The 210408-nt window shown below is 39.7% G+C and overlaps 7 protein-coding genes across 10 annotated transcripts; 5 read left to right on the top strand and 2 right to left on the bottom strand.

The window, feature by feature from the left end:
- The first annotated feature begins 312 nt into the window (after positions 1-312).
- On the top strand, positions 313-39125 carry nlrc5 (NLR family, CARD domain containing 5). Of its 3 annotated transcripts, XM_085169217.1 has the most exons (56): positions 313-591; positions 1389-1738; positions 2849-2899; positions 4583-4651; positions 5378-5563; positions 5764-5918; positions 7431-7562; positions 7900-8215; positions 8966-9434; positions 9606-9768; positions 10032-10162; positions 12760-12985; positions 13062-13303; positions 16208-16291; positions 16383-16466; positions 16587-16670; positions 16765-16854; positions 17115-17165; positions 17249-17278; positions 17672-17755; positions 17999-18082; positions 18198-18287; positions 18428-18508; positions 18754-18837; positions 19477-19560; positions 19700-19789; positions 20630-20677; positions 20783-20812; positions 20902-20985; positions 21080-21163; positions 22315-22404; positions 22562-22621; positions 23047-23130; positions 23260-23343; positions 23737-23826; positions 23943-24008; positions 25099-25182; positions 25739-25816; positions 25970-26056; positions 26193-26246; positions 26411-26458; positions 26731-26814; positions 26912-26995; positions 27072-27155; positions 29659-29733; positions 29889-29966; positions 32267-32350; positions 32866-32955; positions 33072-33155; positions 34154-34237; positions 34511-34594; positions 34692-34775; positions 34870-34947; positions 35604-35687; positions 35839-35922; positions 36017-39125. In XM_085169217.1, exons 2-56 carry the CDS (start codon positions 1405-1407, stop codon positions 36096-36098), a joined length of 5808 nt encoding a protein of 1935 aa, XP_085025343.1. In that variant the 5' UTR covers positions 313-591; positions 1389-1404; the 3' UTR covers positions 36099-39125. The 3 variants fall into 3 exon arrangements, with proteins under 3 accessions (XP_085025343.1, XP_085025341.1, XP_085025342.1); XM_085169215.1 differs by lacking the exon at positions 27072-27155 and having other exon boundaries at positions 8963-9434; XM_085169216.1 differs by lacking the exon at positions 27072-27155 and having other exon boundaries at positions 314-591.
- Positions 39126-39151: 26 nt separating this feature from the next.
- cpne2 (copine II) lies at positions 39152-93379 on the top strand. The gene is made up of 16 exons (XM_085169219.1): positions 39152-39267; positions 43323-43516; positions 51797-51976; positions 52174-52248; positions 52932-53003; positions 55358-55441; positions 55616-55705; positions 56006-56104; positions 58089-58175; positions 59716-59775; positions 74716-74849; positions 75689-75743; positions 76167-76218; positions 77966-78099; positions 89583-89819; positions 92027-93379. Exons 2-16 carry the CDS (start codon positions 43340-43342, stop codon positions 92132-92134), a joined length of 1644 nt encoding a protein of 547 aa, XP_085025345.1. The 5' UTR covers positions 39152-39267; positions 43323-43339; the 3' UTR covers positions 92135-93379.
- An 8290-nt stretch (positions 93380-101669) lies between these two features.
- psme3ip1 (proteasome activator subunit 3 interacting protein 1) lies at positions 101670-111300 on the top strand. Its single transcript, XM_085169223.1, has 7 exons — positions 101670-101792; positions 106119-106250; positions 106342-106440; positions 107437-107558; positions 107885-108018; positions 108704-108789; positions 108984-111300. Exons 2-7 carry the CDS (start codon positions 106124-106126, stop codon positions 109229-109231), a joined length of 816 nt encoding a protein of 271 aa, XP_085025349.1. The 5' UTR covers positions 101670-101792; positions 106119-106123; the 3' UTR covers positions 109232-111300.
- Positions 111213-112981, bottom strand: exosc6 (exosome component 6). The gene is made up of 2 exons (XM_085169221.1): positions 112430-112981; positions 111213-111863 (listed from the first exon to the last, which is right to left on the bottom strand). The coding sequence occupies exons 1-2, from the start codon at positions 112705-112707 to the stop codon at positions 111317-111319; spliced, it is 825 nt and encodes a 274-aa protein (XP_085025347.1). The 5' UTR covers positions 112708-112981; the 3' UTR covers positions 111213-111316.
- A 202-nt stretch (positions 112982-113183) lies between these two features.
- Positions 113184-129830, top strand: aars1 (alanyl-tRNA synthetase 1). Its single transcript, XM_085169218.1, has 20 exons — positions 113184-113337; positions 115087-115242; positions 115417-115605; positions 116232-116377; positions 117254-117445; positions 118830-118974; positions 119245-119390; positions 119521-119629; positions 120172-120322; positions 121045-121169; positions 122611-122755; positions 122840-123018; positions 123730-123843; positions 124090-124296; positions 124400-124584; positions 127121-127229; positions 127690-127803; positions 127910-128116; positions 128526-128639; positions 128734-129830. Exons 2-20 carry the CDS (start codon positions 115099-115101, stop codon positions 128911-128913), a joined length of 2901 nt encoding a protein of 966 aa, XP_085025344.1. The 5' UTR covers positions 113184-113337; positions 115087-115098; the 3' UTR covers positions 128914-129830.
- Positions 129831-130308: 478 nt separating this feature from the next.
- st3gal2 (ST3 beta-galactoside alpha-2,3-sialyltransferase 2) lies at positions 130309-150318 on the bottom strand. Of its 2 annotated transcripts, XR_014875485.1 has the most exons (8): positions 149630-150129; positions 141513-141572; positions 140944-141077; positions 139102-139281; positions 138752-138797; positions 137789-137908; positions 133173-137702; positions 130309-133141 (listed from the first exon to the last, which is right to left on the bottom strand). XR_014875485.1 is itself a non-coding variant. In XM_085169220.1 (7 exons), the coding sequence occupies exons 1-7, from the start codon at positions 150026-150028 to the stop codon at positions 137529-137531; spliced, it is 1113 nt and encodes a 370-aa protein (XP_085025346.1). In that variant the 5' UTR covers positions 150029-150318; the 3' UTR covers positions 130309-137528. The 2 variants fall into 2 exon arrangements, 1 of the variants encoding a protein (XP_085025346.1); XM_085169220.1 differs by having other exon boundaries at positions 130309-137702; positions 149630-150318.
- A 9479-nt stretch (positions 150319-159797) lies between these two features.
- Positions 159798-161403, top strand: LOC146513709 (uncharacterized). The gene has a single exon (XM_085169222.1). The coding sequence runs from the start codon at positions 160139-160141 to the stop codon at positions 160742-160744; it is 606 nt and encodes a 201-aa protein (XP_085025348.1). The 5' UTR covers positions 159798-160138; the 3' UTR covers positions 160745-161403.
- Positions 161404-210408: the final 49005 nt, after the last annotated feature.

Here is a 210408-nt window from a genome sequence, read left to right on the forward strand (position 1 = left end):
TTTGTTTAAGAAGCTCCTACAATATGTCAAAAACATCTTGTCCAGACTGAGACTCTTTGGCAAAACACGGAGTAGCATGGCAACACACGCTCCAAAGCTTTAGCTCTTCTGTAAGGAAGAAACGGGTTCGGAACTGGAATAATCCAATAAACTAAACCTGATTTTGATGCGCAAAGCAAGCAGTACTCACCCACCCCAGTACTCACCCACTCATCCCATGTATTAGATGCCCGCATCTAATACATGGGATAAACCCATGGAACTTGTGGTATGGTCATTCGCTTGCCATCAGATGTCTTGGGTGAAGCAGAACCCATGACGCACTGCACTGCTTTAACCCAAATTTCTGCCTGGTCATGCAGTCGTTTGAATGCCCAAATATATCATTCCTCCAGAACCCTACTATTTTATATCTCCTTTGTTTATTTGGAGGAGGCCGGCGTGTGCCACTGACTTTGCCAATTTGGTGGAGCGTTACACGAAAACGAAACAAAAACTATGTTGCCAGCCATTCCATGAGTTTCGGTTTAAATGATTTGAATCATTGACTGGCTGGCCGCACTGAGTTGCACTCTGCGCCAAGTATTATTGGTGAGTCTTTATTTTATTTCTGAACATTATACTGTAACCTGTGTCGCAGACTTTTGCTTGTCAGCTTGTCGCAGCCGGAGTTTGTTAGCTTTGCTGAGCTGTACACAATGACGCAGTCTTTGATGCTCGTTACCTTAAACGACCTCGCCTCGAAGCCGTTTGAGGACAGGCTCGAGACAAAGCAGTGGACGTCGATATTACATAAAAGTTTAATAACGAGAAAAAAGAAATGAATGTCGGTATGACGTGTCCACATAAAATAATAATAATAAACGTATAAAAAGCGCACACTCACACAAATGATTCCTAATGATTCAAACGTCCCTCAAAATCGCTCTTTTTCGTTATTAATGAGCGAAATTCACCTAAATTAGAGCACAGTTAACGCTGTTTACTTATTGGAGCACTTTTAGTTGTTTAAAGTGTAAATCTGTGAGGTCGATGGACACATAGAAGTATGTTTTACTGGTTTATCAAGAGCGTGTTAAAAAGTTTTATGGTTTTGAAAATGACGTAAAAGACCGCGTTTGTCCATGTATGCCTCACTTTCAGTGAATAAAGTGCAGAGCACGTGGTCTCCTGCAAATGCAATGGACGATCGCTTTGCTTTGTGGCTTTCTGTGTGATTATAATGTTAATGCTCACAGTGTTGGGTTTGAAGCATCGACTACTATATTGATGTACAACGATATGAATGTATGATTTGCATGTTTGCTACTTGCTTCCTTCAGTCAAAGCTGCATTTCACAGGTAAGATTGTGACTTTATGTGTGTCTCCCCCTCTTTATTTGTATCAGCCGATGGAGTCTGACCATGGATGAGGAGGTCAACCCTGACCATGAAAATGTGAACTCAGTCTTGGCTCAGGACTCCATTGAACTGTTCCACATCCTCAGCAGTCAGTCGCACTCAGTCATAATGCAGCTGTGTCAAATGATGCCCAGTGAAGCTTGGCGCCAATATCAGCTTGACTCCTCAAGCTCTTCTGCAGCAGCAAGGCCAGAACTCATCAAAACCATGTTGGATTACTTCAGGTCAGCCAGTGCTCGAAGATGCCGTAACTTCCTTCAGAGAGTGTGCTTCTCGTGTGAGAACATCCCTATGCTTCTGGAGTCGAGGATCATGTCAGTAGCAGGATATGACAGCAGTGAGTATAAACTGGTGTTTGTCCCGGACCAAAGCACTGCAATCCTCAGTCACTTTCACTTTGAGGTTTACTTTACTTGTCTGGGTCCTCTGTTCTGTCAAAACAGTAGAACAAAGTGAAAGGTAATTTAAAGCAGTCTTAAAAATAGAGTTTTGTTTGGTGAGCAAATGCATACGTATACATGTTTCATGCATACAGTACCAATTAAAGGTTTGCCTGCTGAGGCCAATAGGGTATAAGCACTGAGGTTGACATGGAAGTGGTTACATTTATTTGACTGTATACGGAAAGAACCCAAAAACCCCACAGTACCCACAGCATCAGCAGTTTTCTTCAAAGTAACACACTATGACAGCATGAACTAACTTTTACTGTATTAACAAACTTGTTGAATCACCAAATTCAGTATAAATGGTCACTAATTTCTGTTGAATAAGGGTTGGTGTGCTCAGCTCTTAATCTGTTATATTTAGTCAAGTTTTTTTGTAATCCGCACAGTGGCAAATGTATACATAGAGGTTCATATATATTTGACCACTGGGCAGATTTATATTAAATAGGTTGGTGTCCTGGTATGGACCCAGCTTTTAAGTGTAGTCCACATAATTGCAGTAGGGTTGAGGGCAGGGTTTAGGAAAGCAATTCCACTTAGCCGACTTTATTTATTCCAATGCTAATACGCTTATTCCCATGATGAGTGTGTGTAAACTTTTGACCACAACTATAAATCTGGGGCACAGACATCAGAATCCCCTTTTATTGTACAGATTCTAACTGGAGTATTTTAAATACTATTACTATAGTTTTAGTGTTGCCTAAAGCATTTTTTATGAATATAATGGTCTTATTTTGGGCCACAAATTTGTTAGGAGCTGCATTATTTGAGGTTCTTTTGTAGTTGGCATGATGGACTACATTTAGCCTTTCTAGTGTCCCTAAGTTGTCACTTAGATGACATTTACATAAAGCCATAGAGACATTTGTTGTCATGTTTTCACAGCATGGAGTTGAATAATACGTAAAATATATTTAACCATAGTAATTACAAATGTAACTGTAGTTGTGCTTATCTGCATGGCTAACAGTGTGACTTTGTGCTTGAATGTTTAGCTGATGATGTACCATCTCCAGCCGCAGAGGACGTGTCTCTAGCAAACACAGGTAGACCACCTCTGTGTGCCACTGTCTCATATCTGTGTGTACAGAATAATTGTGTGGATGTGTATGTGCATGTAAAGATTTGTAGTTTTAGTTGTGCTTGACCTAACCTCTAAGCTTACTATAAATGCATATATTTGCAGTCTGCAGGTGATTTTCCATAATTTGGTGTTTTCCTTTTTGGTTTTACATCAGACTGACCACATTGGGTCACATTTCTCTGGCTTGTTTTGTGTGTTTACTGAGCACACCCAAAGCATGAATGATGCTGAAATGATGAAATTTATCAGATGTTAATGTTTTTGAATTCTCATACGCTTTATTTTTCTAAGTAAAAATAAAGTAAAAGTAAAATTTAATCACAGTAGTATAACACAAAGTCAGTTAAACCAATGTGCCCATTTTGGAAGGTTCAACTATTGTGAATCCATTTTAGCTGCTTTAGTGCAATTGAAAGTGACATGAGGTGCACTGGAGTGGCAACAGCAAGATGATCTCAGAAGAGGAAATAGTTTCGCAAGTGGTTTTGCAGACCATTGTTCTCTCTTTATACCTCTTGACTGACTCTTTTAGCTGGTGTCGTTGTCATTGCTGGAAGCATGAGATAGCACCTGCAGCCCATGCGGGTTGTAAGAGTTTCTTTTGCTCCTCCAGTGTGCCACGTCAATATGTGCTATCACAAAAAAGTTTGCTGTGCCTTCCAGCCCGGTCTCAAGATAGTAGAGGAGATGCCTATCTTGTGGAGTCTGTTTCTGACAGTTTGGTCAATGGAGGTTATTTTTAGGGGTCTAGCTGTGTTCCTCCTGCTACTGCTGTTGGGTTGAAGGCCTTCTAGTGCCCTGTCCTGCTCTACTCTTCTAATGGCCTGTCTCCTGGTATCTCCTCACAGTTTTGTAACTGTGCTGGGCGACAAACCGTTTTGCGATGACCTGTGAACCTTAATGGGATGCAGGTACTGTCTCAGGTAATCAGCAGTGACGAGTTCAACAGCAAAATGCAGAGCTAGAGGAAAATCAGTCAGGGGGGATAAGGAGAGAGCAGTAGTTTCTCCATCACCTGCAAAACCATTCCCTAGTTGTTGCTGCTCCGGTGCCCCCTCACTGGTGCTTTACACCAAAGCAGGTGAAATAGGTTCACAATGGTTTGTACTGATATTTACCTGTGTTCCCTTCATTTTTGAGCAGCATAGTCTTCATTTATCACCCGTGGCTGCAAAACAATCATCACTACCCTGATGGTGACAATACCACTATAACCATTCTACAGCCACTCAATAGTTATGCCTCTTTCTTTCTCTTTTTAGAAAAGCTTAAATTAGTTTTTTAATTTTTCTCATTTATTTCAGCAATCACTTGTAGTAGCTCAGTTTAGTTTACAGTAAAGGCTCAAAGAAAACACACTCAGGGGGAAAGTGAAACCAAAAGCTTAAGATTGTTGTAAATAGGTTTGCATGTATCAAAAAATTTACGTAACTTATTTGTTCGTTTCACTTTGGGATTCCCCCAGCATTTTTTTTTTTTTTGGTGTGTAGATCATTTCAAAACTAATAGGAAGGTTTAAGAGGTGTAGCTACAGAATATTTGAACGTCTTGCAACACACTTTATTGCATTCATCCTTTTTGGCATGTTATACTTTTCTGCAGGGTTTTCATGCACTGTATGTTTTCTGTGTCTTCTGTATTGCAGACGGTTGTGAAAGTTTTAGGCCTGCTGTAACATCTTTAGAGCAGCGGCTCGTCAAGCGCCCACGGATCGGTAGGATACACATGTGACTTTTAATTATTCATGCGTTACAGCTACGTTCAAACCATCACGCAAACCAACAAAGAGAAATATTTAATTCATTGATTCATTAATAAAAACACAAACAAGAGTTTATGATAAGAAACTAGGAAGAGTTAAAACACAATACAGTAAGTGTGCAGCTGACAGTGGAAAGACTGGGATCCATCTTGGAAAATTTCCAGTACCTATCTAGTTCTCACAATAATTAATCCAGCATGGTGGTATTGCTTATTTAGGTTAAAGTTTTAAAGGACTTATCACTTTTTAGCACTCAAACCCTTTGCCTTATCTTGGCAGTAAAGCATGTGCTGCCAAAAAGGCTCTGCCCCTTTGGCACATGGACCTATAAACTCTGGTATCTAGCATCACTGTGTTGGTGGCGAATTGTTTTTATGTTGTATGTAGGGGATAGGGAAATTGGGCTTATGTGGATGAGGGCTACACATCATCCCACAGATAATCAGTTGAAATTGACGAGGAAGTCTTTAGTTTAGCATTTAGTTGTGCTGCTTCATGTAGTTGAGCAATTGTTGTACACTGTGGGAAGCTGATGTCATCAGAGCGGGCCTATGTCTTAGATTTCAAAATAAGATCAACCTGAAACCCAGGGCTGACATTTTTAAGCAAGGCAATCGCACTGTAAAGAGATTATCGGTGTTATTCACGTCTAACTTTTCTAATGGGTTCCACCCACAGATCACTGGCAGGAGTACATCAGTGAAGTGGAGAAATTCCTGCTGAAGAGATGGGAGCGACTCACAGCTGGCCTGGTGAGGCAGGTCCAGCTGGAGAATGTATGGGTCAGCCCGAGAGCGGCAAACAGAAGCAGAGACAGACCCGATCAAACCCCTGGCTCAGCAGACAGAGGGGGCAGAACACCAGGTCAGCAAGACTTCCTCTAATTGTACCAGTTGATGATTGAGCTTTTTTTAAATAAAGGGATTTTTTTGAAAAGTATCTTGTGGTGCACAAAGAAATAAAATCATAGCAGTTTTGTATGTTCTAAGCTTCTCATGTAAACTTACCTAATCATGAATATTTGAAGTCTGCTGCACACCTCACATCTTTCTCACCAAACTCAGAGCCCGATGGGGATTACGGGTATTTGGAGTCCAGAGTGACGTTGGAGACGTTCCTCCAGGGATGTATGGGTAAAGTGACAGTTCTGGTGGGCAAGACTGGATCAGGAAAAACTCTGCTAACATCTTGTTTGGGACAGCAGTGGGCTAGTGGATTAGTAAGTTCCCTTTTTGTCAACATTTATAATTATTTGCGTTATCAGACATGTTCTATGTTCATCTGTATGGCTAGTGCTGGTCTTATTTGTATTCAGAGGAATAAAGGAAGAGCCATTGTCCCAGAATTTGCATGCTGGTGTTATAAAAACATAGAGCAGCTTTATTTCCATACTGTATGTAAAGACTAGGGATGGGTACCGGTATCCGGTGCCATGATGGCACCGGTTCTGACATAAACGGTAGTAACCAGACCGAAAAGCAGCGCACATTTCGGTGCTTCATTTCGGTGCTTTTTTTTTCTGAGATGTCATACACTTTGAATTCTAGCCAATCATTTTACGTTAGTACGGATAGTAGGCGGGCCCAGGTACGTACGTACTTTTAGAGCAGAGCTACAGATTAAAAATGCCCAAGACGAAGCGGTCAAAAGTCTGGCTGTACTTCACAGCAAAAGATGCAAACTCACCAGCCTGCAACAAGTGCTTTAAGGTGATACTGTCAAAGGAGGTAACACCTCAAATCCGATGAAACACCTGGCGACGCATAGCGGGTTTTTTTTTAAAGCAGAAAAATGCGCCGTATTTGATAGCTTGCTGCGAGACCTCACACCGAGCGCATCTACTGCGGGTGTGGTGGTGACGGATGATGATGGCAGCAGCAGCCGTTCTTCTCTGCGTGAGTAGCTTCATGTTGTTCGTGTGCAATTTACGTTGAGTAGGCTAACCACGTTATTACATTAATGCATGTAAGGTGAACTAGCAAACACTGTCGTAGTTACATGCAGCTGTCTTCTTGTTTGATGGCAGATACTCCCTTCACCCTGGCCAAAAAGGCTAAAATGACCAAAGAAAAAGTGGAAAACAGTTAAACATGAGAAGTTTTTGGACAAAGTTTGTTTTTTCCATTGTTTAAGCACTGCTTCCAGCCAAGAGTGATATCATATATGCCCTATAGCTGCAGAAAAGGCTAACATTGTTATCTTTTTACAAAAAAACAGCTGAACATGAGAGGTTTTTGGACCAATTTTGTGTTCTCCATTCTTTAAGCACCGGTTTGAGCACCGTTTAAGCACCGGCACCGTTTCAAAAGTACCAGTTTGGCACCGGTATCGGATAAAACCTAAACGATACCCATCCCTAGTAAAGACCATATTAAATATAACTGACTTAAACTGGCTTTACTGTGGTTATCATTATTAGAGTATGCTGTAGGCTTAGGAACCATCACTGACCTTGCAGAGCTTGCAGATGATCCAAACTCTGCATTCTCATTGTTTATTGGAAAAACCTAATCAATAAATTATCAATGTGGTGCATTAAGAATAAAAGTGAAGAAGCTCCTGCTACTATCAGGCAGCTACTTGTTCAGCCATTTTTCCACTGCAAACGTCTTCTGGAGCCAGTGAATGCTTTTTACAACTTTCACATTTGTGGTACTACCTAAGCTGTGCAAATAGAATTTGATATGGCTTTCTTTCCTCTGCCAATTGTTCTCCTCTCCATCTCATCCAGGGTCCTATCCCTTCATCCTTTGTGTTTGTCCTGCTGGAGTTTCGTCAGCTCAACCTACTGTCACACCCTCTTTCACTATCAGAGCTGCTATTCCAGTACTACCTCCCTCCAACTGGGGGAGAAGATGCAAAGGTACGCATGTAATGCTTGAGTAATACTTGTTATAAAACAGTATATTTGTGATACTAAACAGAGGGATGCATTTAATTTAAATCAAAATCTGGTTTGAGCTAAACCCCTTCACATAGTTAGTTATGCTTTGCATTCTGGGATGTGACAGAATATCATATCATATTAGTGGTAAAATGAATGTAAATTGAAGATCAGAGTTGTGTTTGTGTAAGAAAAAAAATGAATCCATGGGAAAAGGGCTACAATTTTATGAACTCATCAGGTGATTTGGGCCAGAGTAAACAAAGTGTGAAATTCAACTGCTCCCACATGCTAAACGTATTCTTCGTTTGAACAGAGAGCCATTATCGACTACCTCCTTACTAATCCAGAGCAAAGCTGTTGGGTACTGGATGGCTATGATGAGTTTCACGGCAAACTCAGCAGACAAGAAGTGCAGAGGAAACCGCTGCACTTAGAAGATCCTCTGCCTGTCGCAGACCTCATCTCAGGGTTGCTAAATCGCCAGATTCTTCCAGGAAGCACTGTGCTGGTCACCTGTCGTGTACGGGATCTTATAGATTTGGATGGCATTTCAGATAAAGTAGGCCAGCTGCTGGGCTGGGACCAGGATGAGATCAAGGAGTATGTAGACAACTTCTTTGGTGCAAAAGGTGAAAACTTTATTTACTTGTATTTACATTGTTGTTGGGCTTTATTTATTTATTTTATTTGTTTTATTTATTTCTGTAAAGCTTTGAGGAAGTCTTGTTTTTGGCTCTTCTGTATTAACTTAATTTTTCTCTGTGGAAGTTGGTGCTTAGTATATATAATCAAGGCAATACAATTATATCAAGTTAGAAAAAAATGTAATAATTCACTTATTACTACTTTTTTGTATTAACTGATAAAATATGGTTTTCTGGACACCAGATTTCTGCTGCTTATTTATTTCTTGAAAACATCTAGCTCTCTCTTTCCCCACAGCCAAAGTTGTCTCTGATATTTTTTCTCGCTTTCTCTTTGACTCTTACTTGACACTTGTCTGCATTTTTTATTTTCTCTTCAGTTATGGTTGCTGTGGGTTTCAAGACTCACATAAATATCAGCCAAGTTTGAACTTGCATGTTTCCGACTAAACATTTTTTGTCTTTTTTATTTTACTTGTTGGCAGTAGCTTATGTAAATAACCCTAATCTGGGATTATTTACATTTTTTGCAGTGCTATATTTAGGCTAAAATTTAGACTTTCAAACTAGTAGAAATGAGTAATTTCCATATAAAACAGGATCTCATGCGTAATAGCTGCATTACTAACATGAAAAAATTGGTGTAAAAATAATAAATGAGTAAAAATTCTTGTGCACGTCTATCTTAAATGTATGTTGTCTTTAACTAGTTTAATCATCATTTACACCCAGCAGATGTAGCTCTTAGAGAGCAGGCAGCACAGCTCCTTCTCTCCAGTCGACACCTCCTCGCCATGTCTTCCATTCCTGCCCTATGCAATATCTGCTGCATCTGTCTTGAGCATTTACTGCTGCAGTGTAGAGATAAAGACACAGGAGGAGCACCGATGCCTGACGAAAAAGGAAGTAAGGCAAGGACAGATGCTCAGGAAGCAGAAGGAGCACAGATGTCAAGAGAAGCCAGAGGGGAGGAGGGCAATAGAAGAGGAGATCCTGCACAAAGGAAACAAGAGGATGGAAAAAGAAAAGGGAGCAAAGATGTAATAATGGATGGAACAAATGGCAGACCCCAGCTGACTCCCACTTCACTCCAAGTCCCCGCCACCCTCACTCAGGTCTACCTCACTGTTCTGGCCTCATTTCTTAGCCGAGCCCCTAACCACAGAGGAGATGGCAAGCCAAAAACTAAAAGATTTCCTCACAGGTAGAGACTGAGCTGTGAACTCACTCTAGTGTATCACCATCTTGAACATTATATTTCAAAAAAATATAAAGTAAATGAAAAAATGACTATTTAGAAAAGAAAGCACCAGTGTAGCAAAAAACGTGTCATGCTTCAGTTTATGGATTATCTGTTTTCTGTCTTTCCGTGCAGTGCTGTCACCACACTGACCATTCTGAGTCAGTATCAATCGGAGCTGTGTGAGCTGAGCCAACTGGCTTGGAGAGGCTTAGAGGAAAGCAAGATACTCTTTTTGAAAGAAGAGATTCCACAGGAGGTTTTAAAGTTTTCATTGAAAATAGGACTCTTATCACAGGTCAGACATGAATGCATGCATTAATGTCCTCCTCATATCTGTGAATGTCCACAAAATCCTTGTTGTCGAGTGTTTGCATGCTATTTATACTATTGATACTATTAATAGATTTGCTTAGTGGGCAAAAGTTATTTGTGTTTCCTTACAGTGGGCATAGTGTGTGTAGTAAACAGAGTAAGGGTAGATGAAGGTTGTCCCTGTAGACGACTTGTCATGTTTGTAACATATTATTAGTAATAACATAATTACTTATCTGCTGTTAGGTGGAGCTCAGACGTCAGGACGGGATACTTGCCAATGCCTACTGCTTCATTCATCTGACAGTGCAGGAGTTTTTAGCTGCACTGAGAATCATGACCAGTAATGATGTTAATGACGCACAGCTTAAGAAGAGGTAAGGAAGCCAAATGGAGAGAAATATGGGTGTAATTTTTAAGATGATTGCAGTGTCAAGACCTGTTTAGGTTATATAGCCCACCTGATGGAGAAACTACGGAGTCGCACGGCAGAAGCTCTGTACTTTTGGCATCAAAACACAGTCAAGATGACCTGCTGAAGTTCTGACCAAGTATCAGAATTGGGAAGAAAGGTGATTTAAGTGACGTGTTATGGTTGCTGGTGCCAGATGGTCTGGTCTGGGGTTTTTTCAGAAAATGCTGATCGACCGGAATTTCCCCACACAACCATCTCTGGTTTTACAGTGAATGGTCTGAAAAAGAGGAAATAACCAGTGAGTGACAGTTCTCTGGGTGAAAATGTGTTGGTGATGGGAGAACGCGCAGAATTCTTTGAGCTGAAAGAACAGAATCGATAATTCTAAGAACCACTTGTTACAACCAAGGTGTCTACAAGAGCATCACTGAATAAGTTACAAGTTGAAACAGATGTGCTACAGCAACAGGAGGGCCACACCAGGTGCCACCCTGCCAGCTAAGAACGGGAAACTGAGGCAACAAGTCACATGGGCTCACCAAAATTGAACAAGATTGCCTAATGGGTCTGGATTTCTGCTTTGACATTTAAACAGAAAGGTCAGAATTTGGTATAAGCAACATGAAAACACCTTGCTGAGTCTGTACCACAAATAATAAAGACAGTTCTGAGGGCAAAGGGTGGGGTGGAGGGTGGGGTGGGGGGGTATAACTTAAAATTGGCAAAGTGTACCTGATAAAATAGCCAGATACTATTTTAGTCTAATGGCACATACACAGTAACCCCTGCATTTTACTCTCTCACTGGTGAGGGACAAATTCAAATTACAGATAACAGTATAACATTCACGACATTATTACACATTGATTGATTAAATTATCATCAAATCAAATTCACATCCTGGAAACAATTTTGTTAATTAACCAAATGAACAAAATGTCCTAGATACGGTCACCTTTCTTGTTGCTGCCTTAGCTGAATGACGCTTCTGTGTACACCTGTCCTCCCAACTCGGTGCTGGGCAGTCTCTGCCTGGTCCCGAAATAGATAAGTTCCTTTCAGATCAGGTAGACACTAGTGTGTGATGGAGTGTTTGAAAAGCTGTGGAAATAAAAGTTTGTCGCCTAAGCTAAAAAGAGAAGCTCACACACACAGCAGAATCGTGATGAATATATTGAAAGATTCAACAGTTAATTAATGAATGTCATTTAGAACATGTGGAAGAAAGCATGATGGAATTTGACTATGTAAAGTCACACGGTATACCAGGAATAACTCTGCCATGGAAGCAACCTGAGCTGTGCGAGTTAAGCACGCTACAGTACGAGACACATTTGTCCTTAGTCCTTACATCAGAAAAACACTGATGTAGGCATAAAGTGACGGCTCAAATCACAGTGCGAGAGTCTGTGAGACTGTGCAAAGGTGGGGGCACTGAAAGTGAAATATGGCACAGCTGACATAACTAAGCAGCAGGCGACCACAGTCACTCGCTAAGAGACCTCTTGTATGTGGCTACATGTAGTTTAACATATATCACAAGCCTGGGTTGTACTCCACCACATGCTACTGCTTCCTCTAAAAATGACAATGCAGCTTCATGGATTTATTTATTCATTTTAAAAGCAGAAATTTAATTGCATCAGAGCCCACAGATGCTAAGTTCCACCCTCTGACATCCAAATTGCACCCTTCCCTTATAGAGCTCATCTTCCATCCCCTTTTCGGCTTCAGATCCATTCTCATATGTCCAAACATATATAGACTTGAAGCTCCTTCTCTAGGACTTTTTTAAATAACTGCAGCCATGACAGTAACTTGTGCTTTAGAGTATTTAAACAGGAGGCACCCATTCATTAATGACTTAAATCTTAATTAATTAATTGCTTTTTTAATTGCTGCAGACTCAGGTTTACAACACCATGAAATCTATTCATACAGCTGTATTTTAATAAATTAAAATTGTTTCCCCTAAAGAATCACTACATTTCTTTGATGGTGTGATATGGATTTGTTCACACTTTTATCATATTTAGTTGACAAGGTGGATTGCAAAAAGGACCTCACCCATACCTAGTTCCTTAAATGATTAGATAACAGGTCTGTTTGCTCACACTTCCTCATTTAACCCTTTGATTTCACATGTTTCTGAGTGAGGTTCTGGAGGCCTCTGGTTTGAAATCAGTCAGGCGGCTGCAAAATGACTAGTTCAGTTCTGGCTTTGACGTTTTGTTGTGTTTCATTCCGTGAGCATTTGGGGAATGTAGTCAAATTAATGCGCCTGAACAGAAGAAAAGACGCAAGCCATTCAAACTGGTGTACTGTGCTTTCTTCCCACTCTGTTTGCTTTATAGGCTGCACTGTAGAAGTTGTTTGTTTTTGTCCTACCTGTTAAATCTTAAAATAATATTATTTATTGTATTTCAAAGTATGCCAGGTCATATTATTATTATTCACATCTCCCAGAAGAGTGTTGAAACTATCATCTGGACAATTTTGTAACATGCTTTAATTTGCATCATAATTCAGAAGTTGACTTTCCTCTCATTATATCCTCAGATTCAGTCTGAAAACTCGCTGGACAACCAAATCAGACCAGAAGACGGTCTTCACTGACTCACTGTACCTCTATGTTTGCGGTCTGGCTTCCTCACAATGCACTCCAGCCCTGGTTGAGTTAGCCAAGGTTTCTGGTAGAGCCCAAAGTTGGGTCCAGAAACGACAAGACCTTGTTCTGACATTGCTCAAATCCATGTGTAACAGTAACACTCTGACCGGACCAAAGGTAGAATGAAAAACAGGAAACAGATTTTATTTTCTGTCTCTTTGTTACTGATCTTTTCTTTGCTATATTTTGCCAGATACTCCAGCTTTGCCACAGTGTTCAGGAGAGCCAGAACCACCAACTCGCCAAGCAGGTTTTTGGTGTGAGACCCAAACTGGAGCTGCGCAACATCTGGCTGTTACCGAATGATATCGAAGCTCTGGCTTTCGTAGTTAATTCAGCCGATCATAATGACATCGGTCTGGACTTCGGAGCGTGCTCCATGGAGCTGGAGTGTTTAATAGTTCTGGCCAGGTGTCAGGGCATTCATAACCTCAGGTGAGGCTACACAGATGTTTACAAGTTACAGTAGTTAAAAAGTAACAAAAACCCTCCAAAAACCTACGTGTAATTTTTTTTTAGCTAACCTAAATAAAACTAGCAAAAATAAACTATTAATTACAATACAAAAGTTTATTTTGATTTTTATTGTATTACTGTACCATCCTGGATATGTTAAATCTTACAGGTCAGCATTTATTTGAAAAGGTTTCACAGGGTTATTAATATGATATTTGTGGGAATGCACTATAGGAGCATTGGAAAGCCATCACTGTGACACATGAGAGTGTTGAAATGGACGGTGTTGATCTGTCAGAAATTATAAAACCCATGTTTAGCCCACGGACATGCAGAGAGAGGACTAGTCACACAGCAGCAGTGAATGTTGTTGTTAATAGAGCTGCAGCTTTGCCTTTGACATTCCTCAGCTGACTGGCCACCTGTCATACAGTGACAGTGAATGAGCTCAGTATTCTTGTTACAAGAAGACAGAAAATAGTCTGGACTCAACTGCAAAAACACGACCACTGATTCTTTGAAAGTATTTCTTTATCAACTCGAAAAAGAATGTTTTTCCACACAAGTTTGCACTTGCATGTCTTGAAGAGTGGGTGGGACAGGGCCTGTCTGTTTAGCAAAATCTGTAAGCTGCACGTTGTCATGTCACATCGTGTTAGTCATCTGTTTATACTGCCTAATTCTGAAAGTTGAAGCATCTTTATTGTTAATTTTATATAATTATGCACACTAACATCTAATGTCTGTCTAGCGGGAAAGCTATCCCTCCTTAGTTGCTCTTCCTGATGTTTTCCTTATCCAAAACAAGAATTTAATGACAAATATAGCGTAACCTGTACATATTGTAAAACTAAGATATCTTGGTATCAAATAAAGTTGCATTGACCATAGATATCTCAGCTCAGACATTAAAAGTAAAGTGAAAAAAAAAAAAAGTAAAGTGCTGTGTAAAACAAACCAAAACCTCAATTTTATTACGAACACCGATACATCTGCTTGTGGTTGTAAAGAGAACCGGTTACATACAAGTCATAAACTGTAATGATAACTTGGAAAATTAGAATGAGGAAAAATGTGACTGTACACAGCAGTCTATAAGTATGTTCAGAACAGCAGCGTAGGAACTCTATACTATGCTGAAGGTACCTGTAATAGATATTTACAGCTGTGGTGAGCAGAAAATGTTGTTTTACTGACAGTGGTTCGATCCTCCTGTGCAGACTAGAACTAGTGAACAGTCAAAGGTGCAAGCAGAACTTATCAGCTGCTCTCTACAGTTCTCACATAGTTACACCATAATTATTTCATGTGTATATTTTATGTCACCCAGGCACAAGTAAGCTATTAAACTAGATTTTTTTGGGCAGTCACCCAACTCTTAATCTTAAACCCAGTACCCGGTTCTTAATCTTGACAAATATGAAAACAAAAAGAATAACGGCACATATTTCTTATTTCATTTTGGACATGACAAATAGAGACCACCCATACATAGAACCAGATGGGCTCCAAACACCAGAGAGCATACAGTGTGAGAGAAAGCATGTGCAAGAAAAGCCACCTGGAAGGCAGCCAATGAAAAGACTATTGAGTGACAAAAAAGTTGTTATCATCCACATGTAAAACACTTACAATACTGTTGGTACATGTAATAAACTATCCATCATTATATGATTTAGAAATGTGAAAATTATAATTCAGAAAACTGCTGTAAACCAGCGGTCTCCAACCTTTTTTGCACCACGGATCGGTTTATGCCCGACAATATTTTCACGGACCGGCCTTTAAGGTGTCGCGGATAAATACAACAAAATAAAACTAGTACCGGTACTGAAAAAAATAAGATTTATTCATAACACACGTGAAAAGACCCAGGAAAACCGAGTTAACGATAAAAACGATAACAAAATAACGCTGAAAACCGATAAAAACCCTGAAAACTATACATTTCACACCTGAGCCTCAACTCTCGCGGCCCGGTACCAAACGACTCACAGACCGGTACCGGTCCGAGGCCCGGGGGTTGGGGCTGCTGTAAACCCCCAAACCATGTACAAATTATACAAGTAAAGCAAACATGATATAACCAGTGTTCAATCCCATCAAATTACCTCTGTCATGGGGATTTAGTTCCAGTTTATTCTGGATTACATAGAGTGAATTATTAACCCTGTAAAGCCTGAAGCATGGATTAATGCCAGACATTTGATTTTCTTTTAATTGGACAAATGCTAACAATTAAAAAAATTAATAAATAAGTTTCCATGTATGAGGTTTCTTTTTTTTTTTTTTTTCATTTTTTGTGTGTGTTACAAACACACTGATGATATATAGCTCTCAAAATCTCATGTATCAAATATTATACAGGGTTAAAAGAGATTACAGGTTACAACTCCAAAGCTCCTATAAACCTTACTTTGGCTTTCACTTTGTAGTCTGTGAATCTAGTTTGATTCCCTGCGTCACAGAAATCTGTCTCTGTCACCACCTCTTTAAGAAAGAGTTACCATTTTTTATATATTTGAGTGCTTCTTTTTTTAGTTATGTTCAGACATTCACACTGACATTTAAACAAATAGATCTCATCTCATATTATAGTTCTGGGGATCCGAGTCTGTTTTATCCTCTTTAATTAAAATACTACATTCAAGAAAAGATTAAGCATAGGAATTTCCCACCTGGTGTCTTAGATAAAAGTTAATTTGTAGATAAAAACATAGCAGCATCAAGAAATATTCTATCAACTATAGAGATGCTGGTAAAAAGCAGTTTGTTTGTTTTAAATTGATGCTTTGAACTGATGTTTTCTTTTTGCAATTTCTAATCCGATGCTTCCTTATGAATAAAAATGACTTTATTGTTATTCACTATGTGTCCTTACAGTTTTCACAGCCGCAAGTATGGGGACAAGTTTGCTGAGAAGTTGTCGTCTGTTTTGCCTAAATTCACATCCCTGCGAAAACTAGAGTATGTTTTATATCGTTGCTTTATTCCTGCAAAAAATATATTAAAGGTAATTGTCCCTTAACTACAATAATTACCTGTTTGTGTTCACAAGGTTTTCTGGTGCCAGCCTGACTGCTACTGGAGCAGCTAGTTTGGCCTCTGGTCTTCAGGAGTGTCCACACATCACTGATATCAAGTATATCTTCTGTTGTTCAATATAGTACACGATTAGCTTACTGCTCGATTATCCAGATGCTTTTAATAATGCTGAGCTTAAAGTTTCTGCTCATTTTTCTTCTGGGTTTTTTTTTTTCAGCCTAAGTGACAACAATTTGAGGGATGAAGGAATCAGTTGCATTGCTGAGATTTTTACCAAACTACAAAACCTTTCGAATGTAGCGTAAGTTCTCACATTTCTAATGCAAAGACTCGTCTGTACTTAACAATGCTGAAGACTTTGTGTGGTGATCACATGTGTGTGTGCTTCTTTGTAGGCTGGGACGAAACAGCACAACCCTGAATGCAGTCGACTGTCTTATTAAAACGATGTCTTCATGTTTGAACATCCAACATGTTCATGCAGAGTAAGACCACACACACATGCACACAACGTGGCAGTTAAGGCATAGTTATGGCACAGGGATTGTTGCTTAAATTAAATAAAAATTACACATATTTTAACTCAGTAATGCTCACTGCACTATTAATATTTTCTCAGTCATAGATTTGAGATTCCTGAAATTCAAAGTAGCTAATTTCTATTGATAAAGTTATAATGACAAGACCAGATAAACATAAGTGTGTCATAAATGTGTACTCCAGTCCAGGTTATTTTTCTTTGCAGGGGGATCAAAGACTTGACAGTAACTTTCTTCCAAAAGTCAGATATGAACAGGTGACTTTTATGCTTATAAACTAAATAAAGCAATAAAGTGAACATAGTAAAATTCTGATATATTTATATTTTCCGCTCTACAGCCATACATCTATACTTGAATCAACAATCAGGTAAGATATGAAACAAATAAGTCAGTTTACCGTAACTGCCTTACCAAAGAGCTTTGCCAGTTTCCTTGATGAACTTTGCACCTTCGTTGATCTTAAATGGGTGTCAGCAAAATGTGCATTCACCTTTACTGGGTTTTTTTTTTTGTTTGTTTGTTTTTTGGCTTCAAAAGATCTTGACTAGAAAGGACGTTTATGTGGATGTTGATTTATCTTTTTATTTTTAATTTTAATTTTTTTTTTTTTATTGAGCATCAACAATGTATTACAAAGATATACATGTAGCAAGGCCACAATGGATGTTGATTTAAATGGGACTCTAAATATCACAGTTTAGTATTTTCGAGGTTTTTGTATCATGGACGTTTGCATTATGATGGTGTCATTTTTCTCCAGCTTGCTGAACCAGAATTGGAACAAGTCTGAGATGCAGAAACTTGCTGAATCCTTGGCTCGATGCCCTGCGCTGTCTGTCCTAGAGTAAGATTTCATAAGTACACACCTTCATAATTAGAAAAACCTATTCAGAGCTTATGACACAGACAACATCGGTAATGAATAGAATAGCAACAATGCACTAGTTGTTGACTTAATGTTTTCCCTCTGTTAAAGTAGTTGAACAATCTGCAAACTACACTGTGTGCATATTACATTGGTAAATGAATGCTAGCCAAAGGCCTGTCAATGTGTGTGGCTGTTTTACTCCATGTCTTTGCACTCTAGTGTGTCTGGAGGCCAGTGGGATGAAGAAATTTTAAGGACACTGACTGAGTTTTTGCCAAAGTTCAGCATTACTGACAAGCTCATGTAAGACTAGGTTTTAAAAGAAATCAATTTTTTGTGTTGTGCTTGCTGTGCACTTTGCTATACCTGCACATAAAACCCAGCAGCATTTAGTCGATGTTTTACAATCTTTTCTCAGCATTAATGACAGCTGCTCATCAGTGGAGGGTTTGGTGGTTCTGACTGCTCTACTGTCTGATTATCCTCCTGTGATGGAGCTTCATATCAGGTACAAACACGCATTTAATCTTAGCAACCATAGTTGCAGGAACTTTTAGACATACTGTACCAGGAAATGCAAAATTAGATTTATGTTAGAGTTATTGCTGTCATCTCTGCTCTGTATCTGAATGTTTCTTTATGTTGCAGATTACAGGTTCCTGTTAAGGTGTCTATTGTGTTTGCTAGGGGAAGGGAAAAACCTGCAAGCGGAATATCCAAATCTCTCTGGTATGTTAATGCTTCTGTATCACAAGCTTACAACAACAATATAATTGATGTTGCAGAACAATAGTAGGGTAGCATTTAGAATGAGTAAAGCGATAATTTTAAGTTGGTAACCAACAGACCATCAGTTATCAAGCAAAAAGTTTTAATATTTTAATTGTTATAATGGGTTGTTCAGGTGTATCCTTTGTCCAATAATGATATGTCATCAGTACTAATGATAATCATTCAGCTTTTGCGTCTTTCAGCCTCAGCTTCTGCAATCTGCATCCTGCTGATCTGGAAAGTGTGTTGAGATGTCTGGGCACCTCTTCTGATCTCACTATGCTGGAGTAAGATGAGCAAGAACCATGAAAGTGCACACACCATTTTACCATGGACAGATAATAAAAATAGGACCATTTCTAATTAGTAGATAATAAATTTATGTGTAAAAAGCCTAGAAAGTTTTCAGGGGCAGCCGTATGAATACAAGTGTCTACAATTACGAAGATAATGGTGCAAAGAAAGGAAAGGTATTTAAAGTGTGTCGGGCAATAAAAAAACCTTTCTACTACACATTTGTGTTAAAAACTGATGTCTTGGACATTATTCTAAAAATGACAGTGTATGCTCAGTTTATGAAGTAGCTAACCACTACATCCTAAACCACCTCTTAAATGATGCACCATCATGGTTTTTGCTTACAGGTAACCTTTAGATTGCTTATACAGTGCTTAACAAATTTATTAGACCACCTGTCACACACACATATTTAATTATATATAAATATTGTAAATAACTGTAATTTGTAGTATTAATAGAAAGATCTCAACAAATGTATCACATTTAGAGGAAAAACTGTTCACACTCATTACACATTTCAGGTGTGTGTGCACTACTGATATTGATATACTGGCTTATTTTTGTCATGTTCTCTTGATAAATGTACAAACACTGAGTTGTAAGGCATTTTTAACCTTTCTTTTCAGTTTGTCCAGTAACTGTTTAGGCAACAAAGGTCTGAAGAAGTTGTTGGATTTCCTGCCTCGTCTTAGCAAAATCCAGGAAATTAAGTAAGCTCACACGCATGCATTTATTTTTTACATTGAGATATACAAAGTAGGTAGCCAAATGGTAAGCTGTTTTCTCACCAAACAGGTTCCAAACAGCCAACACCAACTTCCTTGTGCTAATTGCTTTTGTTTTTTCCAGTGCCAGTAAAAATGACATCAACATGGAAGGAGTGGCAATGCTGGCTGCAGCTCTATGCTCGTATAACACCTTAACAGAAATTCACATCAGGTAATCTTTGTTTTACATTGTAGCTATTTAATGATACCAATAGCTGCTTTACCCAACCGTTTGTGCCTCTTATCCCGGTCTGGGTTTAAAAAATCTATCTGTTTGAAAAATACTATAAATACATAATTACATAAAACACTACATGTCATATACAGTGATGGGAATAACTGCATTAAAATAAACAGCGTTACTAACGCTGTTACTTATTTCAGTAACAGATAATCTAACTAATTACTTTTACTATCGTTAAAACACCGTGGGTGTGTTACTATTTTTAAACACACAGATGGTTGACGCTTATGTCATCTTACCGGGGGCTAGGGGTGCGAAACAATCGCACGAGTGCTGCTGATTGGCTGAGGAAGAGTAAGGTAGTCATGGTAGTCATAGTGTGTTGTATTGTTCTACCTAGAGTTTATCTGATTGGTGTTTTATTTCATATTTTCACAGAGTAACATTTGAATAGTTTAGATTAGTGTACAATGTTTCTTAGATTAGTTCCTTCTGTTAAGTGCCCTTTTATTCCAGCAAAGATTTTCTGGCACAACTTCACCTGCTTCCAAGGTGCATGGAGAGGATGAAAGAATTCACAAAGCAGGAACTCCCCTGATGATGACCCTGATGAAGGCCACAAGCCGAAACGTGTTGGTCAATTATTAAAGTTGTTCATCTTCCCTCAAGTGTTGCTGGAGTTCCTGCTTTGTGAAGTGCCCATTTATTTCAATTATATTTTCAGTTTTATAACAAACAGTTGAATATATATTTTAGTATTGTCATATAGCTTTACAGTAATCAGTCAGGTTAATTATAATTGGCTGTTGTGCTCTGTTGGTTTTACAGTGGCGGAGGCAAAGAGGAAGTCAATCTAAAGTTCTGCCCAGATGAAAGGTAGAAGACCTGCATCTATGCAAACGTTCACACAGTTTGATTCTTGTTGTCTCCATTTAGTTTTTCTGTTTAATAATCAAACTCTCTACATTATTCCTATGTCAGTGATGACAAGCAGCAGCTGAAGATGTTCCGGTACAGTGAGCAAATAAAGACATGCAGAAAAGTACAAATCTGACCTCTGACTATGAATACAAAAGAATGATCCCCTTTTATTTTTCTAGAGTAAAGCACAGCAGCATCCTACCATCTGATATAACCAAAGTATGTAGAAAATTGGTCCAGATTCACTTCCATTGGGAGTTAGAGTAAGCTTTATTATTGTATATCTGCAAATTATTCAACAGTATTTAAAGTAGTGACTGAACACGTTCATGTTCATGCACTAATGTGTTCTGTCAGGTTATCTCAGTGTTCACTTACCGACAAAGCCATCGAGAATCTTCTCAAAGTGTTGCCAGAGATGACGTCACTGCAGAGACTCAAGTAAGGCATACACACTAATGCAAGTATTAATGATAACACTGGATTACAACCTGCAATAGACAGTCAGATTATTCTGGATTTAAAATGTTAATATGTACAGTATATGTGCAGTAGGGAAAAGATGTGAAGATATGGAAAAAAGCTGCTGAGTACTTGTTGTTTTTTAAAGAACATCCTACTGAGGTTACTGAGCACAAAATTTGAATATTTGGAAGGTGATTTTAAGTGTAGTTATTTTTATTTAATGGGTATCTATGCTATTCTTATCACAGGGTATATGTTAGGTCCATAAAACAAGGAAAAAAATGATAGAAGATCACTATTGTTATAGGAGATTGCAGAACGTTGCAATCTCATCTACACTGCAAGGAGATTTGCAGAAATTCTGTTCTAATTTCACTTTATGCTGTCGGCTCTAATTGGAAGTGTGATATTAGAAGTGTGTAATTTTTCTCTAGACATATTCATTTAATTTTATTATATAGTTTGTGACATTATGTAATTACCTTGTAGTCAACTGGAGAAAATCCTCTTACAGATTAAAAAACAACAACAACAACAACAACAACAATGCAAATGTATAATTAAACCCTGCAAATAGTTAACAATAACTTTGAAATGCCTTTAGGTGTAATTCTTGGTCCTTTTTATTCAGTCTATAGATTAATTATTTATATTGATTCATTTTTGTCTTTATTTTTTATACTGAAGTATTTAAAATTTATAAAATTTGCCAGATGTACCCCAGCTGTGGTCAAAAACCTATATATAGTCATCATGAACATGAATCTCGTGTAATGTTTACATCTTTAATGACTGTAAGAACAAAAAAATTGATTTGCAGATATTATAAATTAAAAACTTTGATGTTTAATACATAATATCAGTATGTTTTTCTTTTACCATATATATGCTTCTGTCACTTACATATTTTGCCTTTGTGCATTTGGTGTCTTTATTATTCATTAACGCTATCAACCTTCCAGAGACTACAGTTGAAGTTTAGCCTGTATGGCTAAATCTGGCAAAGCAAATTGTGGCTATTGTTGCATTTAGGTTTAGGAGGAATATTTTATTTGACAATAGCTGCTGTGAATTAATTTAATAAATTATCAATGAACTCGAATGAACTCATTCTGTATTCCTAATAGTGTCAGACAGAGCATCACATCTGCAACCGATGCACTCAAGCTGGTCAGCTGTTTGAATGACAGTCAGCGAGTGACGTCGGTGGAGCTCAGGTACAGTGAATACTTTTGTGGCACTCATCACAACACACCATATTTGAGTGTTCATGTGATGCTCCTTTCCCTACCACACTTTTTAGTTGTAGCTGCAATTACTTTAATTCTCTAACTGACCTGTTTTGGTTAATTGCTGCTTTGATCTCTTCTTTAGCCCTCAGGGCGACTCCTTCATCAATTTTGATACAGTGAAAGTGGAACAAGTGAGCTGCAGGTCTGTGATCCGCAACATTTTCACTGCTTACTGATGACTTAACAACATTTGTAGGTTTTCAGACGGCTCACTTTGTCACTTACCCAAGTATTCACGGCTCATACACTATAGCAATTTTAGCTGCTCATCTTAAACTGCATTTCAAGCTGTGTTTATTTTAGAATTTGACTGAAAATATATGTTGTCATAGAACTGTAGAAATGCACAGTTTAATTAAAGATTTTATGGTACTCATTGAAAAAGACAATATTATATAGTGTGAAGCACATTGGGTGTCCTGTATTTTTACAATCTGCCATTTTAATCACCACAGAATTAGAAAGTTCAGGTAAAAGAGGACATCTTACAATAATTACTATAACTAGTAATTAATCAACTTCATGTGCTATGTTTTCTTTCTGTCTCCCTGATTGTGTGTAACACAGGTTAACTCATTTTTGCCTGAAGGGTGACCACTTGAAGAAACTTCTTGAGATCCTGCAGCAGGGTCCCCAGCTTTCAGATCTTGAGTATGAGCCACACAAACATTTAGACACACAATCTTAGAATCACACCCATGGAGCCATGGATAATCCAGTGTTTTCTTCCTGAGCTTTTATCCAGTAAGGATGCTCAGCTCTGCTTTTCTTTCATCACAGTTTGTCAAGTAACCAGCTGGAAGATGAAGACGTGAGCTCTTTTGTGCATTCCCTACCAAGGCTAAAAATCAGCACCTATGTCAAGTAAGACTTTAAACATATTAAGTTCTATATTAAATATAGAGCAGAAGAGTAAAAAATACTTAAATGTACACGCACCACTGACTTTATTAGTTAACCTGTTTAAATGCTTGTTGACACAAATATCTAATCAGTCAATGACATGACAGCAACATGCATTCAGGCGTGTATATAAGGTGAAGATGCCCTAATGCAGTTGAAAGTGAACATCTGAATGGGTTAATAAAAAAGGTGATTTAAGTGATTCTGAACATGGCTAGGTGTACCTAATATATTGTTTGCTGAATGTATAATAAGACTGAGAGTATGAAGCTACGATATTTAGAAATGATGTGTATTGTAGTTAATGAGTAAAATATAGACTAATTCTTTTCTTTAATGAATCTTCATGTGCAGTCTCAGTAACAACAGACTGACCCAGCAGGGGCTGCTGGCTGTGGCCAGCACATTGTGTACCTGTGCTGATGTCTCTGGTGTGGATGTCAGGTAAGTCTACTCATAGGAAAGAAGTTAATGGAATTCTTCTAAGTAATCTATAATGAAATATTTGTCCATGTCTCTCTCTTTGTCCATGGACTCTACTTTCTGATGTCTGCTGGTAGCTTAGGAGAAGAAGAGCGATGCCTTATCTGGTTCAGACAAAATGAAACTCGTGAAAAAACTCTGAGGTAGGAGTTCCATCCAAAATTTCAAAACACTGACTCTGATTCTGAAACGGTGCCCGTATTACCACTGAGTCACTTTGATGAGGTGAGCACAGTGACTCGAGTAAAAACACAGAATTCACACCTACTGGTTTTTTGCTGTATACAGCAAAAAAGAAACCAGTAAAAATTTTAAATATTTTCATTTCAGATAAAGTAAAAAAAAATAATGAGCTGATGAACTTATTAACACTCATGAAACTTTAGTACTAAAGTTTAGTGCTAAAGCACAATAGCACTAAGTGGTGAAAGTCACCTCGAATGCAACTGATTGGGGAACTAAAGCTAAATGATGCCTTTAAAATCAGGGGTAGGCTTCCAGCTCTCACTCTCACATAGACAGGAAATTTGAAGAGTGTTAAAATGTTGAGAGGAGGCGTGAACTAATGCAGAGGTGCAGAGCTCCATGCAGCACTAGTGTGCAGACAGAAAAGAACAAAAGGAAACTTACATGTGGTCTGATTGTATAAGTCAACAGCTGATGTATTCAAAGTAACAAAGTGTCATTGTGAAAAAAAAACAGACTCTCCTTTGGCTTTGTAATTTTTCCTGCGTGAGCTGCACAGGAAACATCTCACAGATATGCACAGATATGTGAACTCTCTACATCTGAAGGTTCATGCACTGAGTTGGTAAACTGACTGACTGCATCAGCAAAGATGAACGGCTGAAAACTTCTAAATCCAGCTTGCACACTGTGGGCGACAAGGAACTGACTTTGCATGTCAGAAGTAGAGCTGAGCATAGCAGTGAACCTTAGAATGTGGTTGTAAATATTCAAAGACATAATTAGTTTCTGGTGTCTGATCGATTTTAGCAGCTCTGAAAGTACCTTCCTTAACTCTAGCACTCACAGTAACAAGAGTTCAGCGTCCTCCAGCTCTCAATAAACGTCCACTACATAATACTATTACAGTGTAATTTGGGGGCTTAGTAGAGGTTAAGGCCTTTTAAAGATTTTAGTACATTTTGGATTTGGCACTAACTTTGCAGAAATCTAAATTTCTTTATGTTTTGTTTTTTTTTTGCCTTCTCTGCTTTATTTCTCCATCAGAATCAGGGAAGGTAGTTTGAAGCATGAACATCTGATCCGATTAGCAGAGATTGTGTCCAGTTGTCCCCATCTGGCCAAAGTGGAGTAAGTATCCCTCAATCTTAAGACAAATTTTTGGGTTTCATCAGATAAAAACAATGGCTTCTTTTTAATTAGTTATTACACTTAATAAAACTGGTTCATAAACTGACTTCTTGTAAAATATGGAAAGATCACAACAAGGCCATATTTCTTTGTTAACATTTTAGATTTGAAACTGCCAGCAAGAAATTGCCTGATTAATGATCAAGTTACTGACCTCACAGCCCGTTGCTCTTTCAGTGGTGCTAGTTTCAGTCATTGTGCAAATGTACTGTTTATAAGGTGGCAGTCAGCTAAGACTGAAGAAGTCACTTGGATGAGTGACGAAACATTTCTCCCACTTAAAACGCTAAGATGAACTTTTTGGGATTTTCTTACCAGGATGATTGAGCATGCATCAAGACAGCAAGGAACTGATTAGAAATGCATCTATTATATATCAAAAGTCTCTTTATGCTAAGAATCTCAGGGTATTCAGGGTTTAACTATTCCTTTCGGGCCTCTATTATCTAACCATGATCAGAAAGTACATAGTGATATGTCTGTGGTTCATCTGCAGATTAAACCACAGCTTACTGGAGCAGACTGAAGATTTCCTACAGCTGCTGAGCTTCAGTCAAAGTGGATGTGTTTTCAGGTGAGACAAGAGAATCTTTACTATTATCTCTTCTGTCAATGTTTTCGGGCTTTTTTCAAACTACAACTTATCCAAATCAGTCATGGCTGTTCAGTAAATGGCTGTTAAAGCACTGAATTATAATGAGTGTATTACACGTGCTTTTCCACTCAGTATTGAGGAGCGTTGGATCAGCGCTGAGAAAGCGGTTGGATTAATGCTCCACTGTTTGCAACTCAATAGCAATATTCAAACTTTCAGGTAAGATATGAATATAGATGCAAATGAACACACATATCAGGAGATGCTCCTTTTAAACAAATCAAACATATTGTAACATTCCCCAAATAAAGATACAGTATGTGTGTCTAAGCTGTGAACTATATTCATTTTCCAGGATTCATCAAAACACACTCCACCTGACCAATTCCCCTGGACTGACGACAGATAGGTAATGATTATTGTTTAATGATTGTTATATAGACAGCAGCTGTACTCTTCGGGAGTTTATTGATTAAAGTGTCAATATAAAATAACAGTTCTTTTGAATTTAATGTTTCTAGAAATCAAATGATTCAGATTTTTGGTTTGTGTCTTTTGCTTGTTTGTTTGCAGTGATCTCTCTGGAAATGCAGCTCAATCGAGCGCCATACAGAAAATTGGGTGCTTTTTTATTTTATACATTCTATTTTACATTTTGATGATACCTGCAAGGAATGCGCACTTTGATTACAGCCTCCACGCACCGCTATATTGCTCAGTGCATATGCTATATATTTAGCTTACCTTGCAGGCAAAAAGAAAAAGCCCACTGTTGTAAAGGTTGCTCTTTTTTCTAGTAAATTGTATTAATTTACACCACACTCTGGCTGAATACCTTTGAAAGTAAAGACAGTATAAAGGAAAAACGAATTCCTCTTATCTCTCTGCTTTAGCCTTGTGGACTGTGCAGTAAATGTGCATCAGCTTGCATCCATAGAGAGCGTCATCCTGAGTTGTCCATTTCTGACAGAACTGGAGTAAGTAGTCACATTTCAGTATTTAACATTAGCATGTACTCTGTAGTACTCAAGGGAAATAAATGAGTAAAAAAAAAATATGTTTGTTCCCATTCAGTTTTTCCCACAACAGCCTCGGTGTAGAGGGAGCTGAGTTTCTCTGTTCTGTTCTTCCCCGGTTGCCCAATCTCACTTCACTCAGGTCAGAACCTTTTCAAATTTGACCAACATGACTTTTAAAGATCTCCTATAACAACTATTTTTTCTGTCATCCACAATATTGCTTCCAAAGAGAGTGATGTGACTGTGCTTGAGACACTGTCACAGGTCTTCCTGCAGCCTAACACAATTCAGCACTTAAAGTGAGCAACACATTTTAGAACTTGTCCGAAGCACTTTTAGAACATTAATTTTCAATTCCCTTATTGATTCATTCATTTAGCAACACTCTTCCACTGGACATTACAAATACCTACATGGCCAATGCTCCATTCAGGATATCTGGAAAATTAGAGCATTCATAAAAATAATAATGATAATAATATAAAAAAAAAAAAGCAGCTGTGGATTGCATGATTCCAAAACCTTGAAAAGTTGGCCATATCTCAGATTGTCATAACTGCTGTTAGGATTTTATAATGTTCCCAATTTAAGGAGGAATTATAACACTTTCCTCTGTTTTCCTTTGTTCGGTCACCATCAATACTGCTAAAGACTGCTCCACAGCGCTACCTATAGGGCTGTGCAAAAGTAATGAGCCACCCATTATTTCTTTGTAATATGTTTCCAGCAAACCAGATTTTCTTGTACCTGAACTTTTCAATAGGAATGTTTTTTATTCAGCCATTTAACACTGACTCATGGATTGTTCAAACGCAGAAAAGACACTAAAGGTGAACCAGTGCTGTGCCTACACATAAAACTTGTCAAAGAACTATTTTCATTACTAGCAGCCTGGAGCATAATTGGTTCTCATTTAGTTAATAAATGTCAAAGCTAGCACAGTTTCAAAGGCATAAAACAGTATTTTTCACCAATACGGTAGTTCCCAAAGAGCTTTTATATGTATTTAACAAGTGTAGTGAAGACGTGGAGGAAGAAGTGACAGGCTCATAAAAAACCCAAATATATAAGCCATCCTTAGTGAGGCCCAGAATAAAGGCCCTGTATGATAAATAAACACCTTTCCCTTCACACCACCTGGTGAACTGTTTTCATGATCTTCTGTGGACAGAAGAGGCTCACTGTAGAGGCTCACTGCTCAAAGTAATGTAAAGCAATTAAAAGTGATGCAGTAAATTACTTAATTTTTCACCAAAGGAAGGATTTGTTACAATATTTGTTACATTACATTCATGTTACTCTGTATAATGATCTAAATGCATTGTCACTAGTGTTGGGCAAGTTACTTTGCAGAAGTAACTAGTAACTATAATTAATTACTTTTTCAAAGTAATTAATTATAGTTACTAGTCACTTTTTCAAAAAAGTAACTAAGTTAGTAACTGAGTTACAAGAATCTAAAAGTAATTAACTACTTGAAAAGTAACTATTGCGTTACTTTAAAAAAAATGTTAATCCCTCTGGGGTCCAAGTTATAATTGGCCATTTTTAACTACTTTTGATTTGACCTCTACATTTCACCTTTAAAAACGATTTACTTTGCCTTGTTTGGTATCATTCTTTTCAGCACAACCTCACATGTCTGAATTTACAGTTATGTTTTCATGTTGACATACTGTATTAACACAATTGATCTAAAATCAGACAAAAAACATAAAATCCGAGTAGAAAAAGTTATATTTTTTACTGTAACAACCACAAACATGTTTATTGAATCATATTTCATAACTTAAAATGCAAATATAAATTGTCAATTTTAAAATCATATGCACAAGTTTTGCAAACAACAAAGTTATTTGCAGCATTTACATTTTACCCTTTTTTTTAATAACTTAATAATAATTAATAATAATTTTTCTTACTTACTTTTACTTAGAACAATCAGCTGTTCTCCATTCAATAAGATGCCACACAAATTATTTTAGCCACTCAAAAAAAATAATCTCTGTCCACTATAAAGGAGAACATGATGGGCTGATACCTGCAGGTCTGACAGCAGCAGGTGTATCACTCCTTTTTTTACCTGGACACAACATTCGCCTCATTGTTCTGACACACAACACAAAACTATCCACAACACTACACACTAACTACACAAGACAACACATGAACTAGACGCTCCAAACACGCTAAATGTCACAAATCTCTCACATCTCAAAACTCTCTCTCTCTCTCTCTCTCCATCACTCCTAAAACTTCCCGTTTTTTTTTTTTGTTTTTTTTTTTGCTCATAAGCAGAGAGTGCTCGCTGCGCTGTCCTTAGACAGTAAACGTGACGAAACTACTGAGGAAAAAACGCAGCGTATATATTGTTTATCATGACTCTGGTTTTACGTGGCCTATCAACACAATTTAAAAACTGGTATATATCACCTTGTTGCTTTGTCATCTTTAAGTGGTCATGTGATTGGCTTACCACGACTACTTTATTCTTCCTCAGTCAAACAGCAGCACTCATGCGATTGTTTTGCCCCATTAGCTCCAGGTGTTGTGCCAAAAAGTGATCGTCTACCAGCTGATTGTAGCACAAACACAACAAAAATAAAGGCTTGTTAGATGTTTTGTTTTGTTTTTTTTCCTTTTTGTCTGTCTGGCCTACTGAGCCTTTATAATGCAAGTAGCAAATTTAGTAATATAGTAGTAATATATTACTGAAAAATGTAATGTGATTACAGTAAGAGTTACTTCAGAATGTGTTACACCGAGAACTGGGTGGCTCTAACCATCCTCTGTTTCTTCCAGTCTGTCGGGTCATCAGATTAGTGAGACGGCAGCTCAGAGTATGACCACGTTTCTGCCCTGTCTACGATCACTCAAGTAAGCATTTGTGATATATAAGATGAGTGTGGATGTACTTCTCTACATGACTGTGTGAAAAATAATGTCTAGAATATGAACTTCTATTTAGGCTGCTGTAAAATGTTGCACACAGTGAGTAAACATTTGTTCACAATGGAACTTCTCTGCTGTAGTCTTTCCCACTGTGTTTTGCCTGGAGGACTGCAGCTCATTGAAGCACTGGGACAGTGTGTTATTCTTGAAGACCTTTGGTAAGGCACACACACACATACAACAATACAGCTGTTTTTTTCTGTTGGATAAAATAAAGTACGCTGAACATGGTCCATTCGGACTCAATGTCCCCCGCCTCCCTCGGAATGCTGTTGAAGCTCTGCCAGAGGTGTGCGTTGAAGATCTCGCGGACTGGGGCCTCTGCTAGTCGTTCCCAGCACACCCTCACACCCGAGGGAGGCGGGGGACATTGAGTCCGAATGGACCATGTTCAGCGTCGCCATTGCCGAAGCTGCTGCATTGAGCTGCGGCCGCAAGGTGGTTGGTGCCTGCCGTGGTGGTAATCCCCGAACCAAATGGTGGACACCAGAGGTGAAGGGAGCCACCAGGCTGAAAAAGGAGTCCTATCGGGCTTGGTTAGCCTGTGGGACTCCGGAGGCAGCCGACAGGTATCGACAGGCCAAGCGGAATGCAGCTCGGGCAGTGGCTGAAGCAAAAACTCGGGTGTGGGAGGAGTTCGGAGAGGCCATGGAAAAAGACTTTCGGACTGCCTCGAAGAGATTCTGGCAAACCGTCAGGCGTCTCAGGAGGGGAAAGCGGTGCTCTGCCTGCACTGTGTATAGTGCTGGTGGGAAGGTGGGACCTTCTTAATCCCACTGACGCGTCTTCCGAGGAGGAAGCAGAGTCTGGGGATGAGGGGAATGACCCGCCAATTTCCGGGGGCGAGGTCACTGAGGCAGTTAAACAACTCCTTGGTGGCAGAGCCCCTGGTGTTGATGAGGTCCGCCCCGAGTTCCTGAAGGCTCTGGACGTTGTAGGGCTGTCTTGGTTGACACGCCTCTGCAATGTTGTGTGGCGATCAGGGGCAGTACCCCTGGACTGGCAGACCGGGGTGGTGGTCCCCATCTTTAAGAAGGGGGGGGGAGGGTGTGTTCCAACTACAGGGGGATCACACTCCTCAGCCTCCCCGGGAAAGTCTATGCCAGGGTGCTGGAAAGGAGAGTTCGTCTGCTAGTCGAACCTCGGATACAGGAGGAACAATGCGGTTTTCGTCCTGGTCGCGGAACACTGGACCAGCTCTTCATCCTCTCGAGGATACTTGAGGGTGCATGGGAGTTTGCCCAACCAGTCTACATGTGTTTTGTGGACTTGGAGAAGGCATTCGACCGTGTCCCTCGGGGTGTCCTGTGGGAAGTGTTGCGGGAGTATGGGGTGTCTGGCCCATTGCTACGGGCCATTCGATCCCTATACAACTGTTGCAAGAGCTTGGTTCGCATTGCCGGCAATAAGTCGGACTCGTTCCTGGTGGGTGATGGGCTCCGCCAGGGCTGCCCTTTGTCACCGGTTCTGTTCATAATTTTTATGGACAGGATTTCTAGGCGCAGCCAAGTGGCGGAGGGCTTTCGCTTTGGTGGCCTCAGAATCTCATCTCTGATTTTTGCGGATGATGTGGTTCTGTTGGCTTCATCGGGTGGGGGCCTCCAGCTCGCACTGGAGCGGTTCGCAGCCGAGTGTGAAGCAGCAGGAATGAGGATCAGCACCTCCAAATCTGAGGCCATGGTTCTCAGCCGGAAAAGGGTGGAGTGCCCACTCCGGGTCGGGGATGAGTTCCTGCCCCAAGTGGAGGAGTTCAAGTATCTCGGGGTCTTGTTCGCGAGTGATGGGAGAAGGGAGCCGGAGAGCGACAGACGGCTTGGGGCTGCAGCTGCAGTAATGCGGACGCTGCACCGGTCCGTCGTGGTGAAGAGGGAGCTGAGTGTAAAAGCGAAGCTCTCAATTTACCGGTCGATCTACGTCCCTACCCTCACCTATGGCCACGAGCTGTGGGTAGTGACCGAAAGGACGAGATCGCGGATACAAGCGGCGGAAATGAGCTTCCTCCGAAGGGTGGCTGGCCTCTCCCTTAGAGATAGGGTGAGAAGTTCGGCCATCCGGGAGGGGCTCAGAGTAGAGCCGCTGCTGCTCCACATCGAAAGGAGCCAGCTGAGGTGATTTGGGCATCTGACAAGGATGCCCCCTGGGCGCCTCCTGGGTGAGGTGTTCCAGACATGTCCCACCAGGAGGAGGCCCCGGGGCAGACCCAGGACACGCTGGAGAGATTATATCTCTCGGCTGGCCTGGGAACACCTTGGTATTCCCCCGGATAAGCTGGAGGAGGTGGCTGGGGAGAGGGAGGTCTGGGCCTCTTTGCTTAGGCTGCTGCCCCCGCGACCCGGCCTCGGATAAAGCGGAGGAAGATGGATGGATGGATGGATGGATGGATGGATGGATGGATGGATAAAATAAAGTAGCTGTTAAAAAATGTCAGTTTTTTCCTGTGTTTTCTTTGCACCCTAAGTTTGGATTCTGTGGCACTGAATGAGGAGAGCAGGATGTGTCTGGCACGAGCTCTAAAAAATATCAACTCTGTTCGCCGTCTCAGGTAAGAAACACTCTCAGTTTCTTTGAGGTAGTCAGAATCCAAGAGCTAAAGTAAATCTTGGTTTGTTCTTTACCACATAGCCTTCAGGATTTATTGAACAGAGATCAAAACCCTTCCAGGCAGACATCTTTGCTGTTTTCACCACAGTGCACTTCACTCTGCATTTACACTATAATGCACATGCTGCTTTTTGTACTGCAGGAACTGTTGGTGCTGTTTGTCATACCAGCATGTCATCAGGCTCTTATGAACCTCATAATTAGTTAGTAGGATCTGATCCTACTAATCCCCCTACCCCCACCCCCCACCCCACCCCAGGGACGAATTTATCCCTTATCATTCCCAGTTCTCTCACAGTGCTAAGCTGTAAAATGTAGCTGGCAAGGTGCCTGGTCAGCATATGTCAAAGCCTTTTATGCATTTCTAAAATACAGATCATATTCCCATGGCTATAAATCCGCATCAAAATACACATCTACCTAACATAACTAATACATTTTGTATGTGTGTACCAGGCTGAATGAGATTGTCACAGCAATGGACAATCTCAGCGTTCTGGATCTCCTGGCTGCCACGAAGGGACACGCACATTTAGAGCAGATAGAGTGAGTCTTTCATTCATACCTAGCGCTCGCTGCACATTACCATTCACCTTCTGTCAGTCTGTCATTAAAAAAAGAAGAAGCTTGGCTTTGAGAATGTTGGATTTGCTCTTTCTCAGGCTGGGGGGCTGGAGGATGGCTTGCAGAGGAATAGAAGAGCTAAACAGGCTCATTCCGAACTGGAAAGAGCTCAGGAAGCTAAAGTAGGTACACAGAGGGTGGAAAACATGGAAAGTTTGTATTTTACTGATCTCCAAAACCCTCTAGCTACATTTCCAACATGTTTTCTCCAGGATATGTTCACCTTCACCCCAAGAGAAATAGTGATATTTTTATTAATGCTTTAAAAAACCTTTTTTATGTCACATGACCATCTTATTTTTTTTTTAAAGAGAATGGTATTTTTATGCTTATACTTCATATTTTCATATCCAGCTCCGGTATCAACCCCTGAAGTACTCATTTAAATGTGCACAAGTTAAACTCTTTGGCTTGAAAGAAAGCTTCCCAAAATTTGATGAAGAAATTTGCAACTTTGTTGCCTCCACTGGGCTCACTGTCTCTACTTCCTTCCACTTTTATTTGTAGATCCCAATGAATAATTGTTGTGGCAGGCAGTAAACCTATACACATCGAGTAAACTGAATCTGAATCTGAGGTTGCATAGCCAGAAACAATGACCCAGATTAAATTCAATCCAAAGTTCTTCCAGTAACTAATGCAATCTATGCCATAAGGACATAAGTACTGGGCCAAATCTTGTAATCTTTGAATTCAGGTGTTTTCAGTCCATTTGCCACAGATCTATCAAATCAAGCACCCAACCATGCAGTATGTCTTTGCAAACAGTTGTGAAAAAATAAGTCAAGTCAGCTTGTGAAGTTTCTTTGGTCCTAAATATTCCGTGATCAGCTGTAAATGATATTATTGCAAAGCTGAAGCGTTTAGGTAGTTTATGGCACAGTTTCAAAAGGGTTTCCAGTTACCTATAGAGCAGATTTAATTGAGCTATATCAATCCACTGTAATGTGTAGGGTGTCTATTATCCATATAATTTAAAAGTAAAGTTTGAGTTAGGTTTGGCGCCATCAAGTGGAATAATCAAAAAAACAAACTATCGACAAAACACTTTACATGGTCCATTAACAGTTATTAAAAATGAGTACTTTTGCTTTTCTTGCTGTGTGTGTTTATCCTCCAGGCTGTCAAAGAACCTTATCAGTGACCAATCAGGAGAGAAGCTGCTTGAGGCTTTGAAAGCCTGCAGCCACCTGGAGGAGCTCGGGTGAGAATGTGTTTCATTCCTGTAAATGTGCTTTTGGTACTTGATTGCAACACTATGCAAGAGTTTGCATGTGCATGCACTTGGCTAAAGAAGTGCACAAAATAAGCCCTCAAAACTTTTGAGCGAACATTTTAATCTTCAAAATTGTTTATTTTCCTTGGAAAAGCTGAGTTTGATATATTTGGCTATATCATTAATTGGCATTTAACTCAAGCAACTCAAAGATTGTTTTAAAATGTACATATTTATACGTCTTTTTGTGCACTCTTCCAGTCTGTCCGATAACAAACTGGGAAAGCTCACTGCTGCCAGGATGGCCCTCATTTTCCCATCACTGACACACCTCAGTGTGTTAGAGTAAGTCTCACACAGGGTTATATGTTCTTATTGATATGTGTTTCTCCCCTCACTTATTCAGCCTTTTTGTTCTTCTGTATTTCTGTGTCATTTATAGCATTTCGCTCAACCACATTGACCATGAAGGCTCCGATAGCCTTTCCAAAGCCATAATGTGCATGAAGAACCTCAAAAAGATTAAGTAAGACTCATTTGCTTTGATTATTTTCAGAATCACAGCTCACACAGGTGACTACACTTACTGATTGTGTTTTGTCTTTTGCACAATAATTCAGCCTGACCTCTGTTGGGACTTCAGAGCTGCGTCCTGTTGTAGCCAGTCTGGCTCACTGTCCCCTCATACAGGAAGTTGGGTAAGATAAAGCGAAGTGATCCAACATTTAATAATCTGGTGGTGTTCTGTGTTCTACTCATGGACATGTCAGTTCTATAAGAGTTGGCACACACTGTATGTAATGATTTGTCAATCTTGTAAACTCATGTTTTATTCACAGTAGAAAATAGAAAACGCATCAAAGGTTTATTATTTATTTTTTATTGCAGATTGTTCAGCCTCTGTCCATCACTACTTCTTTTTATACCCCACTATGTGACCAACCCATTGCATATTAACCTAATTATTTGCTAAATGGTCTCCACATGTTTCTTTATATTGCCACTTTCTTTTCCACCCTTTTGTTGCCCTTGTCTCAGCTTTTCTGAGACACTCAAATACAAAATGAGTAAATATTTTTCTCAGTTTAAACACTGGATGTTTTCCATTGCCACTTATGAACAGAATGTGGATTTATGAACTCTGCAGATCATTTCATTCTGTTTTTGCCTACATTTTACACAGCACCGCACATTTTAAGGAATTGATTATTTAATTATTTAAGGTATTATTGTACATAACACTCTAGTTTTTAATTAAAAAGTAATTTATGATATTCGCATCTTAGGATAACATTTTTGCGTGATGCTTCAGCTTCTGTTCATCAAACCTCTCTCTCTGTGTCTTGGAGTCTAGTCTGGGTTGGAATAACTGTCGTGATGAAGTGGCACTGGAAGTGGCCAGGGTTTTGCCTTTCTGTCATACGCTGACTCAGATAGAGTGAGTAAAACACACACATAAAGACCCGCAACTGCGAGAGTTTTGCTTTTTTCATTCCACTTTTCATTTAGGCTTTTTTATATTTATAAAACCAATAAGGAAAACAACTCTTGTGTCAGTACATGAGAGATTAAGTGTTTATTTCTCACAGTCTCGAGTGCAACAGCTTGAGTGTTTCTGGAGCGGAGGCCCTGCTTAAAGCCTTAAGGTTCTGCCCTGCTCTGCAACTCATCAGGTAAACTTCCTGCACTGCTAGACCTGCATTATCCAAGGAAACCTTATTAATTTCTAATGTTCTGGCCTTTATAAGTTATTGAACTTGGTTTCAGACTCTGGAAGAACAAAATCTTTGAGGATGATGTCCATAGGCTCGGTCTAAGGGACAGGAGGATGAATTTCTCTTCCACCTGATATGATCTGCACTGCTGGACAGTTGAGAAGCACAATTCCAGTTCATCAGCACCAGTGCAGATGAACAGTCCAGTACTTCTTCTGCCAACACTGACTTAGAAATCTGTGAGAATTTTTTTTTTTTTTTGCTTAAAGTGCTTTGGGATTTTTTTTTCTAAGTGCTGCTCTATTGAAACACGGCTGTACAGTTGAAATAAGTTTGTTAGAACAAGAAGAAATAATGTATTTTTGAAACTATTTAAATCCCTGACTTTGCACTGATTGGCCTTTGGTTTCACAAAGCAGGAGATGGGTGGAAGTCACTGAAACCTTTTTTTCAAAAGCTGCTGTCAGATTAACAGGGGAGCACACAAAGAGGTTTATGGACACAAATTGGGAGAGGTGGCACGCTCAGCTGATCAGTAGAACACCACACTAGATTTTGAACAAAAAGTGTTTTCTTCAAAGCCACTGAAATAAAACACATACTTTTGCAATGAGTCGTATAATCAGCAGTAGAATTTGCTTTTTTAGGGCTGAGGGTGTACTGTCATCACCTTCCCAGGCGGGCGAGTAGGTGGGCAAGGACACCCAAATGAGTGATGCTGAGAGACTGGCCAGCTGCTTCCTGTTTTATCATTGAATTCCTGGGAGAAAGGAAAAACATACACATAAACAAAGCAGGGCCCGCCTGTTCAGTTTTAACTAATGTATCACACTCATGACTAACCCTTCCCTACTGAATTGAACAGATAATATTTTACTGTTATAACAGGACTACAGTATTTCTCATATGACAGGATCATTTCAAACTTGTTACAATAAAGTTAGAAAAAGTCACAAAGTACATTAAAGATGGCTTTTAAAAAAGATTACACTAACTTATGTATGCACTTAAAGAAGTGTGAAATCACTAAACCTGTGTTGAGCCCCGGCTTTCAGTAGCACACCACTGAGCTCCCAAACTGCTGTGAAAATAAAGGCCACACTGTGTTATTTTCCTGTGAGGAAATGATGAATATATCTTTGCAGACTCTGATACGAGGAGTCAATTTGCATTGTGGAATGTTTACAATAATTAGAGGCCACATTACTGAAAACACAAGAAATCACAAAGTCACAGTGAAAGAAGAGTTATCTGCTCCTATGGTCACTCTAGGTCGTGGTCTCTATCCAATATGCGTATTTATTTCTGCTGTTTATCATAGGAGGACCCAAGAAATTGTATGTATTTATTGAGCTGTGATTGAATCAGGGTTGAAAATTTTAAAAATAAATATTTTTATAGGAATGTGTTGCTTTGTGACCAAAAGAAGATACTGTAACTTTTGCAGGTCGCACCAGTTGTATTTCTGACTTTCTAAAGTCATGCTGATGCTTTGATTTCTGAATGTAATGCACCTTATTCCTTTCTCTTTTCCTGTGTGTAATTGTCCGTTTTTTGTTTTTGTTTTTGTTTTGATTTTTCCTTGGATTTTTGGAGCAACACTGGCTCTTACTGAAAGGATTTAAAATTGTTTATCTGTTAAATATAGTTTTTGAAAGGTTTGTGTGCAGGTTGTGCTTGACAGAAAAATTGCAGATACTTTTGATATTCCCCGACTATGAGTTGCATTAAGATGTCACCTGCTAATTAGAAAACTTTAAATTGAGTTTCTATTTTTTGTTATGTCAGCGGTTTTATAAAGTATGATGTTAAATTTAAACAGATCAACAAACTCAACAAAATCTGCTCTAGCAATACATGCCAGCTAAATAAAGTCTAATACAAAAATATGCACCTCAACTATAATATACAACTTAAAAAAAATTCTGGTTTGTTCTCAATGTCAACAATTAAAAGTTGATACCTGATTGCTTCATGCTTTGTCTTTACATCTTTTTGGTGTAGATTAGGTCATCTTACGTGCTGCTCATTGTGGAAAGCACAATTTATACCTCTCCTGTTTCCTTCTCAGCGGCACGACGTCAGTGAAATGTTATCATTTATGTTCGCTTTCCGCCCTCTTGTGGTTAACAGTGGTACTGCAGAATGGGCTTACCAAAACTTGGGTCCTTTCACTTCAGGTGTTTGTGTGTGGATTGAAGCACTGAGTCCTTAAAAAGTTAGACACAAATCATTGTAAACATTTGTGAAGGTTAGTTTACGCTTGTGGATCATATCGTACGCATTTGCAACCCTTCGGAGGCAAATTTCTCTCCGTAGAAGATGGATTTGCTTTGCTTGCTATTCTTGCACAATGTTCATATGAAATTATCAGAAAAATGTGTATACCCCAGGATCAACGAGACTCTGAAACTGTGGACGTGCTTACACGCAGCACATAAAAACATGCAAATGTGACTAAAGATGCAAACTTTTACAAGGGTAATTTACATTTTATTGAAATACAACTAAATAACAATAGAAACTAAAATAAGACTGAATACATAACACATAAAATACTGCGCATGCAGATGTACATGCTTTGACTTTGCTGCATTTAGCAGAAGCATAAAACATTGGGAGATACTTTCAAAATAATGCTAAAGTGCTGATTCTTTCGTGCTTTTGAGTACTGTAAATAGCCTTAATTTACATCTAATGTGGCTGTAGTGTTAAAAGTAAGTGAACAAACTTGGGGCCTGATGTCTGTACTATTCACAAGGAAGAAGATTAAATTCATGTTTTAGAGCTAAACTAAGTACTTTTTAAGTTAAAAAAAATCTAAATAATTGAAAAAAATGTGTTAAATGTGGAATAAATGCATTCCCCGTATTAACTAGGGTTAAAAAAATATGCATCTTTTCCCTGTTCTGTAATTTTATGGAAAATATAGACACTGATCGCTCATGAATGACTAACCGGAAGTAGTTTTTTCTGCTTGACTCTTCCGCTTTTGTTTTGGGAGTGAGTTTGTCGTACTTCCGCTGTGAGGCCACCACTGTTGGCTTTATTAAACTCCGTCCTTCAGTGGCCGGGCGCAGAGAGCACAGTCCAGGCTACGAGGATGGTTTGTGTTCACACACTGTTGCGCCTTCCAGGATACTCCGGTTAAAAAAAATAATTAATAATAAAAAAAATGTTAACCTCAGCTTTCACTCATTTATAGGAAAATTGGCTCTGCTTTTCCTCTCTCTTCACTGTGCGCAGCACTTAAAGATTTTTTTAAGTGAAAAGCGGCGGAGAAGTTGTTCGTCATTTACCGAGGTGAGTCGGTTTCACATTTTCCTGTTGGGTTTACATTAGAAGAAGAGATCTGACAGCAGCTCCCGAGTCAAAGGGGAACCGGGGAGCTTCTAAGACGCAAAAATAACCCTTGCAGCCAAAATGTACAGTCGGTGTGCTTCTCTTGGAGGTTAATTACGGAAGGATGTGGGGAAGATGTCATGTTTTGACGAGCACCTTTCATGTAGGACCAAAAAAATATCACAGGAAATATGGTACAGAATAGACAGGTGTTGTGTTTGTGTGTGTGAAATAGAGTTTTAATGGTCAAGTTGGCACATCTTTCTCCTTCATTCAGATCCGGAGTCTACTCTTCACTGATGTTGGCCACTTTGGCACCAATATGGCTCACCGATCTTGTAATTACACTTAAAGCGTGCTGATCCTTCCGCTAGTATTAACAAGTTGGCATCTGCTTCCATGCTTTTCCCGCCTCAGTCAGTCACTTTAAGCTGCCTGCCCATCCTGCAGGTGTGAGCAGGTGTGAAGCTTTTTGGCACGGTCAGTACAGTCAGGCCTGCACCTGGACCTGGATTTTGTTTGTGTTTTCTTTCTACAGTGCACTCATACACAAAGTGCATCATGTAGCCAAAAATGATGCAATATCAGCTCTAGGTTTTTTAGAGCCACAGTACAAGAAACATGCAAACAAACATTGTGGGGTTCAGTTGCTTTTAGTTATGTGTTTTTCCCACCTGATGTCTCAAATATTGCGGACCTATCCTGAATCCAGTTAAAGTGCAGCACAGTTCACCTTTTAAATCTGCTCTGGTGCATTGTAGCATACTTCATGAAGCCATGTTTTCTTTGATAATGCTATTTGGCAATCTGTGATGTCTTTTGAATCTTAATCATTCAGACTTCTATATAAGGGATAGAGCAGGTGTCTGCTTAAAGCTGGATTTATCCCACTCTCTGCTCCTTCTCACACTGGAGTTGTTAATAGCATCTATAAATACAGGAGACTACCACTGAGACCACGAACAATGAGCGAGTGAGTAAAAGTAGTTGAGCCAGTCAAAACACGCCTTTCTCCACCTATGAATGATGAAGTGAGTGAATGAAAATGTTGCACTGGTATTTTCAGTGCATCACCACTACCAGTGTGACATCACAGTGGAGCTGAGCGGGAGGAGCACGCTGCTTATGACACATTAGTATCTTAGCAACAGACAGCATCCTTTTAGCATGCCGCTGTGAGAACAAAACCACTGATCTGGACGCGGGTGCGGTGCTGTTTATATTGTCCTTAAAGCCACCTGGGAATTATTTCAAATGCAATACCACTGAGAATATGTTCGCAACATTTTTTTTACTAAACTCAGCAATTGTTTCAAGATGTGTGTGTGTGTGTGTGTGTGTGTGTGCATTCCCTCTTTCTGTTTTTTCCTTTCCTAGCCTGAGGCTTCTTTAGTTTAGAGGTAATGGCTTTGATCTGGGCTCAGGGCAGCGTGTGTGTGTGTGTGTGTGTGTCTTTGCAGTGCTTAATCCTGGGTATCATTGGGCTTATCACAGGGTAACTATGACTCTCAAATTGCCCCCAGTGGATTTTTTTTTACACCAGTGTTGTTTTATTTGTACTCATTGGGTATTTTTAGCCAAACAGAACCATTTGTATGATTAAGCAAAATTCTCAAGGAGATCTGATGTAATGGGGATTTACTAATTCTGTTATCTGGGTAAACTTCCACTCATTTCGTTAGATATCACATATGTCAAACAATAAAAAAAACCTGTGACATTAAAATGTTACTTCCATCGACAAATGTCAAACACTGATTTCTGTAATTGTGCTCTCTGCGTGGCAACAGATACAGACACCCAGGGTGTTGGGAGCGTCTCGTGTTCTCTCCTCAGCGGTGTCTCCAGTAATTTAGGATTTGGTTGGATACAGCGTAAGATGAGCACATGCACATGCTTGTCTGTTAGAGTTACGTCAAGGAAACTGCGGTTTATCCTGGACACCAGCCATCTGTGTGTATGTAACAGCAACCTACAGTTGTTTACATTTACATTACATGAGAGTAGCACATTTATTTACTCACTCTTCGTGGCACTGGCAGACACCTTTGAGCTGATGGTGACCACAGGTTATGAATAATATTGATATTGGCTGTTTATCTTTTTTTCATGACAGCCTAACAGGAAAATCTCTGCACATCTGTTTCTGTCATTTTAAGCCTCGGTAATGTTTCAGCCAGTTTCTGTACCTGCACTCTGTTTTAGTTTGGTCTAATTAATTGTCCATTTACTGAGCAGCCATTTTGGCTCAGGGTAAACACAGGTGTAATTAATAACTCTAAGTATGGATGAGGTGCTGGCATTGTGTATGCTCACTGACAAGAATGGCATCAACATGCTAAATAGAACAGGACCATAAGTTAGTTTTATCAGATATACCTGTGTTCACCGGTGTTAACGCTGTGATTTGCAAAGCTCATAAACACATGTTTTATTCACAGTCGCATGTAGAAAACATATCAAATGTTTAAACTGAGAAAATGTGTCATTTTAAGATGTATAAGGTCACATTGAATTTGATGGCAGCAACACATAAAAAAAAACCCAAAAGGCCGTTAAAGTAAGTGGCACTAAAAAGAAACAGCTGGAGGAACATTTTGTGACTAATTGGGTTAAGTGGCAACAGGTCAGTAAGATGATGGGGTATAAAAAGAACAAGTAACGATGGTACAAGGTTCAACAATCTGCAAAAAACTATCTTCACAAATTGTGGAACAATTTTCAGCATATTTCAGAATCAATATAAAACTACAAAGACTTTGAATATCTCCTCACCTACAGTACATAATATCATCAAAAGAGAATCTAGAGAAATCTCTGTGCACAAGGGACAAGTCTGGAAAACATTATTTAATGCCTGTAATCCTCTGGTACTGCATTTAAAGTGGGCACGATTCTGTCATGGAAATCATCTAAAGGGCTTGGGAACGCTTCCAGGAATCGCTGCCTGTTAACACAGAAATTCTGTTTGGAAAACATGGACCAAAGAGGAGAGGGACCATCAAGCTTGCGCCTTGGACCAACTCGAGTCAAAAGCCTGTATCTTTTATGTTAGGGTGGTGCATTAGTTCCTATGGAGTTAGCAATGTGCCCGTGCTGAAAGATGTATACAGGTTTTAGATCAACATATGGCCGCATCCAGTCGACCCCTTTTTCAGGCATATTTCAGCAAGATAAAGCCCAACCACAGCTACTCCAACAGCACAGTATAAGAGCTCGGGTGTTAAACTGACCATTTAGCTGTTGGAAAAATTTGCAAAGAAAACATACAACAGAGATCGAGTGCTGCTGAGCAGCTAGAATCCTATATCAAACAAAAATGGGATGGCTCGCCACTCCCAAAAGTCCAGCAGCAGGTCTCCTCAGTTCCCGGACATTTATACACTGTTGTGTTGCTGTCAGCAATTTCATAATGACCTTAATGCTGTCTTAAAATAGTACATTTTCTCATTTTAAACATATGATATATTTTCTATGTTCTATTCCGGGTGGCTGCAGCTCAGGAGGTATAGCAGGTCATCTAGAAACCAAAAGGATGGTGGTTGATATGCCAGATATCCTTTGGTTGCTCTCTGATGCTCCCATCACACAGTGAATGTTAGAAAGAAAACACTTATGCAGAAAAAGTACAGAAGAAGGTGTTTATAGGAATGGGAGTGAATGTGCGTCTATGCTGTGATGCAGGCTGTAACAGCTCTGCTATGATGGTGGCAGAGGATAAATTCATTTAGTCTGTGAAAAAATAACCCTCACCACTTCACAGAGCCAAAAGTAGCATCTTCAGGTGTTATGTTTCCACCAGCTAACTGCACATAATGCAGAGAGTTTTAGTTCACTGTCATGATATCACTGCACATATTCTCATTGCACAAGCTGAGAATGTGCTGAGATTTGTTATTAATAATCACAGCAGCTCTGTTTTATCTTTTTTTTTGTCAATCGACAGGATGACATATTTGGTTAAGTGTCAAGAAGTATGAAACTAAAAGTCTTTTTGCCTGTTTGCTTTCCTTCAGGGTGATCAGGTGTGACCATGGCCTACACACTGGGCTTGGCCACTGATGGCCAGAAGCGCAGTGTCGGACCTCAGCACTGTGTCACTCGGGTGGAGTTGTCGGTCACCGCGTCCAGCCTGCTAGATCGAGATGTAGCCTCCAAGTCGGATCCATTCTGCGTTCTCTTCCACGAAGTGGATGGAAACTGGGTGGAGGTACAGTAAAGGATGGAGAGACATACATCCTTTATAAGATAAGATAACCTTTATTAGTCCCACGTATGAACAAGTGATGAGAAAGACTACAGAAAATGACATGAGAAATGAGAGGATTGTTTTGTTTTAATGGCGCAGAATCAATGGAGGATGGGATGGCAGACTGAAGAGGAAAGGCCGAACAGAGAGTTGATATATTACTGTTAAGATCATAAGTAGTCAAACCCATGTTGGCGCTTCTTCACACTGTGTATAGCGACTCCTGGGAGGTGGAGAGAGAAGATTAAAGTGCAGAAATAAAAAGATTGAGGGGAGGATGGAAAATTTGAATAATTCTAAGAAGTGCTTTTAAGGTTACATCCACCATGCTGGCTCCTCGAGGAAAGGGAACCAGAAGGTTTTGTTTGTAGTCTATGATACTCTGCAGGAAGAGCCTATAGGTTGTGAGTCAGATCCAAAGTCATGATGTCTTGACCATCTGGCATCAGCCGTGGCATGCTGAGCCCAATAGGATGTTGCAAGATTTATGAGCGGCATTCCAATCTGAGACAAGCAGTGTAGACTCGGGCAAAGGCACAAAAACCGAAAAGAGAGTCAGTAATACATGTTTGACATTTTTAAATCATTGCCATAAAATCTCAGGTTTCACGAGGATGCATCATCATGTTAAACAAATAATTTTTTCTGATTTAAACTTTGGAAAAGCACCAAATAAGCGGAAACACCAAAATCTGCTACTGATGACATTTCTCTTAAAGGTGCAGGGTTAAACTGAAGTGAAAGCCATATTTCCAATTAGAAGTGTGGCTTTCTGTTGCTGCGTTTGAGTTGCCTGGAATGGAAAAGCAATGTGTTCACAGAATATAAGAGAAATGTTTACAATTTGACAAGCTTACTTCACTTTAACACTCAATAACTGGTAAATTGAGGATTAAAAATGCTTTGAGATCATCAAAAATGAACTAGAAAAGCATTTAGCTGTAAAAAAGTGAAGCATTCTTTCTAATGACATCCAGTTGTGTAGAAATTTACAGGAAAACATCCATCAGCTCCTTTGCTCCTTGCCAGGCTAACTACTTGTCAGTCACTGCCCTAAGTTTCATAGTCAGATTTCATAAAGCTGAGGTATTGATTTTGAAAATGCTTAGGTTGAGACTTTACTGTGACCTTTACCAACCAGCGCGTGGTATCATGGTGGCTACGTGTATCTTTATTGAACAGGCAGTGGAAAACGAATGCCTTTGGCTGCTGCATTAGCTGTTTTTTGGATTTTAAGGCCTCTAGTGTTATTTTTTTGACATAGATTTGGAAACACCTGCATTTATAAGTCAGAAACTGGTAACTATGTGTATAGTGGCTTGGTGGTCCATACCAGTGATGAGAAATGCCCATCGGGGATAAAGCCACTCAGGTGGTTTTAATCATTTTGACTGTGTTAGTATGTACATCTCATTCACTCACCTGTTCCTTGTATCCATTACAAGATGGCACTGAAGTCTAGTTGAATGGCATAAAACATCACTTTATTCTCTTTAAACCAGAGCACAGGTCCAGACAGCGTAAAGAAGTGATTATACCTTCGTTTTTGTTGTTGTTGGTTTTTACCATTGACAAGAAAACTAACAGAGAAGTAAACAACAGCTGTACTGAAATCCTTTCTGGTCAGTAGAGGCTCTCACTGCTGTGTGCTCATGACTCAAAGCAGAAAGTTACTGGTTTGAAATCAGCTGCTAATTCTTCTTCTCTGCTTCGGCTTTATGGACAGCTGGAGAGTCCAAAGCAGAAGAAACAGATTGTGCTTTGATGCACCTTTAATTTATCTGCCGCAGTATAAAGTGCCCCGCTGAATAAGGGGAAGGAGTTAATGGTACAAATATGTGTAAATACGTTTTCCCAAAAGCTCATTGAAATGGTTTGCTAATGCTAGGAGAGCATTATTAGAACAGTAGTATGATTGTGATTAGGGCAAGCCTGGCTTGTTTGGGTTGTTAACCGTTTCCTGCAAATAGCAACAACTGGGGTAATAGGTTGACGCCAAAACTGAAGTGCAGCAACTCTGTTGTTAAATTCCAGTCGGTTTGATTCAGCTTTGATATTGTGACTGTATTTTGTATCAGATCTTGGTCAGTTGGTTTTGCTGTTTGTTAGCTATTTTTATATAGTTCTCAGTTCATGGTAATTATGTATTTTTCTTGGGTTAATTTATATTAACAGGTCTTCCACTGCTTCATCCAGCTTTGTGAAGTCAATCTTTTTGCCATTACTAATTCACTTTAAGCGCACTTGAGGCGCAGTAAAAGTACACAGTGCACGTCGACTGTTGCTGTGAGCTTGAAGCGTCGGTGCAGAGGTCCAACATGAGAAGATGGTGATAATCATGAGGCCATTTTCAAGACTCCAGCACACTGCTCACGAAAATCAATAGACAGAATCATTGCCAGCTACTATATTTCTAAACAGAGCAGTTTAGCAAACATCTGTTTTGAAGATTTCCAGAAACGCGGGGCATGTGATGGAGATGACTGACCATCGCAGTTGGAACAGACATTTGATGACGTTTAAACTACCAGCTCACTTGCTCAAAGTCCGTATTATGTCGAAACAGCACTGTTAATATTTTGTGCATTCACTGCTAGGAAGTGGCTGTCATGTGTCCTGATCATACATGGTCTATCCATGTAGACCCACTGAGGAAACAAGTTGAAGATGCTCAAGAGGAAGACGGTGATGAAGGTTTGGTGTGTGCAGGCTCCTGCTTCGATGCTTCTGCAGCTAACAGCTGGTCAACAGAGCAATCTGGGTTTTTTGTGCCTGTGTGTGTGTGTGTGTAGGCGAGTGCCTCAGGTTGCAGCTAGCTGTCGGTCAGCAGGGCATGTGGCTCCGATGTGAAATTGCCAACAGTTACCATAGCAACGGGAAGGGAAACAAAAGCTTAGTGCTCCTAGAGTGAGGCAACGATGGAGGAGGCGAAATAAGGCCCGAACCTTTTCGCGGATATTATCCACAGCTCGCTGTTTTACTCACGCTCAGCTTTCTCACTTCTCTGATCTCCTCCTGTTCCTTTCAGTTTTTTTCTCTGATTGTTCCCGTCGTCAGCCTTCCCCTCTCTAGGTCTCCGTGTCTCAGTCTCTTGTCTATCTTCGTCTGTCTTGTGAGCTAGAGGTGTGAGAAGCAGCTGGGTCCATCGGGGAGGGGAAAGAGAGAAAAAGTGGGTACGAAAGGGTAAGAGTGTGAGAACGAGGAGGCGCGAGAGAGGGAAATGAGAAAAGGGTGCAGCAGAAGGCGAGGGGAAAATTATCCAGAGAAAGAGGAAGAGGAGGAGGAAGAGAGAAAGACAGCGAGGCGATGACATGAATGAGCGACAGAACAAGAACTTTTGCTGACAGCCACTGTGTTGCATTTTTTATGGTTATAACACATTAAATTTAAACTGTAAAGCCAAAGCACACTTTCACTGGTACATTTTTGCACCTGCCAGTTGTCAGTGTTTAGCAGAGATTTTGTTGGTGTTGTAGGCTGGTCCTAGTGATTATTTATTAGCAACATCATCACCGATGTCTTTAGAGCCGCTTTGGTTTGTTTCAGTGATTCAACATCTTGGTATTGAGCTATTGGGCTGAAGTGTCCTTGTTATGTTTTGGGGTGCGGGTTGTTGGGGGAGGTTCTCCCTGTCTGCTGAATGAAAAAAATAAGTGTCCGCTCAAATCTAAGGCACGAAAACTTATAACAGATTGCTTCTAAAATCCTTTAACTCACTATAAATTAAGCTGCGGGATGCACATCTATTGCATTTGCTTTGTTGAAAGTCTACTTATTTATCTATCATAACCCTATCAGTACCTGTACTTTTCTTCCTGTACCTGTTTCTTCCAGCTGCAGTTCTACAGCTTAATTTTTCCTGCAGCGGGCAGTGCGTCTATCTGAAGTAATCTCAGTGACCTGTATTGTTGTTTTTCTTTTTTATCTAGTAGTAAACATAAACAGATAAGAAAGAAAGGAGGCATGAAGCGCCAGAGGGATCTGATTCATTTCTAAAGCTCAGTGAACCAGGATCAAATCCACAGAGGCACTGCTATGAGATTTTAGCCTGCTGGCGTGCTGTGATGTCCCAATAATATGAGTTTTTAAGCTACGAAGTGCAGCCATTCTCCACTGCTGCCTTCCCGTGAGTCAGACAGATGGATAAGTGCTGCAAGCACCGGTAGCGGGGTGAAGTTAAAACCTTTTTCCTGCTGGAGTATCTCAGTTCTGTACTAATATCATTACCTACAGTCAGAGAGAAATGTATCTTAGATAAAAGCATTCCCAGTAGCACGAGAAAGGTACATTTTATAGAATAGAATAGAGTAGAATAGCCCTTTATTGTCATTGTACATGTACTGGACAGAATTCAAATAAAATATAAATATAAATAAAATGTAAATAGTAAAGACATCAGGAATAAATAGCAAACAAGAATAGTGAAAGGAGTATATACAATATATATGAACATTGGAAGATCGTATGCAACCACTGGGACCCGTCAGGATCAAGGAATTCATTTCTCTACAACTGTTGCAGGAAATAAAGATGAAAGAAGAAGGTGTAATTGCATAAGAACAGCTAAGTAATAGATGGCGGTACTGCTGTTTGCTGCAGGGGTTTTTGAGTAAAGGCTGGTGAATAGAAAATACACCAGGATTCTGCAGAAATAGAGATTCTTTTGAGGTTAATAATCTGTCTAGATGTGCCTTCACTAAATGTTACTATGAATAAAAGTGTTAGATGTTGGGAAATGGGCTCAAGAAAAAAACTGTTCGATGTTTGGCTGGTCTTAGACACTATAGGGCAATAGTGATGGCTCCATAGTTTGATGGTTGACATATTTGCTTGGCAAACTAAAGGTCACTGTTTGAGTTCCAGCTAGAGACACAAATCCCCTTTGGGGTTGTATCAGGAAGGGTTTCTGGTTTAAAACTGCCAAATCAAATATGTGATGCTATCTGACTCTTTATGTCAAAGGAGCAGCATTACAGCAGCATACAATTATTAAACAGATTAGCCTATGAAAACACGTCTACTGTACAAGTGTAAAATTTACGCGCTCCTTCACATTTTCAAAATCCGTTCAGTGAGACAGATTGGAGTTATTGGCGGCTGATTTTGGCCCCTGGTCCTTGTGTTTGACACCAAAGGTTTAGAAGGTCCCATAGGTTTGGAGATCATCAACAAGAGTTTTCCTTTCAAAAAGAATTTCACTTTTTTGGTGTGTATCAAAGTTCAGTTAGTTTAATTTAAATTCTCCAGACTGAAATTCTAGACATCCAGTGTAAAGTGTTTGTTCCTTTCCTGTGAACCAGCAGAGGGTTAGATGCATTTTTGTAAGTGTTTTGCATTTCATCCCTCCCGTCTCCGTTATAGGAATGAGCTGAACTTTTTTAAGGCCTTTTATATTCAGTGGTGACAGGCTGAGTATATGTGACCTCATTTAATGATTGTACGTGTCGTGGGTGAGTCAGGCTGGAGAGTAGCACGGCCGTGGGATTAGCCAGTCAACTACCTGGTTTAGACGAGTCAGAGCAAAGAACATGACTCTCACAGCACTCTTTTCAGGCACCCACACCCTCTTATCTGTCTGCTGTCTGGACTGCTCTCTGGGGCCATGAGAACACAGCACATTGAGAAACATCAAAAACAATGGCTTTAGGGGAAAGGGTCCCTTAAATTGGATAAAGTGCTGTCAGACGGCTGCAGCTTTTTAGGACTTTGTTTTGGTTTAAGGATACATTTACCACAAAGCACCGCAGCAGGCTACTTTAAAAGTTCCGATAAATCTGCTGTTTTTTATCAACCCAGCGTCAGACCAAGGTATAATATTTATAGGAATCTATAGTAATTCTGGGGATGGCAGGTAGGAGGCACATTGTTGGGTCTCTGTCTAACACACTCCCACAGATTTGATCATCACTGGCCAAGTTTGTTTGTTTTTTTTAGCTGCATCTTGTTATCGGGGGGAATCCTGGCTTCGAGTGGGCGCCACAGACTTTACGACACGCCGATGTCACAATCAGGGATGCTGAAGAGTTGCCCGAGGCTGATTCTTGTCTAATGCATTCAGTATTAAATGTTTTTAGAGAAGTGTGTGTCAAAACTAATGTTAAGACTACACATCATTCTCTTGGAATCTCTAGAGTAAAAAAGATTGGAGAAACACAGACACACGCATATGTAGCGACTCAAACTATTTTACAGTCGTTTGGTGCGTTACAGTTGCCAGATACATATCAGTATCACTTTATTAAATTGCATATGCATGTACATACTTTGCTTTTTGTAAACACAAACAGTAATATTTTTATACTATATAAAAACTTGTTTGCTTGTTTTTTGCAGCTTTGTAACATTTCAAAATAAAATCCAATTTTAATTTTAATAATTTTAACTTTTGCAATTAAATACTCAAAAGTTAAATTGATGATTATGTACGATAGTATTTACATGTATTCATACTAATAATTCAATTCATTATTATGTTTCTAGTCATTTATTTTTAGTCTTTTAAGCTTTCATTAAGAATTTACAAACCTTCTGTATAAATTGCCACATGTTGCAAGATTGCAGAGACTACCCAGTCTTGCAGTTTTCCACAACAGAAGAGTCACAGCTACTTTAACCTATTATTTTGTAGGGGTGGGGGGAAAAATCGATACTGTGTAGTATCGTGATATTTTGTTTGCTAATAATGTATCGATACAGGGACAGCAGAAATCGATATTTTGTTACAAAATGTTTTTTGTGCTCTGACTTCAGAGCATGTTGATCCTTTTTCTGAGCAAGAATCCTGACATTCCTTCACTGTCCAAATGTGTTTAACTTTTTTTTTGGCAGCAATAAACATGACAGTTTACTTATTTTAATTTAAGACATGTTTTATTTTAATTAAGTTTAAAACTTTTTTATTTAATGTAAAATTATTTTTTTGTTTTAATTTTCTTTCAAATTCTTCAGTTGCTGAAGGGGCTGCATAGTTTTCATAAACTGCATAGTTCAGAATAGCTATAATTGTACCAGATGGTTGCGTTCAGTTAAGTTGGACTAGACTCTAATACAAACCGTTCAGTTTGTCAACAATAAAACTGAAATGAGAGAAAGACTGAGTGTGAGACTTTGATATTAGATAAAATGAATATTGATAAAGTTTACCTTTATGTACAGAATTTGAATATCGCAAAATATTTTAAAAATTGCAATAATATCGTATCGTGCGTTAAGTATTGTGATAATATCGTATCGGGAGTTGTATGGTGATTCCCACCTCTATTATTTTGGCATTCAAGTCTTGTTTAACCTCTTAAGACCCAAACTCTTCCACACCATGCATTTTTAATTTTTCTTTGATATTTGGGCATATTGGGGCCCAGTGAATGTAAAAACAAAGAATTACCAGATTTTCTTTTACCCAATTTTTGTTTCTAAGAAAAATAAGAGCCACAAATGAGGATATTTGTTTACAAATTTTGATAGAACGGTAGCAGTATAATGTCCTTCTAAGTGGATATCAGGCCTTTGTAGAGCAAAATTGAGTATTTGGGTCTAAATAATCAAAAATGTGATGTCCACATATGTGGACGCCAGGTCCTAGGAGGTTAAGGAACATGGACAGAAAACCAAGGGAAAAACTAGCCACTTGTGTTTTGCTGAAAGGGACGGAGCTTAGATTTTGTGGTGACTTTGAGACTGTTAGATGCAGGTGAGCAGCTATTTTGGTAATGTAGTGCCTACACAAAACCAGACTCTACAGGCAGGATTAACAAAGCTCTTTGTTAATGGTGGTAGAAAGCAATCCAAAACACAGGAACAAGGAAAAAAGGTCCAAACTCAAGACTCGAACTGGTAGAGGACAGGAAATCATAACAAATATCACAACAAAGGACAACCAAAGCTCTTTCTACAAACTGACACACTAAGACTAATCAGGATAACAGGGAACAACTGGGTACAAGAGGTGAGGCTAATGAGGTATAACAAAACAAAGGAAGTAAAACTAAGGATAAAACACAAAGGACTGCCAAAATAAAATAGAAACCAACTTAGCAGAGAGATGAAGACCTGACAACAGGACACAAGAGCATACTGTTGAGGAAGGAATAACCTAGGTCATGATCAATTAAAAACAAGCGCTGGACAGAGCTCGATAGTTCAGGACCAGGACTATGACACGCTTGTGAAACGTTAAAAGGGACAATACTGGAATTATTTAATTTTTACAGCATTTTTCTTTCCTTGTTTCTTGACCTTTAGCTGGGACGCACTGAAACAGCTGTGAACAACTTGAATCCAGTGTTTGGGGTGAAGTTCCAGGTGGACTACCACTTTGAAGAAATCCAGAAACTTCGCTTTGCCATGTTCGATGAAGACAAGTGTGCCACACAGCTCGACGAGCACGACTTCCTGGGAGCATTTGTTTGCACACTGGGAGTGGTACTGAATGATTTCTTCTTCTTTGGTTTGAAGTATATTCTTTATAACTACAGGTATAGTCTAGAGAAGAAGGGATAGGATAAACTGAACTAGATGGAATTTATTCTTACAATTAGATGCAGACTGTATTTTAAAGTGGATTTTTGCTCAATTCTGAAAATAAATAATTGTTGTCCTGATTGTCTCTTATCCAATAGATTGTGTCCAATAAGAAACTTCACAGACCCCTGATCTTAGCCAATGGGAAGCCAGCTGGCAAAGGATCCATTACAGTAAGAATGTCTACTGTCTCTTAAAAGAAAATATTCTGAACTATGAACTGAATATTATAAATATTATGAACTTATTTGTTTTTTTAAAAACCTCATTTACAAAAATAAAATAGAAATGGTCCCGAGAAGAGACCAGATTATTTAAGGGTAAGTTCCCGTTGGATCATCAGTTATGTTGGTTTAAATAAATTAAGTAAAGACACCCCAAGCTTGTTAGCGTTAGTATTTTCCTTAAACTGGGGTGTGACGGGTCACCATGTTGCCCCCAGATCTAATTAGAAGTAAGTGACTCAGAGCATGACCGCCATCATAACCAGCCCTCAGACCCTCTGAGGATCTGTTTAAAGGGTAGTCAGCAATCTAATAGTGCTGTATAAGGAATATATGGAAGTCACTAACCTGGTGACTTGGCCATGCACCTGATTGAAAGGTGTCAATGTCTCAATGCACTTAATGAGTTACAAGACAAATGCAAAAAATGCACACTATGCTGTGTCGCCTAAACTTGCTGTTGTCTGTGATGTTTGCGTGAACGGTAAGGCTACAGTCGCTGATCCTGAAGTAATCGAGGCTGCTGCCGTTACCGTGTTTGCCAACTGTTCCTGTTGCCTGTTGTCGATGTAAATGTTAATATTTGTGAGTGCTTCTGCTGCCGCTAATGTTGTGCGATGCTCTTATTTTAGATAACAGCGCAGGAGTTGTCTGACAACAGAATCATCACTTTGACCCTGAGTGGGCGTAAACTGGATAAGAAGGTAGGCAGTTAGACCCCCGCACGCTCACACACGTACACACACACACACTCAGGGTGCAAATCCAAACACACACATACACACACACTCAGATATATTTGAGCATGCATACCACTTTAGGACACACAAATACAGCCCACACAGACAAGATTTAAATGCTTTCATAGTCTTCACCTTTGTCTGCCAAACAACAGGCTATCAGGTGCTGGGGTAGCTGGAATCAAAACTGTTGTTTTGACACATTAAATATGTATTTTTGGATGTTTGTGAAAAAACTGCAACCTCCAACAGTCATTCCTGCAGCATTTAGTATTGGCAGATAATTTTGATTTAGTTCTAGTCGTAGCCTTTTGACTAAAGCATAAAATGGCTTCAGTCATAATTTCGACATCTAAATTATTTTGATTTCAGTTTAGTTTTAGTTGAGTATAAATATCATAAGATTATAGTAAAGTAAAAAACAAAAACAACGCTGTATAATCTCCCAGTGGCAATTAAACCTTACTGTATAAGGTCGCTGATAACAAAGACTATGACAAAAATAATTTTTCAAAGAAATTTATTCAATAAAATTGTCCCTAACAACACTTTGTTTGAAACAACATTAAGGAAAAATTACATTCCCAAAGCCTGTTTATATCAGACTAAAATCACTGGGTGAAACCAGGAACCAGGACAAACAACATTTACAGGAAATGCACATATAGGCCATATGTGCCGTGGGCATGATTGAACTGAAAGTGTATTGTGTGTATTGTGTATGATGGTGGGTTTGTAACAGCAACATGTTTCTAAACCCTGAAATATTAAAAAGTAAGTGCGCACAATGACTCAGCTGCCATAATAGGTGCTACCTTTATGTAACATTACAAGGTGTTTTGGCCTATGGTACAGTATGTACACATATGTACCTTTTAAACACTATCATGTGGCGTTATTTCCGATTGAAGGACAATTTTAAAAATTGTTGATATTATAAAATTGTTACATATTAAATATCGGCGTTCAAGCAGCTTTGATATACTGCAACTCTAGCTGCTGGGTCAGAAGCATCATAACTGTGAGCAGTGTTGGTCAAGTTACTTGAAAAAAGTAATCAGTAACTAATTACTGATTACTTCCCAAAAAAAGTAATCCCGTTACTTTACTGATTATTTATTATCAAAAGTAATTAATTATTTAGTTACTTAGTTACTTAGTTACTTTTTAAAAACACAATTTACAACCTGAATAGGTGATAAAGCGATAGATCTTTCAGCCCAATTCTACTTTTTCTGCATAATCCATCATGCAAAATGTAATCAAATGGAAAAGTCTCTTTTTAAAACTTGTTTTATTAGTTTTAATCTTTTAACTTTATGCATCAAGCAAAAATGTAATTATATGCAACATTCTCTGACTGGAAGAAATTTGTTTAACATTTAAACCTATTTTCTGCACATTCCAGCACATAAAATATTTTTTTTGTGTGTGTGTGTGTGTTTACACTCACTCTTTCAAATAGATGCAAGTAAAACACAGCAGAAAATAAATAAAGTCAAAGACTAGCAGTCCTTTTACTCTATTTTCACCTGTAAAGCAGGTGAAACCTGCACCAGGTTTACCCTGGTGCAGGTGTGCAGGTGTGCCGCAGCGGTCAGTTGAAGAATCCACGAGTTTCTCTGTGGATTTCCCATTACGTCGTAGCGCACTCGGTGCTTGCTTGGAAGTTTAGGGGGGTTTTTTCGCTGTAAAAAGAAGTTTTCTTCCCACGCACAATGCTAATGGACGTTAATGTTTTTGTCACTTTTTATGGAATCAAACTTAAAGTAAGGTCAGTACTTCAACGCTTTAAACGCTGCACGCTTAAACTCTCTCCCGCACTCGATGTATGATCCACTGTTGAGCTGCACACAGCTGTTGTCACGAACGTTGCACTTGCTTACGTCACTGTCTTGAGACATTCTCGCAAAATAAATCACGGTTTTAGTAACGCAGTAACGCAGCGTTCCTACGGGAAAGTAACGGTAATCTAATTACCGTTTTTGCAATAGTAATCCCTTACTTTACTTGTTACTTGAAAAAAGTAATCGGATTACAGTAACGCGTAACGCGTTACTGCCCATCTCTGACTGTGAGTAGGATTCAAGCTCAAGCTGTGTACCTGCTGTATGCTGTAGTTAAAACTCCAGAGAATTAATTAATCAATCTGATCTTTTAAGTGTTCGAAGAAACATTTTTTTTTAGAAATTTAAATCACCTGTAGTTTTGCAGTTGTCATGCAGTGGTTAGTGGTTGCAGTTTTGTGAAAGAGATAAGAGATGTAAACAGACAAAAAAAGACATGAGGGCAAATTCACCGTGTGTTTGTTTGTGCAGGACTTCTTTGGGAAGTCAGACCCTTACCTGGAGTTTCACAAACAGGGAGAAGATGGTAAATGGATGCTTGTGCACAGGACAGAGGTGAGTCATTGGCAGAGGTTAAACTTACCTTCATCTGACTGTTATTATCGTTGACTGTTATTGTCAGCTAAACTTGGCCTCACACAAAGTGGTACAACTTTAATTACAGACATAAGTTCAGGTAATTGCATCATACATCCGCTCCTCTGCCTATTTTTGTGTCTGTGACTTCAGGTCATAAAGAACACTTTAGATCCAGTGTGGAAACCTTTTACCGTGCCTCTCATTTCTTTGTGCAATGGAGACGTGGACAGAAGCATCAAGGTTAGTAGTAAGAATTTTTACTTTCTCTATTAGAAGACATGTTTAGTATCAAATGTAATCTTCACTGAATCTAACAGTTGAGATCAACTGTGAAAAAAATAAAAAATTATTTTATTGTGTCCTTTGGCTAGAATGTCAAACTTGAAAAAAATGAAAAAGGAAGTGAAGAGTCAGTAAAGAAGTGAAAGTAGGACACAGATACCAGAAACCACATAACCACTTGAGTTTCCGCTTTTATTTATAAGCTGCCCGTGTGAAAGAAAAGACTAGCATGATGTGATGCATTCTGCACAATTACAGGTGCTGTGTTATGACTACGATAATGATGGAGGACATGACTTCATTGGGGAGTTTCAGACCACAGTGGCAAAGATGAGTGAAGCCCAGAACTCAGTGGAGGTAAAACACTGACATGATTGTGCTTGTGGCTCCGTTTTAGCAGGTGGCATGTTAGCATGCTATTCGCTAGCAGATAACACAACTCAAACATGATTTAACACTGTTTATTGATAATAAAGGTGATAGGCTCATGAGAAGAATGGTAAATGGCCTGTATTTGTATAGCGCTTTACTAGTCCCTAAGGACCCCAAGGCGCTTTACACATCCAGTCATCCACCCATTCACACACACATTCACACAAGAAAATGATCTAGGTCAGAGAGCGGCTCGAGAAAGGGCTTATTCAGGATAAGCGGTGCCTCCCAGGTTTAGGATATCGCTGTTACACATATGAAAGAGGCGAGAGTAGGGGGATGTGGGGTGGGCCCCAGAAATGCTAACAAATAGGTGTGCAAGCCAGGAAGGCAGTACGTGCAGCATACATAAAATTAAAGCTAATGAGTTTAAGCATTTGAATCCTTTTGTAATGCAGTGTCAAGCTGTGTACACACTGGAAGCAATTGGGCCAACACTGCAACAAGAAACTAAAGAAAGTGAATCACATTCAGCGACTTTGAGCCAATACGGGCGAAATAAAAGCGGGTGATCAAAAGTGGGCAGGGCCCAAGATAAACTTGACGCAATTTCTAGACGAGGACCTGTATATGACATATGACCTGGATGTGAACACATTAGAGGGTCATCTAGGCAACCAGAACTTGGAATGTCTACAAGCAACCAGGCATCGTACAGCAGTGTGCAACGAGTGAATCGTTTCCAGTGTGTACAGAGTTTAGTAGTAGGGTAATTAGATCATAATAAAGAGACATTATTTAAGTAAATACAATGTAATTACTAGACTTATAACTGTGCAATTGCTTGGTAGTAAGAGTACACATGGGTATATCTTAGGTTAGACTTTGTCTTACCGACATGGTAACAAACTTTTGATTGGGTTTTAATTTGGTAATTTCATGATTTCATGATAATTTCATTTATCAGCTGATATCAACTTATGACCCCAAGTGTTAACTTGTAATGTGAAGTGCTATAATTCATTTCTTACCACATGTCTGTATTTCTGCCTCTTATGGCTTGATTTATAGTTTAGAAGCATTCATTTATACATTGGTATTGTTTCTAATTTTACTGAGATTTATTCTTTTCGCATGTGAGTTCCTGATCTGTCAAAGATGTATGATGCACTGATAAGAACGTAGGTCATTGATTAGCCGGTCTGTATGTGTGTGTATGTGTGTGTGTGTGTGTGTTGCTAGTGAAACTGCATGCGTGCATGTGCCAAAGCGGCCTCATGACTTGTTCTCCCACTGAGTCTCATCATGTGTGGTAATGATGTTGGGTGGGGGAAATAACAAGGAAATAAAGATAAGAGGCAGGATGGAGAGATGAGGGGGGAGTGGGGGGGTGTAAGCAGAGAGAGAGCGAGAATGGAATGCAAAACAGAAAGATAAAAAGAAAAGTGCTTTTGAGATGTAAAATATTCCTTAGCTGAGCCTTAGTAACACGACAAGGCATTTAGAGTTACCTGTCATATGAATCGCTGACTGACTAAAATGTCTGTTTTGATCAGTCATTGCCACCTAAGAGTGTGTCTGTGTGACTTACAGTATTAACAGCCATCCTGTCCTTCACTTTTCTTTGAACAGCATCACATGAAATTAAATATTTCTGTTTTTTAACACTGTATTGTTTTCATTTTCTGTCTACATGTAGGTAACTGTATTAATGGTAATCACTATAGTTTGACAGTCAAGGTGAACCTGCTCTCATCATTATGGGGAAGCTGTGAATCCAAGTCGCAGTCTTTCGACCGTCTGCCTCTCTGATCATTTTCCCATCTCACACCATCTCTTTTCAACTCTGCTGTTATCTCAGCTTTTCCTCTCCTTGTAATGTCCCTGCTAAACCCACTCCTCTGTTACTGATAGTGACACATTCATTTTAATTTCTTTCATTTCCTCTTACCCGTTCCTGTATCTGCAGGTGGAGTTTGACTGCATTAATCCCAAGAAACAGAAAAAGAAGAAGAATTATAAAAATTCTGGAGTTATCATTGTCAAGTCCTGCAAGGTGAGGACGGATGGAGGTTTCTTAGCAATCTTAGAATTGCAGTAGATGTATTCTTTTTCTTACTGCTGTCACCAACACATTCAACTTGTGGCTTCACATATCAAACGTGTTTCCAAATCTAAAATCAGATCAATATTTTTATTCTTAATAAATTATGAAGCAAATAACAATAGTTACAGCTTTGTTGTAAACTGGGGAATCTGTAGTCAGTCAGGAAATTGAGTGATATTTTAAAAGAATGAAAGCAACATTTTGGTTTTACATGCTCAAGCATTCAGCATTATTAGTTGTCATGTTCTGATGTTTCCATATGGTTGTTGGTTTTAACTGAAAGCTTATACCTCTTATACAGGTGCTAAGCTTATAGTAGATTAAAAAAAACACTGTGATCGCTACCATGTTGATGACTGAAATTTGTGTTAACAAACAGTTAAAGTCCCCTGAAAAGTTTTTAGGAAGGGGGCAGAAGAAACAGAGCAGTGATGTTTTTCCACATTTGCACTTATTTGTGTTTTAGTTGCTCCAGCTTCGGAAGGAAATGCTCTCCATTTAGCTGCTACATCTTTACCAGCCGCTTGTACACTTTAACTTTCTGATATTTCGTGCGAACCACCTTGCATACCTTTGCGCCAGGATTTATAAGTGAACCATGAGGCTTCACTGGAAAGTCCTGCAGTAATTCCTGCAGTAATGAACTAAACCAGTCCACACAGAGCAACACAGCTAGGTGATATTTCACAATGAATTCAGCAGTACAATTGAGTAAAGTTTGATAATACCACTGGTATATCAAACTTTTGTTTTAAATATTAGCTCAAGAAGTTTGATCCATTAGCAGTCTAAGCAGGAGCAACAAAAATAACTCACCTACTGTAGCAAATCAAATAAATTATCCGGCCACTCATCACGTGTTAATGATCCATCTTAACACTCGACTCAGTGAATTTCAGTTTTGATCAACTGACACACTTCTAACTGGGCGTTCATAACTCCACTTGAATAGCTAATTAGTACGATGGCTCAGAGCCCCACAGAGGACACATTAAGCTGAACCATGGAGTCTTTAGATGCCTGTTGGAATGACATTAAAGCTGTGTGCGTGCAATGACAAGCTTTCATAATTGATTCCTTTCCTTCTTTCCCTCTTTTTTTTTTCTTACACACAATCATGAACAAGCCTTTGTACAGAGACACACAGAGGGCACAGCACATGAAGAAAATGGCTAATATAGCAATTATATTTGTTGGCTGCCAGCAGGGATTAGACTAATGACGGTAAAATCCATGCTAAATATTCATTGTAATTGGAGTGCTCAAACAAGATAAGTGGTGCTCTACTGGTTGCACATTATGTCACGAAAAACATATGTCAGGTTTGTTTAAAAAATTTAAAAAGAATAATGTCTGTGTTTATGTTTGCAGCAAAGTTAATGGTGAATGATAGAAAATATAATTTCATTTAGAGATCTGATCTTCAGCAGATCAGTTCTCACTTGCACTCTTATTTTCCTGATTTCTTGCTTTTTTCCCGTGTCTCTAGATTACAAGGGACTACACTTTTCTGGATTACATACTGGGAGGATGCCAGCTCATGTTTACAGTAAGTACGATATTAGCTTGCATGTTTATATCGCTGCAATAATGTTATAATGGGACATTGATCCAACTCTAACCCTGTGTCTTTTATAAACCAAAAGAAAAAGGGTTAAAAACAGAAAAGGTGGTACTGATTGTTGTAAAGAGGAGAAAATGGGTATCGTGAAATGTTGAAATGGTTGAAATGGAAAATGAATGAGACAAATGAGGAAAGAAAGGGAGAAAGATAAACAACAAGAAGATATTTTACCAGAGGGAGGGGGAGAAAGAGAGGCGTCATGGTCTATTTTGGTCTCTTGTTAGTAGAAACTCTTGTGTGTGTCCGATGATGTCACACCTTTTTGTGCAACTCAGTGAATGAGAGAGAAAGAGTCCTCTTTTATAGTAGCCAGGCGCAATCGCTGCCACACATTGAGTTGTTTTATTAATATATTTCCTATAGCACTCATGCAATGAGAGAGTACACACATATACACACATGCACTTCACTGCATGTACACAACGACCCTTTTTTCCCTCCTTCTCTATCTCTCCAACAATTTTCCAGCTTTGTGAGCTAGAACCAGGCTCCAGATGTAGCAGAATGAAGATAACGTAGTTCCTTACATTTTCTGGTATTTCTTGTAAAGTGTGTTCTCAGATTGGACATCTGTGCACCACAGTGTACAGTTATATTTGTCAAGATTCATGTTTTCTCTACAGACGTACTGGAGGAGAGTTATTCGTTTCTGATTATATAAAATATAATGGATAGTTTAAATATCCTCCATGCACTTTGGTTTTATTCTCTAATGCTGGAAAAAAAAATACTTTGAGTACTCATATGGAGTAATGTAAAAAGGGCAACAGATCTCAGTAAATGTTAAAGTTTATGATGGTACAATTAGAAAAGACACTGAATAAGAATGACTTGTTTAGGAAGGGTTGCCAGGAAGAAAGAAAACACAATAATCCCAAAATCCCCACCCACATGTCAGCATGGGTTAAGTTTGCAAAGTTGTATCTGACAACAATGGACAGACAAGACCAAAGTGGAGATGTTTAGCCACTAAGTAAACCATGAACTCCTTTGAACAACAAAGTATTGCAGAGTCAAATGTGAGGCCGATATCTAAAATTTGACTCAGATTAGTTGATGCCACAGGACGATGATCCCAGCAACACTACAGCAGAATGTCTGATAAAGAAAAAGATCGTGGTGTTTCATTGACCCAGACTTCAGCTTGAAGTGCTGTGGTGGGACCTTAAGATAGCTGTGCATTAAAATCAACGCCTGCAAACCTTAATGAACTGAAGCAACACTGTAAATAAGAGAGGGCTACAATTCCTCCTGATCTGAGAGACTGATACAAAGTCATCCAGAAAACAGTTTCTCCAAGTTATTACTGAAAGTGGCTCTACAACCCACTGAATCATGGGGTGGATGAGTTTCTGAAAAGGTCGCTGTTACATGATTGTAAATGTTGGTATTCAAGAGAGAAAATACATAACCACTGGTGCTGGAGTGACATAACCTGTACTCACAACAACAACTCTTACAATGTGAAGTCAGGAAAAGAAGTATTTAATTAAATCGATGCAGCTCTACATATTAAACCGGCCAAGACAGGAAAGGCTATATTACATTTTTAATGCAAAGCATCTGGGATAACAGTTGAGTTCCATTATGTTTATTCTATTTAAGAAGGAAAAGGTTTATATATTAACACAGTCCATCGTGTAAATTTGCTAGATTTAGCCATATAGGCTAATTTTCATTTGCAGTCACTGGAGGTTAGTGCTATTCATAACCAAATTAATGAAATCCTAACATCTTTGAGGGAAAACCCACATGTGAACACATGTTGTGGGGAAATTAGTGTTGTGGGAATGGGCAGTATGCTGAATTTATCAGTGAAATTGAAATGCGTAGGAGTTTGTGCTCAGTCAACGTGTTTATATATGTGCTGATTACCTTTTTGACATAAACTCTATGTCTACGTATTTAGGAGGACAAGAAGCAGTTTTGCCTCAAGGCTCTAATGTTTCCCAAGTGGTCACATACATAGAAGTATCCTGTTTTATCTACTATGCCTAGTATCTATTTAGCAAGAAGGCATGTGTGTGCATGGTGCAAGGGATCGTACGAAAGTTCATACAATTAGAGCACCCAAAGCTCACAGCACAAAATGTCTGCATAGCCCCTCACAATAATGCACTTTCACCAGCTACATACACACACACACAGTAATAAACCATCGGAACAATGTGATGCGTGAATACCTGTAAATTACTACTTAAATGTTAAACAGATATGGAAATGTCATCATTATCCACCCAGGAATCTGTTTTCATTATTTGCAACATGTTGACACTGCAGAGTAGTTTCAGAGTAGCTTCCTTCTGTGATAGAAGGCAGTGTTGAGTATTTTTCTGGTCTCAAGAAAGCTGTTCTTGTGCACTGAGCTGTTGAGAACTACATTTTGTCTGAAGCAGTTGCTGCTAAAGCTGCTAATAACAATGATAACCTCCAGTGTCAACCTGCTATTTACACCTGAGCTTATTGGTGGAAATGAGGCTTTAAAAGAAAAACGAATAGTTAGACACTTGACTACATATTTACAATATGGTTGCAAAGCTGAAACTTAAAGGAATTGACGGAAGGGCACCACCAGGAGTGGAAACCTCACCCGGCCTGGACACAGAAAGGATTGACAGATTGATAGCTCTTTCTCAATTTAAGTGAACATATGTTTCTCAGTTTCATTTCATTTGTCATTATTTTTGGTCTAAAATGTCCAACTTTTCAAACAGTGCCCATTACATGGTGCTACATGCTCAACAGTATGTGGTGCTGTGATGAGAGCAAAACACAGATTTTAAAGAATTTTGGTTTTAATTTTTCTCAGTAACTAAGATGTTTTTAGACTTTCTAGATTTTAGTTTGTCCAGCTAACTAGAATGGAACAAGTGGTTACATAAGTAGCTACTTACTGTAGCTACTTATGTAACCACTTGTTCCATTCCAGGAGTTAAAAGCAAAGATGAAATCTTTCTTTACTGAGTTTAGTGTAATATTTGCAGCAAAACAGAACTCTTACTTCTCTAAGACCAAAACGTCCTAACCACATTTTTTTTCTTTATTTCTATAATGAGGATGACAATGTTTTGCTGTTAGTTTTATTTGTAGCTTTACCCTTTTATTTGAGCACAGCATCACCTACATAGCCATTAAAGAAGATTTTCACATAGTTCCCAATTTGAAGTAATTATTAAAACTTTGGGTGTTAAAAACATGAGTTAGCATTGAGCGGAAAATAGCATGCAGATTTGCCAGTCTGCCAGTAACATATTAAATATGAAGATCACCTGTTAGAAAGAGAAGCTGATTTTACCCACTTTGTTTGTAATCAATGAACAAAAATTACAGCCGATGAAGCCGTTAAAACAGAGGCATTATATAATCATGCTGTAACCTCCAAAGGATGCAATGCAGATCCTATTGATAATTCTAGTATTTATTGAATGATAAATGGGCTTAAGTAGCACATAAGTAGCACATAATTCCTCTTATATATACTCTACTCGACAATTGACAACCTGTTAAAATTAAAATTAAGTTGGATTTCTGAGTCGTCCAGCTGTGATAGGCTTTGAGCTTTAGGGCCATTAGGACGCTCTATGTCCAGCCTTCTCTCTTTTCGATGGCTACCGTGAAGGTGAAACACTCATCCCCAGGTAATCAGCCAGCAGTCAAGTGCCCCAACAAAAGGTTGGACAGCTCTCAGCCATGGCAATATTGCAGCGTTACTGAAAATGCAAACATCCAACACAATGTGTTGAAATATAATAATTACTGGAATTTGCAAACAGGTTCTGACTCACAGAATTGTTTAAATACTTTTTAATCAGTTCCTCACTCAAGGCTCTGCTCTTCTGGAATGTGTTGAATTTCAGTGCAACGGGAACATTTTCCTGCAATAGTGGTGATGAAATGAGCAAATTTGAGGCAGATTGGTAACTTAAATCCTCCCTGCTCCCTCCTAATCTTTTGCCATTTGTCACAAACCTGCAGCTCTTTCACTGAGTTACACACACACACACACACACACACTCAGAGATATTTTACCTTCTCCTGCTTACAGGCTCATTTGCTTCACACACGTGAGCACAAACGTGTATCCTCCACACTCCATACTTCACACTAAACACTAAAATTGATTTTAAATGCAGATTCCATGGGTAACTCATGACACACACACACAAAGCACAAGTTGAAAACTCACTATCTGTGTTCATACAGATGTTTTCCTACTGCGCTCTGAACAACCGTGGCGTAGGTGTACATGCACACGTACACAAACATTACACCTCACCCTTTTATGCACGCTGACTGATTCAGACATGTATAATCTCGCGCAGATTCTCAATTACCAAAGAGTTCTCCTCACGTACACACTGGCGTTTATATGCTCGGATTTTAGGACCTCGCTCTCTTTCTGTGTTCTCACGTACGCGGGGAAGCGGTTGTGTACAAAAAAGCCCATCCTCACAGTCACACACACACACATGCAGAAAGAGCTGTTCTCCGGTGTTCAATCAGACTTAGTATGGCTATAATCCTAATCTCCGCGAAGGGGAAGTCTCTCCTCTGGGCTGCAAGAGCTTGAGGAGAGAGCCGCATTTCGGTTACACACTCCAACACAAAGAGACAGCCTGCTACTGCTGATAGGCTGTTTATGAAAAACATTTTTACTAAATTAAGATATTGTTAATATCATATGTTTGATATCATTCAGGGGCCATATAGAGAACAATTAACATAATGGATTTTCAAGAATCGAAAGCAGACTCTATAGCTTGTGTATATTGTGTGTATATTATACCACAGTGAAAGAAACCACTTCCTGCAGTATAAGCTGAAACTCATATTAGTAACCGCTGTAATGGTCAAATCCATTAGTGTTCATGAGGAGAGTCATTGCTTAGCTTCGATGTTAAGGAAAATTCCAGTTTATTTCACTGTGTTCATTTCTACCTTAAAGGCCATTTTATTAGGTATCTATTGCCAGTAGTAGGTAGAACTCCCCTTTGCTTTCAGAACTGCCTTTATTTATGATGATTTGTGGCATAGAATCAACAAGGTGATGGAAACATTCCTCAGGGAGTTTGGTCCATATGACACCATCGCATAGTTGCAGCAGATTTGTCCACTGCACATCCATCATCCATCCATCCATCAAAAAAAAAAATCCAGTATGAGATTATGTGAGGTTTGTGATGTAGATGTGACATCCTGCTGGAAACGGTCATCACAAGATGATTAGTTAGCAGCAATATTCAGGTAGCCTGTGGTATTTAAATGATCCTCAGTTGGTTCTAAGGATCAAAGGGTGCCAAAAAAACATCACCCACACTATTACACCAGCAGCCCGAACCAATGATACAATGGATCAATGCTTTCATGTTGTTTACACCAAACAGCAGAAATCGTGACTGATCAGACCAGGCAACATTTTCCAGTCTTCTCCTGTCCATTTTGCTGAGCTAGTGCAAATCGTAGCCTCAGTTTGCTGTTTTTAGTTGACAGTGGTGGCACCCAGTGTGGTCCTCTAGTGCTGTAGCTCATCTGCTTCAAGGGTTGGCACGTTGTGCATTTACATGGCTTGGCTTAATTGAGTTCTTGTTACCGGCAGTCCAGCCGTTCTCAGAGTTAATCTGGGCAGAGAACTGCCGCTCGCTGCCTGTTTTCTCTTTTTCAGACCATTCTCTGTAAACCCTAGAGATGCTTGTGTGGGAAGATCTCAGTAGATCAGCAGTTTCTAAAATACTCATACCAGCCTGTCTAGCACCAACAAGCACACCACGTCCAGTCGCCTTTTTCCCCCATTCTGGTACTCGCTTTGAACATGATCAAGCAGGTGGTCTTAAACATTTGCACTCTTCATCTTAATCATAGAGATTCAGAGTGCAAATGCATTGCAGACACTAGCAGCATTAGGGATCTAATGCCACGCCGGCCTGTTTTGCATCTGTAAGGAAGTGAAGAGCTTTCAAGGATGGTAGTAGTAGGTTTTGCTAGTTGTTTCTTTACCTTTTATGGAGATCTGATTGTTTGTTCTGGTCAATCACTTGTCTTTTTTTCCTTTTCTTAGAAGGGAAAAACACGATTGAGACATTAATGTTCATCGGAACTAAAGCAGCATTAGTGGAATTACTCTTAGTAAACATAATTTTAAAAATACAGTTTACTCAATTTTTCTTTTGGATTCAAACTTTTCACAAATCCTAATGCCAACAGTATCTTACGCAGCTTCTCCTTTCAAGATTTTGTCAGCTTTATGTTGTTAAATCCAAGTGTAGCAATCAAATCTACTCATGATGATTAAAATAAAGATGATCGATCGCCACTTTCCTTTTCCTGCTGATATTCAGATTGCCAGCAATAATAACGATGATTACTTGACTCAAGTAAGTTGGCTCCCAAATTTAAATCCTCTTATCACGGTTATCTTTTTGCAGTGGATCTATTTTTGATTATTTTTAACTGGTTCACATCTCTTAAGCTGAAATTGTCTCGTGAATTCATTTAAACTCATTTTATTTTGACAGGTGACTCATAACCCCTTTTGATCAAATATTTGAAAATTAAAAAAAAAAACTAATGAGAGAGAGACGTAGACAATGGAAGGAGTCAACCTCCATTCAGTTACACATTCTGCCTTTCAGTGCTGCAGAATTTACAGCATAGTTATTCTCACAAATATATTTTCATCATTTTCTTATCGTGACTACCTCGGCTGAAAAAATGAACAGAATGTCATGTTAATAACAACTGGTGTGCTGCTGCAGAATGACACTGAATCAAAGAGAAAGTCGGATGCTACAATCTGTTCTACTATACCTTTTTTGGGCTAGTCCAAAGTCGGTGAAAGTGATTTCCTGCAGTTGCATCACATTTCACATGTAAAAGGGAGATTATGTCTTTAGAGCTAGTCATTTTTTTCCTCTCCTCTTTTTTTATGCATGCTTTTATTTTGTTTATCTAAAAAAGCATCAGCGTGAATAGCATGTAATTTTATTTCAAAGTTTTTAGTCTCTGCCGACGTGAAATAATTAGTGTGTCGATAAAAACAAAATAGAACAGAACTGGGGAACAAATCATGACATATAAGAAACACACACAGTGTGTGTGACTAGCAGCAATGTGGACACTAAAATGTCAGTAAAGTCGGCAGCTTGATCGGAAAGATAACTCGAAAATACTGTTTATAAAAGACTGACAGCTTTTGGGTCTTTGTGCTGTGCAGCAGGGGTGTCGCCCCCCCCCACACACACACACACACACACACATACATTTAGAGGTTGCCACGGTGCCTTGCATCCTTTTGTGTTACTCAAGCCATCTGCATATCCTCCTTCACACATCCATGAATCTTCTTTGGTCTTTATCTTTCCCTCCTGCCTGGCAGCTTCGGCTTCATCATCCTTTGTCCAGTACATCCACTATCCCTCCTCGGCACGTGTCCAAAGCATTTCAGCCTTGCCTCTCCTGCTTTGACTCCAAATCGCTCAACCCGAGCTGTCCCTCTGATATACTCATTCCTAATCCTGTCCATCCTGGTCACTCTCAGAGAAAATCTTAACATTTTCAACTCTGCCACTTCTAGCTGAGCTTCTTGTTGTCATCTTGTCAGCACAAAATGACTCCTGGTAGAAAAATAAGTCAATATCAGTCAGATTGTATAGAAATCACTTTATCCATAAGCCAGGCTTAAGTCTTGTTGAATGCAATATGATATTTCTTTTCTTTTCTTTCTTTTTTTTGCCTGTCGCGTTTGGTTCTTTTGCCATCAGAATTATTGTCTAAAGGCGAGGAAAGATGCCCAACGGATTTACTTTACCAAATTGACCATCACAGCCTTGCTGTAATGGTCTATTTGATTCACCTTTTATTGTTTATTTTATTTTATTTTATTTTATTTATTTTCACTTGCTAGATACAGGACAGACTTGAATGAGGAAAAGAAAAGGGAAAAAGGAAGAGGGGGAAAAAACAGCAGAGAAGAGGGACGGGGATAAAGGGCAAAAAAACCAAAAACCAACTAAATAAGCAGACAAAAAAATACATATATCAATCACCTGGATCACCTGTTGAGAAAGAAAAAAGAAAACAAGCAGAAGAAAACGAGAGCAATACAATAAACAACATCATGATGATCTATGGGAATATAACAGTAAATACTAAATATTAAACATTATTGTGCAGCACGTAATATCGACAGCGCACAGTGTGCTTTGAGGTAGGAGCCAAAAAGGGTGTAGTTTGTGTGTGTGAGCACCCGTGTGTACACCTGTGAGCATGGACGCGTTTGTTTTTAAAGGGTTCCTTCGTGTAATGATCTGCTAGAGGGTGTGGGGGACCTCCAGGGCATGAAGCAGGTATGGAGGAGATCAAGACTCCAGACATCCAGAGGCCCCCAGAACACAAGAGACCAAGGAAGACCAACAGAGGGGCAGCCGTGCCACTATCCCAGAAAGAGCTGAGGAGAGTCCCAGATGAGGGGTCACCCAGCAGCCACGGAGCAGAAGCCAGGGGGGGTTGCAGTGACGTTTTGATATTTATTTTCAAAATTATTCTAAAATAAAGGAAAAATAAAGCGAAATAGATAACACAAGTTGTGCTTCAGGCAGACCTACTTTGTGGCCAAGTCACTGCCGTATGAGCGTGCAGGGTTCCTTAACTTCTCATTCAGTTACAACCTTTGCTCATAAACTGACTGTGATAATGGTGATGGCCAAAATGCTTAATTCACAGTCTTCACAAACCAATGTGTGACATCACAGTGGTTAAACCTTTCTTTTATATGCTGTCTATGTGGGTACAATGTGTCAGCTACCAAGTGGTAATTGATTGTAATTGATTCACTCCACTAAAGACAGAAAAAGTAGTTTTAAAAAACCCACATTGTTGTACATATCATAGCAGTTTGCCTACAAGCACTGAGTCATTCATCATTACATACTTGGCACTGCTGTGATTTTTATTGTTTTCTTTAGAAAGCATCCAGTGGCTCCTGTGTACCTCACAAAAGCAAAGATACATAACTACAACCAACAAGACAAATATGAACCAAGAGCAGGCCTTCCCACAGTGGGCTGCAGCTTCTGCTTGTCACTGTCTCTTTATCGCCTCAGAGTGAGACAGAGAACAACTCCAGAAGATGTTCACACAGGCTCTAACACATTCATCCATCCCTCCATCCATCTATGTGACTGTTTAACTGCAAATGAGCCTAAGAGGTTCTGGCACGAGAACTGGCTCATCAGTACTCGACAGGGCGCAGCTGAGAAAACTCCAGCGTGATTGTCAGCATGTCTGTTATTTGACAGTAATTTGGCAGTAGTCGAATCCATCTATGTAATGCGGTCACAGACATTTTCTGCCACATTGCTGCGCTAAAATATCCAGTAATGAAATGCTCCTCCGTCACCCCATGATCATTTTAATTCTTGTACTTGCTTGTTAAAACTGTGTGTTTGTCATGGTGTGTTTAGTCTGCTTGTGTGTTCGCAATTACTAATAGCTTGAGGCGAGGAATAAGTTGGAAACAGTGGTGTCATCTCCTACTGGTGTCATCTCCTACTGTCATCAAATACACAGCCATCAAACTAAAAGCATCTGTCACGGGAGAGGCCACTGGAGGAAAGATGCTGTAACAGTTTAGGGATGATCTTATGCCATCAATTTGGCGTACATATTTTCAGCTTCATAGTAAGACAAAATAAATGATACCAGAGGGGGAAAATATGTACTACATGAGGGAAACAAAAAGCCTACTATACAATAAACCCTTTCTTTTTCTGCTTAGTGGTGTACCTGCAGTACTGTGCTTAAGTCTTAGGCTGCCTCTAATTTTGTTATTTCTTTGCTTCCAATGAGCTATTCTGTAATTTATTTAATAGATTTTCTGAAGGTCTTTCAAAGTACGTAACTCACATAACAGAAAATGTTTAAATTGTATTGTTAGGAACTTTGTTACTAGCACTTTTCTCCCATTTCTTTACTTACAAAAATGCCAAAAATAACAGTTTCATAGGCATAAAATAGTAGTCGTTTTCCACCAACAAGGTGATTCCCTGAGCTATTAGCTGAAACCTTGGTGTATCTTGGAGTCGCAGGCCAAGAAAATATCTACAGCAGATCAACAGTGTATTTAAGTCATGTCCTTAAGAAATATGAATAAAAAAGTCCTACAGGACTTAGGATCCATCTGGCCCTTCAATTGGTACATCTACTTTTTGTTAAAGTCATTCTTAATGAAGGGGAAAGTGGACAAAAGGCTGATGTACGCCAAATTACACAAGAACTGCACTGAAAATCAGTGGAATTATGAGTGCAGAAAAGTACTGTCATATTTTGATCTGCCATGCAATACCATTGAGACGGCATCTGAATGGGAACAGCTTCATTTTTTAGCATGACAATGATCCCAAATACTCTGATAATTCACTAAAAGCATACTTGGATAGAAAAACACACAATGGTCAGTGTGTTGAACAGCATTGCTGAAGCCTTGAGGGATCATAGTAACAGAGAACTGAACAAAAGGCAGCCAGGATCCAAAGAAGAGGTTTGAATGTCTTAAAGAAACCTGGAGAACTATTCCTGATAACTACTTAAAAGAAATTCCAAAGGAAAGCTTGCCTGAAAGAGTTCAGGCTTTGTTGAAGTATGAAGGTAGTCATAAAAAATGTTGACTTTGAACCTCATTAGAATTGTACTAATTCTATTTTCCCCTTATATAATGTACTTACATGAATTTATGTTTCAATAAAGTGCTCCACCTGTTTTCCATCTTCCTAGCAAAACATTAAGAAGTGTGGAGAGGCTTTGCACAGTGATGCAGTCATCCGTGCTATCACAAATCGTAAGCAGACCAAATAGAAAGACTAATATGTTAGCAGAAATTTGATCTTGGCTATGATACCAGCAGTGAGAGATTCTAAAACACTTGACCTGGGCAGCCCTGAGCCAGGCTTTTTGAAGCTGCGAGCTTGGTGTGTAAAGTAACCACGGTTGGTTACTTTACACACCGAGACCTTGAGGAACATATTCTCAGCTATACCCATATGAAAAAGAAGCAGAACTTTATTTTTGTACATGCTGTATGTCTCATAGATTATTCATGAAACTTGCCACTTTCACATCTAGTAAGACAGACAACCACACGCTTTCACATCCACACACACAGCCGATTTAGACTCCCCAATTAACCTAACATGCATGTCTTTAGACTGTGGGAGGAAGCTAGAGCAGAATCCTATGAAAACCTTTACTTCACACAAAAAGGCCCCGGCCAACTCCTCTTGCTGTGAGTCAACAGTGCTAATCACTATACCGCCATGCTGCCCCTCGTGCAACATAATTATAAGGATTAAGTGTGACTCAAGTAAACATTATATATTTGAGAAGAATGCAAAAGAGTCCACTTTGATGATGAGTAAATCGTAGTCTTGTGAAAAAATAAACATGTACTGTTAAAGACAAAAGAATATATAATATTTTTTTTCCTTTTTCCATATGTGTATTGTGTTGATGAAAGGAGTGAAAAACCAACACATTGTGTCAGTTTGGAGGCCTATAGGAGAATGTGGGAGAAGTGAAGATGAGGCTTCTTGGAAGTCCTGCTGGGAGACTTCAGAGCTCCTACTGAGTTTGACTGTCGAGAGACTGGGAAAGAGACACCAGCACGTTCTTTTTTATTTTTTTTCGTTAATCTGATCAACTGTCTCCTCTTTTCTACATTTTAGACACATCACATGTAAAGATGAATGCCAAGCTGCACCCATATATATACTCTCTGTTTGCAATGCTCAGACACTTATTTAGCATCAAGTCGCAGAAAAATAAAATACTCAGCTTTCACTTACTAAAACTGAAGCACACACTTTTTGGACGTGCTGTTCTGGGGGCAGCCTCAAGTGGCCTTCAGAGGAACTGCAGCTTTTGGCACCGTTCACTCTTCATTTTCAGACCCAGAGGTTGTCACTTTGTTTTAATCTGTCTTTTGTAATGGCCTGGACCTGCACTATTTAGATTTGTACACAGTGCAGATAACTTGAATGGCTGTAATGAGTAACTCATAATGAACAGAACCCCAGGCTGAATTGCCTATTTAGAATTCTAATAATGATTTTGCAAGAAGTAGAAAAAGTATCTTTTTTCTTTTTCTTCTCGGAGACGAAGGAGAAAGCAAGTATTATGTGGAGACTGCTCTCGTCTGACTGTTCCCCGGTGACAATCAGTTTTATATTGCAGCTTCAATAATAAATAATAAATCTCAAGAATAAATTTGACCTGCTAAAATTCCAGCTGGCACCAGCTTTTGGGGGCAGATTTTTGTATGGTGAGGCGTCGATTGGTTGATCTGAAAGTATATGTGCCATCTGGAAGAAATTATTCTAAAATTAACCAGGGGCAACAGTTCAAGGCTAAATTCAGGCTTAATCAGAGCAATCTCTACGGGGATTTAGTAAGCTGTGAAAATTCAGGTGTAGCGGTCAGAATTGGAAGATAATAACGCTTCAGGTAAATTTTACTTGCCCTCTGGAAGCGAATCCAATGACTGACTCGACTCTGCTGAGATGAAACTCTTTCACTCGGTAATGTTGCTGATGCAAACGTGTGTTTCTGAGCCAAAAGATGAATGGATGTTCTTGTGTCCTGTTGCTTGGTTTCCGTGTTAGCTATGGGTTTACAAATAATGGCCTCATAAAACGTATTTGTTCGCTTAACACCCTGAAGTGTAGTTTTCACACAGAGTGCCGGGGAACAATTTTAACGGCTAAAAGTAAAGCAAGGATGCTTTCAAAAACAGTTGAATTAGTGAATTTCATTTAATTGAGAACAAGTAATGAAAAGAAAAAACGTAAATGGATAGTAGCCCAAATGCTTGTGGGTGTTTAGGCTTGTTTTTCTGCTGCAGAATGAAAGCAGTATGATCAGAGGCCTCACTGATTTGAGTGTGCTGGATAAGAACGAAAAAATCTGTGCCTAAAACTTCTGCACAATTCTGTATGTTGTTGTCACATTCCCACAATACAAAACACAGCAGCACCCTAAATCTGTCACCCTGCATTTCTGTACCCGTCACTCCTGCTTCTCCTGTTGCTCTTTAAACTCTTTCCTCTCCTTGCCCTACCACTCCTTACCTCATTTTCCCAATTTTCTCCCTTGTACTCACTCACTCCCCACCTTTGCTCCCTTCCCCGTTATATCTTTTCTCGGTCCTTGTCCTTGCTGAACTAGAACGTTGTCTTATAATACACCAAACAAAAGACCGAAGAAGAAGATCGTTTTAGACTATGTTGAAGCTGATAGGAGGGAGGCGGAGATTGTGGGTCGGGTTCTTGTCAGCACACAAACCACTATTCACTGCCTGAGGAAAAGCCTGTCACTCTTAATCTCATATTGGGTTTGGCTGCACTTCCCTGCGTTTGTGTTTTCCAGTGTGTGTGTTTGCTGCATGTGGAAAGTGTCTGTGTGTGCTCATATATGTGTTTACTGTACGTCACCCTGTGGTAATCTGTGTTAAAAGAAAAAAAATCTCCATATGATTTCGGGGTCATCGCATGATTTTTATTTGTCTCTATTTACCCCAAAAATATACAGTGGAAATGCATTTACCTTCAGTTTTACTGACCAGAATTCACTGTACATATCCTCGAGGCTCCAAATGTCATGATCAGGCTGTGTGCAGGCAGGAGAGGACCCAAATGCAAACTCACGGGAAAACAGGACTGAACTCAAAATACAGCTTTATTGCTGACAGAGGATAAAGGCGATACAAAATAATATGAAACTAAACTGGGAAGTACTAAGGAACTGACTCACGAGGAAACACACGGAGGGGCACACAGTCATGAGGGAGAACACGACACAGAACTGAGGGAGACGCAGACATAAATACACAGAGGGTTAATGAGGGAAGTGGGAGCACACGGGGAACACGGGTGACGCTGATAATCGTAACGAGACAGGGCAGGAGTGAACACAATACACAACACATACTGACGAGAGACTGTCAAAGTAAAACAGGAAGTACACAGAGGTTCAGACAGGAGGAGAGAGAGCACAGACATAACAGGCTGGGGAGAACATGGAATAAAACACGAGGGGAAACAAGGGTTCACAGATACACAGAGGGGCACACAGGGGGCAACCAAATAAGGAACATCTTAACTAAACAACCTAGGAACCAAGGCATAAATAAAGAACAAAATACAAAACACACGAAAACTAAGAATACTGGGCCAACATGGCCCAGGACCATGACACCAAATGTACTTTCACATCTGTATTACAAATTACATAAATATCAGTTAGCTGTATAAACCTGGAGTTACAGTCCCACACGCTAACACAAATTCCTGTCTAATAAGGAAACACGCACAATGTTTCTTTTAGTGTTTAAGTTTGAACACAAATCCAACAACACAAAGTAAAGTTAAAATCCAGCCCAGAGACACTTCGAAGCGAACTCCACAGTGATTTTACTTTAGGAACCTGTACAGGTGGAAATGAAGGCTACAATGCTACAAGCCTAGCTGCTGTTCACTGGTTTTGTTACCTACTGAAGATCAGTGGCTGGTTGCAGGGTTGGGATTCGCCATTCACACAGCTAAAACATCACTCTGGCTAGCTGTGTGCGTGCATGCTGTCTGCAGGTGCTTGCAAAGAGCTGATGTTATGTTAGCAGTATGATGCAGGTGACCTGGATACATGTTGCATTTCACTATTTCCTTCTTGTTCTTTCATGAAATAAAAATAAAAGTAATGCCAAAGTAATCACCATTCCTCAGAGGTTTCAGACCCTCCACCATTGTCCTCCTCCCTGCACATGATTTGGAAACGAATGCAATGTGATAACTACTGATCTGTCACCTCTTTGTATTTTAATAGGTCGGTATAGACTTCACGGCATCCAATGGGAACCCCCGAGAACCGTCCTCCCTCCACTACATCAACCCACTGGGCAGCAACGAGTACCTTGCTGCCATATTAGCTGTGGGACAAATCATACAGGACTATGATACGTGAGTATTTAAATCAAATCCTGTGGGGGGGGTAACACTGAAACTGCTGATTAAGACCACAAACTCATTACAAAGTCAAAATTAAAGTAAACACTGATGTCATTTTATCCATTCAAACTCTGCCCCCAGCGGTTCATCAAAAAATAAGGGTTTAGAGTAGCTGCGCATTGACTTCCCTTTTCAGACTATGCCATGTTTATATACAGACTATGCTAATCATATTAACTTGTGAACCACAAAGAGAGTGACTGGGGTCCTTAAAAGAACAACAATGATGCATTGGTTTCAGAGTATTTTGGCGAAGACATTTACATATTCCAGTTTTGAAGTTTGAGCTTCGAGCAGTTGAGGCTTTGTGGAAAGAACTAAACAGGTTTATCAGTTCCCTAATACCCATCTTAATCCCATCATCTACACAAGCGCCACTTCACAGAGCTGTAGCATGGGCATCACTTTTGGACTTTAAACACACAAACATCTATTTGTTCTTTTACATTTTGTGTTAAAAATAAGACAGTATAAACAGACTAAGAACACCAATAGCATCTATCGACTGCTATTCCTCCTCTTTCAGTAAATAATTGTACATCAGTATGTCTGATTTTCTGTCCTGCCCTGTCTTTCTTTGTGAGAAGACATTTTTTCTCACTGCATCATTTTGCCACCAGTTCTCTTCTTGCTTTTCTGTAAATGTCTTTGAATGTGTTTCTATGTGAACAAGGTAACAGGATTTTTCCTGCTATCTAAATCCAGCTTTTTGAATTTGTATGCAAAAAAAAAGAGGGAAAAAAAGAAGGTTTAACTAATGTTCCAATCTGTTGTCATGGTTTCCTCCTCAGTGACAAAATGTTTCCAGCTCTGGGATTTGGAGCCCAACTCCCACCAGACTGGAAGGTATGTGTGTGTTGATGGTGTTGTTGTTGTTGTTGTTGTTGTGTGCGTATGTGTGCGTGTTCCAAACACAAACGTAGGTGATACATGTATATGCATGTGGCAAAGAGAGAGGAGGGTGGGTTGTCATCAGCAGACTTACAGTTAAAGCCGAGATGTATTATTTTACCCACAGACACACATGGAGACACACAAATAAAACTATAAGCGTTATAGATGCATATTCACATGATTACGCAACTGTCAACCCATCTGTGTTGCCATGGCACTGAGCTGATGAAAAGGACAAAGAAGAGAGAGCAGCACACAGAGGGATGGAGAGAGGGTGGGAGGGAGAAGGTGGGAGAAATGGACGCAATTTCTTAACAATATTGTACAGCGTAGTGAAGGATTATCATTCGATTCATTCATTTCTTTTCTCCTCAGGTGTCACATGAATTTGCCATCAACTTTAACCCAACAAACCCTTTCTGTTCAGGTGAGTTACCGCACAGGAGGTTATGATGTCATCTAGACCTCTGCGGCAACCTTACAAATTATTTACAATTACTTACAAAGTATTTACAAATAGTTCTCATTTTCATATTTTTTTTATTTACCCCATCTGAGTTCTCTCTAGTCTAGAAGTCTAGTTATCCCATTTACATTTTTGGCCTTTCATACATGATATTAGTAATTTTTCAACATAAACCCATACCATAAAAACATACTTTGATATGTTTACACTTATAGGATGTTGTCATGTTTTTGGATGCAGAAAAAGGAGGCCACTAACTGGTTAATAGGTGTAAAACCTGTCATTTACAGATAGCTATATAATTAAGGTTATGGCAGAAAAAGCACTGTGTGATTAAAAGAAACCACTAATAAAAAAAAACATGCCATCTCCAGATCATGTGACCGCAGCAGGTGGTGCACTCCTCTCTAAGTGCCTTGCTGAGTAAATAACTCCTTAACACATCACCTACACTTGCTACTTTGGATGCTCGTCTAAATTAGAAGTATGAACGCTAATGCACATTATGACACCAAACAGTTCAGAGCAGTGAAAACAGTCCATTCCTTCACATTTAAATTAAAAGTAACAGTGTCTAACAACTCTGACTCTGGGAATCTTTACACAGATTGATTACATTTTACAACACTCAGGCTTCTGAACAAAAAAAAATAACATAAAAAAGAGTAGTTTTTACTATTAGCTGTGGCTACACTTACGCTTTAAACACTGGACTTCAATTTGCTTGTATTTATTGAGTATAAAGCACCATACCCGAGCAAAGCTTTACAGAGCTGCTTGCATGGCTGCAGATCCTTGCTTCTGAGTAAGAGTAAGTGCATGCCCTCACCTTCATCGCACAAAGATGACTTGAAAAGATTCATAAATTGTCAGCACCTCGCTGTAATAACCTTATAGTAAGCTCTCCTTTTACTACACTGAGCTTGCATCTGCTAACACGTTTGAAATGTGTAGGATGCAAACGTATTTATTGACAATTGCAAATCAATTGAGTGCCAACTGCTAAAAGCACATCTGTGAGACCCAGAAAAAAAAATTGTGATTGTGTAACACATGTTTTAGCCTGACTGAGGCAAAGAGGTTACGTTAAATAACTCCATTTATACTCACCCCTGTGCTGAAAAAGGCCCGCGTCAGAACATGAAGTTCAGCTTGTGTTTATTTTAAAAAAAAAACTGCCTCTGCAAATGCCCTTTTCTTTTTAGGGTTAGCTTATTTTCTGGGCCAATACAGCCTCCAGTGCACTCTGAAATGAAAAATTCTAGGCCAAAGGAAAAAAAAGACTTCAGCTGTTATGCAAAACTTTATTCTTGAAACTGCAATATGCAGCTGTCCTGATAACAGAATGGTTTTATGTTCTCAACTATCAGCGTGCAATGTTTTGAATAAGTGCACATTTGCGCGGCATGTTTTTCTCTGAATGTGTATATCTTTATGAAGATGTGAGTGAAGGGAACACAAGTTTTTATATGTGTGTATATATATATATATAAACTTGTGCTCCCTTCACTCACATCTTCATAAAGAACAATTTTGACCTTGAAATACTCTATATAAACTTTTCCCCATCTCTCCCAGGACTTTACAAACCTCTCTCCCTCTTGCTTTTCTCTCTGTTTCTTTCCTGCCCTCACTATTTCCAGCTCATCTTCACATTTAAAGTCTATTTGAGTCTAAATTGTTTCTCTCTGCCTTTCTGCATCTTTAGGTGTGGAGGGCATTGCCCAGGCCTACTCTGCGTGTCTCCCTCACATTCGCTTCTATGGTCCGACAAACTTTGCTCCAATCATCAACCATGTAGCACGTTTTGCTTCTCAGGCCCTTCAACAGGAGAAAGCAGCGGTGGGTGGCTACAACTTACCTATTTACCTGCTTTTTACACTCTTAGTTGTTCTTTAGTTAAACCTCTCAAGACACTGTACTCCACAGATAAAACTATTTATATATAAAAGCAGGCTGTATTCCACAATCAGCTCTACTTTTCCATCTTGTTTGAGAGGTTGACTGTGTTGCCGGAGGAGTTTGTGTATTCCCAAACGCAGATGCTGATTCTAACGGTAACCACTGCAAATCCAAGCTTAAACACAACCAGACTTTCACTGCAATCTGTCAGAACGCTCTCTTCTTTTGGCGCACCTGTCCATCAAGGCTGTAGGTTACATATACATACTGAGTTTGGTAACTTTATATATCACTGCTCACTTAGTTACATCTTATTATAGCGGGCAGGATCCTCTTTTACCTTCAGAACGGCCTTAGTTCTCCTAGTCATAGATTTAACAATGTGCTGGAAACATTCCTCAGAGCTTTTGGTCCATATTGACATGACTGAATTTGCAGCTGCTGCACATTCATGATCTGAATCTCCTGTTCAGCATCCCAGAGGGGCTCTAATGGGTTGAGATCTGGTGGAGGGCATCTGATTACAGTGAACTCATTGTATTGAGACGAGGAATGGAGGTATGCTGCGGTGTTTATCATACAGTTGATGCTGAGGTTCTGCGTAATGTGCCAAGGAAATATCCCCTTCGTCATGAGGAGCGAATGCTTATGCAGGATTCTGAGACTGTTCAGTTCTGGTGAGCCTCAGTTTCCTGCTCTTAGCTGACAGGAGGGACACTTGTTTTGGTCTCCAGTGTTGTGCCTTCAGAGATGCTCTTCTGTACTTCATTGTAACACGTGGTTATTTAAGTTCCCGCTGCCTTCCTATCACCTCTTAATAGTCTGGCCATTCAAAGACCTCTGGCATAAACAAGCCATTTTTGCCCAGAGAACTGCTGCTCACTATTGTCTATTTTTCTGACCTTTTTCTATACAGGGGAGGGGGTAGAGGCATGCTTTCGCCTATCCCAGCTGTCATTATATACAACAGTTCTAAAACAGAAGTACCATTTATGTCAATTTTGTTGTATATAGCCTCTCCCCCCTGAACGACGGGCGACCGTGCAACTTACTGGTGTTGGCCAGAGAGGCCGATGGCGCGATATGGTAGCCTCGCTTCTGTTGTAGCCAGGGCAGCTGTGGCTACAACTGTAGCTCGCCTCCACCAGTGTGTGAATGAATAGTGGAATTGTAAAGCGCTATATAAATGCAATCCGTTATTGTTACCAATTCTACTTTAAGTAAAGACAGCACATTTTAAAGCTGGAGTGTATGAGTGTTACATTAAAAATTTAAAGTAAAAATGTTGAAAGACTTACCTTTAGAATATCTCAATATCTTGCAGCTGTTTTTTTCTGTTGTTATCTATGTTACCTATAGTAGCTGAGATAGGCTCCAGCCCTCCTGCAACCCTGAATGGGATAAGTGGAAGAGAGTGGTTGGATGGATGGTATCTCTCACAACCTAAGGAAACAAAGAAATCATTCTAAAAAAAAAATACTCTTTTCTATATTTGAATTTTCAGCCTCCACACACAGCAGATAAATTCCTAAACTGGATTCCTACATTGAATCATTCAAGCCCTTTATGAAGGACCGCATACAGTGCTGAATTAGCCGCTAGTCCCTACTGTCCCTATTTCACGGTATACCAGAGTTTTACATCAGGGATCTTGAGTGACATTTCTATGCAGGACCACAGGTAGTGATGTTTTACGTCATCCAACAAGGACTGATGTGCCTCGACCTTGAGAGGGGAGCATCTGTAGTGATGGACAGCGACTTCGCTACAGCTGTGGCTGCACAGAGTGACAACAACAGAGGACAGCTCACGACAAAAAAAGAAATAGGAAGTGTTGACAATGATTTTCTGAGGCCAAGATTATACTTGCTTGCGGACGTGGACGCAGACACTGCTGCTGCTCTATTATACTTTTTACTTTTTCTTGGGGGCTATTCAGTTAGTCAGTTCCCGTGTAGTGCCTGTCATGAAAAAATTGCTGCCACATGGGCAGCCACGCAGAGCCCTTACTTCCCTTGGATCTAAGCAGACCCTTGCATTCCCAAGAACGTGGAAATTCCAACACTGTCGTGTTTATAGCATTGTGTAACTACACCAGAAGGAGATCAAATCTGTTAAAATCAGCTCAGGTGTAACAATTAAAGGTTTTAATTTTCCTTCAAATGTGAACGAACCCTGAGTTAGTGCAGCTAGCAGCTTAGAGCTGACATTGCCCAAAGCACAGAGGGAATATCTACACCTGTGCTGCCCTTAACAGCTGCAGAAACACACATGTACTCTCTGTGATGCTACCCAGTTAAGTTTATAAAGGAAATTAAGGAGCAAAGAGAGGAAAGGTCACAGAAACAGTTAAATCAATACATGTCGTCGTCTGGGGAAATTAAACACTGACTGAAAATTTCAGGCTACCTAATTCGTCCTAATACCAGAAACCTAATTCGATTTCTTTCTATTTGTTAAGCTTTTTTTAATGAAGGCAAAAAATGAGCAAAGGTCAAGCAGGGTTCCCTCTAATGGAAGTGGTACCTAATTTAATTGATTTTGATTAAGGACGTTAGAAGTCTTATTTCAGCTTGAGTTTGTGCCTTTTTTTGAGGGGGCTGGTTGCCTTTTTTTGTCTTTAATTATAATGAAATGTAATATTGTATTAATTTCAATCTTGTCATTTCCATTTTAAAAACTTATAAATGCAATTTTTGTGACATTCCATTTAAATAATTTTCTTTCTCTTTAAAACTGTGAACATTTCCCAAGCACTCTAAAGAGCTCCCTCCAGTCATTTGTCTCCAAACCTGTGATAACGCTGCAAGTGATTATCAAAATATAAAATAAAACTTTGATTTAATGTGAAATTATTCAATGAATTATTTTGAATCTCATGTTAGCGTGATGTTTGTGGGGTTTTGTTCATGTCCGTATGAGTTTTGCATTTGTATGCTTGAAATTGGGATGTCAGTTTCAGTCATGAGTGTAAAAAGGTCCCCTCTCTACCTGTGAATTAATTCATATTTTGAAAGATTATAATAGAGGATCCAGGTATTAGGTAAACCTTTGACTTGGGATGGAAATTATTTTTGCTTGTGTGATTCTCTGCTAATCCAGAGAGACCATATACCCAACAGATTGCATGTTATATGTATATGTGTTGTGATTTCTTTGATCAATTGTTTGAGTATTTGCTTTATTCCCATTCAAGTCCATTGCAGTCTGATTAGTAGTAGTTGTTACGGTGGCCCCTAGAGACAAAGCACGTACAAACTCCAAAACACTTGCAAACTCCAAAACACATGCAAACTCCAAAACACTTGCAAACTCCAAAACACATGCAAACTCCAAAACACATGCAAACTCCAAAACACATGCAAACTCCAAAACACTTGCAAACTCCAAAACACATGCAAACCCCAAAGCACATGCAAATTCCAAAACACAACGGAAGTGCTCCAGGACGCTAGGGGCAGTGTTGAGCTCGATTTGCAAAATAAACGGCAAGTTTGTCTGTATGGGACGGTCTAGTCTCTGTCGCGCTTCCCAGGTTGCCTAGCAACCATGATACTAACCGCTGGAAACGTGTCATACAACTTTGTTTGACAGAAATGAAGGAAAACATATTTTGTTCATTTGTTTGTTTGTTTCTACAAGAGCTTTGTGTGATTTGATAAGTATCTGAGGTTGAGACCACAGGACAGTAAAACATGATTTTTGGGCTTCATTTCTGTACTGAACAGTCATTTAAGATTAGTTAGTAAATAACAATTAGCTAATGTTGTTCATGAGACTAAAGTCATATCACTTTGGTAATGTAAATATAATATGGCCAATATTATAGTTATTATATTAATCATTATTAGCTATTACAGCAGTGAACATGAACTCTGTGTCAAATACTGAGCCACAGTACAGATTCAAGTTGCAGTTATTTATAGGTCTTATCACCTTAAATCTTCACTCAAAGACAAGTATCTTTGACAGTGCATATATAGGTGTATCATATATAAGAGAGAAATGTTGTTCCTTCAGTATGTTGGCATTACTAAATTTGGCTCATTGCTTACATACGTGTGTAAAAAGAAATTATATGAGCTGTGATAACTGTTTCTGATAAAATGAAGAGTAGACTGATATATTGAATATTCCTTTATTGGGTGAGAAAATCAGACCATGTCATAACTGCTTTAAGTCATACAGAATAGATATCAGAGCCTTAAACAGGCTGACTTCTGCTAAATGGGTCAAACTGGGCAGAAAGTATACAAACACATAGCATCATTATAGAATATGATGTAACACTATAGATCAACTTACCTCAGAATATATAAAGCATATAAACAATTACAGCAATATGATGCAACAAACACAGCACTGCTACTAATCCAAAATACTCAAAGCTTCATAGAACTGAAACAAACATTTATTTTTAGGTCCATTCAGCTGCTGATACTTACTTTAGGTTTCTGAATATTAAACTTGTTTCTTCCTTTCATAGTGTGTAACTTGAAGGCCCTGAGTACTTTCTCCCACACTGCAAACACTGGAATGATAAAATTATTTGAACATTACCTAATAAGACTGATTCAGGACAGACAATTAGTTATGTTAAACTTTCCTAGCAGTCCTTCACAAACAGGGAACAGTCTGTCTATTCTCTCCATCTGTCAGCTGCTGCTGGCTCTTCCTCCTCCTCTTCCTCACACACTGCTGAGTCCTGGTGGATCATCAGGGGTGCAAAGCCTCACAGATGATGTGCAGCAGTGAGTCCCTCAGTCTGTCCTCACTCTGGACACTTGCAGTTGTCACACATGGAAATCAAATGCGTGATAAGCTGCAGGATTCAAACACAAATGTAACTTATAAATACATGTTCATACTTTTATTACACAATCAGAGAGAAAGAAAAAGAGAGAGAGTGCAGGACAGACAGACAGGTGACAGCCTCAGGTGTATACACTGCTACAAAACAGCACAAAAGAAGGAGGACTGTGTTATTACGAAACAAGAAGAGTTCCCAGATGGTACAGTGGACACGTGTGTGACTCCTGTGATTAAAGCACCTTTCTTTCAGCTTAACGAGTGAACCGTCAGCTCGTTCAAACACACGTTAAAGTCCGTTTGGCTCGACACCACCGAACAGTGGCAGCAATATAACATAGCTAACATTAACAGTGCAGTGAATCCTGCTTGTGCCGTGATATTCAGGACTGCAAACCGAGCAGCATCACTGACTTTCAGCCTGTTGTGTTTGTGGATATATGACTGACTTTAATTATCCATAAAATCATCACATTCTCTGTAAGATTAAAGTCAACTATTGAACGGCGTATATTTTGGAGTAAAGGCTTTAAAACCAAGTTAGTACAAACATCGCTAATGTCACATAACTTTCCCGACATGTGGCCAACAGTAATGTTTTAATGTTCTTCATTATAAAAAACATTTGCGCATAAATAAGTGACATAATATTCAGTACTTACTTCTGAAAGTTTACTCTTGGCGGCTCCGCTTCAGCCGTTTTTTTCGGCAAAATTATCCACACCACAGGCGAGCTATGAAATCTGGGATATGTTGGGCCATGAAGGCTACAGCGACCCATTCTTAAAATTCAGGGAAATTAAGGACGCATTTGAGGGCCGCATTTCGAGCAGCCTTTGAATTGGGACAGCCTTCGTCGAGTCGCTGTGACGTAATCGGCCTTAAAATGTGGACTTTAAGGCTGCAGACCCCAAATCCGGTCATTGGTACATCCTGGCTTGTGTAGTTACTAGGTAACAAAAGCTCAACACTGCCCCTAGCGTCCTGGAGCACTTCCGTTGTGTTTTGGAATTTGCATGTGCTTTGGGGTTTACAAGTGTTTTGGAGTTTGCATGTGTTTTGGAGTTTGCATGTGTTTTGGAGTTTGCAAGTGTTTTGGAGTTTGCATGTGTTTTGGAGTTTGCAAGTGTTTTGGAGTTTGCAAGTGTTTTGGAGTTTGCAAGTGTTTTGGAGTTTGCAAGTGTTTTGGAGTTTGCATGTGTTTTGGAGTTTGCAAGTGTTTTGGAGTTTGCAAGTGTTTTGGAGTTTGCAAGTGTTTTGGAGTTTGTACGTGCTTTGTCTCTAGGGGCCACCGTAAGTTGTGGATTAAAACACAAAAGCCAAAGTATAAGCAGAACCATAAAAACATAGGATGAAGCACGTTATGTTACTGTATATTCCTGGAAACAGAGACAATTATTTTACTCAATAAAAATTCTACTTCAACAAAAAAAAGCAAAAACTTCTTAAAACTTCATTTTACAATGTAGATTTGATCAGCGATTCTTTATATGCAGGTTTTTATGTCCAAGACACCGATGAAATTAAAGTTAATTTTGATCGTTTTTAAAAGTAAATGTAAAAAAAAGAGACATTTCTGATTGGATGCCAAGAATCAAATTAGGACTGTGCTGGAAGGCGCTCATTCTGTCACTTTGATATTTTATAGCTTCATACTTTATGGAAAAGTTGAATTCATTTATTTACTTTTAGTGATTACAAACTCATTTGGTTTGCACTGAAATATCTTGAGAGCTAAAAAACCCAAATCTACCTGGCCCTATTAATCGCCCTCTAAACCTAATGAGCAGTAGACAGATTAGTCGACGGGCCAGATGAATCTCTCAGGTACTGTGTCAGATCTGGCTTCCTGGATTTTTCCTGTTTCTTGTACATGACTTTTAAATACAGTTAATCTGCCATAGATAGTTTGTAGGCCTGCCACTTCTTATTTGGGCCTCCATTTGCCCAGTTTCCTCACATTTTTTAAGGACACACTATACATAACTCATCCATCTGTAGCCAGATGGATGAGTTATAAAAAAATAAACATTCACCTTAGAGAGTCTGTAAACTATCTATATAGGCCAAAATGGTATTTTTAGCCACTTTTAATTCAGTTTTAGTTTAATTTTATTTAAAGCTGGCATTTTAACATGGGAGTCTGTGGGCGTTGACTGACTGATGCCTTCTTTCCTTATGTTTTATTGTGATTCTGTGTCACAGGTATTTAGGCTCTTTTTTGATTCAATCTCAGTTTTTGTCATTTTTCTGCTTTTGCTGTTCGATGGTGCTCTGCCCTTTATGGCGTGCAGTTAGTAAGTTTCCCTTCATTCAATTTAGTAGCCATATGTATACATATATCATATCTCACACCAGAGAAATGCAAACATTACACTAATATTTATTTACTAACCAGTAATAGTCGACAGGGAATGCCTGTCAGGGAAGTTGATACTCACAATTTATCTACACTGATGGCTGACGGAGCTAACAAGTGTGTGCATCTGTTGGCTCGGTCTCCTGGCATGTGGATCAGCGTGTCAGGAAGGAAGGTGACAGACTGGAGTGACGACGTCTGTCCTAGCTTCTTCTGTCTTACACCTCATTGCAGCTGAGACACTGACCAGGGAGGCTTCTTGTTTTTTCATTCTCGTGCCAGTGGCTCGGTTCTGGGTAGGACTCAATCAGTCGCTGCTGGATGGACTTGTTTAAAGTTTGTCTGTGATCATCGGCTTTTGACACTGTTGACCACCACATCCTCCTCGAAAGGCTTAAACATTGGGTTGGTGTATCGGGTACTGCCTTGGAGTGGTTCTCCTCATATCTACATAACCGATCTTTTCCTGTGGTGGTCCCCGATTTTAGGTCATCCTCTACCTCCCTTACTTGTGGTGTCCCTCAGGGTTCGGTTTTGGGGCCTTTATTGTTCTTAATATATCTTCTCCCACTCCAGCACATAATGGGCTCTTTTGAGGACATCTTTTATCACTGTTATGCTGATGATATTCAGTTGTACATCTCTTTTAAGCCCCAGCTTCAGCTTTTAAATGACTGCTTAGATTCTATCAAACGTTGGATGGCTGTAAATTTCCTCCAACTCAACGAGGGGAAAACTGAAGTCCTCATATGTGCTCCGGACAGTTTTGTATCCCAGATAGTGAAAGCCCTTGGTCCTCTTTCTGTGTATGTTAAATCCTCTATCAGGAATTTAGGTGTCACTTTTGACTCGACTCTTACATTGGATGGGCGTGTGAAATCTCTGGTTTGGTCTTGTTTTTATCATTTAAGAAATGTGGCTAAGCTAAGCCCTATTTTATCTCTCCCTGAACTGGAGATTGCTATACATGCATTTATTTCCTCACACTTGGACTATTGTAACTCTTTGTTTATGTGTCTAAGCAAAGGTTCTCTGGATCGTGTGCAGGTTGTGCAAAATGCTGCAGCTAGACTTTTGACAAGATCCTCCAAGTATTCACATGTGACACCGTTGCTATTTCAGCTACAGTGGCTTCCTGTTGAATTTAGAGTACATTTTAAGATCCTGGTCTTGACATTTAGAGCCTTGCATGGACTGGCACCTCCCTACATCTCCGATCTGCTACAGCCCTATGTCCCTAGCAGGTCCCTGAGTTCATCTGATCAGGGCTTCCTTGCTATAAAACAGACTAAAATGAGAACTAAGGGTGACAGAGCTTTTGCCACCGTGGCCCCGAGACTGTGGAACTCTCTCTCTCTCATACATTAAGACCTGTGGACTCGGTAGTTGTTTGTGATTTCTGTCTAGAAAGGTGCTATATAAATAAAATGTTATTTATTATTTATTTTATTTATCTTTTATTTTTAGTTCATTTTAGATAGCCTGAGCAATCTTATCATAAGCGCAGTTGTGCTTGCAGCATTTCTACTGTAATGCTGGGTACTTTCGAGACACATATACATCCCAAACACCTTTAGCAGCAGAAAAAGTCATGAAGAGCATGTTTCAGCTGAGCCTGCCTGATCTGAATTGACTTTCATGCAGAAAAATGACTGAACTGCAACATGCTGTACTTCCAGTGGCTTATTATATGTCAGTGAAGCTAACACCTAAAACCCAAAATAAGACCAACCCTAAGGCTCTATGACACATCCAAAAAAGACGTTCTATTTTGGCAGCGTTTCTTGGTAGAGTGTTCCTTGAACACCGGGACCGACTCATTCTTATGATTTATCGTAACTTCCTTTTATATTTATCTTTGTGTCAAAAACAGAATTATGCCACGTTGCTCTTCTGCTGCTTTATAAACACTATAGAGTGTACAAAAACAAACAAAAAGCACCGGAGTAGAGACAGCGTTCTCATGCATAAGGCTCCACATGATGTTGTCATTGGTATGAGTGTATAGCACTCGCTGAAGTTTGGGATCTACAAACTTTAAACATATACATGTCCTTCTCCAGTACATATCCACTGGCATTTCTACTGCCTATATGTGACGAGAGTGTAGTGGCTGGGTATCATTATGCTCCCACGGTGCTTTTTGTCCCTAATTGTACCCTGTCACCCTGTGGAGAAAAAATACATGAGCAGAATACACAAAGGCTTGTACTCGTCTGTGTGTTGTGCGCCAGAATCCTTTTGTTTCTGTAAGGAAATGATTGCAGACCCTTTTCTTGTCTTATATTACAGCGAGTTCAAACACGGGTTGAAATTAGGAAGGAATAACAGACAATGAGGATGTAACAGCTGCAGCACGAATGCACGTGCGCGCGCACAGGCTACACGCTGAGTTACTGGTTAGACTGGTGTGTGTTGGAGAAAGTCGGTGGGTAGGCTTCACAAATCAGCTCCTCCTCAGCCTTGGCGTTTCTGTTTCTCAGATAATGAGAGAACCTGCGACTGCAGACTGTGCGAGTGTGTATGATCACGCTCCTGCCAGTGACACGCGTACACACCCAGGCTGCAGGCCAGCGCAGTCTGTGCGTGCCTCAGTGTGCGAGCGACCCTGTCTGTCTGTGTGATAATGATTCTCTAATGAGCGCTGCTGTTAGCACATTAAAGAGACAGGCTTCAGAGTCGTCCTCGCGTGTGTGGCTGTTTGCGTGTCACGTGGAAGTGCGATTTTCTTCCAAGAAAAGTCAGTGTGCATCGTCACCTTGTCTGTTCTTATCGTAGGACAACCATTCGCATTTCATTATGCAGAATTGATGCATGCTATTTTGTGCCAGAGAGAGATAAAGTCCAGCAGTTATGTATTTGGACAGTTTTATTTGGGTTTTTTGTTATAAAATAATCCCACATTAAAGCATGTAGTCTTAGCTTCTTCTTTTTAAAAATACATTTGCATCAGAACACAGAAAGAACTATTGGAGATGTAGCTTTTTAAACACATTCTGCATCCTGCTCAGTGATAAAACGTCGTCCACTGAGTCTTGATGCATCCTTATTGTTTTTCTTCTGTCAGCAAAGACACATTCGCACCCATACATGCTGGTCTCGTAACACCACCCCCCACCATTTTTCAAAGGTGCTTTGGTCAGCCAGAGGTCCTCAGCTACATTCATATCTATATTTTGATAGAGGGTGAACATTTGAATTATGAATTATGTTAAAGTTGACTAGAAGTTAGCATGAAGGTCTCCTGGGAGCATCCTGGGAGGCACCTACAATGCAAATAATTTTATGCTCATCCACAAGTCTTGTTCTCATCTGTTTGGCTACTTGTTTCTTGTTTTGTAGTTTTCTTACTCTTTTAGAACTCAGCCACTGATTTTGGTAACTAGCTGTGATCTCTCTCTGGGAATCAGCAGCTTTTCTTCATTTAAGGAGTTTTCTAGTGCTGTTTAGTTCATTGCTTTCCTTGCAGGTTGTTTTGTTTTGTTTTTGTTCTCTCTCCATACTCCATACATGGACCCGGAACTGGGATGAGGACAGTGTGATAAATGTGAGCGAAAGCCTCGGCCACACAGGCCTAGAAACCCGTCCGTGACCATGTGGAAAAAAACAGAAAGAAAAATGATTTTATTTTTTCTTTTGTATTTTTCTCACTTCCTGCACAGCAGATGGCTGCCCCACCCTGAACCTCTGGTTCTGCCAGAGGTTTCTTCCTGTTAAAAGAGAGTTTTTTCTTTTCACTGTTGCCAGGTGTTTGCTTATTGGGGTCTCAATAATACGGTAGTCTTTATCTTGGAGTGCCTTAAGGCAGCTGTTTTTGTGATGCTATAGAAATAATCTTGAATTGATCTGAATTTACTTTAATGCCGAAACTAAGTTACAATAAATTCAGCCATTTATCTTTCACTTCCATTATTTTGTCAGGATTTTTTCTTTTCATTGGCACAAACGGAGTTCAGATGGAGTTCAGCTTGATGAAATGCAGAAAGGCTTTATTTCTGCGTTGTATTTGACTCTGCTTCACCATCACTCGTAATAATATCTGTTTTGTTTTGTTTTTCTAGCACTCTTTTTCCTCTTCATCCGCAATATGCGACTCTGTTTACCATTATTCACAGCATAATGATCGTTACTGAATTTGTGTTTCAAGTCTTTTTGTAGCTTTAGATTCATCTTCAAGAGCTCAACTAAAAATAACTTTTTGTTGTTTGCTAATTCTTCTCATTTTTTCTCGCACCATCCTTCTTCCCCTCTGCAGCAGTACTTTACACTGCTCATTATAACAGACGGTGTCATCAGCGATATGGATGAGACGCGCGACGCTATTGTGCAGGCATCGAAGCTACCCATGTCCATCATCATCATTGGCGTGGGCAATGCCGACTTTGCCGCCATGGAGTTCCTGGATGGGGACGCCAGCGTTTTGAGGTCCAGCACAGGAGAGGAGGCTGTTCGGGATATTGTGCAGTTTGTCCCTTTCAGGGATTTCCGCAACGTAAGTATTGGTTTCAGTAGATACGCACAAATATGTATAAACACCCAGTCTGATATGTCCTTATTCTCCAAATTGGCTGATGCTGCCCTCGAACACATGTAACCCGAAATTCTTTCTGTTTACATAAAAAGAATTCAGTTTCTTCTCATAATGTTTCAGATGTCACATAATACACAAGGCCTGCTGAAATGTGTTCATTTTAATGAGGCTTCATACATGTTTGCTGCAGGTCAGCACACTGGTTAATTAGTGTGTGCACATTTTCAGGCTGTGCACAGGAGGGCTCATTAGGGCATTTTGGGTTTTGTCATCGTCTTTTTATGTGTTTATTTTTTGTCTGTGTGTGTGTGTGTGTGTGTGTGTGTGTGTGTGTGTGTGTGTGTGTGTGTGTGTGTGTGTGTGTGTGTGTTTGTGGGCTGATGGTGGGCGAGTTGATTTCCTCTGTAGTGGGAGGAACAGACAGTGTTTACTGGCTTCATTCCAGATTGTTGGTGGGAGGTTAAGAGACAGCAACTGACTGAACAGAGAGGAAGAGAGAGAAATGAAGCCTAAGACAGAGAGGAAATGTGGAAATTACCTGATTGATAAGCTGTGCTGGGAGGGTAGATTATTTTGTACTAATTAGGGTTGTATAGTGCTACTTTGAAAGTTAACAGTTTTTTTAACAAGTTAAAATGGGACTTGATGCTCGGTTCAAGCTAAGTATGATGGGTCCTGGGCTCCACTAAGGTAGTGTTGTTTCCCAGTTTGATTAGCTGCACCTCAGGGGTTTGGGCAGAGATGGCCATATTAACAGTAGAAAATCTATGAAACAGAGTGTTTAGAGCTTTGTGAAGGCTGGTGTACAGCTTTTGGTATAAAGATGTTACTTAGCAACTTTTTTACTTAAGAGCATCCGTCACTGTACCTGTTTAGAGATGACAGGAAATAAGGAAAAGAAATAAACATTTATAAGTAAGGTGAAAGCAGTCAAAGCATTAGCTTTAAATACTGAGCTTTACCACATGACATCATTGACACATTGAATTCAGTTTAGCTCAGTTTTATTTATCAAATTGTTATTTTTCCCAGCGAATGCCATCCACCTCTAGCAACCACTTGCAGTCACTCAGGGAATATTCATTTATCCTCTCACAACCAGTCAGATGGTCATAGACTGGTCTCTAAGCCTTTGAGACTGGGGCATTATTCACTTGATCCTACATTGTCATCATGATTGTCACACACTGGTGAACAAGTTAATGTGCTTAGTGGTAATTTGTCTACAATACCTCAACACTTAGCAGTATAAAAAGTAAGAGTAGTTATTATGCATTTATGGTCAATTTAAGAATTCTGTCTTCACTCATATGGACGCTGTACACATATTGCACTTGGTAAGTGACAGGGTAAATGGCTAATGCACAAGCCGACTGTTTTGAACAGACTCCACACACAATTTCACGGTGAGTGTATTAAAAAGTAGGGGTGGGGGAAAAAATCGATACTGTGTAGTATCGTGATATTTTGTTTGCTAATAATGTATCGATACAGGGACAGCAGAAATCGATATTTTGTTACAAAAAAGGTTTTTGTGCTCTGACTTCAGAGCATGTTGATCCTTTTTCTGAGCAAGAATCCTGACATTCCTTCACTGTCCAAATGTGTTTAACTGTTTTTTGGCAGCAATAAACATGACAGTTTACTTATTTTAATTTAAGAAATGTTTTATTAGTTAAGTATAAGTTTAAAAAAAGTTTTTTATTTAATGTAAAATTATATTTTGTTTTAATTTACTTTCAAATTCTTCAGTTGCTGAAGGGGCTGCATAGTTTTCATAAACTGCATAGTTCAGAATAGCTATAATTGTACCAGATGGTTGATTCAGTTAAGTTGGACTAGACTGTAATACAAACCGTTCAGTTTGTCAACAATAAAACTGAAATGAGAGAAAGACTGAGTGTGAGACTTTGATATTAGATAAAATGAATATTGATAAAATTTACCTTTATGTACAGAATCTGAATATCGCAAAATATTTTTAAAAATTGCAATAATATCGTATCGTGTGTTAAGTATTGTGATAATATCGTATCGTGGGATGTATGGTGATTCCCACCTCTATTAAAAAGGCCAAGGTTTCTGTACGTGAGTGAAAATGTCTCATTTTAAATCTTCACTTTATTCAATCTAAAACCCAATGTGTTGTTTTTTTCTCTTCCTCTCAGGCGCCCAAGGAAACCCTTGCTAAGTCAGTTCTGGCTGAGCTGCCTCAGCAGGTCACCCAGTACTTTAAACAGCGGAATCTACCGCCCATTAACCCAGCGCCAGAGTGAGACACCCCGAAGACGAGAGCCCACACGAGATACAAGAGCTTGACGAAACCCCTCCTTTTTGTTAATGGCAAACAAAACAGAACGAAACTGTACAGTATATGTCAGCAGTAGACAAAAATTAGTTGTGGAAAAAAAAATCCAACGTTGAAGATATCTCTAAGTTTTCACTGATTAAAGAATGTTTGGTCAGTTTTCAGTGTAAACCCATCTGAAGTGATGCTCTTTCTTTCTTCAGTCTTTCCAGCACACAGAGCAGTGATGATAATGTGTAGAGTACCTTGCATGTCCAAAATGTGCAGATAAAATGCAGGTGAAACACTGGCCTGTTTAGGGGAAAATAAATTAACTTACCAGGATGTATTTTTTTTCTTTTGCTTTTTGCATGTGTATGTGTCTTGTGATTGATACCATGTGATACATACAACTCCTTTGTGTGAAGTCCTCTTTAAGCTGAATTGTATCAGTGGTTGATTCCTCTTTATTCTTGTACCTTTTGAGGTAGCATATCAGATGAAAGCTGTTTGCTTTTGTGCTCATGTGTGATGGACTCATACACTGAGTCTCAAACAGAGCAGCATTTATTTAACCCTCCAGGGGGAAGGGTTCTGTTTAAAAGTTTTGATCAGCAGTTATCTGGGAGGCAGATTTAATGCTCCACTATCCTTGGTGAAGTAAAGAGGACATAACCAGAGAAGAATGAGGCATACTGGCAGCTGTAGCACTACCACAGGACAGATGTTGGACACTGAGTGTATTCAGTAGGCCGTTTTGCTAGCTTTTGCAAAATCCGTGTATTTTACTTATGACTTAAGTTCATCCTGCATGTTGCCAGTATCTACTCACTGTTTACAAACTGATGATCACAAACGCATGATGGGTTTTTTTCCTCAAATTATGTACTTACCAGATTTTGTAAATATTTTATGAGATTGTGTTGCAAGCAAAGAAAGTATTACGTGATAAAGACAGAGGCTGCAGCTGTCACAGCCTTAACGACTGGAGAGGGCAGAGAGAGCAGGGAAGGTTCTGATATGCATATATCGAATGTATATTTCTATGACACTGTTTATGTTATAAGAAGCCAATGTTTATGCCATGTTTTTAATGTACTTTTTATGCAGTGCTGAATCGTGTAATTAAACTGAAATGTGTATTGCTGTGCATCTTTGTACTAAATGTGTTGCTATTAATTTTATAAAGTTGTGTCTATGTCCACACTCAGGATAATAAACTAAAGGAAAAGTCTCTTGGCCTCTGTGCAATGCCTATTGCACAACTTCCATTGAGTACTTATGAGACTAGCAGTATGATGCTGTAACTTTGAAACCACGTGTTATCCTGTTCCTGGTTGACCTATGATTTTAGTTGCATTTTCTTTGTTTTATAGTCCATTAAATATTTTCATTGAATGGCAGCTCTGAACTGTAGGACCGAGCCACACTCTGATAATGTGGAGAACATTGACTACCCTGAAAATGATGTCGGGACAGCAGCACATGTTGCTATAACACTTGGTACAGAATTAACGATGTCTTCAAAGATTGCAAGTTACCAAAGATCTGTGCACTAGTCTAGGCTGTGCACTTATAAGTCTCTGGATTTTTTTAAAGCACTACCATCTAAGAACCTAAAGATCACAGCCATTCAGCATTTATCTGGATCCTTCTGACTTATATATAAAAAAAAAATTCTCCAGATTCTCTGAATGCAAATGTAACCTGTGGTTTTAACAGAGAAGTGAACCCTGCCCACTGAGCCCCTGCCTCTCTGAGTTGCTCTTTTTATACTCATGTTGCTGACTTTTGTCAGTTAAGCAAATTAGATGTAAAATGCTCGATCCGGTGTGTTTTTCAGAATTGTTTCCAGTGTTGTTGAAATGGGTTTTTTTAGTAATAAAATTTCATCAACATTAATGTGCAAAAATCACAGTAAATTTTGGGGCAGCAGTGGTGGTCGTTTTTGCAGGTGGTGCCTTGATTAGCACGTTTGGCTCACAGCATAAAGATCCTGGGTTCAAATCCAGTTGAAACCTTTCCGAGTACTCCTACTTTCTTCTACAGTCCAGACATAAACAGAGTTAGATTAATTAGTCATTCTAAATTGATCATTAATGTGATGATTGTCTGTCTCCATGTGTTAGCCCTGCAGCAGTTTGGCAACTTTTCCAGGGTGTACCCTGCTTCTTGCCCAATAACAGCAGAGATAAACTCACATGACCCACATGACTGGATAAGAGGAAAGCTGGATGGCATTATGTTTTTATCTACAGCTTTTGGAAATAACGCTGTATGAATATTCTCAAAATAACCACAAAAAAGTAGCCACAAAATGATGCAAAAAAACGAAAAACAAACACCCACAAAGAGATACAAAATTATCTGAAGCTATGCAACATAGAAACAGCTACAACGCAATGTAAAAGGACCACAATAGGACCACAATTTAACTGCAGTGATGCAGGGTGACTATAAAGAGATACAAAATTACTACAGAAGAGGAAATGCAACTTTTAAAGCAACCACATAGAAACAAATAAATACAAATAGATGTCCACTCACTCCAAGCTACACCTGCCTCTATACATAAGAGCAAATTTTACAGTTTTACAGACACAGAGATGTGGACACTTATACCAGGCCTGTCTTTAACTCCACATGACTCACCTCTGATTTTTCCCAATGGTTTTGCTTAGACTCAAGAGATCATGAATTACAGCCTGCCGCTATTAAACAGACTAAGAAGACTAATTTCAGCTTACATAAAATTTGGCAGCTTAGAAACATGAAATACTACAGAGAGGAAAAGAAACTTCTTGAACCTCTGTGGACAGACTGTGGATTTTATAGTCCTGTGGTTTAACACCTCTGCCTTTGATACAAACTACCTTGGACACACTGTATGTAATAATTGCCAGATTAAAAAAACAATGTTGCTCCTGGGTGTGTGTGGTTTGCCTCAAAATGCAAATTACCTATTGACATTTTCGTACATTAGTTGTGTGTCAGGTTGTCATAGCAACGCTTTTTACAGCGGCACCACACTAAACTAAGACACCCATGCCATCCTTAATGATGTCAGTGAACTGAGCTCAGATGGACTGAAACACTTGTTTCTGACCATCATCACAAGATCAAATCACCTTCTAGTCCCATTTCACAAACTATGTTTCCAAAGGCTTTGAGATTGAGTCTCTTATTTGAGCAGCAAACATTTAATCCATTAAAGAGAGTTGAAAAATTGTTAAATGTTTAGCTTATTAACACACTGAGAGAATTTAAATGTTATCTTCACACCTTGACTGTCACCCTGTTTTTCAATCTCAAGTCAGCCAGCTGAGCTCAGCTCCAGATGTACAGTTCTCCTGCCAAGATCTTAATGAGAACTGAATACACATCCCACAATCCAATTAACCAAATTAATTTTGATCTAGTCCAATTTTGCGCATTAAATTCAACGCCCATGTCAGTCTGATTCTGAGCCACAGTATTGTGCAGACAGATAACAGGCCCTTTCATATACAGTCATAAAGAACCACCTGCAGTGACAAGAAGAACAAGAAGTCCGACAACAGATGGTTTGATCCCCACAGAGCACTGATGTCAACTTCCTGAAGTCAGTCCGGATTTCAAGGAAGACACTGAAGACACGGAAACAGCTTGAATCCACAAAAGACTCGCGCAACAAGATACTTGGAAGAAGCAACCTGCTAAGATTCTTGGAAAACTGTGCACAAAGTCTACCTAGAACAACGGGGACTTTTTTGCTTCTTTTTTTTTAAGTCGGAGTGGTAACACAAAACATCTCAAAGCTGTCGGGAACTGTCACCAAACTGCATTGTTAGAAATATAACAGAAGGTGTGTAGTGAAAATGATTTCTCTAGTTTAGTTCTAGATCTTCATTTTGTAATTAATTTTCTTCTTAACCATCACTTGTTAACTTGAAGTACCCTTAAAGGTACATTGAGAGTGTAATTACATCTTCCAACAAAATGATTTTCTCAAAAAATAAACAAACTTGGAATTAATAAATTTAAAATAGACAGGAGTGGGTGAGCGTTTGTGGAAGCTACCATGTTATCCCACTATCTTGAATACAGTGGCTGAGATGGATATTGTCATTCTGCCAAATCATATTTAATGTGTGTGGGTAGAGACCAGCCACTTACTATGTGGTAGGACAAAGATGAATGAGTAGAGAACTCGTATGTTCGTGTGTCATGGAGGCAAATTTTAACTTTTGTCTGCACTTACTGACTTGAGATGTGAAGGATCGTACCATTTTATAAGGGTTACCTTCAACAAAGAAGTGAAAACACAAATGAACCCTCATCCTCCTCACTTCAAGCCTCATCTACCTGAATGAATACGGGGCTTTAAAACAAAAAGAACATGTAAAATTATTTATTGTTAGGCTCGAGTGATGTATACAGTCAATATCGATTATTGGGAGCCAGAGCTGTTGGATTATGCACTTGAACTGGGAGGGGTTAAAGCATATAACTCAGATGACTGCAATCTACCTGTTATTATTGTTTCTTGTGCACGCTTACATACATTTTCTTGCCCATCTGAGCACCTGAGAATGGAGGCCTACACTACTTCCTTTTTTAATGACTTTTATCTGACCCTTTAACTGAAACGTCTTGAACAGTGAGATTTGCTGATGAAATGCAAAGGCATTTTCTTTGTCTTGTGTGCGCTTGACAAGAGAGTCACAAGAATTCTGTGTGTACTTTTACATTTTACAATCACTGCTAAGCAGATATGGTTACTTCTGGACAGAACCAGGATTGTTGCTTTCAATTTCCAACCTTTCCAACACACACAGAGAGCTAATTATTGTTAAGCAACAGATTTTAAAAAGTACTAGACTTCTTGGACCATTTGTACTTCACAGCAGGACATATTATTTTTTAAATACCTCCATTATAAATGCACTAAAAGGTAAGAACACCACAAAACGAGTCCCAGAAGACAACTGAAGGCTACAGGAACCATTCCAACAAACTTTAATACAATCCAAATAAGTGAGTTATAAGTAAGATTCACCCCAAGACGGTTGTTATTAACCTTAAGTAAAAATACTTAAACCCTTTTTTGTACAAGGTTCTAAATATGTTCATCAGATGAACTTCAGTTTCTGACTTTTCCACTAATTCTGCTTAATTTTCAGCCTTTCGGGTTACCAGTGTGGAGAAAACTGTATTGCTCATCCAGTGGGTACAATATGAACAAAAAGTGTAATTACAGGTTTTCCTTTTCCATGAAGCTCCAGCTTTCAGCAACACTTTCTGAGAATGTTAGCTGCAATGGCAAAAATCCAAATTTAAGGTGAATAATCCATAATGGAGCCCTGGAGAGGGAGCAAAGCGCAGGGCTCAGATGCAGGTAGAAAGGCAGAATATTCAACAGGTTCTGTGCTCCCTTTAGGGGCAGCCATTACATCTCTACATTACCGTGCTGGAGAAAGTGACACAATTCTGATGGGCTAAGAAAAGCACTCAGGCAGAGAGGCAGAGCGAGGGAGAGAGGGTGACATAGATAAAGAGACTAAAACAAGAACAGGAGATGGACAGAGCTCAGGAGACGTGAAATAGGGTCGCAATGCAGAGACAGAAGAACATGGAGACAGAGGTGCACAAAGGTCGAGCAGTGGACACACAGTTGGCCAGTGTGTATATGCAAACTATAGAATCTTCCTGATTTTCCACAGCATTAGTTTAGCTCTGCACCTCTGTTTCTTTGTGCATTTTGTGTTCACAGCAGCAAATGACTGTATGCAATTGTCACCGTAGCTACCAGCCTATGATTCAGTTTCCACGACAACCCATCCTCTTCTTCATCTGCAGAAAACCTTTCGGTTAGAAACATGTGTGTCTCCAAAGACAAAGAGAGAGGGTGACAGTGAGGCTGAAATGCTCAGAGACCAGCCACATCGGGAAAGTAAACATTTCTGAAGCTATTTCAGGTGTACGCACACCGGCGAGCTCTGGTGGCGTAGGATCTGGCTCTTGAGTTATAAATCTAAACTAATGTCTAACATTTGTACAGAAACAGACAGCCAACAAGGGCATGATGCAGAGATTGGCACTGTTGCCTCTGGTCAGCTGGGGCCTTTCTGTTTGGAGTCTGCATGTTCTCACAGTGAGTGTGTTTGTATTTTATTTATTTATTTATTTTTTATTTATTTATTTTTTTTTGGGGGGGGGGGGGGGTACATGAAAGTCAGGCTGATCAGTAACTGATTGGCCCTGGATGTGGATGGGAAACAGTGTGGTTATCTTGTTGTCTCTGCAAAGCTGAAGGATCAGAGTCAAGTTTGTATTATGTTATTTGTTTATGTAAAATGAAAAATGAAATTATTCACAGATGCAGATGGGGGATGAATAAAAAAAACAACAGAAAGTGTCATAGCTGTTGGTGGCTTCACTGGAATTTGGCATTCTCTGGAACTCTACTGGAGAGATAAACAACAATCATCCAACACATATTCTTTCACCTGGTGATGGCCGTGGAGAGACTTCAAAATACAGATATTTTGTTGGGTTGGATTCAGGTGACTATCAAGACCACAGCGTGTGATTCACATCATTTGGATACTCATCAAACCACTCTCAACAAGATATAAATGTTTCATCTCAGGCAAAAGGTTATCTCTCCCTACAGCTGTGTATTGACCTGCAGTGACCCTTCCCAAACACAAGTGGATCCAAACCACAGCATAACAGGGCCACCACATGCCCTCACTGCAGGGGTCAGATGTTCTTTTTTATTTAGAACTACTGGATTTTTTTAAAGCCTACAAATTATTATGCATACAAGTATTAATAACAATATTGATCTGATGCCAAATCTACTGTCATGTAAACAGAATTTTACTTTTACATCTGTACAAATCTTTCAATAAATTTTATAAATTAAAAGTGGCAGATAAATAACATAAAGTCTTTTGCTCCAGCTGGGAAAATACACACAGGTATTGCCACTTTGGTGGAATGATAACATATCTGTTGTCTATCAGGCTGACCATTTTCTCAAAAGATTCGTTACTCGCCGTGCTCACTGGACACCGAATGAAATGCAGTTGCATTGGTGATTTCAGTGCGTCTTTGTGATGTGGACGGATACACAGACGCGCGCTGTAGCCTACAGGCTCGCTATTATGGACCCCTGAGTTGATGCTGGATGATTCACGTTAGCATTGCATTGCTTTTCTTCCCGTTCATGAATTAATTCTGCTGTAATTTGTGCAGTTTGAATACATTGTGTTGCTTTGTGTTGCAAACACACGACACTCGTTGCATTTGATTTCTTCTTTATTACTTTCCGTAATTTAGATGTTGATCCGCTTTGAGGGGCAAGCTCTTCATCCTCTGCAGTGACTTTCTGTAGTGGCATTTAAATTTCGTTGTATATTTGTGTCCAGACTGCATCTAAGAAACTTGAAGCTGCGTGCTGCAGGAAACAGCGGCGATCGGTACACACGTGGTGATACATTGATTTTAGGAAGCGTCTGATTTCCTGTTGTTTTAAGTTTTAACAGTCGGAGCGATGCTGGTTAAATAGCGGGAGGCCAAATTAAAATACAAATAATTGGGCAGCCCTACTTTTATTTAGCCTGTACAAAATCTTTTTCTTTTTTTTTTCATGCTTGCATACGTTTACTAGCTGCTGCCTTATCGTTGCAGTCGAAACATCAAAACCGATACAAATCCCAACACCCATAAGTGGTGAACTGTTCCTTTAAAATATGACTGAGCTTTTAGCATTAATCTCCATGGTGCAATGCTTTTTATCACAGGACCTGACAACATGTTGATAATATAAATAAATAATAACCTCGCTGTATTTGTGGAAGCATGCATAATTACTAAAAGGCACTGAAAGGCTCACTCCCCAGCCGATTGGTAAAAACAGCACATCAGACTGACTAATCAACCCACAAGAACATTTATTTTAGAGACACTATGGCTGAGGCCATTACTTTCATTGGGCTGGGACAAAAACTATTGTCTTGTAATTTCAGTTTTTAAGCTTAGCAATCATCAGTAGTTACTATTTTGGTCGTAGTGCATCATTAAATGAGGAATCATTTATAATATCTGACTTAACTTCGATATAATGTAACCCTCAGCTGAATAAAACCATTGGAATGGTTTTCTTTTCTTTCTTTAGGTTTTATTTATATAGCACCAATTCACAACGTCAGTGGCCTTAAAGAGCTTAGAGATCTTAAAGTAAATGCCCTACATTACTAGAGATAAAACTCCAACAATCACATGATCCCCCTGGGTAAGCACTTGATATGGCTGGAAGGAAGAACTTCCTTTTAAAAGCAACAGACTTCTAGGAAAACCAGGCTCAGCGATGGGCAAACACTTACTGCAGCAGGTTAAGCTGCCAGAGGTTGGACAATTAAACCAGAACAAATTTTCAAAATAGAAAAGTGATTCTAAAAAATAAGTTATGCTTGAAAAATTGTGTTTGCATGATGTGAGGCCAGTGATGTCATCCACTGGCTTTTGAAGTCACGTGTAAGAAGCTGCAAACCTCGTGTAATACTTATCATCCTTTTTGCTTTTTGAAAGCAGATATCACAAGAACGGGTTGGATCTGACTGTGAAACTGAAGGTTACTTCATGGTACTGTACAGTCATGTGATAGCAACTTGCCAATCCCATACACCGTAAAGCATAACATGCTTCTGGACAAAAATGGGAACCATTTATTACAAATGAAACTACATGTTTCCTACATTTGTCCAGCAACACTTGAAACTATCAGCCATGACTTTAAACTAGCCAAGAAAGTGTTTGCAGACGGAAAGAATTAAGTGAGTGGAGGATCGTTTTTTCTTTAAACTGGACTTTGCTTTAGCAACACAGGAGGCTGTAGCCTGTGGGCGCCGCTTGCTAAACGTACACATTCCATCATGTGGAATCTGTCACTTAAATCGAAAAGGCATTTCAAGAGGTTTTCCTGAACAAGGAAAACCTCTTGAACGAGTAAAATAAATTATCATCTACCCTTAAAATGTAGCTGAACAGTCCTCCAGAGATACCTTTGGACCTCATTAATGGATTTTAGGCGCCATCTTGTGGTCAATTTGGTAACTGCTTACAATCTTATTTTTATGGGTTTACTTATACTCATTAGTTAATCTGAGAAGGCAAACTTACATGGAAGGTCGAATATATACAACTTTGTACTGTATATTCACGGTTTTATCTGCAAATGTAATTCATTTGAAAAGCTTTAGTCTTTTCTTATTTTCATGTTTATTCCGTCTTGTTTTGAATATTTTTGTTTAAACCTCTATTTATTTGAGGTTTTGGTTTGTTTTTTCTGGAAAATGGAACTACAAATGGTGCGTATAATTGAGGGACTCTTTAAGAAGCACACGATGTAGATATAATTAATAATTGACAACAACTGTGTCTACTAATAAATCTAGGTCATCGGTAATATTCGGTAGGCCTTTTCTGTAAAAAAAAAAAAAAATCTATTAACATATATTGAAAACAGAGCAGCCTGCGTTTAACAACAAAAAAGCGAGTCGGAACTTAATTCGAACGCCGTATTTCGCGACGAGCCGTCTTCAGCGTGACACAAAGATCATTAAACTGGAGCGCTAATCTAGCGACAAGCCTGGATCTTGGTAAGGTTTATCCACTTACAAGTCTTTAATCTTGATACGAGGCAGTCCTAAACTACAGACTGCTTGGTCATGCATCTGAAAATGTTTCTTTTCAGACTTGACATGATGTTCTGTTGCTCTTAAAGATTATTTTTAACGCTAACGAAGCTAACGTTAGCCGCGGGTTTGCAACGCACAAGGCATCTGCGAGTTCAGAGTTTGCTGCTCTGCTATATAGGCAAAAGGTCAGGTGTGTGAGTGTTTCCTTTAATCTTTGTGTGTCCACAGCTTTAAGGGACTAACTCCGTGTAGCGGCTGGCGTTGTTCTCGCTGTTGTGTGTAACAGTGAGTGAATCATCAGGGCCCATTATAAACTAAAAGCTTCGGTCAGTTAACCAGATCTCTCACTTAATTCACTCGTCATCTTATTTCACCTCCATTTAAGGTTTAAAATGGCTTCAATCTTCATATTCATCAGAGGGCTAAATAAAAGCCAGAAACCACACAGATCGGTACAGCTTAGTCGAAATATTGTGCAGTGGTGTTGTGGTTGTCCAGCTGTTGCACTTGTTATTGCTTTGTATGTGATGAACTGATAAAAATAACAGGCTTAATACCATCTGCTGTAATGCCAACCAATGAAAGCTGTCACGTGATGGCCGTTTTCATCTTTTGTTCCTTAATTTTTAAAGTCAACAAAATATTTTGCAGGAAGTGTGCAAGCCAGTAAATTGATTTGTCAGGAAACGTGGCAAAATAAACTATCGTGAGACCTGTTATGACACGTGGTTTGGAGATGTCGACAACAAAAACACAGGAGGCAGTGCTGGATGTGGCAGAGTTGAAGATGTTAATATTTTTACTGGGAGTGACCATGGGGGACAGGATTAGAAATGAGTATGTCCGAGGAATCGATCAGGCTGAGCGGTTTGGAGACTAAGTTAGCTGGGCAAACAAGACTTGGATGGTTTTTACATATGCAGAGGAGGGAAAGTGCATATATTCAAAAGATGTTGACGACAGAGCTGCCAGGCAGGAGGGAAAGAGGAAGGGCACAGAGAAGATTCATGGATTTCATGAAGGAGAACATGCACAGGGTTAGTGTGACAGAAGAGGTTGCAAAGCATAGGGTAAGTGGGAGGCATATGATCTGATGTGGCGACCCCTAAAGGGCACAGCAGGAACAAGTAGTAATTGTTTTTGTTTTCTTTTTTTAATGCAGAGATGCACATTTCATCAGAAACCTGTTCTAGTGATGCCATTGTGTTTTACAGTACCATGTCATATTTATTCAGCAGACTCTAGCCTCAGGTGGTTGTAAACAATTAACACTTGTAAGTATTGGGAATAGTAGTCTTTTAAGGGTTTTGCTTATTTTAATGGAATAGACTTATTTTTTGCTGAGCTATGTCAAGAATCAATTAATATTCTGTGTTCTTTGAGGAAAACCCAGAGGTATTAATTGAGCAGTCACTTGTAGACTTGTAGTCAAGACCGCCTAATCCGAGACCAAGACAAGACCAAGACCAGAGGGTATCGAGACCAAGACAAGACCAAGACCAAGACCGAGACCAAGACAAGACCAAGACCGAGACGAGACGAGACGAGACGAGACCAAGACCAAGACCAAGACCGAGACAAAAAAAGTCTTTAAACTGCAGCCAGATGCTGCTTCGTTTACGGGTCTCGGGCATATTTATGTGTTTTTGCTTTCGCACAGCCCTCCTCACCGCTGTCTACTGTCTCACTCACTCACTGAAAGGACAGACGCATGCTCCACTTGACTGTTGCGTCTCTCACCCTCTCTGTTTTTCACATAATGATATTATCCTATATCCTCGCATGTGATTGGCCACAATATGGAGGGATTGGAGCGTAGCTGAGCCACTGTGTGAGAGCTGAGCAGCCAAAGGAAATTAAGTGGGGGTAGAAATGACTGAAAGATTATTAGGCTCTGTTTTGAGCTTTGTTCAAAAAAGAATGACTTCATATGTATGTATATATATATATATATATATATATATATATATATATATATATATATATATATATATATATATATATATATATATTAGTTTTTTAATTAAGCAGCAAGGCAGAACAAAGTCGGGCCTGTATCAAGACACAGGGACTAAACCCCAATTCAACCAGACCCAGAACTGATCCAGAATTAAAACAGGACTACAACAGTAACCAAGACAGAACCAGAATCAGAACTAGATGATAGCAGCACTAAAAATCATCTTAGACCTGCACTACACTTATTTTTTAATTCTACCAAAGTACACTATTTAGATTCTGAAAAGTTTATATAATTATTCAGCCTTGTTGAGCAAACAAGCCTGCATAACTTAATAAATATAGAATTTTAAAAGTAACAAACGCTATCTAAAAAGATACAATAGGTACGAGATACATGTTCTGATGAGTTTTTGGCAAACAACCATTTGACTAACATGTGTGTCTCACCTGCTCTTGTTCCATCTCTGTTCTGTCGTCATTTTCGTCGTCTCTCTCCCTCTCTGTTCCTCTCTTTCCCTCTTTGTGCTGACAATCAAGCCAAACACAAATATACAGTGGAAACCAGATATTTACATACTCTTCAGATAAAAACACAAACACTTTTTAATTGTAACATCAAATCAAACTAAATGTTTCTTTTTTTAGATTGATAAATATAAAAAACATATTTGTTAACTTTAAGAGTAAAGACAGAAACTGTCTGTATTTCTTAATTGTAAATGGCACCAAATTGTATTCAAAATTGAGCCACACTTATGGAGCTCCACAATTCTTTTCCAGAATTCTTTTCCAGGTGTTTTGGTTGACATCTCTTGATTTTTCAAAGAAACTTTCCCATTTCAAAGAAACAGGCTCTGTGTTTTGCCTTATATGCATCCACAGCTGTGCCACCAATTTACCCACATGGACTCTACTAACCAATCAGAAGCTTCTTAAGCTCAGAATGGAATCATCTGGAGTTTTCTTAATTAATCTTAATTAACAATAAACTTAGTGTATATGTACTCCTACATTTGATGAAAGTGATTAAAATAGACAGCTCCCTCTTTTTATTCTGACATTTAACTAATTCAAAAGACATTGCAACATTTATTTATCTAAAACAAAAGTTTACTCTAAATTGATGTTTAACAGTAAAAAAAAAGGTTTTATGTTTTCTCCCTAAAGTGTATGTAAATATCTGGTTTCAACTGTGAATATACTGCTGTGTATTGAAATTCCTCTTGTTTTGCATAGATATACTGAACATACAACAACAACATACAAAGCATAATATATAAAATAACATCTACCTGAGTTTTTTCTTTGAAAGAAGCTCCTTATGTCCATTGTTGTGTTCATCAGTACACAACTGAAACCGATTTAGAGAGTTTGTTTAGCCGTGGAGGGTAACAACTGAAAATATGAGATGTAAGCTAAGACTCTCTAAAAAAAATCAGCATTGTCGTTCGGCTTTTTATTTATCCATTTGTTGATTCACTCGAAGAGTAAGTAACGCAACCAAGTGATCAGTTTGATATCAATCTTTTGTGATACACCGTCATATTTACATTATTAGTTCAGTACGAATGATTTCCGTTGGTACCTGGTCAAACTTAAGCTCTCCTCTGCAGCAAACTCGCAGGCAGCAGCTTCTCCCCCCTCGCTCACATGGGTGCTGTGCTCAGTCGCCTAGTGCCAAAGCTCGGATCATACCAAAATCAGGGGGAATTTACGACGGTGCGCTCTGTGCTTCGTGTGTTGTTTTTGTTTTATACAGTTGTCAGTCAGGCATCTAACAAACAAATTACACTCCAAAAAACCCCATGCTTCAAAAAAATTGACCCGGGCTTAAGCCCAGTAAGACACCCCCTGCTCCGCTGATGGTTGACTCCAAATCTCCCGAACACTATGTCGATTTGAGAGCGCAAGACCGAGACAGCGAGACCAAGACCGAGACCAAGACAAAAGTCCGTCGAGACCAAGACGAGACCAAGACCACGTAAAAGTGGTCTCGAGACCGGTCTCGAGACCAAGACCGGTCTCGAGACATCCAACTCTAGTCACTTGTAAACGGTCTGTGTCCAGTGCGGAGATGGGACAACAAATTTTAGAATGGTATTCAGAGCTTCTGTGTGGCTGTAGAGCAGGTCGTCTAATCTGAAGGTTGGTGGTTCGATCCCCGACTGCTCTAGTCTGCCAAAATCCTAGGGCAAGACACTAACCGAGAATTGCTCTCCAATGCGTCCATTGGAGTGTGAATGTTACACAGAAAGCACTTTGAGTGCTCAGAGTAGAAAAGTGTGATATAACAATCAGCCCATTTCTGTGTTTTATGTTGCGCAGTTGTAATGGCAGGAGAAGAAGGAGCAGGTGTCGACCTCAGCAGGAAGTTTGTGTCTGAAGCAGAGCTTGATGAGAGGAGGAAAAAGAGACAGGAGGAATGGGAGAAAATCAGAAAACCTGACGACCCAGAGGGTAAGAACACATATCCAAAACGATACCAAACCTCTAAAGGATGTCCCACTGTGCATGTAACCCCTTTATATTTGTCCTTTGTACTTCTCAGAGGTCCCAGAGGAGGAGTATGACCCACGCTCCCTCTTTGAGCGGCTGCAGGAACAGAAAGACAAGAAACAAGAAGAATATGAGGAGCAGTTTAAATTCAGTAGGTCTTTGTGGGTGTTGCTCCACTTTTTATTAGGGTTTGAATGAACACTTTTCTTCTGTAAATCTGTGATGTAAGAGATAATGAATAATGTATTATCAGCGGTATGTGTCAGTACACTTTAATATTCAGTTTCTAAAGGTTGTTTTTGAACAGCTTCATAGCAAATGTAACGTAAGCCGTTTAGAGCACAAGCCATCATTTTTAGACATCATTAAGGTCCACTTATTAATTCAAGTCCTAATCAGCCATAAAATTGTCTTTGGCTCTTGAGGAAACTTTGTAAAGTCTGTAGATTTAATCTTGAAGAGTTTATCAGAGTTCCAGTGGTGTGAAACTTTGTGCCCCTTCCTGATTTTCTTGTATGTTTGTCACTCTTAAATGTTTCAGATCATTAAACAAATTGAAATATTAGACAAAAATAACACAAGTTAACACAAAATGCAGTTTTTAAATAAGGGGGCAAAAATCCAAACCTACATTGACCTGTGTGGAAAAAGAGATTAAACTGGAGTAGATCAAAAGATCCTTAAAAGCCAGACATCACACTGTGATCCAAGGAAATTCAGGAACACTCTTTCACACCACTGTATGTCAGGTTGGGAATTGAGGTTCTTCTCCCAACAAAATAATGGGAATACCTACTCCCATAATTTGGTGCTTTTAATTCTGATGAAATTCAAGATTTCAAAAATGTCTTCAGAACTTGGAATCAATGATTATATTAAGGGAAACATTGAAATTTATTCTCCTGCTTCGAGTATCAGACAACTTACCCCCAGTTTTTATGTAGAGCTTATTTGGAAAAGCTCTCTTCAGTTCGTTCATTTATAATTCCATATTCAACATTTTTGCAAGTCATGTTAGATTTTTGTTTTCAGTGCTTCCTCAGATGTGTGTTTGTGCAGTTTTATGGCAGATTGTCTCTGGTTTGTTTTCGGGAAAATGCAGTCACTCTCTTGTCATGTGTTTGAGAGTATGTTTCTATGGTAACAGAGAACATGGTGAGGGGATTGGATGAGGATGAGAGCAGTTTCTTGGACGAGGTCTCCCGGCAACAGTGTCTGGTGGAGAAACAACGCAGGGACGAGGAGAAAAAGGAGCTGTTGGAATACAGAATATCCTTCATATTCAAACAGGGCACTTGCACGGTTGAGATTGGAGTCGTAGAAGCCAGCATGCAAACATAAAACCAGAATGAGAGTTGCATTTAAGTTTGCGTTATATTAAAATCAATAGCAATTCAAACTCTCATTCAAATAAGAAATGCCTCCACAGCAAGATTTCTACTTCTGAGGTTGAGTTTTACATTCATATTCTTACTTGTTTGAGTAAAGCTTTCCAGTCTGCTCTCTGGTGTCTCCCTTCAGTTTTTAATCCCCCACTTTTCCACACTAGGACCCCATAAGGAGTTTTTTTTTCCACCTTAACTGTGTAGCTTCACAGCGCTCTAGTGAAGCAAGCATCTGCAGAGAGCCGCAAAGAGCCTGAAAAGAAGGTGGCACCTAAAGGGGTGGAGCACAGGACCAGCCACCTGTCACAGGCCCATTTATTAGTTGGAGCTGTAAAGAGACGCAAGTATGCACATGAACATGCACCATCCTAAAACATGCTCTTGTTGTTCTCACCTGTTCTCAGCTGCATTTGAATAAAACACCAAATCCACACTGTTTTACTTTTAAGCTTAAGTTTTAAAACTTACTCTTTTTTTTCCATTTTAAATCGTGCTTTTTATTTGTTTCTGTTTTTTAATGTCTCTGTAAAGCACTTTGAATCACCTTGCTGTTGAATTGTGCTATATAAATAAACTTGCCTTGCCTTGTTTTTTAGCTGCCATTAGCCTCTGCCCTCCACCTGCCAAAATCCAAATTTGACTCTCCTTTAATATTACTTTGTAGCCAGAGGCTCTTGGGTCTCAAAGTGGAGATTCTTTATAAACATGCTGACTTAATGCTATCTTTGTTCAGGACACACTATTGAAAATGACTTCAGCTTTCTCGTTAAATAAAGGAAAATTAGTTTTTTAAGTACTCCAGTGTCTTCACCATTTAGGCCCTAATTTTGTCTCCTTTTCTTTATTGTCTGGCTCAGAACTTGTTTTTGTTCAAAGTACAGCGCTCAAAGAGACTAACAGTTTCAACAGCACCGACAGAGTTTGTTGATAATTGCCACACTCAGGAATTTCACAAAATTGCTGATATAAAAATATTGATTGGATCAGCTTTAAGTCTTGTTTTTCTAATCTCTTTGTTCTCTCTCCAAGTTCCTCACAATCAGACAGCAGTAAGAAACAGAAAGTGGAAATCACGGCAACAACAGCAACGACAGGAAATGGAGAAAAACACACAGGTGGGCAGCAGCCAGAAAAACACATTAATATGCAGCTCATAGAATATACAGTGGAGTCTGTTCCCTGTGAGCCTGTTAAAAAGTGGAAATGGATGCAGATTCAGTGGACCACTCTTACTTTCTTTCCTACAGTTCAAATCACTGTGACTGTTGTATGTTGGCACAAGGTCTTACACTTAAGTTATGCTTTCCAGAAGAGGGGGGCGGAGCAGGAGCCAAAGATCAACAGACAGTCCCCGGCGTCACTGCAAAGCCGCCCTCAGCCGCCTTGAGCTCCGGCCAAGGCGTACTACACTTGCCGTCAGCGGCCGTGTGTGTCGGTGTTTTACCAGGACTCTGCGTTTATTCCGGCAGCAGCGACTCTGACAGCAGCTCGGACAGCGAAGGTAGCGTGGACGCAATTATGTCGCCGTACCCACGGCACAACAGAGCCTACAGATAGACACACAGCAGCATCCACACACAAACTGACGCATGTTGGCAGCAATTAGAAAAGGTGACCTCACATAACACATGCACACACAAACTGATTAAAGTCATTTATAGAGGCGTATCTGCAGGTAACAGGAGTTTTTGTCAAGTAAGTCGTACACCTGCAACACACAGCAAGCAAACATTTTATGAATTCCTGTTGTTTTCACAGCTGTGAGTTTAACTGTTGCTCTTCGTCATCAAAGTTCAGCCCAGTGATACAACCCTAATAAACCAACTTTAAACTCTATTATGAGCTAAATCTGTGTATCTATTTGTGTTGTTTTGCAATTGTGGCACCCAAACATGACGCCTCCACCCTTCCTTCCCTCAATTGCATGTCACGCAGTTTAAGCCGAGCAACCAATCCCGCACTGCCTACCCTGATGACATCCTGCCCCCCCTACACTCCCTTCCCAACCCAAGCCACAACAGCTGCAAGCTGTGCTATTGGCTGAGGGAACAGTGATTGACAGCTGTGGAGCAAGGAAGAGACTGCTTTAGACTGTCACATGACTCACACCTTTTAGCTATCTGCAGCAGAGGAGTGAGAGCAGGACTGCGTTTGGGTTGAATGCTGAGTCTGTTTGGATTGAAAAATTCTGTTTTTATTTGTGTGAAGTAATGTATGTTTGTTTAAAAGTTGCGTTATTCTGGGAAGATGCTGGACTGTTTATTGCTGTCTCAGACTTTGGGGCGTCTGAGAAGAAATAAAGAGATTTCCCTGTGTTGTGCCGTGTTTTACTTTGGAGTTTCTGAGAGTACAACAGAAACATTATATATACAGGAAGTTTTAAAATGGCTCAAGTTTAGGAAGTGGGCATGATTATTCCTTTTAATTTGGTGCCTCTAAAGAGTGTTGTAAATGTCTGTTTTTCTGAGAGGTTATAGGAAAAGAGACAGGGATTAATCTAGATTTGATGTTTTGGGGGCCTCAGCCCCAGTCACAATATTATGCATACAGTGCATGATATTAATATTAATGGTAATCAACTCTCTTCACATTTAAAACAGTTGGGTGCACATTACAATGTTAACTTCCAAACCAGCTTAACTAGTGGAATGAGCTGTTGCAGTGACTAAGAATAATTCAGAATAAATAATGAATATAACACCAGTTTAAGGGTGGACACTAGTTATCAAATATGAATCAAAGGGTCGATAATGTTGACCAGAATTTTCCAAAGTTAAAGTAAGAATATTGTGAGGAGAAAGGAGAAACATGCTTTACATGGTTTCAGTCTGTTATGAATGGGATGTCACCAAAGTTCATATGCATGTGAAGGCAGACAAGCGAATACTTTTGGCAATACAGTGCATGAAAGAGGTGGTCTAAAATAACATGCATATTAAACAATTGATTACACTTTGACAGGCAGGGAATAATCTAATGTAACTCTGAGGCTCTAGCTTTTTCAATAAAGTGTTTTCTATTTTTATTCTGTGTTGTAGATGATCACCATATCTGTGTCACCAAACCTAACTTTGTTTCTTACATTTTAAGCCAGCAACATGTGACAACCTCTGCATGTAGAAGGCAGATAGGTCTCTATGATGCCCTGCAATAACTAAGCTCTTTTTGGCAAACGCTCTCTTGGTGCCAAAAAAAATAACACATTGTCTCAGTTTGGTACTTGGGATTGTGGCCCTGGGTATGACCTGTGGACATGATTTATGATTCAACAATGAAAACCAAAATAAAAGAGGGTTGTATAATTGTGTAATTAATGGTTGTATAATTCTGTTTGTGACAGAAGGTGTTGACAAACTTTTTGTGACCAAATCCATCTGTAATTATATTGCTTTTATGAGGCTATTTGCACTGCCAGAGTGCACCTACTAAAAATATACCAGTTGAACAATTTCTCTCCAGTGTTGTGGGAAGCATTTAGTTTCAAATCCTGGGAAGAAATGCAAAGAGGCGAATCTCAGAGTTCATATTTTTCTTTTAATATATATAAACCAATACCACACATGGAAAAATAGATCATGTTCTTTAGTAACGATTGGAAATGATCTACAGGAAAGACTATAAACGGAGGAGTTTGTGGTTCACTCAGCTCTCTGATTGTGATGGCGCAGCTTTGCGCACAGCCTTCGTCAGGGCACGCTGGATAACTGGGTACAGTTTATAGCATCCCTCAATGCAGGTCCTCACTCCAGCGGTTAGAGTCTCTTCAGTCATTTCTCCATCAGACTGTAGTCCAGAAATCTGGTTCAGGCTTGGGAGGAATGCGACAGTCAGACCACCCTGGTTCTCACAGCTTACCGAGTTGCAGCCGTTTTCCTCCATGTAGGAGGGGTCAACCACATAGGAGGTGCCATCCTGGCGCATGGAGCAACCGAGCACCAGATCATACATTTCGATCCCCGCATCTGCAAGCGCAAGAGAGGCGCATGTGACGGCATGGGCCAGAACTGAACCGCTGTTCTCAAGAACCATCACGTTGACCTCGATCTGAGAGCGAGGGTATTTGTGGAGACATATGGCAGGCTGCAGGCTCTCATGTAACATCAGGGAAAAGTCCTTGTCCTGACTCCCCTGAATCCAGGAGCCCCTCTCTGGGCAGGAAAATGTAGCAAAGCGCATGTCAGTAGTCAATCTGGACACAGAGAAAAACAGTTGTGGTTGAGTCATAATTTTTTTTTTTTTTTTAAACTGTCACAGATATCAGTGTCCACTTCAAACTGAATGCTTTATTGGTATACCCACATAAGCTCAGTTTTCAAACTAACTATGGTACTAAATAATAGTTCACAGTGAGAAGTAATACAAAAACTCTTTTCAAACACAAGCAGTTGCCTCTTTGTGCACATTTATGACTTATGGATATGTCAAAAAGCGTTTTATTCCCCTAGAAAAAAAATTTGCTGCATTTGGATTAAGTCAATAATGTCTCCAGCAACTGTTTTGGGCAAAAGTTAAAATTCTGTTGCATTTCAATTGTTTATGTGGTTTATTAAAGTTTAGACTAGTTTTCACGCATGTGTAGTTCAGAACAGTGGGGGAAATAAAATAAAAAAAATCCAAAAATTCTGCTGTCCATGTAAGATACAGAAGGCTGTATTTTTATTATGACTTCACAGTTTAATCAGCAGAAAACTATTTCTTTGTTTGTTGTGTTGTTAGAGCAGTCAATATGCTTAAAGATTTAAACAAACTCCATACCTTCCACATTTCATATCCGTCTCATCCTTCCGGTCTGTTTCTCTGGGGCCGTAAACGCAGCACATCAGCTTGGTGTTTCCAGCCTCTAAGTACGCGGAGCCTTTAGCTTGGCTCACCAGGCCACAGCGGACGAAAACGGGGCGGACGTCGACCTGATCCCGTCGCCGACCGTCCGCTCTGGGCCCCTTCAAGGGCAGAACCGCCGCCGGAACGCACGAAAAGAGAGACGGGCTCTGAGACACTTCTGGACCACGAACACGTTTGGTGTCAGTCGGCATGTTGAAGTAAATGAACCAAGCAACCGGTCCCGCACGAAATCTCTCCCCCTAGAAACATAGCATGCTGGAGAAATGCTTCCGCTAATATACGCACACCGAAGGATATTACATCAGAAATGCGAAATATCGAGTACGTACTGATGCAGCAATATTGCATCATTATTACTAGTCAGTTCGTATGCCATAAAATAACAGTCACAAAAAAGTGATACATGTTATTAATCAAGGGCAGAATAAAATCATTTCTTTTAAAAAATGTAAATAGATAAATAACAACATTAGTTTAAAAAGTTAGAGTACTTAAAACAAAAGCTGGCATACATTGGGCTTGCGGACTTTTCTCACATTTCTCTACATCAACTAACATATTTAAAAACGACAACAAAAATCTGAGCTGACACCGTTTAAGTTGCATCAGCCAAAGCACAGTTTGTATTGCTGCCGTGGCGGGCTCGGTTAAGAAGGACAGTAGATTTGTCCAATAGGAATCCAGAATTCTTGACTTTTCTGTGTAGCCGGACCAGTTGGAGGCTGTCGTAGGCGTGGCCGCTGTTTGTGCTTTCCTTCAGTTTGAGCAGCGTGGAAGTGAAGGAGAAGTACCTGATTCATTCTGCGGGAATAGCGGCTTCTGTGAGTATTTTCATGTGTTTACATGTAGTTGAAATAAGTTATCTTCATTGTACTGGTCAGTAGAATAGCCTTTCTGTTAGAGCAGTGTGCCGAACTGTCTATCTCAGGCTGAGCGCAGTGAGGTAGCTTGATTAACTAGCTAACACATTAGCCTGCTAACGTCAGATCAAGCTAGTGCCTCTGCCTAGAAAAGCAATTATAGTCAGCTGACTAGTTTACATTGAAGACTGTCGGTTTTTGGTAGAACTTTAAGAGGAAATATGTTGTATCACATGACTGTCACAAATTTGTGTGGTCTGGAAGTTTATGTTAGACTTGCGAGATTAAGTTCACTGATTTTGTGCCATTGAGACAGAGAACAGGGCTTTTCCTGTTACTAACCTGAAAGGTGGGTCCAGTATTTATCATCAACCTGGTCTCCGTCTACCTGTTCTATGATTATAAATGTCCTTATTTTGTCTTGAAAATGGACCATTATTTATTTCTCAAAACCACTGGGCTAATACTTACATCCCACGTCTCTTCTTTCTCTGCCTGCCCGCTAAATGCTTTGTTGTCAGGGCGGAGACATGGGCTATTTGTCATCCACTCCTTATTCCCAGAAAGCTGAAAACACCAGCTGAGGTTTGCTTTGGCAGTCAGTTTTCACCATTGGGAATTGAGCTCTGCTGCCTTTTAATTATATATGGTATCACATTTTTAATGAAACACGTGTACTCCAAAAATCCACAAAGTGCTTACGAATCAATTGTAAGTTGCTTTTGTTTCCATTCTTACCTAAAATTGCATCTGACTTTATATTTAAGATCGCAGCATTGTGTGCCTCACCTGTCTCACTGGATTCCTGAGCTGCTGTTGTTTATGAGGAGAGTGTCAGGCCAATTAGCTGCTGCTAGGTTAACATCCACACCCTACAAACAGACTTAACTTTAAGCTTTTGGTGTGGAGTGGTAAAATCAAAACATGCACAATTACTATAATGACCAATAAACAATTTCATAATGTTTTGATACTTTATGGACAAAAACATGTATTTTCGGGCCAACACTGGATAGTTCTTTAACCAGCCTTTAAAAGCACTGACAAATGTATATATATATATATATATTTTTTAAATTAAATGGGATTGCCTTGAATGACATTTTAGTACGTAAAAAGGAGCTACTTCAACAGCTTCCAACAAAGTACAGCACTTGCATATAAAATATGAAAGAAAATTTTTGCTTCTTAAGGTGAAAACAACAAGGTGGTTTGTACAACCCCTTATGCACCAGCCTTGCCAGAGCTCTCGCTAGTTGTGCAGTCATATGACTGGAAGAGAAACCCATGGGAAATTGCTGATGCTGTTAATTGATGGTAAGCCAGTGTTTTAAACAGCTGGTTAAAAAGCTTTACCCAAGATGTGACACACACACACACACACACCTCTTCTGTACTTGCTAAATTAGTATTTGGGCACGAGCACTGAGAGTGTACCCTTAAGGGGACTACTGCCTGAAAGGGAAGAGCAGGCCTTAATTGTGTTTTAATAACTCAGTAGAAAAGTTGCTGTTACTCAGACCAAATAATCATCCACCTCTCTAAATGGGACCAGTTTCTCTGAGTTAAATTATTCGTCTGTCTGTGACCTGGAACAATTTAATTGGACCAAGAATTAACTTTAAAAAATCACTGGCTGCATACAAGACCTCTTTAAATGTGCTTGATAGCTAAAGTGTTTCTTTTCTCTGTGTGTAATTTTGTTCACAGAGCTTCTTCAGAATGGACTCCTCCCTGAATGCAGCTCAAATTCGCCAGAAGTTCATTGACTTTTTCTATCGCTATGAGCACCCGTACGTTCACTCTTCATCCACCATCCCCCTGGATGACCCCACACTGCTTTTTGCCAATGCCGGCATGAACCAGGTACACACAATGTCTTTCCCAACACTGCTTCCTACACCATGGCTCTTCTTTATGTTCCCACTGATTCACAACTTTTAGAATAAGCTCGGAAATCAGATCTAGCAAACTTTCTTGAAAAAAAATAATATTTTTTTTCTCAAGATTTTTCTTTTTTTTGCACCTCATTTTCTTTAGTTCAAACCCATCTTCCTCAACACTATTGATCCATCACATCCCATGGCCAGGCTGCGTCGTGCTGCCAACACCCAGAAGTGTATTCGTGCAGGAGGCAAACACAATGATCTGGACGATGTGGGTAAAGATGTCTACCACCACACCTTCTTTGAGATGCTGGGCTCCTGGTCCTTTGGGGACTACTTTAAGGTATTACATTTTCTCATCCTTCACATCAGTTTCACTTTTTTGTTACTTGTATTTTTAGTCCCACAGATTTAAATCCTGTTTGTTGAACAGTGCTCGAGTACACACACACACATATTGCTGTAGGACCTTTCACCATTTATAAATTTCTCCTCTGCAAACATTTTGTTTGCCAAGTACTTTGTGATAAATGTATAACTAGGCAATATAATCTGCTCCCTCTCAAGTGACTACCAACTTCTTTGCCTTGGACAGCAGCTAGCAGTAGCTGTTCAGCTCTGTAGCATTGGTGAGCTCATTGTAAAGGCACAGGAAAAAGGCACTTTCAAAATAAGAGTGAGGGATTGTCCACTAGTAAAAACATGCATAGTGTCATTATCTTAGGTAAGTAGAGAAAAGGAGATAATTCTAATACAAAGATGCTTGAACATATGAGCCTGGGGCTCATCTAATTCTTTTTATATTTTCGGTTGAAGTGGTTAAAGTTGATCTATGTGAGAATCTTGCTGTTCTCTCCTTTTTGTCAATGTTGCTTGTTATATTACAATGACATATTCATTATCATTATTAATGGATAAGACATTGTGTAAACAGCTCTAAATTGTTATTGCATCATTTTTGCTCTCCAGGAATTGGCCTGTAAGATGGCCTTGGAGCTGCTGACTCAGGAGTTTGGTATTGCTTTAGAACGCCTGTATGTCACCTACTTTGGAGGTAATGAGGATGCAGGCCTGGAGCCCGACCTGGAGTGCAAACAGATCTGGATGGACTTGGGGTGAGTGAGCCTTGGGAGCATTGACTGTATGTAAAAATAGATAAAGCTTGTGATGCAAAAAGTGAAACGAGTTTGCAGGTTTAAGGCACTTCCAATCTTTTTAATGGCAAGAAAGAGGCAGCGACATTTCTGTACAATCAAAATGAGCTATAATCTGCTATACATATATGTGTGTGTGTGTGTGTGTGTGTGTGTGTGTGTATATATGTATATATGGCACTTAGAGAACGTTGTTATAATCCAACACTAACAGCAGAATTAACATTTAACTCTTAAAAACATCCTGATCGAGAGCATGTTAGCATAAGTAGCATAAGTTACCATGGTGACCTGGTGAGGTTATCGAGAGCCACATTTATTAAGAACATTAATCCTGATTTGTATCACAGACACACACACACACACACACACACACACACACACACACACACACACATATATACATACATACATACATACATACATACACCCAGCTGCAAACACTTCACGCAAGTCGAGCTGCCCGAGATTCACAGAAAATGTTACATTTTTGTGATTTATATCGTTATCGGGATGATAGATGTCTTATATCGGGATATGAGATTTTGGTCATATCGCACAGCCCTAATACTACACCTTAAAATAAAAATAAAAAACAGTAGTTCAAAAGTATTCATTACAATCCTGGTGATCTCCCTTTGGTCAAATTGCAAAACCTCATCAGAGGACAGAATTTTGTCTGCAGGAAAACCATTTTTGCATGATGTGAATGTTAAATTAATGATGAAAGGACAGCAACAGACAAAAATGTTTTGCTTGTCGAAGATTGATTTGTCTTTCTCATCTTAAGGGAGTTGATTCAACTTCTGCCTCCCTCTGTTTCTTTGTTTGGTTTAGCGTGGATGAGGCTCGCATCCTACCAGGCAGTATGAAGGATAACTTCTGGGAGATGGGAGACACCGGCCCCTGTGGCCCTTGCAGTGAGATCCACTACGACCGCATAGGAGGGCGAGACGCTTCTCACTTGGTGAACATGGATGATCCCGATGTGTTGGAGATCTGGAACCTGGTGTTTATCCAGTTCAACAGGTAACACACACACACACACACACACACACACACACACACACACACACACACACACACACACACACACACACACACACAGTGAAAAATAATCTTACTAAGAGGACTTTATGAATCGATGATTGCATCCATGAAGCAAAATAATGTATTGAAGGAATAATGCTTTTGCATTAAATTCACACATTTTTTTCACACAATCACACGCTGTGTTAAAAGAATAAGTAATTTATTCTCATGCCTTATGAGGCAGTGTAAAATCTTCTTGGTTCATTGCATTCATTTACACCTTGTGGTGTTTTGAAAATGACTTCCAGGATTAGTCCTGTCAAGGCTGCTGGGCTACACGAATCCATAGTGTTGCTTTGTCCTCAGTTCCAGCAGGGCTCGGGTTTGCTTTCACATCCATTGTTGTGCTCGTTTGGTGTGAGCTAAAGAAAAAAATGATATGTAGTTAAGTTCTTTTTCTAGTCTGTGTTCACAAAACTTAAGCACCCAGCCTTTTGAACTTGCACTCAACATCGATCCAGTAGTGAAATTAGATTCTGTTGCAACAATGTAATGTTTGTTATGCGTTTATGTCTTCTGCTATCTATAAAAGCCCATTTGGGGGGGTATTTAGAAATACTGATAACAGGTATAAGCAGAATGAAATGCACTGGAGGAACTGCTGGAATACAGGGACCTGTAAAAGCTCAGTGCACCTTATATTAACTTACTATATTTCCATGTTCTGAACAAACAGGGAAAGACTGTATTCACATGTACATGTGGTGTGTAGGCATTTTCACTCTGTAATTAGAAAACAAAACAATGCTTTTCTGATGTTTTGTAGTATTTCCCACCATATTTGAACCAAACCACAGTGAAAAGTTATCACTGACAGCAATTATCAACACAACAGTTTCAATTGGTTTCAGATTCACCTGAGCCTTGTTACTCGTTCAGCAGGTGACAAAAATAAACTAAAATGAACCTTTGTGGCAGCAGCACACCCTTGCATGAATCTAAACAAAGAACACGGACTGGAATTTGGACACACCTCTATCTGTTTTGGACAGAATGTTGAAGCTAGTGAATCAGATGCACACTCCCACTCTCCACACCACTTAAAACTAAATCTTTTGTTTACGCATTCCAAGAAATTTACTGTCGAGGATTTTTTTTTTTCCATATAAAAGTAATTCTCACCAGTGGGCCTATTTTTTTTTTTTTAATAAACTGCAAACTACAATGGTAAATAATAAGATCAATAGTTGCATATAAATTACATATACATGTATGTTTTAAGAATAACATGTGTGCACCTCTATAACAGAACAGCACTGCCAAGAGGTCTTAAATCTTTTTACTGATCAGTGAATCTGTGTTTTTTAACTGTTGTTTCCAGAGAGTCAGAGACGGAGCTGAAGCCGCTGCCTAAGAAGAGCATTGACACAGGGATGGGTCTGGAGCGCCTTGTGTCTGTACTGCAGAACAAGATGTCCAACTATGACACTGACCTTTTCATACCGTACTTTGAAGCCATTCAGAAGGTACAGAAGTGTCAAGGATTTGTGTGAAAGACAGAGAAGATCTATCCTTTACTTAACAGTTCAATGAAAGAGAAATTCTGATTAGATTGGGCAAGATCCAGTAAATAGTTATAGCTACTGAATCAAAAATATCAAAACAAAATAATTAATCTGGTAGTATGAATCCACACAAAGTTGCCTTAACAGCAGCATTTATCAACGTGTTTATTTACATTAGAGGAAGACGTTTGGGGCCCACATATCTAACATTAAGAATATGATCTATTTCAGGGTACGGGTGCTCGACCTTACACGGGAAAAGTAGGTGCTGAGGACGCTGATGGTATCGACATGGCTTACCGTGTGCTTGCTGACCACGCCCGCACCATCACCATCGCCTTATCAGATGGCGGTCGGCCTGACAACACAGGAAGAGGGTAAGACATTGTTAATTGTTTAAATAGTCAACAGGCTTAACAGTAAGTAACATGATTGCTGCAAATGAAAAGTTTTGTGGAGCCTTTTTTACACATCATTAAAATATTTTGTTGTTTCCACCATGTTTAGCTACGTGTTAAGGAGGATCCTGCGCCGTGCGGTCAGATATTCTCATGAGAAGCTGGGCGCTCAGAGAGGCTTCTTTGCTTCTCTCGTGGATGTAGTGGTCGATTCCCTGGTGAGATCTTCTTTCCTTTGTAGTCCACGTAGGCATTACAGACACACAACTTGCTGTTGTTTGGGTTATTGTCATGAGGGTTACGTTAATTTTTAGCTGTTTTATTCTCTGATCTTGTAGTGTGACTGGGTTATTGTTGAAGACAGTTTTCCTCTTGCTTTTTTAAAAAGCATTTTCCACTTTAGAAGCCAAAAAAACATTTGTTCTGTTCTACCAAAACTAGTTTAATTCCATTTTTCTGGAAATCCATTTTTCCTGCAGTGAATTCTATTCACTGCAGGAAGCATCCTTATTATTAATATTAGATTTCACATGAGATTTTGTTTTATATATTCTTAATTTTGAGGTGTGTATTTTTCAGTGTTGTGAAAAAACATGACTGTTTCAAAAAATCTTGGTGTTTAGTATTAGTTAATATATAACACTTAATAAACTCTAAATGATGTGTCTCTTTTTCTTTTTACTCCTCCTTTTCCGTTTCTTTCTTTCTTGCCCCCTCTCTGTCTACATCTCCATCTGTCTACTTTGACTGCATTTTCCAGGGTGAAGCATTCCCAGAGTTGAAGAAAGACCCAGAAATGGTGAAGGACATTATTAACGAGGAAGAGGCGCAGTTCCTTAAAACCCTCAGCAGAGGGCGCCGTATCCTGGATAGGAAGATAATGAGTCTGGCTGACACAAAGACAATCCCAGGTGAGAGTGCGGTGTTTAGTGTAATGTGTGTAACTTTCTTTTAAGAAGTTCACTGCTCTGTTTTTGTTACATCCTCCCTGAATTATCCTCGTCATTTTATTCTTTCTTCACCTTTCATCTGTCTTCACCACCCACATGACTTCTTCTTTTCTTGGCTCATTTTTCTGTCATTTCTTCCCTCCTTCAGTTGCTTTGTTTTCCCGCTTTTAATCCCATCAGAATTTGTTGGCATTATGGTTCAGTCTCTTCCTTCATCTTTTTGTCTGATTGTCATGCTCAATGCCTCAGAGCTTCCCAGATCAGTACAAAAATACTCACTAAAGGGAAGGAATTAGAGTTTGAAAAGCTGAAAAATTCATCAGTTGATGTTTCACACTATAAATTCAAGCGACATAAAAATTGATGCACATTCAGCTTTGCTTATAAACGTAACCCTCCAGGGTTGTTAGTGTACACTGTAATGGATTTTTTCAAAAGTTGTATACCTCAGGCAAACTAATATTTCTTCATTGTCACAAATTGTGTCCGAATCATTACTGCACCCTGCAAAAATAAGCTGCTACAAAGCAGTTTATTTGTGCTTTTCACGCTTTTACTTATCCAAACAATGCCTCCAGTCCATCAATATTTTTTTATTGTCTGACTCAAGGACATAAGTGTTTAAGCAGTGTTGTTTCAGACACTCACACTTCTGTCTTTTCTCCCTCTCTTCGTGCGCACAGGTGACACAGCATGGTTGCTGTATGACACATACGGTTTCCCTCTGGACCTCACCTCCCTTATTGCTGAGGAGAAAGGCATGGAGGTCGACCTGGCTGGCTTCGAGGAGGAGAAGAAGGCAGCACAGGTGAGCAGATGATTGTTTGAAAACGGCCTTGACCGTCCTGACTCTACTGAGTCTCGCTCACTACCCTACTGTGCCACTCCTGTGGGTGCACTGTTTTGCTTCGTGTCAGCATTCTCCAGTACTGCACTGTAAGTCAGAATCAGGAGTCATGCACCTGCTGTTTAAATAAGCCTACATTTACTTTACAGCCCTGTGTGAATCCCTTGTTGTTTGATTAAGCCAAAAGATTGATTTGCTTTCCGTAAAACTGCAACCTCTGATTTCTATCCCACACATTTCATCGATTTTGTACGAGTCTCAGACCAATACTGCAGTTCTCCTCATTCCCACTTGGGGAGTTTGACACAGAACACAATCACTGAACAATATCTCCTTAACCTTATATAGAGTTACCAGTTTATTAGATACACATGTGAAGCCTCAAACCAGTTTTTCTCAGCGTTTTAAAAAAATAGTATCACATAAGTACTTATTTATTATTCAAGTGTGTCTTGAAGAAGGAGAACAAATTTAGGAACATTGCAAACTTCAAATGTTCTCAGTGGTCTTTAACATGTGAGACTTGCATTATCCAGAAAATATCTCATTACATTGCAATATAAAGTGCCTTGAGGCAACTGTTGTTGTGAATTGGTGCTAAATAAATAAAATTGAATTGAATAAATATACAGAAAAATAAACTTGCAAAATATCTCATAAGTGGGATTTCTACACTTCTGGGTTTCTACAACTATACTGCATTGTCCTCTCTTTCCCCCAGATTTTGCTTCGTCATGGCTGTAATTTCTTCTCCCTTTATTCTTTTCCCCTCATCTTACTGAGCTGCATCCCTTCTGCACTAAAGCACTACACGTTTTACAAATCCAATTGCTCATTTAACTGTTATGTGCTTAAGCAATGGATGCAGTCTGAGCCAGTTTACCTGTAATTTGTCTTGTGGTTGTCCCTTCACTTGTTGCTGTTTCCTTTTGTTTTTCTGAGTTGATTAACATTTATGTTGGCTAGAAATCGACATATGCATCTTTGAAACCTGTCTGTAAGAAAGCGAGAGAGCTTATAATCTTGTAAAGAAAAGGAAAGAGAACAAAGTGTTGCTTGGGTCTGATTTTGTGCCATCTCTGTAGCACTCCTGCAAAGTCACTCCATCTTCCACACTGATATAAATGTAGAACGCTTAAAATTCTTAGATATTGATGTAAATGTACAGGAATTAAATTTTTCATTATATCTGCTACAGTTCCGGGAACTGATTGAATGAATTATGCACAATCTTGCACAGTCATTATTTAACAAATGTCTAATCTTTATTGAAAGATTATACCAGGGAAATTGTGATTGTCTTTTGCTATCAGTCATTCTGTAATTATGTAAAATTTTAATTGTAAATGCTTCTGTATTTTGGGGGTTATGACTGAGCATAAGTCTGTTTGTGTTTGTGTAGTTGAAGTCCCAGGGTAAGGGCGCGGGAGATGAGGACCACATCATGTTGGACATCTACGCCATCGAAGAGCTGAGAAACAAGCAGATACCCGCCACAGATGACTCTCCCAAATACAAATATACCTCAGATGAAAATGGCAACTACCGTAAGTGATGCATAGAAAAGCACTATATAACAAGTCCATTTACCTTTTAAAGTCAACTGATCTGTATCCTATTATTGTACCCAGAGTTCCAGCAAACCTCAGCTACAGTGCTTGCCCTCCGTCACGACCGCGCCTTCTGCGATGAGGTGACCACGGGTCAGGAGTGCGGAGTGGTGCTGGACCAGACGTCCTTCTACGCAGAGCAGGGTGGACAGACATTTGATGAAGGCTACATGCTCAGAGAGGATGACAGTACAGAGGATGTAAGTGCAATAAAAATAAATTGAGGGAAACAACAGCTAGGTTCATGTGCTTTTTACACTTCTGTAATGAGCTCTGTTAATCCTGTTTGCATTGTAAAAAAGAGCTTTGATAGTTTCCCTTCATTAGGGTAATTGTCACAGTTGGAGTTTGTTTTTCCTCCCGAACACATTGCAGGTACAGAGAGAAATCGAGCGTTACCTTTTGTCGACTTTTAACTGGGCGGATGAGAATTGCACAGTCTATCTTCAAAGCTAACACATTTGTTCAAATAGCACTTCTGGATCTGATAGCTGCTGGAAATCATGGCTGTGAGCAAACAGCCCATCTGCTTGGCGAAAAAGCCTGCGAAATGAATTATCATAGTTCTTACAGAAGAATGGACAAAAGATAATAAATTGTTCTTGTCTCTCGTCCATAACTGAGAACTTGAATGGCATGAAAACATTCATATCAGTTTTAGCAGAACATCTGTGGGGGAGGGGGGGGGGGGATCCATTCAAATTCCAGCACTTCATTTCTTTTGTATGTCTTTATGTATTCTTCTCGTAATTCTCATATTTGCTGAGAATGTGGGAACTTTCTATAAAGAGCTTTAACTTATTAAGTCATCGTGTTCTCCAAAATATTTAATCTCATAGACACACAAACCTTCACTTTTTCTTTTTGCCTATGAAAACTTTTGTTTGAATGTACTCTTCTGCTTTTTGCAGCGCATGGAGTTCTCGGTGAAGAATACGCAGGTTCGAGGAGGTTACGTTCTCCATGTGGGTACAGTCTATGGCACACTGAAAGTTGGAGACCGTGTCACCTTACACGTAGATGAGGTGAGAATTGAAACCGGGATATTGACCCTAGTTTTTAAAAAAACAAACAAACAAAAAGCCAGCTAAGTAAAAGAGATTCTAGGTATGTTGAGCTTTATGACTCTGGTTGACCCCTGGTTGATGGGCCTTTGTGACTTCTTTGTGTACTATCAGGCAAATAGGTGTTTTTCAGCATCTAAGCTTCATCTGTCTTAATCCCTCTGAATGGAGGTCTGACAAAAATATCTATCCACACACACTTTCCAGGCTCGCCGTAGACCCATCATGAGCAACCACACTGCCACACACATCTTGAACTTTGCCCTGCGTGGGGTGCTAGGGGAGGCAGACCAGAGGGGCTCCCTGGTTGCCCCCGATCGCCTGCGCTTTGACTTCACTGCTAAAGGTGCTCTCAGCACGGATGAGATCCGCCGGTCTGAGGAGATCGCTTGTACCATGATAAAGGATGCTAAGGTCAGTGGATGGAGTGAAATCACCAGACAGTTTTATGAAGAGAAAAAAATGTTAATCCTCACAGACTTTTATGTAATATTAATATTGGATTTTAACTTTCCAGCCTGTGTACGCAATGGAAGCAACCCTCGCAGAAGCCAAAGCGATTCAGGGTCTGCGCGCTGTATTCGATGAGACATACCCCGACCCGGTCCGTGTCGTGTCTGTTGGCATTCCTGTCCCAGAACTGCTGGCCGACCCCAACAGTGCTGCTGGTTCCCTCACCTCCATCGAGTTTTGTGGTGGAACGTGAGTATGACGCTTGTTTTCAGTCTTTGTGCATTTCTGCTCACATTTGAGGGGGAATGCAAATCAACCGTATGGCTGCTAACATTGTTGGGTCAACTCAGCGTGGTTTCCTCTTGGCGAAAAGTTTTTATGTGATGGGTCTAAGGAAACCCGTTTCCGCCACTAAAAAAAACGTATCCATAACTCTTTCTCGAAATTTTGAATTATTTTCTCAAAATTTTGAGTTAATACGTTTCGAGAAAAGTAACTTGAAATTTCGAGTTAGCGGTGTGGATATGTCAAACACCCTTTAGGCTTATGTATTAAAGTGCTTAATTTGAGCCAATTGTTTAAATTCATCAGATTTTTTTCAGTATTATTTTGTTTTTCTTTTATTATTCAACCATTTGGATTTTAAGTCTTACATTTAGGGGCAACTGTGTCAGCAGAGACAGCTGTACCCGCTGCCTACTAGGCTTCAGACTGAGCTGAACTGAAGACTGTGTTTCTGATAATGGATCTATATGACAAATAATGTGGCTGTTTTTTGTGGTACAGTTTTCCAACAAGTTATAATTATAGTATTATTTTTTTATGCCTGTTATTAGCAGGGTATCTGTATCTGTGCGTTGTCCGAAGCTCGCTAAGCTTGCTATGGTAGGGACCAACACTAATGTTTAGACTTCAAAATGTGGACTCCAGTCGTAGATAGAGTAATAGCTATGGCTGTGTTTAATATATGGTTTATGGCTTGGACACTTCAACCTCAGATTGTACAGTTTTGTGTAGGGCTGTGCGATATGACAAAAATCTCATATCCCGATATAAGAATTCTATCGTCCTGACAACGATATAAATCACAAAAATGTAACATTTTCTGTAGATGCTGTGAATCTCGGTCAACTCGACTTGCGTTGAGTTTTTCCAGCTGGGCGTCCTTTACCTGGATTTGAGTGTTTTAACCGATGCATGAAACTATACATTGTAACGTTTCAATGTTGTTGTAACGGCCACCATTTTCTCTCAAAGTTTGAGTCTAAGGTTTATTTTTTTTATTTTTTTAACTCTCTGCATACTCTTTCATGTGATTCAGTTTATTTTGAAAAGTCTCAACAGGATCTTGAGCTTTATTGTGAAAGGTTTACGTGGAAAACAAACAAGCAGACAGCAGAGAAACGCGATGGTTTTACCGTTATTGTTGCTAACGAAAACACGTAAAAACAGGCGCTTATCCGCCCATAGTGTGGTTATATTAAATATAAGAGAAAGAGAGAACTTTAAGAAATTATTATAGCCACTACAGTGACCATCAAAACTATGAAAAATATTGCTGTAAACAGTTTATTTTACGACACCACGAAACAAACGATAGCATAATAGGAAACGATAGACGTTTTTATATCGTCATCCGATATATATCGTTATATCGAACAGCCCTAGTTTGGTGCTGGATCTCAGGTTCTATTGCTAACTATGTTATTGATGGGTTTCTTGTCTGTGATTTAAAATCGTTGCAGCCGTTCCTCATGAATAATGGATTCTAATTGTCAGTTTCTCAAACAGAGAAAATGGCCTTCTGTTAGTGTTGCCTAAAAACCTCAAACCAGTTTTTCTCAGCTTCACTCCTTTAGTTTGGAGAGCTGCCTCATTCATTATCATGTTGTGATAATGAATGGTGACAATGCCTATTTGTTTAACAGTGTATTTCACAGATGTTAGTTATGTTTGGGAAAATGCACGGGGGGAAAAATGAGCAGAACGACAACATGTGGCAGGATGAAAAATCCAAGCATGCTAACATTTTTCTTAATTTGATATGCTGCATTGATTCAAGTGTGTTTGCCATGCCATTACTGTGTGTGCGCCCTGAGTGGAATCAAGTGTGCAGCGTGAACACATATCAGTGTACAAAAGTCCAAATACGCGCATTTGCATTGGGCCGATAGTTTTCAGACCAGCCCAGGGGCGGTGTGTAAAGTGGAAAGCGTTAATTGGATTTGTGCATCTTTATGGTGAGACGAGCGTGTCCCTGTGCAGACAGAGGCCTGGAACATTTCGTCAAGCTCAATCCACTGATTAGACTTGCTCCACTGACTCGTACAGTGTCTGCTCCTGGCTGTAAAATTCACCTGAATGCCCAGACATCTCCGCTCTTTCACACATTGTGTTGTAGCCTGGCTTTTTATGCCATTTTGTGCTGCAGGAGCCAATATTCCGAGCTACATTTGATGCAAAGGCTGCGAGGGTCGGTTCAGATTTTAAGCACCGCAAAAGACATTTGCATTAAGCCCATTCGCCATCTTCTTTTTTTCTTTTTTTGGTTTTAATTGCACATCCTTCCATCTCAAGCTGCTTCAGGTTTCAGTAAACTGTTGGTGTGCTTCTTGATGCTGTCTTTGATGTTGTTTTAATCTGCGGCCACTTCAAAGAGCCTCTCATTCCTCCTGCTGCTGTTGTTTGGTAATGTTTTCCTCGTCCTCTGCTCCTGCTCGCCCCTCTCCTACTTCTCATCTGCCTCCCGCAGTTGTGTAACGTTGTTGTTTTCTGTTATCCACAGCCATCTGCAGAACTCGAGTCACGCCGCGCCGTTTGTCATCGTCTCAGAGGAGGCCATCGCTAAGGGCATCCGCCGCATCGTTGCAGTGACAGGAACAGAGGCCCAGAAGGTCAGGGGACACACACACACACACACAGCTTACACTTACTGATGTACTCGCTCAAAGCGTTACACTCGTGTACTCACTTCCACCCCCACATACAGAGAAGGGTTTAGACAACATTTTTAAGACGGTAGCCCCACAGAGGGGCGGGGGTGTCTTGATGGTGAAATGTTCACACTGGTAACTACAAACACGACTGATTAAAGGAAAATTTTCCCCAGACAAAGCGACCTTTGGGTTTCTGTGATGAAACTTGAATGAATGTTGGGGTGAACACTGTATTAGAAAGAAGAATGTAGCACCCCTCTCTCTTCAGGCCCACAGGACAAATTTACTATTTTTAGACAATTAGTCTTTCATCTTTTCCACCGTCTTCTCTTCTCATTCTTCCTCCTCGTGTTTCTTTGCCCTTTTTGATCTTTGCCCCTGCCTCACTCCTCACTCTGCTGTGTCGCATATCCATCAGGCTCAAAGGAAAGCCGATGCCCTGCGCCAGTCTCTGTCTGCCCTTGGAGACAAGGTGAAGCAGCAGACAAGCCCAAACAAGGACATACAGAAAGAGATTGCTGACATGACTGAGGTAAATGGGATGTTTGGTTTAGAGAGACATTCTGAGGCAAATAAAAAAAATAATAATAATAATAATTGCAAATTGCGCTGTGGTAACATCTCCGTCTCCTCTGCAGTGGATAGGCACCGCAGTAATCTCTCAGTGGCAAAAGGATGAGATGAGGGAAACCCTGAAGGGCCTGAAAAAGACCATGGATGACTTGGACCGCAACTACAAGGCTGACATCCAGAAGAGGGTTCTGGAGAAGACGAAGGAGGTGATTGAAAGCAACCCAAACCAGCCGTTGCTCATCATGGAGATGGAGACTGGAGCCTCAGCAAAGGTGAGAGTCAAGACGGAATATTTTTGGGAAGTGAAGTCTAAAAATCAGTAGCAGAATTCTTATAAATCTTTTTACGTGTTATTCCATAAAAGAACCATGTCCTCGTTGGATATACAGAGCATAAAGAGAGAGCAGATTTATAATCCAATCCCCGAGACTTCATCAGCATCCTGTACAGAAATAAATTAGGAGTGCAAACAGTATTAAAATTCACTTTATCTCTGCACATTTTCTCAGGCTCACTTAGCTTATCTCACTGTGTTATTGCCACGGGACTAAATCAGCTCTGTGGCCCATTAGTTGTGACCTTGAGACATCAATAGTGCTGATTAGGAGATGTTTTTTATTCTTCTCTTCCCACTTCCTTTTTCCCCCTCTTTACATCCCTCTTTCCTTCTTTCTCTCTCAGGCTCTGAATGAGTCACTGAAGCTGCTGAAGTCGCAGTCCCCTCAGACAGCTGCGATGCTCTTCACTGTAGACCCAGATGCTGGCAAGATCACCTGTTTGTGTCAAGTCCCACAGGTATCGTTCAGTGACATATGCTAGAAGCCTTGCTCTGAGCATTTTCCATGGATTTAACACTCCGCTTTCCACCCTCCACCTTTCTTCTCTGCAGGATGTGGCTAACCGTGGCCTGAAGGCCAGCCAATGGGTTCAGGAGCTGTGTCCCCTGCTGGACGGCAAGGGAGGCGGCAAAGACATGTCTGCACAGGCCACGGGCAGGAACACACAGTGCCTGCAGGAGGCGCTCCAGATGGCCAACGAGTTTGCACGGCTCAAACTGGGGGAGAATTAAGAGGCGCGAGGGTGGGGTCTGTGTGGGAGGTGCGGTTACAAACATATCGGGGAGTGAAGTGGAAATTAGTCTGAAATCTTCAAACATCCTGTCTTTGTTTTTCCTCTCCTCTTTTAGACTTAGAAAGGCTGGAAAACTAGCAAAACTCAACCACTGATGCTCAGCCAGCAATAAATGAGCCACTCGTCTTTACTTTCTGCTTTGCCCTGTTAAAACTCGTCTCTCTGGGAATAACTTGAACACATAAGATCCACTCATAACTGGAGGATGGCAGATGATTTCTACTTTCCTGTTTCCAACTCATTTTTGCATGCAAAGGAAAAGAAAAGGGACATACATTTGATGTAGCCTCCTACAAGTACTGTGCAGCTCAGTTAAATTGACAAAAAATTCCCACCTTGGAGCACAAAGTGGGCTTTCGACATACCACCATCCTGCCTCCGTGTTTAGTTTCATCTCACTGTAGTCCTGTTTGTTTAGAAACAAGTCCCCAAGGCACTTTGTCATTCTTTTGGCTTCCTGTACCACTTGGGCTCAGGAATAACAGTAAAGTTGACCCAGCTTGGACACAGTATAAATAATGTTTATCCTTTATTGGCAGAAAGCAGTTTGGCTCCGTCCATGTGTATGACAAAAGCCTGTGTGCTCTCCTGTGATTAGCTGGACAGTACATGCAGTAGCTGTATTATAGTCTTCAAATAACAAGCCATTTTCTGACATGTAATAAAACAATGGGTTTAATTTAGTAAATTAAGAATTCACTAACTGTAAAATGATCACGAACATGTCTAGTAACCAATCTTTGCAACTTGACATTTAATATTGATTAATTAAATGCAGAAAGTTTTGTTATTGTATCTGCTTCCTGTCACTGAAATGTCACGCTATGGGATGGAATAAATACAGCTGACAAATGCCACATGTCTGTGTCATTCCTTGTTGATCTGTGATGAACTTTGGGTTATTCATTTCAGATGGACTGTTATTGATTTGAGATTGATCTAAACTCCAAGCACTGTTCATAAACTGTGTGTAAAGGATGGCTGTAGCTTCCACGTCTCAGTGTCTAATAACCAGCAGGGGGCGACTCCTGTGGTTGTGTGTGGTTGAACAGTTGCTACTGTATGAGCTTCACATTCAAATCCAGCTCTCACTGGATTAAAAAAGATAAGAGTGTGACAGCCAAAACTCAAATTGAGGTTATCTCTTATAGTCTATTGATACTGACACAATCAGCTACTAAACAAAAATGTGACCCAATACGACCTGTTAAAAGAAGTGAGAGTTGCATACCTTGTACAAGCTTTTGTTGCAGACACTATATCAGCACTGATTTATTATCATTACAAATCCTTTGACCATTTGGCATCACAAACACAGCATCAGGCCTTAACCTCATGTTTCTTGAAGCTTTTATTTGTACAATGCCATAAGATACAAAGAGTCTGTTCACATATCATACAGATGTTTGAGTGCAGTAAATACACGTTGTCCAAAAGGTATTCCTACCAAGGAATGAGACATTAAAGCCGGACTAGACAATGACAAATCCATACAGCAATAACAGGAAACCGTCCACATGGAGAGGTCTTACCCCTCCAAACGTTAGTGTTTAAATATCTGACTACTCGTTTTGTTGTTGCGACAGATGCATTCACTAAGCAGCCTTTAAGCCTACTTTATAAGACTGGTGTTTTGTCTAGCTCACTGTAGAGTACTGGGACAACAGCTAACGGAGGTATGTATGAGTGTTGGCGTTACAATCCACAGAGACAGTCTGACATGGGCTGTCTGCAGCTCACTGACTGCTGCTGCTGCTAAAGAGCCGTTTCTGTTCAGTGCAGACCAGTGAACTGATGAGGAAGGAGCAGCTTGTGGCTGTTCCCACCTCAGCAGGCTGGCAGGAGGAGCCGGCGATGTAACGATGCCAACAGCCAGCACTGGCAGTGTTTTGATCATGATGTATTTGTTCCTACAAACTCTTTTTCAAACAGCCAGTGCAATGTCTGTCCCTACTGCACAAACCTATTCTCCATTACTTCAGAGTGACACAGAGATTCCACCACAGCAAATGGAAAGAAACAGAACGAGGCGAATGAATTAAACTATTAATCCGGCACAGGTTATCTATCATTTACCTCTACTAGACAACCACAAATTGATCCAATTTTATTTGTTCCTGTCAAATTAAGTAATGATTTAAGATTTTTTTTTTTGACAAAGACTCAAAATGCCTCATCTGTCCTCATACCAGTGCCTCTAAAGCTCATTTATTAACATGCTGCATCTTGTTTGTTTAATCATTAAAGACTAAAACCTGTCTATGGGAACATAGACTGTATATAAAAGATGGGCATAGCTTCGGGTTTAAAGAGAGCGCCAATGGATAAATATGTTAAATCTGAATTCTCATCAGCACATTTTTAAGTACCTTTATTGTGAGTTAATGGTCTTAACTGTTAGCTGAAAACATAATGTTCATTTTGCAAATTATGGTTCCAATTAGTTTCCAGAATAACGATGAAGTGGTGTTTATCTCCTGTGCAACGGACACGTGGTTAACCAACGAGCAGTGTCCACCAGATATGGCCTGCTCTCAAAACTGCTGGTTTCAAAAACGCTCATCTCTAACCAATGAGTGATGTCACAGTGGCTACTTCTTTCTTTTATAAACAGTCTTTGGGTTCCACCCCACCTGAATTTCCTCCACTGGTCCCGCTTCCAAACTGTCTGTTCATATTAATGGGTAGAAAATACGTGGAGCACAAAGGGGTTCAGATTCCATCTTTCAGGGAAAAACAGTTTTCTTACTAAATGTGTAACACTAAAACAAAGCACTCAAAAGCACCAGTCTGCATTATGTTAGCTTCATTAGTTTTCGGTTCAGTGCCCGGTAACAATTTGCCGTATTGCTGCAGGGGAACCAAATCTCCTAATACATGTTGGTGAAAGCAGGTCAGTCCACAATTAAAATCATCATAACTCAAACATTAACCTAGAGTTTTCTGATTTTCCCTTTTAAATTTCTGCATGTGACGCTATAAACATTATTGTCCAGCTTCCTTTTTTTTGCTGATCTGGTGTTTTGAAATGGTCTTAGTTCCCTTCACTCATTCTTTTTGATTACCCCATAAACAATGCAGCCAATTAGTTTAATGTGCCTCTGTTTCTATCCACGAAAATGGAAAGTGTGGTAAACTCCCCGTGCAGCGTCTCAAAGCTCGATAACATAGTTTCAGGCGATCAGTAATTGGGTGATGTTTGTGGCTTCACCGAGCAGCAGCACATGACACGTGAGACAAAACTGAGTAAAAATAGTCCTGGATGTATCGGGGACCTGCATTCCACTGACAGCACGAACAAAGCGGCTTTTAGCGCAGGGATGGTCGGGGTAGTCCGGTCTAAAATTATTGTATAATTGTATTAAATCAGTCCAGTTTAAACTCAGCATTTTCTGTAAGTCAGCCTCAGTGAGCCACACAATCAAATTTCACAGCCTAGCACAAGCACACAAACACAAATTTAACTGAAATGCTTTCAGTTGTTTCCTACAAAGTTACAACACAGAACCTAACCAGAAAACTGGTTCTCCAGGAGAAAAGAAAAATGAGTGTATTGGGTCAGAGAAAAGACCTACTTTAGGTTAGAAATACTACAGGGAACACTCAGATCTGTGTCATGTAGGTGGAGGGAAAAACTCCACACTAATCTAGGCTGGTACACCCGAAAGGGATCGCCCTGCTACTTATCTCTTTCTATCACGATGTTCAGGTCTACAGCTGTGAGCCAGGAAGCTGAAAGCTGTTTCGATGTCAGAACAAGGTCTGGTCAGTTTGTGTGTGTGTGTGTGTGTGTGGTGGGGGGGGGGGGGGGGGGGGGGGGGGGGGGGGGGGGGGGGGGGGGGGGGGGTTACAGTTACGGCTTTTGATAGGAATGTGTTACACTGCTACCGGAGAGCGACATAAATAATGTCTGCATAAAAGCCACATTATCTCCAAAACAATTTACACATTCATTCTGAAAGTGGCAGCTGACGATTTTAAGAAAACACCGAACCAGGCTCAAGTTCACCACAAAAGCAGTACAGTGATACGTCTACAATTTTAGCTGTTTTGTTATCATCTGCATCTGCTGTTCTACACTCGCGGCGTGCTTCAAAACAGACAAGAACAGGACAGGTACCCGCAGAGTCGCGGGCTTGAATAAAGCCGATTAAAGCTCTCTCTGTCTGCCGTCTATCTTGCCTCACGAGTATCTACCCTGTGTCCCAAAAAGAAGCAAAGGGCCTAATATGAATTCACGGCGAGTCACGCTGCATCACGAGTTTACATCCTCTCCCTCAGCAATCTTTAGAAAACAATGACAGTAAGGAGTGAACACCAGGGGACGTTTGTACCGTGACCAGAAGGCAGAAGAGCGTGTTTCATGAAGGTGTGTGCATGTACAGCTCAGAAGGCACAGTTCTCAGCCAGAAGATGTGCATGTGTGTGCTTTTGTCTGCACGTGTTTGTGGGAAAAAATGGCAAATGGTAGCAGGTGTGTGTTGCCGATGGAGCAGCTGTAGGCCAGAGGATGTCCAGCAGCAGGACAAGGCACGAAAGCATGAGTGTACACGTGTGTGTGTGTGTGAGAGAGAGAGAGACAAAGAGTGTCCAGAATCAGCCACAGCAACACCAAAACATCCTGTAAAATCTGTTATGTGCAAAGAAGAAGAAAAACACTGAAATCAACTACAATGAAGATACAGTAATACGCCAACGGAGCTCATATCAGAAGCAGAGGCACAGCTTAAAGTGGACCTCTTATGCTCATTTCCAGCTCCATGTTTGTTGTGTTTTTATTCTTGGGCTCTCACAATAGCCTTTAATGATTTATAGCTCAAAGTAATCTTTATTTATCATATACTGGGTCTTCAGCTTGCCACTGAAAACAACCAGTGTTGGCTCTTTTCCCTTTAAGCCAGCTTTCTTCTGATTAGCTGAGATGAACAAATTAGGCACAGACCCCCCATAACTGTCTGAAACTGGGTGATTAGAGCAGGCTGAAGCCTTTTTCACCTCAGTACTTGAAATTTTGGCCATGTTTGATATGAGCATCCACTTCTGTAACAGTAATATATATATGACAGAAAATTAGGTAAAGCATAATGGGTACTCTTTAATCGTTCTCAGTAAGAATGATGGTTAAAGTACATGTAAAATGTAAAACAGCTAATAAGAACATACCTCAGTAATAATGTCAGGGGATGATATCCCCGAAGTTATAACAACAATCTCAGAGAGATGCGATTGTTCTCTCACACAAGTCTTATTTCACATGGATGAAGCAGGTGCTGCAGAAGTTGGCGCTCACAGTTCCTACGCAGCTTCTATTGACAAATCTTCATAACCATTTTTAAGGAGGTGTCAGATTTGGTATTTTAACTCAGCGCATGCCACATTATGAGTCACTAAATACACGCTGACTCAGAAAGAAAAATATTCAAGCTGTACCTAGCACTTTTCTCACAGAGCAGCATGCTCTATGAGTCTGTCTGTGCTGTTTGCCCTGGGTTAAAATAGGAAGGCCGGATGTGAAAAAATGTGAGATGAAACAAAACAGAAAACATAAAAACACTGCTGGGGAATTTTGGGAGCCTCATAGAGCAACAGCGGCGACAGGACCTGCAGAGGTTTTGTTTCTCTGTAAGCATATCTTGAGGATCTAACAGCCCAGCTCAATGCTTTTTCCTATTCATAAAACATTAACAAAGCTGATTTAAACACAAAACAAATCAAAAAAACTAAAAGCCTGAAACCATCGGCAGGGAAAACCATTATATTACTACCTTTTCTCATTTTAGATGTATGAAAACAGGACACGCTGTTGCCAGTGGTCAAAAACTCCACAGGATCCCTTTAACTCTGAATGTTGTTGGTTTCCTCATAAATATTTAATACTATTTTTGAAATATGTCAATTTGAAACTAAGTGTTTAGACCCTTTAAGTAATTCATGACTTACAGTTTGACAACTCACCACTGAATCGAGCCTGTGACTGACAGAAATATTATCAAAAAAAAAAAAAATGTTAAAAGGGGCCATTAATGCTCATTTTCTGTTGTGGTTTCTGCTTGATTAACAGTTTAAAAAAATGTTTTCAATAATTTACCTTATACTGGCCCTTTAAATAGCCACCCAGCGCATCATCTAACTGAAACATTCTGGCCTCTTTGTTGTGATTGGCTGTCTTGCACCCTTGCCTTCTTATCGTAGGAAAGCCAGAGCTGTGGCTGACCATATAAGGAAATATGCACCAAGCTGACATCAGATAGACACAAGAGTAGAAAAAAAACATTTAACTAAGCCTTTAGAACTGTGTAAAATCTGGGATTAGAGCTCACAGCAGTTACTTTTATAGAAGCTTACCTTATTACTTGAAAATTTGGCAATATTTAATATGCGCATCCACATTTGTAACAGTATATATGAAAGAAAACAAAGAAAAGCACATAAAGTTTCAAAGCCACCGCTCTCAGTACAAATGCTGCATTTACAATAATGATTCAAATCAGTATAACTGCATTAGGTGCGAGTGAAGAGCGAGTTGAGTTCACTCTGCCAGTTTTTCTTCATGTTTTACAGACCTGCGTAGGAACCCTGAGTACCTTTCATTTTCAGCCTCCACCTCTTTATGACCACATCTCCATGGATGAATTTACAACCTCAGCTCAAACCAAATACTTTCGCCTGCTCTAGAAATGGTCTAGTAGCACATCCTAAACTATCATTTGCTTGTTTTCTTGTTAAAGACATATCAACTAACAATGGCGAATATCAACGAGTAAATCACTACTACTTGATGGTGACAGAAACACTTTTTTTTCCTGTAAATCCCTCAAATCCAACAAAGCTAAGAATGAACTCTGCGTTCTGCGGGGGGTGGGGGGATGTCATCACAATGGGACAGGATGTTCAGTTTTATGGCAGAGAGGTCAAGTGTAAGGCGACTGGTAGCTCCGCCCCCTCCAGACACAGCTGAAAGTTTTAATTGGTTGAAGAGGGACTGGTGCTAGTGGTTAATGATGCTGAGCTACTTATGAGTTAATAACTCTAATATCTAGTGGAGGTTTCTTTCACTCCATTAAATGGGCCTTAATTTGGGATGAAGTGCTCCGAACAGTTTCTAAGTCCACTGAGGTGTGGGAGGTTGCCTGAAGTCTTAGCTCCTCCATCTTTTCCAAACCAGAGCGGTGAGTTTGAGTAGCGCTGTGCAAGCGGCTGCACATAAACAGCAGCGACGCGACGCCTTCTTCTTTTTCCGCTTCTCATGCCGGCTTTGTCAGTCTGTTTCTACAAGCCCCAGCTCTCTGTTTTTAGTCCTCTTCTCCCAAATTAGACCTGGACAGACCACATGAGGATTAAACTCGGGGCCCAGACACCAGCATGCCTCCATCCAAACATAAAATCCCGGGAGATGGGCTTTTGGCCTCACCACAGTCAAAGCGTCATTCTCCCAGAACATTTCCTCTCCGAGTCTGAATGTGAATAAAGGCTGTAGCAGGGGCCTGTGGTTGTTGTGGCATTTAAAAGCAGGATGCGGTGCTAGTGCTGCAGTAATCTTTCTGAGTCAGAATGGCTGAAAGGCAAAAGTCTCCATTGTGCTTCTGTGGGTCAGCTGCATGGTGCTAATGCCTTGCGAGACTGTAAGGACTCTGGGGACTTTAGAGGACAGTCATATGCTATAAACCTAGAGCAATCACGCACTGTCTTATAAAGAACCATTTGACAACCCATCACTGTCAGACAAAGTCCTTATAAGACTGTCTTCTCCAGTAGAAACCACATAAATATGAGTTTACAGTGAAAATTGTCAAGATTTGAGAAGAACTGTTTATCAAGTGGCCTTTTAAGTTCTGGAGTCCTTTAAATGTCCAACATTACACTTTTGTGTCTGCAACCTCAGCCTTTTCTGAAGGTCTGTACCTAACAAGGGGAACAACAAACGATGTAGAACAACATTTCTCTAGACGCTGACCGTTCAGCTTCTGTCGTCTTTTCAGTACATATGATAGCGTGTCTCTCTTATTTATTGAGGATTAGGTTGTCCTCCAAGGTGAATATTTCCTCTGGATTTAGTCCAAAAGTGGGACATGTTTTTCCTCTGTTTCCTTCTCCATCCTCCTCCATGCTGCAAACAAAGTCAGTATTTATTGTCATTGGTTAGGTTTTCCTCCATGGGCCCTCATACCTGTGTTTGTGCTGTCCCTTGCCTTGACTTTCAGTCCTAACGCAGCCCAGGTGAAATCCTGAGCCTTTTGCTTCTAATTTGAGGCTCAACTCCCACTTTAGAGCAGCGAAAAGAGTCACGTTGGATCTACACAATAGTTGTTCGTAGCTACTTAACAGAGGGCATTCATTTAATATGAGGGGAAAGTGAACGGAGTAAAGTGTTGAGTACCAACTGTGATCACTTTGTCTCGTCTTCCGTAGCCATTTGGTTTTACTTCAGCTGAGAACCTAAACTTGTGCAAGCAAGTGAAAGCAAAAACATGATGTAAGCAGCCTGTATAGTGTCTGTTTGCTGCACCAGCCCTCTAACACTAAACTTTAGATATATGCAGGATGGTTTGCTGGTTATTTTCCAGGAAAGACTGTGATTTTGCCGGCTTTGGCCAGCCGCTCAATGATCTGGGCTTCGTAGTCTGCGTCGTGGACGCCGGTCTTCCTGAATTCTCCGGAGTAGCGGTTCTGCTCCCAGTAGTGGTGCCAGTTTCCACGGCTGTCTGCACCGAAACCAAACACGTTCACCTAGAGGAGAGCAGATCATAAAACAAGACATATGACACAAGTGCCACGTTGATGCAAACGCAGAGAGAGAAAGAAGAAGAACAGACCTCATCACAGACGTGCAGAGCAAAGAACAGCACTAGCATCCCAGTGGAGGGGTAGCGGCCATGATGTCTAGTCCAGCGGTCGTGGATGTATTTAAAGAATGCTGGGTTGAAGATCTGGACCTGGGTCATGGAGGGACACGTAGAGAAAGGGAAGATACCATAAGATAAAGTCTTATTTACTGTGAAATCAAAGCAAAAGTCCCACAAGAAAACTGTGGAATTTCTTGTTTATTTGAAAGTACCGCCTCGGGCAGCGAGACCTGCAGACCTCTGCTTCAACTACAAAGCCACATCGTTCCAACTTGAGTAAAATTCAAGCTCATTCCTCATTAAAATGAAAGTTGTTAAACAGATGTTTGCACTTTAACACAGGGAAGATAACCCCATGCATATTATAGACGCTGCATATTCCACCGGTCCCACAGAACAAGTTAAATTTTAATACTCCCTGCAGTTCTGATCACTGTGAAAGATTCAAGGACTTCTTAAGGGAATGAATGGTCATTAGAAATGTATCATCTACCTCTAGGTGATACTCAAGTCTGCAACAAACTTAGAGAGGCTGCTTAGAACCCCATTTACTCCCCCACCCCACAGTGGGGGAGTAAGTCTTTTAAATCTCTAATTTTGGGTCGGCCACAAAGATGCTGTAAAAAACTTTTTTAAAAATAAATCAAAACTGAGTCTCTGACCAAGCGAAGACATTTGCAAGGTCTTCACATGACAGGGATTAGTCTGAGTTTATTTATTTTCACGGATTAAAAATACCCATAAACGAGCAGATTAGTGAAAACAAAGGAAGGGTTTATAATCTAACTGTAATCCTTCATCAACAATGGGAATGGGGCGAAACAGTTGTAGCAGACCAGGTTCCCTCTTTGTGTGTGTGTGTGTGTGTGTGTGTGTGTGTGTGAGAGAGAGAGAAAATGGCCAAAATTAATTGCACTCAATGAAAATACATACCTTGTCTTTATCTACTCGGAGGAACTGCTTCACTGGAGCGTAAGTACTGAGAGGGAGAGAGAGAAATTGATTGACTACATTCAATCAGCACTTTATGTGATTGCTGGAGCTATGAATTCTGGATGATTGACAGCTGGCAGATTGTTCCACCCCAAAAACTCTCTGGCTTCTCACATCTCCACTCCACGTGTCAGTGCATGTGTGTTAAGAAAATGTTATTTATTCCCCAAAGATACTCTTCCGTGTGTCTGTGTGCCCTGAAGTCAAATGGCAAGTTCCAAGCAGTAAGCAGTATTTCACATGTCTTAATCCATGCTTATGCATGTCTGCGTGCACGTGTCTCGTCTTACAATCGAATCTGGCCCGTGGACAGAGCGCTGGTGATCCAGACCAGATCCAGTGTTTTGAAGGGAACGAGCACGAAGCTGACGTTGGCTGCCAGGTTTTTGGCACTCTCTGGGTACATGAAGTGGTGAGTGGTGTGGCTGCCCGCGTCTTCCTCGTAGCCCACTGTGGGGGCCAGATTTATCCTAGGAGAGAGAGTGAGGGGGGAACAGAGTGAGAGATGAACATCATCAGGTCACAGGCTGTTAGAAATTGGTGTACGAGGCCTCGGGTTTTACCTCCAGATGGAGTCAAACTGGTGCCAAAGGACCTTCACATGGATTTAATTTCACACTGACTTGCCAAATTCCTGCTCATGTTGCTGGAATCAATTTCTTGAAGCATGACTTCATGACCTCATAGAGCTCAATATAGATACTAATTTTGGCTATTATGGGTCTATGACAGATATATCGGTATACAGATATCAGCTTGTGTGTTATTCAGCTATTTTGTAACTGATAAAATAAGTTTGAGAGCAAACAATACAGTTGTTTAAAATGTGCTTAACTTAAATAAAGTAAAAATAAAGCATGTCATAAAAGAAAATGGGCTCAGTTTGACACACTTTACAGCTGAGGTGATTTTAGTGTTTCGCTGCTGAATGCAGTTTGATTCAAGGTCACACAAACAAGTTCTTCACCTATAGGCCGCTGTTCTCAGCGACTGTTTGTTTGCTTGTTCTTTACGTCATAGCACAGCTCCCATAGCAGTGAAAACACCTTACGTTTATCACAGTTACACTATATCAAGTTCACATATGCAGCGTATACAGTAATGTATATTATATGCAGGAAAATCAGTCAGACAGTAACTAATCGCTCAGCTGCGTTTGAGCCATTCATTGTATTTACAGTAGCTGTGACCCACTGTCTGGAGGAGTGATCCGTTTATGTAAACAGTTGGTTGCGCTTGGAATTAAAAAAGTGGCTACTGACTTCACCTTACCATATGCCAGTGAACAAAACAGATGTTGTTCACACAGCAGGAGTTAAAAAGCATGCAGACAGGCGGTGGGTGGTGATAGTGAGGGGGACTTTTGTGGGTCAAGCTGGTTGAAAAACAAATGAAAATCAAAGCACAGCATTAAGAAATCGTAGCAAGAGATGGAAGTTGCAGGCTGCCCACACAGGTCTATTGAGAATGCAGCTCTAATGGATTCCATTGCCTATAGCAGGCAAAAACACATTATATCAGTCACTCCTGCTGAGTGTTTCATGGCACCGGCATGTGTCCTCGACACTAACTCGCGCGCAGTGCAGGAAACTACATATAGCTGTGCTCATGAGCTGGATTGTTTAAGAACAATCAGGCTTTGTGATCCGTCAATGCGGCTCGGAAACAGCTGGGGAGCAGACTGACACAAAAGGATTTATGTGCCTCTGTGCATGGGCACAGAGGCACATAAACTTGTAGGCTGCGACAGAGATGCAGCCTACAAGTTCAAATGTCTCGGGACAGAAATGCTGGGATTACTTTTGCTATCGCACACATATCTGCTGTTTGCTTCTTTGTAAGTACACCTCCCCATCCTGTACACACATGCACACACAATCTAGATGGCTATGATGATGGAACTTTAATGACACATACTGTGCGGAGTGAGAATGCAGTGTAATCCCCACATAAACTCTTTTTTCTTCTTCCCTCCAGCTGTCTCCCTCCTCTCCTCTCCCTCCTCCACCTCCAAGCTTTGGTCTTACAGCATAATTTTACTTCTTTGAGTCGTGCTTTTATCTAATAGTGCCCTGCATCCACTCTGTTTTGTCTTGCTCTGCTCATCTATCCGTTGCGGCCGTCTCTCTCACCTCATAATGTAGTTGTGATCATCAATGGTTGCGCCATATCTGGCCCCGCGAAGGTTCCCGGAGTTCCCCACCACAGCGCAGCGCAGGCAGCGTCCCGGATCCCACGAGCCGTACGGCGACCTTCCGGGAATCACCTGTGATAAACAACCGTGATTAAATCAAGCAGACTGGACCGAAGCTACGGAGGAAATTAAATACATCACAAATACACATAAAACGACCTAACCTGCAGCTCAGACCTGACTGTGAAAATACATGCAGCTCTCAATATTGGGGTGAATTCTTTATGAGAATCCCCATGAAAAATACAGGAACCACTTCAGCCCTAAGGGAGCCAGACTAAACCTACATCCTTATGGGAAAGCAATTTAAGTGCTTTGAGAGTCCGAATATAAAAAAGTCATACGGACGCGCTGGAGAGGAATGAGCCAGGTTTGAGATAAACCAAATGTCAAATAAAGACAATCTGCTCCCCCTCCACTCAGTCTTTGGACGGAAGTCTGAATTAATGACTTGGCTGATATGAAAGCACTACGGCAAAGGAAAGATGAATTAATAATATAAAATACCTGGAACAACCTCAGCAGCACCTGCTGGATGCTGTGGGGTTTAAACTGCGGCTGTAACATCTAGAGAGAGAACGAGAGAGAGAGAGAGATAGTTAGGATGTGTAGTTTCTCCTCTGCAGACAAATCATATCTGACAAGAGACTTTAAATTTAGTTACATTCTGTGTGCCCGTGTGCATGTGTATGCATGCACTCACCTGCATTCAAGAGAAAATGAGCAGATGCTTGTGCCTAAGTGTGTGCGTGTGTGTTTAGGTAACAGCTACGTGTCAGACTGACAGGATGCAGTCAGACTGTGGTCAAAGGAGCTGAGGCATTGCCGTCCACATGTCAAAAACAAGCTGAGTGAGAAAATCTTTTTAAAAAAGAAAAGAAAGCAGTGGGGGAGCTCCCAAACACCTTTTTTTTAAGGAAGGTTGTTTCAGAGTAAATTATTAAAAAAAAAAAAAAAAGATTTGGTAAATGTAAAGGTGCACAGAAGAGAAAAAATAAGATCTAAACATAGCTCAGAGAAAGATGAAGAGAGGAGGAGAGTGATACAATAGGTCGCTCTTAAGCTAGCTGTCTGTCAGAGGATTAATGGATAAATAACACCATAAATGTGAAGCTACTGGTGTTTTACATTGAAAAAAACACGTTCCTCCCTTTGGCTACTGTAAAAATGGGTTTAATGCATTGTTCATCAGCTTGTCTGAAAACATGAATAATAATCTAAGCGCTTTAGCTTAAACAGAGTCCATTATAATTTTAATGAGGAAGGTCGCTTAGAAAAAAAAATAAAGCACAGCACCTCACAAAATTACCATACTTAAAAGCTCCACCATTTTACAGGGCGCATTTGAAATGAGCACAGAAGTATCAGTCTACCCTCTGACCTGTGGGTGGTGACTTTTGAAGCCATTTTAATGTGAAGCCTTAATAGCTTTTAAACTGGTGAACTTTAAAAAGCGCTTAAACTGTCTTGGCATGTTTGTCCTCATAATAAATTATGACATTTCAACACATGAGACTATGGTAAGAGACCATGGGCATGACTACTTCTTGAGTCCTTGAGCATGCAAACTAGTGCCATCTATAGGTGAAAAAAGTAACAGCAGCACCAGCAGAACAATCTGGGTGTCACCTGCCACATGTGAAAATATTAATTTCTTGGTAAATGATTGGATAAATTTTACTTAATCAAATACTTAAAAACAAAAAACGCCCCTCCAAACACTAACCAGATTTCCATCAACCTCAGCTCTGCTTTGGTTTAATGGTAATTTTAAAATGTTAATCGCTTCCAGCATGTTAGCATCGTGACATTAGACTTTAGCTCAAAGCATTGCTGTGCCTAATTATAGCCTCTCAGTGTTGCCAGCATGGAGGCACCCTTCATTTTTAAAGCTTTAACTCACGAAATGCCCGTTTTTTTAACTTATCCTTTAACTTCAAAGCTTTCTTGGGCAGGCACCAGTCGCTTTACATCGACAAGTGATCTTAAAGGGCATGAACTATATTGAAGCCACATGTTTACAGTTAAGAAAAACAAAATATTGTTTGCTTTATTCATGTCAGTAAGAGCGTTTTTCCTTTCTCTGGATCACGGTTTAAGTGCCCTTTTGTGGTATGATGATGCTTACCAACTAACAAACAGAAGTTGTCCAATTAAAAGGCAAAAAATAAATCCTGGCTCATTTGAGCATCTGCCAAACCATACAGGCAAATGTGCAATCATGCGTGAAAAGATAAAACAAGCACCTGCACAAATGTAAATTTTTTTTTTAAAAAATCCCATAAACAAAGAATGCAGTTTATGGCATCCTGTGGATATCCATCGGGGTATTGGCAGCCGAAGCATGGCTCCTCCTATCCATAACCATCTTTACTCTGTCTCTCCCACACACAGCAATCTTCATTTTCACACTCCTTTGTCACCCCTTCCTTTGCACCCACCAGTGCCCTTAATTCGCTTCTTCCAACACAGATCTCAGTCTTCAAGATTTTCATTCATGCATCTTCTCTATCAGCCTTTTTGCCCGCATGTCTAACTCCTGCTCTTTAACTTCCCCTTCCCGCTCTCCCTTACTGCTGCTCCTCTTGTCTATCTTCATCTCCTTTTCTCTCTGGGTTGCTTGTGCACGAGGCAGATCATAAGCCCTGATCAGAGTCCACTAATCTTTCTTTCACACCTTCTGACTTTGTCTCTCTTGCTGTTGCCTCTCTGCTATTGTGTCTTTGTCTCTGTTTTTCCAATCCTCCTTGATCCATCCATCCCTTTGCCTTCCTCGGTCTCTGACTGCATACACGATGCCAGAGTCAGCTTGGCATTCGATACCGCTGTTGTTCAGGGGCTACTAATTTTTGGCGTTTGTTTTCTGGCAGCATAGCCGGATGCTGTCGAGCTTCCTTCATGTCAGCCGTCTCCTGACTCCCAAAGTTTCCTGGCAACTGCATCCAAGGAACTCTAATTTTTCTTTTTCCATTGAAACAAGATTTCACTGCTGTTTCCAGAAGCCACATTAGATATTCAAAATTAGCCCTGTTATAAAATTAGCGACAGATGCCCAGTGTGCAAATTTTAAAAGAAATTGTAAAATTACCTTAAAAAGTACAATTACAACATTGGACAGTTTGTGTCTACAGCAACAGACTGAAATGTTTAAAATATTTGTTTCACTGCGTGCTTGCATTGTGCCTCTTCTGAGGCACGAATACACATTTGCACATTAGGTTTGATTGAAGAGGTCCAATCACGAATACGCATTAATCGCTTGTTTTCATTTCTTTATCACGCTGGTATTGGATTTGGGAATAAAAGAAAGTCGACCAATACAAAAACAAACAAATCAAATAACAAAGGAGAAGTATTTTTTTTCACTGGTTGCATCGGGTGCATAGACTTCCCATAACAAATAACTTTTGGACTGAAGAGGTTCTCTCAGAAGAAATAAAAGGAGGTAACTGACTAGGGAGCAGCTACACAGATGATCCTTACTGTGAATTGCTGAAGTCTGCCTCATAAAACTTTTTACCAGGAAACAATGTCTTTTTCTGTTTTCTGATTCCCAAATGCAAGGACTGTAAGTCATCCTTACTTTACATTACAGTGCTCAAAGATAAATACTAGCTCAAGACACAACAATATAAACAGCAGGCAAGACACTAGACAGCAAGCCATTATTACTCTTGAGGTCTGTGGCCGTTCCTCTCTCCATTCTCCACCCAGCCATTCATTAATTCCTGTTAAGTTAAAATGGATGTATTGATTAGAGAGTGGAAATCTGCTGACTGCAGTGTGAGAGAATAAATATTGTGTAGTTGCAAAATAAGGCTTGCCTTTTAGGTTTGACGTCAATTCTTTTGAAAAAGTCAGAATTCACGCATGACTCAATTAAAGACTCTGGAGTATGTCTGTGATTGTAATTCTCAGCAAATTTCCGCACAACTAATTCCAGCAGTCCAACAATTCTTGACTGTGATATGCAGGGTTTCTCTTTTCAAACAGAAATAATATTCTAATTAAGTTCTAGTCAAGTTTTTATTCTCCGCAGTACCCTCTGCAGGAGAGGCCGCATGAATTTCAATGTAATTATTTACATGCCTTGTGATCACTCTGGGCAAATTGTTAAGCTTCATTCAGGGTGCTGTGACATTTTTCTACTCTAAATTTATGCAGACAACAAGTAAACTGGCACTTTTCACTGTGTCTGCAGTATTTCAGAAACAAGGACAGCTGCCTGTCTACAACACTTATCTCTCCAAAGCCTGGTGAGTTGTCTTTGCCTTCATAGGAGGCTAATAAATATAATTTACATTATGTTCATTCTTACAATATTTTAAGGAACATTCTAAAATTAGAGAGAAATATGGAAACTCTCTATGAAGTTTCCAAATTTAAATGTTAAGGTATTTTAAGATAGGTAGAGTTTTCCTCCCCATTAGCATTAGCAACGATTTTAACATATCTCCCAAAACTACACTCCAGACCTCAAGTTAAGAGGTCTTCAAGGTCAGGTGTTCGTGGTGCCAAACAAACACACAAGGTATATGTTATATATTAGAAATCAAGCAATAACAGCATTACATACGTGGTGTAACCAACACAAGTCGTTCATTAAAATGACTGCCTACAGTGGTCAAGCAGTGTGACTTATTGGAAGTCCATTAAAAGCTGCTGCTGGTCAGAGGAGATGATTACATTTCTGGACTAATTAAATTCAGAAACCACATTTAATATAATTAAATTAATATAATTTAATATAAATGTATTTTAGATCTGCCCATTCCTTTCCTATCCACTCTTTCTTCCCCCCTCCCCCAGTTCATCACCACCCTGTTACAATGTGACCTAATGACTTGGCAGCTGTTGGCCTGTGTTTGCAGTTTTTTGCCATTTCAGAGCTTAGCTGAGGATTCAGCTTTGAAATAAGAGTCTAACCCGGCCACTGAAGGACACTAAACTGGATGACACTTACTGCAGATGCAAACAAACACATTTGCACTTAGTTTTGAGTGGACATAGAGAGACAACATGTACGTAAATAGTTACAAACCAAACTAAAAGGAGGCATTTACATATCGATCCTTTAAGTGCTTCCTGTCAGTCTCTCACACTTGACTCAAAAAAAAAAAAACTCATTCTGGGGTTTGTTTGTTGTTGTTTTTTTACACATTACTATAAAACAGTTTAAGGAAAATCCAGAGGCCAACCTTGTTTATTTGTTCCACTTTTCCACAAATACCATGACATATGACTGGCAGGGATACTTGAGAAGCATGTAGGACTTGTAAGAGGGGGATTGGTTGGCTCAGAGATGAGGCAGGATGAGGAGGATAAGATTATTATGTGTTACTCCCCCTGTGTTAGTGTTCTATAAACTTATGTCTTCCATGTAACTTGCAGCTCCCCACGCTCTCTATATACGTAAATAGAAAGTGCTTGATAGTGCTCCAGACAGTGGCACAAAGTTATTTTTGTACTGTGGTTCAGAGGAGAATGATGCTACAGTGGGGCAAAAAAGTATTTAGTCAGCCACCGATTGTGCAAGTTCCCCCACTTAAAATGATGACAGAGGTCAGTAATTTGCACCAGAGGTACACTTCAACTGTGAGAGACAGAATGTGAAAAAAAAATCCATGAATTCACATGGTAGGATTTGTAAAGAATTTATTCGTAAATCAGGGTGGAAAATAAGTATTTGGTCAATAACAAAAATACAACTCAATACTTTGTAACATAACCTTTGTTGGCAATAACAGAGGTCAAACGTTTACTATAGGTCTTTACCAGGTTTGCACACACAGTAGCTGGTATTTTGGCCCATTCCTCCATGCAGATCTTCTCAAGAGCAGTGATGTTTTGGGGCTGTCGCCGAGCAACACGGACTTTCAACTCCCGCCACAGATTTTCTATGGGGTTGAGGTCTGGAGACTGGCTAGGCCACTCCAGGACTTTCAAATGCTTCTTACGGAGCCACTCCTTTGTTGCCCGGGCGGTGTGTTTTGGATCATTGTCATGTTGGAAGACCCAGCCTCGTTTCATCTTCAAAGTTCTCACTGATGGAAGGAGGTTTTGGCTCAAAATCTCACGATACTTGGCCCCATTCATTCTGTCCTTAACACGGATCAGTCGTCCTGTCCCCTTGGCAGAAAAACAGCCCCATAGCATGATGTTTCCACCCCCATGCTTCACAGTAGGTATGGTGTTCTTGGGATGCAACTCAGTATTCTTCTTCCTCCAAACACGACGAGTTGAGTTTATACCAAAAAGTTCTACTTTGGTTTCATCTGACCACATGACATTCTCCCAATCCTCTGCTGTATCATCCATGTGCTCTCTGGCAAACTTCAGACGGGCCTGGACATGCACTGGCTTCAGCAGCGGAACACGTCTGGCACTGCGGGATTTGATTCCCTGCCGTTGTAGTGTGTTACTGATGGTGACCTTTGTTACTTTGGTCCCAGCTCTCTGCAGGTCATTCACCAGGTCCCCCCGTGTGGTTCTGGGATCTTTGCTCACCGTTCTCATGATCATTTTGACCCCACGGGATGAGATCTTGCGTGGAGCCCCAGATCGAGGGAGATTATCAGTGGTCTTGTATGTCTTCCATTTTCTGATGATTGCTCCCACAGTTGATTTTTTCACACCAAGCTGCTTGCCTATTGTAGATTCACTCTTCCCAGTCTGGTGCAGGTCTACAATTCTTTTCCTGGTGTCCTTCGAAAGCTCTTTGGTCTTGGCCATGGCGGAGTTTGGAGTCTGACTGGTTGAGGCTGTGGACAGGTGTCTTTTATACAGATGATGAGGTCAAACAGGTGCCATTCATACAGGTAACGAGTGGGGGACAGAAAAGCTTCTTACAGAAGACGTTACAGGTCTGTGAGAGCCAGGGATTTTCCTTGTTTGAGGTGACCAAATACTTATTTTCCACCCTGATTTACGAATAAATTCTTTACAAATCCTACCATGTGAATTCATGGATTTTTTTTTCACATTCTGTCTCTCACAGTTGAAGTGTACCTCTGGTGCAAATTACTGACCTCTGTCATCATTTTAAGTGGGGGAACTTGCACAATCGGTGGCTGACTAAATACTTTTTTGCCCCACTGTATATGCTGTAGTATAATACATGATCTTATTATTGTGTTTTGCTTTATGAAGTTAGAAACATTAAATCACCCAAACGCAGTCTGCAGATTTAGTGTGAAGTATGCAAACCAGGTGTTTTACTCCAAAACAAGTAACTAAACCACATAGCATTTATAAGTAGAACTTTAAATTTCTGATTTGGAAACTTCTACAATTTGCATGAACTTGTGGTAGCATGCAATGCATACCAATTTCCCTTCCAGTCAGGGACATCTGACCCTAGAACACTGAGATAAAGGGCTAAGAGCTCAGACAGGCGGTGAAGAACTTATTGCCCTTACTATTGCTGGATTTTTTCATGAATAATTATGAAAGTGAATTCAGATCATGGCTTTAAATTATTTAATTGCTCACATGTAAATATACCAACAATCAAATGAAACCATTGTAGACATTATAAGTTTATCTAATGAAGTTGTTTTAAAGACTGTATGACACTGAGGGTTTCTGCCAGGAAAACTGTGGCTGCTGTAACTCGTGGAGGGATAAGTCGGCATTTTAATGCACACAAGTGAACGAATAGCTGAAGAGTGGACAAAGTATGACTTCATAACATTTCTTTCTGGTTCTTTATGACTACGTTTTAAAAAACAATCATTTAAAGTATTTTTACATGTGTGAAAACAAGAACGGTATGCTAATAAGACACATTAACTAACTTAACAGCTGTAGCATTTGTTCTAGTGCTTAGGAGCAGTGGGAGATTTAGCGCTGGCAGGCACAAACCCTGCTAATATTAACATCACATTGTATCAATCACGTATGGACGAACTATTCTGTTTGTATGTTAATTATAAAGCCAGATACTTAACATAACAACCGGGAAGCAGTGGAATCAACTACACAGGGTGTGTTCAAAATTCAACTAAAAGTTCATTAATCTTAATCTTATATCTTGCATGTTTATTCTATAATGGTTTTACAAGGGATTATGTGCTGTCACTTAGCAGGGAAAAACAAACTAACACGATAACACCTGTTAATCAGTGAGCTTTAGAAGAACTGCTAAGAAGATTTTGTTTACTTTGGAAATGCCATGCTGTCTCCAGCCTTCCAGTCTTTGAGCTAAGCTGACACGCTCTTGGATAGAGCTTAATATTTACCGATTAGGAGCAATAAGTATATATGCAAAGAAGCTAAGCTATTAAACTCGTAGCATATTGAGGGCATAGGCTCTTTGCTTTATTCGCATATTGAGAAAAAAAACATCAAACAGAAGTCAGGAACAAAACATACTTGCACATGTAATAATGCGTCACCACACCTAATATAGTATAGATTTACAAAGATGTAGGAGCCCTGGTTGTGGAGGTTATTAATTTTCCAGACTTTGAAATATGTTACAATAGTTTACTGCTTTAGCTGATGTGAAAAACAAAACAAAACAAAACAAAACAAAACAAAACAAAACAAAACAAAACAAAACAAAACAAAAACACTCCAGACTGTTACTAACTTACAGAACTTTAGAGATTAAAGTTACTTACCACCCACCAGTAGTAGACATCAGAGGGTAACTGCATGTTGTCTCTTGTCCAAACAGGAGAGATATCCGGGTCGTAGTTTTCATCGAACCAATCAGAAACTCCAGGATCCCCGACACAGCGCGGGCAGGCACACGTCTTCTGCTGTGGGGCATCAGGTGATGACAGGCGGTGCGCACCCATGTAGCTGGGCACGAGCTTCACACGCCGTGACTCTTCCCACCCGGGTGGTTCCAGGTAGTTGAATCCGACGCCCCCGCGAAGGGACACGGACAAGAATAGGGAAGTGAGAAAGATGAGAACCAGGGAGCCGAGGAGAACCCAGATTCTGCGGGAACATCTCACCCTGCCTCCTTTCTCTGCTCCGCCTCCTACCCCAGTACTACCTCCACCTGTAACCATCCCTCCACTTAACCAAGGCCTGAGCTCTGAGATTCTGGTAGCTCCCCTGGATGCACCCCCGCTCCAGGACCCCCAGCCCCAGCGTCTGTCCCGGTGCAGGGTGGAGGACGGTATGCGGCCCCCCCAAGGCCATGTCCCCACCCCTGGGCCTGCCACTGTCCCCAGCCCACAACTACCTCCTCCTCTTCCTCCTGTGCCTCCACTAAGCAACCACCACGGTCTGGTCACAGTGACGGGAACGAGCCCCTGGCTGCCAGTATGGACCACACAATCACTCCCTTTATCGGTCTGTCAAAGACACGCACAAAGACACACACACACACACAAAAATACAAAGGATAGTGTCAGAGTCAATCTGTCTCACAGTCAAGCTGTTCGCTCACCGGAGCTCCTACGCTTTCTCTATGTCTCCCGCTGGATTCTCTCTCTAACTGCTCCACAGCCATGCACTTGTCTCACACACTGAAACACCTGAACAGACACGAACACACACACACACACACACACAGGAGTCGCCGCTGAATCACACACAACTGGAGCCAGACTGCTTCAGAGGTCCTTTGTTTTCAGTGTGAGGTGATCTCTCTTTCAGCTTCGAGTACAATCCCAGCGTATTTGCACCTTTGTATCTTTTGTCCACTCCCTCCTCTTTTGAACTTTATAACTTTGCCTTTCCTGGCTTGCTCTGTCTGGATCTCTGTCACTTTTCCCTGCCTCCTTTTATTTGATTAACTGCAGTATCCATCGTCAGTGAAATCCAACAGCTGGATGCGGCACGTCTTTCTCGTTTCCTCTGCCATCTGTGTGAATGTTGAGCTTGGCCGCAGCGCTGTGCTTTCTCTCTTCCTCCGTCTCTCTGTTTGCACTGAAGCGACGTAGCCAAAGACAGCCAGCAGACTAGTCGAGAGCGGTGGAGAGAGGGAGGGAAGAAGGAAGGAGGAGCAGCAGAAGGGAGGTGGTCTGCCCTGAAGGGTGTTCCATCACTGCTCTAGCCACCCTTGACAATAAAAAAAAAAATCCAGTTTTTCCTTTATTTTCTTCCTTTTGTCTTTCTATCAAGTTTCACCTCGCCCAGTATCACCCTCTTTCAAGGTCTCTCCTTTTTTTCTTTTACCTTTTTCAGTCCATTCTCTGAATCTGCCACTGAGGAACGCTGAGCTACTTGACTGAGAGCAACTGTGTTGAGATTAAAGCTCTCCTGTGATGTGGCTCTTTCTTTACGCTCTCCTCAAACACAGAGTCTTAAAAGTTAGTATAGAAAGTTTCAGTTCTTTGTGTGTTATGATGAAATTGTAATGAAAAAGAAGTGTATAAAAAAGAACCCTTTAAGATAGTTTTCATCACACGCTGTAAAGGAATACAGCATTTCCTTCACTGATGTCTCACCAATTTGGCATCCACAGTTCAGAAAGAAAAATCAGTCAAGAAGTCCTGTCACTGTTCATTTCAAAGTGGTACAGATGTCAGATTTTTATGATGACTATTTGTCCATGGATGAGGCTGCGCCGTGGAAAGGCGAAAGTGGTGGATGGAGTGAGGCGCACAGGGCGTGATGGAAAAATAGACAAAACCAATCAGCCCCAAATCTCATCTTCTCTCCAGCTGGCTTTGAGAGGATGACGGGAGGAGGGGAGGGCGTAGCATCTGTCCTCTACCCCAGACTCTGTGTGTATGTGCACATCTTTATGCCTGTGATTTAATGTGTGTATGGTGCAAAGCTAGGTTTGCACACCGTCTGCCAAATGCACTAATTTAATTGTGTTCTACAGCTGTGCCAGTGGGTGTGTGTTTGTGTGCAGATGTTTTTGTGCATGCTCTGTTGGCTAGAAGTGTGAGTTTCATGTGGCTGGTGAGCTTAAGGTGGTTGCTTCTTAGGTCTAATCTGCTAAACTGTAATCTAAGGTTAGGACCCCTGCAGCGCCCACTTTATGCCAGCTGTCTGCCCTGCTCATGTTCGTTAGATGCCCTACAAAACACCTGCTTTGCTCACCTGCAGAGAAAGTTATGCTTCTGTATTTCTAAAAAGCAGATGTTAATGTCTAAGTGTCTCTGGATCTTTAAACTGCAAATCATTGGTTCCAGCAAAGCTACGAAACTGGTTATTTCATGATCAAATGTCCGTATCTGGTTTTGTGCAGTGTTTTATAACTTTTAGCTCCCATGTCCAACAAGAAGTTTCACTTCCTCTTCAGCTGGAAGACCTGGAGAAACAGAGAAATAGGGATAAAAGAACGCCATTAGTCTCATTAACCTCATCAATATCTTTAATCTTCCTCTTTGATCCACTCACTTCAAGCCACCTCATTTAACCTCTTCCTTATTTCTGCTTTCTCTTCTCCCTCTCTTTTCATTCTTACTTTGATTCTGCTCTTCTTTCTTAATTTGTCTTTCAGACTTTCACTCACTACAGACAAGGGCGAACATTTGGGGGGGGGGGGGGGACAAAATACTTGGTTTCTGAGTGTTTTGATTGGAAGTGAATACATTTCAAAATGTCACTATGCTGAACTGGAAATGCTGAAACAGACTGACAGCATACAGATTGAAAGAGTGGGGGCAGAATACTAAGCAGAGAAACAGGCCCTTCATATAAACAAACTCCTGTCATATCGGCTGTCTTCTGTGTTTATTGCTGCTGTACTGGATGATCGCGCATCTGTGGCACATTTACTAAGCTCAATATAAAATGTCAGGTTGCACAATTTTGCATCACAGCAATATTTCAGTGTAGATGACTGAGAGAGACAACTGAGGCTACAGACTAATTAAGTCCTGCTCATTAAGGTTTAAACTCAGTGGGGTGTTTGGACACATTTTGCCCGTGTCTGGGAAATGACACAAAAAAAAGCACAATAGAAAGTGTTTCTTGCTGGCGGATTGGTTAAACAAAAATATTTTTAGAACTGCAATATTTATTCGTCCTGTAAGAAGGCGGCTGCATGAGAAAATGTGAGTTAAACTCCCTAACGTCATTGGCTCTACAGAAAGATTAGCAACTGAATAATCACTGTGGGGGATTTTGGTTAAGCTTTTAAACTCTTGAGTTGATTCTTGCTGTAAACAACAACAATAATAATATTGAAAATGATAATTAAAAGACACTGGACTGGACTTCCAGATGAGTACTTTAAATTAAGGCAAGAATGCAATTTAAGAAGGAAATCAGAAAGGAAGCCACATCACATCTGTCACATCTGTTGTATTGTTGTCGTGTTCATTTTCTGCCATTTCACACGCTAAGCCTTCAGTGGATTAAAAAATCTAAAATAATCAGCAGTGTAATCTGCAAGTGGTAGCTGGAGCCCCTCTCTTGCATTGTATCAAAGCCAAACCTTATAGCGGTTCATTATAAGTAAGGAGGGACATCATTTGGGAAACGAAGGGCTGCAAATTCTTATTGCATATCCCAATATGTAGTTGTGTAGTGGAATGCTCTCCTCTTTGTCACCTTTAATTATAAGGATGTGATAAATGGAGCAAAGCTTGCTAGCCAGAGTGAAGTAAGCAACACATTTAACCTGCTCACTCTAGTCACATCATATACCAAACACAACCTCCTAATTTGGCTGTCTATTTAAGCTGCACACCTCCCACCTCACCCTGCATCTCTGCCTGCTGTTTCAACCCCTCCACTGCCCCAGCATCCATTTGTCGGCTTCAGGGGGGACATTTACTCATCTCTCCCCAATCTTATGTGTAACATGTGCGAGGAGAGATGAGCTCGGAGCCTAGACACCGATATCTGACTACTTCTGCTGTAATAACTGAATCATTTGAGGTTATGAGCAGTCTGACTAAAGTAATTATATGATGTGATGTGTGTCTGCGTCTCTTTTGTGCCATCAACCTACCAACACACCCACCGAGTAGCCAACGATCATTTTCCACTTCTCTATTTTTGATGCATTGCCATGGCAGCCAGCAAGTAATGCAGAGTTGTTACAGCAACACAAACCAGTCCCCAACCTTGACCCGTCTAATCAGTGCAAAAGAACTAGGGCAGACTTTGGTTCCAGTTGACATAATTTTTCTTTCTTGTTAAGTTGTATTTCTATATTTGCTGTATACGTCCACATGCTTCTGTGCTAGAACTTTTTCATCTTATTTTATAACTTGGTCTTTTTATTTTAACTGCACACCCATTTGTCGGAAAACTGCATTAATAAACAACACACATATGCAGCTGTATAGAGCTGGCACAGGTTCTAACATCCCAACAAGCTGCACATTTACAGTATGGTGTAGCTGGTTGGCTTTTCCACACTTGTTCGAATTCATTTTGCAGGTTCCATATAAATTCTTGTTAGAATTCCTTCCATTTGTCACTGAAAGCCAAGGGAAACAATTAATTTGAGCATGAAGCTCGCCTCTGCCCCTTTGGCTTTAATGAGAAATTCTGCCAATGCAACTAAGAGCATTCTTTATTGTATCTATTACTCATTTCGGAGAGAGAGGGAAGGACAAATGCAGACAGAGCTCTACCGTGGCAGCTGTTAGTGAAACAGCTGTCAGGATTTTCCACTGGATTTCCCACGGTTATCTATACTGTCCTTTAGAGTCCACACAGCTGTCAATGAAATCGTCTGTTAAATGATTCACTGCATCCAGTTTTCACTAAACAAATGCACATTTCTCCTTAGTTATCGCCGCTGATTGCTACGCAAGACAACACGGTTAATGTATAAAACATTGATGCCACAGAGTCCTGCTCATGCTGCAGCTCAAATGTTACATGTTTTTATGTGCACAGACACATCACCTGTCTGAGATGTTAATACATTTATACACCTGAGGAGCAGCTTTCAGGATGTGAACTTGACTTCTGTGATTTGTATGCTGTCCAGTTTTTGTACACTGCCCTGCTTTCAGAATGCTAACACTTCTGTTGCATTGATTTCAGTCCAGCTATAATAAGAGCACACCACTTTCAACTGTCAATCACCTCTCCCACGTCCCCCACCTTTGTTCTCTCTATTTTCTGCTTTTGGCACAGCAATTTCCCTGTCAGATTCCTGCAAGTCTGATGCCATCTCAGTTTTACAGCTAGCAATTATCACCCGATACCTCCAGTCACCCTTCTTTCTGTAGCAAAGGCTGTGAACAGGTGTCAGAAAATTTCTTACACTGCCTCCTGTTCAGCACGCTAACCTATGATACCCTGGGTCTAGTCAATCTTGTTCATTTCCTAGGTGAAGTTGTCCAAAGATTGAAGAAAATAATGGCTAACACAAAAACAAATCTACGCCCTTGCAAATAGATTTTAGAGATTTATTGTTCAAAGCTGAGCACAGATGCTCCACAGTGCATGTAAGTGGCAGACAGTTCTTTATGTCCTGGCAGCAGCTTCACCTCACATTTCAGTGGACTGCTTAAGAACAGTGAATATGAGCATAATTATTAGTATTAACACTGAATATGTGCCCCAAGAAACTGACAGCTCTGTTCAAGATCTGTATTAACTGAAAATGTGATTATTTTTTTTTAAAGTTGCTTCATTCACAAATTCTTTAGGTATATATTAATGCAGATTATGGTGATGTGCAAAAGTCTTGAATCACCAATCATGGAAAATGGAAAATTGATGCAAACATATATGCAACTAGTATGCGGTGCAAAAACAGAGTTTGTACAATTCTAATAAGCTTGAAAGTCAATTCCGAGTCCTTGATTCTTCAGCACAGCCTGAACTCTGTTAGTCAAGCTTTCTTGTAATTTTTTTAAGTAGTCTTCAGAAATACTTCTCCGTTCTCCATTTTGTTTATTACAGGTGTCTCATATTTTCAGTGAATCATACTTGTTATTAATCTCTGTCTCTCTTCTACAGCATGCCTTCTATCCTGTCTTCTTTCTGTCACCCCAACAGGTCGCAGCAGATGGCTCCGCCCCTCCCTGAGCCTGGTTCTGCCGGAGGTTTCTTCCTGTTAAAAGGGAGTTTTTCCTTCCCACTGTCGCCAAAATGCTTGCTCATAGGGAGTCATTTGATTGTTGGATCTTTCTCTGTATGTATTATTGTAGGGTCTACCTTATCTTACAAAGCACCTTGAGACGGCTGTTGTTGTGATTTGGCGCTATATAAATAAAATTGAATTGAATTCATATACCTCCCCTGCCTCTCATGGTCACGGACCATTCTTTCCCCTTTTGTCTCTCTGTATGACCCCCTTCCCTCACCTTTTGCATCTCTCCTTTCTTGCCAATAATAATGCTTCACTGCAATTTCATTACAAGAGGCCACCATCAACGTAAAATCTAAAAGAAATACATTTCTTCATTATATTTAGATTTCAACTGACAAATTTAGAAGAACCTAATGCATACTTCTGTTACAAAATCCTTCATCCACTTGCACAGCTGTGCCACTTAACTCTCTTTTTGTTTTTCTTTTACTTTTGCACATTTTGTGTTTTTGCATCTGCATTGAATATCTTCCTGGATATCCCCCTCTTCTTTCACCTAGTCTCTTTAGGGATTGCTACAGTGGATCATCTACCTTTTTATGTGCACATGTCCAAACCATCTCAACCTTGTCTCTTGTGTCTTCAGCCTGAGCTGTCCCTCTTACATACTCATTTCTAATCTTGTCTTTCCCACTCTACCCTCCCTGCACTACTGCTTCAACTCTCTTGTGCTCAGTCTTTTACCTTTTGCATGGTTGACCCCAGGTAATTAAACATGCTGCTCGCTGATCATCACCACTTTTCTCACCCTAACTTCAACAATTCTTTAACTTTATGCCTCTGTAGTTGCTATAGCTCTGCACATCACCATTGTTCTTGCATTGTTCTTGATGCAAACATAATGCAACTAGAGTATGTGGTGCAAAAACACAGTTTATACAATTCAGTACCACAGGCCTTCAATTCAATTTTATACAAGTCAGTTCTGAGTCCTTGATTCTTTAGCACAGCCTGAACTCTTTCTTGTAATTTTTTTAAGTAGTCTTCAGATATACTTCTCCAGGCTTCTTGAAGGCCAATCAAAGCTCTTCTTTGAACGTTGGCTGCCTTTTTGTACTATTCTCTGTCATGATGATCCCACACTGCTTCAATAATACTGAAGGCCATGAGATTCATGTTCGGTACTGTTCCACTGTGTGTTTTTTATATCCAGTTATGCATTTACTGTGCTGTCAGCATATTTGGGATCATTGTCGTGCTGAAAATGAAGGAACTGTTAAAATTACACTGTTGTGTAATTTAATGTACCTCAACCTTTTCTTCCTGTTTCCCTTCTTTACAAACGGCTTCTTCACAGCCACCATTCAACCCCAATTCTGACCAGGCTTTTTTTTGCCTGCCAGTTTATTCAAATTTTTTAAGGACACATTCCATACCATACCAAGATTCAGTTCAATTCAATTCAATTTTATTTATATAGCGCCAAATCACAACAAAAGTCGCCTCAAGGCGCTTCATAGCTACAGAGAAAAACCCAACAATCATATGACTCCCTATGAGCAAGCACTTTGGCGACAGTGGGAAGGAAAAACTCCCTTCTAACAGGAAGAAACCTACGGCAGAACCAGGCTCAGGGAGGGGCGGAGCCATCTGCTGCGACTGGTTGGGGTGAGAGAAGGAAGACAGGATAAAAGACATGCTGTGGAAGAGAGACAGAGGTTAATAACAGATATGATTCAATGCAGAGAGTTCTATTAACACATAGTGAGTGAGAAAGGTGACTGGATAGGAAAAACATAATGCATCATGGGAATCCCCAGCCTACGTCTATTGCAGCATAACTAAGGGAGGAGTCAGGGTCACCTGGTCCAGCCCTAACTATATGCTTTAGCAAAAAGGAAAGTTTTAAGCCTAATCTTGAAAGTAGAGATAGTGTCTGTCTCCTGAATCCAAACTGGAAGCTGGTTCCACAGAAGAGGGGCCTGAAAACTGAAGGCTCTCCCTCCCATTCTACTTTTAAATACTCTAGGAACAACAAGTAGGCCTGCAGAGCGGGAGCGAAGTGCTCTAATAGGGTGATATGGTACTACAAGGTCATTAAGATAAGATTGGGCCTGATTATTTAAGACCTTGTATGTGAGGAGCAGGATTTTGAATTCAATTCTGGATTTACCAGGAAGCCAATGAAGGGAAGCCAAAACAGGAGAACTCTTGCTGCAGCATTTTGGATTAGCTGAAGGCTTTTCAGCGAGTTTTTTGGACATCCTGATAATAATGAATTACAGTAGTCCAGCCTGGAAGTAATAAATGCATGAACTAGTTTTTCAGTGTCACTCTGAGGCAGGATATTTCTAACTTTAGAGATATTGCGCAAATGGAAGAAAGCAATCTTACATATTTGTTTAATATGTGCGTTGAAGGACATATCCTGGTCAAAAATGACTCCAAGGTTCCTCACAGTGTTACTGGAGGCCAAGGTAATGCCATCCAGAGTAAGAATCTGGTTAGATACCATATTTCTAAGATTTTCAGGGCCGGGTACAATAACCTCAGTTTGATCTGAATTAAGAAGCAGAAAGTTAGCGGCCATCCAGGTCTTTATGTCTTTAAGACATTCCTGCAGTTTAACTAATTGGTGTGTTTTATCTGGCTTCATAGGTAGATAGAGCTGGGTGTCATCTGCATAGCAGTGAAAATTTATGCTATGTCTTCTAATGATGCTGCCTAGGGGAAGCATGTTGTCACGGTACTGGGCCATGAGGCCCAGGGTTTAGGTTCTAATGCTTGTTTTTGTATCCACATGTGTAGTTTAACACATCTAGTTGTTTTCTAGTTTGCAGTTTAGTCCTTGGTTTCTTAGTCCCTTTTGTCATCTCTCCCTGGTCTGTGTGTCTACCTGTCATGTTTCATGTCTCTGGTTAGGTTAAGTTCATGTTCTATCTCCATGTCTATGTCTCTGTGTTTCCTGTTTTATTTTGAAAGAGTATGGTGTTCTTTGTTCATTGTAGTTAGTGTTACTCTCCCCTGTATTGTCATTATGTTTCCTTCTAGTCAGCTGTGTTCTCATGTGTCTCCACTTCCCCTGATCACCTCATGTGTGTATTTAAGTCCTCAGTCTTCCTTTGTTCGCCGCCGCGTCGTCTGTTCAACTTCCCCCATGTTACGCCAGGTTTCAGGACTCTGTGCTGGTCATGTCCATGTTACTTACGTGAATACGTTTCATAGTTCTTTGTTGTTCCAGCACAGAGTCCTGTTCATAGTTTTCTCCATCACGTGCATCGTCACCCTGTCTTAGCCTTCCCTGCTGTCTGAGTTAAGTGTCAGTTCTTAGTTTTCCCAGTTCAGTTTCTAGTTTAGTTTTGCCTCAGTGCTTTCTGTTGTTTGCCACGTTTATCAGCCCAAATAAAGGCTCGCTTTTCGTTTCAAGTTCAGTACTGTCTCCTCGTCTGTGTCTGCACCTGGAACCTCACACTCCCATACACGGTCCGCCCACATTTTTGATATGAAAGGAAGGTTGGAGATTGGCCTTTAATTAGCTAAGACTGCTGGGTCTAGAGATGCTTTTTGAGTAAAGGTTTAACTACAGCCACCTTGAAGGCCTGTGGTACATAGCGGATTATTAGAGATAGGTTGATCATGTTTAAGATCGAAGAATTAATTAATGGCAGGACTTCTTTGAGCAGTTTTGTAGGAATGGGGTCTAAAAGATACGTTGATGGTTTGGAGGAAGTAATTATTGAAGTTAACTCAGAAAGATCGATTGGAGAAAAAGAGTCCAACTTAACATCAATGGTACTAAGAGTAGCTGTAGATAATATTACATCTGTGGGATGATTATTGGTAATTTTTTCTCTAATGATAAACTAGTTACTAGTTAACGTTAAAGGGATGGTTGGCTCAAAAGAGCTCTGACTTTTTGTCAGCCTGGCTACAGTGCTGAAGAGAAACCTGGGGTTGTTCTTATTTTCTTCAATCAGTGATGAATAGTAAGATGTTCTGGCTTTGTGGAGGGCTTTCTTATAAAGCAGCAAACTATTTCTTCAGGCTAAATGATGATCCTCTAAATTTGTGACACGCCATTTCCTCTCCAGCTTACGAGTCATCTGCTTTAGGCTACGTGTTTGAGAATTATACCACGGAGTCAGGAACTTCTGATTTGAGACCTTAGTTTTCACAGGAGCTACAGTATCCAGAGTCGTACGTAGTGAGAATTATGGATTTGATCAACTGGTCTCTGAATGCTATTGACACCCTTTTCTCAACGAGAAGTCTGGGCTCAGTAGAGCCTGAGTGCCCTGGAGGGACTTTCCCTGCCGGATACACGATGGACGGATGGCAGACTAGCAGGATCATGTGCCTGGCGGGACTGTCGATCGAGGACACTGAAGATATCTACCTATTCGGAACCATGATAACAGGGTTCTTGCTGATCGGAGCTGGCTTGGCCCTGGCTTATCGGAGAATTAAGAGAGCGGAACCGGCTGTTCAAACCCCCCCAAGGCTGCCCGCTGGGATTGAAAGGATGGGACGAGGCACGACTTCTCACAACGAAAGCAGCATGGCTAACACCTTGGAGACGCTTACAGCTGCCGTGAAGACTCAAAATAACACCATTGAGCGTATATTGGGATACATCAAAGAGAGGCCTGCTCAAAATGACACCCTTGAGCTAAAGTTGGATCACATTGCAGAACGGCTCACTGCAGTTGTGGGGTCTCAGAATCACAAGAATGACAACACCACGGAACGGAAGTTTGATACCATCATCAGGCTCGTGGTTCTCCAACGGGAGATTGAGAGACCAGTGTCGGAGTGTTAAAGAACAGCTTTGAAATTCTCCTGAGCTGCTCACATAAAAGAAAAATCAACAACATCAACATGCGGATACCTAGGCGCCAGCTGTGGGCCCAAGGCTGGAGCCGAACAAAAACTCCCAGATAACGACTGTGTGTTGACTATTCTTCCCATCCCATGCAAGGCCACCTGGTTTGGCTAGCAGACTGTTTACTTAGCCTGATAGGGTGAAGGACACTGTCTCAGCTGAACTCTGGACACGCACACACATACACTTACACTGATACACACGCACTCATCCCCCTCCCTTTCCAAACGCCTTCGATGCTTGTTTCCTGCGGGGGAACACGGCGGGTCTATGTGCCGCGCTGGAATGGTAGCGCTGTGCAGGGCGGCTGCTGTGTTCGCTTCGTATTACTCCTCACCCCCCACCCAATCCTGTGGCTTGTCATGTCTTTCACAAAGTGTGCTGTGGACATTTATGTGCTTTTTTGTGCAGAGGAGTTTTTTTGTTTCCTGTTCTCGTGCTGTCCTACCATGGAAGCACAGCATGAGTAGAGGTCTCTTTTTTCCTCTTGTACTTTCCCATTGTTGTGTATATTTCAGTGTTTTTCTGTAACGCTACCGATCTCCGACTTGTATCCCCATGTAATGTCTGTGTTGTGTCTGTAAGGTCGGGGGGGGCGGGGGGGGGGGGGGTTGATTGATTGAGGAGGTAAAATTATTAACAAGATAATCGACCTCTGTTGGAGAATCGTTCAGATAGCTGCTCTGCTCTATGTTGGTACAGGGCATTGAAGATGATAACAGTGGGCGGATTATATTCTTAAACTTAGTTACAGCGCTTTCAGAAAGACATCTACTGTGATAAAGTCTACTCTCCACTGCTGTGTAATCAATTATTGTAAATGTAAATGTTATCAGGAAATGATCAGACAGGAGATGGTTTTCAGGAAACACTGTTAAATGTTCAGTTTCTATGCCATATGTTAAAACAAGATCTAGAGTGTGATTAAAGTGGTGGGTGGGTTCTTTTACATTTTGAGAGAAGCCAATTGAGTCTAATAACAGATTAAATGCCATGTTGAGGCTGTCATTTTTAGCATCTACATGGATGTTAAAATCACCCACAATAATTATTTTATCTGAGCTGATAACTAATTCAGATAAAAAGTCTGAGAAATCAGACAGAAACTCTGTGTTAGGCCCAGGTGGACGATAGATGATAACAAGTAAGACTGGTTTCTGAGTTTTACAGCTGGGGTGGACAAGGCTAAGCATCTGGCTTTCAAATGAATTAAACGATATGTCTTTTTGCAACAGACTGCTAGTAATAAAGGTTCCTAAAGATATCATTTAAAATAGGTTATTTGCTACTTGGTCTGTTATGTCTAGACGCAACACTGATTAATCTTTTCACTTAAGAGCCTTTTTATGTTTGAATGATTGTCGGTGCCAAGTGGTTTAGGAAACAAATAATTCCTCCAGAAATAATTAATTGCAAGGATGGGACTGAAAATGAATGCAAATGTCCAAAGACAAACTTTGAAAGACCTTCAGAAAGCCTGGAAACTATTGTCTCTATTATTACTTTTATAAAGTCTCAAGAAAGTCATTTCTTGAAGACAAAGTACAAAGAAGAGAGGTAGCTCAAGACTTTTGAATAGTAATGTATGCCCCACATCTAACAAAATAGAACCTGAAGGCTTAAATCTGACCCACAGACCCTTTCGACTTAAGGTAACCTGCAATCACAGCACTGCTGCTTATGTGCGCAAATTAAATTTACATACCTAACACAGGGATACCCACTGTGACGTGACACATTAGTTTGGGACTCTTTGTTTTGGAGTTTCGACATCAAGAATTTGGCAGTTGAAGTTGAATCTTTTATAGACTGTGGAGGGCTCATTTGTCAACTAATACTAGCAAGTTTTGTTAGCCAGCTGTATTCATAAACTGTATGATCGCAATGCATAGACACACATATCAGCTAAATAGTGCTCAGTAACCGACAAATACAATACTAGAATTTCATGCACCATAAATGAAGCACAAACTTCTGTAATGTATTTGCACTTGAACCATACATTCAAAACAAGTTTTATTCTACACACTTTAAGCTTTTTATCTCACAGCTATGGCCCATTTAGATCACCACCATAATCTAACATTAGGGCTGCCACAAACGATTATTTTGATAGTCGACTAGTCACCGATTATTTTTGCGATTAGTTGACTAATCAGATCATGCATCCATTGGATGTAAAACATATAGCTTATTGCACCAGCATGTATCTGCTCTTATATAACTATCATTAGCTTACAGCTTTAAGTGTTTAAGGTATGTGCTAACTAAAAATAAAGACAAGATGAGAGTTTATTAAATTTTAATGACATTTGCAGATTGTTTCAGTGGAGTTTAATCTGCTTGACGTTTATTCAGCTGTGTAAAAACTCTAACTTTAATCTCAGCCAAACCGATTTAATCAGGAACCAATAAAACACTAAAAAAAAGGCAAACAATAACATTTTGAAGTTATCTAAGTGACTTATATATCATGTTTAACCTGAGTAGCGAAAGATGGCGGTGGGTTTGAAAACGATTTGCCGGGAGTCCGGTGTTCTCACGGGCTCTAGTGAGCCTTGCCCCCGGCTAGCTATCGAGCTAGTGGGTAACAGACGTCTCCGAAAACGTCGGAGCGCTTTTGAAAATATGTGGTGTCTTGATAAACTGAGCAGATATTTGAGGTTTACACAGCTACATTCTCGCCTGAAAATATGTTAATCGTTTATTTTGTGACCCAGAAAGAATAATAAGAGTAATATTAAAATTAACTAGCTTCCGCCATTGTTGACAACTGAGCTGGGCCGCGCTATGAATTCTGGGACACAGCTTCTTCTTCTTCGGGGTTTAACGGCAGCTGGCATCCTTGTACATGCAGTGCTGCCATCTTCTGTTTCAGTCCGTTATTACACTCTTAAATCCTACAACTTATTCCTGCGTCTTTTGGGATCTTACAAAGCATCAAACGACGAGTCAACTATTAAATTAGTCGTTGACGATTTTTATTAGTCAACGTAATTGTGACTAGTCGACTAATCGTGGCAGCCCTATCTAACATGCATGTCTACTTAAGGCATGCAGGCACAGAAGGAGCATCCAAACGGCACACAGTTAACAATTGTTAATTCACACTAAAGGTACGTCTGTGTCTGAAGGGGAAGAATGTTATAAACTTAAGAACTTGGCAGCGAGAGATGAAAATTCAACCTCATCAAATTTTTTATGAATACCAAACTAAATGTGCATCCATGGCAACTACTCACCAAATTCATTATTTAGTCCTGTTTGAAAGACTTTTGCTAAAAATTACAGCGCTCTGATGCAATTTTTAGAGGTTTGCATCTTTACAGGGAATAAATGGGCCACAGACTGTTAGGAATATCAGAAAATGTTGGTGTGTGGACTAAAATATTATAAATTTTGTATTAGCCATGGGAAATTGTTAAATATCCCCAGCTTTATTCTTTAATTGATATGCTGAACACTCCCTCTTAAAAATTTAAAGGTAGGCACAGATGTGCGACACATTAAATCAAAACATGAACCCCTGCAGAGAGGTGATCTGGTGGCTTTGTTATGCTGTGGGGGAATTTTTCATGGCATTGTTTAAGTGCACTGGTCCCTTAATAGAGAAAAATCACTTCAGATTAATGCATGTTATTCTGGTTAATCACCTTTATAATATAGAAACATTTTCTGTCCTAATAGGAGGAGCTCTTTTCATAAGTCACGAGAATCACTGAACTGTTTGACAAGACGGAAATGATGTGAATCATATGCATTAGTACTCCAGCAGAGTTCAATAATAGGAGATTTTAGACTTATGTGTCAGACAGTGCTCTCCACCACCTTCATCCAAAGACCAAATGAGGAGATATCTTTAGCAAGAAATAGATTTATTCCTCCGGCAGAGAGTGGGAGATTTAATGTTGAAGTAAACTGAAGCTGTACATTTTGCACAAATATCATCATCCCGATGTCATAAAGTATTGGCTGAGCATAACAGCAGCCACTTGAAGCTTTTGACATGTAAACTAGTGACTCTTCACTTCATGACACTGCATAGATGAAATCATGTATATAATATAATGCTGCATGAACTGAGAAAACATTTACAGCTAACTTCACATCTAGTAACAACATCACCTTGCCTATGTCGATGCTGCTTTTAATTGTCTGGTGCTGTTCAGTGTCCAACAAAACAACTTTAATTACCATCTTTAATTACTTGCCTTAACTGGTGCTGTCACTAGGACTGTTGTTGTCTGCCTGCCATTAACCTATCTGGATATCTGTTCTTGGTCAATCAATCCTCTTTTTCCCCCCATCCATCTCCTCGCGAGGAAAAGAGGAAAATATCCCTTAGCAAAAACATCTGTTATTAGCAGCTGTTATCTTGCACCAACCATTTTCAATTATCTTTGCCAATCATCTTCTCATAATAGGCTCTCCAACCACCCACTTTTAGTCTGTCTCCTCATCTTTTACCATTAGTTTCTTATTATTATCCAGCCCGCTCATTCATCTCTATCTTCTGCAATTATGTCTGCAGTTTGACTGTGTTTATGACAATGTAAGATTGATGCTGTCATTATAGGTGCATAGCACTCAGTGCTATGCACCATCTTCGTCTCCATCATGGTTCTACTCCGCTTTCCATCCTCCCATTGGAGGCAGCTGTCATTAGCAGCTGATTGAGGTCCAAAAGGTTCTAATAATTTTCCATCACAGTTTTTTTTTCTTTTTTGTCTCTCTCACCCTTGCTGGATGTCTCATTTGTCATTGTTTTTTACCGTTCCCCTCCATCAACCTCACTCTGTCTTTCTGTTTCAATCACAGCAGCAAATGGCATGAGTCAGAAACAATAAAAATCATCCATTTTGTTTATTACAGGTGTCTCATATACCTCCCCTGCCTCTCATGGTCACGGACCATTCTTTCCCCTTTTGTCTCTCTGTATGACCCCCTTCCCTCACCTTTTGTCTCTCCCCTTTGTTTCCAATAATAATGCTTCACTGCAATTTCATTACAAGAGGCCACCATCAACATAAAATCTAAAAGAAATACATTTCTTCATTATATTTAGATTTCAACTGACAAATTTAGAAGAACCTAATGCATACTTCTGTTACAAAATCCTTCATCCACTTGCACAGCTGTGCCGCTTAACTCTCTTTTTGTTTTTCTTTTACTTTTGCATCTGCATTGAATATCTTCCTGGATATGCCCCTCTTCTTTCACCTAGTCTCTTTAGGGATTGCTACAGTGGATCATCTACCTTTTTATGTGCACATGTCCAAACCATCTCAACCTTGTGTCTCTCTTGTGCTCAGTCTTTTATCTTTTGCATGGTTGACCCCAGATAGTTAAACACGCTGCTTGCTGATCATCACCACTTTTCTCACCCTAACGTGAACAATTCTTTCCTATAGCTTCATGGTATGGTTAGTCAACTTTATCCCTCTGCAGTTGCTATAGCTCTGCTCATCACCATTGTTCTTGGATACTTGTACTATTATACTTCTTGATTCCTAAGGCATCCTCTCATTCTCCAGGATCGTGTTAAGCAATCTGGTTAAACAGTCTGCTGCATCTCTCCTAGACATCTCTATACTTCCACAGGTATTTCTACTCTTCATCCTCTTCACAGCTGCCCTTTGCTCCGTAATAATCATTCTCATAACTTCAAAATTCATTCTCATAACTTTCCCCTATATGTCCTCCTCTCTCTCTCATTTGTGAGCTCCTCTTTCCATCTTCTTAACGTACACACCTTTCATATTTTGTCCTAAAGAACACAAAAAACCTTTAGCAACAACCTACATCTTTGTGACTATTTTTGTGTCTCCACATCTAACACTGCGACAGCACTGCCAATCTGGAAATAGAAGAAATCATGACCAGCCTTAAGCAAAAAGAAACACAGAATAACTGAAATAACAATGGGAAAAGAAAATCTCATACACAGTCAAAGATCGGCTAATCTGAAAAGAAGATAAAGGGTTATTTATCGCAAAATTCAAAATTCTCTCCATTTTGATAAATGCAAACAGAAAGCCCTGCTCTGCAACTGGGCTGTAGCCATGGAAACCCACTATCTATATCCTTTGAAAAGAGATTATTTTTTCACTCCTGCCTTCAGTTAATTGTGTCACTGAACCATTCTGATTACACAAAATGACCAAAGATCTGCTCTTTAAAATGCAGTTGGTACATTATAAAATTACAAAAATACCTCCGGACCTCGGACCGGTACGTGAGTCGTTTGGTACCGGGCCGCGAGAGTTGAGGCTCAGGTGTGAAATGTATGGTTTTCAGGGTTTTTATTGGTTTTCAGCGTTATTTTGTTATAGTTTTTATCGTTTTTATCGTTTACTCAGTTTTCCTTGGTCTTTTCACGTGTGTTATGAATAAATCTTCTTTTTTTCGGTACCGGTACTAGTTTTATTTTGTTGTACTTATCCGCGACACCTTAAAGGCCGGTTCGTGGCGCAAAAAAGGTTGGGGACCACTGGGCTATAACATTTAGTGCAGACTGATGTGACCCATCTCAAATCATTAATTTATCAGGACTGAAACTCGGGATTTATTTTTCACAAATCATACTGACTTTTCTAATACAGTTCTAGTTGAAATGTGTATATTTCCTGTGCACATGGATGACTTTGCAAGGAGGCATGATTTTTGACTGTTATTTATCTTATTATGGAAAATGCAGTTTTGTACTTTAGTAGTTCGAGCTATAATGTAACATTCTCTTGGAAGCAGACAAATGTGCCAAAAGTGGTTATATCTGAGTTTAAAAAGCACAAAACTTAAAACTAAAGTTACCCAGGCGTTTAAAAAAAGAGGAGAGCTATGACAGACATTAGACAGGCACACTACAAATTCTTTGACAGCCTCTGTAACACATTAATAGTGTTTCACTGGCATCTTTTAAATGAAAAGTGCCACAAACAGAGTTGGAACAAATGATAAAAAACAGACTAGAAAGATGATATCAGACTGTTGGTTTCTAAAGGTTACAGGAATGTTTGATGCAGTGTTTTTAGTTTAGACATGAGTAAAGTGGTGGGGGATAGGGGGTTCTGAATCCACCTAACCATCTGAGTGTTTCTGACAGGGTATGGTGGCCCTTTAATCATAAGTTTTTTGTGATGTCAATACTTGACACTTTTCTTTTTTCTCAAAGAAAGTGCTTTCCAACAGAACCTCTCAAATGACATCTATAAATAAACACAATATGCTCCCCATGTACCACCTTTCTTAGTCTCTACTTTGTACTTTAATGCCTAAAAGAGAGATCGCTCCAAATTTTGCATTCAAAGTGTCATACAACCAGAAGTAGAGCTAAAGTCCCTAGCAGTCAGAAAACTTTAAAGGAACTTATTCTTTTTAAATCTTTACAGAAAATTATGTTGAATAATGTCGAGGAGACACAAGAAGTCAGTATAAATCAAATAGAGTACTGTGTGCAGTATGTAGATTCTTATTTTTGTCTTTGCCAAGACCACACCAGCAACATTTTGAATAATTCCATAATTCTGCTTTTGCTGAGTGCAATTTCTTACTTTAGTACTGTCAGCATGTCTATAATTAGATGAGCCTGGCTCCTGTGGCAAAGGATCATTTCAGAATAAAGTCTCCTGACCTGTAAAAAATGTAGACAGCACGACTGGATTTACAATCCTTGGACAGTTAGTTTTGCTACATGTTCAATGTCACTTTAGATATACCTTTATAGTGTAATGTGAACAAATACGGCTATTCTGATACAGTTTTTATGATAAAGCGAGTGGTAGAAGATGCAGATAAAACTATGCTTTTTGCTGTGGTACAGATTGCTTTATGCTGAGAGCTGGTTCTATAATTTGGCCAATCACATACATATAAATAGGGATGATAAAAAATGGCCAGCAGCTGCCAAAATAAGGCTGTCAAATTCAAAAACACCTATAACTACAACCTAATGTTTGTCACTGGATGGTTTTTACATTTCCAACAATGTCACAAAAAACTCTTTAAGTATCACATCATCATATATTTCTGCTTATATTAATGAACTATAGATGCTACTTTTTGAGCAATGCTAAATTTATTGTTTCACATAAATATTCTGATATCTCTGGTATCATTTTACACATGCATATTGAAGCGGAGACATATGCTGATACTTTAAATTACAATTTACAATTAAGCTGAACAATTAAGTATGAGTGTGCAATTACGGACACTGAGGTTAACGAGGTAGGCTAAAAGTTTTTCGCTCTGGAAATAAATGCAGCAGTTCTAGTTTCCCCAGAGGACTCAGAACCTGACAACGAGTCACAGAGATAATCACGCCAGATGGGAATTTGCATCCTAAGGAACAACACAAAGTTCACGGATTCAGCAGGGAAGGCAAACTGAAGGATGTTGAGGACATATGGTAACGAGACTGTCAACGACATTTTATAACAGGGGTCAAAAGAACATTCACTGTGGGTGGTTAAAATGTGTTTTTGTTTGTGTTGCCCACTGAACCATTGATATTAATTAATTACTGTTATTACCTTGTTGCTAAAAGCATAATAAATGTAAATTATGCATATCCTCCCACACAGGACATGACACCTTCACATGCAGGAACATGGTTGGTTTTATATGTACAATTCCCAGACATTGTTGAGCAAAGCTGCACAAAATCTCTCAAGAACAAACCTGACCTTTATTCAAAGAAGCAGGCAGCTTGGCAGGGCTGAAGTGTTGTGTATCCTGTGCTGAGTAGATTAGGCTTTGAGTTGTGGCTCAATTCTAAGGGTAAGCAAACACCAAGGAGTGACCTCCAGAGCGGAAAAACGAAGCCAAATGCATGTGGCAAAGACTGCAGTTCTTCTAGAAGCCACTTGAGGCTGTCTCTAAGAAGGACAATTCCCACATATCCCATGATAAATGTACAAAATTAAAGGTTTGAAAAGCATAGCCTGGTACAAAAAGCTCTAGAGATAGTTTCCCACTTCATAACAACTCAGAGGAGGGGACTTTCTAGTAACTCAACCATCTGGATTGACAGGTGACCTGACACAGTAGCTGGAGCTGATCAGTGACTGGTACGCCTCATCCCTCACACCTCACGGCAGTCCCTGAGCCTGATTCTGCCAGATGTTCCTTCCTGTTAAAAGGAAGTTTTTCCTCCCTACCACTGCAAAGTGTCTGCTCATCGGGGACTTATTCCTTGTAAGGGTTTACCTGTGTGTTTGCTGTTAGTTCCTTTTGGAGTATTTTTAATTTTAAGTGACTAGTATTGATTGCTGTGTAGTACAAACCATCCAAGATATGTGTGCTTGAGTGTTGGTGACTAAAAGTCTGGTGTTTAATTACCCCTTTAATTAGCTGACATTTGTCTGTGCATTGCACCTGTACAATTTATGCTTTTCAATTCATTTCAAATCAATTTCTTTTGTATAGCGGCAAACTAAAACAACTGCTGCCTAAAGGCTTTTAAAACTTTTAGTAATGTAGGAGTACAAATCACAAAGCTATGACCAGTATTTAATCTTAGCTAATTAACATAACTAGAGAAAACACAGTAAATTTGATGTTTTATCTTCATTTAAATATTTTCTTTCATTCATTATGGCAGCTTTGATCAGCTTTGAGTTTGCCTTTCCTTGCTTTCTCACATGAAATGATGATTCAAATTCATCAGCATAATGATAAAAGCCAATTTTCTTCACTTAGAGCGGAACGTGTTCCAGCAGGACTACACCTTGGACCGCAACAAAGAAAATAAATGCAAATGCAACATTTCAGTATTTCTAAAAACAGCTATTAAAGGTCAAATATTTGAAGTTGTGATGTAAAAATAACCCCAGAAAATAATTCTGCCTCTTTGGATTCGCTGTACGTGACAGTCCTAGTGAGTCTGGGCTATCAATCATTGTTTTCAGCAAGTTTAATCAGCTGTCAGGCAGCAGCAAAGGGGGGCTAAAGGAATGTAGACGTGTCGGGATGGAGGATGAAACAGAGACAGAGAGAAAAAAAACGACATAGGGAGGGAGAGAGAGCGAGCTCGTTGCTGCTGGAGGAAATCAAATGAGTAATGTTCGACTCTTAATGTGTGTGACTCTGATATTGTGTCATTTTGTTTGTGTGAGACAGGCAGAAAAAAACAAGGCAAGTGAGAATAAATGCGTCATCTAAATATTGAAGGATTGAAGTAACTGGATGTAGTGATGAATGTTCACTCCTATACTGTTCTGCTGGAGGGTGCCAAATACAAATATACAAATATATATTTTTCTTCTGAGGGCCTCATTCCTGGACCAACTCATGAACTGTGCTAAACATCTTAACTCCAAGAAGACATTAGAAAAGATGGTTCAATCACCTCTGTTAGCCTTTTTATTATTAACAGGAATGTGTTATGTTAGGGATGGGTGAGGTGTCTGCCTAAATATGCATGAAAAATCATTCTTAATGCAAAGGAAATATAGTCTAGGATATTCTACTTATTTTAATACAAATAAGAATGACAGGTTTTAACAGTTACAGCTCCTGAAAGACAACTGGAAACCAGAACCCTGACACAAAACCATAAACGTTTCTGGCATCTCAGTTTTAGAACTGTGACTATCGCAGTTGTGTTACTATCACCTCCCAAGACTCAAATTAATGAGATGCAGCATAAAAAACGAACCATTGGTAAACTATCCCTGAGTTAAAATAATGCTCAGGGTAAGTCTTAGCCTAAATTGAAGTCCATCCTTTAGCTCAGCGGTCCCCAACCCCCGGGCCCCGGTCCGTGAGTCGTTTGGTACCGGGCCGCAAGAGTTGAGGCTCAGGTGTGAAATGTATGTATGAGATTACCCAAAAGCTAAATGAGCACCCACACATTGGATGAATAGATTTGCATTCCCAAAACATGCGAAATACAACTGCAGACACACAATCACAGAAAGGCCAGTAAGATGTTAATTCTCTGTTAATTTATGCCACAAAACTGCGAGATGCACGTCCCATTTCCTGGACCTAATTTACAACTTAATGCCAGAACAATGGCCACTCTGTAAAATGAGTTATTATCACGGGGTAGCACCTGACAAGGCATCCTTTGTTCGCAAGAGAAGATGTTCATTTAAAACAAGGGAAATGTTTTACTTCTTATCCCAGATACAAAGCATACTGCAAAGCTGCAACTCCACTGGCTGACCCTGTCACACCACAGCTGTGTTGAGACTCTGCCAAACTCACATTCTTTCAGCTCACACTGACCATCAGCATGACGTGAACCCTTTTCCACCGGCCATGGCATGGCAATTTTCCTTTTCATGTGTCCGTTTCTGTCAGCATCCTGTGAAACCCTTCTATTATCTAGTGTGGGTAATTTTATCACATGGATATTCAATCTGTTGGTCTATGTGACAACAACTGCAGGTTCTTAAGTATGCAACATTAGGTCCCACTGTACCAATCTCCTCTTGGCAATTTTTACTGAATCAGGTCTAATTATACACCGCTGATTTAAGTAAGTAGGATGCTAAAATATTCATAGTTTACTAAGTGAAGTAATGCTTTCAAATAAATTGTTGCCGGGAATTTATAAACAAATGCACCATGACTCCTCCTGCACGCCTCATCAAATGCAACAAAACACAAACAACAAATTTACTTAATAAGTTAAACTAATGCTCTTTTCCCTGTTGTGCAATTGATCAGTTTCTGTTATTAAGAGAATGTTGTACAGTTGAGTTACATTAGTTATTAAAATGGTAATGAGTTAGGGGGTAAAAAGCAGCAGAACTAATGGAGCATCTCATTCAACCCAGAAAAGATAACAAACCAGACTCAGTAATACTTGAATACATCACTTTTCTTACAACCTCTGATTCTGTAAGTGTGTTACTAGCTTATTCGACATGTTGAGGATACAATAAACAGCTGAACTGCTATATTCGTCACTGAAAATGCGTGTATTAATAGGTTTTGTCCCTGGAACCAAAATTATTTCAAGTACAAGTAAAAATCCATATATTTAACTAACAATCCTCTTTGGTGGACTCCTAGGTTTTATTTAGGGATGTATATTCAAAATCATGCCATGACGGTTCTAATTGTGCTTTAATTCAACTGTTTTCTAAAGAATTCTTTAACGTACACACAACATGCTGCAACAAACCACCTCTGACTGTTCATTTAAGGTATCACCGCATGTCGCAAGTTTTTTATTTCTGTGAATGGAAACAATTTTGGAAAACTGCTCAACACAATCAAAAAATTATAATCTGATTTTCTACTATTAGTAGACTGTCATGCTAACGATTGTTTTTGCCAAAACTACAGGAACAGAAATTCTTTTTGGTTTAAAGGTACTGTGTAGCAGATGTACACCTGTCTGAACCATAAAGCCATAACAAAAGCACTTTAAAAGCTGCTTGCAAAAATACATTTGTTTGTTTGTTTAAAAAAAAATGCTATCTAGCCTTCTGAAACCCTTTCTGAGTCAGATTATGGAATGAAATGCCAGCTTTAGATTGTTATTTATACAATCCGATGTTGATTTTGTAAAATATGGCTCCCATTAGAGTGAAAAAGGATACTAAAGCAGGTGCTTGTGATGGATGAAAGTCACTAGCCCGTGAATGTGCAGTCACTTGGTTTCTCAGGCATGCGTGCTTGTCAGATTCAGTTTTAAAGCACCTAAACTTGACAGCGATAGCCAAAACACTCAGCTTGAGGCTTCACATCGGATCTTCTTTATCCAATAGGTGATGCCAGATAGGCATTGCCCATCTTTTATATACATTCTAGGAGTTGTGGCATAGTTTTGTGTTCATCACTACAATGAATGGAAGTCTTTTATTTAATATTTCAACACTGTCCTCAGGGCAGATGAGTTAATGCAGAAAAACCTGTTTAGATTTAATTTTCTCTGAAATCAATAACTAAAAGAAGTAATAAAGAATTTGGATCTTGGATCTTTGGAGCATTAATAGCTTTGTTTTCACACCCCAAAATAAAACATGGCAATCTGAAAAAGCCCTGTGGCTTAAATGAATGGATTTAAAAATGCTTGATTTGTTTTACATCAAACCTTATTTCTATGCATCTTCTGCTTCATACACACCCATCTCTTCCCATCTTATACAATGGTCAGCTTCTCCTGTAACCAGTGATCAATACTAATCCCCCACTCTGTCCTAAAAGTTTCCACAAAACTGCAATTTGTCTGACTGCCTCTTCTCCTCTTTCTCACCACCTCCTTCCATTTTGTATTTGTCCTATAATTCATTTTTATCTTTCCCTCCATTGGACGACTACTACTTTACGATCTTAAATCTGATAGCACAGACATACTTGACCACTGAGTCATCGCTCTCAAGTCAAAGAACATGGCCTTCCCTTTTCACTCCACCTTCTCCTTTCGGATTTATGAGTCGTTACACATTGTTTCTGTATTGGATAGCATCGCATTTGTCCAATCACTGGAAAAAATAGGCGCACTTAAAGAGCACTTAACAATAATTCTTCTCTGACAGCTGAATAGCTAGGTAGCGGCGAAGAGGTCTATCGCCAAAAAGAATCTCTCTTTTTTTCTTGCTCTCATCTCCCAGCTCACCCCCCTACCCCCCAACCCCACCAAACCATTTTCCTTGCATTTCTTCCTGGCTCCTTATAATCCCACTATTTTTATTGTCTTTTACTCTGAAGACACTCTACGAGGAAGGGTTTGATATTAAATTCTCTTTTAAGAAAAGGTAAATTCTATTCAGTCATGCCACAAGAAGTTTAAAATGAGTAATTTCTTTCAAACGGTTTCCTGCAGAGTTCCTATTCAACAGTGTGACTCTTAAAAATCTATAGTTTCCCTCTCCTATCATTCTTTCAAACTTTTATCACCTCCGGTTTCACCTCTTGCTGCTTTCAATTTCACTTCTGTGTCACAAGTCTTTGGATCTTGATTATTTGTTACAACACTGTTCAGCTTCACAATCTTCTATCACCCTGTCACACATGCTTTTTGTTGTGCCAACACACAGTCAAAAGCTCAAATCATGTCTGGCATTCTTCCTCAGATAAAAGTCTAAATTTCTCCCTACATTGGAAAAACTTTATTTTTTTAGTCTTCTATCAATCAAAACTCCTGCTGCCATGCAGAGATGCTCTAACACTGCCTCTGTGGTTTTAATCTTTGCACCATGCTGCATTGCTCTGTAATTTGCATTTAGGTGAGTGCTCCTCGACCTAGATGCACCTTCCAACAACACTGAGCACTGCTCTTCCTTTCAAAGTCACCTGTTGTTCACAGCTTTCATCTGTCAAAGACAAGTTCTGCTATATTGGCAGAGAGTATACTTGACTGTGTGAACTCCCATCTGGTGATATTAGGTGATTGTTAAGCATTTGGTATATCAACATCTCTAGTAAACATCCCTAAAGTCCAAGATGATGTGCTGCTCAGCTGAAAAAACCCCTTTTTGAATCTACTGTGCCTTTTCTTATTTTCTGTCCTTTATGTACAATGAATCCACATGAGCCAGAATTTCCTCCTTGAGGCAGCTCTAAATGCTCAATTTCAGACATTTATTTCTACCCTTGTAGCTGTATGGTGTGAAAGTGAGGTGATATGCTTAATATGATCATCTCAGGCACAGGAGCACAAAGGACGCACCCCCTGCTGTTAAAATAGTCTGTTTGCAAGCAACAGCCAATCAGAAAAAAGCTGGTTTAAAGGGAAGTTGGTTTTAATGAGAAAGAAGGGAAAAAAACAACTTTTTTCAGACAGTGGATGAACTAAGGAGCTCAATATAAGATAAATAAAGATTATTTTGCTCGGTGCATCATATAAAGCTAGAAAACATGGGGACTTTATGTACTTTATGCTTACATGCAGCTATCTGAATCTGTTCTTTGTTGTGCCAAACACATCAGTTGGCTATATACTACTGTATTTAAACCACTGGCTAATCCCCCATTCATTTTAATTCTTAAATAAATTCTTTAATTTTTAAATAATTTATTAGTCATCTTTATCTGTTCCAAAGATTCCTCTTTTCCAATTCAGTTGTTAGTCATCTTTCTAACTAAATTATGAATGTTGTACATGTTGTGCCTTACCAAACTCAAGGTACTGATTATGTGATTGTGATGTGAATGTGATTATCTGCAACAGCCGAGGTAAGACAAGGCGAGCTTATTTGTTTAGCACTACTGAGACGCAAAGCAATTCAGAGTGCATAGAAAAGAAAAGAAAAAAAAATGCATTACAAACCTCATTCCGATCTCATCAAGCCTCCCAAGAATTCAAGCAAATTGAATTCTGAGGACTCTAACCCCACTTAACAAGAACAGATGGCACAAAAAAAAATTATTATCAAGATAAATTAAAACATGTGACATTAGGGAGAAAAAAAAACCCCTTAGAATTGCAAAAACAATTTAAAATAGAAAATTGCTTTTTATGAAAACAAATCAGTTTAAAAAGACGAAAATGGTTTAATAAAGGGTTAAACATCGAGATAAAGGGGAAGCTGCTGAAGTCATAGGCCACTTAAAAAAAACAAAAAAAGTTTTAAGTCTTGTTTTAAATGTATATGTATAGTAGCAGCTTTTACTTTTAAGGTCAAGAACCACGTCTTTGCCCAGCTATGCAACTTACACTCCAGCAGTCTCATTCAAGCCTCGCTGAGATAGCTTACATTTGCTGAATGTTTACTTGTACTATTACCTGTAAAACACACCGTTTTAAAATACATGCTGTGGCTAAACTGTTAGATACACCCTTCACCTGGCTCACCCGGCTGTTGGAGAGCCTTTTTTGTGTCTACATTGATGCTTATAATACTCAGTACTGCACTCTGAGAAATAGCCTAATAATATTTTATGCTTTAATACTGAGGTCAGTGTACTGTGCACTGCAAAAAGTCTAGTGTAATCTTTTTTCTCTTTGTGTATGTAAATAGGGAGACATTAGAAACACCTCTAAATGTAACGCACCGTTTTTCTCTCCCCCTCTCATGTCTCTGGTACCTCTGTGTCTCTGGGCTTTTCCTCCACTCCCCTGCCTTCCTTTTCTTTCCATTAGTCTTGAGTCTTCAGAGAGGCGAGAGGAATAATAAAGGGAAGACGAGGAAGATAGTCCTCCGTCCCGAGGCCCGGTGCCAGCTGCTACTGCTGCAGAGACTATCCATCCAAACACAGGCAGGCGGAGATGACACTGTTTTGGAATTCAGCCCTTGATACAAACTCTGTCGGCAAGGCTGCCTCAGAAGACCCCTGGGCTGCCTGTGTGCTATATGAAGCTCTGTCCCAGTAGTGATAACATAAGTCACCCAAGCCTACGCTCTGTGAACAATGTTACCATTACAAGCATAGCCATCTCTTATCTGGTATGTACACAGATGGCAGGCAGTCTTCTTATCTTCCCTCCGTTTAATGACACATTAGTATATGGACTGTAGACTACAATTACGACGACAATATAAGATGAAACATAACAGTTACTTAAAAAGTGATAATGGTGTAGGAGAGGCCAAGGTTTCAACTTCAGAGGCAATAATTTAAAGCTACGTTCAACCACATAAAACTTCAGCACACTAAACTTCTCCTGCAGTATACTTCATAATGTTAGTGTATCAGAGTCAGTTAAACCAAGACATGAATGTAGGCCACCTGTAAAGCACAACACATTGGAGATTAAAACATGTGGGCACCTAATACAATGTTACCCTTCAGTGTAAGTATATGCAAATAAAAGGGACACTGCACCAATGCACTTATAGTGTCTAGCAGGCAGATCTGTAGCACTTTTTTCTGGGTCTATAGAGTTTAATATGTTCGTTCCATTGAGCTACCTAATCGTGCAAAGCGAAATAAACTGTTTCTCACTTAAATAACCCATCCACTGAGCAACAGGGAAGACAAACAATATCCAATCAATGCTATGGGTGGGACAACAGCATTGTCAAGCTGTGTAACAGTAGAGGAATATTCTAAACAGCCATTGCTGGCTTGATTTTAGCAAGTGGAGGCCAAAGAAAGTTGAAGGATGAGATGGAAGCTTTGAGATGTTCAGGTGAAAAGACGGTGGCCTGCACCATCCTTCTAGAAGAACGCAACTGGACAAAAAAAAAAAGATTTCCAAACAACAGCTCTTGAAGTGTGCTCCGAGGCAGCTCCTTGTCACTTGACACTTTAATACTCATACTTCTGTTATGGAGCTAAAACAGCATCCTCCCTGTGTTTGGAACCATTTACAAATTAGGCACTGCTTTAAAACTGAGCATCTGCCACCTGGAGTCACAGCAACAATGCAGTGATTCCAGCTGAGAAGGAGGTTCTTTTCACATTCTCTGTGGAATATAAATGACAAAATACATGCTTTAGCAATGTAAATAAATGTTAGACAAGTGATAGCACTCCTATCACTTGGAATTTCTGATCCTTGGGCGCAATACACCTGACAGCAGCTCTGCACAAGTCCAGGTTTATACTAACCAGTTTAACTTTATATCTTTGAAAGTTAAGAAAAAAACCTTCTCGGCTTCTCCTTTTCTTCCACTCTAGAAGATTTAGATTTCTTTTCTTGGATGGCTTCTCTCATTGACTGGCTGTTGCTTGTGACCACTGATACAATATTCTTAAAATTGCCAAATAAAAATATTTAAAGAATAATACAAAATAATACCAAGAAGAAGAAAAAAATGCACCCATGAACATATAAAAAAACTCACCCAAATTAACATTAAAATTCAGGGAGGTCAATTAGTCTGCATTTTACTAGACAGGGTAGTTTAGGACATGTTGAATAGATGTGGGGAGAGCTGGCTCCAACAATGTTGAGAACCACAACTTTAGGAGTAAATGAGGCCTCAGCAATTATCATTCATCTACGACAATGACAAGATAAACAGCAGCCTGTCTGTTGCTTGTGTCTGGTTTATCATGATGCATATACTACCCAAAACCTGGGTGTATAATTATGACTAACAAGGAGACGGCCAAACATTAATGAAACAATGACATCCTTTAATTAAAAAGACCTAAATTGGGAACTGGTTTTGCTCACTGGGTTGAGCAGGTGACCTATAATGCAGAGGCCCAAGTTTGAATCCACCATAGGACCATTTACCGAGTGTCTTTCTCCCTGTTTTTCTTCACTGTCTTCTCACAATAAGGGCTGAATAAGGGCCCCCAAATACACTGACAATATATAGTAAAATGTTTAAGTAACTTGGATGATCTTCCATGAATGATAGTTTATTAATCAGCTTTAGACAAAGCACAAAATAAAAGTTGCATTCCTTAACAGAAACTGAACCAACACAGTGTCATGTCAGTTCAATCAAAACTAAACAGATGCGAGACGAGAAAAGAAGCTTTAGATTAGCAGTGGTAATTACAAAGAATGCGCTCTGTGCCAGAAGCAGTGTCAGCCTGTGAGAAAGTGCATTCCAACATAAATTTGGAGAGCATAGTTAATCATTTGTGGTTTGGATGAACAGACTGAACAGTGTTTGTTTTCAAAGGCCCGTGTCCATGGAACAGAATTAGTCTATAGCAATTTTAGCCTCAGCAACAACTGAAGTAAAATACTGAGACACGCGTCTGGCATCATTTTGCAAAAGCTTCATCAGAGGAAAAAAAACCCACCACAACAAACATTCCATTTATGTCACTGTTGCAAAGATAAAGACTGAAAGCAACAAACTTTAAAAAAGATAACGGTGTTGGGGAGATGAGCTGGGGGAGGAGGGGTATCTTTGTGCAAAAGGAGACATACTTTGTTAAAGAAATATTAAATGTTATCAGATAAAAGTTTAAGTAAAAGCAAATACACACGCACGCACGCCACAATATATTTTGTCTGTGGTCAGACTTCAGCTGTGCTATCTTTGAAACCAGTAAGCACCAATGCTCCATATTCAGCTGCAGCACAAGATCACCTCTTGACCTGCTCCTTCTTTGCAGCCAAACTCCTTAAACTCATCATTCCCAACGGATGTCCACACAAGACAAGACTAGGAGCAATGTGTTGACCAAAGACTATGGGATGTTAATAAAACTCAGCAATGACAGGAGAAATAACCATAGCCAGTTAAACTTATCTCATCTTATCTCAAAGATTACAATTCACTGACATGATGTTGTGAATACACAAAAAACCCTTTGAAGCCAAGTGTTTCATGTTTGATTCATTACTTTTTCAGAGTTTTTGAGACTCTGTAAAAAAAAACTGCACAGAACATTTTAAACAATAAATTACAAAAAAAATGTCAGATGTAGCAAATATGATTCAAATTAACACAAATATATGCACAAATATATGCAAATTAACTTTTTTTTGTCAGATGGTTCAATAAACACCTTCAAAAAAAAACCCTACGATTTTCTGGCAATTATTTCATGGTTCACACTTTAAAGGGATGAGTGGGTAGCCAACACACACAACCAATTGCAGGATACAAAGCAATGAGCAGTCTGGGTGAAAGACCCTTAGAAGAAGGAGCTAAATAATATTGAGAACCAACTATAAGCAAACTTAAGACAGGAACATGAGCTATTTAGCTGCAAATGAACTGTCAAAATAAGACTGAGAGGTTTGTCCAGTAGTAATGTAACTGCAGTTGGTGTCATTCTCTTAAAGGGAATAAAAATAAAAAAATATCAAAAAAGAGCAGGCAGGTATAAATATACCTGGGTGGACATGAAAAATCTGTGTCTGGGAAATGCTGACAATAGTAAACACATATCCCCTAAGGCCTCTAATGACACAATACTGGAGTTCATTAAAACCTTACTGTGAGAGAATCTGTTGCCATGACGATAATCTTAAAATCAGTTATGTGAATCAATCACAGTTTTGATCTTGATTTGCAAAATTTCTTTAAAATAATTTTTTGAAATCCAAAGGTGGGGTTTGACTGATCTCACATGACGCCGCTTACATAAAACATTGTTTAAATAATAACAGCTTTCATGTCCTGCTTACAAAACCACAGGGAAATAATATGCACATCTTAAATTCAAGTCAGGTAGCAGTTCGGAGGGATCGGAGTCTCTACAGTTTTAGGGGGAAGTCGATTAACTAGGCCACAGACCTACAAATTTCTTGAAAAGAGAGCTGAAGGGATTCCTTTGCTCCTGCTCACTCTCTCCCTTGGGTGCTCTTTCACGCTGCATAGAGAGATGTGAGGATGAGGAGAGACAAAGAAGATGAGAAGATTTCTGGGAGACAGATGAGATGAAGTGAACGCTTGACAGACATCAGCCCTGGGAACTCCTCCCGTCTGTGCTGCCATACAAAAGACAGACAGGCAGAAAGAAAAGAAACTCGCTTTCTCTAAACTTGAGGAACACAGCCGGCAGCTTATTCTTTTCAAGTCACATTAACTGGAAAATGCTGGAGAGGGAGGCGTGATAATCTGTGACATGAGCATTTCTGGTGGTGGTGTTCAAGCTGACTAAGATCAGTTTAATTTTACCAGTATTTATTATGAATATGGAGCTATCACCAAAACAGTATGGAAATGTTAACCTGCATACAAGCTAGTACTCCATGATGAAAATCCAGGAACTTCAAAGCTCAAAACGGGATCATTAGCACGGTGAGACACAGGCTGTCGTGAGCTCACAGGTAAAGACGGGACATTTAAAGAAGGTTCAATAATCCTCAGAGAACAAAACCTTCAGATGGCAAATGAGCTGCTTTGACCGATGGCTCTGTCTACCTTCCTATTTGGAACAGGTGTGGGGTAGGGATTGGAGACATAGTAAGTGTGACATATGAACACAAAAGCTGCTTGACTCATTGGTTACACACAAGCACACACACACACTTGAAAAAATGTAGATCTCTAGAGTGCTATGTAATTTCACATAGAACAGGCCACTGATGAACTGATGTGCAAATTGAAAAATAATCAGTTCATTCAATCACAGACATAATATAGATAAGCAAGGAAATACACTACAGCAATCAATGAGCTGCATTTCACAAGGACTTTTCCAAACCAGTCATAAATTACTTGAGGCACAGCTTCTTATATTGGACAGACTAAACAGGGTCTGTCATAATTCATCACCAAGCCTAACTCTAGAATTGCTTTTTAAAAAAAATATAATTGCAGTGACATATTGCACTATATTAAATAAAAAAGCTAGATGTTACTATACTATTGGTAGCTGCTCTTGCTCAGGGGGTACCTGGAGGGAAGGCAGGAAATACAAGATTTAAGTGGCTAGATATAGACAGTCTTCATGCTGACAAGAGAAGTTTTCCTCTTTCTTTGATGTATGGCTTTACCTAAATATGGTAATAGAGTGGCAGAAAATACATGACACATAAACCAATACAGATTTGTGGCCTTGCAAGTCTTTATCAAGTTCTTTATCAACTAAAAACCAAGATATATGCTCATGAATTCCTCCTTTTTCAGCAAAACGGCCAGAGCCGAGCCAGTTCCACTGATTTTCATCAAACAAATGCTCAAAATCTGGCACCAGCAAAAAGACTGAGTCCAAAGTTGGGACCACTAACTCTGACGGCTATGGAAATTCTAGGATTTCTGAAACTGATGATTTATTTTTTCTTATTGAACAGTATACCAACATCTGCTATAGTAAAGCTAAAGGGATGATTCTCAAAAGACACCAATGCAGAGCCTTCAACGTATCAGGTTGGCAGGAAAATGCTGATAAACTGATATTTTTAATATTTTGAACCACATTCTCTGGCATTAAATCTGATCTAATCTACGTTTGTTTTCATAGCTTTGAGTCGGGTTTTCTCTGTTCTATCATGGGGATAAAAGAATCGGGTTTTAATATTTGGTGTTTCTGCTCGGTTCCCTTTGCAACAGAGAGAACAAATGTGGTCGAAGGTTGGATCTGATATGAGGCGAACAGGAGACCGGTCTAAAAAGATTTAAAGGTAGGCACAAACCTGTTCAAAGAAAAAGCACATCTGTGCATATTGGATGAATTCTAAATTATCTGTTCGCTGAGTTGACGATCTTAACTATTAAATTGGCTCATTAGTGGTAAAACTAAATTCTTGAGAATAAAGTAAAGCTTTGAAGTAATGATAATGACACGTTGAGAATGACAGTACTGAGTTAAAAGGAGTATGGTATTTCATGGTAAAAGAGAAAAAGAAGTAATGTGTGTTTAGGATATTGGTCATTTTTATGGGTTTGAGTCCCTATTGATCATAAGGTTGGACCTGCATCGGTCAAATAGTTCAATTCAATTCAATTCAATTAAATTTTATTTATATAGCGCCAAATCACAACAAATGTCGCCTCAAGGCGCTTCATAGATACAGAGAAAAGCCCAACAATCATATGACCCCCTATGAGCAAGCACTTTGGCGACAGTGGGAAGGAAAAACTCCCTTTTAACAGGAAGAAACCTCCGGCAGAACCAGGCTCAGGGAGGGGCGGCCATCTGCTGCGACCGGTTGGGGTGAGAGAAGGAAGACAGGATAAAGACATGCTGTGGAAGAGAGACAGAGATTAATAACAGATACGATTCAATACAGAGAGGTCTGTTAATACATAGTGAGTGAGAAAGGTGACTGGAAAGGAAAAACTCAATGCATCATGGGAATCCCCCGGCAGCCTACATCTATTGCAGCATAACTAAGGGAGGATTCAGGGTCACCTGGTCCAGCCCTAACTATATGCTTTAGCAAAAAGGAAGGTTTTAAGCCTAATCTTAAAAGTAGAGATAGTGTCTGTCTCCTGAATCCAAACTGGAAGCTGGTTCCACAGAAGAGGGGCCTGAAAACTGAAGGCTCTCCCTCCCATTCTACTTTTAAATACTCTAGGAACAACAAGTAGGCCTGCAGAGCGGGAGCGAAGTGCTCTAATAGGGTGATATGGTACTACAAGGTCATTAAGATAAGATGGGGCCTGATTATTTAAGACCTTGTATGTGAGGAGCAGGATTTTGAATTCAATTCTGGATTTAACAGGAAGCCAATGAAGGGAAGCCAAAACAGGAGAAATATGCTCTCTCCTTCTAGTCCCTGTCAGTACTCTTGCTGCAGCATTTTGGATTAACTGAAGGCTTTTCAGTGAGTTTTTTGGACATCCTGATAATAATGAATTGCAGTAGTCTAGCCTGGAAGTAATAAATGCATGAACTAGTTTTTCAGCGTCACTCTGAGACAGGATATTTCTAATTTTAGAGATGTTGCGCAAATGGAAGAACGCAGTCTTACATATTTGTTTAATATGTGCGTTGAAGGACATATCCTGGTCAAAAATGACTCCAAGGTTCCTCACAGTGTTACTGGAGGCCAAGGTAATGCCATCCAGAGTAAGAATCTGGTTAGATACCATATTTCTAAGCTTTTCAGCGCCGAGTACAATGACCTCAGTTTTATCTGAGTTAAGAAGCAGAAAGTTAGTGGCCATCCAAGTCTTTATGTCTTTAAGACATTCCTGCAGTTTAACTAATTGGTGTGTGTTATCTGGCTTCATGGACAGATAGAGCTGGGTGTCATCTGCATAGCAGTGAAAATGTATGCTATGTCTTCTAATGATGCTGCCTAGGGGAAGCATGTATAATGTAAACAGAATTGGTCCTAGCACCGAACCCTGTGGAACTCCATAATTAACCTCAGTGTGTGAAGAGGACTCTCCATTTACATGCACAAATTGGAGTCTATTAGATAGATATGATACAAACCACTGCAGTGCAATACCTGTAATACCTACAGCATGTTCTAATCGCTCTAATAGAATATTATGGTCAACAGTATCGAATGCTGCACTAAGGTCAAGAAGGACAAGCACAGAGATGAGTCCACTGTCAGAGGCCATAAGAAGATCATTTGTAACCTTCAATAAAGCTGTTTCTGTGCTGTGATGAACTCTGAAACCTGACTGAAACTCTTCAAATAAACCATTCCTCTGCAGATGATCTGTTAGCTGTTTGACAACTACTCTTTCAAGGATTTTTGATATGAAAGGAAGGTTGGAGATTGGCCTATAATTAGCTAAGACTGCTGGGTCTAGAGATGGCTTTTTGAGTAAAGGTTTAACTGCAGCCACCTTGAAGGCCTGTTGTACATAGCCGATTATTAGAGATAGGTTGATCATATATAAGATCGAAGAATTAATCAATGGCAGGACTTCTTTGAGCAGTTTTGTAGGAATGGGGTCTAAAAGACACGTTGATGGTTTGGAGGAAGTAATTATTGAAGTTAACTCAGAAAGATCGATTGGAAAAAAAGAGTCTAACTTAACATCAATGAAACTAAGAGTAGCTGTAGATAATATTACATCTGTGGGATGATTATTGGTAATTTTTTCTCTAATGATAAAAATTTTATTTGTGAAGAAGTTCATGAAGTCATCACTAGTTAACGTTAAAGGGATGGTTGGCTCAACAGAGCTCTGACTTTTTGTCAGCCTGGCTACAGTGCTGAAGAGAAACCTGGGGTTGTTCTTATTTTCTTCAATCAGTGATGAGTAGTAAGCTGTTCTGGCTTTGCGGAGGGCTTTCTTATAAAGCAACAAACTATTTCTCCAGGCTAAATGATGATCCTCTAAATTTGTGACACGCCATTTCCTCTCCAGATTACGAGTCATCTGCTTTAGGGTACGTGTTTGAGAATTATACCACGGGGTCAGGTACTTCTGATTAGAGACCTTAGTTTTCACTGGAGCTACAGTATCCAGAGTCGTACGTAGTGAGGAGGTGAAATTATTAACAAGATAATCGACCTCTGTTGGGGTAGCGTTCAGATAGCTGCTCTGCTCTGTGTTGGTACAGGGCATTGACGATGATAACAGTGGGCGGATTATATTCTTAAACTTAGTTACAGCGCTTTCAGAAAGACATCTACTTTGATAAAGTCCACTCTCCACTGCTGCGTAATCAATTATTGTAAATGTAAATGTTATCAAGAAATGATCAGACAGGAGAGGGTTTTCAGGAAACACTGTTAAATGTTCAGTTTCTATGCCATATGTTAAAACAAGATCTAGAGTGTGATTAAAGTGGTGGGTGGGTTCTTTTACATTTTGAGAGAAACCAATTGAGTCTAACAACAGATTAAATGCCATGTTGAGGCTGTCATTTTTAGCATCTACATGGATGTTAAAATCACCCACAATAATTATTTTATCTGAGCTCAGAACTAAATTAGATATAAAGTCTGAGAAATCAGACAGAAACTCTGTGTAAGGCCCAGGTGGACGATAGATGATAACAAGTAAGACTGGTTTCTGAGTTTCACAGCTGGGGTGGACAATGCTAAGCATCAGGCTTTCAAATGAATTAAAAGTCTGTCTTGGTCTTTCATTAATTAATAGACTGGTGTGAAAAATTGCTGCCACACCACCCCCTCGACCTGTGCTTCGAGATTTCTGGTAGTTAGAATGACTCGGGGGTGTTGATTCATTTAAACTAACATAATCATCCTGCTGCAACCAGGTTTCTGTAAGGCAGAGTAAATCAATTTGTTGATCAATTATTAAGTCATGTACTAACAGAGACTTGGAGGAGAGAGACCTAATATTTAATAATCCACATTTCACTGTTTTACTCTTTGGTTCAGATGTGGATACTGTATTGTTCTTTCTTTGTGATTGTTTAAGTTGTTTGTTGCTGGTTTTTAGTTTGTTTTTTGTCTTTTTGGAAGCAGACACAGTCTCTATGGAGATGGGTTTTTGGGGGGGTAGCAGGAGGAGAGAAGCTGCAGAGAGGCGTGTAAGACTGCAACTCTGCTTCCTGGTCCCAAGTCTGGATAGTCATGTTTTGAGGGGTTTAATAAATTTGTCGATATTTCTAGAAATGAGAGCTGCTCCATCCAAAGTGGGATGGATGCCATCTCTCCTAACAAGACCAGGTTTCCTCCAGAAGGTTTGCCAATTATCTATGAAGCCCACATCGTTTCTGGGACACCACTCAGACAGCCAGCAATTTAAGGAGAACATGCGGCTAAACATGTCACTCCTGGTCTGATTGGGGAGGGGACCAGAGAAAACTACAGAGTCCGACATTGTTTTGGCAAAGTTACACACCGATTCAATATTGATTTTAGTGACCTCCGATTGGCGTAACCGGGTGTCATTACTGCCGACGTGAATTATGATTTTATTGAATTTACGTTTACCCTTAGCCAGCAGTTTTAAATTTCCTTCAATGTCGCCTGCTCTGGCCCCTGGAAGACAATTGACTATGGTTGCCGGTGTCTCTAGCTTCACATGTCTGAGAACAGAGTCACCAATTACCAGAGTTTGACCCCCGGCGGGTGTGTCACCGAGTGGGGAAAAACGGTTAGACACATGAACGGGTTGGTGGTGTACCTGGGGCTTCTGTTTAGGACTACGCTTCCTTCTCACCGTTACCCAGCCTTTCCCCAGCTGCTTGGGGTCTGCCGTGGAACAGCTAGCGGGGCCTACGCTATCTTCGGCTGCACCAGCTACAGGGGCCTGGCTAGCTAAGGGTGAGAGCAGGGTGCAAAGCCGAGTCTCCAATTCAGTAATCCTGGCCTCCAGAGCTGCAAATATGCTACATTTGTTACAGATATCATTACTGCTAAAGGAGGCCGAGGAGTAACTAAACATCTGACACAATGAGCAAGAAAGTGCAGAAGGGACAGGTGAAGTAGCCATGGTGCTAACGGGTCGGCTACGAGCTAAGCTAGCGAAACAGTACAGAGACAGTGAGTGAATACTATAAATTAGGTAGTGAGTACACAGAAAGTGTGCTTCGGATGAAGCACGTGAAGATTATACTGTGAAAAAAGAATGTATTTAAAAGTTGTTAATTAAACTGCTAAGCAAATAAGCTACTCAGAAACACCACTGTGTTTGAGCAGGAACAGGAAGCGATACTATACCACAGAGCGAGCGAGCGAACACCAAGTGACAGCGCCACCGACAGGAGGCACATTCCAATGTGTGAATGAGTGGACTTTTGGTTGTTTCAAATTATAATAAAATTACTGTAGAACGGAAGTCTGGGACTTCTAAGAAGTGCACAAGCTCAGAGGTGGAGACCTCCCGCTTTTTACAGACGTGTAAAAAGACCCCGTAGGAGGATTACTCCAGGTGGCACCTGCCAAGACTTGGGGCCTTGGTTTAAAATAGCCAGTGATTGGATCACTTTGCCGTTTGGAACGGTATCTGCACTTTTTTGGGCAGCAGAGGTTGGACCTCGGGCGTTGGACACTTATAAAATTCAAATACGGTGTTTAGAAATCGGGCCAGGCACAGCTTGGAAATGATACTGGTTAATTGATCACAAAAAGGTTGGACCTTAGTGCTGGACGCTTGTTAAATTTGTCAAAATTGGTTAGGTTCTTGTGTTGAGTATGTCAGGGATCCGTCTGTTTGTTGTAAAATTGTAAGACGTCTTTGTAATATAAAATAAGTATTTTTGGTATTTAAAAGAACTTTGCAATTTAACAGTGATCATTGGTGATTCTTTAATCATTGGTGAGTCTATAAATATAGTCTTGTGAACATCGCTGAACCTGTTGGTGTGTAATGTGAAAATTTATTAGAGGTTTTAATTGTTTTTCTTTCAGTTTGAGGTCGTATACACACTTAACAGGGTGTGGTCTACTGCGTCTTTCTGATTCTAAACAGCAGGTTTGATGAAAATAGTCTATCACAAGCATGTTTTGGGTGATTCTAAGTGTGATGAGAGGGACTTTAGCAATAGTTTGTAGGATTTCTAGGGTATGAAAATGCCCGATATGGGGGCGAAGAAACCGGGACTAAGTTTTAAAGATGAAACAGATTAACTCTATAGAGGATGTTTCCAAAGATTGACAAAATAATCTAGGACCTTCCACCAGAAAAGCTAATTGTATCTGTTTGGAGTTTACAGTGAGCACTGAGGGAAGTCAGGTTTTAAACTGGGATTGAAAAAAAATTAAAATTGAAAACATACAACATCTTCCTTCATTTCCAACTGATGCTGGTTCTTATTAAAAAGTCTTTTATTAGCAAACTATGCATTGGCTTTGTTTGCAACATAAGCAATGCACTATTAAGGCTAGCAATGACTTTTGCTGACCAATAAAAAGTTTAAATAAAAAGCTTTAATCACAATTAAAAGTCTTACTGGAGATTTGATCAATACCTCTAACTTGCCATCAACTCAACTTGTAATGCTCCTTTGTTTTGTGTTGACAACAAAATGCAAATACTGGGTTAAGATTTTAAGATTTCACTTTTAATCTGTTTTGATCTTTCAGGATTTGTTCATGAATGCAGATAAAAGTCAAATCACTCCAAGCCAATTGCTGTCCAATGATTTGCCAACCCCATTTTATTATGTACATCAAATCTTAACCTGGTTCCTTTACTGAACCAATTTAAGAGATTTTCTCTCACATAGGCAAGCATACACCTGGTAGGCTACACCTTGCTCATCTGCAAACCAAATATTTAAGCTGTATAATAGTGCTTCTGAACACATTATTCTTCATTGGAAACTAGTGCATTTGTTACCAAGCCCATCTGTTCTCTATCTACCAGGACTGTCACCAAAGCTTTCCTCCCAGGAAAACAAAACAGCAGTTTGACACCTCAATGCTGTGTGTCTACTTATTTATTCTGTGAACACAGCCTGTGAGTGTCTTGTGCAATTGTGCAACCCCCCTTTGTGAGTAATGCATTTGGAGAGGGGCAGAATGAGAAAGAAGAGTAACCTTATTTGAGGCTATATCAACAGCATAACCTCTGTGCTAACCCAGTTCGAAGTCCCTGTGGAAAAAACAAGATACAAGAGACTGATTCATTAAAATACGTGGATAGGATTTAAGAAGAGTACGGAACCCATGCAGAAAATGAAAAAAGAAAAGAATTTCATCCAATAATAAACTGTTTTCATGCTAAAGGTATGATGAAGAGAGGAGAAGAGAACCCAGTTAGGTTTGTGATGCCGTGTTAAAACTATGTCTGCTCCCTAGGTATCAGATTAACCTATTTGAAGCTTTTCCTGATGAGTTAATTAGACATGATTGGAAAAGGCTTCTGAGTCCTGCCACTGCAGATTTTTAATGATATGATGAAGATCATCGGCTGCAGCCTTAGAATAGGGTGTGTGAGCAGGAGAGTGATCTATAATTATATTATTTGGCTGAGCCCAAGTTCTAAAGTACCCTCGGCAAAGCAAAGCTTTTGACTGCTGTGAAAGATAATCTGCTGTTTGGGCAGTGATTTCATCAAGACGGCAGTATGCTTTTTGCGTTGTTTTCTCCTCATCGTGCTTTCATAGTCTGGTCTTGGCAGGCAGCTGAAAACTGTCCACATTTTAATGGTATATAATGATGCTTTTAGTCTACATCTTTCCTTGAAACCTTCATAAAATCCATCAGAGGGTAACCATTTCAGTTGGCTCCAGTCTACTTTTAAAAAGCCAAGAAAGAGGGAGAATGAGAGAGAGATGTAGAGGATGAGAGGGGACACTTGAGAGATTGTAAGAATCTGCCAATCTTATGAAGCTGTACTTTTTAAAGCCTAAGAGTGGAACAGATGCAAGGATGACACAAGCTGATGATGCATCTCTGCCATCATGTGCTTTTTCCCCTTCAACATCATACACCCCACACTCTCACAGTATGACATACCTTAATGGCGTACAGCGTGACACAGATTGAGACCTAGATTTTATTAGACCCGTCTCACACAGTGTGACATGCCGTCAACCTTCACTTACTTGAAGCACAGAGTTTGATGTCAGCTCTGGTCCCTTATATTATGAACACGTAATGTGATCTACGTCTATCTAAATTTTTATAATTATATTCTATGTGTCTTTAAGCACAAGTAAATACTGTGAGATGTAGCAGAAAAATCTTTTATCAACTTTATTGATTCATTTTTATTATTTTTAACTTGATTAATTATTTATTTGTGCGGGACAAGTGCAGCAACAAAAAAAAAATGATGCCAAAGGCGTAGCTCTACTCTATGTGTACATAGTCACAGCTTATTTCCAATGATAAATAGTTGGTGACAATTGAGACATTTTGCTGTCAATTTGATGGTAGCAACATGTCGCAAAGAAGTTGGGAGAGAGCTATGTTTACCACTGTTTAACATCCCCTCTTCTTTTAACAATAGTTTGGCAATGGAGGAGACCAGCTGCTAGACTTTTAGGAGAGGAATGTTGAAATTTCAAATGGTGAGAGGTGAGGACTTCAAACAGGCCATTTCAACACCTGGACTGATGTAAAATCTGCAATATGCAGCATGCATATTTTAGCACTGTCTTGCTAAAATATGCAAGGCCTTTCCCCGGTTCCTGTATATACTTTTCAACACCGATGGTGCCTTTCTAAATGTGCAAGCTACCATTTCCATAGCTACCCTAAGGGATGCAGGCTTCTGAAATGAGATGTCCCTCACCTCTTTAGTTCACAGGATGTTGCATCCGTATTTCCAAGAAAGAATTTTAAATTTTGATTAATCTCACCACAGAACAGTTTTCCACTTTTCCTCAGTCCATTTTAAATGAGCTTTGGCCTAGGGAAGATGGAAGTATTTCTGGACCATGTTCACATATGGCTTCTGCTTTACATTCTCGAGCTTCAGTCTACATTTGTGAAGGGCACAGCAAACTGTGCAGTGAATTCCAAGACAAAATCTTGCCTTTTCATGCCTTTTTAATGCAGTACTTCCTGAGGGCCCAAAGATGACAGGTATCCAATATTGATTTTTAAGGACAGAGACTTTTTAATTATATTATTTACTGTAGATAATGAGATATTAAACAGTTTTTGGATTTTTACATTGAGAACAATTTCATTATTCTGAAATTGTTTCACAATTTATAGATGCAGTTCTGCCGATCTTTACCTTTGCCTCTCTAAGAAGTTCTTTTCATACCAAATGATGTTACCAACCTGTTACCAATAAGCTGAATTAGCTGCAAAATTTCCTCTGTTTATTTTTTACTACTCTTACTTTTCCAGCCATTTATTGCCCCCAAATTATTTTTATAAATGTGTTGCTGTGATCAATTCCAAATAAGCTATTTTTTAAATGGTACATTTTCTCAGTTTAAACATTTCATCATATCAAATGTTTAAAAAGTGGGGCAGTTTTGGGCTTAATGCAATTTAACTGTGACATTGATTTGATAGTAATTAAATGGAGCGAAGACCATTATTATCCTTCTCTGACCTTCAGTGATGATTATGTGTGCTTTTGTCAGCAGTTACACAAAACATTGATTAGTAACTAGACAAACAGAGTGGAAACAAATGGACTGGCACAGGCTGTTATCTCATTGGATGGTCTAAGCAGCTATGTGATTTCTATTGGAGAAATAATTAGAGACAAAAAGCAATACCAGACAACCCTTGATGATTTGCCAAACAAAGATTAACACTAAAGTGAGAGTCGATTGATTTCCAGTAATATATATAAATACAGTAAGAGTGCAGTACCCTGCAAAGTTTAAGACCATCTATGCTTTTATACTCAGTGGTTTCTTTTTTTAACAGTTAATTCATTTAACTGTGTAAATAAAGGAATTAAGCATGTGTGAGAAAGTTAAGTGGTTTACAGTGATTGGATAGAGTAAGTGTACACATGTGTATGGCAGAGAGAAAGAAATACAGTTACTGTAAGTAGTTTAAGATGATGGGATTATCTGTGTGAATTTATCCGCATGCATGAATGTGTGTATGTGCATGTGTCTGTGTCTGTAGGTGTGTGTGTGTAAACATCCATGCTTTCAACATCATATTGACAATGTAGTTTCAGAACCTGGAGAACATTCACTTTACCCCCCACCATCACCTGAAATTAGCCTGATGCAATAGGATGTGTTTCATATAGGCACATAAACTGAAATTCACCAGAGGCCATTAGCTTGAACGTGGTGTTTGAACTGAACACAGATCCTACAGTTTTTTAGCCTCATTAAGCACTAAATTTGCTGACACAGACAGATTTCTACCAGCACACTGCCTTAAGAAATCTTTGATGATGATGTTTTGCGGTTTAAAATTTGTTCATCTTGAAATCTTGAATTATTTGTTGGCAAACAAAAATATTCCACTCAGAGGATGGATAGGAAATCATCAGTCAACTACTAGGTGATCAAATTCATTAAAAAGTGTTGACTGAAAGAGGAGCTGTGTGCCGTTTGGATGCTTTTTGTGTTTTAAAGAATGAGGTTCATTTTACTTTATTTCTAGTCATTTCCGAGCACAGCAGCAGGGAACCAGGTGAGACAAAAAAAGATGAAACTTGGGCTTTTTCATGAAAACAGAATACTCTAAACCACAAAGCTTGAAAGAACAATTCCAAATGGGGTTTGCTTCCAAAATGCTCAGGTGGAAACATTAACTAGCAGAGAGATGCAAATGAACATTAAAAAGGTGGATCATATGCAACCTTGTGGTCATAACGGACAACTAAAAACTATAAAATAATACTATAAAAATACCAGCAACCATCAGAACTACCCCATAGCTCCCTAGTAGAGACACCTATAGTATCAATTTCAAAATCCTACCTCATGTTGTCCTCAAGTTACCACAGTTTGCCTACCGGGCAAACAGGTCGGTGGATGATGCAGTGAACATGGGGCTGCATTACATCCTGCAACACCTCGACCGCCCAGGAACTTATGCCAGGGTCCTGTTTGTGGACTTTAGTTCGGCTTTTAACACCATTGTTCCTGAACTTCTCTCCTCCAAACTCTCCCAGCTCAGCGTGTCACCAGCTACCTGTCAGTGGATCACCAGCTTCCTGACAGACAGAAAGCAACAAGTGAGGCTGGGGGAGATCACCTCTGAAACTCGGTCCCTCAGTATTGGTGCCCCTCAAGGATGTGTCCTCTCACCACTACTGTTCTCCCTCCACACTAATGACTGCACCTCCAAGAACTTGGCTGTTAAACTCCTAAGGTTTGCAGATGACACCACTGTCATTGGCCTCATTCAGGATGGTGATGAGTCTGCATACCGGCAGGAAGTTGAGCGGCTGGTACTCTGGTGCAGTCAGCACAATCTGGTGCTGAACACTTAAAACTGTAGAGATGACAGTGGATTTCAGGAGACATCCCTCAACTCTGCTCCCCCTCACCATATCAGACAGCCCTGTGTCGACTGTGAAGATCTTCAAGTTCCTGGGTACCACCATCTCCCAGGACCTGAAGTGGGAGACCAACATCAACTCCATCCTCAAAAAGACCCAGCAGAGGATGTACTTCCTGAGACAACTGGGGAAGTACAGTCTTCCACAGGAGCTGCTGATCCAGTTCTACACTGCGGTCATTGAGTCTGTCCTGTGCTCCTCCATCACAGTCTGGTATGGTGCAGCCACTAAACAGGACAGGAGCAGACTGCAGCGGACTGTACGGGCAGCAGAAAGGATCATCGGCGCCCCCCTGCCCTCCATCCAGGATCTGTACCTCTCAAGAACCAGGAAACGGGCAGGGAAAATCATCAATTTTCTTTTTCAATTTGAAGCTCCTACTTCTCCTCCTACGTTTCCTCACATTCATAAACATGGGTGCCCACGTGGCCCGCCAGCCCTGACAACAATACCCCATCAGCCTTTTATGCCTGAAGGGTAATAAAAAACAAAACGTAAAAATATCTTACTATAAATCCATTAACTATTGTTTGTAAGTGAATCTCTTTTATTATGTACTTAACACATTAACAGTACTTTTAGCAATGACACTGTCGGTGCTGGTGTGGCTGGCTGGTCACAGACCCTGAGATGGCATTCAGCAGAAGGGATTTACATTTCAAATCTGTTCTTGTTATTCTGAGAATGTAGTGATGAGGAGGGAGAGAGAGCAAGTGTGTGTGTTAACACATGGTTTAAAGGTGACAATCCTATTAGCAAACTCCTTGCTGTACACTTAAGTTTACCAGCTTAAGTGTACAGATCTCATGATCCTTGGGTAAAAACTGCACTTGTATCTTTACTTAGTTTGGAAGCGCTGCACGCTTGATCTCATTTGTAAGCAGTCTATGACTGCATTAACTAGTAGTAACTAGTCCAATAACTTGGCATAACTACTACTATAACTTGACCATTAGTGAAGCCTTTTTTGTACGGTGCACTCCATTACGCTGGTTCTAAAGTCTGTACATAAAAACAACAAACCAGTGTTTGCTCTGACTGAATACATTTTCTCTGGATAGTTTGTGATGAAACTGCAAATTGTAAAGTAACAAGTGACACATCAAGAGGGTTTTAAGTAACAATTATTTTCATTGCGTGGCACTTTGTTGAATCTCCAGGGTCACTGGGGCTTTTTCATGTTTTGTGGTGTGACATGTTTACATGTAGACCCTTTCAAATTTTATTACCACTGACACATTAAAAGCTTTGCATTGTAATAGTGGTTATTTTATTCACTTGTCAAAGGTCGTATTAACTGCATGATAGGCTTTGTGTAGATAAAGCATTGTAGCATGTACAGAACTACTCAAGATTAAAAGAACTACTCACAGCTTTCATTTGAAGTAAATCATTTTAAAATACAAAGTCTGCTAGTGTGTTGCACCACATGACAGATGAAAAATGTACCTCAAATGCAAAAATGCAATTACCAAGTACCCTGTTTTCATAGTATATGGACTTATCCCAATTCTAGGGATACATTTACCTTGCTTGCATATAAAAAAATCTTTAAATATTAAATATAACTAAATATTTATAAGTCTGCTATGTACATCGGTTGTTTAGGTCTTGTTTTTTGTGTAGCTATTTTGCTGATTGATACAGTTCTGTAAGCTTTTTTTAAACTGCACAGCCAATGATAGCACTTTCAAGCTATCAAAGAATCTGAGGCAACAGATAGAAAGGAAAACCTTTTTACTGGTTACTCAGCTATAAACACTGCAATACTGTTAGACTTAAAAGTCAGTGAAATTCAACATCATTTTAGCTGTTACTAAATGATACAAAAAATTAAAAGTTTAATTAAGACATCCAAAGTGAACTACGTGTTTTTATACTTTTTGTGTGCCTTACAATACAATATAAAATTACACATTTTTAACATATGGTTTCTATTAGTGTCCAATGACTCTCCAAAAAACCTCGGCCTCTACTGTGCCCAGTTACTGGTATTCACTGGTGTGTGGCCAAGGATACTGTCCAGTAAACTTCTTTTAATTCTTTTTGATATTTGTTATTGTGTGTGTGTATACTTCATGCAGTTGAGAGCTAACTAATGGCATTTTTTTATATATATTTTGCCCTGGCCTTCATTTTGCCTTGTTTTTGTTCCATTTTTACACCAATCAGTTCTTCATTCTGCTAATGTAAAAGTCTTTCTATAATGTTATATGTTATAAGTAATGTGTTACTGTGTATGAGGTTGTGATGGGGTGAGGTTGTGGCTCAGCTGCAGCAGGAAAGGTGGAGTGAAGGTTTCATGGGGCAGTGCCAGGGAGATGCTGGCTGGCACAGCTGGTGAATATTTTCTAATTCTGCCTCTCTTATTTATGCAGTACTGTGTGTGGGGACCAAGGAAGAGCAGGATGGTGAACAGCTGGCAACACTGCTGGAGTTACACTGGGTAACGTCTGAAAAAGTCCCACTGTACAGTGAGAAAAGTAATAAAAGAAACATGCAACGCAGAACAAGACGTGTGAGTGGGTGTTGGGACACTCCTGTGGCCTGAATGTGCAAGTTTGTATTTTTAATACTATTGTTTTACCAATTACTGTAAATTACCCCACAAAGGGGTTTCTAAGAACTTTTAGAATTCCTAGTTTCTACATTAACAAGCAGAGACTTCTTCAAAGATGTTTAAAATTATGAAAGACTTCATACATGTCTTTTAAAACCAGGAAAAAAATGGGAATTTAACAATCATGCCCAATGCACAGGAGCCACATGGTGTGCGGTAACTCATGCATTCATTATCAAAAACACCAATTTAAAACAAAAACAAAAAAAGCTTAAGAATTGTATCCTAAAAGAATCTATAAGATGCAAGTGGAGGGTTTAGTTTTATCTCGTAATATAGGAAAAAAGTTCATAAAAAAGTGGTGTCGGCAGGGTGTGGCTGAGGTTTTATGTTTCCCTGTAGTAGTGTAGTGTTCAGATATCAATGCCACTGTTAGCTTTGGGTTTTAATGCTCTGAATGACTATCTCTGGGCACCTCTGTTTAACAGTTAATTGGTTACACAATAAGAGGCCAGCCTGTAACGTTTTTACCTCTCACCACAGATTGAAAGGCTACATCCCAGCTTATACTTAAGCCCTATGTGTTCTTAGAAGACAAAGTCTTGTTGTGCTCCAATGGGCACAGTGTTTGCTGCTAAAATTAGAACAGCGTTAGAGATTTTTTTTTTTTCTTTCTGCTTTTTTCCCTGATTGAAATCTATTATTATACATATTTTTATGTTGGAAATGAAATGAAAATTTCTGTTCACTGCTATCAATTGTTATTACTATAATTATCCATATTATTATTAGTAGTAGTAGCAGTATATTCAGGTTATTCAAGTTTAAAACTACCACTTGTAGTGAAGTCCTGTAGACACTTCCACATAAGAAGTTGGGCAAATAAATAAATAAATAGCAAAATAAGACAGAATAATATAAAATTTCATCTTAAGATTTTAACATGACCCGGAATGGCTTTATGCCAACATTGCATTAAGTCAAAACTTAGTAAGTTGCACCCGTAAGTAGGGTTGTCATGATACTGAAATTTCAAACATAATACTGACACCAAGGAAAATACCCGTTACTCAATGCCATTTTTGATGCCACAGGGAAAAGAAATTACAAACAATAAAGAGGCATTAAAAAAGAAAAGAAAAACACCAGAGCAATACAAAAAATAATATAAATTTATATCATATAATTAAAAACTAATAGGACAAATATTTTAAGTTTCTCATAGGTAGCAAAAAAAAAAAAAAAAAAAACTCACACCATGCAGTGTTTGGTTTCTTTGTAACAACAATGATTTAAGACGTCTGAGGTAGAGCAGTGCTTCTGGTGATTTGGCTCCATGTTTTCACTGCTGATCAAACAGAGTCTGTAGTGCACGTTTCCACTGTTTCTGTCTAGTTGCTGCTAAACTTTTCTTACTTTAACAGAAAGCTAATTTGTCTATCAGACAACTAATTATAGTTGCACTGTTGGTACTTTTACAAATGATTATTAATTCAATACAATTTTTTCTTGTATCCGGGTATCAATTTTTTTTGACAAATCTAGTTGCAGGACACTTTTTTTTTAAGTATACTATAAAACAAACAAAGCAATAGAGCTGTCAAATTTTCAGATTCAGCTCTACAATATGAAACATTTGAAAAACTTATTTTAGGCTCCAGACAATTAGTTACAGACATTTCCTTCTATTTTCTCAGTTTCATATACTGAACAGATAAAAAGGTAATCATAAAAGCACATTAATCAATAATCCTTAACTGCAGTCATGTTTAAATAAAACTGAATAAAAAACCTCCACAAACTCACGTGTTTCTTTGTAAACTACTGGTGCAACTTTCTTGCACAACCAACCAGCTTCAACTATGACATACCAAAGGCACATGATATCTGACAGAGAATCTCCTGTTTCAATCTTCACTTCCTTTTCTGAGCAGGTAAAACTGTCTCTCCATCTACTCTATCCTTCGCAGCGCTCCGACTGCGGTCGTCTCTTAGCAACGCCACTGGGCAAATCAATGAAGGGGAAAAGAGAGAGCCATAGAGATGAATGAGGGGTTGAGAGGACAGAAGGGGAGGTGGAGAAATGTGGACAAGGGCAAAAGGAGGTGTCAAGTGCATAAAGAAACGGAGAAGAGGAGGTGGAGTGGACATGTAGGGAAGGAGGAGATGTAGGTGGACTGGAGAAAAATAAAGGGAAGGGAAAGAGAAAGGGAAGATAGGATGAGAGGATGAAGATAGAGGAAAAGATGCTTAAATGTCAAGCTGTACTGAAAGTCACTCTATTAAATGTCATTGTGTATCATAAAGTAGAGCAAATGTTGAACAATACTGACATGCGTTGCCTACACCCTGAGTGTATTTCTTGGAAAATTCAGAGTGCAGTTATTTTTTTTAAAAAAAATAAAAAGGTTGCCTGCCCTGGGTATTTCCTGAATATGATCTTCAAGATATAATGTAGCATATCTGACTGCAACTTTTCTCCTGGTATTGTAATAAAGTTCAACTCAAAGGAAATCAAAGCTTGAGTCAGCCAAAGTGTACGCCTATTGTTTTGCTCAACTGATTCCCATCAGGCCAGTAAAAACAAACAAACAAACAAACAAAAAACCAACAACAAAAGATGAAACACTGTCAGGCAGGTCAGCAGCTACAATGAATCTCCTGCCGGGCACAGAGATGCAAATAGCCGATGGCCTCCGACATCAGCATCTGACACTCGATGGGAATAATGCCACAGCAAAATGAATGTTTAATCAATCTGTGATCATGTAGCTGAATGCAAATTGTGTTTTCCGAGGCTCACCTTGTTGTGCCAGTTGTTTATCTTGGTGAAATCAACAATCGGTCCTTTTCAGGCTTTCTCGCTGCTCCTGCTTTCCGTTATTTCTCGTCGCTCGTAGCATGCAGTCACGTTGTCTGAATCTAAATGTGTCCCTCACACACTCTCTGGCTAAAAGCCAAAACAAGCAACTGAATTAAACAGAGAAGGCTGAAACAAAGAAAAAAAGAAAGAAAAAGAAAAAAAGATTAGCGGTTTATGCTTAGCTTTGCAGAAGCAACCAGATGTTGACACAGTCTTTGGTTTGGGTGGCTAATACCTGCTAACCAGCTCGCTGAATAAAAATGAATGATGACACAGTGTCCAATACGAAGAAGAGACGGCGGACCGCTCTCCAGGACGGCCCTCAACGACGGAGGCAGGAGGAGCAGGAGGCGGTGTCGGGTTCTGTCTTCCTGGGAGGGACGGTCCCGTAGACCCCGGCGGCAACCGCTGTTACGCTAACCAGCATAAATCTACAACTTCCTGTCCCAGCTTTTCACAATTAAACACTGCGTTGGATTTTAAGGGATTATTTGGGGGATTAGCGCACATTACGGGGACTAGCTGACTTTAAGTAAAACATACATGAAAACAAATTAAAATAAAGGTATGGAAACGTTTCTTTTAGGTTTAAGACTAGATAAAGGGTTTAGTGAGTTCCCAGGGAAGCAAAATATTTAAAAGCTGTATTATTTTTCATGAACTTCACTTTATTTATTTATTTTTTGTTTTGTTTTTTATGCATTTTATTTTGACTCATAAATTAAGATCATAAATATGAAAGCTTGCTTCCGCCATTGATAAAAACCTTTTTTAAAAATACATTATTTATTTGTATCGTATCTATAACTCAAAATTTCATGTTATTATCTCAAAAGTTGGGCTTCTCTCCATTTCATTTTAAGTTAGTTAGACAAAACTTTGGATGGGTGGTTAAGAAAAGAAGAAGCTGTTTTTATTTGATTTTATTTTTTCAGAAACAAGTTTGCAAAATAATTGCATGTTTATGTCCTCGTGTTCTTTTTATCTTACCATCTCATATACCATTTCTTATTTTATTTGTATTGAATTTACTAATTTTACCATTAGGACCACCCCAACTACTAATCCCACTTTTCTCCTTGAAGAGAGATTTCCGTTTTCTACGCACAAGGGATATGAAGCACATCTTATCAAGGGCCAAATATAGCTCGATTGCATCTCAAGTGTTCCAGACAAGTAAATAAAAACAGCTCTGCGTCACGTGAGCCATACGATTTTTTAAACTGTTGTTCCTAAGTGAAAAACAATGTTGCCACACAACAGAAAGTATTGTTTCTACAAAATGAAAGAAATAGTCTGTCTAAAAAGACTTTGAACTCTCCAGATTTTTAGACTCCTGTGTTTTATATAAATGCTTGGATCAGCAAACCTGGGTTTGCAGCATAGATTTATTAATTACTTCACTGTAGTTGTCACATGCTGAGCCATCCAATGAGACAAATTACACCCTTTTGTGGGTTGCGTCTGTCCCCTGGGCCCTATGTTTGACACCCCTGTTACCCTACCTCCCATAAATCATGTTGTTCAATAAGTAGCTTATATACGCTGCGCTTTCCATGTCCAGTGAAGTTTTCATAACTGACACATTATTTATTTTAGGTCCCTCCTGAGAACTGTCAACAACAACAAAAAACGTTATGTACCCAGGGATGAAAATGTTGTGTATCAAAAAGAGACCTAATGGGCAGATGATATAGGTAGATATTTTCTCTGTTTTTATAGATAGTACCAGCATAGGATTTCATTGTAACATTGAAATGTTTACTTTAAAGTTTGAAGGTAGCTCAATCAAATTTAAGATGTCATTTTCATAAAAAACAATAATATGCTTTACTATTTTTTCCAATTTGGAAATTCGTGCATGGTGGTCTGATATATTTGTTAAGCAATATATAACAAGTCCAGCATATAACGAGTCCAGCACTTCTACAATAAAAGACTGCAATTTTTTTCAACCCCTATAATGTGATGTCTGAACAGTGGTGGCTTTAAGTAATGTATCAACTCAAACATGCATCTACAGTCTATGTTATATAAGTACGATCATCGGTGGTGACGGTTGGCGCCGCTTTGGAAGCAGAAACAGTTGATATGAAATCCTTTAGTGTCTCCTTGTGGCGGGACTCTTATACTGCACTGTAAAATGTAGAGCAATGCCAAGTGTATGCTAGAAAGTGATACATTAAAATTTGTATGTAGACCCAAATACTGTCAATAAGGCCTCTGCAATGTTCTGAAGACAGTTAAACTTGTCAGGTAGTGATGTCCAGCAGGTGAAAATGCAAGCTCCATGAACACGCACAGCTGTGGATTCCAGCTGCTTCGATGTTGCATTAACTGGCATTAACTCAGCCATTTAATGCGAGACAAATCTAGCTGCTCATTAAAGATTTCTGGTTTGATCAGAAAATAAAACATTGGTCCATACACCTGAAAGTCCCAAAAACGCATTGGGAATTCTGTCTCGAGTCTACGGATGTATCCGTGTATCTCCGTGGTGCTGATGCTGTGCTGAGCGGAAACCTCCTGAAGCTTTTGAAGTGTCCGAATGTGGAAAGCTAACAACGCCCCGCCTCAAACAAGAGAGACGGGACTTGCGCCAAAAAAAAGCCGATCAGTTTCATGACTGAAGTAGCAACAGGAGAGGGAGGGGGAGAGAATGAGAGGAGAGGAGGCAGCTGTGCAGCGTAAAGAAAGAATAACTAACTGTCTTTTTCCATTGTAGCTGAAGTCCGGGACAAACTGCTTTCCTTTTAAGCTCAATACAAAACGCATAATATTTTCTCTGAATGCCAGACGATTCCGTCTTTTTACAGGACGGTTGGCAACTCTACTGACTAACCTTATGAATAAAATAAAGTTCGCTACAACAATGCTGATGAAAACTCCGTCATGCTAACCAGTACGCAGTACGAGTTATTGTAACTGACTGTAAAAAGTCAGCACAATGAAAATAAACTACATCTAAACTTGGTTTATATCTGGTTTCAGTGGCGGTCCTAGCCTGTTTGGTGCCCTGGGCGAACACTCCGTCTGGCGCCCCCCCCCCCCCCCCCCCCCCCACACACACACACACAAAACATATTAAGGATTGTACATTAACATAAAACTGTTGTACACACACATATGAAGAGAGAGAGAATATGCATAGTATGCAAACGGCTACCAAACAGCCATCATAATTCGTCATACTATGAAAACGGGACAAATCAACAATTAACAATGACTAATTAATATTAAAATCTGTAACATAATGTATTGTTTGGAGTTTAGTCTGTTACTGTTACTATTTTTACCATTTCTTCTTGGAACAACTGTAACCCACATAATTTCCTTAGGGATTAATAAAGTATTCTGATTCTGATTGGTTCAGGATGACCTGCCATTATCCAATGACACATCTGCTAACCTGCATCTTTTGCTCGTTTCTCCTCCTCTTCTTTTCTCTTTTTTCTAAACTGAGCACCTGATGGCTTTGAACTTTTCTTGTCCATCTTACATTGGTTTTAATTTTGCACTCCAGTATGAACACCCATCCCTCAACCCGAGGATCAGCACAACATGATCTAATAGACCAACACCTTAGTTCACAGATTCACTTTGTCTAGGGTTTATTTCTGAGATTTCACACAACCCAGGATTCAAATCATGAATATATAATGGGCTTAGATTTACAATATTATGAATGAAATGTGCTCTATTTGGAAGCAGTCGGCCCCCTCCCCTTTTGACGGGTTGTGTGTGAAACTTTAAATCATCAAACTGTAAATTTTAAATTGTTATTGATCCCTTTACCCCGAGTCCTAAAGTGTATATTTATTTTCTTACTCTTCTTATATTTATTGTTTGTTTACTTGCACTGCTGTAACTGGAGCCTCGTTGTCTCGTCTCTATATATACTGGACTGTATATAGCGGAGATGACAATAAAGTTTACTTTGACTTCAGCAGCGAGCAGGCGCACCGAGGGCTCTCATGCTCACTTTTCGTGTACAGAATTTCGAAAAAAACATCGGTGCAAATTATACGTCTGTATTATAATGTCTGGTGTTTTCGTGTTTGTTGGTTTGTTTTTATTTTGTTTTACTTTGCGAGTTGGTTATTAGACGCTGCTCCAGCCGGTCAGAAAATCCCCCGCCGCCCCGCCCTCTCCTCCCTGTGCTGCAGGCGCACCTAGCAAACGAAGGGCGCCCTTACTCCCAGCAAATGGGCGATAGAAGACCGATATTCCCAATATGCGCTGGCTGACGTCGGGGCAGCATGAGTACGAGCTTTTTTTTTTTTTTGCCGATGCCGGTGATGGCGCCCCCCACCGAGATGCCGCCCCGGGCAACCGCCCGTGTCGCCCGTATCTAAAACCGCTACTGTCTGGTTTATATCTGACCCAGATAGACTGCAGGTCATAACTTCTTACCTGAAGTTCAGTTCACCTGACACGCGGACCGGTGCTGCCTCGGGTCTCTGCTCCTCCTGCCTCATCCACCTGCTGGCCTCCACCTCTTGCTAATGTTACTGAATCAGTGGAAGCTACGCCATAGCCACCACCACACAACTGAGTTATTTTTACACACCGGCCAGCATCTGGCCAATCCACCCCCCTTTCATTGTTTATACCGCTACAAAACAAACAAAAAAAAAAAAAAAAAAAACTGAGCGTGCCAGCTGTGGCACGCCTGCCCAGGGTTGCCGACCCCTGCTCTAAATAATACTCCCCTAATCCAAGAAGTCATCCAAACCTGGACGTGGATTTAGAGGCCTGAGGGCCATCTCACACATTTATTCAGAAAAAAACAAGTTTCAATTAAAATTAAACGAATCAAAATCTTGTGGACGTATGCCTTTTACATGTTGGTAAAATGTTTAGGATGAGATGGAGATATAACACTCATGCACCCTGAAAATTATGAAGGTCTATCAAAGGGACTCACTGAACATCAGTGGATTTCTATGGGGCAAACGTACTTAAAACCAGCCACTGTGACCATTGAGGCAGAGCAGAATGAATGATACTGATGGGAACTATGAGGGTTTGTAGTTAAATTCCTGCTCTTACAGGATCAGTGAGTGTCTGTTTAAAGATTATTAACATACTTTTACATCATTATGGAACACCAGCAGAGGACAGAACCACCTGCTTTAATCTACCATGATGCTCTGTGTTGTGTAGTCATGGCAATATGAAGTCAAATAAATACAAATATATAAAATGCACATTTGAAGGAGGACAAGAAGACAGGCAACTGGAAGAGCTTTTGAAGCAAGAAAACTTTTCTGGATTACTCTTAATTTAACTGGAAATTTTGTGAATACAAGTCAAGGAGGAAACAAGGAGGCTGGTTGGATTATATCTGAGGACAGGACGCATGAAGGAGAAGCATGAGGAGAGAGGAAACAGCAGAGCGATGGTGCAGAGCTAATCGTGGATCAAGTCGAAGAAGCAAGCATCAAAACTGTGAGTAAACATAACACATAAAGACTTAAAAATGACTGTGCTGATTAAGGAAACATTACATTTGGTTAGTTTGGGGTCTGCAGCTTCAGGTTTGTGGGTTCAGTTGGTCTCAAAATTGAGGAAAGACAAAAAATGTTTCTTTTGAAAGGTTGTTGGAGGATTCTTACTGTAAGAAATATCTGGGTGTGCAACTGCTTTTATTTAAAAAAAAAGTTGAATTTTATTTAGTCACATTGGAAAGGGAAAATTGGAGGATCAGGACAATAATGCGGCCAGATTTACTGTTTCCTTAATCAGAACAATAATTTTGATCGGAACTAGACATTTTGAAATGGGTTATTTTCTTTCTTCTCTATTGATCACTGTGTTAAAGGTTGAGTTACTTGTCAGTCTACATTTATGTTAATGGTACTTTTAAAAAATGCAGTTTATTCGTAATTTTGTAGAAAAAGGCTCTGCACCTGTGAAAAAAAAAGGTATCCACACCCCCAAAATTGCTGTAGATCAGAGTAGCTAAGCCCTGGTTAACTGCAATTATATAACAGGAGATGAAAAATATTGGAATGATTGAAAGAAACAAAGATTGCTTTAGGGTTTGAAGATTTGACTTTCTTATTGAAAGAGACGAAAACTAATCCATGTGTGACACTGAGAAAAAAAAACTAAAAGCTTGAAAGATCTGGAGGTCCAGCTGTTGTTATACAAACGTGCAAACTTGTTTTAATGACATTAGAAAGAAAAATGGGATGTTTAAAAAGGTAATATATAAAATTGATTTTTATATTACTTGAAAAAAATATGTTGATTAGCACTTCTGTACTTGGAAAACTGCTGGGTCACTAGTAAACTGAGATTTAATGTGATAAACTGAGGAAAGGTAATATAATCTACACACTCGCTATTATTGTTGTAATCCATACACCAGTTAATATTTAATCAACCATCATTCATAATTGGTGATCTATGCAAGTTTTAAGGAATAATATTTATTTGCATTCACAATTAATTTACAAAATCTAAAAGCAAATCTTGTTTTTTTAAGAAAAAAAGACGTTTCTAACTGACTTCAAACTTTTTTGAGCTGTAGAGTAGATTGATGAGCACGGAATAAACTGAACATGTTAGGGAGAGTTTGCCATAAACTCAATTTTAGTAATGTTTTCACAGATGTGTGTTTAATGAATCATTTATGTTAAATCACCCATGATGCATTAGGAAATGTCTACACACTTAAACATGGGCCCATTTTTAGTAACAATCGCTCCTGTGTGGACCGATCACATGGTTATAAACCAGGTGAAAATTGACTTCAAACTTTTGAGCTGTAGTGTAGATTGCAGTGATAGTGTATAGTTATCTATTACAGAGGAATATATAGAAGTATGAGGACAGGGAGACACTGTAAAAAAGTTATGAGCTGTCTTGCTGCAGAGAAAGTGGAGTCTGTCATCCTTGAAAAGCTCCCAAGATAGGCAGCTGGCAGGTTGAATGATGCTCTGCCTCTGTGGTCAAGTACAGACATAGGCCTTAAGCAACCATGAGCCACTGATAAGCGTGACAGATTAGGAAACATGCATACAGTTCATTAGTTAGACTCCTATGAGCCACTAATAGGAGAAAATGAGCACGCAATAAAGTGGACTTGTTAGGGAGAGATTGCCATCAGAGTTAAAACACTCCAAAACAAAAACGGCCTGAGTTGAGCAATTAACCAAAGTGACAAACATTGCTCTAAATAATACTCCCCTAATCCAAGTAGTCACCCAAACCTGGACGTGGATTTAGAGGCCTGAGGGCCATCTCACACATTTATTCAGAAAAAAACAAGTTTCAATTAAAATTAAACAAATCAAAATCTTGTGGACGTATGCCTTTTACATGTTGGTAAAATGTTTAGGATGAGATGGAGATATAACACTCATGCACCCTGAAAATTATGAAGGTCTAAATATGTATCAAAGGGACTCACTGAACATCAGTGGATTTCTATGGGGCAAACGTACTTAAACCAGCCACTGTGACCATTGAGGCAGAGCAGAATGAATGATACTGATGGGAACTATGAGGGTTTGTAGTTAAATTCCTGCTCTTACAGGATCAGTGAGTGTCTGTTTAAAGATTATTAACATACTTTTACATCATTATGGAACACCAGCAGAGGACAGAACCACCTGCTTTTGTGTTGTCATGGCAATATGAAGTTAAATAAATACAAATATATAAAATGCACATTTGAAGGAGGACAAGAAGACAGGCAACTGGAAGAGCTTTTGAAGCAAGAAAACTTTTCTGGATTACTCTTAATTTAACTGGAAATTTTGGGAATACAAGTCAAGGAGGAAACAAGGAGGCTGGTTGGATTATATCTGAGGACAGGACGCATGAAGGAGAAGCATGAGGAGAGAGGAAACAGCAGAGCGATGGTGCAGAGCTAATCGTGGATCAAGTCGAAGAAGCAAGCATCAAAACTGTGAGTAAACAGAACACATAAAGACTTAAAAATGACTGTGCTGATTAAGGAAACATTACATTTGGTTAGTTTGGGGTCTGCAGCTTCAGGTTTGTGGGTTCAGTTGGTCTCAAAATTGAGGAAAGACAAAAAATGTTTCTTTTGAAAGGTTGTTGGAGGATTCTTACTGTAAGAAATATCTGGGTGTGCAACTGCTTTCATTTTAAAAAAAAGTTGAATTTTATTTAGTCACATTGGAAAGGGAAAATTGGAGGATCGGGACAATAATGCGGCCAGATTTACTGTTTCCTTAATCAGAACAATAATTTTGATCTGAACTAGACATTTTGAAATGGGTTATTTTCTTTCTTCTCTATTGATCACTGTGTTAAAGGTTGAGTTACTTGTCAGTCTACATTTATGTTAATGGTACTTTTAAAAAATGCAGTTTATTCGTAATTTTGTAGAAAAAGGCTCTGCACCTGTGAAAAAACAAGGTATCCACACCCCCAAAATCACTGTAGATCAGAGTAGCTAAGCCCTGGTTAACTGCAATTATATAACAGGAGATGAAAAATATTGGAATGATTGAAAGAAACAAAGATTGCTTTAGGGTTTGAAGATTTGACTTTCTTATTGAAAGAGACGAAAACTAATCCATGTGTGACACTGAGAAAAAAACTGAAAGCTTGAAAGATCTGGAGGTCCAGCTGTTGTTATACAAATGTGCAAACTTGTTTTAATGACATTAGAAAGAAAAATGGGATGTTTAAAAAGGTAATATATAAAATTGATTTTTATATTACTTGAAAAAAATATGTTGATTAGCGCTTCTGTACTTGGAAAACTGCTGGGTCACTAGTAAGATGAGATTTAATGTGATAAACTGAGGAAAGGTAATATAATCTACACACTCGCTATTATTGTTGGAATCCATACACCAGTTAATATTTAATCAATCATCATTCATAATTGGTGATCTATGCAAGTTTTAAGGAATAATATTTATTTGCATTCACAATTAAATTACAAAATCTAAAAGCAAATCTTGTTTTTTTTAAGAAAAAAAGACGTTTCTAACTGACTTCAAACTTTTTTGAGCTGTAGAGTAGATTGATGAGCACGCAATAAACTGAACATGTTAGGGAGAGTTTGCCATGAACTGAATTTTAGTAATGTTTTCACAGATGTGTGTTTAATGAATCATTTATGTTAAATCACCCATGATGCATTAGGAAATGTCTACACACTTAAACATGGGCCCATTTTTAGTAACAATCGCTCCTGTGTGGACCGATCACATGGTTATAAACCAGGTGAAAATTGACTTCAAACTTTTGAGCTGTAGTGTAGATTGATTGCAGTGATAGTGTATAGTTATCTATTACAGAAGAATATATAGAAGTATGAGGACAGGGAGACACTGTAAAAAAGTTATGAGCTGTCTTGCTGCAGAGAAAGTGGAGTCTGTCATCCTTGAAAAGCTCCCAAGATAGGCAGCTGGCAGGTTGAATGATGCTCTGCCTCTGTGGTCAAGTACAGACATAGGCCTTAAGCAACCATGAGCCACTGATAAGCGTGACAGATTAGGAAACATGCATACAGTTCATTAGTTAGACTCCTATGAGCCACTAATAGGAGAAAATGAGCACGCAATAAAGTGGACTTGTTAGGGAGAGATTGCCATCAGATGTAAAACACTCCAACTCAATTTTGATGATGGACACAGCTAAAGAAATGAGCGTTTTGTTGACACTGATGACAAAATCCTGATAAGATACAGACAGACACATGCATACAACACACACTACTGCTCAAAGGTTTGTGGTCAGATTAAAATATTCTTGTCTGAATTGTAAAATTATATTTGCTTTAACATAAAATTACGCAACGTTTACAAGAAATTTTTTGACAGATGTGTGTTTATTGAATCATTTAAGTTAAATCACCCATGATGCATTAGGAAATGTCTACACACTTATACGTGCGCCAAATTTGAGAAACAATCACTGCTGTATGGAACGATCACATGGTTATAAACCAGGTGAAAATTGACTTCAAACTTTTGAGCTGTAGTGTAGATTGCAGTGATAGTGTATAGTTATCTATTACAGAAGAATATATAGAAGTATGAGGACAGGGAGACACCTTAAAAAAGTTATGAGCTGTCTTGCTGCAGAGAAAGTGGAGTCTGTCATCCTTAAAAAGCTCCCAAGATAGGCAGCTGGCAGGTTGAATGATGCTCTGCCTCTGTGGTCAAGTACAGACATAGGCCTTAAGCAACCATGAGCCACTGATAAGCTTGACAGATTAGGAAACATGCATACAGTTCATTAGTTAGACTCCTATGAGCCACTAATACGAGAAAATGAGCACGCAATAAAGTGGACTTGTTAGGGAGAGATTGCCATCAGAGGTAAAACACTCCAACTCAATTTTGATGACAGACACAGCTAAAAAATAAGCGTTTTGTTGACACTGATGACAAAATCCTGATCAGATACAGACAGACACATGCATACAACACACACTACTGCTCAAAGGTTTGTGGTCAGATTCAAATATTCTTGTCTGAATTGTAAAATTATATTTGCTTTAACATAAAATTACGCAACGTTTACAAGTAATTTTTTGACAGATATGTGTTTTTTGAATCATTTAAGTTAAATCACCCATGATGCATTAGGAAATGTCTACACACTTATACGTGCGCCAAATTTTAGTAACAATCACTGCTGTATGGAACGATCACATGGTTATAAACCAGGTGAAAATTGACTTCAAACTTTTGAGCTGTAGTGTAGATTGCAATGATAGTGTATAGTTATCTATTACAGAAGAATATATAGAAGTATGAGGACAGGGAGACACTGTAAAAAAGTTATGAGCTGTCTTGCTGCAGAGAAAGTGGAGTCTGTCATCCTTGAAAAGCTCCCAAGATAGGCAGCTGGCAGGTTGAATGATGCTCTGCCTCTGTGGTCAAGTACAGACATAGGCCTTAAGCAACCATGAGCCACTGATAAGGGTGACAGATAAGGAAACATGCATACAGTTCATTAGTTAGACTCCTATGAGCCACTAATAGGAGAAAATGAGCACTCGATAAAGTGGACTTTTTAGGGAGAGATTGCCATCAGAGGTAAAACACTCCAACTCAATTTTGATGATGGACACAGCTAAAAAACTGAGAGTTTTGTTGACACTGATGACAAAATCCTGATAAGATACAGACAGACA

The sequence above is a fragment of the Neolamprologus multifasciatus genome, chromosome 7 (genome assembly GCF_963576455.1).
Source record: "Neolamprologus multifasciatus chromosome 7, fNeoMul1.2, whole genome shotgun sequence".
NCBI lineage: Eukaryota > Metazoa > Chordata > Actinopteri > Cichliformes > Cichlidae > Neolamprologus > Neolamprologus multifasciatus.

Coding starts and splice junctions, on each gene's coding strand:
- nlrc5 (XM_085169217.1), top strand. CDS start 1,405: ATGGATGAGGAGGTCAACCCTGACCATGAAAATGTGAACTCAGTCTTG. Junction 23,131..23,259: donor CCCCAGCTTTCAGATCTTGA/GTATGAGCCACA, acceptor CTTTCATCACAG/TTTGTCAAGTAACCAGCTGG. Junction 25,817..25,969: donor CAAAGTGGATGTGTTTTCAG/GTGAGACAAGAG, acceptor TTTTCCACTCAG/TATTGAGGAGCGTTGGATCA.
- cpne2 (XM_085169219.1), top strand. CDS start 43,340: ATGGCCTACACACTGGGCTTGGCCACTGATGGCCAGAAGCGCAGTGTC. Junction 74,850..75,688: donor ATCATACAGGACTATGATAC/GTGAGTATTTAA, acceptor TTTCCTCCTCAG/TGACAAAATGTTTCCAGCTC. Junction 78,100..89,582: donor TTCAACAGGAGAAAGCAGCG/GTGGGTGGCTAC, acceptor TCCCCTCTGCAG/CAGTACTTTACACTGCTCAT.
- psme3ip1 (XM_085169223.1), top strand. CDS start 106,124: ATGGCAGGAGAAGAAGGAGCAGGTGTCGACCTCAGCAGGAAGTTTGTG. Junction 106,251..106,341: donor AAAACCTGACGACCCAGAGG/GTAAGAACACAT, acceptor TGTACTTCTCAG/AGGTCCCAGAGGAGGAGTAT. Junction 108,019..108,703: donor GGAGCTGTAAAGAGACGCAA/GTATGCACATGA, acceptor TCTCTCTCCAAG/TTCCTCACAATCAGACAGCA.
- exosc6 (XM_085169221.1), bottom strand. CDS start 112,707: ATGCCGACTGACACCAAACGTGTTCGTGGTCCAGAAGTGTCTCAGAGC. Junction 111,864..112,429: donor ACGGATATGAAATGTGGAAG/GTATGGAGTTTG, acceptor CTCTGTGTCCAG/ATTGACTACTGACATGCGCT.
- aars1 (XM_085169218.1), top strand. CDS start 115,099: ATGGACTCCTCCCTGAATGCAGCTCAAATTCGCCAGAAGTTCATTGAC. Junction 115,243..115,416: donor CCAATGCCGGCATGAACCAG/GTACACACAATG, acceptor CATTTTCTTTAG/TTCAAACCCATCTTCCTCAA. Junction 115,606..116,231: donor CCTTTGGGGACTACTTTAAG/GTATTACATTTT, acceptor TTTGCTCTCCAG/GAATTGGCCTGTAAGATGGC.
- st3gal2 (XM_085169220.1), bottom strand. CDS start 150,028: ATGGTTACAGGTGGAGGTAGTACTGGGGTAGGAGGCGGAGCAGAGAAA. Junction 141,573..149,629: donor ATGTCTACTACTGGTGGGTG/GTAAGTAACTTT, acceptor TTCTCTCTCTAG/ATGTTACAGCCGCAGTTTAA. Junction 138,798..139,101: donor TCCACGGGCCAGATTCGATT/GTAAGACGAGAC, acceptor TCTCCCTCTCAG/TACTTACGCTCCAGTGAAGC.
- LOC146513709 (XM_085169222.1), top strand. CDS start 160,139: ATGGATTTGATCAACTGGTCTCTGAATGCTATTGACACCCTTTTCTCA.